Source organism: Pseudopodoces humilis, chromosome 2 (assembly GCF_049639895.1).
Source record: "Pseudopodoces humilis isolate 2021_Gansu_Grassland_sample_001 chromosome 2, ASM4963989v1, whole genome shotgun sequence".
NCBI classification, from domain to species: Eukaryota; Metazoa; Chordata; class Aves; order Passeriformes; family Paridae; genus Pseudopodoces; species Pseudopodoces humilis.
The window spans coordinates 52,489,446-52,777,803 of NC_142201.1; the positions used below are offsets into that span (position 1 = coordinate 52,489,446).

At 36.4% G+C, this 288,358-nt stretch overlaps 1 protein-coding gene across 2 annotated transcripts; it reads left to right on the forward strand.

The window, feature by feature from the left end:
* Positions 1-11,188: 11,188 nt before the first annotated feature.
* PCDH9 (protocadherin 9) lies at positions 11,189-193,073 on the forward strand. Of its 2 annotated transcripts, XM_088051584.1 has the most exons (3): positions 11,189-11,536; positions 12,756-15,925; positions 192,826-193,073. In XM_088051584.1, the coding sequence occupies exons 2-3, from the start codon at positions 12,890-12,892 to the stop codon at positions 192,844-192,846; spliced, it is 3,057 nt and encodes a 1,018-aa protein (XP_087907710.1). In that variant the 5' UTR covers positions 11,189-11,536; positions 12,756-12,889; the 3' UTR covers positions 192,847-193,073. The 2 variants fall into 2 exon arrangements, with proteins under 2 accessions (XP_087907710.1, XP_087907709.1); XM_088051583.1 differs by lacking the exon at positions 192,826-193,073 and having other exon boundaries at positions 12,756-15,988.
* The last annotated feature ends 95,285 nt before the right edge of the window (positions 193,074-288,358 follow it).

The window sequence follows — 288,358 nt, forward strand, 5'->3', positions numbered from 1 at the left end:
TTATTTGATTAATTAAGAATTATTATTTTCTGAGTCTAGTTAGGTTTTAAAAGTACTTTCTATATACTTCTTTAGTGCAATTTGAATTACGTTATAAGAAGCGCAAGTGACTAAAAGAAACTATTTAAACATGCACTGCTCAAAAGGACATGATACACAGGCTATTTCCTAATTTTCTATTACGGCAATTTCACGTAATATTTTGTCACCCTAACAGAACCAAAAACCACTAACAGAGAATGATAGCCTAATTTCTTTAGATGCCTGTGATTAAATGAACAGCCTTAAGGAGTCCAAGTATTGTCGTGGCAGTGCGCTAGGATGTCCCAGAAGCAGAATGCATTCAGGGATACTTCAACAAGCGAGTTAAACAGGAGATGCCCCGGCAGCTGCCCCGCCTGCCGCTGTGCCCCGCTCGGTCCCGGCGGCCCTGCAGTTCCCAGCGGCCGCCTCTAGATGCCGCTGTTTACTGCGCTTCGGGACAGCCGCCACGGCTCGGGGAAATTCCGCAGCTACTGCCGGAGCCCAAACCCGCGCTCCCCACGCCAGCAGCCAAGGTTTCAGCAGGTTCAGGGAAAACAAGCAGAGTTTCTATATTTATTTGCAAAACTAACAACCCCTCCGCCCCCCCTCCTCCCCCCAAAAAAACCCCAAAACAAAACAACCCAAACTTGTACTTTTCCTTCATCAAATAGGATTGCTCTCTGAAATACAATTAAAATAGTTTTCATTGCATCCTAAGCCATAAAATGTATCACAGGAATGCTTTCCTAGTTACAGAAACTCCTTCATACATACACACATGCTTAATTATTCTGGATGTCTTTGTTTAAAAATGACACTGTATAAATATTAATCCTTTTTTCTCCAACTATTCTTTGTTCCACGATCTACATTCATTATAGCACAGTAAATTTGAGATCATTAGATCAGTTACTGCTATTTAGATGTAAATGTCTTCAAGGAAGATTAATTACTCTCTAATTCTGATTTATTTTTTTTTTATTATCGGGATAATGAAGACATTCTCTGACACTTCTATGATAATTTAAAAAACACTTGTAAATCAACATAACCCCCACAAACACAAAAAAAAAACCCAAACAGAAACTCCCCTGTGCCTCCATATAACACAGTTCACACCAGAGAGAATTTTGGAAAGCGTATGGGTAATTTTTATGGCATTTAAGCTAGTAAATGAGGTTAGGTGAAGATCCAGGAGTCCATCTAGTAGTTGAAATGTTCATGTTCGAGTTGCATATCCTTCACAGGAGCTCCTTGGCTCCCTCTAGAACACACTAGAAGAATGCAGAATTACAGAGGGCTGTCTTTCAGAAATGAAAAAGAAACCATTTTTTCCTTTAAACCAGTCAGAGAAGAAGAAATTCTGACTAGCGTGGTGATCTATCCATAAGCACATGGAGAGCGTGTATTCATACATGTAACTTCAATTTGCACTGCCTGACAGACTCTCTCAAAGAACGAGGGAGCCCTGTTTAGGCAAATGAAAGCAACTGTTTTTGGAATGCTTTTGAATTACCTGCTAGAGACCTCTGAGAAGTGGAAAACAAGCCACCAAGAGCACTTGAATCACAGGCTAGAAATTCATTACAGTTCTCTGAGGAGGCAGGAGAGCCAGGAGGCTTTTTTTTACTTAGTCCTGTGTGACTCAAGCACCCACCACCCTTCTGTGTACCACCTGCAATTCATTGATTACTCGGGGAGGGTCAGGCTAACTGACACTATGAAGGATACTGACATGGCTAAGATGTTCTTCCAGAAGGTAGGAGTTGCGATTTTGAACCTATGAAGATAAAAACCTGGGCTAAAGGAACACTAAAACCATTTAAACACAAATTTCACAGTTATGCTTAAAAGCAGAGTAAAACAAAATGTTCCATCTTTTACACAATACTTGATTTTGTAAGCATGCACTGGTTTCTCCAGTGGGAAGAGGAAAAGGATCTTTGTAGATACTGAAGTGGCATGAGATGTGCATTGCTTAGACAGGCCAAGACGAAGAGGTTTTTGAACAGCCACAAAAGCACAAATGCAACTTCTCAGAACTTTTTAAATTGAAGCAAGCTGCGGACAACCTTCATTCAGTTTGATGACATTCAAGATAAGATTTTTAGAATTGCATTGTGAGATAGATGCCTAGGCAGTGTCCATAACTTACTTGAGACAACTAAGATATTTTTCAACCTGTTTTTGAGGCTTTGGGATTTTTTAACCACAGCTTCTTTGTGGTTTCCCAATATTATGCAAGACCTACTGCTCACAAGAGCAAGCAGTACCAGTGTAATAAGAACACAAGTTGTGACTGCACACTTTAAATGGGAGCTCCTTTAGGCTGAGTGGGAACACAGATATAACAACTTGTAATGCTAACTGAATGAATGCAATTAAAGAAAGAATTATGAAAATGAGCATCCTGACTGTGTTTAGTGGGGAGGAGTTGTATTTTCAACATTACCTCCCATTAATACTGTTAAAACATACAGGTCCTGATCTCGAAATGAGTTTCTTATACTTTAAAGCCCACGTTCAGGCACAGCATAATTCTGCTTCATGACCAATATTGTCATTTCAACTTCTGGGAAAACTGAAACATATGAACTTCTGCAAGAGAACCAGTTATGTTCAATATCTCTAGGCTGATTGAAAGCTTATATCTATTAATAAATAAAAAATAAAAGAAAGATTACTCGTTAACTGTAGATGTGTCACTGCCAAAGAATCCAAGCTTTGGCAAAAGCCTTAACCTTACAGTATTTTATATTAAATGTTTCAGAGCAACATATGGGACTGGCTGAGGGAATACCTTCATTGCTGTTCCATTGAGAAAGTGTAGGGCACTGAACTACCACAGACCAAAGCAGAGTGACAGAAAAACTTGTCAACAGAATAGAGATTTTCACTCATCTTCACAGACTTAGAGCCAAGATCAAATACTTAATGGGGAAAAAAATTGAAAGCTCACAATTCTGCTGGTTGTCTGGTAGTAGTGTATGTGTTTATTACTATTTCTGTCAGTAATGAAAAGCCTGTTATTGTGCTGAATACAACTGGCTGTCGTACCGTGCATCCTGAAGTCCTCTGGCACTCATGCTGCTAGAAAAAATACTAATATTCAGTAAGACTCCCTACATTTCTCAGTCAAGAATCAGCTGAACAGGGGCGTAAACCAAGCAGCAGCTGAAGCACACCTTCTTGAGATGACTAGTGTTCAGTGTATCAAGTTTACTGAATTGCACAGAAGTTTTGTGGGATTGACAGCACTGAAGCAGTGGGGGAGAAAAAGGCTTTATAATTACTACTCCTCAATGGTACAGTAATAGCATATGGAAGGTGGATCTGGTTTTACAATGACTGACATAGTTTGTTATGCCTTAAAATAAAAGACCTCACAATTACTGAAATGAGACAAATGCATAATTTTTGTATTACACTTTCACGTGTTTTTCCTCTGGCATCAGGTACATTTTACCTGAGCTTTCAGTCCAAGCAAATCTGTACATTTCTTTTGCTATTGCCCAGATTTACTGTCTTCAGTAACAAATAGTTATATAGATATATTCTATAGAGAAGAAGAATGTCTAAAGAGGATGGTGAATAAACTCTACTTACTGTTTTTCAAAATATTCTGTCTTGGAAACAAATATCCTCTCCTCATCACAGGTCTGGGGTTTGCAAGCACAGATATAAGTGAATCAGACAGAAGGCCTTCAGTCTATCCAAGCTTTAAAAAGATAAAGGGGAAAGACGGAGATATGAAAGGGAATCTAAAAACTGATCCCTGTAAATCCATCTGAAAATAACAACTTTCTGGCCTATGTCAGAACAAACTTTGTCAGGGAAAAAACTGTGGCACTTCCAAGCTATTCCTAATATTGCATTTTTCAGATTATAAAGTGTCCTCCCTTGGAGGGGGGATTTTCCTTGCTCAGACAACCTGAGCCTGCCCGAGCCCATTGCAGGAAAAAGGGTGATGGGTGCCTTGCTAGGCTTTGCTGTAGATCACTGCGGCACCCTCCTGCCTCTGTTACGATGAAAAGCAATCTCATCTACCTGTCTAGACAAGGCTTTGCACTGGTCTGATCCCTTTCTTTGGTGCTGCTTGTGACATCCAGAAATTTGACAAGGAAAGCAATTATTGATCAGTCTGAAGTGTGTTTTGCAGTGATAATTGTCTAAGCATGACTGAGTGATGCCCCTATAGATAGGTGCTTACTTATTTCCTGATGCATGTCGTCCTCAGAGCAGCAGAAACATTGATAAGAGAGAGGACAAAGTGACTAACTTTGATGGAGTTTGTGTTGAAACATCTGCTGCTTGTCAACATGGGAGGCAGAGGCAGTAATTTATTAGCAATAAAAAAGGAAAACCCATGAAACTCCAACTTCTTCTTCCCCTGAACTATTTTCTAAGAATGCCCTGTAGGTTTCCATAAGGGGAAAATACTGCCCCATTGCCTGTATGTTTTCACTTTGCTTACATTATGATTTACATACATGATAGCACATTTACTTTAAGACTGACTAATTTCTGCCTATTAAGAATGATAAAGTCACTAAATGGAACAGTAAAAAATCTATGAAAACTCATACTGTGGTCATTTAGATTTTTTCTCTTGCCTAGAATCTAAATATTTTTAGGTTATTGGACAGAATGTAAATGACAGCAAAGATATTTGGTGACATTTCCTATTCTCTGAATACATACCAAACACAGACCTGTAATTTTCCCCCATTGTTTTCATGAGAGTAATTTCATTTGGATTAATCCTTTCTTTCAGGCTCAGCTCTGCATGAGCACTCTGCAGAATTTTGCCTTCCATATAAAGAGGAGCTCAGAAAGGAACTGGCCTCCAGAAAGCCAAAATGACATCAAAGTACTTCCCCAGAACATGGTGGCATGTACAGAGTCGGGGTACTGCTGCCCATAGGAGGAGGGCACACACCTTCTCTTTCGCAGCTTTTGAGCTGAAGAACAAAGGGTCTTTGAAAATCACAGCCATGCCACTGGGGCACAGAAAAGGGATGTGATTCAGGAGTCTGTGCTCTTCCCTCCAGTGCATATGCATGGCAAATAGAGGGGTATCATCTGCTTAATGAAAGGGTGTAGCCCTTGCGATATTTCTACCACTAGGACACTAAACATATAACTCCCAAGACATAAAACCTCAAAACCATAAATGCCTTGGTTTAACTGGAATGTTAAGAAATGCAGAAGTGTTAGAAATAAGAAGATCATAACAGCTTGATGCTTTTAAACAGAAATCAGTCATCTGTCTGCCTGCCTTTGTAATTTAAAGAATAAAGCTATGTCTCCGTCAAACAAGTTGGTTTTGTTTTGGTTTTTTTTCCCAGAGGACATAGGATTTAATCAAGCTTTACTTCCTTAGTAACCTTTTGTAAATGGTGAGGCATGACTGACAGAAGAGTTAGGACTGAAAAAAATAAGATATTTAGGTTCAAATACAGATGTAAAGATGTCAATCTCACTAATGCAAGTTAGTGTGAGTATATATATTGATTTAAATGAGCTTTTTCTATTTTCTGCGCAAGCAAGGAGCAGGTCGTAAGTTGAAAGCAGAAAAACAAAGTAAATGCCTGTTTTGGTAAACCATGACAATGCCTGAAGGAAGTCTCATTCCATGTTTTGGGTCTCATTCTGCTCCTGTCAACATTGCATCACAATAATTCCATCTATCAGATCTACATTAGTGTTTTGATGGAAATGAAAATGCTTCAGCAAAGCTTTCTTCAGACATTTTTTTGTCTGAAAGCCTTTAGTCTTCTTTTCTTTTACCTTCTACTCTTTTTTAAACAATAAAGCATCAATAAGACACCAGGTTATTTATAGGTTCTGGAATATTTCTGCCTTACAGAAAAGCACATTGGTTTGAATCTGCTTCTGTGTTCTGATTCATCAGGTTCTTCCATCATAAAAAATGACATGAGTGTAGCAAAGAACTAAGCGGTTTTTTTTCTTTTTGTGCCACATGAAATTACATCTAAGTGGTCCAATAATTGCATTTTAAACAGCACTTATTTTTCTCTTTTAGTTATATACAAATGGATTTTTATTATTATAGTAAATGGACACTAAAGCCCTGTGAGGGAGGAAAAAGCCCCAGACACTTTCAAGCAAACAGTTCAAGCTTGCATATTAATCTGTACCTTTAAATAAACAGCAATAATTAATAGGAGTTGAACACCTTGTTGTATTGTACAGTGACAGGGATTAAACACTGGCACTGCAAAATGCCATCTTTCAGCTTGTGCACTTGTAGACCCTTCAGAGCCATGAACTGACATTTGCAATCTTTGTCAGTCAAAAAAAATGGCAAATTCAGTTAAATTTAGTTCTGCCATTCAAATGGAATGAAGGTCATCACCTGCCCCTTTTGTGATTCGATTACCCAGGGACTGAGTTTATTTTCCTGAAGAAAGACACATTAAAAGGTCCCAATTCTGCAACTCTTGCCCCATCTCAGCAGCCGTATTGGCTTAAATTATTAATCATCAAGTGACTTAACTACTACAGTTCATTTAAGAGTACTGATTATTATATAGTCCTGAATTGCTCACTTAAGCATTTTTCCTTTCCTAGAGCTCCCACAACCATTCTGAAAAACAATTAAATACATTTTGAAATTGCAAAAAATTACTACATTAAATAAATAGAATTTATAATTCAATTACCTGTCTTTATCAAATGCTGTAGTTGCATATGGTTTACATTACCCAAAACACTTTTATTGACTTCATTCATGTAAATAAAGACTACAGGTCAAATCCTTCTACCCAAGAAGACAAGGTAACTCTGAAGCAAGCTCCTGAATTACAAACCATTATGTGTACAAAGTCTGGACCAAAGCATCATGCTTACAAGGAGAAACATGCTTGTAAGGATATGAAGAAAACACGGACTGCACAATCCTCTCCACATGCTGCTCCTAACTGTGTGGCATTCCTCTCTTGCCTTCACAGATGCCCTGAAGTTTTGAGGGTTAGGAGTACAGCAGATGATAGTCATCACTTTTTGGCCCAGTGCTTATTGTAAGTGGATTTTGTGAGGTTACTGTGAGACTGAATTGTGGCAGAAGCTGTAATCAAGGGTACAGCAGTGCCAGTTAGAGCAGAGTGAATGTTTGCCCTATGGAGGTGGGCTCCTTCATGGACTGAAAACTCCCTGTAACAGAGAGTTTTTTACCTGCCACACTGAACTCCTAATCTCATGTCCTTCCAGGAATAACCACATCAGAAACACCCGGAGAGACCTCAGCAAAACCGGCAATACAGCCTTGAATACTTCCGATTGCAGACAGGACCAAGGGTGTATTTCCCAATGACTTAAGCAACATTCAAAGACAAGACCTCTGGGGATAATATTAAGGATTGCCCAATAGTTAGCACATAACCTGCTATCTGAACACACAAGCAGATTTTTATAATGCATTTTTTCACTATGCTGCACTGAAGGGGACATCCTATAGGTGCACCATAGGTCAGGTTCCAGTGTTGCAGTGCTCTGCCATGAAATAAGAAAGCTCATTCATTAGCATATGAATCAGCTCTCCACAGAAAGTGGTAGAGCTGCAGGAGAGGAAAAGCCATTTTGCTTTAATAATAACAGCCTGTAAGAGGCAATCCCAGGTACAAAATGATCAAGTGACCAGAGCCAGTTCAGTGAAGAATGATAGCATTTTATGCTCAACACTTCAAGATTAAAGTCTTTAGTTAGCTAAGCATAATGTGAATCAGTTTCATGTATAATGCATTGTGTGAGCCTGTAGCCACTGTGATACAATGTAAGCAATTCCATTTAGTGCAATTTGACTATAGCTAGTACAGAATAATTGGAGTCAGTTTCTAGTATTGCTAGAATTTGAGTCAAATATGATATGGAAAAGAATTTGATACATAATAATATGGAGGGGAAGATAACAAGCAATGATGTGGATGAACAGTTAGTATGTTATAATACAGAAGTCATTTTAATAGCTTGTGATGTGATTACGAATCTAGTGCTCTTATACATAGACAAAAGGCTAATCCATAATGGTAAAGAAAGGCAACTATTGAGAAACGGTACAAATAATTGCACCATAGCTGCATTTGAGGGGAACACGACATAGAATACTGCAGTTTTCTCAAATATAAGACTGATGAAGTAAACAGAGGATAAACATGGCTACTCAAGTGAGCACAGGACATGCCTCAGAGCAGTTCCTCACATTGCAGGGGTGGCATGAATGCTGCACCAGGTGATTCCAACTCCTGCTCAGGAATTCAGACCTTTCTGTTGTTTTCTACCATTCTTAGAAGCAGTTGTGAGAGTTCTAACCCCTTTGGTACTCCAGCCCTCAATTTCACAATCTGTTGTGCAAATACAACAGTTTGAAGATGTGCCTCTTCCATGAGGTTAATAATGTATGATTAGTTAAAGAACTACAGTGTTTTAAAGCGAGCATGTAAACATTAACATACAGATCTACACATAAACATTGTTGGCTTCCTAAAATCACTTCTGAAAACAGCAAAAACATGCTATTGTTGTGACTTGTGATTGCATTGGGTTGAAGTCCAAGACACTAGTTCACTGAGGGTTTTTTTTTCTGTTCCTAACTTTTCATGAGTCTAACCCTGTGCACATGAGAAGAGCTCATTTACGAACATGTTCTAATTGGTTCTGACTACAAGTTTAAGTCATCCCTGAGCAAACAGAAAACTATTCAGCTTAGCAATAAAGTTAAATAATTATTACCAGGCTATGTGATGTGACTACAATGTGACATTGAAATGACTATGGTGTGATTAGAATAAGAATGTTATATGCCTGTGATGTTACTAGAATGAGGCTATAAAACGTCTGTGATGCCATACTGCTGTGATATGACTAGTGTCAGGAAAAATGTGTGCATTATTAATGCATACATAAACATGCCATATTTCAGAAGCAGACTGCACTACACAGAATGCTAGCAGTTCTAATTATCTCCTTTATTAATGGCTGTTCTGCTTTGTATTTTAAAAAAACAAAAGAACTGCATACTTAATTCATTCACAGAATTCTTTTCCTAAATGGTTTGGCAGTAAGGTTGCTCCTTCATGTCACTTGCTTGACTTTCAATGCTGGGGCTCTAGCCACCCTTCTCGTATTACACAATGAACATTTTTCTTAAACTATTATTAGATCTGGCTCTGTTTTCTGACGTTCCTTGATGTCACCAAAACCGGGATAATTTTTTTTCCCCCTGTGTATCTGTAACAACAGTATTTTGGACACAACTACAAAGCACAGCAAAACTGAGAGCGTTTAATCTTTACGCATCATGGGATTACAGGACGTGCAATGCTCACATACAGTGTCTGCATCCATATGACTTGCAAGGATGTGTACACTTATCAGTATGTAGCACACAATTCCAAGTCAGGAAAATTACTGACCTCTGAGAGGTACAAGCAGCTTCCACCGTTTGTTAACAGTGCAGCCTATGTGCAGACACATGTGGAAGTGTAAGAGCCTGCATCTGAAAATGTAAAATCTTCAAGGCAGAACTCTGATCTTTAGCTCACCAATGCTATCCACTGAAAATGTGCAAATGAGATAGTACCGCATACAGAAAAAGTCAAATGCTGATGTTATCTTTGTTTTTTTTCTATGCATATGTATTTGAAAGGCTTAACCAGAAGCAGCAACCAGCGTAGCCACGTACCAGGGCATACTAAATTGGATAGGTTCTATCACACAGCTTGTAAGTTCAAGCTGAGAAAAGCTAGCAATAAAAGCACAGTCAAATGAAGGTTCATTCATGCTTCAGAAAACGTTGAAAAAGGCACTACATATAATGCACTATAGATAATGCACTATAATCATCTTCTTGTCACACTTTTGAGGTCACTCATATCATAATACATTGGCATTTTATTACAGTGTCTTCCAGGCATGTGATGCTTCTTTGTGGCTAGCTGGATAATTTACCTGTGTCATTTATGGGGAAGGCGAAACGATCACTTTTATTATTTATCAAACCACAGAGAGGAGGAATCTTTTCCAGTTCAATGTTTAAGCAGACAAAACCCAAACCAGCAGAGTAGCTCTCTCCCTCCCCTGGCGAATGTGCCGGCTGACCCTTCGGGAAAGGGAAGGAGAAAGGTGTGCAGGCGTAAATGGGAGCCGAGACAGGGCTGGAGTCAGAGCAGCCTGAATTATAGATGAAAGGGCATGTATTAAATATAAGGCCGAACCGGGCGAAGGCGGGCTGGGGCAGGCGCTTGCCTCCGAACCCGCGCGGCGCCGGGCGGCGGCCCCACGGCCCCACGGCCACCGCTCCGGGCCCGACTCGCACCACGGGCGGTCGCGCTGCCCCGCGCAAGCGACACCGAGCACGCACTGAGGCATCCCCCGCCCCCCCAAACCTCAAACCGCACCACCATCCCAAACGCACACCAAGCCCTTATTTCCAAATTACCCCTCAGCTACGCGCAACCCCGACGCTGCTTTCCGCCCCCTCCGCGCCCCTCGGGGCGCTGCGCCCCCGACCGCGGAGCGCCCGCCCGCCCTCCGGATGGCCGCGCCGCGCCCGCGTGTCTCCGCCGCGCTCCTCCCGCGGAACGCCCCGCTCCCGCCGCTTCCCCGGCCGCCGGCAGCCCCCTGCCTCCCGCCGCGTCCCCCGGCCCCCGCCGGTCCCCTCCGCGCAGCGCGCAGCCCCCGCCCGCCCGGCCGGGCCGGGGAGCGACGTGCCCGGCGGCCAATGCCGCGGCCGCGCTCCGCCATCCACCGCCCCCGCCGGCGCGGGCCAATGCGGTGCGGCGGGAGGGGTGGCCTCGCGCCGCTCCCACCCTCCCTCTGGGCTTATTGAGAGTTATATCAAGAATTTCAGTTCAGAGAGAGAGAGGGAGAAGGAGAGAGCGAATGTGAGGGAGAGAGGCTGGGAGGGAGGGAAGGAAGGAGGGAGGGAAGGAGGGAGGGAAGAGGGAAAGCGCCGCCGCTTCCTCCCGTCACTAAAGCAATAACCTATTAGGATTTTTTTTTTTAATTTTTTTTTTATTTTTTTATTTTTTTTTTTTGGGCAACTGTCACCCCAGAGCTAAAGAGGGAGAAGCACCGCCAGACCAACTCTTGCCATTTCCAGTCAGAAGTTGCAGACTGCATGTAGCTGCCTCTGCTCTGCCGAGAGAGGGACGGGAATGGTGTGCAGTGCAGAGTGGAAAATACCCCCGCTCTAAGAAGTGCACCGGATTTTTCTCTTGCTGTTTGTTTGGGTTGTTGCGTGCACGTTAGGCACCCAAAGGATCGCCGCTTCATAGGAATGAAACGTGGAGAGGATGACTAACGACAGAACTGTGAATTTGTTCCCTGGAGTTGCTAATTTGCCACCCCGAAGCAACACATATCTCGAGGAGGAAGCGTTTGGCTGCTGCTGATTTCTCCAAAACTGGTGGTTTACCAGATGCATTGTGCTGTATCTGCTGGAACAGATCATTGCTTAGCTGCAGCAGATCGTCAAAGGTAGACAACTAACGTAAGTGCAAAGTTACCCTTACAGTGGGATGCATTTCCTTTAAAGAAAAAAAAAAAAAAAAAAAAAAAGCCTACACGCAGTATATTTATCTAGGGAAAGAATCAGTGTTTGGGATTCAGTTGATGTTGGTGGAAAAAGCTCACCTACTCGCTGTCTCTGCATCCCTACCTGCATTACTCTGCTGGAAGTAATCACAGGCATCAGTTACTGTGCAGCTTAATGCAGATAAGATTAGTGCTTAGGGCTGCCTAGTTCCGTCAAACTGTAGGTGCTGGCAGCCTTGCACCCCGATAATGTGCGGTTAGCAGTGCATGCAAACAGAAGTCTGTCAGTCGCTTTTCTTTTTTTTTTTTCCTTCCACCTGCATTATTAGTCTGCAGTATTTATATGTGGCAGCTGCTAATATAATCCTGAAGTGAGATCAGTGTCAACTGGGAAAAGGCTGCACCTTTTTTTCCTCCTCATGTCATCAGAAAATGTATATTCCCCCCATCTGTAAACATGCTTCCTGCTTCTAAGTTACATTTGGAATTTCCAGCCTCCTGATTTAGACTGTGTTTAAAATACAAATAAAGTTTTAGGTTATTAAACAGAAGGAGAAGTATCCAACATCTGGAGAAGAAACATTGAGCTGAGAGTGTAAGAAACTGTAAGTCCTGTTATTGTCTCATCAGTTAACAGGGATGTGAAGTAGCCAGTGACGACTGCTGCAGCAGCAGCATGTCCGGGTGGTTATTTCCCAGTACGATAGCTATAGAGGGGCATGCAAGGCACAGCGAGCAGAGAGAAATCTGGTTAGCAAGAGCTAAAAAATACGTATGGAAGCAAACAGCAAATTACATTTGGCAGCTGACATAGCAGTTAGAATCCAGAAGTAGTCCGGGAAGGTTTTTTACTTGCACCAAATGACTGGGTGGAGGAGGGTAGAGGGGGGAATGCACGTTACGGATTACACGGTGTACTGAGAAATTATTCAGAAAGTACGTATCAAAACAGTAGTTACCCTTAATCCTGCAAGTAGTTATTTTCATTCATGCTCTGAGCAAAGGCAGCCGATGGGATATTGGTGCATTTGTCCGGAGGGCTTGCTTGTAAAAGGGAGCAGTAGGAAAATGTACTGCTGGAAGCGTGCATTGCAAAAACAAGTAGTAGTTGGAGATTGTGGATTTATCATGCCTAAAAAAAACAATAATGCTGTTCTGTGTGGTTGTGTTGACAGTGATGTCTCCAAATAAGAAATGAGATGTAATGCATCCTGAAGTCCATGCATGCCTCCTCTTGCAAATCGCGCATCATTCCTCTCTGGAAACCTTTAAGTCCTAAAATCCGTGAAAAGAGAATAAAAACATTATCATGGACCTGAGGGATTTTTACCTGTTGGCTGCTTTGATTGCCTGTTTAAGGCTGGATTCTGCTATAGCTCAAGAACTTATTTACACTATTAGAGAGGAGCTGCCTGAAAACGTGCCCATAGGGAACATACCGAAGGACCTGAACATTTCTCATATCAATGCTGCCACAGGGACCAGTGCCAGCCTTGTCTACAGACTGGTGTCTAAAGCAGGGGATGCACCTCTGGTCAAAGTGTCCAGTAACACAGGGGAAATCTTTACAACATCTAACAGAATAGACAGAGAAAAACTATGTGCTGGAGCTTCCTATGCAGAAGAAAACGAGTGTTTCTTTGAACTTGAAGTGGTGATTCTTCCCAATGACTTTTTTAGGCTGATCAAAATAAAAATCATTGTAAAGGACACTAATGACAATGCGCCTATGTTTCCATCCCCTGTCATCAATATCTCCATCCCAGAAAATACTCTGATCAACAGTCGCTTTCCAATCCCATCAGCTACAGATCCTGACACAGGTTTCAATGGTGTGCAGCACTATGAGTTGTTAAACGGGCAGAGTGTCTTTGGACTGGATATTGTAGAAACTCCGGAAGGGGAGAAATGGCCTCAGCTGATTGTGCAGCAGAACCTGGACAGAGAGCAAAAGGACACCTACGTGATGAAAATCAAAGTGGAGGATGGAGGTACCCCCCAGAAATCCAGCACAGCTATCCTGCAAGTCACAGTAAGTGATGTCAATGATAACAGGCCAGTCTTTAAAGAGAGTCAAGTAGAGGTCCATATACCAGAGAATGCCCCTGTAGGTACCTCTGTAATTCAGCTTCATGCTACAGATGCTGATATAGGAAGCAATGCAGAAATCAGATATATTTTTGGTGCCCAAGTCGCCCCTGCAACCAAAAGATTTTTTGCTTTAAACAACACCACAGGGCTGATTACAGTTCAGAGGTCCTTAGATCGAGAAGAGACTGCTATTCACAAAGTGACAGTGCTGGCTAGTGATGGTAGCTCTACACCAGCCCGGGCAACTGTCACCATCAATGTCACTGATGTAAATGATAACCCTCCTAACATAGACCTCAGGTACATAATAAGTCCCATCAATGGCACAGTGTACTTATCTGAGAAAGATCCCATCAATACAAAGATTGCCCTAATTACGGTTTCAGATAAGGACACTGATGTGAATGGCAAAGTGATCTGTTTCATTGAGAGAGAGGTCCCCTTCCACTTGAAAGCAGTTTACGACAACCAGTATTTGTTAGAGACCTCTTCCTTGTTGGACTATGAGGGGACCAAAGAATTCAGCTTTAAAATTGTGGCTTCTGATTCTGGCAAGCCCAGTTTGAACCAGACTGCCCTGGTAAGAGTTAAGCTGGAGGATGAAAATGACAACCCTCCAATTTTCAGCCAGCCTGTAATTGAGCTGTCAGTTTCTGAAAACAACCGGCGTGGTCTATACTTAACAACTATTAGTGCCACAGATGAAGACAGTGGGAAAAATGCAGACATTGTTTATCAGCTTGGTCCTAATGCCTCCTTTTTCGATCTGGATCGAAAGACAGGAGTTTTGACAGCCTCCAGAGTTTTTGACAGAGAAGAGCAGGAACGTTTCATTTTCACTGTTACAGCCCGAGACAATGGCACCCCTCCTTTGCAGAGTCAAGCAGCTGTAATTGTTACTGTGCTGGACGAAAATGACAACAGTCCCAAATTTACTCATAATCATTTCCAGTTTTTTGTATCAGAGAACTTACCAAAGTATAGCACGGTGGGGGTGATCACAGTGACAGATGCAGATGCTGGGGAAAATAAAGCAGTGACCCTATCCATCTTGAATGACAATGAAAACTTCGTGCTGGATCCGTACTCTGGAGTTATAAAGTCCAACGTTTCTTTTGATCGAGAACAGCAGAGCTCTTACACTTTTGATGTTAAGGCAGTGGATGGAGGGCATCCTCCTCGCTCTTCTACAGCGAAAGTAACAATAAATGTGATGGATGTTAATGACAACAGTCCTGTTGTCATCTACCCACCTTCTAATACTTCTTTTAAGCTAGTGCCACTCTCAGCAATTCCAGGATCGGTGGTAGCCGAAGTCTTTGCTGTGGATATAGACACTGGCATGAACGCTGAACTGAAGTACACGATTGTAAGTGGCAATAACAAGGGTTTGTTTCGGATTGATCCAGTGACAGGTAATATCACTCTGGAAGAAAAACCAACTCCTAATGATGTGGGGCTGCATCGCTTAGTTGTCAACATAAGTGATCTGGGTTATCCCAAATCTCTGCATACTCTTGTGCTTGTTTTTTTATATGTAAATGATACTGCTGGAAATGCCTCTTATATTTATGACTTGATACGCAGGACTATGGAAACACCTTTGGATCGGAACATAGGGGACAGTAGCCAACCTTACCAAAATGAGGACTATCTCACTATCATGATCGCTATTGTGGCGGGTGCCATGGTTGTCATAGTGGTGATATTTGTCACAGTTCTTGTTCGCTGTCGACATGCGTCCAGATTCAAAGCTGCCCAGAGGAGCAAGCAAGGTGCTGAGTGGATGTCTCCCAATCAGGAAAACAAGCAAAACAAGAAAAAGAAAAGGAAGAAAAGGAAATCTCCAAAGAGCTCCCTTTTGAACTTTGTGACCATTGAGGAGTCCAAACCTGATGATGCAGTTCATGAACCTATCAACGGGACAATAAGCCTTCCAGCAGAGCTGGAGGAGCAAAGTATAGGAAGATTTGATTGGGGCACAGCACCACCATCAACCTTTAAGCCTAACAGTCCTGATCTTGCCAAGCATTACAAATCTGCCTCTCCGCAGTCTGCTTTTCATCTCAAACCTGACACTCCAGTTTCAGTGAAAAAGCACCATGTGATTCAGGAACTCCCTTTGGACAACACCTTTGTTGGTGGTTGTGACACCCTTTCCAAACGCTCTTCCACTAGTTCAGATCACTTCAGTGCCTCAGAGTGCAGTTCCCAAGGAGGCTTCAAGACAAAGGGCCCCTTACACACCAGACAGGTAAACGAGCACTTTTACTGGTCTATAAGTACTGCATACAAGTGCCCGATCAACCAGTATTAAAAGTGCCACTGTGTTGTGGGTTGTTTTATTTTGTTGTGGTTTTTTTTTTTTTTTTGGTTTCATTCTAATTTAATTTAGTTAACATTATGGGGGGAACAAAAAAAAAAAACAACAAAACCAAAACCCAAACCAAACACCAAAACTAGGAACAAACAAACAAAAACCTTGGCCTCTTTATCATTTACCCAGGGCTTAACCATGTGTTTGCAAAATGTCTCTGATATTTTGGGTTTTGAAGAATTTTGATTGTTAGAGGAATGTTATGCCTCCGTGCATGTGCACATACATGCAAAAACAAAACTGAAAAAAAAATGCTTTTTTTTTTTCTCCCCAGTATTTAACTGTCCAATTGTAAAACTTATTGAAGAGCTGTTTCCATATATGCTAAATTTCAGTCAGAAATGTTTCAAGGTTGAAGGGATATGTACATTGTTTCAAATTTCAAAGTGAGTTGGCTTGAATTTCTTTTCCAGTTTCAATCTGATTTGGAACCTTGCTAAGTTAGTGTTACTAAAAGGGTTAATCTTTTTCCCTAACAAAGACAACCAAATTTCCGAGCTACTTCATCAGTGAAACACGTGGTTTATTAGTTGGATATAACTAAGCCATACGTAAGTCTTCCTCTTGTTTGAGTTCAACATGATTTTGTTGTAATAGATGAAGTTTGGTATCGCATAGACAGTTTGCTGCATATTTAAAAAAATTGCCAAAGCATACGTTTGAAAGGAATGCGTTCTCTGAATACATCTGAATTATGCAGGAAAAAGAAAAAAAGTCAGTCCATTGTAAATATTTTCTCATCTTAGTAATGCATAAGTGATCTGACATATCTCATTTTAAACTGTGAAACACGCCATATGAAGAGGGATTAGGAGGCTGAGAGACTCATATTTCAACCAAATCCAGCATTAGTTTTTTTTCCTTAGGTCTAATAATTCCTTGCTAATAAAGATTTAAATGCGGTGCTGTCTTAATTTATTTTACGGGCGCTCGTCGGCGGGCGCCGCGGGAGCGCGCGCGCGCGCGGCCCGTAGATGGCGCCAAGGCACCGCGCGGCGCGCGCTGGCCCCGCGCCAGCCCTGCGGAGGCTGAGGGGGCCGAGGGGGCCGAGAGGGCCGAGAGGGCTGAAGGGGACGAGGAGGCTGAGGGGGCCGAGGGGGCCGGCAGGGTCGGGAGCGCCGGGAGCGCCGGGCCGACGTTCCAGCCAGGGAAGCCTGCACTTAGTGACTGGCTCGGCCTGCGTCTTTGCCAGGCGGCTCTCTCGGTGCTCCGCCGCCGCAGAGGCTCGCTCGGTCGGTGCCGGGAGTCGCATCCGCGTTCCTTGCGGGCGCAGTACCCTCCAAGTGATGGCAATTTGTCTGAATTTATCAGGGATATGGATCCTAGGGAACCAAGTGAGACATAATTAGGCTTGTCTTTGCAAAACGATTTTGACTGTAGCCAAGTTTAGGACAAAGTCATCCTCTCGTTTTTGCGTTAGCCTTATCTGAGATGAATGTGCCGTTCCCAGAAGTGTGTCTTGACTTTGCGTGTCTGTAAGGTGTCACACTGACAAGATGCTAAGAATAAAACAAGCACTTTGGAGGCAGTTCTTCTAAAGTAACTGCTCTGACACAACTCCTTATGAGACACTGAAAACACCACAGAAGAATCTCACAAACCCCTAATCTCTCTAAGGGACTTCAAAGAAGGGTCTACTCCCCAGCCATCTCACAGCACTGTACACATACTGTCAGTGTAAGTTAAAGACACAAAAAACAAAAAAACAAAAAAAAATAACCAAAAATTTATAGAAGAGCTCTGCATAGTCTGTGTTTACTCATCTGAAGTTTTCTCCTCAATTTTAGTTACAAAATGTAATCCCCCCAAACCACACATTCCTTTTCTATTCTGAGATTATTTTAATTTAGGCATAAATTAGCTTTCCAAACTCTATCAGAAAACTCAGACTTAACTCCCCGTAGTATCTACAGACAGTTGGGACACCCAGAATTTTTTACCTGACAGAATGTGTAAATGTGTAAGCTCTGCATGGCCAAATTAAACATGATGGGAAAAAAAAAATTCCCACACCCATACAAAAACAACTGGTGGTATTTCCAGAGTTACTTGTGCTCATTACATTAAATATGCTGGTCTCCATTTAATAATATCTATAGCTATATATGGACTGTATTCAAATTTCACTGAGGTCTTAGTGTGTCCTTTTTCAAGTGAGCAGATACTCATGATTTGGGTTGCTCCCTGAAAAAAGCCATATTATTATATATAAATGAAAATACAGCTCTTTCTTAGGTAGACAGTTACCTAATCTGAGTTTGTCTATTTTTATTATGTGGGGAACAATATAGTGTCTTTTTGGTTTTTTCCTCCCAATGAGTGTTAGAGGATGAAATCTTTTTATGCCTCCTTGTCAATTTTGGCTGGAGTAGTATAACCATCAATGGTAGTAATCATCAACAATCTTCCTATTCTTCTGTCTGTAATTCCTAAAATTAAGATTCCTCTTAGCTACTACTCATTGGCACAGGAGTGAAATACACCATCATAGGTCTTTTGAAATTTGTGATAGAAATTTGTGAAGAGATACTTTGCCTTTAAGCAAAGTATTCAGATTTAAAGATCTTACTGAACAGTAGTGTGTGCTAATGCCACAGCATCTGAGAAAAAAAATTTACAAATTCCTTTAGGAAGAGATACTTAGTTCTGTGCCATTGTACTGTTTTCTTCAGGTTTAATATAACTAATTTCTCTGCATCTAATGTTGAGTTAGGTTACGTATATATATATTCAGTAACTTGGTGTGTTTTGTAAAGAACATGGGAATTGTTGTGGATGATGTTAGGATAGGGAAAGATGAAATATAGGATAAATGTATGTCTAAGAAATACTAGCATTCTCCACCTTTACTTACAGTTTTGTTTAGTTCAAGGTAAACGCACACACAGTGTGACTTGCAGATACATTAATATTAGCAAAGAGCTGAGACCTAAGTCAGCACTTGGACTTCATTCAAGCAAAATCCCGATACTTTTGATGGGCATGTGGCCCTAGAAATCTGTTAGAACTGGGTCTTAAATCAAAAAGCTTTTAGAATATAAAATATATTGTTCAATAAAAAGATTCTTAGGTTTTAGGGAGGATTTTGTGGGGTTTTTTGGGTTTTATTTTGGTGGGAAATTTCTGTGCATTCATCAATAATTTTAGTGGAAATTCTGTGGTTAAGTTATTACATGTGACTTTGAATTGTACAGACTGATGTTTCACAAGTACCCAGTATGAAAACCAAAGCCTCCTTCAAGTGCCTATCTTGCAGTAAACCTGGTGGATGCTCTGAAAAGAGCATTTTTGAATACTTGAACTTGGGATTGTTCTAAATGCTAATTCACATAATTAGGAGTATAGAAATGATGTTGCACACCACCAGCTTATATAGCTAAGCTTCCAAAATCAGTGTTATGACTCATAACGAATACTGAAATCTATGCAGGCTTCTCAATCAGTGTTCTTTTCAGTATTTGATTGAACTCTAAAATGCGCTTCAAATTAGTAAGTCATTACACCAAACAGCTACATAGAAATACAGCAGAAGACGACATGTTGTATTCTTCTATGTGAAAGACCTCTTTTGAAAAGCAAATAAACAGACAAAAACTCCTACTCAATGTCATTAGATTAACAATAGTTTAAATAATAAAAGAAATTAAGGCAAATTTACTGTGGTTATCCCAATTTTAAATTATAACAACTTCATTTAATCAGATTTAAAGCACAGCAGTGACAAATAACACAGGTTTAAAAATATGTATCAGTATAGGTTATGGGCAAAACCTTCAGTCTTCATTCCTAATCAAAATGCATTTAAGCATGTGCTTAACTTTCATTTAACGTGGTAAAACTGAAGCAGATCCCTAAAGTCCAAGTGACTTGAGATGTTGTCTTCAAGAAAAAGTCATAAGCACACTGTAAGCACTTTTCTGAATCAAAATAATTTAAAAATTTTGGAAACATGCACAGTTCTAGAAGATTCAGGAAAGTTGAATATATGTTAACACTGTCCTTGTATTTCTGTTCTCTGGCGGCAGGAATTAAGGATTTGGGGCTTGAATGACACATTAGCTACATTCCATGCTAAAGTATATTTTTAATCTTATACTCGAAAACATAAGCTCTGTGAAGATTGCTTTATTCCTTTTTCAGCCAATGGACTTCTTGTCTGATCAAGGAACAAGTAACCAAGCTCCTGCTGATCAATGCACATCACTTAAGCTTTACGTGCCAAATCTAGTTGATGCTATCTTGCTCTGGAGTGTTTAAATTTGTAAGTTTGGAGTTTATGTAAGAGAAAAGAAAAGCTGAAAACATTAATGACTCTTAATTTGATACGCCCAGAGTGGCAATTTCAAGGTGCATAAGTTGATGGAAATCTGCATTGAACAGCAGTGCAGAGCTTACGTCACCTGCAAATATTAAAATTCTGTAACCATAGCATTCCACAATTCTGCGTGCAGTATTATTTTTAGTGGCCTTGTTTCATCTCTCAGTATAAATAAAAAATACATACATTCTTTTGTATGCTTAGTTTGGTTTATGTGTTAGCATGGATATTAGTCTTGGGTGAGGACTAGTCATCTGGAAAAGTGTCTGCATGTAAAATTCAATTGTTTTCTAGTTCTGTATATTTGTATATCTATACTAAAATATTAGAAATGGTGATAATGTACAATGCATTTTTTCTATTGTTGTATAACTGAAAAATAGGTTAACAGATTTCTCTGAACTATCTAAAGAAATTAATCTTTGAGCTGAGACCAAGCATGGAAAATTTCAGCTGAAAAGAAGAATTTTTCAGAAAGTTAAGAGCATGTGAAATCTGGGAGTTATAATGGACATCTGAACATAACCCTAAGCTATAATACCATTTTCAATAGTGATGGTAGACATGCTAAACTAGAGTAGGGAACATTTTGTGTATACGGATCAGACAGTAAAAGCTTAGTAATCTTAATTTCTCTTTAAATGTTTCCTGTGCAAAAGATTTTTATCAGAATCACTGGAGTCTCATCTGTCCTGGATATCCAAAGCCAAAGTTTCACATATGCTAGGAAATTTGTGCCACACACGTGAGTGAGAACTCGATCTTGAGAATTTTATGCTATTGCAATTTTGTGATAATGTTCTTTTGTGTATAGGAACAAGGGAGAATCTTTTTAGTTTCCATTTCAGGTTTTCACTTCCAAAGAAACTCTTCTTCGTGCACAGCAAAACCATATCAGCCACACTTTATTGACAGCAATTTTATTGTAGCTAGAGGCTTACAGTAAGCTGTTTATTGCTGTTCCCTAACGCAGTTGACAGCAATTGGGGAATTAATTTTCTTGCCCCTGATGTGCTTTCTTGGGTATAAACAACAGATGTTAAAAATATGAAAACTGTGACCCATTTACATTCAGCAAGTCTTTACAGGAACAGTCTACCTGTCTGAAGCACAGGTTTCAAGTCCTGAGTAATTTTGCTCCATCAGTTCCAGGATTATTACTTTTGCAATGTTTATCTTGATAAATACTGTCCAGGGCCAGTAATGCCCTGGATTAGATTAATGCCTATGGATAGATAGATAGATAGATAGATAGATAGATAGATAGATAGATAGATAGATAGATCCTCATCTAGGCAATTTCTGTCCAAGAATAGCTGGATTCGAGTTTCATTTAGTTCAGGATATGCTGTATCTACTTACTTTACCATTTAATTGCATCGAACATGTAGGATTTAACTGAAAAAATATAGTGTTCTGAAAGATCTAACAGGAATTACAGGTGCTACCTGAATTTTTGGTATCACTGCTTTCACAGAACATCATGGTGCTCTGTAAAATCTATACTCATAAGTTTCCTCAGTTGTTATTCAAGTACAGCTATGTTGTATACCTTCTGCAATGTCCATGTATTTGCTGAAGAAAAAAAATGTACATAGAATCATGTTTTATTTTTTCCTTCTTTTATTTCTTCGGCTTTCCAGCCTGCGGCACAATGTATGTGAAATGATTTATCCCCATACATTGATGCGGGCACTTAATCAGTTCATTTCTGGTTTACATGAGATAACATTCCATTGAGTGGAAAGATTTACCAGACTGTAGATAAGAGATGAATGGATGCTATCATATTTTACTGAAGTGCTGGGGGGAGGAGGACATATATTGTTTGTTTCTATCTTTTAGAAAGACATTTGCTACATAAGGGGCTTTAGCATCTTACCTAACTGAGATTTGAAGTGCTAGTCTAGACACAAAATGCACATTAACCATTCCCTTATAATTAAAACACCATACAAAAAAAAAGTTCCTCTTAATGGAGAGGAATAATTTTCTTGTAATGGATTATTTTCTAGTGAGCTATAAACTCTCTCTTGAAGCAGAAATAGCTGTTTCTGGCGGAAGACACCTTAAATTGATATTGCTACTTTTTCATTGGTTGTGAAATTATGCAAACTTGAAATAAAGAACAAAGAATAAATTGTTTTGAGCAGCAGTATTGTTGTAGCCATACAAACCTGTGTGTATACTATTCCTGGGACAACTGGGTTTCAGGAAAACAAAAAGGCTGCTACAATTTTGGTGCAAAACTCATGTTGATCTTTCTAAAAATAACTGGGCTTTCAAATCTTGGAATGATTTTGCCTTCATTCCAAATTTAATTTTTGGGTTTTGTGTATACTGTGAATTATATGGGATAAATCAGAGAAAGGAAGTTTAAAATCTGATTTGTAATCATACTGAGGTGTCTAAATTGTACCAATCTCAAAAGTTACCTATTCTTTGCTTCTTTTTTCCTTTGCAGCAAGTGAGGTGGCGGGGGCGGAGATTTGTTTTAAACTCTTGACATGGGTTATTCTGCATCTTCCGGTGCACAGAGAGAAAGTTTTGTAATTCTTCATTTGTCAGGATTTTTGGTGTATAAAATGTGTAGTTTCCAATGACTTGATGTTGTAGTTTTGCAGTTTCTTTTGTGAAATGTCACACTGAACTTTTTTGTGCACAAATATTAATATTAATATTATTAATTGAAACTTGGTCTGGAAAATGCACACTTCCTGTTACAAGAGGACTATAAAGGGCCTTTTTCTAGAAAAAGAGTTCATCATTTGAAGTTGCATTCAAGCTCGGATAAATCTGCTGGTTTATTCCATCTGCAGGTCTTTCTAATGTCAACGTCTTTATAAAAACAATAGGATGATATTGAGATAATTTTTCCAAAATATGTAAAATTAATCAGAAGTGAATTAAAAAGTGAATTAAAAATACTTTTATTTTGAGCTGAATTTTATGAAATGGGAAAGACCAGCAGTCAGATTTTTCTTTATTCCTTTGTTCCAATCCCCTCAGGTTTGCAGAAAGGCAGAGTTTTATAATAACAACCTCTTCCAGAAGATGAAATCAGGTGTTCTTACTGGCTGATAGCTTAAAGAGAATCACTATTGATAATGATTTATAGAACACTTTGTAGCCTGAAACTGATATTCGTTCATTTGCCCTCATTTCTTCCAGTGAAATAGTCAGATGCTTCATTTGTAGTTCTGAAGGATGTTCTTAGCACCTCCTAGACTTTCATGTGTTGCTACTAAGAAAAATTTCTGATTGGTTTTCATTATCATTAAAAAGTGTTAAAAATATGCCTGTACAATATTTTTCATCAAATAAACTAATTTAGCCTATGCCTTCTAAGGTCATACAGCCTTTAAATATTGAAAAAGTCAAGAGGAAGACCATGCTTCAATTATGAACGGTATTTTGCTATTCTTCCAGCCCCTTGTTGATTGGTAGCCAGCAGTAGTATCTCTTAAATAGCTAAGCCTGCTAGATGTAAATATCTGTCTCCTTCAAAACACATAAAGTTATGGAAACAATTGTCTTTCTGTTGTAAAGGTTCTGTAGGATGCATATATTTCTACATAATGACCTATGTAACTTCTCTGTTGAACTTCATGGTGAAATGCTTTGACCACTGAGGTCTATTTTCTTTTACCAAAAACTTTTTGGAAGAAAGTTTTCACAAAAGCTTGATTTTATAGGAAGGGATCCAGGAGCTCCAGAGAATGGTGCAGACTAATGAAGCTTAAAAGAACACCTCCTTCCTGTGTTGACAGCATGCACATCCTGAAAGGGAATGGTATTTAACTCCTGGTTTTAGTAATTTTCCATTCAGTGAGATAGGTTTTGGGAATATTGTTGTTATTTGGGAATATATATTGTTGCTCTAGTCCCTCTTCTTAGAGCATGTGATGAATGTATCTGAACATCACGATTTTTCAGGTGCCCAGCTTCCGATGGTGGATCTAGCCTTATGTCTGCAAGTGATGTGCACAGAAAATATAATTTGTACAGTTTTCACCAGTACACTTAGCTGGTCGCACCTGTGCACACAGTGCATTCTGCTTTTGTTGACACTATGGTAGGATTCATCTTGTCTGACTTCTAAGTCTATAACAAGTCTAATCTGCTTCAGTGGGTTTCGATTTACCCTACCCTAAAGAAATATGGTGCTTTAAGATGGTTGTCAAAGCTGAGCAACACAGCTTGGTGAGATGTATCCCACATCCAGTGAGGAGTATAATTCGGTGTGATCCATATTCTTCAGTTTCCTGGTAAAGAGCATTATCTAGTCCATTTTTCTCACTGAGGTCAAGAGAAGGGTTTTAGCGTTATGTATTTCTTTAAGTGAAGGTATTATTTGAATTATGTTTTGGGCACAAAAATGTATGTGCACAGTTGCCTTTGGGAAAGTCTTCTTTAGATTATCGCACAAATTCAAAGGCTTCCAAATTAGCAGAAAGAGTCTTACTGACTTTTTATTAAATCATTATCTGGCCATCAGCTATCTATTTTATTAAGATGGTGCAATGAAACATCAATTATTTTGTTTTGGTGCTGTTCTGAGTATTTCTGGTTTTCTGCAGCACTGCAGGTTCCTTGGTACCTTGTTCTGTGAATCTTAGTTACAGGCCGTTCACATTATAGTGTAAAAACTTTTCTTTTACCTCTTTCTGTGAAAGGTATATGTCTATAGCAGTATGAATTTTCAGTCAGTTGTCAGACTGTTTCACTTTCACCATTGCAAAAATACAGGTCAAAATATCACTGACATGCTAGTGTTACTGCTAAGAGAATTTGAAATTGCCTTCAGTTTCTGACAACAGTACTCTGAAACATGGATGCTGTTGAAGTCTGCAGTATCCAGAGCAGCAGGAGGTAGGTTGTGTACCACTTGCAAAGCCCTAGTCATCTCCCGTATTTTTAACTACTGCCAGATAAATAAGAAGCAAACAAAACCAACAAAACCCCCAACCTAACAAAAACAACCAGCCAACCAAACAACACCCCTCCCCTCCAAATTAAATCTGCATCTGCTAAGGACAGTAAACATTGCCTGTTGAAATTTAATGTCTCCACTGTACAGGAGATGGACTTTGCTGCTTGAGATTTCATCAGTTTTATTGCAGAAAGCTGTTACATCTGTCAAACATTTCAGTTTGAAATGAACACCTGATTTTTTGCCTTTGTATGCTACAAGAGCACCAGGTTGTCAATCAACAGAAGTACAAAATGAGACAAGATAGGTGATCCTCTGCTGTGATTGGCATTTTATTTTTATTTCACAACATCTTTTTTCTTCCTCAAACTTAAAAATGGCAGTACTTTTCTATAGTGGGGTAACAGATGAGAAACATGGATTTAGAAAATGTAGGTCACTCCAATCCTGTTAGTCTTAGCTTCTAATGCCTATTTTGTTGAGAGTACTGGTGCAGTCCAGGTGGACAATGGAGCTGTAGGTGACTACAAATTTTGTGAATGTCCATCCTGTGTGACTGAGATGAAACTATACATGACACTTAAATACATTTAATTTTGTTATTCTTTGTTCTAGCTGCAGTATTAATGCATTGCAACAAGCTTGAGGCAGCCCAAAGTATTTAACCAATAGGACAGAACCGCTTCTGGGTGGGCTGTGTAGGCTTTCAAAACTGCCTCTGGGCAAAGCGGGGTCCAGAACCTTCAGCAAGTAATTAGAATCTTGTAACATTCTTGTGGTTTTGATCTGCTTTCCTGAGTGCAAATCAGAAGTTTTGTTTCTTAATGTGATTTTTCAAATTCTGGACTAAGAAATCATAGGTGCTCTTTGAGAGGTTTGAGAAACTGATGCACTTCTAGGTTTTGTGATGTGTCTATTTACAACATCCCCTCTGAACATCCCTGGATTTCAGTATCACTCAGGTTTGCTGCATCTAGGCTTTGGCCCCCTTCTGTGCTTTAGCAGTTGATTAAGAAATATTCTAATCCGTCACAGGGTACCAAGAAACTAATGGCTTGTGAAGTATTTTAGTCTTCATGCTTCCACTATAAATGATATGAAAAATAGTGTCATTTGTCTGATGCTTAAATACATATCTTTCTTTTCTGAGATACTCTCTCTGTCTTTTCATGTTTCACTTTTTATTCTCTTCTTTTGTTCATGCTTATTTTTGTAAAACATATTTATGCACGTATTAGAAATTTGAGTTTCCCCCTCAAATAAATAGTACCACAGTACAGAAGTGGCACATTTTATATACAATCTGTTGTAGTACACCCAACTCATAACCACACATGGCTTGTGTCCACACAAGACTTTCAATGAACCATGCTCTTTAAGATTCAAGGATTTGAAACATTTGGAAGCATATCTGGATAGCAGAATAATATGAGAAGACATCCTATATGTGTTGTAGTTAAAACATGTAGTCAAAATAGTTATTTAATATATGTTTTACTTTCTCACTTTCTTTTCTTTTTGTAAGATCATTCATACTTTTCTCATATATGGCATAATGCATTCACAATTTGTAATAGGTTTGCTATCTCACAGACTTATGATATAAAATTGATTCTGAAAACAAGAACAAAAAATGTAAATCACAAAGCAGAAGAGCAGAGATTGCAACTCAGTAACTGGATAGCGCTTCTTGAATTCAGCAATTTGAAAGGGAGATTGGGAGGATAGATGAAAACATTCATATATCTTTACATTTCAAAATGGTTTAAAGATGACTGAACTTGTAGGAAAACTTATTCTTTAATAAGAAAGCTGGCAGTGCTGCTGTGATATACAGATTGTCAGTGATCCTTGAGTCTACTTCAAAGCAGTATGCTGAGCACTTTTCAGCTGAGCAGTTTCATTCAGCGCCTGCTGAAGCTTTATAGATGGTGCAGATCACCTCCAGACAAAGTACTTCTCATTGTCATCTGTGATATTTATCTGTCAAAAGAATGTCACAGAAGTAATTCTCAATTTTAGAACTTTCATTCTTTGGATCAGTGGTGACCACATTAAAAAATGCTCTGCATTTGGTCTCACACTTGGTATTATTTAATATTTTCATGTCGTAGTGCTGAATACCAGCCTTAGTTGCATTCAGCATTGTAGAAATTCATTTCAGTAAGCCTCTAGCTACTGAAAAGTGTTATATCTTATATCCTGCTGTCCTCAGTAGAGATAGTTGGGGGTCAGGAGAGCCGTCTGCACTGTGCTCCTGCTTGCTACTGCTCATGACATTTGGCATCTGATAGGAATGCTGTGATAGCATCTTCAATTAAAAGCCATAGGCAACAAGCATAACAAAGAGAATCCTTAAGACTGCTTAACATTATGCCATTGCCTCAACTTGAATAAAACCAGCATGAGAATAAATTGCCTGTGTTAGCTTAATTGTGATCTTCACCTAAGCACTACCCATGAGACCTTAGACCCAGCAGAAAACGCTAGTGGGAGTATCAGGGGCTTTTTCTGATATTGCTTAAATTTATCATATTTCTGTTAGAAAACACTGTCACAATTTTATTCCAGCTTTAAAGCCTTAAGCTTTTGCTGCCTGTTTTGGGTTTTCATTACTTTTATGACTATACAGTGACACAGATAATGAAAAACCAAAAAAACCTGCATATCTCTGCGTGTAACACCGCTCTGCAACTATATACCACCTCATTAGTTTTTTTCAGTATCAGAGATAAGTTAGCACTCTGTCATGAAGTCTGAACTGCCACCACATCTCGCTGAAGCTTATAAGCCATGCCATAGTAACTTTCACAAAGCGCATTAACTCTTGCAATAGAAGATTCAGTCTTGTAAACACAAAGAAATCTTATGGCTCTTTCTGTCTGTGAAGCCAATTTGTTTGACATTTTCTCCTTTAAATTTTGCTGCTCTTAGAAATCTTTTGAAATACAAAGGGAGAAATATCAGTTTTGTCTTTTTCTGCACAATGCAATTGACTGAGGTAGACCTAACCTCATTTACATTTGGACTGTGCTGTACACTCATTACTCTTTGAACATGTGCCTTTTTCTCATTTTTTTAAGAATCCATCTTCACTGAAAAAAAATGTGTTTTATATTAAGATTGCTGTTGTGAGGTATCTGCTTAAATGTAAAATCCTTGTGGAGACAAGAAAGAGGTATTTTTTACCTTACTGTAGCTGGTCAAGGTCATCCTGGAACAATTCACTTGGGGTTGATCTCTACTGGCTATGTACAGGTGAATCTACAATACCTTATCATTAGCAGGATTTTATACTGCCTTACCTACTTCAGTGTGAAATCATGCTGCACTCTCTTGCAGTGTGGTGCCTTTGAGGATATGAATTACGAGTGTATTTACTCTAGGTCCTTTAACACTTCTCAAGTGATGCCAAGTGAGTCTGTCCTATGGTCTGGCAAAACCATACAATTTGGTCCCGTGGTTGAATTGAAGTCCTTGGACTTTCACATGTAATACTGATGACATTAGCAGAGGTACACCTAAGTGTTCCTGCCAGGCTTGCATCACCATCTGGTTTAATTTCAATGCGTTTTCATAATCTTCAACATCGATGTTACTGTTCTGCAAACTATGCTCGATTGCCAACGATTGCAGCTGCATACAATGGATATAACTCAGTCACCCCTTAAGGCGCAGTAATATGAATCACCAAAATCAAACATTGATTCAGAACAGGCCATTACATCGTGATGGTGGTGGTATAGATGTGCCTGTATTCAATTTTTACTAAAGTAAAACACAGTATTTTATAGGAAGCATGATCAGAATAAAACATTTCATCCATGGTCTGCTCCGTGTTGGCAATATATGAGTAGACAAGGAACAAATGTCAGTTCCTTTGCAAGTGAGGTAAGAAGTCCTGGGTATGAGTTGCCTTCTTGTAGTTTCTTTGTTCAGTAACTTGAGTCTTCCTGGTCCTAAGAATGCACTTCTCAGTGTATGTCTTCTACCTTTTTTAAAGTTTCTGCTGAAACTGTTCATAGGTTTGGGATTTATATCTCTTAAAATGTTCCTTTGTATTGTCTCATCTCTTTTTTTTTTAAGCTAATCTCAGTGACTTTTTTTGATATTTTCTCTTTCTGAACTTTTTAGGTAATTTTCTTGCCTCATATACTGCACAGATATTTCACCCATCCTCTCATTTTCAATATACTTTTATTAGCATTATTTCCCCTCATAAACCTACCTACAAGACCACATACTTGATACAGTCAGTCGTTACTCAGTGTGAGGCATTTTCCATTCACATGTGATACCTGCTGGCTGCTGCTTCCAATTATGCCATATGCTGGAAAGCTGAACTGTTGAAGTATTGGAGTGAATGTTGTAATCAAACTAGTTAAGAAGTAGCAGTGTGTCTCATAAAGGGATCTGGACAATGTCTGATTTCTGCCATAAGCAAAATACTGACAAGTCCTGCTTTGTTTTGCTGCTTTTTCAGGTGGCAGAGAGCTAGACATACATTCATTATATTGTAAAATCATAACCTTCGAGATCTTGCTGAATCTGCCCTACAGCTATTTATCACATGATTGCAGGGAATGAAAATAACATTCTTCCTTCTACTAGGAATATGTTGCTAACCTTGGGGCAAGATAGTGCATAATTTTAAGTGTGCCTAGTCTTGCTGTTATATATAGACTGTTATGAGATGAATCAGTGTTATAATTTCCCAGAATTTAGCACTAGTGCTTTAGCAGAGCCAAGGAGATTTCATATACTTAGGCTTTTGGCTGCAATAGTGACCAGGGATCTCAAGTCTGAGTCACATTGATATTAATGCCATTTTATAGTCATGGACAAAGGCCAAAAAGATGCTAAGATCATTTACTCCCAAGTTATTTTATTTTTTTTTAGGTTACAGCTGCATGTAACTCTACTTACTCTAAGTAAAGGCTATCTCAGCCCAATTCTTATTTCATATTCATTAATTGTGTATTTGTGAAATCACAACTGTTTCCCTGATGGTTTTGCTTGTATTCAAGGGTTGAATCTGTCTCCTCATATTTGTGCAATAATCCCTCTTTCTATATCCCACAAACAGGCTGAAGAAGGTGAAAAGATCTCTAACACTTTTTTCTGTCCTGTGGCACACATCCTTCTCTTGCAGCTCCTTGGGCAATAGCTGGGTTTAAATAAGAAGCAGTAATTCACTTTAAATCACAAGAATTACAGAAGCTGAAGCTCAGTCCCTTTCACAATTACCAGTTTAACCTCTGAGCTGCCAAGTGCCGCCTTTATAGGTTTAGCTCTACTATAGCTGTGTACCAAATACGTAGCTCTGACTTACCGAGTTACTCTGTTTGCAGGGTGATATACAGGGAGTAGTTTTAAGCACATTGAAATTATCTCTGATACTACATAGACACTGTCTTTCATGGCCCACTTTTGAGATACTTATCCGTATAAACAACATTTTTTAGTATTTTCTAAAGATAAACGTCTCTGGAAAAAATGTCCAAGCTATGTAAATTGAGTTTCAGGTTTTAGTATCTGTGATACTTTAACATCTTAAGAACAGGATGACAGCATGAAATTAACAGGAAAAGACTGAGGCGGATACTGATGAAAACAGTTGAATATGCAAATCAGAATACATCCACTGTTTTAAGAAATTAAATACTTTTGAGTGTAGTTGTTATGGTAGTCTGTGCCCTTAACAGGAACTCGCACAGTTATAAAATAGATGTTATTTTCTAATCACGGGGGACAAAATAATCACGTTTCTAGTCCATGGGTCTGTGATATTTTTTTAAGTAGTTTAACACAATGGTAAAATGCCTTGTACTTAATCCAAACCCACTGGAGCTTCAGATTATGCTGTTCCAACTTGCTGTGTGAATTTTCTTCAGGGGATTGCTAGTTGATTAAAGCTTGATAAAGACCGACATCAGGAAGCGAGAAGTTTGTTTTTATTCTCTTCTGTATTGAGTTAGCTGTCCCAAAATATAGGTATAAAAGCAGCAGTCCACTTTTTCAGACTCAGCTGAGGCAAACATATTGATTTTAAATTCTGCAGAACATAATTGGGCAAAGTGCCCATTTATTTTATTGAGAATTTTGCCTGATTAGGAATCATTCCCCCCCTTATCTCTGAGTTTCTTGAACAAACTGTGTTGACTCTGATCCAGTAAAGTAGAGCAAGCTTCTTAATCTGGCACATTAAATAAAAGCTCAGCTGGGAGAGGAATGCAGTATTTTGTCTTTGCATTTCAATTGAGTCGAAACTTCTTATTTTAAGCTCAGTCTGTGAGAATCATCTTCGAGCAATATAACATCATACACAAAGTCAGGTGATAGATGCTTGGAATGATGACAAGTGTATGATGGGGCACATCTTTCCTGTTAATAAAAACAAAAAGAAGTAAATGCAGCGTTCAGACTTCCTTATTCAGTTCTGTCAAGCAATACTGTTTTGACTTCAGCACTCCTGCTGTTTGGAGTTGTGGACCTTTCTTTTTACACAGACAGGGTATTATCCTACTCTGCATGCTGGGAAAAAGTCCAGTTGAGAGTAGCTGAAATTCTAAAAGAAGTTTCACTTTTGACCACATCCCAGTTTTGAATCAAGATTGCTAATGCAGGAAGGCTTGCTACTTCTAGAGTTGTGGAGAGGGTCTTGTACCTCTTTCTCAAAATTTTTTCCTCACATTTTGCTCCCTTTTCTGTGTGAAAATTTTTCATATTTCTGCCAGTGTAATAATGAAAGAAACTGCACTTTTTATTTCTAAAACAAATTATTTTTTTTCCACTTGTGCTGAGACTTCAAGCTCTGCCAAAAATTCTGAATAGAAAGCACCAATTGTTCTATAATTCTTTAAGTAATTACTATTGAATACACACACTGTGGTTCAAAAATGCATAAAACTTCAGCAAGAAAAATCTAGCACAAATCATAAACAACTGATGCAAGTACTAACATAGATATCTTTCATTTTAATACATATAAATTATGAAACAGAAATACATTGTCAGTAGCCCCACAAGTGATCTAGTTTGTCATTTTATCACATGCTGAATGAGGGAAGGCTGCATGTACACTGAATGCTTGTAAGTTAATTTATCTTGCAGGAGTACCAACAATACTCAGAATTTAATATACAGAAGTACTTGTTAAGAAGCTTACCAAAACAATATGGTGGGTTTAGAATAAAATCATACCAGAAGGTCCATCCTTCAGTTCTCTGAATCACAAGGAGAAACAGATTGTTTCAAACGGAAGATGAGAAATAACATAATCTAACCAATCTTCACTTTGGCAGAGTCAGCAAGGGATGGCTGAGCTTTCTTGCTTATTCTGAGCTAAAGTATTTATTTGACAGAATACTAAAGAACTGACCATTTAAATTAAGAATATTTTTTCCTGAAAAGCGAAAGTCTTGGTAGGTTCAGATTGGTCCTTTTTGGTGGGTAGTTAAATAATGCTTCTTAGGGTCAAACAGCAGGGTGAACCAGTTGATGGCATCAGCCCTCACTTGGGAACTACAATATTTAAGGCACCACTGGAAAAAAGTAGGTACTTTCTTCCTTCATATTTTTTTTTGCTTCCCCTTAAGCCTTAAGTCCATGATTCTTCTTGAACTTCGAAGTCCATGAAGTTTTTTCTTCGGGGGCTTGAGAACAGTCACTTTTTAGAAATCTATTAATTAAAATTCTGCGATCCCCTCCTTTTTTTATTTGCTGATGTTATAGGCTTAGCTCTTCTGCGTCTTAAAGGCACTTTGGCTTTTCTTCCTACTTTCTTCCTACCTAACCAAATGTAGCAAAAGTATTCATACTCTTCTCTCTTACCCTGACTGCAGGCCTACTTTTTTCACCTTTGCTTTGTTTCCCAGGAGAATGAACAAATACTCCCGTAGGGTAACCATTATCTGTTAGGAAGTGAATCATACATCTGTTGCATCTTACTGGCTCGTGCTGTTTTATCAACAATCAGTATTCAATATGTAGACCTAATTAGCATATTTGGGTTTGGAATTTTAAAAAAGAAAGATTTCCTGTTCCCTAAACCAAAGCATTTAATTCTGTATCAATGACAGCTCTTTCAAACAGAACAGGCAAAAATACTTACATGAGATATATTGTTGCATAGCTCCTGAAAAATAAAATTTTAAAGAAATATTTATAGTGGTACACATAGAAGTATATATATGTAATTGTTTATATATTTTTAAATGTTTTAGAAGACCGAAATATCAATATTGCTCTTTCAGTAAAGGGTGAACTGAGTTATGGAGAAACAAAATCTCACAGGTGACACATTTTCAAAGCAAATGGTAGAACATGGATTAAAAACTATGTACGTCCTATGCAGAAGTGCTTATACAAAAGAATAAAATTGAATTAGATATAAAGTGTTGATGTCTTCATGGAGGAAAACATAGCAGCTTTAGAAATCTGGGATGCCGATACCACATCAGCAGCTATTTGCATAGTATTGTCAGGGACAACTGTTCTGTAGACAATCCAGTGAATCAGAGCTGTTTGATTAATCAAATCAAGTCTCTGTTGTAGCAATGCAGAGAGGTTATGTCTGCTGGCAATCTGATTTGAAATCAAATGTTTATGGATTAATGAACACAAATCAATTGCTTCTAAGCTCCTTTTCAAGCAAAATCTTAGGTCTTTAGAAATGTAGCTAAGTAGGGAATGATTAGCCTGGTCTGACAGCACAAGTGAAAATTTATCCCCTCAAAATACACTCTTTACAATTAAAGAAAATCCAAGCAATTAAAAGGAGCCAAAACAAAGCAAAGAACAAAATTTGCAAGTCATGTTTGCTATTTTATTAACATATGGTAATGTAAGCAATCTGTAATCATAGTTACATTGCATTCTAATTGAACAATAAACTTAACAGAGCTATTTCATGTCTGCTGAGAATCTGTCCAACAATCTGTGTTTTAAAAAGCAGTCCAGGCCTCATCTTCAGATGACCCTTGCACTTTAATGTATTGAAAAAAAAAAGAGAAAGAGTATTCTTTCTTTCTTAGCAGTTGTTGTTCATTAAGTTATCTTTAAACAACGTGAACAATGTGTATATTATAAAAGGAAGTGTGTAATCCGTTTGCGCATAAAAGAAAGTTCTTCTGCTTTTATAGGAATTGACTTTTATAGGAAATGACTCAGAAATAATTCATGTACAATTTTGCATTCCCTTGGTCTCTCTTCTTCAAGAGGGCTCTGCTTTGGTTAGATACTAAATTAGTTATATCTAAATGCCACCTTTGTTTCTGCCCCCACTGAGCTCAACAGTTAATTTTCCCAGCTAGAATAAAGAAATCCTTGCTTTTATATTTTATCCCATCCCCTTGGTGCAGTAGACCAATAAGAAGCATGCAGTTCTTACCGAGTTAAACGAATAGAAGCACTTTTCTGAAGAAAATTGGCTGGCTTTCACACTCCACAGAAAAAATCATCAATTAAAAATGGAAACAGCTGGAAATTAACACCTTCCTCTTTTTGAAGGTGAATATTAAACTGCTTCCGATTTGACTTTCCCTTTCTTTGTTTGAGGATGATCACTATTATTTTGCAATTATGCTTTCTCTTTCTAAGGTAACAGTGGTAGCCTTACCTGCTTGGGCTTGTTTTTGGAAAACTTGACTATGTGTAACATTTGATCTAAAAGTAGCTGTACTGGCTTTGTGCACAACATACCTGAATCCTAAATTCATGGAGGATAAACTTTTTATAAGACCAGTTTAGGGTTATCAAAAGATTTGCATTAAAATCTCTTGGAATTTTACATTTTATACAAAGTGCTTTTGGAAAGCCTACACTTTTGCCTCATGTTGAACTCATAAGGATCACAGAAGTAAATCCTAAGGATGTTGTCTGCTATTTCACTTGAAAGGTGATTTAATCTGGAGACTAGAGTATTTTAAATGGAAACATTAGTGATGACAGTCGTTAATCTGAAAAAAAACCAACACCAAAACAAAAACAGCAAGACATCAGCCACAGTATCTTAATACTTATTTAAGAGTTAAATGCTGGGTTGTACAAGGAGAAACTCCATTAACTGGCCTCTCTGATGAAGCTTCATACTATGTCACCATCTCAAAGTCATGATTCTTCTCGTGTGTAATACCGAATAATATCTTTTAGCTGTTTACTTTAGTGCTAATTATTTAATGTGATTTTGATTGGTTAGTTCTATTAATTTAGGTTGATTGACTTGTGTAGGTTTTCTAGGTGGTTACATTAGTTTAGTTGGGCCTAAATTATCCAAGCAAGGAAAATATGAAGCCAGTCATCGTGTTGCCATGTGACTGTGCATGTGCATGTATAGATATGAGAACATATATATACATGTGCTTGTATGTACAGGTTTACATGTACCTATTGAAATACTGAGGGTTCTACTTCAGAGAGAAGACATGATAGTGGCCAAAGGTACATTATTCATTTAGTCTAATGAGCATGCACTGGTATGTATTAAATAGCTAAAGATTCATCAGAAGGAAATTCAAAGTAATTTTCAACAGTTTTTATGAAGTCCAACATTACTTCTGTTGTGAATAAGCCAAAAGTATTTCATGTTGTCCAGCTGAGAGGTTAACCAAGTCCTCTTAGAGTACTGGAGAATCTCTGTTTATGAAAACAGCTGAAGATCTAATTTCATGACATTTGAAGATTTATTTTACAGAATAAAAACAGATGCCAAATATTACAATGAACCATCTGAAAATCCAGTGCAATTGCAGTCCAAATCAACGTGAAACTTCTCCCACAGGGACCTAATGGCATGTATACATCAAAGGTGAATATATTCACCTTTAGGAATAGGAATATAGGAATGCATTTAAACAAAAGCATGATGGAAGGCAGATGAGACGAACAGTTTGCAATTCCCAGGTTCCTCCTTAGCAAGCAGTTCCCTGGCTGAATCCCTGTTACTTACTGTCTAAATGAGGAAAAAGAACACATAGGGACATCACTAAGGCATCAGCAGTATGATTGGAGAGAGTTTCTAACTGGAAGAGATCCTGAGGCACCTCCACATGGGTATTTCTGATTTCATTTGGGTTACATGCATTTTACTCTTTGTTTCTGGATGAGAAAGTCTTCAGCATCGTGACTGTGTGAACCTTTGGTCCTGTGGGATCTGGGCAGATACTTGCAAGATTTCAGTTGGGAAAAAACCATGCTGATACTGAGAGTGAGCTGTCAGGTGCAATTTCCATGTATAGATGTGTAGAACTGATGCACTGTGCTAGAAGATAAACTCCTTGCCACCAATTTGGCTTGTACAGTTGGTTGTGGCATGGTTGGGTACTGCCTGTGTTGTGAGAAGGCCTGTCCAGAGCATCTCTATAGGCAAAGTCCATGTGTCAGTGTCCTTTGGGCTAATGTAGGCAGCAATGCAGACTCGTATGACTTGTTTTGCAGTCCATGGTATCTGCTACTACTAATATAACCTTCGAAGAGTAGTGAGGGTAAGAATTAGACACCTAAACCTCTATTTAATTTAAATTTCTCTGCCAGATATTGAGTGTGTATCATTGCTCAGCATGCATTAAGATTACTTAAACAAAATTTGTTGAGACTTTTAAGTGTTTTACCATAAGAGTATCCTGCTGTTTTCAACAGTGTTGCAAGGAGACAAAGCTAGTATCACTGTAGATGACTTCTGATTGTATGATAAATGTTGAAATTCAACAGCAAAGTCTCAACTATTTTTAAAGCTAGCCTTGCAAAATTATTTTGTTTTTTCTTTCAGTGTGTTGTTTGGGTTAGGCTTCAGTAGTCTCTTGAAGCTTAAATATGATCCTTCTGCACAAAGCTTCCTCCACCTTATGCTCCGTGTATATCAAAACAAACAAAACTAGCTTAGTGGTCTGGAGGCAGGCTATACTGTACCCATGGGTGAGTAAGAGTGATTTATGCAACAGTATGCTGAGATACATAAGTGATGGGGACAAGCATGTAGATCATGTAATCACACTCATGGCTACTGCTATAGTAGAAAGGATAAGATCTTGCTGAATTTCTGAAGGATGAGATAGTAGTGGCAGTACAGTGCTTCCAAAAGACAAGTCAGATCTGAGAAATAAAATGCTACAACAATAAATATCTCAGTTACCTAAGAAAAGCTTTATTTTAAATTTTCCTCTATTTTGTGGTTGATTGTGAAGCTTTAGTTTCAGTTTGGGTTGTTTTTTGTTTTTTTTGTTTTTTAAATTTATTTATTTGCTTATGTATTTCCTCTTTTTCAGAATTAAAATATCTAAATATTTAGTCAGTTTTTTTCTTAATTAAAGACTGTGATTGTATATGTCACTAAAGACCTTAGTGCAACTAATGAGCAAACAAGCTTTTGTTTAAAGGCTTCACTAGATAATCAATCACAAATCCTGACTGCGAGCTTGTAGCTGTTGCTTTTTCATGTCATTAGAATTAAACCAAGGTTTACAGCTTTAAATTAATCAAGCCGATGAAATGCTGGGGATTTTTAATTTTTTTGTTTTCCTAATAAGTATATAAATTTGACTTCTGTCTATATGGGAAAAATAAGATAGGGGTATACAGGATATAGAAATCCTGCAGCTGTGTGCATATGCATATGAGAGAGAGAGAAGATCCAGACAGATAGATTACTTTGCAGTGTAAAAATGTTGAGTTAAAAAGAAAAATGCTGGTGTTTACAGAGAATCTTGTATTTAACGAGAGCAGCGCTGGAAAGGAATGCTCCCAGTAATCTCTCTTTAACTGACTCAAGTGGAAGAAAGCCAAGTTGTTCAGTTGCACAATGGGTTGCAATCATGTGGGAGAGTTCCCGGTTGGGAGTTGAAAACTGAAAACCTGACATGCATAAGTGAATGAAGCTACCCTATGTGATGTGTTGATTTAAGATTTTTCTCTCCCTCCTTAAAAAAACAGCCTTTGTCTGAGCGCTGAAGAGGCGACATTGTGAGACACAAAATTAGTTTAAAACTGACATTTCGGATATCGGTGATAATTTGTCCTGACGTTATGGCTACTGGTTGTGTTTGTGACAAGCAGGCTTGATCCAAGGGGGCACTGTGAGAGCCAAATTTAATAGACGACCATTGTAATTTTCTGCCTTGCGGACAGCAGAGACTTTCTAATGTTCCTACACCACAACAATCGGGGATTACTAAATAACAAGTCCACAGGATTGGGGGAGGATTGAAGGGATTAATGGAGTATGACAAAATTGCACCTGAGGGGGAAAATCTGTAGCAGTTTTTGTATCCTGATGTGGTACATCAGGCAAATTGGCAATTGCTACTGATCTTTACACATGCATGTCTTCAAATAAAGTGGGTGAAAGTCAAGCAGATGCGACTATGAGGCTAAGGCTGTCATAAACATTCATGTCATCAACTGCATAAATCACTTAATACTATAGTTTAAAGTATTTTGATGATCAACTATATTAAGCATCAGTGGATTGTATGCACTGTACTAAATCATTTTTTTACTCCACTATAACCTCTTATCCTGCTAAACTAAATCCTAAAATAGATTAAAAATGTAGGGTTAGTCCAACCTTTCTCTTCAAAGATAATTAAGGAATAGAATTCCTGTTTAGGAAGACTGTTTTCAGCTTTAGAACTTTAAAAAAATAACACAAAACATATAAAAATTATTTTGCTGTCTGCATTCATGTGCTGACCTGACATTAACTAACTCCCACTATCCCTCTGATAAATACCGTTTCAGAAGAACAATAGCAATCCTAGCCCTGAGTTCTTATGGGATATTAATGTTTTTTAATAAAGTGTTTAGCACTATGAAACATGAGCAGTTCAAAACATAGCAGTTTGTTAACAAATACTTGATTTCTTTTCACACTGGTTTAAACCAAAAATCCCAGCACTGGTAGCAGTGGATTTTACATGAACTAGAAACAGGGAGAAGCAAGAAGAGAATTACTGATCTTTATTTTTAAAACTCTATTTTCTTTGAAAAGGAACTTAATATACAATAAACATTGTTTATTACCTCTCTAAGAAAAAGATAAACTTGGGAGCATTTTTTTTGGCTTCATGGAAGTTTTAGCTTGATGTTGTGTTCATAGTATCTGACTTAACCTTTAGATCATGGTACTTTTTTTTCCTCCCTGTTTGGTATAAACAGTCATTAGGGAAAATAGCTACTGGTGCAGATGGTTAAAATTTATGTAGGTCTACACAAGAAAGAGTAAATTAAAGAAGAGAAATCACATACACACGGTTGCAATCTGAGGTCATCTCTCATTGATTGTGAATTGTTTAAGGAAATGTTTCTTCAGCAGCATTGACTGAAGGTCATGTTATTTAGACTTTTGACTAGTGGAACAGCAAATGATTCATTAATTCCATTAGCCATCCTTTCTGCACACTGGGAAAAGCTAATGTAATTGTCAACTATTCCTACTGTATACTTAAGCTGTCAAGGATCCTGGAAGGCTTCAGTTATTCTCTTTGAAGATATCAAAGGAAGGGGTGGGCTATTTTGTGTATTTAAAACAGAAATAGATAAAAAAATGTGCCACATAATGTAAGCTAAAAGACTTCTTTTTAACCTAAGTGACACTTTGAATACAGTAATGCTGGGCAAGTTTCTGACTGGTAAAGCTTCTGGTTTTTGGTTTCTTGGTTTTTGTTTTGTTTTGTTTTTTGTTTTTTTTTTGTTTGGTTTAGTTTGGTTTGGTTTTTTTTTTCTTGTTTTTTGGGTTTGTGGTTGTTGGGGTTTGTTTGTTTGTTTAAGAAGAAGTCTAAAAGTACAGGCTGTCAGCACACCATTAAACCTGTCTTGTCTCTGGGAGCCATGCCAGGGACTTCTTTTTTCCATTCCCTTCAGGTTCCCGAGGCAGTTCAGTCTCACCTGTGTGCTGCTGTGTGTGGTGGACAGGGCGAGTGTAGCATGACTGAAGTCAGTGGGCTTGCTGTACTCTTCTTGCATGGATATTAGGCAAAATAGTGGTGCATATCTTTTATAGCTTGTCACCATGAAGTTTCTGGTGGCTCAGAGGACAGCAAAAGTGAGAATCACGTGGATCTGCAAAATTATTGGTATTTCTTCCTGCTGTTAACAGGAATGACAGCTGAAAGCCTAGTCTACTACATTTAACAGGAAAAAGCAAAGTGGGGTTCCAGGGTGAGTGGAGTGCATCTGAAAATGCAATGTCTGCCCTCCAAGTGATCACTGCTATAGGTAGTGTTTATCAGACAGAGAGTACTTTTTTTCTCCATAAAAGAGACAGATCTATTGAAAAGGCAGTGAAGGTCTTCGGTGCAATATAGTTAATTGTAGCTTTGGTTAAAAGAGAAAGTAGGTAAGCAAATCCATGTAGCATGGGTTTTTGTCCACCCTGAAAAGGAAAAACATGCTCTCTTCTGTAAATCTTAATGTCCCAGACATCCTTGGTGTTGGCTAAAAATCCACCATCGGTCATTACACATTTCAGCATATTCCTTTTATTCGGCAATAATGAATGCAAAGCTGTCTTGTCCTTTGAAAATAATTTGAGCTGTTCAGATAACACATTGCAGAGTGGTTGGACACAAATCACATAACCCTACTGTGCTCTGTTTGAAAGAAAAGTGCAACTTTTAATTCATCATTGTCTAACTGATTTTTTTATGCTTTTCACACAGTTTTGAGTGACAATCCCACTGCCCCAGTACATAATGTCTTTAATTGCTGAAAACTTGACTTTCTCTTAAAATATTTAATGTTACATCCTGATTGTAAAATAATTAGTAGTTTACTGCTTACTATTTTGTCCTGAAAAAGGAAAAAAACATTTTGCATACTTTTCCAGACATAGCATTGTCACTGTGTGATGATTTTTCTCTAAAACATGAAAACCTGTAGGAAAGGAGATCCATCTGTTGGGAGAGTTTTGCTCTGTGTGTGATTTAATGTAATGAGTAATCATAAATGTAAAACAGTTGATGTGACGATTTCCTATATAATGATTATGCAGTAGTTAGTAGTCACAGTATACTATATTACTCCTGTTATGTATTTTGGAGGTGGATGCTATGGATTCATAATATGGTTTAACTTGTATAAGTAGTATCAGTCCATCTGAGGGATATTCTTTTCCCCAGGTTGAGAATTACAAATTAACAGTGTTGAATTTTTGAATCTTATGAGCCACTACAGAGTGGAAAATATTTAAGGATAGCAGTGTATGTGCTTCTGTATGTTACTGAGTGTTAAAATAAGCAATCAGTGGATTGTTAAATAAACTAATATATATATATATATATATATATATATATACAATGCATTATATTTATGCAAAGAATAGTTGCAAAAATCAGGTGAAATGTTTCACTTTTATTGTAGTAATAGGCACCATTGCTATGTATTTATCTATGCATAGTTTAGAAGAGAAGAAGATGCTGTCAATGATTCTGTAATATTTTCTTCATTGTAGTGGCTATGGAGTTGAATAAGAATTCACTGATATGTATAGTAATGAATCTTTAAAACTATAATTTCTAATCAGTACTGGACAGTGCAAATGAATAGGTGTCCTTTAAAAATGGGCCTTTGTACACTTTGAGTAAAGAATTACCTAAAAAGAGTATAAAGTAGTTGTACATTCAAAATGTATTAAATTCCATTTTTTTCTTTGCTATATTTTGTAAAATGTTTTCATTGTAAACAGTATGCCTCTCACACATGTCAAATCAAAGCTCTTTATTTTAGAAATATATACCTAATGTAATTGGAAGCTTATTGCACTCTCATGCAATGTATATATTGTGACTTCAAAAAGTCTGTACTGAACTTTGCTCAAACTACTAGTATGTGGGTTTCTTTAAATTTATTTTTAATTAATGATATGAAGGATAAGATCCTTTCTAAATGTACTTTAAAATTCACAATAAAGTTTCAGAAGTTCTTTTGTACAATGTTGAGGCTTCGTGTTGAATTTTCTTGTTCAAATCCTTTTAAACTGGTATTTTGATTAAGTTCCACATTCTTCAAATATGTGTAAATCTGTGTTAACATCATCACAATTAAAATCGGGTGTTCCCTGTCACAATGCACTATAATTCCATTTACATCAGAGTAAATTAGGCTACTCCGTTAAACACAGTGTCTCCTGGCACTTCTATAATTTCTGCTGGAGATTCAGTGTCGGTTCAAGAATGTATTGGACTTCAAGGGCGAGATAAAATATATCTCAATTTGTATATCAGCTGATTCTAGGAGACAATACAGAATAAATTGGGTGAAATAGTGGAGAAACAGAGAAAAACATGCTTATTTTAGAATACCCAAAAATCTGTTTCATAGATCCCAGTGAAAACAAAAGTAAATATGTCAATGCTAGAGAAAGATGCAGTGGTACAGTACACAGTCAAATCTTTTGACAGCTTTCAGTTTTATTCTGAAATTCCATGTATTTTGTTTTTAATGTTATTGGGTGATTCAGTAGTAATTGAGGTAAAAATATTGGTGGCATCAATGGGGAATTTGCCTGAGTAGAGAGGTAATTGAGCTCCACAAAGCTTGGAACAACAATTATTTTTTCATTTCTGACCTTCTTCATCTGGAAAAAACAGTGACAGTTGTTTTGCTCAGATATTAAAGTTTCTACTGAACTATATGTTTAGCAGTGACTGAAAAGGTTAGGCAAGAGGATTGTATAATTATTCTTTTGAGGACAAAACAGTCTTATTCTCCATGAAATGGACTACTGTTTAGCTGTTTACTTAATCAAAAGAGGATTTGGCTTCTAATTTTATAGATGAAATCTTGAAAAAATCATTTAACATTCTCACTGTGAAAATTGCTCGTGGCACAGTTTTAGGTCACTTTTTTACATGTTTGACAACTCCGTATGGCATACTTGTATTATCACGAGATAGTAATTTTTCAAGACACTTTCACTGGCACGGCATATCTGCATATCTGGAGACATATATAGCATGATAGTTTCCATTCAGAAATCCCAATATAGCTCCTTAACTGTGGTTAGCTAGAGTTTTGCACATTAAAATTGTAATTCTGATGTCAAGTAAATCTGATTTGAGAATGAGCAAGAAATGTCTTTCAAAATCCCCTATTTAACTTGTCTGTTTAAATAGGTAAAACTTCTAGAAATTATTTCCCACTGCAAAGCTTCAACTAAGGTCCAAGGCAAAATTAGACCTAATTATCTTAATGGCAGATAATACTCAGCTGAATACTTTACTTACAAAATGCGTTAACTTTAATGGTGCTATTCATACAGAAAATCAGATCTTTCTTTCTGAGTGACTCCTTCTTTAAAGACCAAAGAACAGTTTTGAATTGTCTTCGAAAAGAATCTGAAATTCAGGCTCTAAAGAGAGCCCTCAGATCTCTGCAGAGAGATAGTTTCACCATACTCAACTATTTTTTAACAGTCTGTAATAACATTTATCTCATTAAAGATCTGCTATGGGGCTAACTCAACATTCAATTACGGTGAAGCACTGACACTCCAAATGAGAATAATTTTCACTTTTAATTCTTGAAATGGGAACGGATGTTCAAGTATTCGCGTCTGAGGAAACACTGATGACCAAAAGGAGGTAGGATCCTGCACTTTTCTTGCAAATATAGCCAGAGACCAGAAATAGCACTTCAACATTACTCACAACAGAATAAACAAAACACTCACTGTCATCAGGATTGCAAGTTGGCGCACTGCCTGTTGACAGGTTTGATGGTAGTCATCACCTGCTTGGCTTGCTGTACTTGGGACCCATAATCGTCTCTTGATGTACGGTTTTGTGTCTTTTCGCTAAGGTTCACAGTGTCGCCATTTCCATTAAGAATTATGAATCTTTTCATTGCAATACTACTGCCAAGGTTAAGTTACTAGACTGGTCTGGAACCTGACTGGGTAACCCAGGCCCATATTAGCTGGCAGCTAAATCTGAGAGGAGCCTGTTAGTCTCACTACTGTACAGTGCACTTATATGTGCTCCTTGGTGTGCCAAGGGTTGTGTTATCCAGTGCTGGATGCATGGATTCCCCTTGTGCAGAATCTGACTACCTGAGGTTGTGGGATCCTGCATTAATTTTCAAATAATTTGATGTCAGTGACAGAAAAATGATCGCTGGTGTCCATAAGCAGAAGTCCCATCCTAAGTTTCATTTAATACAGTATTGTAATACTGCAATAACTTGGTGAAATAGTGGTAAAAACAATAAGGTTGTTGAATTAGTAACTTTCCCTAAGTGGGACAGACTTCTCGTATTGGTATTTTTAATAGCCATGCATGAGACTGACCAGCACCATCTTCTAGGGCATTTAGTTGTACTGAATACAGTACATCAACATGTCTTTTTTTTTAGCTTAGTAAGAGCCAGATTATGGCCAAAATAAACTAAAATCTCATAACTGGTAGCCATCATCAAAGGAAAAAAAGAAAACCAGTTTATTGTGGACCCAGGGGGACAATTTAATTAGTTTTTGAACATAGATATACTCAAAAACAGTACCCTACAGAAAGAGCTCTAAATTAAATCTTATTTTGATCTTATGACTGTTACTTTTTTTTTTAATGTTTTTGCAGTTTTTTGTATATCAAGTGATGCCATCAGTCCATGAATCCATGTTAAAAGGCATTTAACAGTCTGACTCAGTCAGTTATTTCTATATGCATGAATTAATTTCAACTTTATTTCCTTAATAGAAGAAATCATTTTGCTGATGAAGTTTCAGGAAGTGCTCTAGCATCTTTGCAGCTTTCTTGAAGACAGAGAAAAATTCCAAACAGCCAGCATTTAAACATCTAAGAACCTGCTTCATAAGAAAAGGAGTAAAATTATTTTGTCTTTGAAAAAGGCTTCCCTTAGATTTTTGATGGGGAGCAGATTTGCTGTAGGAACTTGTTCAATTTCATTTTTGCATATTCACTCCCCATTTAATACAAAATGTTTCCTTGTTTGCAACATGAAACAGGATCTTGTCACTGCACTGCAAAGGGAAAATACGTAGTGGGCTTGGCATTCCCTGACAATATGCTTTCATTGAAACTTTAAAATGTAAATGTATGGAGAAATGCATGTCATATCCTATCATAGAGCTTCACAGCTATTGCGTTCATTGCCACTACTGTGTGACAGAGTTGCTCTTCTTTTTTTAGCTTGTTTGCCGTGTAAATGTAACTATATACAGCAAGGTATATTTGAGAGTGAATGTTTTGCAAACCTCAGCTAATCAATAGTCTTAGCTCCAGCTCCATTAGACCATTAGCAGTTTAAATTAGTAACCAGTGGTTAGCAGATCTTTAACCTTGCAATTTTTCTCCCCAGCCAGGTTCTTTCTCAAACTTCTTTGCAGCACTATTTTCAGGTCACTATTCAATGTCTTATCAAAAGCAGTGGGTGGATTAGAATTCAGATAGACGGGAAATGTTAAACGGAAATTGCTCAAGTATTGCTTTGACTATGGCCAGAAAGATGTTAATTAAAAGCAGTGGAGAACATAATCCTTTTCTGAATCCAGATGGCTATGACAGTTCCTAAAGTTGGGAGGTACGGGGCATGCTTTAACCAGCTACAAAGCTATTTACATGGATCAGAAAATAGCGTGTAGAAAAGATTATACCAGTGAGTCCAATTCCAGAAGTGTCACATCATCCATCCTTTTGCCTTTAGTTTTTTATTTTAATGCTAAATACTTGAAACACAATCTATCATTTGGAACATATGTTAATTGCAAAATAATGTAAGAGCTCATTTTGCTGTCAGAAATATTACTTTTTCGATCTGACAGTACACAGCAATATGCCTGACAATAGCATTAGGGGTGTCTTGGAAAATATTTTCTTTCTCCAGCTTCTTCTAACTGGCCTTTCCAAAGGCCTATTCAGACATCAAAGAAACAAACCTCATTTCATGCCAGAAAACCATGCATTCCTTGGTAAGAGAGGGTAACCATAGGGCCCACTTGCAGAACCAAGGCAATTTTTCCTTTGTATACAGGAATGTCGCTGCTCTGTCCTTCATGGGAGATAGGGGTGGAAGGAGCTGCAGTTGTGTGCTTCAATGACAGAACTTTGAGACATCGTTTTACAGCCAGTGCACTTGGTGTTTATCTCCAGGTGTACTTTAAGTCAATTATTTCTGCCATTCTTTTTATAGAAGTCTCTGACAGGACACTTAAGTCTCTGTGGTGACTTACATATATACCACAGGGGTACAGTAATAAAGCTTCAACAGTGTTAGGTCTCTGTGCTTCTTTGTGGTTTTATGCTTTATTTTTAAAAGTATTTTGACATGGCATTTTGTGGGTTTTAGTTATGGGTTTGTTTGTGGATTTTTTTCCTTCTCTTATGCTGGCTCAGTCTCTCCAGACTTGCAAAATTATTGTGGGTTTTTTTTTTCTTTTCTAATTAATATTCTTTCTTAGATAATTTTGTTTTGCTGATGTAGTTCTTTATCAGGATGACAGAGTATTACATTGTTGGAGGCAAATATTGACATCACTTAGAGTTCTACCTTTAAAAATGGAAGCAGGAAATTACTGTCCTAATCCAAATGCTTTTATAGGTGCCATTGTAAATATCTTTGCTCTAGACCATGACAAGAAATTAGGTAGTCTGCTGTTGTAAATGTGATAAGAATATCAAGCTACAGTGGAAATAAATGGGAAACCAGCATTATTTAAGAGAAAAACTAATCCACTGTCATATTGAAAATTAGCTGATTGCCAAAAGCAAATATTTCACTTAAGTAAAGGCTTTGAGCCTTCTTTAAACAGGAGTATTTAAAGAACTTTGAGAGGGAAAAAAGAGATAAAATTAAAAATCTATAATTATCAGTAAAGATATGAACTTCACTAAGAAAACTAACATCAGATACTCTTTTAAGCATTTTCTCTAAAGAACCAGTGACACAAAAATGCTGTGTAAGAGAAATAATTCCAGAAAAATAAATGTTGTCCTTTAGCATTGTCATTTGCCTGCAATTATCTTAGATTAAATTTATTTCACTGAATGATCTAATCACCTAGATACCTGTTACAGTTAGTGGAGAGAAACAAACAATTTGAGGGCATTGACTGATCTTTTTTCATCCTGAAGTAAGTGGCAAAAATCAGCCCTATGATTTTAACCCTAAATGTTAGTAGCTCATGTGTAAACATAAACCCTGTAGGGATTTAAAGCTAGATGATGTCCATTTTTTCAGACATCATATTTCTTTGAGTGTTCTAAGTATTTCTGGCCCCAGTATTTCTCTGACAAGGCTGTGAGTTCAATATACAGAATTAAAGTCATTACTTGCAGTGCTCTTCATTTAGAAATGTGTAAGGAATAGAATTAAATGGAGTGGAATGTTTTCAGTGATAGCAGGCTGAAGCCTCGATAGTCATTGTTATTACCTTAACAAAAAGCACAATTGATGATCCTAGCATTTTAGATATTCTTTAACAGTAATGTAAAGTAATATATGTGCTTTTATACCAGTTGACTTCTGAATGACAATTGATTTCTACGTTGGTCATAATCTCTTTTGAAGCAGTTGAAGGAGTTAGGACACTTCTAAGAGCAAGAGCTCTATTTTTTAGTTAAAAAAAAAAAAAAAAAGTATAAAAACTAAATTTCATGCTGGGAAGTGTCTCTTTTACCTTGCTGCATGCAATCATTGTCTTGCAGCCACCTGTGTCTGTCTCATGTCTAACTTACTCTAAAAATTGGCATTTTTCTAACGGCTAGCCCAGAAAACTCAAACCTGAATGATAGGCTTGAATTCTTTCTTTCTTATGAATCATCACCAATTAGACATGAGTCAGACTAAATTGCTCAATCAGGTTTATGTGTTTTTCTCATTCTCTGAGGGATTTTCACTTCTCTAACAGTTTCCTCACAGATTTAATTTGTTTACCTTTATTGAAATATTTCTTTGAATTTCCTTCCATACTGCACCTTGCTGGAATTTTACTCCAAAGGGTATGGATTTTTATCTGTGAACCTCAGTGGCAGCGCCATCCTGTCCAAGCTCCATCTCCATAACACCTTAAGGCATTTAACACCATAGGTCTAGCTGGGTGTCTTTCTGTGTCAAGGATGCTGGGGACTAGGATACTTTGGTTGTTCTGATGCTCTCAGTTTTATATGTTTGAATCCACTGCTTCCATTCATTTTGAATGGAAGAAGATTTTAGCTTTCAATGACAGCAACAATAACCATGACTATTATAAAAAAAATAAAAAAAAACCCAAAAACATGGAAGAGAAAAAAAATTTCTCTTCCAAGTATAATTTCTAAAAGAAAGATCAACAAGCCTATGTAACTTCAAAGGCCTATAGATTTTCAATAAATGCCCTAGATAATATTTATTTCATAGCAGGATGTGACCAACAGCATGGAATTTTTAGAAGACTCTGTGCTCTCAATCCATTCTATATTTTTCCAGCTGTTCTGCCTTTGGGAGCAGTGGAGCAGTCTGGAAAAGACTGAGCAGATGAATCCAGAGATTCTTTTAGAAACACAGCAATGACAAAATATGTCAGCATTTCTCTACTGACAATTTGCAATAGGTGATCTTTCTCAAAAGTCTGTTGCACAGTGCTAAAAAGACGTACAAAAGCTTAGCGTGCCCATGGGGCTTGGGAGCCAGATAATTTCTCTTAGTGAGTTCACATCTGTAAGTTAAGGACTGTATTCTGGACAGTAGCTTTGTTGGTACAATAAAGTCTCATAAAAGAGAAATATATAAAACTAGATCCATTACCATGGAAATAGTGAAAGGTCATTTCTATGGAAACCACGGGAAGCTCTCATGCTATGATTTTGAGGAAGCCTCTCTTTGAAGATGCAATCCATTTATACAATGAGCCTTGTTTTAAATTAAATTAAATCTATATATGCAAAGTGATAGACATTTTAAAAATTCTAACTTGGTACAACCATTTGCTGAAAAAGGAATGAATATCAAATCCAGATGTGTTACTCATTTTGGCTATGGGGAAGCTGTTTGGTATCTTTTTTTTTGTGCCTAGTGCTGTAAATAGCTGAGATTTCTTAATGAGAACAGTAACCTTTTAGGATTCAGGACTATCATTTCTGTTTTCTATGGTTTCCTTTCCTGACTAAGCTGGATGCCATAACTTCAGCCTCAGGAGAATGCTTTCTAGTAGATATACATATATTTGTAATTTGAGAGCTCATTCAGGCACAATGATGAGAACATTTCAAGGATCTACCTTTAAGAAGAAATTCTCTAAAATCAGTGCAAAGTGTGGAGTTCTGTAGAAATGTCTGTGAAATCCTGTGCAAGGTAATACATCCTAATTTTGTTCCTTAGCATCCAGCACCATAATATCTTCTGATTTTTTTCTTTAAGCAGTCCCATATGTAGCTCTTTTTAGAGACTTTTGAATGAAATTTCATAAGAACTACATAGACAATTAGCCTATAAATGTTGCAAAAAAATCTTACCTGAATAAATAATTCTCCAGTGTTTCTTCACAGTGAGAGAATGTACTGTTTCTAGAATGCAAGAATGGAAAGGTAAATGGATAAAAGAACACTGAAGTATTTAAAGATGTTTTTCATGATACTGGAACACACACACCCTACCATCATTGTGTATTTCCAAGCAAATATAAAGCTTACTTGCAAAATCTTTGAAAGTTTCCTAAACTAGCTTTAAAAAGTAGATCAACTTCAGGATCCTCATGCACTGGAGGGCAAGAATCCCTACTTAAAATAATTTACATAAAATCATAATGAAGGTTGGAGCCAGACTACTTTCTTTTTCTCTTATCTCATCAGAACCACTGAAGCAAAAGTCAGGGCATCTACTTTTACATACCTGGTTTAGATCTGAAACAGCAGTAAGCTTTCAGACATCCTGCTCCCCAGGGCTGCCTATGAAGTCAATGGGCAGAGTTAGTGATATCTAAGGTTAGGCAGACTGCACCACAGGTCTTGCCCACAGAAGTATTTAGGAGTCTATGCCCCATTAAGTCATGGGAATGCAGTCACCTAAATGTCTTTCCCAGCCTGACTATTTAAGTACTTGGTTATAGAGGAAGCCCAGTGCTGCAGCCTTCGAGGGCCACCTGAATCACCCTTTATTTTAGGAACAGCAGTAGCTCTAGGGCTGTGGTTGCACTTTTCTAGAAAAGGCTCTGGGTGCTTTCCATCCATTCTTTCCTGTCAGGATTTCAAAATGCTAACCAAATATTAAAAATTTTACCTTTCTATGTCTGAGTGAGTTAAGGATCAAAATGTGTGAAAACCAGCATTTCTAAGTTTCCTCTAATTCAATGGTTTATCAGTACTCACTTTAAATAAGCTTTGGCCTGGCTTCAGTCTCAGAGTCTGGGAGTCTAGGACAGGGAGTTCTTGCTAAAAATAGTATCTGCTTGCATCTACATTAACTGAAAATCAATTCAAGTTGTTTATCAGAAGTTTTTTACAAGTGGGAAGGAAGAAGTGATATACTGGTCTGATGCACAGGTCACTCTGCATAAGGTTTTCCTAATTTGACATCCTGACTTTCAGGGTGCAGATAAACTGAAAGAGATTGAGAGAAGGATTGAGAGAAAGAGAAAACATTGTGATTGTTCTACATTATTTGTCATTTCAAGGGGACAGCTTTGGTTGGAGTCATCATACACTTTATCACGAAGTCTAGTTCATCCATGCACTTCAGACTTTGAAACTGGAGATTTTTTTCAATCGTCAAAAACTCCAAATGCATAGAAGATGGTTTTCTTCCAACACTGTATGTACATGTGTAATTCTTTCCACCTGTAAAAGGAAATACTTGAACTCATTCAATATTTAATTTATTTTAATTTAGTTCAGTGATGTTCTCCACAATATCTCATTTTTTTGGTCAGTCCCACATGCACCAGATGAAGAAGTACAGATGCTTATATTATGTGGAAAGTCTACTTTACTCCTTTATTGACTGAAGAATGTTGGAATGTTGGTTTGTTTTTTTCATTTTTTTCCTTCTTCCTCACTTCTAAATTCCATTGCTGAACAAAGATACAGATTTTGATAGCAGAAGATTCTTTTGATGTGAGACCACCATGATGGGTCTGCTGAGTGATATCTATGTTAGAATCTTTCAAAAAGTTCTACTTATAGTCCATCTTTGTTAATTTGTCTTAGTTTCATATATGATACAGAAGTCTGCTTTCATTTTTTTAGTTATTTCAGGGTGGCCTGTGGCATCTATCAGAAAGTGATCTGTTAACAGATTTTCAGGAAATTAAGCCAGAATATTTAAAAATTAATTAAATGGCGAATAAATATCAGTCTAACTTCTGTGTCTCATATCACTTAAGATTTGCTTCTCCAGTCTTCCCCACTGAGATGTTCAAAGTTGTAATTTTTTTGGGGAGGAAAGTTCATTTACAGTCAACAGAAAATACACCTATATTTTTTATTTATTTATTTTATTTAATCATCTACAGTTGTCAAGAAACTGTAGTCATCTAGCAAGTTTTCATTACATATTTCCAGATCCAGAGCAAAGTCAGGGAAATACTCAGATAAGTTTCAATGGCTTTGGAAGAAACTCATTTCATTTGTATACTGCTAGAAATATCAGAGAGCTGATTCATGTCATGAACATGAGTCAACCCTATGGCAAATGCTGCAGTTCAAGAATTCCATTGCAGAGGTGTTGGAAATGAATAAAAAGCCTTGAAGTCAATTGGGGTGGAGGAGATAGGAAGAGACACAATAATGAGCATTTGTATATGGTTCCCTTTGTGTCTTCCATAACCTAGTTTCTAAATAGGCAGATGACTTCTTTATTTTCTCTAAATTATTTTTATTTAAATCAAAATTTGGCTACTTTTAACCTCCCCTGATCTCTCCATCCCTTTTTTTTTTTTAAGAAGATTTTTTAGAAGGCTAAATTTAGTACAGTGAGCCAGCAGTGGTCAGTTGTCTCAAGCAAATCCTGACTTCTACAATTTGTAAAGGTAGTATTTAAACAGCATTCTTCCATATCTTCCAGACATTAAAAGGAATGAAAAAGGACCAGACCATTTTGTCTAACCTTATGGGCACAATCCAGATCTTTTTGCAGATTTTTCTCGGTGACAACACTGGTACCCTGATACACTTTTCACTTTTAGTATTTGGAAGTATTAAACTACTCCTTTGTTTATTAATTTTTAAAGGGTATCATTAATAAATGCATAAAAATGTGTCTGCATTTCTAAATGAATCATTTTCATCAAAGGCAGTGGGCTATCATTACAACTGATAGTGTTTAATTGACATTTTTTAAGATTAAAAGAAAAAATATCTTTTGATTTTGAATTATTAAGATTTTGAATTATTAAAATCGGTCAAATGATAATTCGGTGGTTTGAGCTCAAGAACAAGAATCATAAGAGTATTTCTTTGTATATTTTCTGCTCTTAATTATTTCAAAGTGAGAAATTTGAAAAAATAAGTCTGATTTCTTTAGAGGATATTTATTTTCTGAAAGACCAAGCAAAATGTTATCCTGAGACAACATTTTTGAGTATTATATGAAAAGGGGGATGATAAGGATTGTAGAAAGAGATGCAAGGAGTGAAGAAGCTATGTTTAAAGAAAAGGCAGAAAAAGTGAAATTATCCATCATTTCTGATTTTCAGGAGCATATATGCTAAAATGTCAGAAGAAAAATATTCATTTTAATTATTATTTGTCACTAGAAGAGATGAAATATACCACCACTCATTATTTTTATTTTCTGATTTAGTGTTTTGATTAGAGACAATAGCTTCCAAAATGTACTGTCACAGCCAGATCCCATGTGCCTTGCTCTCTGCATTTGCCGAACATTTTACAACACTGACGCCAATTCTACAGACAGTGCCTTTTAGCAAATTAAAGAAAGTTGTATATGTGTCTCAAGATCAAATCCCCAGCTGAGAAGTAACTCAGGAAATCAGAGACAGAATTTTGAGTATGTTAGATGGTAAACAAAACTGTAGGAAGATGCAGCCAGTAGAAAAAAAAAAGCAGTCCTCAGTCTGTATTGTATCATATGAATTTCAAAAGTGATATAATTGAATTGGAGATCAGAGAAGATTGGCCTTAAAACACAAAAGTTTATAAAAGTTTTTGGAGTGGAAGGCATAATTAAAACCAAAAGAAAAAAAGTGATGGTTATGCTGACAGAAACAACATCTTGTCTCACTCTAATATAATGTATTGATTTTTCAGTGGTAATAATAAATATACATGGGGTACATCTCTTTGTTAACAGCTGTGGCAATTGAAATGCTATTCACAAAAAGCCAAAGAATCTCAACCAATTCCCTCCAACTCAAAATGTGGCGCTGGTGTCCTTAGGGGTTGCTGGGTGCAGGAGAAGGGCAGAAGGAAGGGCAACCATCAGAAAAGAGGCATCCGTTCATCTTGGGCTTGTGAAAAGCCCATGGCAGTGACACAGATTCCAGCTGCCTCATAAGTACTGGGCAGGGGGCTGAGGTTGAGAAGAAGGGATCAAGAACTTGTTTCTCATCACCTCCCATATCCTCCAAAGGCTCAGGGAAGGATTTAAGCCAAGGTGATTGCTTATTAGTTACTGACACTAGACAAATCAGCATTTATCTTTACCTGACCTCCTGTACTGCCCAAAGGCCTGACTCAAGCATAAACATGTATGGAAGGTAAAAATATACCAGCAATTCAAAGTTGCCCTTTAGTGGACAATTAGAGCAGTACAGTTCTTGCTTGTTTGTCTGTAATATTAACCACACTGTCAGTGCTAAAGCAAGTGATAATAAGTATAAGTTGATAATATAATCAGTAATAATGAAAGCTATAAGGCTCACTTCTTCCATCAGTGAAAAATCTACTTATTTAATAAACTGTACTAGGGCAAATTTTGCTATTTTTGTCCTTTCACAAATATAAACATAGAATCCACAACGAGTTGTTACAGGATTCTGAGGATAAAATCCTGCCAAAGATGCTTTCAGGTCTTTTATAAGTCACTTGCATTGCTGTACATGAACTATATAGAAAAGGATTACTATATTTAATGTTTTGTATAGTTTAATTCTTCCTTTAATATTTAATACATAGAATAGAAACCACTAAGAAGTTTGTTTTGTGGAGTCTCTCCATATCTTAGTATTTTTATTTATTTTTACTTTGACTTGTTTTTAAAGTATTTTTATTCTTTACATTCTTGTAAGAAACCATTTATTGGCAAGGTTTTACAGTTATGGAATAACTGACAAAGCGACTAAACACATAGGAAATTAGTAATCCCTATTTTACTTTTTTATTATATATCCTTATGTGTAATAGCCTTGTATAGAACATGCTTATAAAATCTATGTGTGGGTGTGTGCATGTATATAAATTGAGATTATATGTTTGGTGTGTCTTACATTTTATCTCTTCAGGTAAGTAATTTGCCTACCTTTTTTGTTTCGGGAAAGTGTTGTGTAGTTTTGTTTGATCTGTTCCCATAAAATTCTAGCTCATCTCAGTGATTTTGCAGTTTTTGTTGTGTGGGCATTATCTCTGTCTTCTAAATACTGAAGAATTTAAACCCCTTTTTTGTTGTTTCATTTTCAAGATGAAGCAACAGCTATCATGTTCCCATTGATAATAATAGAGATTTTGAGTATGATTGCTGTGGGAGCTGGCATGGTGGTATAACACATCTATCTAGATCATCCAAATGGCATTCAGAATCCTCCCAGAGTGTGTGGGATCCATGTCCAATCCCAATTACACAATGCAATTAGATAGTTATTACTAACTGTACTGGAATCACTAACTTTTTGGAGTGTTGAGCTGATAAGCATGCAAAGAGCTAAAATATCTCTGTAAATAAGCATTAGAATTACTATGTTTGGAATATTTTACATCCTTCTTGATATTTCTTTTCATTTCCATCACCCTAAGTTGCACGCTAGATATTTTAGAGAGTTAAGATTGCTGGTAATATGATCAAAAAAAAATCACTTTGAAAAGCCTGTAAATTCATGTAATTCTTCTCAGTGACTTCCCTGTCAGTGCCAGTAGGAAGTCAAAGATGGCTTTTCTAATTGCCAGCTCTGTTCATAGAGTATCTGAAAATCCATGTTTCTGACTTTTACTTTTATCTAACCAATAAAAATTCTGCAGTTCAGATTTAGATAAATCATTTTGCTGATGGTGCATAAGATAAAAATGGAAATTCAACCAACTTTTAAATGAGGCCTGATTCTGTAAGGGTAAAAAGTTAGTATTTATTGTTAAAGGAGACTAGCCTGACTCTTAGAATGCCTGGGTAGATAAGTCCTTATGAGGGGGAAGGACAAGATATGGTCAAACAATGACTTTGCTGAGTTTATTTTTAAATATATGTAAAATACCTGACCTTAAGCCTGCTGTAAAGAAGATCTGCTCTAATTTCAGCAGGCTTTGAATGTTGGGCTGATTAAAGATTACAAAGCACTTCTCAGTTCTTGTAAGTACATTTATGAGAGTTTCTAAGGTTCTGCATGTACAATATGTACCATTATAATATCTTGCTGAGACAAGACACTTTGAATTTGTCCTCCATCATACTTATTCTGACTCTGCAGATGTGAGGTGTAGTTACAACCTGGTCTTGCCTTTTTCAACTTTAGAAACATATTCATTTTGTTTTCAACTTAATATATTTCAATGTCAGTATTCTGTGAGAAAATACATTTTGAAATCTAAATAGTCTAAAGAATGCACAAGTTCTTTTTGTGCCCTTAACTGAAGAATCTGTGAATTGAGTGTATAAGGAAGGTATGAAAGGCACAAAGTCCTTATTAATAAACCTTTTTGCTTCAAAAATAGTTTGATGGAATCAAACACTTCTTTGAAACAAAGCTCAAATACGCATTTGATACAATGATTTTTAACGATAGAGTCCATGGGTGTATTGAGACATCCCACTTCCCGTTTCTTGGCAGTTTATAACAACTGATACTGTGTAAGTCAAATCCATCAGAGGACACCTTTCTGCAAATTTCTATGCTCTGCTGTTGCAGAGCTCCCTAAGGGCTCTGGAGACACAGGAGGAGAGATGTTTATTACGAGCTTCATTTATTGAAGAAAACAGCTCTCACATTTAGGGGGAGGATCACAGAGACACAGTGAAACTCGGAGAAATCCCTCAGCTCTAGATTTTAAATCTCCCAAGCTTGCTTGTTCTTTTATTTGTCTGTCATTGTGCACAGAACAGCATGACCACTGTTTGCCTCCCGAGCCACAGCTGCCGGCGGGGGATAAGCGAGAGGCCCAGTGCAGCAGAGGGGAGGGGAGGATGTTTACATAGACCCAGCCTGCCTGAAGTTTTTACAGGATGAACTGCTATTAGAGGGGTACAAAAATGTTAAAAGGGAGGATTTCTTGTCTGACAGGGAACTTTCTTAACCTCTGTCTTGCTGTCTTTCTGCCTTGCAGAGTGAGAGATTTTCCACCTCTCCCTAGCTCCACTGGATTTTCTTTAGCTGAAGCTGAACTGATCAGCTGGCTGGCCCTGGGGAATCTGGTGAAGTGTTAAAACAGGCCAGGTCTGTGGCCCGGTGGGCAGCTGGTGAAATTTCTGTTCCGCATAGGCAGTGGGGCCTCGTTGCTTCTTGGCTGCAGGCATGCTCCAGCAGTGTCACCTTAGAGGTGTTTCTCTATTAGTACTCGGGCTGTTCTGAAAATGCCAAAAAATAATGAGCTCTTCTGTAGCTTCACTTCCTTCATTTTTGATCAGATACAGATACAGATTTTGCAGCAATTGCCAGCATGCAGCCTTTGGACCATGAGCTTCAGTTTCTTGGGACTGGCACACCTTTGAATGGACATTCCAGGGGGCTGTGTGGCACATACTGTGTCAGTCTTCAGAAAGGTATAATTCACCTTTACCTAATCACTCAGCAACTTCAGTGGGCTCTTATCATCCCTTCTGGACACCCAGCAGCATAAATACACAGCAATCACTTTACTCCCCAGCTATACCCTGATTACTGCCATGGGTGTGCAAGGAAGAGGGAAAACCCTGAGTGTAATCTCATGGATGCTCTAGCTGCAGCTTGGCCTTTTTTCTCCCTTGGATTCCCAGGTGTAGAATTGATTGGTACTTTTTTCTCACATGTGCTAATTTATGTAAGTGTGTGAAGTTCTGCTCAGAGGCTGGATCAACTCACAGACAAGAACTATGTTCAGGGTGGGGATCATCTCAACTGAGCCTCATTGTCTACAACTGAAATATTGCACCTGAGCTCTGTATGTAGCTCTAAAGAAACTGAGAGTAGGATGTCACAAGTCATTTGGCATTTTTAACAGCACCAGATGACCTATAATTCCTTATTTTCCTCTACCAACTGTGCATATTAATGCTGTGGCAGACTAATATTCCTTGCAGGATCAGATTATTTGGATTTGATCTCTTTGACCAGAGAAGAAACTGGTTCAATGTAACACATTTATATCATGCCATTACCTCCCAGGGAATGTTAACTGCTTGAACATAAAAAAGTTAAAAGGTTGGGATTTTCTTTTTTAAAAAGCTGTCTATTATCTAGACCATCTGTGTTATCTGGAAATGTTTTCCTTTATAGCATGCATGATGTTTAAAACTATGCTACTAAAACCAGTGTTTTTATAAACAAGCACAAGATTTCCTTCAAATCAAATCACTTCTTTGTCTCTCTGTATTTTTTTTTCCAAGCATATTTGCCTCTTTCATACCTGACTGTGTGTTTTATTTGCCTATGGTTTTTCTCTGCCAGTCTAATCTGTCTAACCTATTTTAGGCTTTTACAGCAGGCATATAACTTCAGTATCTAGGCATTAAATGCTTCGATGCATTTCTGAAGCCTTTAATTTTACTTAAATGCCTTTGAACACACTTAGAAAGTGTTATTAATTAGAATCAGCAGCACAGTACAACTTCAGGTGCTAATTAGGTATTGCCCTTCCATAAATTCTTTGTAACTTTCCTACAAACAGAACATTTTAGCTAACTCAGTAATCTGGAGAAAACCATTGTATGTGTTTTTGTCAATCTTTGCTGCTTACATAATAGATATGACATGGTTAGATTGTGCTTATTTGTAGAATGCAACCATAAATCTTAATAAATAGTTGTTTTAGCAATTATTGTCATTAAATTCATAGGAAATTTAGTGAAGATAGTGAACTTTAAAAGCAGTCATCCAATGACAGTTTAATTCTAACATTTTGTTTTCTTTCATGTTTGGTATTGTTTAAAGTATTTAATCTGTTTGTTGCTTTTTATCTCTATTACTTCATAGCAATAATTTTCCTAGAGTATTTTAAACAACATTTCCTTCTTCAAAACAGTGTGACTGTACTTACACAAGTCCTGTAATTTTCAAGCTGAAAACTCAATAATAGGATGGCAAATATAATGCCCAACCTTTTATGTGAGTATGACAAATTGTTTAATGCATCAGTATTATATCAGCATTTCTAGCACAAAGCCCAGTGAACACAAATTTAAATATCTCATGAAGTATCTTAATGTTCATTGAAAGCTGGGAACTCTGGGAACTCTGGGGACACATCCTGCCTCCGGAGGTTCAGTGTCTGGGTTGTTGCTAGCAATCTACCAGATGTAATCGCACTTTGCTAGCCTGCTCACATAATAAGGAACGGATAGTGTTTTCTCCTGGTAGTGGTTCAGATAGGAAAAAAAAAAGCCGTATATGAGGAACTTCAGTTACATACATAAATCCTTTCCTTGGCCCTTTTTTGGTTTTGTTGTTTTTTTGTTGTTAATGTTGTTGAAGTACTTGCAGGACACTTCAAGAGACCATGTGCAGTTAAGAAAATAAATGCACCTAATACAATAAACTCAGTGAGGAAAAATACAATATGTGTTAAATGTGAGTTGGTTTAAGTCTGATTCCCCACTAATGGGTTTGAAAAATAATTCCTCTGTCTTTTGTACTGTAAATTTTGAGCTGTATTTTTTAACTTTGAAATTGTTATGATGGGAATGAAAATTGGTTTTTAGATAGAATAAATGTGTGGCTATTTATGAGATGATGCTAAGAGAGATTTGTTTAACTCAAACAATAATCTTTTATTTGTACTACATTAATCTTTACACCAGCACTCTATTTCTGCATTTCACATTTCTTTTCTCATATGAGAACTCAATATTTTTTCCTTCAAATAATTTTGTGAAAACATGAACCTCCTTGCTACATTTGGAAAACATTCCATTTCTTTTGATCTATTTTTATGACCTTTTCTTTCAAGTAGGCCCTATACTTCATGTACCTCATAAAGTCAGACAAAGGCAAGTATATTCTGTGATTAAAATTGCACTTAGTATAGTTTAGCCTCTTGACACAAATTTAAAATGAACAAGTTTTTCAAATTATTTTACTTTCTATGACTTAAGGGCCTGAAAATAGAAGTGCATATGAATGAATCAACATTACAGTAAGGGATAATCCCCAGTGTTTAAACTGAAGCAAAAGAATTCTTCCTAACCGTAGTACTTAACAGTCTCGAAAATCATAGGATATCCTTCCCACTATGTTTACTAAAAAGAAATCAAGGAAGGAGCTTACAAGACATTTTAACCTTAGATTTTGGCTAGAAATTCAGCACCAGCATTTGTCACACAGCACCTGCAGTGTTTGCAGATGCCATATCAAATGACATCAATTGTAAAACCATATGTAAAATTGCATCTAGATAATACCTGGAATTCATTTATGAATCTCAAAGGAAAGTGACAGTGCACTTGATGAACATAACTCCAGAGCAACATGCCAGTTCCTAAGATGACTGAAAGGTTTATCTCAGCAGGCTGATTTCTATACCTGGAAATAAAAGTATCATAGCCAGGTAGCACAGTGATTTTTGAAATATAATGGGAATTGCATCTCAGATCTCAAAAATCTCCACATAACCTCTGCACATCTACATCTATCCCTGAAGTCATGATGCTGAATCCTAAAGAGCTGGGAAAGAAAGCAAGCTTTTGTCAGAAGTAGAGCCTTTGCTATTCTTCAGGAAGGAAGCTTTTGTTCAGCTTAGTGCAGTGAGTTACAGCTCAGCAGAACTTTTTGTACTTTGTTTTTGGCTGACATTGGACTGCAGCTGTGATACAGATACCTTTTCAATGGATCTTTGAGGAAAGGTTGAGACAGGGCAAATATTTTTATGAGGTCCTCAGGGAAGTTGGGTCCCTGGAGAAAAGGACTGATGATCAAAAATTCACATAGTAATCTGACATTCACTGTTCACCTGAAACCTGAACTTTAAACTAAAGGACACGCAGGTCACAGTTAGTACATGCAGTGTCGCGACCACAGTGTCTTTTCTTTCCTTTTTAGTTCCAGTAGAGCATCCCATGTACACAGCAATCTATAAATCCCTAGAGAGTCAGACTGCTGTGAAATAGCCACTCTTCTCTTAAATCATATTGGAATGAGTTCTCCTGCCAGTAGACCACCAACTGCACTGTCACTCATACACAAAGTCTTTTATGAAGGAGTGATCTGGAAGTCTGAGCTGGGTATGTATCAGCCAGAGTACAACACACTCTGGGTGCTTCCAGTCATGTCATTTGCCTCTGGAGCATCTCTTACTACTTCTGATGCTCATGATTTATGCTAATGCCCAAAGGCAAGCTATTTGTGTCAATGTGTACACTTTTATGTATTTTTTTTATCTGCACATACATTTCTGATAAAATTAAACTTTGTAGCTATACTGTAAGAATGGATGGAAATTAGCTATGTGAAAAGAAAATATTACATAAACTGTCATCTTAAAAATACCTGACACATTTTTCAGAATACAGTTGTATGCATATTTTAGTTATTTGAAAACTTTACTGAAAAGTGGTGTTGGCTGATGACAGGAATGCAATAGTTTGGGACTAATGAGTTCTCTAGGGGTGAAAATTATCTATGTAATTGGGAAGAAAGTTTTCTTTCTTAAAACTGATTGCTTTATTTATTCAGTTTAGTAGAGCAAGCCTTTATTGTCTGAATTGCATGTAAGTTGTTTGCTCTGCCCTTTTTTATTCCACACAGATTTATCTTGTTTGTTTGAGGTTATTTTACACCAGAAAATACTTTTTATAAAGAAAAAAAAGGAAGAGTAATTAATCTGCTTCACCATAGTTGAACAGTTTTTGAGTTGAACTGTTAGTTCAGACTGAAAGAATAAACCTTCCTTAATTTAAGAAAACCATTTCAATTTTTAAAATGCATACAGTGAAAAATAGTTTTGCAGCTCAATCCAAATCCATATAAGCATTGCAGGGTTGCTTTCCTTCAATGGTGGATGAAATTCCTTATATTTTAATGGCAAATAAGTTAAAAATATATGCGTTCAATGTCTCATGTTTTGTCCAGAGCATGTGAATAGCACCAGTTTTTTCTCCTGATCTTTTCAGGGATGCCTCGGTGAGAAAGATGACAGGTCTAAGCATCCCACCCAAAACACAAGCTGTTAGCCTCTCCATTCTGACTACTTTGCTCCTGGGCATCGTAGTCCTTGCAATTAGATGTTTGGAAATTTTGAGATGAACATGACTGAAAATGATTCCCTTTCTTTGTGTAATAAATATCAAAGATTCCAGATAACAGAATTTTTCTCTCTCTGTAGACATTGCTGACCAATGGTGTAATAAGGTTCTTGATTATTTATGAAAAAGGTAACTTTCATCCTCTTTGGTTTTAGGGGGTTTTTTTTCCCTTCTTTCTTTAAAAATAGTTTAAAATACAGGGGTTTTTTTTTGATGATAGGAAGAATATTCTTTTTTTTTCAAAGGATTCTCACTAGAACTCTACAACTTTCTGATGTCAATCAGTTTAAAAAGTTCTAGCCATTTTTCTGTTTATCTTATACAACTTACAGGAAAGAAGAGCTAGCTCATAGCATCATTCCTACTGTCATGCCTGCATCCAGACCACCATCCACATAGCTCTTTAGCATGAAGAATTTAGTGGCCTTAGCTCTTGGATGAAAAGCAGGAGCTGTTCAACTCCTGCTGTCTCTCTCAGACATTCTCCAGATAATGTAGTATCTTTTAGTTGGCATCATCCTGAAAATGTATCTTGGATGGATTTTTATTTTCAAAGTGATAGTTTCCTGTACAGTCTGCTCTATCCTGGATCCAATTCAGTATGGAGGAATGTAATTTATCATTCTTTAGACTGATTTCATAAGATGGCATAGGTTGGCTCCAGTGAATTCAAAAATGCTGCAGTATCTGCCAATACTAGCACCTGGAAGTGATGTCCTTGCAGTGATCTCATGCCTAGTAAATTAGGGTCTCTAGAACTCTCCAAAGGACACTCATCTTCCAGTCCTCTCCCCAGAAACCTATCCCTCCAAAGTCAGTACAGAAACAACGGCTGTGTTTCAAAACTTCAGAACAACATGCCGTTGCAGCTCGATGGATGAGAGGTTGCACCTACTGTTCTGGATTGTCACTGTAAGGTACCCCTTCCTAAAGGGGAAAGATTGCCTTTTAAAATGCTCAGGTTCTCTCTGTCCCTATGCAGCCCAGAAAGGAGGGAGCATGATTGCAACAAAGATGACTTTTTAAAATCTGACATGAGAAGAGAATACAGGCTGTTCTGTGACTAACAGTGGCTATGAAAGATATAAAAGATCCTTCTACACAGATTTTTCCTTCTAACAACAAGAACTAGAAATGGTTGCTCACAGTGCTTTTCCTTATACAACAGCAAAGCCATCACGTGTTTTGCTTCCCGACAATTTTGGCTTGTATCAAATGTGAAGCTGGCTCAGGAACAGCTTGTAAAAGAGAGAAAAGTAAGATTTAGCCTGAACACTCTTTTTTGTTCACTTGGCATGAGGATGATGGTATTTCAACTCGACACTGACATGAACATTTCAATGGCTGGACAGTAAGCTCTCTGATAAAGCTGTTGTCTGACCAGGAAACAAGGCTCTCGTACAGGGCAGCCTCTTTATAGCAATTATAGTTAAAATTAACCTTTCAAAAGTTAAGTTTCTGTTTGAGGGCCCAGAACAAGGAGTGAAAACGAGGATTAATTACTCAGCAACAATCTAAGCTCTTGTCTTTTCAAAAGAAAAGAAAACACAGACAGGATTTTATGAACAGTATTTAGATGTATGTGAAAATATGTCTTTTAATTTTCCTGTTTAGGGTCTGCTTCCGGATGCAAACACAAATGATGAGTCTTACATGTGGAAACAAACTTTGCCTAAACTTTGTAAAATTCAAAGCAAAGTAAAGAAAAAAACCCACACAGAAAATAATGGCCTTTAGAAAATGACAAGCTTGGTTTTTTAGGAATAGATTTTGACAAGAGCTGGCTGCCTCATTATGCTTAGTATTTCTGGCAAGCCGTTTGAATATAGTACTCTTTCTGAGTACACTGCACAAAAACATAGCTTTGATATGGCTTAGGATGCCTATTCCATGGCTCTCTGTATATTTCTTAGTTTTGCATTAGTTGCCATTGTGTGTTTTTTTCAAAATGTACATGCAAATCTTTTAATCTATCTCTCCTTCTTCCTGTTCTTTGTTTCCTTTCCTTTGGTTATAAGCATTTTATATCAGCTTTCTGAATCTGTTTTACTATACTAGAGCAGCGCCAAAAAGTGATATCATCTGGAAGTTAAGCAGAGACATTATGTATGTATTGAAATGATTCCTAAGTCATATATTCCATGTTAAAAAATATCTGGGGGAATAAAATTTATGTGGTGGTGGCTTGTAACTAATGTGCAAAAGACTTGCTCTGTCAGACAGTAAGTGATATGCACAGTGAGAGCCCATCATATTTAGGTTAGCAGTTTGCAGTCTTTTCAGTTGTTTTTTGGTTTTTTTCATTTGAAAGTTTATTACCAGTTTGTTGTACATTCATCCAGACATTTGGGTTTCAGTAATCTTAACTCTGAATGTATGATCTTAAACCATTTATTAATCTGAAGATTAATCTGCTTTTAAAGAGAATTTTTTCTCCTGATTAGCATCAAGAAAACCTAATTCCTTGCTGCTTTAGATGAATGGAAATTCTTTTGGTTAGTATATGATGGCAAACTAGGATTTCTGCCAGTTCCCTTGATTGTATTAGAGAAATTCCAGACAGCTAGAAAGTAGTAGCTGCTTAATGCATGTTTAGTATTGGAAGTCTCCTATTGATGGTGCATTAATAGCTGTCATCAGAAGTATCGTATAAAAACATTGGTGTCAGCAGTGCTATTTCAATGGCAATCTCTTTGTGAACAGGTTACAGAGAGAGGTGAAAAAGGATAGATTATTGGTTTAGACCCTTGTCCCTTATTTAGAGGAAAAGAGGGGTGAAACTGTCACTTTAAATAATAGTTTTCTACTTCAGGAGACGGTTTGTTGGTTATTCTCTCTCCTTGTAATGCCAAAGTTGATTTTTGTGTACTGGAGACAATAAATGTAATGCAGGAGCCTGATACATATTCATAATTTTGCTCTAAGGCTAAAGTGCTTTCCTTGTAAATTCATCTAGCTACAGATATTGTGAACACCAAAAGCAATTACTTCACCCCATCAGATTGCTATAAAAGAGAATACCATTAAAATCCTTGTTCTGTATTTATTGTTCTAACAGTGAACAAGAAGAACATTCTGCTGAGACACCAGTGCAAGCACCAAAATTAGCATGCTTTTATTCAATTATATTTGACAAAGCTGGACACCTTTTTCTTTTTTTTTTTTAATGTGTAATGTAGCAAATTTATGTACCTCTCAAAAACAATTCATAAAGCTCTCCAGTGCTAAATTGTAGTAAAGTGCGAAGGCTAGGCAAATTTAGAAAAAGAACAGCATGCTTTCCATTTTCAAAGAAAGACATGGAAATCAGAAAAGAATGCTAATTTTTCAAGTTGGTGTTTCTATTCCCTGTTGTTTTTTTTTCACTGTGTAACACCTAGAAATAATTCATTGTTTGGATTATACAGAGTTCAAAAAGATGTGTCCTGCCTCCAATACTTTTATATCAAATAGAATTCAAATCTGTATAAAACCAAAGGGACAGTGGAAAACAAGAAAAAAAAAATTAAAAAAATAAAAGGAAAAAAATTAAAAAAATAAAAGGAAAAAAACTCCCAGGACTCATTTTATGGTAGAGGACACTTATAAGTGAAAATTGGAGAATAAAAAAGAAAAAAGAATGGATTAGCTTTCTAAGAGAGCAACTAGTAGATATTTCACCAAGATTCATACAGATAGAGATATTGTTTGAAAGTGAATAGCATACGGAAGCTGGGCTCACAGGCTTATCAGAGACAGAGGTAAAACTCTGAATATGAAAGAAAAATTATGGAATGGTGGAAGGTCAGCAGTGGATTTTCTTGAACCTTAAAAAAATTAGATTTTATGGCCAAGTAAATAATGCAAAGAAGACAGTCTTTAAAAGGAGCATAAGGCAAAGAATATGATGAAAACATCAGGACAAATCAATTATCATTTACATAAGTAGGACTTTACATTTGTAGGACTGCTGGAGTGTCACAGTGACAGTTGTTGAGACAAGGGGGTGACTATGAATATGTGAGATGGGGAATGCTATGTGATGACTTTTTCACTGTACTTTGGGAGATGCAATAGACAGATGCTGGCCTAGAACTTTTCCAATTCACCGAGCTGCCACACTAATTATACCACAGTGGCCATTGATTCACTTTGCAGTCAATGGGCAGAGGCACCTCCAAAGCACCACCTACCTATCCTAAAGCAGGAAAGCAAATTCAACAAGATGAATTTTTTTTTTTCAGGGATTCTTGACCTTTTTGCGATTCCAGGTTTTAGAGACTACCCCAACCAATAAGAAAAACACCTTGTCATAACATTATGCAGTTGTTGGATGGTGAACACCAATAGCTGGATAGCAAATGTAGATTTTACTGCAGCAATGCCAAAAGGTTCCACACTATGTTAAAATCTTCTTGTGCAGGTGCTGTAAAATGAAGCCCTTTATACAGTCATGTATCTTTCTGTGCATGCATCATGCATCTCACTTGGAGACATCTGAAGCAGGAGCCTTGTGGACCAGAAGCTTTATGAGGTGAACCACAAAGAGCTTTTGAAATGTTTCTAAGTGGACTGAATTGTGTCCTAAGATGTTCACAGACCCTGTTTCTTCTCCATTTAATGGTTTAAATTTCAGGAACTGTTTTTGTCTTTGTTAATGTAGGTAATGTGAACTACTGCAAAAGAAATTGCATTAAATACATTTGTATATCGTATCAGATGAAAAATCCAATTAAAATTACTTATTTGCCATGAAAAAAAAGATCACGAGAAAGAAAATTATTTTAAAATTAGTGTTTTTTATGAGTGCTGCCAGTTTAGAACTGTATACAGGTATATACAGATTTATTATCTAAAGTTGTCTTTTTCTATAAACATGCTGCTCTAAGAACGCTGAGTGTCTATGAATAAGTACTTGCAGCTAAAAAAGAGTTTAATACACATGGAAAGAATGCATTTCTAAGTATCTCCACGAACAATTCCTCATTTTTCAGCCTCAAGTGGAAAAGATTTGCTCAGACAAATTAGAATCTTCATATTTAGTTGTTTTACTGTTTTTAAAATTAACCTTAGGACCAGGTAGTTCCCTATGCAGCATTGGACTTGGGTGTTCACTTACTGCTTTGTGAGAAAGAGACTATTTCAGCTGGATCTGTCTCTCAAGGAAGGACTCTCCAGAGGCTGAGCCACACTACTCGGTGGTGAGGAACAGATATGGGGAGGCATCAGAAGTGTGGTTGGAGGCTGTTGTTGCCCTTATCACTGCGCTACCTCTGCATGCTAGTTTGAATTTAGTTAGCAGTGCTGTCTTCTATGAAATAGGATGTTATTGCCCTTTCCTCTGAGTTGGCAAACATGCTGGATTAAGAGACTTGGCAGAGATGATGTAAGAATTGTGTACAAACAGTAGAAAATGGACACATGCCTCCTTAAGCCTATTTAGTTGCTTACCAAATAAGCTCATTAAACACCCACCCTCCCCATCTCCACCCTCCCCACTTTATTTGTTTTCATTAGGGCAGGTTTCTCATTACTGTCCATAGAGAAAAGCTTTGGTCTCTGCTGAAGTTGTGGTTATATGCCACGTAATTCCTAAAACCCAGAAGAAAAGATATAATCTTATGAAACTGGGTAATTTTGGAGGAAGCTTCTACTTGGTGTTGTATCTTTGAAAGAGAAAGACAAGCCTAACTAGCAAGAAAAAGGACAAGCATGAAATATAAGGCCACCACACTGGAAACCCTTTGCAGTTGATCCAGCAGGAAGAAGACATTATCATCATCTTTTTGTCATGGTTCTTTGCTATTTAAGTTCTCAGCTGTTTTGTATGTCAGTTTTAGAAAGAATATTTCGAAGTCTGGTTTGGTTTCTCTGTTCCTATCAAAGCTTCCTGCCCAACACATTCCTATCTTAACATGCTCTCTGCCTACACACCCATTACAAGGTCTCTTTCAGTGGTAGGATGCCTTGCCAATGATCTGTTCCTTCATCTGTCTGTCTACACCAGGGCTTTTGCTGCTGAAAACACTTTTTAGTTTTTTAAGCAAATTCTTGTCATGTCAACAGGGTCTGCCTGTGTCAAGGTGGGAATAAAAAGTAGATTTAATTCTGGATGTCCATATGCAGTAGAAGACAATCTGAAGTTTGGCTTCTGTTCTTTAGCAGCACTGGACATTCTTTAGGATTCCAAATATATTTTGGACATTAACCTCTGTTGCTTTAGTCACATTTGTACTAATGAAAATTCCTGTAAATTTTCACAGCAAAAACTATCACTAGTAAATTTAAGATAAGGAAGCTTTCAATTCAGTTCAGTGTTGCTAATAAATTCAATAATACAAGAAATTAAAAGAAATTAAGTTTCTATCAGCAGATAGTGCAAGTAGGATGGTTACAATGAGCTACTGCAGCCATTGTCAAAAGCTGTTTAAAATTAGATTAGACCATCTCATTGTTGTACCTTTTTCAGTTGTCGAGTTGTAACTTTGTTTTATGAGTGCTGTTTAATACACAAATTTCACTGGAACTTGAAGGAGACAGTAATAGTTGTGATGATTTAAGATTAGAAGTATTTGGATAAACATAGATGCTAGCTATAATAGATCTGAATTATCACCTGAGATTACATAACCTGATTTATCACTTCACTGAAGAATTGTAGATAACAGTTTACAATATATTTTCATATGTGGTCTAGTCATTGTTTCCTTTAGTAAATAATCCTCCTCTGTATAGCAGAAAAAAAAAAAAGTTTTATTTTTTCCGAAGGACATGCAAGATTTATGGAAAATAGTTATTTTCTGTGTAGAAGAACTGATATTATTTGCTCATTCACTTTGATACAGGGATGGACAGTTATGATCCTCATGTACTTATTTATATTTAATGCACTTTGTTTCTCCTTCAAGTTTTGAAGCTGCTACAGTAACTGCATTTGTGAAAACTTGCAGTTAATTTAATATCCATTTGCCAAAGTTAATAAAAGCACTCAAAAAAAAATTGCTTCTTTGTCAATCTGTTCTAATGATGATGGTGACTAGACAGGTCATGTCTCAGCTTCCACAATCAGAGAGAGACATGAAAGGATTCTGGTAGGAAAGTATAATTAGTCTGTAAGTGTTTTTGCAGAAGTGTTTTTGCATAAGTATTTTTGCATAGATTTCCCGACCAACTTTTCAAAACTTTGCTATTAAAAATTAATGGCTTGTTTAACAAATACTTTCTGTTTCAGCAGTCATGAGCCAGGTAGCTATTTTCTCTGCTCAGAGTGGCAGTCTGCTTGACACAGGAGATCCCTTTTTTCTCAGTGCACGATCACAGAGAGCACAGCAGACAAACGAAGGCATAGTCACTTTCCATCCCCCTGCTACGCACTGTGGTGCAAAGGCAAGGTTGCACCTTATTTTCCTCCCTCAGTCGGGCCTGTAGTCTTTTTGTCAAGGGCTCTGAGGTACATCCAGATTTATTTTCTGATGCAGACTCCTGCTGACTGAAATCTAGGTCGAAACCTTGTGACCTTCCTTCACGTGCATTCTCTCTGCTGCTCGGTGTCGCACTGCTCAGTTGAGTATGGGCTGCTGAGAGGCACACGGCACTGGGCAGGCTGGGCTCTGCCTGTTGTTAGAAACCTTTCTTACGCAAGAGCTCAAGAGTAATGCACTGCCTATTTAAAAATAACGAATTCCTTCAGGAATGCTGAGTTATTTCAGTAGTGATCCAGCAATGTCTCCTAGGAGAGGGAAATGGTTTTCTGAGGTCACGGCAGAGATCCTGCTCCTGGCAGTGGACAGCAATGAGTGTCCAAGGAATGGAGTGAAGGCAGGGACATCACAGAGGTGACATTCCGAGGTGGGGGGTTATTTACTTCTTGCTGCTCAGTTAGTTAGTTAGTTAGCAGCTAGTACAGGTAGGAATCAGCTCTCCTTCATTTGGTAGCAGGGGCAGAGGGAGTTAACGTGAAGAAATGGGAAGTAGAACATGAATCAAGCGGGAGAAATATAGCTTGAGTATCAGAGAAACTACTTAGCGGTAAGCTGTATTACAGAATCAGGCAGCTTCCCAAGGAGAGATGACGGATTTGTATTGCTTGTGGCATTTAAAAGTGAGCTGCGCACAGCACATTAAATACGTTAAGAGAGATCTCGCTGTCTCTAGCAGAATGGCAGATTAGATTAATATCTCTAGATGCAAATGTGCTGCTGTCCAGACAAAGATTTAAATAATTTTCAGAATAGCTCAAATAAACACAGCAGAAACAAAATCCTGTTTCTTTAAAATTATAAGAAAAAAAAGTTTCAACTTGTTTTTCCTGCTTTGAAGGAAATTACCTTCTTTGTTTTGAAGAAATTACCTTCCTTCTGTGAACCACAGTTGGATATCTTAACTTCTGGCACTTGTTCAACGTTATAATCTGTATTCAATTAGTTGCTGAAAGATGTACTTTTCATACATATATATATATATAAATATACGTATGTATATGCATTTTTAGAGATTTAGGTGACTGAAAATATGTTGCATCATTTAATTTAACAAAACTAAATTACTATGTACTTATTCTAGGCAATTCCAAGCAGTATCTACATGAGAGTAGCATACTGTTCAACTTAAGTAAGGATTTCATAACCTGGGCTTTCATTTTAACCACTTGAATAGATCTGCCGTGTGTCTTTTAATGACTACTTTGTCCAGAATATCATACACCCTCTAGTGAATTAAATTCTCCATAGTCTGAAGCATTTACTTTCAAAAATATTTAATATGCAGCTGCCTGCTAACATACAGAACAAATCTCCATGTGAAACTATGAAGTAGAAATAAGGCACTTATTTAAAAACTTCAAGACATCGTATAATTTTGCTATTTAAGACTGTTTAAAGTTTCAGGAACTTAGGTAATTTTTATATGAGGGAAGAAATAGATCTAGGTATTCAGAAGAAGATGAAGTCAGAGTGTTGTGCCAGGTGTTTCAGCTGTAGAAAACCTTAAAGCATGGAAGGAGCAATGTAGCAGCAAAACAGACCTGCTGAATAATTCATCACTGTCTTACACACTTCTGCTGCTGTACCATTATTTAGGAAAGAATATTATATTATTATTGATTACAGCTGTTGCTGACACGTTTCATTTGCTGGGAGATGTGTGTGCAGGCTTTGTATTTCCGACACTTTCACCCTCACCAGAGAAACTTATGTATGAGCTCGATTAAAGTTTAAGAGTCTGGATGTTATACACACATGTACACACACACTCAGCATTTATCTCTAACACTTCTGGTTTGGGCATGGTGAGCTTCATGTGTCAGAGGAACAGTCTTCCAACAGACAGTGTTTTTGAAGTGACAAGAAAAATTTCTTAAAGGAGTACAAGCAACTTTGTCTTGGAAATCGACTCCATTACACCAACCCACCACCCCACACAGGAGCATGTCCCAAAGGACCTCAGAGTATCCTCTGCCATGAGAGGAGGCTTTGCTGTGGTGTGATTATAGACAGGCCCATTTACACAAGCCAAACCCCAAAGGTGCCCTTTCTTTAGGCTGCTGCAGTTGCTGATACAAATGAACTTTTGCCTGAAGTTGGCTAAAGGCCAGAGGAATTTGATGGCTGTTGCAGTTGGTAGTACATCTTATTTGAACAAGGAAATGCAGTCCTCATATGCTTGAAAACAAATACATGTGCATATATGCATGAGTATCTATAAGATTAAGATAAGAAAAAAATTAATGTCAATATGGACTATAGATTGAAATGTATACAAATATAGATATATGCCATTATTTGTGAATTCAGATTTACACAGGAGCATTGTGAGATTCTGTAGACCTCTGATAATTTTTAGACTTCTGAAATAGTGAAGGATATTTTCCTCTGTTAAGGAGAGGGAAAGGCAAGAAATAAACCAGAAATATTTTTCTGATTTATCTGGTTGGTTGGTTAAGGAACAACTGGTATAGTGAAAAAGGTATTGTGATAAAATCTATATTGTCTTGAAACAATATTGAGAAGATTCTAAGGAGCTGTGGTGAGCTTTGTCTTAAATGTTGAGCTTGTAGAGGATTCTGCGACAAATTCGGAACAGCACAGAAGGCTGACAGAAAATGAACTGCTTGTATCCTGGAGAAAACCCTTTCCTTACCTCTTATTGCATGTCCAAATACATTAAAAAAAAGAAAAAAAAGAAAAAAAGAAAAGAACTATAAACAAAATCCAAGGAACCCTGAATGCTTCAGTAAAAGAATAATCAGACTTCCTTCCCCTGGTTGAAATTCAACTTCGTGGAAATAAAATTCACTTTATACCAGACTTAATCCACGGTAAGATACTGATCTATTGAAGTCAATGGCTGCTCTGCCAATGATTTCAGAGTAAGGGCTCACTCCTAAAGGCCAGTTTTCTCAGGTGGCAAACAGTGATTAGATTCATAAGTACCTGCTTCTGCTCAGATTTTGGAAGAGTTGGTTCACACTTAGCAGGTCCAGAAGCTTAGCAGATTACATGGTCCCCCAATCCATCAGTCATACATACAAAGCATATCCCTTTTGGAGATACAGAAGCTGATTTGGCAAAGCTTGAACGTCTTTAACTCTCTAAATACTAAATGAGGATTTCTTGATAGAATATTTCATAATATGACTAGAAAGTATTACTTGCAGGTTTGTTGTTGTTCTCTCTCTTTCTGTCTTTTTCTTTCTTGGCCTAGATTTTTTTTTTTTTTTTTTACTTCTTACAACTTATACGACAAGACTGATTTTAAAGATATTTTTTGTCACCTGTGTTTGCAGGGACTCTGTATGGATACTGGATCAATATCTGAATAGAAATCTGTGAATATATCTTTAAAAATCATTCTTCAAAATGTTTGGCCTTTACTATGGTAAAAATGGGTGAATGCTGCAGATTTAAAAATAGGTTTTTAAAGGCTTTGATTCTTTTGCACCATCTTACTTCTACTATTTAGTTACTGTGATTTACCTAAAGGAAATCCATACATAGATTTAGTCATTGTTTTGATTCTTGGCAGCTAGTAAAATGAATAGCAATAAATCTCTGAAACTTATCAAAAATGTTAAAAGCTACAGATTAATCATTATTTATTGTCTAGAGATTTTGGTATATCTGATTAATTTTCAAGATAAGTGCCAAGAAAAAAAAAAAAAAAAGAATGCAACATATCTTTTACAGAATGCTCAGCAAAACTCTCAATAATATGGTAGTGATTAGTGCAGAGCAATGCTTGCAGCAGTCATAGTGCCAGTGATTATACTTCAGATCCACTATAAAAGCAAGCTGTTCCTGATGTGCTCCTCAAAAGTAGGACAAAATGTTCTCCATTAGTCTGTTGCTACTTAACATCTTTCTCTACGTCATGTCTTGATTTTTCTCTCATGCCATCTGCAGAAAAAACATGTCTCTCAACCTTCTAGATCCTGAGATGGCAATATTCAGAGCTGTAAGAGGAATTAGGCTGTGTGAGAAGTAAATCTTGTCATGGTGGTTTTGCAGAGGCTTTTAAAAATATACAGACAAAGAACAAAGCTGACAGTTTTTTTTTATCTTCAGTAAAAATAATTGTATCATTGTTCACATATAAAATCATATATAAAATTCACATTTAAAATTTAAATATAAATCATATTCTGTTATTTTAATCTATTTTTGCTGCCAAAAAACATGAACACTTATGCCTTTATTCTCGACCTTGGTCATTAAGATTTAGAGCAATGTAAGAGCAGAATGCATTATGGGACAGCTGAATACCTTTTCTTTCTCCAGACATGAAAATATTTCATAAATATTTATGCACAAATATGCAGTCATTGCCAAACATGCTCATGTGTGTATACATACCTTGTGTTACATGACGAGGGCTCTCACTACACTACATAGAGAGCATCGTGGACTGTTGTGACAATCTGCTTGTGTCCCCTTGCCAGTGTGTCCCCCTGAAGCAGAATGCTGATGGTATGAGCCTGGATCCAGGTGTCCTACTGGACTGACACTGTGGTGCTGAGCATTTCACCAGCCCCGGCTGGCTCCTGTGGATGCTTGGTACATATTCAGCTGCTTTTGTAAGAAGTGAAGAAAGAGCAGGAGTGTGTTTCTTCTGGGGCAGCACTGGGACCTCTCTGGACTGGTTGGTGATGAATGTGGAGTGGGAAAAGTGCAGAAAAAAAAAAAAAGTAATACACCTAAATTTATTGAGCTTTTCGGATAGAGGAGCACTTGTGACCTAGTGACACAGTGAATGGTGGTATTTTTTTGTAATATACATTGCTTCCTGACATGATAATGCTGCCTATGCCCTAAAAATGAATGCCAAGAAGCTCATGAAATTTTTCTATCTATGAGAAAAATGGATGGTTTGGAAAAAATTAGAGGCCTTAGTGAGACTCAAAACTGCACTCTGCAATACAGTGACAAACTTGAGGCAAACAGTAAATTATAAGTGTTGTGATTGTAAGGAGGTACTTATGGACAAAGTAGCACAGCAAGCTAGGAAATGGAATGTCTTTGCCCTCTGTTGACAGAGGGCAAAAAATAATAGGGGATACAACTAAGGATCTCATGACAGGCTGAGACATATGAACATATGACATATGAAGTTTTGTTGAGGCCAATGAAAAATGGTGGAGCTGTGCATTGAAGCAATGTCACACTCACCAGTGTCCATGTGTTATGTGGCAGATCTCTGAGACTTTTAACATTTAGAGTGTTCTCCTCCTTTAGTTCTTTTTCTCTCTTTCAAACATGCTCCCTCTCTCTCTCCCATGTGGTTTCAGTTTTGATTTTCTTTTTACAATGAACTTCTTCTTTTGCTTAACAGTGAATATTTGATTAACAGCTACACAAATACTCTCCAACTTCCACCCCAGGTATGGAGTTTTTGATGTTTACTTTGGTTTTGTTTAGGTTTTTTGTTTTGTTTTTGTTTTGTAGTTTTTTTGTTTGTTTTGTTTTGGGTTTTGTTTTGTTTTGTTTTGCTGTGCTGGAGTTTTTTGGTTTTTTTGTTTGTTTTGGGGTTTTTTTGGTTGGTTTTGAATGTTTGTTTTGTTTTAGTTGTTTTTTTTTTCTTTTTGTTGTTGTTTTATCTTTTACACTGGCTTTTTAATCTGGGAGTTTTTTATCACTGCTGCTTTTTTTCAACTCTCACTGGCATCACCGTTGGTTTTTTTCCTATTCCATTCTGCTTTCCATGTTATCATTTCATTCAGCAGTGAGAAGGGAGATTGGCAGGTATTTTATGCCAAAAATTGAAGTGTTGGAAACAAAGGGTTTCACAGAAACGGATAGAATTATTTATTGTGGGAAAAAAAATCTCAGTGATCTTTTAAAATTAATTGAAATACCTTCAGAACTGGAAACCCAAATATCACAACGTTGGGAAAGAGCTTAGCCTAAAGCAGACTGATGCCAATAGAGGGATCACAAGTGACTTATAGTCAATTGGCATTAAATCTGATTGAAATCTGTGACACTTCTGTGAAAAAGATGCCCCTCTCTCTGGGATTAACTAGCCTTAGTTTATATTTACAGTGTGAATATTGCTGCTGTTGCCATAGGATATGACTGACTTTCACATTCTGCAGTGTACTGTGTCATGTACTGTACTATATTATGTAGCATGATTTTAAAGATTTTTCTGTTTTCCATTTTACAGTTAAGAACTGATGCATGCACTGCTTCTATGGCTTGCTCAGGGTAAGATGTGGATGTCTGTTTCAGAGCAAGGACTTGAATTTCAATCTTGTGAGTCAGTGCCTTAGCACTCAAACAGTTGCTACTCTCTGACACCTCTCTAGTAATCAAAGACCAAAAAAATGAAGGGTAAAATGTCTATGGGATACTAAACTTTATATTAAATAAGAAATAGAGGGAAAGAATTAACCTAAAAAATCCCATGCTCTAAAATGTTCTTATACTATTGAAACTGGGACACTTGGGCACCCAGGGATTCAAGATTCATGGATTTAGGACAGCAAACATGAAGGTGCTTGGTTGTATATCCCTGTGGCTGAACAACTCACTAGGGATACAGAAGTCTTAGAGATCTGCTCATTGCACTGTTCATGCATTTTATATTAGAAAGTTGTCAGGTAAAGAAAAAGAAAGGAAGAATAATGGAAATTAAATCACCCCCTCCTCCCCCTGAAATAGGTTCAAGTTACATTTTAGGCATAAATATATAGTTTATTCTGCATTATTCTCATGAAAAGTAGATATCTAAGATGGCTTGAATAAGATGTTGCAGGCATGCTCAGAACAAATATCTAGAACATGATGTGCTATGAACCTATAAAACAGATAAACTTGATCAATTTCTGCATTTTTAATCCTTTATGCAAATATATTATTTTGCATTTGTTTTAAAGAATACTATTTGTGCTTGCTGAGCATAAAAGAAGTACAGTTATCTAATCAGAATGACAACTGTCTGCAGTTTGTCATGTGCCCTTGAACATGAAGAATAATGGGTGCAAAGAGAAAATACAATCAGCAATGATATTGTCATACCAATACGAGAATACTTTGGCATGTGTCTTCATGGACATAGTTCCCACAGAACTGTAGTTATATGGAAGAAATGTTGCAGCTTTAAATTCCACTGTCTTATGATAAAATATTTCTAGAATAAAATGGAATTGGTTGAAAGCCCCTTCCCCTTCTTTCCCCTGTATTCTATATCCATATATATTTGCAAGGTGGTTTTTTTTCTATTTTATTGTGGTTACTCCTTTAACAATTTTCAGCAAATATTACTTTGCCAGTATTCTTGACAAGTTTTATTGCTACACTTCAATGTCCTCCTCCACGTAGGGGTAGAATAATGTCAGTCATCTTGCTCTAAAAAATAAATAAGGTAAATGCCAATTATTTTCTTATTTGTACTTTGGCAACATGCTTTTCTCTGTTTCCATTGTGAAAAAAAAATTACTATTTTTTTTTTGGAGGGTGGGCTTCTTTTGGAAGATTTTATAGAGTATAGCATCATAGATTTTAAGATTTGGACAAGGAACAGCATCATCTTGATGGACACAGTGAAGTCTTAAGCAGTGACTTGAGTAGATGTATTCCATTTACATGCCTCTAATTTTAAAGATACACACAGGTTGCATAATGCATCTTAGTGTCTGTTTCAAGACTAGTAAATAGGATCAGAGAATCATAGAATCACTTATGTTGAAAAGACCTTAAAGACTAGTGAGTCCATTAACCTAACACCCCCAAATCCACCACTAAACCACATTCTTAATCACCACATCCACATGTCTTTTAAATATCTCCAGGGCTGATGACTCCACCATTTCCCTGGGCAGCTTACAACCCTTACAGAGAAGAAATGTTTCCTAATACCAAATCTAAACCTCCAGTGGACCACCTTGGGGCTGTTTCCTTTTGTCCTGTCACTTATCTATTGCTATCTGGCAGAAGAGACCAACAGTCACCTCACTTCAACCTCCTTTAAGGTGGCTGTAGAGAGCTACAAAATAAAAATAAACAAAAGAGCAAAAGTCTGTTATTTAGCTCAGAGAACAAGCAGTATGTCACAGTTCACATTCATATAGCTAGATGATCCTAAAGGCAAGATGACCAGTGTCTTGCAGTTTAGGGACTGTCTCCATTCCTAGATTGCCCCTGCACTACACCACAGTATTTTCTATGACAGCAGTAGTTGCCTTAAAACTGTCATGGACTGTGTGTCTGAACATGCTGACGGTGCCCATCTCCTGTTTAGTTTATGAAGCTGGATGAACCTTTGATTTTTATAGTTCAGTGACACTGTAAGGAACACTGCATATTGAGAAATAAGCTACATATATTATTACAGTTTTCTGCCCGCTACACTGAACTTCAGCTGTATCCTACTTCCAAAGTGGTTGGTATTTCAGGATTATAAACCCAAATAATGATAAACACCAGGAATTATAAATCCCAGGGGATGATGAAACCCTGGGACAAAGCATGGATTTCCAGAATTCAAAGTCAGTAGATGCAAACTCAACTAGGGACAAAGCCCAAAAGGGACACTTAATTAACAGGGTAAAACAAGTATGGCTGATTCTAGGATAACACATGTTTTTGAAAAATAATTATGACAAAAATGGTCATATCTAAAGAATTAAAGCTAGTATTCTTAGTATACATTACCTGGTAATTCTGTATGTATTGAGAGGTCAAATTACTAGAGTCATTATTAAAAAGCAGGGCTTTTTTCCTCAAGCCACGTATGAGTATGCAACTTCTGTGCTTTAACTTGGCAGAAGACTTCAATGAGTGAAAACCAGTGAATAGGAATCAGATATCTATCTATCTATCTATCTATCTATCTATCTATCTATCTATCTATCTATCTATCTATCTATCTTCTGTATTTTTTTGTTTGTTTTGGAAGGGGGAAATACTCAATTTCAGACACTGAGATGCTTTCTCTAATCAAACTGCATTCTTTTATGGAGTGCTATTTCTTTTCAGAGGTATCCGTTTTCTTAGTTTTCCGATCTTATCTTATAAAAGATGCCAGCAACATATCTTGCTGAATGTTCTTATGTACTATGGCTGCTCCTAAAATAATAATATCTAGTAAAATCCTTATTAAAAAGTGAAAGGAATTTTTGTGCATAAGTGCACATGCATGTTGATATAGAAACACACTATATGTCTCCCTCCCTCCCTCCCTCCCTCCCTCCCTCCCTCCCTCCCTCCCTCCCTCCCTCCCTCCCTCCCTCCCTCCCTCCCTCCCTCCCTCCCTCCCTCCCTCCCTCCCTCCCTCTCTCCCTCCCTTCCTCCCTCCCTCCCTCCCTCCCTCCGCACTTTTGCACTTCCTTCCGCACTTCCTTCTGCATTTCCTTCCCACATAACTTCTTGCAGATTGCTATTGTCTTTTACCATCCAAGAGGGACATCAATCATTTTGAAGCTGAAGTTATTTTCAGGAAAATGCTCACGTCTTTTAATATTGAAAGATGCTTGATTTAATCAGAGATATGAAAGCTTTTTTTACCTGTCTGTGGAGTCTAAGAATTTGCCTGCCCTTATGTTGTCACTGTAAAATAGAAGCAAAAATATATATGCTTCTGCAAAAGACATTCCTTCAGTTTTGCTTTCTTACTGCTGAATGGCACAGCATAGGTCCAGATACTGAGGATACACAGCTGTGAGAAGTGTACTGTTAATTTTATCATCTCAGAGGGAACCAGGCCTGAAATAGGTTATTCCAATTTGGTACTACAGCAGAGAATTCATCTGGGGCTGGCCTCATCGTCTGCTTGGAGCACTCAGACGTCATCTTTGAAGCTAGCTGAGGGACTATACTGTCATCCCAAAGGAAGCAGAGTGGATTTGTTCCATTTGTGTATTTGTGCTCACTTCTCTTCTGAATGTGATAGAGTCAAATGAGGCAAGCTCAGGAGCTTTACAAGCTCTGTGACATGGTAGGGCTCTTAAATTTAACTAAAATCGTATTTACATAAGCATGCTTGGTTTGATCCAGCAAACATTTTACATTCATATTCTGATTGAAAACACAGAGGGTCTGACTGCTTCTCTAGAGGTGACATGATACTCCAGCTGTAATGTAAGTTATCTAATTCAATCCCAATATGTAGTTCCTAGAAATAACTCATTCACACACAAACCTTTCTTCTTTTCTGACTGAACTCCTCCTGAAGTGAGATATTTTTCCAAACTAGCATAAAGGTCCTCAGAAAAATAGTTATGGAACCTTCCAAATGAAGTCAAAACATGAGCCTGTGTAACTAAGTAGTGTTTTCCTCTCCCTGCAATTGTAAATTATTGCCTTCTTTCTTCTATCCCTGTTGTGTTTCTGGACTAGAAACTTCTAAGATGAAAAAGAAATAAATTTCTGTTGTTGTTCTAAAAAAACCCACAAAAAACCAAAAACAACAACAACAAAAAAAAAAAACCAAAAAAAACCAACATCCCCCCCACACCCCTCACACTATGATTCCAGATTTGACCAAACTGACATTATGCTAGATTGAAATTTTCTTAATAATTTATTTGAGGGACATCAAATGGATTAATGAAAGTTTTGTCCTTATTACATGGAAACCAGTTCACACCCTCAGCAACTGCTGTGTGATCAAGAACAGGTTTATTCATGCAGTAAGCTACAACTCCTACAGTGATTTTTTTTTTTTTTAATTAAAAAAAAATGTTTATCTCTCTGATAAAAACAAAATTGAATTAATTCTCCTTGTTCTTTTCTGAGACAGTAGTGGTGATAAGTCATAACTGTTACTCAACATCTATCTAAAAGCCAATGACTGTCAGTGCTTTAGTATCTCAGTCATCACAGTATTTCTAGGTTCATAAAGAAGCAAAGGCTACATGCTGCTCTCCTTGAGTCAATGAAAACTTTGCATTGATTTTGAAGGAAGAAAGATGAAGACCCAAGTGCAAGATCTTGGATTTTACATTCTGCTCATCAATGATAAATATTGACTTCTTTCATGGCAAATATTAAAGATTATTTTCCCCATTTTACAGGTGACAAAAATCAAAGCTGAGAGGTTAAATGCCTTGTGTTCAGCCACAGGTAAAGAACATGGAAGAACTAAGACACTCAGGGAGATCTTGACAATCAACTCGGAACTAAATCTTGAATAAGTTTGGCAGTCATAGGAGGCAGAAGATGAGACAGGAGGCATATACTGACTGAAGGGCCAGGGAAATGTGCAGAGATGCTTAGGGCATTAAGTTAAGCATGGGCTAAAAAAAAAAGCTAAGAAAAATTTCCAGGCATAAATATGTAGTATATGCTGTTCCTAATGGAGGCATGGGGGAGTTGTTTTGAAGTCAGGACTTTAGGGGTGTGGGATGCCAAGCTTGGGATCCTGATCTTCATTCTCACTGCCTGATGAGGTTTGACAAGGTCTCACACTGCTTCACTGGCACTGTTGGAAGTAAAACTGAAATGTGCAGATACAGAAGCTCCAAGTTTGATATACTTTATTTGGGGAGGCTGAGATTGATTTAGCCAGGTTTCTCTAGATGATGAAGTAGGAGAAGGAGCTGAATGTGCAGGCTAGAGGCCCTTTTAACCTTAGAACATGAAACCTTTTGCACTGTTCAGCTTTTCCAAAAGGCCTTTCAGTGGGAAAAAAAATTCTTTAGTATTAAATGATTTAACTGGCATGATGCACAGCACAAGGAATAGGATTTTGTTAGCCTTTTGCTGAGAAGAGTTTTGCTCTCTGGAGTTTCTGCAGAAGGAAAAAGAGGAAGAAAATAACAGCTATAGGGGGTGCATGTTGCACAAGATAGATTGCTATATTATGTTTCAGTGTTCTCCTTTTCTTTCATAAGAATTCTAATTTACTTTACACTAAAAATTATCTATCACATTAAAATAGGTGGTAAGGATTATTACTAAAGAGCTAGAAAGAACATAGAGTGTTTTTCTGTCATTCCCCATTACATGTGTATTAGCATCCCTGTTACCTAGGAGAGGAAGAAATGTATGTTAGGTATAGAAATTAGAAGGAGATGGGAAATGCCTATAATTGGTCCCTAACTGTCTGTGGAAAGAGATGTTTCAAACAAGAAAAATAATCCTGTTAGGCAATGGTTTTGCATCTTAATTAATAGAGAAAATGGCGGGGGGGGGGAAACCCAAAGAAAATGTAATTATATTTTTTTTAAAGTCTGAGTGTACAGTCATAAGCCATAAAGAAATGTAATATGCAATTCATATATATATGTATCCATGCATAACTATTTATAAATGCTCAGTACCACTGACTATTAAGGGGCTGCTGAGGACTTATGTTAAATAGATAGACTTGCATTTAAATGCTGATCTCAACTTTCCACAAGGGACCACTAAAAAGTCTTTCAGTAGAAAAAGCTGGGATCAGCAAAACATAAAATCATTATAGCTGCAGACTTTCTAGACCTGCTTTGTATTAAGCTTTTGAAAGGGACATTTGTTTGAGGATAAGATAGCTTTATCTTGCCTTGAATGTTTAATCTTATTCTATGGCAGAACCCCTCTATTCTCACAGCAAGGGCATGGAAGAAGGACTGAGGCACAGACCTGTCCACCCCCTCCAAACTGACACATGAGAAGTCCTGATGAAATTTGACTCTTCAAGGATGTCAATATTAGGCAACCTGGAATTCAATGTCTTGATTCCATCATTCTTTACATCCTCATTTATCAGAACACACCTGTGAGAATTTACCTGGGTGAGTGCCCTAGGGGGTATACCAACTTTTTTTCCTCCTTCACTTCCCTTACTAGAAGGAAAGTTAAGGTGATAACTCTATTGCCATGGAGTAAATATGACTTTTTCAGCCTATCAGGTTCTTGTTGAATACTACCATATATTTGGTCAAATAGTCATGTTGTCATTTCCCTATGGAAGCAGAATAAGGGGCTAGAATGAAGTGACCTGCATTTTTATTTTTATGGAAGTAAAATAAGGTACTCATGTTTATGGTAGATTTTTCTTCTTTTCCACAATCTGGAATTTCACTGATGCATTACAAAGGAAAATAGAAGGATCCCATACCACTGCAATCCTGTGGAAATTTGAATGAAAAATTGTAGATTATCTGACCTTTACCTGCAAATTGATTTATCCTTCAGCTTCGCTCAAGTCATTAGGATTATTTCAGACCTGGATAATCCATAAAATTTGCAACCTGTAGAAGACAGGAGTGATATGACAACAAAATGGTTGGTTAGATGACTTGCATTAGGATTTGCAAAGGTAAGAAACATTCAGAAAAGTATGATAGTAAATATTGTTTAGAATGACCCTTCCCACACCCCCCCCCAGCATATTTTTTTGAGTTAAATGCTTTGTCCTGACTTCTTGCTGCACCAGATTTTTCTTGCTTTCACCTGACAAAAGATAACTCCTCATTCTTTTCCCACTTCTTCATGATTCTTGAAGTGGTAGCACCTTCCAAGGCACTTCTTTTATACATCCCTTCTTCATCTTTTCATGCCCCTTTTTGCCTTAGGCACTAATTTGTTTTAAATGGAGATTTTCTCTAGGTAGCTTACAAAATTCACCCATTTACTATTTAAAAAAAAAAAATATGTAAAAACCATAGTAATCACCATGACTTCATAAGCAAGCTGATTCTTGCTCTATTCTTCTGAAATATGAGTGAATGGATGTCTTCTGAATTAAAAACTATGAATAATAACAACCGATAGACTGAAAGGATGCTATAAAAAGTGGTTGCATGTGTGTGGTAAGCACAGACCTCAAAGAATCAATCAGTTATCTCATAACAGCCATATATAAGTGTTTGATTTGTTCATATATGAAACAAGACTAAGAATTCAACATGTTGAGAGGATCAGAGTTTAACTTAAGTGCAGTTGTCTTTTTAATAGCTACATGTATTAAAAATAGCAACATAGAAGTTGATTGTTTAAGCTCCTCAGAGACGCGTGACATGTATCCGAGTCTATAATTTGACATCTGGGATATAGAAACTGTTGCCACCCAAAGATTTGCTTATAATCCAATGATAAATGGCATAAGAAGTGTCTGTTCCTAGAAATGAAGGGTGGTCACGGAAACAAGCTTTGAGATCCTTATTCTTTTCCCATTTTTTACACTAACTATGATTCTACTGAAGTATTCATATACCTGATGGATGGCAAAGAGGAGCATTGTGACAGAAAGTGCTCTGCTTGGTAATCCAAATGCTGAGAGGTAGATCACATCTCCTGAGATGCTGAATTTTAGCTCTGCGTAGATGGAATGTAGCCAATGTCCGCATAGTTTGTGCACTAGCGTATAATTAGCCAAGTACTTAAGCCTTTCTTTTTGTTTTTGATCTTTTACATGTGATAGCTAATGTTCTGTACATAAAAATGAGACAAAGTGCTCTCTCCAATTCTTTCAGAGTATTTCCATTTATAGAGATGTCAGAGAGCTTTTTTTTTTGGTTGTAATTCTAGGGAACATGAATGTCTGAGCTTCTGAACTGATTAACATCTTGTGCATGCAAATCTAACACAAAAGAATCTATTTACAGCTTGACTTCACAGCAGATTGCTACCATATTAGCAAACACCTTTAAGTTGTTTGAAAAAGTGATGATTTGTTATTTCCTTTAGGCTGTGTATCTCTCACTTATATGTGGCTGCTTTTTTCTCTCTTTTAATGATATCCCCATCATCAGCATCACCACCAAAAACAAAAAAAAAGCCTTTAATAGTAGCTCCCTGGGTTGATGGATAATATTCATAAAATAATTTAAGGTGTGGCATGGAAACTTCCTCTTTCAGTCTATCTGTGGTTATCCTCAAGGTTTTACAGATGGCTGCAAGACAACCCATAGAATCTTAATGCAAATTAGAATTTCAATGTGACTATGACTGAGTATGAGGAGAGTGTGCAACTAAATACATCAGAATAAATTAGTAAAGAAATCTGGTTTTAAACATTTTAAAAACAAATTTCTGTTTAGCTGTCTCTCCTATACACATATATGATCAATTTAATATTGAATCAATTCAATTTCTGCTGTAGAGGTAAAAATTGATGTACATTAATTAGCTACAGACACCAATGAAAGGAAAGCTGAATGATCATTCAGACTATTTTACAATCTCATGCCTAGGAGTGGTTATTTTGGGTCAAGGATATTGTGAAGGAGAGAGCAAGCAAGGACAAACAAGAAAGCTTGCTCATTTGCTCCTGTGTTGTGCCTGTTCTAAATTTGGCTGTTTTCAGGGAATTCAATCCTAGAATGTTTTAAAGCAGTACTGAATGAACAAAAGCTTGTCTGGAAAAAGAGGACCAGATTCTTGGTTGATGTGAGTTATCATGGCTGCACTTATATCAATTAATCTATGGATTGCTATATATAATATTCTAGAAAACACATACATATGCATATTGAATGTACGTATATCTTAAGGTAAAGATATTATTGAAGAAGGCAGAATCAGATAAATTTTCACAATTTTAATAGGCATGGAGAGTAAACCTACTCAAAGGTAATACAAATATAATTTTGTAGTTAAATGTAGACTAAGAAATGTGAAAATAAAGACTGGTAAATGTTAAATAATAAAGTTGTAACTTAGTAGAAATTTCACAGTGGAATACTTACACAGAAGAAAGATTAATTTTAGGATTCCACTCCTAATTTTTAGGAGCCTTAGTGCTGGAGATGGATTCTGTTGAATTAGATAATATCCAAATAGTGTTAAGGCCATGCCTGAAATACTGGATGTCAAGTTCTGGGCTCCCCAGCAGAGGAGAGGTATGGACAGAGTCCAGTGAAGGGTCACTAAGATACTTAGGGTATATGAACATCTCTCCAGTGATGCAAAGGCAGAGATGTGGAACTGCTCAGAAAGAAGAGAGAAGAAAACTCACGGGAACAATACCGATGTGTATGAATACCTAAAGGGAGGGAGCAAAGAAGATCAATACACTCTTTTTAGTGATGCCCAATGACAGAGCAGAGGCAATGGGCACAAATGGAAACATGGGAGGTTCCTCCTGAACATGGGGAAATATTTTTTTCGCTGTGAGGGTGACCAAGCACAGGGACAGGTTGTTCAGGGAGATGGGAAGTCTCCATCCTTGCAGTTATTCAAAATCCATCAGCATTTTGTCCAAAGTAACCAGCTCTATGTGTCCTGCTTGAGCATGGGGGGTTGGTTTAAATGGACTCTAGAAGTCTCTTCCATCCTCAACCATTCTGTGGTTCGGTGAAACAGGGATGCTAACTGGTGAATTTTTATAAGTTTGTAGCTTGTTTATGGTGCTGGACTTTTGCAACAGTGGAATGAGGACTATTTTAGGCATCCATTTTAATTTATCTATTAGAAGACTTAAAACTCGAGGAAAATAAATCACTGTCTTACGCTAATGTGCGAATTAGTCTTATACCTTACGTGTAGTAGAAATCATACTTGTACAAATAAAGAATGTAGCTGAGCAAACTAACCTGCTAATTCCCCTTAACAGTAGAAGAAACAAAACTGATGGAAATGAGACTTCACTAAATGAAAAACATTCCAAGACTGATGGAAGCCAGTGTTTCTAAGAAGGTTATGAAATAGCCAAACCTAAAATTGAAGCTAGTGCTTGGGTGTGAACCTTACCATTCCTCTGCATAGGACAATAGACCATAAGTGCTCTATTTTCAGTAGATTATGATATTGAGATCATTCTATGCTAATAAGAAGATATAAAAATATTGTGTACACACACTACCATTACCCATTAAGTACCTTAAAGTACAACAATGCATGAAGAGTAGGATGGAAAGAGCAATCAGAGGGAGAAAACCTTCTGTGAGAGGCTGACATCATAGCTTTTTCAGGTAGCTCTTGAACAGACTGAATATGGAAGGGAAGAGCAGGTGTTCATCTGAAATAAGGTCACCAACGAATAGAATACCAGACACAGTTTGCTAAAATTGGGTCTGACTCATTTTGGAACAGTATGAAACATTTTTTCTAAAAAGGACCAGTTCTCAAAAGGTTTTTTTTTCTCCAAAAAGCTGGTTGGTCAGTCTGCTTTTAGAACATCATATGAAGGGCCAAGTTATTGAGAAGTGCAGTTACTAAGCCATTCAAGCTTTCATTGTAAAACCTTTGCTCTTGCTGTCTTCATGAGTAGTGAAGGTTAGCTAGTATGATAAAATGATGCTCAAGTATTTCGTCTTTTCAGTTATCTTACATTCTGTTCTGCCACTCTTCAATCTATTGTATGCCTACAGAGCACTATAAATGTATCAAAATATAGTTTGTGGTTTATCATTGTCAAAATATAATAGAACTGTGATTAGCACACAGTGCTGAAAGCACTGAAACCCAGTAAATAATACCAAATCTTCAAGAAAATTCCAAATTAAAACTTCCTAGTTGTTTACTGTGTTTATTGTCATACACAAGTACAATGCAAAACAATTTTTAACAGGAACAGACCTTAGTGATCAGAGCTATAACAAAGGAGGATATATTAGGCTGCCTTATAAAAGATAATTTCTTCTCTGTTCCTGTCTGAAAAATATGGCTATTAATCAGTCAGACATTGTGTGTTACCTAAACACCAAATTAAGTCAATCAACAGAGAAAAGACAGTAGAGTATTGAGAGATAAAAGAGCTTGCACACCTTGTGATGCAGAGAAAATTGGTTAGGAGGGTTTTGGGGTCCAACTAAGCAAAGAGTTTCCTTTGTGGCCCTCCTTCTGAATTCTTATCACTTATGTCTGCTAATGTCCTTTGCCAGCCTCTCATTCTTAATGTTTGCTCTCAATAAAGTCCTGCAAAATCCTTGGTTTATTCAAGCCTGGTTAAGCTCAAATAGCTGTTTCTCGTGTTGACCTGGCTCCTTTTTTTAAAGTTCTTGAACTCACAGTTTTAATTTTTGAGATTTCTCTTCTCTATGACAAGAACTGACTAATGCTTTTTTAGCAGAGCAAAGTCTAATGGAGCATTACAAAACAAGAGAGATAGCCTTTGTCTTATGCTCCTATTTGATTTGGAAATATCAGATGATGTATTAAACAGGTCTTTAAAATCTTGCAGATATGACTGATATCACCTTTATTGACATTACTTCTAGGTATTCATATTTTATTACTTGTTTCAAAATGGAACAAGCTCTTCTTTGTAGGATCAAAACTGGAACAGTAAAGATGAATAAAATATGTCTCTGCATTATTCTGTAAATCCTAATTAAAATTAAAAAAAGAAAAGCAAATTAATAGGTTTTCTAGTATCTTGTAATATTTTTAATTGAGACCATTTTTACATTTCAATTTTACATTGACTTACATCTCACCCTCAATTCTGATGGTTTTTAAAGCACGTAAATTAGCTGCTAATACAGTTATGCTATATCCAGGAATATTCTCAGTTCGGTCGCTGCATGTTCAGTTACTGATAAATTATAGAAGGGATCATCCCAAGTATGATGTCTTTTATGTCTGATGAGAAAATGCAGCTGCATGGTTCACACTCAGATAAGATTAATATATCTATACTGTGCTGGGGAATTTTATTGCTACCAAGTTGAAGAAATCTGTTGAGTTTATGTTAAAGTCATTCATAAAGTTGGTGATGACATTACTGATGATGCCCATATTCAGGATTAATTTGTCATACAAAATACTAGAGACTGTTCTTATTAAGGATGACAGTACATTTCCAGCTGTTTAAATACCTAAAATTTTCCGTCTAAATTAAAATTCTTAACCTATTACTACCTGAACTGATAATTAGTAAAATTCTTTATCAATTCCATTATCTATGTGAACCAATAAGTGGCAAATCAAGAATTCATTACTTTTCTTTTAAAATACAAATATAGGAAAAGTAGGATAATATAACATTTAACTATTTGAATTTGCCTTTAAGAAGGTTTACTCAGGAGATGAACCAGGATTTGTCAAAAATCTTTTGTCTCTCATGGAATTCATTTAGAGCCTAAAAATATATTAATTTGAACCAAGGTAAAATCCCAAACCATTGCAACAAGTTATTAGGCTGTTTTGGCTTCAGAGGTTGCCATTAATTGTGGTTGCCTACAGAAAAAAATCCCGAGAAGCATGAATGTAAATGCTCCTAATTCATTTACATTGTGATGACAACTTAATCTGAAATAATCTTGCTGTTCATATTATTTTCTTCACATATATATTTTGTACTTTGATATTTCCATTAAGTGTCTTTGTTTTTAGGAGTGGATCTTGATGGCTTGAGATATTTTCTGAAAAATCTCAAGGAGTTTTATTACCAACATGCTCTAAAATTTCAAGCATGATTTAGCATTTTCAATTCTTCTATTTATCTTTGCCTCGGTATTTCAGTCGGTCACATCCTCAGCCTCCGTTCTCTGACAAGTCTATGGACTTTGGTTTCTATCTGGAGATGTGGCTTATTTAGTTAGCAAAAGCACTCAGCTGTATGCCAGAAGCCGAGGTTATTACTTAGAACTAACAATGTTGAAAATGCAGTGCTTGTTTTTTCAGTACTTATTTTGGTTCTGTTTCTGAAGGCACTGGGCCAAAGTCATGAACAATATGAAAAGCTATAATTCTATTGATGTTGGTATATTCAATCCTCTAACTCTGAGGCTAGGTTGGCTCATTGCCTATGCATTTCAACTTGAAAAGGATCTGATATCAGAGCAATGGACACAAAATGCATTTGCCTGTCAGTCTTTTTCAGTTGCTCGACGACAATCGGTATGGTATATTCTCTATAGCTGTAATAATAGATCTCAAGGGATAGTCAAGACATAGAGCTTTCATTTCAGACAATGATTGTTGCCTCAAGGGGGAACAATAAACATGCAGATATTCTTAGACAGCCTCTAGCACTCACAATAGCTGTTCCTAGATGTATAGGATCATAATGCTGATGAATTGTATGGTTTGTTGTACATATTTTTTATATAGTTGCCAGTGTCTCAAACTGCAAACTAATCCAAAGGCTGAATTAATTTGTAAACTTGGCGTCATTGTGCTAGTATCAATAGCCCAATAAAATGGCAAACAGAGTTGTGTAATAAGACTTGTGCCTAGACTGCACAATTAATTTCAAAGTTATCCTTTTCTGCCCGGTAAATAAACACTTTTAGATTGGTAGGTCTAAATTGAAGGTGAGAGATAGAGTCTGCTGAGGTTTCCCTTCTCCTGCATCAGAACGGGATCGCACACTGGGAAAAGTATAGGCACCAAAATGGTCCTCTGCTGCTGTCCTACATTCTCCTTGAGGATCAGCCAACTTTGTGCACAACTGGCTAGGAGCAAGTGCTGGAACATCTTAGCACAGAGTCACAGGGTCAGTTCTCATCAAGTACAGCTGAGTGCAGAAACAAAAGACTGCTGTTAAAGGAATCACTTGTGCTATAGGAGGCTCACACGCAGGCAAGGTGGGCCTGAATGCTCGGTCTTGGGTGCCAGTCCATCAACTCACTGGCTACTGCAGATAAGACCTGGGTACAGAATGAGCTGCCCTCTCCCTCCTCCTCTGCATGTGACAGTATGACCTGGCTAAAGGAACCAGAGATGGAAATGGAAATGGTCTGTCATTCCTTGTCATAAACAACGGCTGTTTGGAAGAAATTGAAAAAGGTTCTAAAGTGGAGGCAAAAGTGCATTCCTATTATAAATGCCATTTATTTAAATACCAGGATCACTGAAAGGGTATTTTATTCATTTTCTTGCTTTTGAAAAATTGAAGGAATATGTCAGAGAGTTTCACCTCAATGATCACAGTACAGAAAGCAAGGAAACAAGAGGTCAACTGGCAGTTGTTGGTTTTCCCATTACATTATACATCAGAAAATTAAGCTCTCCGTGATTTACCATTTGTGTTGTTTAATGCTTTCATCCAGTTTTTAAAAATTCACTTTAAAAAATAGTACTGAAACTCACAAATCCTTACTTCTGTCAGAATGTAAGGAAATTAGCATAATTAATAATTAAATTGTTGTGCCTTCTTGTTCTGAAGGTACTTTGAGGACTGTTGCTAAGCCATTTTTTGGGCACTGTAACAGTTTTCAATACAATAGATTATTTATCTAGTACCTTTTGTTTAAGATTTTGTTCTTTTAATAAAGGTAAGAAACTGAGGGGCTGATTATTTTATTGTCTTAGCTGGAGATTATTAAATGGATGATTTCTTTCAGAGTTGTGTTTGAATAGGTTTGACAGATTTTACAGGAGTGTATCTTTTCCATTCCCAGAATTCCCACAGAAGCAGTGATCCTTGTAACTTCAACACCTTAAAAACACATAAATGACTTTGTTTTCAGATGTTACTGTGATCAGACAAGCTTCTGAGTGACTAGAGTGAAGGAAGAATGAAAGGTCTCTTGCATCTTTTCTTTGAAGCCATACATCTTCCTCTTCATGTTACTTTATGTGTATATCTTTTTGTTCAGGGCAGAAATAGTTTTAGGATGAATGCAGGCTGGCAAAGGAAAGAGAGATTGTCTGGAGGCCCCACATGGCCTACCTTTATAAAAATGATTACAAAAATAAGGACAGATGTGAAAAAAGGTTCATGTATTTTTAGGGACATGTGTTTGCTCCACTCACTCCTCCTGTAGATAACTATGAATGAAAAGGTAGAGGATTAGGTTCTGAATATTTAGTATTGCAATTCTTCCACTGTAAACTTTCATGTGTAAGTAATCCACTGTTCTTCCACTCAGTTAAGAGAAGAAAGGGAAGGAAAACAAGTTAGAGGTTTGCTATGAAAAAATACTGCTGCATTAAACATTCTTTGAAAGATGAGCTTTGCAAATGAGAAGTACACCATAGCTGAAAGACGAGGGAGATTAAATTCGGGGCTACGAAAAGAAGTATCAATACCTGTCATCAAAATCCATTTGCTTGGTCTAAACTCAAAAGCTAAAAGTAACCTAATCTTGCTTATCAGAAACTTAGTGGATTTCAGGTAAATTATCCTAAAGTTGTGACATATTTTTAATCACTGAGAACAGATTTCTAGTTAAGAGTGTAACTTTTCTTAAGATCTGATCTGCACATCAGGGTAAGTCACAGGAGGATACATCTGCTGTGGGACAGAAACTAGGATTATTACACTAACTGCTTATGAGTTACTCAGAGTAACCAGAAGAACATCTTATGTTCTTTAAATGAAGAAGACTGCCAAATAGATTTTTTTTACTTGAGTAAAATAATTAAATAATTAAATAATTAAATACATTTTTGTGTGTCTCACAATTTTACCAATAGCAATCGGATAATTGTCTCTTATCAAAAAAAGTAGTGGAGTGATTTTAAGGATTTAATTTCTGTTACAGGACTTAAACTACCTATGATTCATAATGTGCTTGCAAGATTTGGGAGCCTTATTGATCATACAGAGTTTGAAGTTTCTCAGAATTACTTTGCAAAATGCTTATGAACTCCCATGGGACTAAAATACATAGAACTTGAACTAAATTTATCCTTTATTTTTGAATACCAATTTGAAATATCTGGTAAGAAAAATAGAAAAAAAATAATTCAGCAGAATTTTAAAGTTTTGGTAAATTCAGTTTTGATTATGAATGTCTGCAATGTTTTAATTAATTTTGAAAATTAAATAGAAATTTGAAATTATATTGTGATCACATAACTTAAATAATACCAGAACTCAGAGTCATTGGCTAGTCCTTTGGTTTTAGAGGGAAGTTTGGGTTTGTTGCATTCATTTTCAGCTCTCCTTCATGGATTACTGAGTGTTTCTGTGCTGTAAAGCTGTCTTTTCCCCCCATCTCCTGGGCCAGTTTCAGGGAGTCTGCATAACTAACTTCCATCACTTCAGTACAAATAAAATAAACTGCTGGAGTCTTTCTTCCCCCAAGTCAACAGCTGTGCAACTGCATGCCTCCTCCTTTTATTCATCTGATTGTGCATATTGCTTTACACAGAAAAACCTGCTTTATATGCTTATCTTCTGAAAATATTTCTGCTTTGTCTTCCTGAGTCTTAAGCCATATATATTTTTCTTTCTCAGAAACCATCTTCCAGAGAACTAGAACTAAACCTCTTTAAAGTCTGCACCTTTCAAAATGACCCATTGCAGACATACTCAGAGACTTTAATTTGCTTTTACCTTCCTTCAGCAAGAGATCACAATTCAGTAATCTGCTGGCAAGAAAAACAAATAGTGACAACATCAAGCACTCCAGACTTCTCAGAGAGCATTCAGAGTATAAAAATAACCAAGTTCGTATTTTGTTTATTTTTTCTTTTGGTTTTAGAACAGTTTAAGGCCAACTGAGTCTTATTTTCAACTTCTCTCCTGCAACTAGGGATTGGCATGTATATTTTATTTACAAGCTGCATGGCCTTCTTCCTCAAAATGCTCATGCATTCTTCTAAGAGCCAAAAAACTAAGAAGAGGCTAAAAAATATCTGATAAATCCTGATACCAAATGTGAAATGTGCAGCTTCCCTTGAACTGACTATACCTTCCCTTTATTTGGGAGGAAGGAAAAAAGAAAAAGAGGAGGGCACAATTTCAGTTCTTTATACAGTCATTTTATTCTCACTTCTTCTCCAGCAAAGGTGAGACTAAGGACAGGTTATCACAACAAATAATCTTTGTCTCATATACAAAACTGAAGTGCTCCTTTGATGGTATTGTTTATTCTCATTATATGAATCGTTTTTACACTTAAGTGACTTCAGAACTGATCCTGCAATATAGTCAGTGTGAATGAGGATACTGTTTTAGAGGCCTACAATATGCTTATTTTAAATGGAAGAAAATTCTAGAAGAAACCCTTTATTTTTTACTGCAAGTGGAACTGAATCTGAGAGGGAACAGTAATTCTACCTCTGACACTGCAGAATGGGAGCCAGGGGCATGGGGGGCAACACTAGAGGAAAGCAAAATTTGAAATCTGTTTAAACTGCGGAGACCATGAAAGCCAGCTTGCATAACAGGGTAGAACTGTACAGACATTTCAAGGTGCGCAGCCCTCTAGTGTTTTAAGATCAAATACTGAGAACAGTGGGATCCAACAGCTTTTCTCCAGCTAAGGGAGCTTTCTGCTGTGCCAAACAACTTTTGCATTTTCATTCCCAGCTGAAGTGTAGCAATGAAGAGACCTGATTCAAGTAAATTACTCACGCATCAGCTGCTTGCCTGTATGTCACTTATATGGAACAAGTCACAAGTTCCAGCAGCTTTTATAATCAATGCAGCAGCTCACATAGTCTGCAAAGACAGATTTTGTCATTTATTCTGTCAGTCCCATACTTTCCAGTTATCGTATATCACATAAGATCTCTTTATATTATGGTGCTTTTCAATAATTCTGAATTTCACTGAATTTCACTGAAAGAAATAGAATCATACATTTTTACTTTCAAAAATGAATTTGACCCATTGATCTAATTTGGTTCATTCTAATTTACCAGCCACTTAATGTACCAGCTTTCTGAGGCAAAATGTTTCCATAGAGGTACCTACTCACCTGTTCTGGCAACTTAACTCAAAATAACCATTCGTCGTCCCCTCAAAAAAAAGCCCAAGAACAATCCCCAAATGTGGCAGGAGCACACCAAACACAGACCTCGGCCATGCTGGCCAATGTGTGCCTGCTGACAGCCTTTCATGCCCCTGTTTTTGTGCCTTACATCAGCATATCACAGCTGTGGTAGTGTGCTGGTTTTGGCTGGGGAAGAGTAGTTAGTTTTCTTCATAGTTGGTACGGGGAGGTGTTTTGGATTTGTGCTGAAAACAGTGTTGATAATATGGAGATGTTTTAGCTATTGTTGAGCAGTTTTTACACAGAGCAAAGGCCTTTTCTGCCTCTCACCCCACCTCACCAGTGAGGAAGCTGGGAGGGGAGACTGCTGGGACAGCTGACCCCAACACACCAAAGGAATATTGCACAAATTTGGTGTCCCGCTCAGCATGTAGAGCTGGGGGAAGAATAAGGAAGGAGGGGATGTTCAGAGTGATGGTCTTTGTCTTCCTAAGTCACCATTCCATATGATGGAGCTGTCCTGGAGATGCCTGAACACCTGCCTGCCCATGTGAAGTAGTGAACAAATTACTTGTTTTGCTTTGCTTTTGCTTTATCTACTAAACCATCTTCATCTCCAGCCATGCGTTTTCTCACTTTTACCCTTAACCATGCTCTCCCCGTGCCACGGGGAGGGTGTGGCCCAGCAGCTGTGTGGGGCTGAGCTTCCTACCGGGGTTAAAGCACAACAAAAACACAGCAGGTGTGTGCACGGTGAGCCAGGGCCGGGCCTGGGCGGGCAGTGAGGCGGGCGGGCCCTCACCCCGGCCCGCAGACAGGGGCCGTGAGCCCCGGCTGAGCAGTGATCTGTGGGCGCCGCACCCACAACAGGCCACAGCAGGCCTGCGAGGTGTAGCCTTGCCCTGGGGGCTGGGACGCTGCCCGCCGAGACTCGCTGGGACCTGTGGCCTCACGCTACTGCCAGGTGTGACGTTTTCTTGCTTCTCGATGTCCCTCAGTGATCCTATGGCCCTTTGGGTGGAGTCGCCCGGTCTTCGGGGTCCCCTGGGGCTCAGTGTCAAGTCTGTGAGTATGCACTTTGGGCCACTGTCCTTGTCCGTGCAGCAGTAATATGCCCAGCAGGCACAGGAAACTCATAGCCTGTTAAACACCATGGGACACATCATGGTCATCCTCGGTGTGTTTCAGGTTTGGCCACTGTTTTTAGTTTTCTGTCAGAGTTTGTCTGATTTTGTTACCTGACTGGAGCTGTTTTCGCATACCTCTGTGACACCCACTCGGTTCAGCACTTTAGCAACACAAGAAACACAAGGTGAAAACAGTAACAGTTAAGGAGACTGACATAGCACATTTTCTTTATTGCCTTAGAGTGAGAAGGACATGTTCTCAGGGCAGAGACTGTTGCCCTGAATGCAGTACTTACACCATTGTATACAGTTATGGTATTATGTGATTTAAAAAATCCTAAAATGAAAAAAAAAAATCCAAAAAAACCCCACAAAAAATGAAGAAAAAAACACCCAAATGACAAAAGGAGCTTATAAGTAACAAAGTAAAGAAGTATGATTTAATGTAAATTTACAAGTAATGAAAAGTGTAATTACCTAAATACACACTCAAAGATAATAGTTTCCTGTGTTAACATTTTTTTTTCTTTTGAAGCTTTAGCTTTGTAGAATAACTTTCAGTGCCTAATTTTGAATTTTTTTCAACTTAAAATTGTGAAGTGGTACATCCACAGTCAATGTGTTAGTCTCATATGCCACAGTAGCAGGATACTTAAGAAGGTATATATAAAAAAAAGCTGATAAACCAATACATTAAGACTGATTCATTTTCCAAGATTTATTTGTAAATATGTGGTTGAAAACCATTTTATGCATCATAATACTGTGAGTGAAAAAGAGGTGCTGAAGATGCCAGGAGAAGCTGACTTATTTTGCTCTCGTTTTTCCCCAGGCTGAGTAAGGAATCAGAACCTTTTCAAGTTCCCAAGTAAATTTCTGCATGTTGACTCTGTGTGTGGAGTGTTTTATCTGTGATGTTGGTAGCATAATGGCAAATATCATAAAAGCTATGCAAAAAAAAGAAAAATAAAATTGTTGGCAGAGCATATGCAGTCACCCAGAGCAACAGAGGAGATTGTTCTAGGACAAGTGACAAAGTTTCTCCTGGTATATACTGATTTGTCACTTCCCTTGGGAAATAAATACGTCAATGCATTTGCTGCCTTATGTGTAATAAAATACCCTTCCAGCCAAAGAAACAAATAAGTGCTTCCCTTCTCCTTCCCTCTCCACATAAGAAAAACTGAAGTCTACTTTTTGTCTCCGAGCAATCCCTCAAATAAGAAGCAGTGTCCTGTAATTTGATTCAGTTAAGCGCTAACCTCCATTATTCAGGAACGTCAAATCTGAGCTTATGGGAGAGGGATTTTGAGCAAGAGTCTTTTTAGTGGGCACAGTTTGTCTTGATTTCACATGCAAAGTGAGAAGAAATGAGGCACAGTGAATCTGAAGTCAGTGTTATAAACTACACATGTGGGTTTGCACATCTCAGGGTGAGCAGGGTCCTTACGACATGGTGCAGTCACTAGCGGAGGGTATTCCTTGAGTGTCTGGCAAATCTGGAAATTCAGCTTTATAGTCCAATGTGATCCTCTGTGGTGGAGACTACAGAATAGGTGGACTGACTTGCCCTCTGCTTGGTCCAGTCCATCTCTCTTGCACTTTAATATTCCTTGTATGGAAAAACTTAAGCAAAGATGGTTTGGGACTTTCTTGCTACTGCAACATTAAGTTTCCATCTGTTTTAATCCTGTAAAAGAATGCATATTAGTGCTATCCCAATGAATATAGCTAACTGTGAGTTCAGTCTGGTTCTTCAGGTGCGCTTTATAGGAAGAGCCCAGCTGTGCTGGAGTATGGTAGATTGTTTCCATATTGCTCTGTTTAAGGAAACTTTTGGTGGAACTCAGTGCATGTGGTTTGAGTAATACAGTATATTTTAATTTTTGGGGGGTTTGCAGTCATTGGCAGTGTTTTTGAATAAAGGTATGTAATAAAAATTGGTCTCAGAAATTGTATTCTCTAGAAAACGTTTGTTATGAAGGATCAAGCGGAGTTTCAAAAGCTTTTTATTTTACAAGGCAATACTGTATTGATCAGAAAAGTGTAACTAGAAGCCATTTTCTTGTATGCTTAGATTAAAAAATAAACTGGAAGATGAGAGAACTGTTCTGTTTAGTGCCAATCATTAATTCCTATGTTTCCTTTTATTGTTGGTTTTTGAGGGTTGATTTTTTGTTTGTTTTGTTGTTTGTTTTGGTTCTGTGATTTAGTTCTGTTCCTTTTTAGAAATTTAGTTCAGTTATTTTGTGAAAGATAAGGAAAAATAATTGCAGAGTATCTGTTATATTCAAGAGATACATTTTTCCTTTCCAGTTGTTACTTGACAGTGTCTTAGTTCACAGTGTCACATCTTGAAAGCTCTACAGTCATTTTAGACCTTTGAAATCTTTTCATGAATACTTAATTCTGCATTTGTAGGAGAAGAGTCTGTGCTGGAGAGATCTGTAGTATCGTTCAATCTGTGGCCTCTAGCTCTCAGTGCAGATTGTGCTAGGCAGCAGAATAAATTAGTATTACTTTGAAACAACGTTTGTCCACTGGAATGTCACCCCTTTAGATCCTTGCACTGAGCATACAAAATAGCATACAAAATGTAGACAGTGATGTATGTTCCACTGTGGTTCTCCCAATTATTGTCGTGAAACTCTCTTGCCTGCATTTATGTTTTGTGAGAAGACAGAGAACAGCACTGGTTCCAGAATGTATGTGTGTGATGAATGTAATTTATTTTCATTTCTTTGTTCCCCAGTAAGGGAATTGACTGGGTAAAAGTGAGGTACATTTATTTACTTGTGTAGGGAAGATACCAGAGCAGAGGATAGAGAACACATGGCAACTAAGCCTGAAGAGCCTGACATACTGAAAAGTGAAGTGAGCAGATGTGATGTAGAAATAAAAACTTCTGAGGGATGCAGAGGGTACTGTGCAGAGTGTGCTGAAAACCAGATCGACTTATTTGGTCTGAAACCAAGCCTAGGGAGAAGGAGTTGCTTTCAAATATATGACTTGGGATACAGCAAATGGGACATTATTTACAATTCTGTTTTATTTCTGTTTTACTGAGCTGACTGGTTCTGAGATTTCTCTGTTAAAAATGTTTACTCTAGTGTTAGTTCAAATACAGATTTGCTTTAATGATTACTTGTTGAAGAGTTTTGGGTACTTTTTATCCAAAAAGGAAGAGCCATTTCAATATAAGTAAATGTAGTACTATAAAGGTCTGTATGTCTTTGGCTCCTGTCACAACAGCACAACAAAATTAATTTTTCAAATCAGAAATGCTTTTATTTATTTCAGCAACCCCCATGAATTACTTGCTCTAAAAATGAATTCTATAATAACTTTGCTATTAGAATCAGGCAGATGCAAATCAAGAATGGCATAGGATCTACCCTAGATTTTTTCCCATTTCTTTCTCTCCCGTTTTGTTTTTAGTTGTTTAGCCTTTTTTTCCAAAAAGGATAAAAATAAAAAAACGAACAAACAAGAATGAAACCACAAACAACAACAACAACAAAAAACCCAAACCACATAGTTAGCATGCAATGTGCTGTTCTTTATGTATGTTAGATACAGTGTCTTGAAGACCATAATATGCTTCTGAAAAATGTGAAAATAAGTGGTAGGAGTGTCATGGTTTTAAAGCAGTAATTAAAGAATTACTAGAAAACTTACTTATTTTTTGCTGTGAGATATGGATTAGAACAAGAGCAAAACAGGCTTAAAACTTAAAAGGAATAAAGAAAGTTTATTAACAAAACTATAAGAATAAGAACACCAGAATAAACTTCCAGAAAACTCCTTTATCCCCTACTACCTAACCATTTCCTTGTTCACATAACATAAGAGACAAAAAACTTTGGAACTTTGGTGTTCAAAACAGTCCCAATTCCTGCTACAGTCTTTTCATCAGCCTTTGTAGAGAAACAGAAGTCTCCTTCTGCTAATCTATGGGGTTTCTCACAAGAAAACTATTTCTGTTATAGCTTTCTATTTCTCTGATACCAGCTGCCCGGAAATCTGTCATCAGATTTTCTCCTCCCATTTCACATCACTCTGTGGTGTGGTATGGGCCATGAGTCTAGGGATGTCATTTTTAAGGATGAGTTATTCAAAGGCAAAAGTTCTCTTCATCTGTCTCTGTGAGCTTCTCTGGAAAACAGAAATTTTCCCATTGCCTCGCAAGTCTTCAAATCTTCAACTATTACTTCTCCCCCCTCTGTTCCAGCATCTCACTGTATCACAATTACTCCACCTTTTGCTCAAAATCCACACTTTGAACACTCTATTCCTCCCAATGTACTCTGTCATGAATTAACGGAGTTTTTTCAGGACACTACTGTCCATCTCCATAGCTTTAACAGAAAAATATTTCAGCTTAATTAAAGCATCTCCTTATTCTCTACCTCTTCTGAAGCTTAATTCTTTTCTTTACTGTTTCTGATAGTTTATAAAGTCTCTCTACATGTTGATTACTCTCTTTTTCTTTCTCTGGAAAAAAGGATTAATCTGCAAGTCTCATCTGGGTAATGAAAGGGTTAAAATCTTGCCCAGGCTTTTGTAGATGGTTCTGTGATCTCTTCTGGAGCAGCAGCTGGAGCTGTCTGCGATGGAAGATTCTTCATGGCTGCTCTGGAGAGTGTGGTCACTGTCTCAGCCTGCCGCAGGTCAAGAGCTTTTTCCTTTCTTTTCTTGGCAGTCTCTGGTGAATTCAGTCACAGCAAAAAAACTGCAGCCAAGCCAGGGACCGGCCTGGCCCGGCCAGAGCCCGGGGCAAGCCCCGCAGGCCCGATCTCCCGGCCGGGAGCCGTGGCACACCCAGCCCAGCCCCTGCCTGGCCACATGGGCTGGGCAGGTGATGGGAAGCCAGCTAAAGCTCTGTTACCTTTCACAGCCAGGAAACAAAGAGACAAAGAAATTCCCAGGCTTAGGTCTTAAGGTTGTGTTCACAGGTTGATTTCACTTTTCAATGGTTAAAACTGCTGTCAATTCTTAGAAATGGCTAGCTGTTGGCTAGGAGACAAACTCCCATCAACCTCCAGCGGTTTTAACTTAGGTGTTTCTCTTTATTTTCTTAAATGCCAATCTATCACAAGGAGAAAAAAAGGGTGTATTATTTTTTTTTCTGCTTTTTAATAACTTCCAACAGAATTTACTTCTTTGAGCTAGTTATGTTTGGCAGCCTTAATGTACTGAATGCCATTCTGTTCAGACAAACCAGAACCCATAATAAAAACAATTCAATTAGACAAGACACTTAACCACTTTACCCTTAAGTGTAAATTGATACGTGAACCAAACTCAGTGGAATTTTCCCACTGAGCTCAGTTATGCTGGAATAGATAAAATGTCACTGGTTTGTGTGCATCATCTTAAAAGTGAGGGGTTTGGCACATGCCACAGCAATTCTGGCAAATCTTCCCTCTCACCCTCTTTTTAGCTTTTGAATTTCCTGAGGGTCCTAATTAATACAGTTAGTAAGAAAAGCAATCACATTCTACTGGCACCCCAATGGACTTTCATAAAAAAGGAGGCCAACTTCTTGCCTTTTTATGATCTTCAGTTTATTTGCCATAAGATCTGATTTGGATCTGAAACCTTTATTTTTGCGACTTTTCTGTAACTATAAATCCCTTGCCAGATAACTCAATTTTTAAAATTTCATACTGAGTTAGTGTCTCTACAATGATATCCCCTTCTTGGAGAAAAGTTGGGGGCTTTTGTGCTTATAAGCACTCTCTTAAGCCGCAACCAAATATCTGCATTCTTAGCTTCAGAACACCTGGGATACACAAAAACTGGTATATTTATGCAAGGTATTGGCTTTACATACTTATGAAGTAGAAATTTCAGAGCTTGAGTATAACCTTGGAGTTGGCTCTGTAAGAATGGCTTATTTAAAAACCTCTCAGTTTTTTTTTAAAAAAAAAAAAAAAAAAAAAAACCTAATTTATACTTTGGCATTTGTTTGCATAGTTTTAAAAGCTTTTTCAGAGGAGGTAATCTTGACTAATCTTGTTTTACAGATTGGAAGAGAAGGATGTAGCTCTCCTAGCTTCACTGAACAAACCAGTAGTAAAGTTACAATTAGAAATTCAGGCCTCCAGGCTTCCTGTCATGACGGTCTCTGTTAGGTCCCATTTACAGGCAATAATATAGTAGTTGTCTCAATGAAAATTGACTATTCTGGATAGATTATTATTAGTTTTGTGTACTTACAGAGGCTTGCATCCTTTGACATTTATGCACAGGCACCACAGTTCTTAATAGGTGCATAATGTAATGCTAGCAATACCAAATACAAAGTGGCTAGAAATTAATGGGGTTTGTGGTAAAGACACTTGTGTATTGGACTTTGGCTCTTGTTCTTGCTTCTTTACCATGGAAAAAGCTGAGAGAATTAAACCTGTTCAGTCTTGAAAGGAGACAACTGAGACAGGATATCGTGGTTTTAAACCAATAACTAAGAAAATTACTTATTTCTTGCTGTGAGATATGGATTAGAACAAGAGCAAAACAGGCATAAAACTTAAAAGGGAAAAAAAAGAAAGTTTATTGACAAACTACAATAAGAACACCAGAATAAACTTCCAGAAAAACCTTTTCATCCCCTGTCTACCCACTATTCCCTTGTTCACATGACAAAAGAGACAAAAACTTTGGAACTTTGATGGTTAAAACAGTCCCAATTCTTGCTACAGTCTTTTCACCAGTCTTTATAGAGAAACAGAAGTTTCTTCCTGTTAATTTATGGAGTTTCTCACAAGAAAAACTATTTTTGTTATAGTTTTCCATTGCTCTAATGTTAGCTGCCCAGAGCTGCTGTTATTAGAGCCCCCTCCTCCCATTTTCACATCACTCTCAAGTGTGTATGGGCCATGAGTCTAGGGATGGGATTTTTAAGGGTAAGTTATTCAAAGGCAAAAAGTCTTCTTCATCTGTTTCTGTGAGCTTCACTAGAAAACAGTTTTCTCATTGCCTCTCAAGGCTTCAAATCTTCCAGCACTTCACTGTACCATAATTACTCTACTTTTTTACTCAAAATTTACACTTTGAACACTCTATTCCTCCCTATTTACTGTCATGAATTAAAGGAGTGTTTTCAAGACCTTATTGTCCATTTCCATAGTTTTAACAGGAAGATATTTCAGCTTAATTAAAGCATCTTCTTAATTCTCTACCTTTTCTGAAGCTTCTTTTCTTTCCTGTCACTGGTAGTTTATAAAGTCTCTTTTCATGTTGATCACTCTCTTTTTTCTCTCTCTGGATAAAAAGATTAATCCGCAAGTCTCATCTGGGAAATGAAAGAGTTAAAATCTTGCCCAGGCTGTTGTAGGTAGTTCTGTGGCCCCGGCCGGTGCAGGAGCTGGAGCCGTCTGCGATGGAAAGTTCCTCATGGCTGCTCTGGAGAGTGTAGGCGCCGCGCCCAGCCCGCTGCAGGTCCAGAGCCTCTTTCTTCACTCAGCAGTTTCTAGTGAATTTAGTTACAGCAGAAAACCTGCAGACGAGCCAGAGATCGGCTCGGCTCGGCCCGGCCCGGCCAGAGCCCGGGGAAAACCTTCCGCAGGGCCCGCATCTCCCGGCCGGGAGACGCTGGGCCCAGCCCAGTCCCCGCCCGGCCGCATGGCCTGGGCAGGGAACCGGAGGCCTGGAGCTCTGCCACCCTTCCCAGCCAGGAAACAAAGAGAACCAAGAGAGCTCTGGTTTTACACTTTAAGGTAGGGTTCACAAGTTGATCCCACTTTTCAATGGCCTAAACTGCTGTCAATTCTCAGCAATGACCGATAATTGGTCAGGAGAAAAGACTCCAGGCAGTTCCCAGCAACTTAAACTTTCTTAAAGGTAAAGTAACTCCATGACACAGGACCTCATCAATGTCTGTCAGTATCTGAATGGAAGGTGTCAAGAGCGTGGAGCCAGGCTCTTCTCAGGGATACCAACCAGTAGGACAGGAGGTAAAGGGGAGGAACTGATGATGCACAGGAAAAAAACACCAGAATATGAGGAAGAACTTCTTCACTGCATGTGTGACCATACATTGGAACAGATTGTCCAGAGAGGTTTTGGAGTCTGTCAGTAGAGAATTCAAGAACTGTCTGGATGCAATCCTGTGCCACATGCTCAAAGATGACCCTTGCTTGAGCAGGGAGGTTGGACCAGATGACTCTCAGTGGTCCCTTCCAACCTTACCCTGTCTGTAATTCTGTGAAAGAGGGAAAAAAATCCCGACATGGAAGAGGGTGGAAGATTGGCAATATAATTGATAAAAGACTTGTTACCAAAAATTCTGGAGGAGTATGTGACCATATCCGGGAATGTGAGAAGTCCAAAGCTTAAGTGGTCACAGGAAGAGGGGAAGTTCATTGACAATATGAAATTTGACTAAAAGAGGGAGGAGGTCAGAATGCAGCAGTGACATGGACAGTAGATCAAATGAAACTGAGAAACAAAACGCTAAATGACTAAAAGGAACAACTAATATTTTCCTAGTAAGGCTGTGTGATATTCCTGAATAATTTTAATGTGAACCAGAGTATATCCCATGGTCAAGGTTTTCCATGTGAATTGTCACTAAATCAATGACAAACTTAAGTTCAATTACACTATTTTTTTCTGTATAGAGCAAGCAGAATGTACAACAGAGCATTCCCACTCCAAAGTCAGGTGGTGAGTAAGTGGCTGCTAGCAAATGGAACAAGAAAGCAGATTTTAATACTGCAGTTAGTCAGGGGTCTGAATGTGAATCGAACAAGTCAAATTTAAGAGTGTAGGGTGTAACACAGCATGCAGCCAATTGCTGGCAGTCCCCTGGGCTGTATCTCTCCAGAGAAACATCAAGCACTCAGCAGTGGAAGGGAAAGATGATGCATGAAAAGGAAGGCTTAAAAGTGTATCAGTCTAGGTTCTGTTTGACCTCCAGGACCTTTGTGAAGACAAGAAGCTCAGAAGGTAAGGAGTCAACAAAGAGAATGGAAAAGAAAGGATAACTGAGTCAAAAGTGGATAAAGGAGAAACTGACAATGAGTGAAGATGAAGTGAAGACGACACAAAGGAGAGAAGGAACCATATTGTGCATCGGGTGAAGTGCAGAAGAAGTTTCCTTTTAGCATTTTTTACTATGCAGTATCTAAATGTCACAATAAAGACTTAATTATTTTAGTATGTACTACTATTTCTCGTAGTGCATCCTAAAAGATCCACATTTGAACATCTAGGCTTGAGCCTGCCCTGCCGCAGTGTCACTGCAAGGTGATCAAGGAAGGTGGGCACCCCCAATGTCTCACCTCTTCCTGGAGCAGGGTGGTTTGCCTGGGGTTTGCCAGGCACAGAATGGATGAGACAGCCATGGGTGAGGCAGGGCTGGGAACCACACGTTTTCTGAGGCTCAGGGTGGGTTCTGTGCTGGAATGACTGGAGTGATTCAGGGCTCTTATGGCAGGTGGGTACCAGGGCACTTCTCAGAGGTACCACTCAAAAGTGAAAAGATAGAAGAAATGGCTGCTAGGTGAGTGGTTCAGAGAGTCCATTCTTACCCCTACTCTGTCCTTTTTCCCAGCCCAGGACTTGTCACCTATTTAGTTATCTTCATTATTTTTCTACTTTCCACTGGATGGACTTTTTTCTTAATTCTTTTTGAGACAAGGCAAGAACATAGACTGTTTAGGGTCACTGTATTTAAAGGCTTTATTTTCATTATTGTTCTGTCTTTTAATACTCTGAATTCTTCAGGCCTTAATAACATTGCTGGGCTTTTTGACTACTGTTGTACATGGAACAAACGGTTTTATTGAACTGTCCAAAATACTTTCTACATCTTTTTCTCTGAATAGGTGTACTTAATTTAGAGCCCATTTGTACATAGGGGGAAATTCACATTATTTCATCCAGTGTATATTGCCACTTGACTACACTGAGTTTTATCTGTTGAGTTTCTTAAATGCATAACTTTATTAATCTTTTCTGAAGTTCTCCTTGGTTTTCTCTAATCTTGAGTAACCTACATCACTTTGAATGTGAGTTTTAAAGGTTCCATTAATACTCTAAATGGTTTTTAATTTTTTGTTTTGTTTTGGGATTGGCAAGGCAGTATCAGAGCTACATTGAGAATACCTTTGTTCAGCAGAGCTGCAGTAATTGCTTCTGTCTCTTATAGTCTGAAGAAAGTGAAATAAAGTGAAAATACCCATTCATAACAAGAAAATGTAAAGTCAAGTAGGCACAAAGTTTTTAATATTTAATTTTCCACATTATAAAGCAGACTCTTCTTCTCCGCCTTCCCATAAATGCAGAAATGGATAGGATTAATTAAACATTAAGCCATTATTCTTCCAAAAAGAAAAGTCCTTGCTGGTCATGCTTGATATAATATATTCCCAAGGTGATCTTTCCCTCATCTGAAGTTTCTCCATCACTGGTTTAAAAATATTAATAATAAAACAATAAATATTTTGGTATCATATTGGTCTTATATTTTTTACTGTAGAGAGGGATATTATTTTGTAAATCTTCCATAATTAAATAATTGACTGGAGGACTTATTCCATAATGGAAATGTTGTGTGGCATTCAGTGCACAGAAAATGCAGTGATTTAGAAATCAGACAGAGTCTGCAGAAGGAAAAAGATTTGTAGGTCTTTAGGCTCTAAGGAAGAAACATATTTACTTTCTAGACTGTTTGCCTTCCAGAAAAGGAGAAAGAGCAGGGAATGAAACCAACAGAATAGGGCCACTAGCATTTTTAGCTAATGACATGCAGTGTCAAGAAGGTGCTATTTGTATCTGTGAGATATTGCTGTGGGCTGACAGAATAAGAAAACAAGAAACATATGAAGTAAACTGAAGAAAGCAAAAAGATTCCATCCAGGAAGAAAATAAACCAGAGGGGTTTTTTTATTTATTTATTTTTTCATAAAAGTCATACTTGCTTATTTTGCTTAAGGATTGCATTTTGTAATCTTGAGCATATGAACATAACTATTGCATTGGCTGTATCTTGTCTTTCTTAGTTTATCTTTTTTCCTAGCTTTGTTATTTTGCAGAGTGCACTAAGTGGATAGTTCTGCTCTACATTTTAACCATGGTAGTACTGAATTAAAATGATAGCGGCTGACATATTTAAGCAAAATAATGTGAAAAAGTAAATTGTCTTTATAAACCTACAAAATTAGGTGGTGGGTGGGGTGAGGTGGTAAGAGAAGAAGACAGATCCATGCAATATATTTCCTGATGTGATATTGGTAAATAATGGATGTAGGGAGGTATGAATTTTAAGAAACAGTCTGAGCATTTACCTATCCCCTTTATTGCTCTGTGGAAGCTTAGATGAATTCTGCTGATACTTTAACTCAGACTTTATCTACTCCCTTTTGAGCACATCTCTGCAATTTGTAGCACTGCATTTTAATCTCCCAATAGTATATTTACTATCTTAGATCATATGTTAACAGCAGATTGAGTCCCAGAAGAGAAAGGGCAAACCAATCATTACTCAGATGTATAAAATCTTCTCTCAGGCAATATCCACAAGTGTCTGTCTAAAATGAAACTAAAAGAAAAGTGGATAAATGATACAAACTTGGTGTGCAAATGTCAGTAGGAGAGGAAGTGAAAATGAGACAGTGGCCCAATCACTGCTGTGACTACAAGGATTCAATCTAAGGTAGAGCCTTTCTAGCTCGCAACTACCATAACTTTGATTAACCTTGCAGTGTTTCAGCACAGGGTCATGCTATCCTGTTGACACTTTTCCTTTGAGATGTCAGTCACATTTCAATAACTTTCCAGTGTGGGCTTGTAAGTCCTGTCTCTTCATTGACTTAGAATGAGGCAGGTTGCTTATGAATACAGCTTGAAGTGTCACTCAGATATTCTTGCATTGTGTTATCTTTGATTGACTTGTCTGGCATGGTGAAAAATTCATGGTACCTAACTGCCCCTGTTTTGACAGTCAGGGATTTTTTTTTTTATTATTATTTTTTTTCATCTTTAACTTCCTGAAACTCTCTCACCTTTCTCAGAAAATGAGATTTGATCTTTGCTTTTTTCTTTACACTATTAACAAGCACAGAAGAGTCCTATCCTGCAGATGTAGTATCTTAGTATTACTGTCTGGAGTTTAGGTTCTCACAGCATGAAAAGCATAAGCTTTTCATGGAAGATAATACATTAATGATAGCAGAGAAAGCACCACTTTAGGAAAGGGCATAAGGGAAATTCTGATTGGTTTAGCTTTTAGTTTGTCTGGCTTGTGTGATTCCTAAGGGCTAGGCCTGAAGCCATGTTAAAAAAAGGGCTAGCAAGAAGAAAGGAAAAGCAATTCTGGTTTTTAATGTTTATTATTACCGACGTAGACTGTAGCTGGCTTTGTGGAAGTAGAAAGCTATGTCCCAGGACAGTGATTATTCCAAGGCTGTGTTATTCAATAAACTGATTTATAACATATGATTCCAGTTATAATCCAAGAGTTTCTCCATTTATTTTAAGCAAAATAAATATTTCCCTGCTGTATCCACTTGAGATTTATAATCTTGTTTTCAGGAGTGCCCTAGCTCACATAAACAGACTTACTCCCCTTCCAGTGCTAACAGAAAATGCAGGGACGGTGGTGAAGGAGGGGAAAATTCTTTTATATAAAATAGTTCATATCTGTTTCATAGTGTTTCATAAATCTGGTTCCCAGGCAGTAGAGGAAAATGAATAAGAAACATTTTTTTCAAGCTGCTACACTAGCTGCTCTTGCTTGGCTGAATGGAAAGAAGTGTATAAAAACAGCTAGTGCTGGAAACTAGATGTAAAACAATAGCAAACAAAAAATTCCTTAACAAGTATAATCTGTTGTCAGTGAAAGGCAAAGACATCATTAAATTTGCAACAGTGCTTATTTTTCTAATGTAAGTTGTGGAGGAAGCAGTCATGCTGAGATGTGGAAAAGGAAGCAGTGGCTGTATCCAGAGCATTGCCATACCAAATTCTTGCATGCGTGTCCGAGGCTGAACCTTGGCTAGATCTGAGGCCATCCATGTAGTGCACAGGGAGAGTTCTGTGCCTGGGGAGGATGCCATAACTTACTGCCATGAGGATCCAACTATTTAAGCAAGATAATAGAAGGGATGAGGTGGAGTCATGGATCATCATGTGTAGTTTCAACAACACAAGTTAAAAGTACCCTATGATAGCTCATAGTCTGGTGGCTGTAGAACTTTACTTGGCAATAGGAGTTGGAATACTCTTGAAAAAACAATTGAACTGTATTTTTTTTACGTTACATCAGTCCTTGAACTACTGTATAATTGGGACTAATTGTTCTTTCTGCAGCCAGATTTTATTTTTCAAGAGATACTTGTACAGGCCTCCGTCTTCTACAAGTCCTTGAGATCTTGTAGAAGTTCATGCCCTCAGGAAAAGGAGACAGAAGATCATCTAGTTTATTGATCCTCATGGAACTAAATCTGCTCTCAGAGTACAACTGTTGGAGCTCTGTTGAAACTGAGACTCCTTCCATGTCTTCAGAAGTGGGAACCTAAGTGTGTGAAAATCTTCAGTGTATGAAGTGTGCTGGGTTGATCTTGGCCAGATGCCCACCCAGCAGTTCTTTCACTCCTCTTCCTTAGCAGGGCAGACAGAAAATGAGATGAAAAATTTCATGGGTTAAGGAAGAGACAGGGACATCAGTTATCAGTTACCATCACTGGAAAAACAGGCTTGACTGGAAAAAAGTATGATTTATTAATTTATATGGAAAAAATATATTATTTATGTATATTAGCATAGAGCTGGATGTTGAAAATCAAAGAAAAACCGAAACAATCAATTTTCCCTCACCAATTTCCCCTTCACCAAGAGATGAAGGAGAATGGAGAATAGGGGTACGGGTCAGTACACAAACAGCTTTATGCTGCTCCTTCCTCTTCAGATTTTCCCCTGCTGCAGTGTGGGGACATCCATGGGCCAGAGTTCTTCAGGATAAACTTCCTCTGTCATGGGGTCCTCCACAACCTGCAGGAATGTCTATGATTCAGCACCTGGAGCTCATTCTCCTCACCTTAGTGTTTGCAGGGCTACTTCTCACACTTCTTTTTCCCCATTCACTTCTTACTGTCTGTGCCCTTTATGAAACCTGTTTCCCCTGAGAAGCCACTGCTTGGCTGTGGAGCTCTGCCATGCCCTGCAGTGGGTTGGCTGGAACTGTCTGCCAGGGCTGCTCCTCGCAGACACTGCCCTGCAGCCCTCCAGGATCAAAGCCTTGCCACATACATCTAGGACACCAAGATATGGCACCTGAGAATGGTAGATGGTGAGTCAACACAGGGGAGGAGTTGGAATGAAGGCAGAGAGTAAATTTATTTCTATTTCTCTTCTCTCTATATTCTCTAATATTTGCCACCTAAAGTTTGTGAAAATGAATATTTGCAGAAGCTTTGAGAACCAATAAATTCAAATTTGTTACATTGATGATGGAGATGGGAGGAGTGACAAGCACACATTGGGTTCATGCAGTAAGAGTTTCTAGTTTATTGTGGGGCAGCTCAGTTAGATTTCAAATTTCCTGTGCTTACAGACATGATTGGTCAAGGGTCTCAAATCCACCCAGCTCATTGGCCAATATTATGGATGCGTCCATGTTTCAAAGGGATTGGCTGAGGTCCTCTGTTTGGAATTTAATCTGATAATCTATCATTATTGTGCCTGGGGACTTGTTTCTCTTAATGAGCTAGGCTGGTCAAGCTGATCTCTGTTAAACCAAATTATCTATGCAGCTTATAGACCAGCTATGTCACAGAATTTTTTACAAAAATTAGTACTTTGACAGGATGTTCCGCCTTCTAATACACATTGCAAGCAGATGTTATATTTTATGTCTTAATGGTACCAAGAGATTACTACTCCAGAAAAGGAGAACTGAGCTATGAAAATTTTACAGATGCATAAGGATGTTAAGTCATCAGATAGCTTGGAATCATGACTTTTTTAAAGAAAAGCAGATAACATACATTCATAAATATCCAGATGCCCTTGCTATTAAGTATTTTTTATGATGATTTAAATTCCATGAGTAGTTACTTGTGTTTCTTAATACTCTGATACCTCTTCAAAAGTTTTGGAAAATAACATTACCATGTTTTCCTTGCAAGTAATTTCTTTTGCTTTTTATTTTTTTATTTCTATATAGCACATTGCATCAGTGCAAAGAATGTATACATATGTGTACATGTGTATTTTATGTGTGCAGAATAATATGTGTAATATAATGAAAGAATTCTTTCAGCAGCAGCATTACAGCCGCTGCAGTGCTAAGGAGCTCAAGAAGTGCTCTTTCTAAAACACACTGAACCTCCATGTGCTACAAACTTAATTATTTATTCACCTGTCTTGAAATGTAGCAGAGAAATAAGAAAAGAAAAGAAATTCCCAGTGGAAAATGGGACAGCCATGAGGAAAAAGACAGAAAGCTGACACGACTGGAGATATCATGCTGTGGGCCTATGTTTAACTGCTCAGATGTGTGTTCTATCACAATAAATGGCTGTGGAATGTCTTTTTAGGTATCTTTCTGAAAGTGTTCAGGAGCAATATTCTAAAGTCACAGTTTAATTTGTGCTTTAATATCTATTGTCTATTGAAATATATTTCTCAACCTGGGTGGCTGTATTTTTACACAGCTACTGAAAAGGTTTAAGGTACATAAACAGGATCACTCTGGAATCTTTTGAAGGTGTGTAACTTCATTGCTAAGCAAAGTTTCTTGTAGAAGCAAATTATCATACTTCAGGATGCTGAATTTGCCAGATACTCCTGGTGTAGGTGTAAATAAGTTAAGTTAGGCTGGAGTGGAAAGGACAACATTTAGCTATCATGGCCAAATATGTAGTGAATACTAAGGAGAGAAAAAATGAAGGGATGGACTAGATTTTTATAATAATCTGTGAGTGGGAACATAAATTTGCATTTTCATTTATTAGTCAGAATTTTTTATGTAACTCACCAGAACTGTGCAATTTCACCGGGATCTTTAGCTTATTTCAGGATGAATAAAGATGTTAGAAAGCATCTGTGTCTGCACTCAGTACTTTTTTTTCTTTACAGCTCTCTGTGTGCTGCTTGTGTTTAAGCCCTTCTTGTTGGGAGATCATTCCAGACCTGGTATAATTAGGCAGTCCTTCCAGGTACTTTGTCAGCATGGCTCTACTGAGGCTTGTAGGGTAGTGATGTAGCTACAGGACTGCACAAGCAATGGCAATGTGGTATTCACTTCTGGGATAATGGCAACAAATTCATCCTAATCATGTTGTAAATTAGTTAATAAAATTATTGTGTTTTGGGTTTTGTTTTTTTAAAATTTTTATACTGAATCTTCCTGACTATATGTGACTGTTTTTTGGCTAATGGCTGTCATCTCTGAGGTGATGAATCTGGATCATTATCCTACTTTTACAAACACTTCTCATTGACTATCATTGATGCATTCAAAAGAGAGTGAAATGCTACTATTAGGTTAAGCTTTTATTAACTTTATCCCATTTTATTTCACTGTAGGTCATATAACTTATGCATGAATATCTCCCTGTGTGAGTGGGAAGCATCATTCTCATTCCCATCAAGAGAGATGAGTTCAGCCCAGTTCAGAGCCTGCATCCTAACCTGTTAGCTGAAGCAGCAGCAACTGCTTCTATTTTGTTTGTGGAGCTAGATTTGTTAGACATGATCAAAGAGTGCTTACTCAGGAAACTGATCTAGCAAGCCTTTTTCATGGATTTGGATGGACTAGATGAGGTACTCAGTCCTGAGAAGGCAAGGAAATTGATTTTGTGCCTGCATCAGGTGTATGACTGAGTTAGAGAAACTTCATGGTCACTGCACAACCTCTCAGCTTCAACAGCAGACTTTGTGAGTACTCTTAGCTGGTGTTAATTGAAGTGCGATTAGACACAATCTGTTGATACAGCTCAGCTGTGGTATGTCTAAGGTCATTTGAGAGTGTGATTAAGACAACTTAGATAAACAAAAAAACCTGATTTTAAATAGAAAAAAATATGGATTTTTTTATGTTAGGTGTTAAGAAAACTTTTTGAGTGGCAAAACTGATTAAGATGAACTCTTCTGTGATATTGCTATCACTGCGGATCTGGAGGACATGAACTTGTAAACATACTAATTCTTTTCTTATGGGTAGAGGTGACTTTCAGTAGGAGGACTGAAAGGCCCACAGAAGAATTTGCTTGCCCTTAGCCAGTTAGGAGAAGTTACATGTAAGCCTGTGTTATGACCCACCCCAAAAGAAGAGGGTAACCCGAGTTCTTATTAATAGATCTCTTTGAGGTGGGGTAGAATGAAATAACTCTAAATGATTTGTGCTCATAAATATATGTATATAGGGTTTATTTTAGAACAATTTGGTTGCAATGGTTTTCATTGTTATCTATAGTAACATAACAATGTAAAAGCATGCAAGTAATGCTTAAGAAAATGTGTAAGAAAAAGAAAGAAAGGAAAAAGGATAAGATTAGATAAGATAGCACCACCTGTGGATCTCATGGCTAGACTTGATTGTTGAAAGTTTGATGTCTGGTGGCCAAAGTGGTGGTTGCAGACTGGATCCATTGGTGGTAGAGGGGGAATGGGAGGAAGGTCTCCAAAACACAAAGTCCCTTGGGTTTATATTATGCATAGTCTAGGGGGAAATGCCCCAGAACCTCCCTTTGGGCCGGGAGTACTGCACTCGATGATGTAATACTGGATCATGGGACATTTCAGGAGTTTTTGACACCTTCTAAAGTGCTGCAGCTGCAATGTTAAGTCATCAGAGCTGAGTCATTTATAGCCCATCTTGGCCAGTCAGCAGGGTTGGATACCTTCAGGCTAAGTGTGAATGTCCCTGTACTTCCCCAAAGGGGAGTTACAGCAAGTGAGACACTTGAGTAAGGACAAAGAAACAGTACTTTGCCTGGAAGGATTTGCCTCTTTTCTTACCTGCTTCAACACCAGCTGTAGCCTGAGGTTCCACCTGTGCTCACCCTCTGCACCTGTAAGGTTACTTTGCACATCAGCAGCTTGTCCCTGATGGTTTGAGCCACCAACATACCAGTCTCTCCCACTTGTGGATATAGTCTCCTCCCGAGCCTTATTAACTTCTCCTTAGATCTGGGATAATTGGACAATAGCACCACCTTTAACTTACCTCTAAATTGCTATTGCAGTCCGAATTCCAGTTAGTAGGCATATTTGGGGAGGGGTGGGCTTTCCAGTTGGCAGGTGAGCAGCTGCATCTTTGCACAGTCTGCTACAGTAGGCAGAAGTCCTCAGAGATCTTAACAATGTTTAAGCCATTAACCAGTTCAGTCTCTCAGTGCCTGTTTTGGAAGAGAGAACCCCATTGTGATTTCACTAATCCTGCTCTTTATTTGTATGCAATATTGAGTCCACAGCTTTTATTTACAATCGTCCAGATTTTTTTTTTTTTATCTGTGTGATAGTGCATGTATTTCCCTCTCATATATACATCCTTTGTTCTGACTTCTATTTGTTATTTGGATGTTTTCCATCCAATTCTGACCTAGAATGATTTTGCTAAAATTGTTGTTGCTGGAAAAAACTGCAAGAACAAGATAAGTATTTTGTTTGAGTTCCTTCATTTAATCTTGAGGGGAAATAAAATTATTTGCCTTTGATGTTTAAAAATGTTCAGTATTTTAAGCAGCAGTTATCATTCCTGCCTCTATATGCTTACGTGCCTCTGGAGAGAAACTGTGAAGTCCCAGGGATGATTCTAACTGCAGCTTCAGTGACATAGTCACTCCTGGTTTGATTCTTGCCATGCATTCACCCTGGGGCAGATACAGTTTTAATTTCAGTAGTATTTGGGTTTTATTAATTTTGCTTCATTGTATATTTTCACTTTAATTTCATTTGGGCTTTCTTTTCCCACAGAAAAGTTGTGTTGAAACTAGAAAATAAATTAAAATAATTACTGACACACTAGGAGACACACAGCTCAATAACTCATTAAGGTTTAGAGATGTTTATTACATATATTCTCAATTTTCATTCACAACATGCAACATGCAAATTCCATCTGTCTTTTGACTATGCATGTTCAGTAAAATGAATTACATTTTTTCCTTGCACAGGATGTATTATCTATCGAGATCCATGAAAATAAACACAATAAAAATTTTGGTGAAGTGTTATTATATAGAATAAGTGGTTGCTTTAAAAGTCTGACTATTTCAACTGCATTAATTGTACAAGCTACAGAATTTAATATTTTTTGAGGAAAAAATAGGAACATGTTTGAATTATTCATGTTGTAAAAATGGCCTTTATAACAGTTATTTTCATAACTAATTTTTACTGCAAGTTTAGCACATACCAAAACTCCTACTGAATTGAGAAATTAAGGTAGTAGCTGTTTTACCTATTTTCATGCTTTCTTTTAAAGGTAGAGCTTCCTTACTGTTAATATGTTGCACATTGCAATGAACATGCAATTTCTTCATCAATCTGTAAGATTTTATCCTTCTTAGCAGTAACAGGATAGTTTTCAAATTAAAAGACTTTTAATTATTCTTTCTTTCCAGTGTGGGGAAAACCTAGGAGCCTACATAAATGGTACAGTCATAATACATCATGAGGAAACTAACAAAATGAACAGTATTAAGTCTGTGATACTTTTTCTGGTTTTGGTCTGTAGAGGGGGAGAGTCAGAAACTCAAAACTGTCTCATTATCCTGTCTTCGTTCTGCCTTTTTGGACCACGTGGAAATAATTTGATAAATGCTGTTAAGTATCTTGGATGGAAAGAGGAAGTAAGAACTGAGGGACAGGATTTTTCTTTCTGTGGACTCAGGCTGCCTGATGCATGCAGATTAGCCTGGATCTTGGTCCATGCTTCTCAGAGTCGGAATCCAACACTTCTGTTTGGCAGCTAGAATTCTACAACCCTGCTTGGAAGAATGACTTTAGATCCATATTTATTCATTACTAAAGAATCTCATTTATGTGATCAAAAAGGGTAATTTACGTGCAGCTCGACATTCTCGTATTACAGTTGCACTGTTTCTGTCCCAGTATATGGACAAATTATAATTTCTTGATATATGCCAGGTTCTATTACTCTTTCTTGACCAAATAAACTGATATAAATATGTTTCTTGTACTACATTTGGATGCTGTCTCCCGCAAATTGTGGTGACATCCAGAAAATTATTCATTAGGAAGAGGTATTTAGAATAAATGAGCTGTTGACTGAGGAAGCAAATGTGCTATAAATCTAATTCTTAAATGTGTTTGATTTAATTTACAGTTCTGATTCTGGTCCATCTTCATCTGAATATTGTTTTCTTCTTCAGGATTTGGAACAAAATATAAAGCAGCCTAACAGGATTTTATGATTATGTGGTTACCTTTGACAGGCTCTTGGGCTTTAAAGGAGAGTAAGATGTTTGCCCTAATAAAGGGATTTTTTTAAACAGAAGAAAAACACTAATTTCTAATGAAAAACTGCTAAATATAAAAAAAGAGGAAATAATATGCCATATGGCAATTATGCCAAAAGATAGAATTTATTACCAAATAAAACTGTTGGCTTGTGCATTTCACAGTTTCCTCCATTCCCAACCAGTGTGTTTTTAGAGGCTTTCTGTAGGGTTAGTTGCCCAGACTTCTGCAAAAACAACAGTTTGTCGTTATTGCAGGAGGTGTTAGGAAATCAAATCCAACTGGAGCACCAAATGAAATTACAGACTTGTTTTGTCCCAGCTGCATGACACATGCCAAGAGCTGAGTTTTCAGTGCAGACATATAAAGAAATGAATACAGAATTCTATTTGTTCTCCTACTAAATGAATTATCCTTATTGTGTTTTTCATACTTCCATATGCTATTTAATATTTCAGCAAAGTCGTTTTTTTCCCTTCACCTCAGTGAAAGTGATTTTATGTGTCCTGTTTTATTTTCATAAGTGGTCTTAAAATGATAAAAAATAACAACCTGCATAAAACTGGAGTTTGATAACTAAATAATGTTTATCAGACAGATTAAACTATCTTTAACTGATTTATCAGTGATAGCTTATAGTGACTTATAGTGACTTTTATAAGTCACTTATAGTGACTTACAAAAGCTTCATATGTGATGTATCACTGTTGGTGTTTTATCAAGTGACATATTTTCTAAAAAATAGTTAATAATATGGAATTTCAGAATGATTCAGTCACTGGCATTACAGAAAGTTCTTGTGAAATTTCTTCTTATGTTCTCTCATCTCACAGATCCTGCTAATGAGTACTCACATCCCAACATGGTTCTGAATCTTTAAAAAATGTGTTTAATATCTGTATGTCTGTGCCATCAATTTTCTTAATTATGTACAGTTTTAATTAGGTCACATTATAGAAAGTATTTCCCTTCTTCCTTCTCCCACCTACTGCAGCCGTTCATCTATGAACGTGGATGTTTGCATTATCACCTCAGATAAGATTGGTACACTCAAATTGTAAGGCTGAGTTCCAGTTAGCATGCGTTTTTAGATGGCATGCGTGTAGCTTGCATACAAATTGTAATATGACGTGTTTGGTTTTTTTGGTTTTTTTTGTGTAAGCACCTGCTGAGTGAACTTTCTTAGTGTGTTCAGCAGTGCTTACTGCATTCAAATTGTATTTCCATAAAGAGGGTGAGGAGATGAATTTGAAGACGTGAGATCCCCTCGCTTCCACTCAGGCATGCAGTGTGACTCTCACAACTAAGTTGGCTGAGATCCTTGAGACATGAAAGGGAATTCTTCAGCAAGAACAATGGTGTTTTTATTTGGCAGTAGGAAAAGATGCGAGGGAACACAATTAAGCTCCATACGCTTGTGCTGAATGGCTTTATTCAGCTATGTTTGTTCACTGATATTTCACTCCTGTTCCTGCGATTGGCATGGGGAGGAATACAGGAGAATGAGTCCATAGATGCTGTCTTCACAAGGACAACTTTCTTATCTATAAGCTGTCAAATTCGCTAAAAGCTAATGTCAGTGTATTAAACTGTTTTGAGTGTACTTGTGCAATTTGTTCATCAGTTCGGTTCTGTGAACAGGACGCATCCTTGAATCTTCTGTCTCCCAGGCCTCTCCTAATTTGCCATCTTTGGCATTTAATGTCAAGAAAATAGTATAATGTGAATTTGTGAAAAATATTTTCAGCAAGTTCATGCTGATACAGAATTTCCCTGAAAGGCAACATTAATAATGGGTTGGCACAACACATTTGCTGGAGTGGATTTGATGCCTTGATTGAGTTTCCGTGGTGCGTTTGTTGTTGCTTTGGGGAACGTGTGGATATTGGGTTCAACAGACCATAGAATTTTGAATTAACCTCTCTTTTTCTCTTCATGAATACAATGGCTTCACAATCTGTTCTTGCTTTGGCCTTTTATTTAAAGGAAGAAGTGAAGGTTTGATTTAAAACAAAAAACTCTGCTATTTTTGAGAGCATTGTGAGGAAAAATAAATATGCATAACGAAACATTGATTCCTAAGAATCTCTTAGACTACTTTCCCCAAAGAGTTTCCTACGCTGATTCTCCATAAAATATTCATTTTAGCCCTACAGTAGAAAAGATGAAAACCATTAGCACTAAGTTCAGAATATGGCAGCTCCAGTTTCACCTTTTGTTTAGGAGAAGCCTATGATGATTTTCAAGAGTCCTGATAAATCCTGGCAGATGTCTCATTTTAGGTAATTTCTCTTTTTCTGAGAGTCGTAATTGAAGAATGTAGTTTTATAAGATGAAGACTGAGCAATAATAGATTTTTTTTCTTTTTAATTTCTCTTTTAATTCTCTGTTGGAGTGCTCAGAGTATGTTCTGCTTGCCTTTTCAGTAAAGGAATTTGCTCTGGGGGTCTCAAAACACCAGAGTAGCAGTCTGATCCTTTCATTATTTCCAAAGCTTAAGAAGTTCCTTTAGTGTGTGAGTGTGTTTGACAGAGCTACACACTTGGATGGGAGAGAGCAAAGCTGCTAATAGAAGATAATAGTGAGAGGCAATATCTGTATTTCAGGGTGAAAAATGTGCTCAAGTTAACTCAAGGGAAAGTTGGTATAATACCTACTAATGTGGTGATCTGTAAACTGAGATGTAGGCTGAGTATGAAATGGGTGTGATTTAAATATGACATAATTGCTGAAGTACATACTCTTAGCATATTATTTTTACTTCTTAAATTGATATGTTAGAAAAAAAGTAAAGATTAAATTTATTCTTTAATATTTCACTGTGTTTAATCCCTTTTTGCTTATCAAGACACACATTCAATTTATTTTAAATTACTATCTGCCTTCTTTAACTCAATCTCACAGCATTTTTGTTTTTGCTCTCACAAGTTTATATCTAAACTGTTTATATCTAAGCTTTGAATACAAAATTAAAAAGAAAGCAAACCTATGACATCTTTGTTTTTATTTTAAAGAAAAGCTGGTATGAACAATTTTCCAGTTCTATTAGTTTAACTCTATTTTAATAGCAAGCCATTGGCATTTCCTGAATGTTCTTTCTACCTAAGTGCTGGGCATGATTACAAAGCTGTTTGATGCTTTAGTGATTTGTTTCCAGAAATCCTTGTTGAAATTTGTGTGGGTTTTAGAAAGTGAGTTAAAGTGGGGAAAATTAAATTAACCTTTGGGATGGCCTGTATTCTGTATTACAGATGTCTCTGTATTCCAGACTGGCAGTAAATGATTCAGGTGAAATTTATTTGCTCTAGGAATTAGCTGAAATGATGGTGACCAGAGCTTTAAGCATTCAGAAAATGGTGTTGTAAGACTTATAGCATGGGTATTTTCTTTTGTTTTGGGGTTTTTTGTTGTTCGTTTGTTTGGTTTTTTTAATTTTTTTTTTTTTTTTTATTTTCCACTGACCTGTCCAAAAGTGGCAGCTTCCCTCCCTTGTTTATGAAACACTATAGCAAGCATAAAATGGCTTTGCATTGGTTATTGTATACACCAGGATTTTTTCCCAAATTTTCTTACTCTGTTTTAGCTCCATTTTTTGTAACCTTGAGTAAAGCAAGAAGCAGATAAATTGGTCTTTGCAGCAAGACAAGCTTAAAGTAGCATAATCATGAGGTGAAACTGGAGGAGTAGGGGACACTATTTTATTATCAAATGGCTTAATATTCCTGCTCTTTTTGGTCTTGCCTTTGCACCTACCAGCTCCACAGGCAAGAGACTGAATTGGTCTTGCATGGACCTAGTTTTCTGAATGATCAGCACCTAAGCAGGGCATAGAGAAATGAGAATCCCAAGAATCCTGTAAAAAGCTGAGAAACATTTAATACTGTCTGTTCACTATTCTTATCTGAAATAGTGACAAAAAAAAATTTTATCAAAAGTGGTCATGGTGTTGCCAAGCCCACACAAATGTGCTTGACTTAGTAATCCAGCTTCTTGCATGATGCAAAGTATGGGCAGTTTTGGTATCAGAAAAAAACCCTGCTTTTTTGCATGCAAATAGAAGGCACTTAACCAGTGACCATAGGGAGCAAAAGTAATCACTGAGGATGAAAGACAAATCAAGACATTTAACATCCTTGGGTTTTGTCAAAGAGACAACCTATGTCTCAGAATAGTGCAGTTCGAGTTTCATGGTGAGGGCTTTGGGAATGCACCAGAGTAGGGATTTGAAAGATTATTCATTTATTGCAGTGACAAATGCAATGAAAATGTGTTCAGAGGCTTGCTTTATAGTCAATTGCTCCTTATAACCAATCCATTTATCAGGTATTTGACTAGGAGGAACTCAGAATAACATTGTATCGATGTAGATCAGAGCAGAACAAAGTATGTTGAATTTCATAGGTTTGGCTATACAGCAGGGTTGAATATCACTGTATTTAAATATTAGGTATTTTCTTTGATAGGATTTGCCACCTGTGTAGCATGATCTTTCTGTCACACTCTTAGAGCATGGTGATTTATAATGATAAATATAAGGAAATTGTAGATATATAGAAATGATATAAAGAGATTGCTCCTAATTTTCTTGTGTGATTTTGGTCAAGGATACAATAAGAGCTATTCACTGTTTTGTGGCAGAATATTAAAAACTGAGTGTTTTAGAGCATATCTTCACATTTTCTCTGATCTAGACGGTAAAAGATCAGTTTGTCTTCTACATACATTATTTCTTCATTGTTCTCAGGAATAAAAGCTTTCCAGGGAAGTTTCAGCTCTTGCAGTCATTAACAAAAGACCCAGCAAAAGAATTTGCAACAGAATTAATTTGTAGTGTGCAGTCCTCATGGTCTGTAGTGATGCTTTGATGCAACTCTGAGAATTAGGGATGTGATTAAATCCTTTGCTACCCCAGGTTCTTCAATCCTGAGTGAAAGAAGTCCTTAATGTGGCATGAAACATTTTTACCTGGGTTAAAAACGAAGCATTTTGCTCCATTCAGGAAGTGCCTCAGCATTTTCTTCACCCTTGGTGGCACATTACTTCCTCTTCATGGGTCACTGTGTCGGATGGAAAATCTGGGGACAGTGATAAATCTGGGATCCTGTTTATGTTACTACCTATGTCAGAAGTCTCCAGGTCACATTCATCAGATTTATGGTTCTATTTTTTTCTGAATAGTACTTTCTAATTTTGGAATAATGAATAGTCAAGCAATGTTTTAGATATGGCTATGCTTTTATACAGTATCCCTTTTCTTGCAACAATTTTTCTTGATTGTAAGATTTGCATGGTACTCCCCTCTGAATGTTTCAAATATATGAAAATGAGAAGACAGAAAATTACAGGCCAGAAATTGACGTTTTTTTAGCTTTTCTTATCAAGGAGGACATTGTAATAAAAATTATGGACTGAATCAATAAAATACTGTTGTCTAATTGTGAAACAGTTGAAATAGTCTGAAATTAGACATATGCACTTAAGAATGTTTTGGTAACTTATAATGAAAAATACCAAACTCATTTGGAAGAGTGAAAAAGAATATAAATTTTGTTGTTTGCAGTTAGTGTTCTGAAACTGTGTGCTGTACCACCCATTTATATGCCTGCACAAATATGTATCCATCACTTATGCAGTTATTGTAATACTGGACTAATGATGAGAACGTGAAGCCAGGAAGAATAGGTTACACACACAAAAAAGCTTATTTTGTAGTTGACCTCACTGACTTAACTGTTGACCTAGAGTTGCCAGCAAAGCTATGCCATGTTTTGTGATTGACTTGCCTGAGAATAGCAGCAACTTGTCCAAGGGCTGTGTTTTTGTTTTCTTTTTGTATGTCAGAGAAAGCAGCCTTAATTAAGATTTGTGTGATGACTATAGCTGAATTTTTCTTCATTTAGTCAAAGCCTTTAAATTTCTTAATAGTGCTGTTTATAGTATGCTAATTTGAGTTAATTGTACTGCACTAGATGAGACACTGATTTAGAAATGCTTGTAATAGTCCAATTTTGAGTGGAAAGAGACCCATTCTTGTCTTATTCTTGTAGGCAAGTATTGTCTGCTCTGACCTGCAATTCATGTAATAAATCATTTTTAACACTGGCACAGGTGTCCTTTTGAGTTTAAATATGTTTTCCATTCATGTTGTCTGCTATAATTTTTTTCTGATGTATGGCTCATTATCACATCATTCTGTGTGCAAGTATTTTTATAACATCAGTTTTTGCAGACATTTCTACTTTCATAGCTGAATTTCCTATACTCATTTTTGAGTTTTGTATTCAAAGTGTATGCATGAGCTTTAAAATACCATATTCAAATCACTCTTGTAATTTTTCAGTGAAATTTGAATCTGTCTGAACCTGATTTATTCTCCAGTCTGAAAACAAATCATCTGATCAAGTAATGGTTGAGAAAGTAGTGAAGAATTCTAGAGTTCTATAATTTCAGATATAGATACACACCTATGGCATTACAGAGGTGAGAGCTTGACTCTGCAGAAATGATTTATAGTAGTTTTTAAATCTACAGCTAGTATTTCCAGTAGACTGTGTGAAAAAGAATATAGGAATTTCTCTTTTAAAGTTTTCTTCTGTTTGAACTGCAAAAAAAAAATAATGGGGAAAATAACATGGTTGATGATCCAGACAGTTCCAAAGCAGGATTAGGATACCTAGGTCATTCCTGACAGATGTTTGTTTCTTAAAGACACCTAACTGTGGAAACTCCAAGGCTTGCTTAACAATCTGTTTTAGTGTTGCAGTAATCTTTCTAACTGTTAGAAATCTTTTCAGTATCTTGGTACAATTTAATTTCACTAGTTTTTTATCACAGATAAGACATTCTTTTTTAGATCTACCTTTTATACACTAAAAGATTGCTATTGTCTTTATCTTCAGCCTCCTTTAAGCTTTAGCAATCATGTGTTATTAAATCTCAAATATTTCCTTCTTGGTCAGACTCATGATAGTTTTCCTTTTTGCTTTTTCCTATGCATTTCTATCTCTTTGAGCTGCCCCAAACAGGATATAAACAATCCATCTTGAGTTTTCCCAAATACTGGAGCGAAGCAGAGGATTTATCTTTTGTATGGTGCAGGTACTTTTCATTTTTACATATCCAAGATGTGTTTCTTGCAACAGAACAACACTTTTGATTTATTTCCAGACTGGGTTGAGATTGGATCTATAGATCCCTCTCTGAGAAACCTATGTATTGTGGTATGTAGTTTTGCTCCTGCCCTTCATAAGTTTACATTCTGCCTGACATTTCAATGTGCTGGCAGGTCCAGTACTTAGGCGTACTCTTTAAGTTCAATAAGCACTCTCTTCACGGCCTTTTTGTTAAAACTTCAAGCAAGCCTGTTAGTGTGAAAAAATATTGTAAAAGATAATTTTAAGCAACAGCATAATCATGATTACACTTTGTGTACAGTTGCCTAATCAGTTTTGAGCCCACACAATATTATTAGCGTTTAGAAAATTTTTTCTTTTTTATATGCATGAGGATTTTCTATGAGGCAAAGGGTATGAATATAAATGACCTTGACTAGATTATTTCTTAAATGATTGACTAATTCTTAACTAATTGATTTTTGACCATTCTTATGTCCTTTTCATATTTACAGTTACTTAAAAATCATTTGGTTTATTTGTTCCAGAGCTTTTTTAGGACTTAAAACTGACAGGAAAAAAAAAATTCTAAGTTTCCACTTTTTTAAAAGAGGAATATTATGTTTTTGCTTTTTCCATTTTGTTGATACCTCATGTGCTCTTCCCAGATTGGTTTCCTGATGGCAACATGATCCTGAGATGGCTTTACCAATTCTCTAAGTACTCTAGGAGGAAGTTCATCAGGCACATCTGCTCTGAAAACTAATTTACTTAAGTACTCTATAACCTTTTCTGTCTGCATATTTTAATTGAAATCCTTCTTTTGTTTTTTGTATTAATTATGCTAGTCACCTTCTCATTGCTGACCTTTTTAATTAAAAGTAATGCAAAGAAGACATTAAATGCTTTGGCCTTCACATCTGTTAGTAACTTTTTTTCCTCTGTTGAATAGCACAATAACACTTTTCTTTGTCCTTCTCTTAGTCACTTTGAATAGATTCAGTTTGATTAGTGCAGGATGTAGATCTTTTAATTATGTTTTGTCCTCCCAGTAGGCCAGTTTAAATTTCCACAGAAGGGAATTTTTTTTTTCATTTACCTTCCTGTATTCATGTTCATGCCAAAAGTTGAATTGCTGGTATTCCTGGAATGTCTTATACCAATAAATAAATGAAGAAAAAGAAAAAAAGAAAAAAAATAGCATTCAAGCCTAAACCAGGAAAAGTCAAACTGAAGAGACTTGACAGTTTTGTTTGCTGAGTGACACATTCAGCCCCTCATTATTCACACATAATGGAAGTGAACACTTTAGCAATTGGAAATCATTTTGGCATCATCAGTCAGTCAGAGGATTTTATGGTGGAAATGTTCCTGATTCTCTAGTCTACTAAAAGGGGACCTTTGATATTCTGGAATAGCTTTATTGCATTTAGAAATTTTCAGTCTTGCCTATTCTACCATGAGATGTGAAAGTATTATAAAGCATGATATTAACATGGACACATTAAAATTATTCTAATAAGAACATTAACATCACAATCTTACCTCTTTCAGAATTAATTTGGACTTCTTGGACTTTTTCCCTTTGACTTGCTGATTTTTTTTTATTTTTTTTTTAATATGATCCCAGTAGGTGTAATCCTGGTGCAATTTAAAAAATTAATGCTTAGCAGATATTCTCCCTGGGAGGACACATGGGAATGGCTGAAGATGGTTTAAAGATAGGGAATTTTCACTGAGTCTTTAAAATTTTCTCAAGCATCTGAAGTGGAATAAGGTTTTACCATTTTTATGTGCAATTTGCAGGCTACCAATGAGCCAAAGAATGGGAATGTTGACAAACAAGAAAATATAGTTCTGGATATACCTTTTTCTTCAGGTGGGACAAGAGTGTTGAATGTGATGGTAGATACTATCTTCTACTACTGATATTTACTGTTAGTCACAGGAAGGAGAAGCTACCTGGTTGCAGGAGACTGAGATTTACAGGGCTAAAAATATATTAAACCTGCATTAGAGAACTTAAAGAATGGCTCCTGATCTGTAGGAGAGATTTGGCTTTGCTGTGTTTGTATAGCAAAGAAATCTAGAAATCTTGATCAAAATCTGTGAAAGAAAATCTAGGAGTTAAGTTGAATCTTTCAACTTAAATTCATCCTGAAGAATATATATTGTCTCAATGCTTGTATTGTATATATATTGTAAATAAAAGGACATAGAACATCAGATATTCTCTTAAAATGCTCTGCTATATGTATTGTAACCAGACAACTTAGAAAAAAAAATTACTTGTTGTAATTTTGTAATGTAATACAGATTGTCAGTGATGCCAAAGCTGTTACTGTACTGTAAGCACTGGTAGATATTTTGCTAAATCTGTGATAACTAAACATTATGGCAAAGATACCTGAATTATTAGTGAGATTTTAATAGATTTAAATGTAGCTGCAGTATTTTCTGAGGAATAGAAAATGTAAGATTTTAGAGCAACTGTAAATGCAATCCAAGATTTGAAAAATACCTTTAAGTTGGCAATATCTAAATAGCATAAGGTTATTGCCAGCAGACAGAGCTTTATTTATTTATTTTTAAAATTTTGTTGTTTGAATCCCATGAACTGCTTGCTGTTGCTGGGTTGGGTATGTCAGGTGCTAATGTGCTGTAGGCAGCACAGCAAGTGGAACCAGTGAAATGCTGTTACAGCCTTGGGCACCTAAAATCCATTCTGTTTGTTAGCATCATCAGACAGGTAATTCTGAGCATAGATAATAGTAACTTATCACAGCCCCACATAGCACAAGGATGAAATCAGTCTCCCCAAGCTAAACCTGAAAGAGCTGACAACATATGCTAGAGTATGTAGGATGTAGCTTTCATCATTCTATTAATTAAATGCTGTTTTGACTAGCATACAATTACAGGCAAACAAAGCAAAAAAAACCAAAAACAAACCCACAATAAAAAACAAATACAAAACAAAACCCCAAGCTACTAATAACTGTTTCACTTTGTGACTTCATATTTCAGAAAACATACTGTATTAAGCCTTCCATTGGTGTCATATTTACACAATTATTTTGCCATCTTCCAGACAATGTATAATCTTTCCACTAAATCTTAGAAGTGAGTAGAGGCAAGAGTCCTATCAGCCTTATAACTGAAATTAACCTACCTAAATAAAGTCAGAGATTTCATTGTTTATTTGGGGACAGTGTAGCAGGAGAAGACTTTTGCACGTCCTCCATTCTTCATAAACCTTGCATGTGTCTTTATTAGGCTGTGTGTCATTACCAATTAAACTTTTGCATTTATCTGTTGATTAAATTGCAGGTTTGTGCAAATAGGTAAAATTTAGCTAATGCTGAAACCTGGTGCAGAAAGCATTGTCACGATCCGCAAGGTGGGATTTGTGATGTGGTTCTTTTAGTCGGTCTTAGAGTACAAAAGATTATCAGCAAACCAAGGACTTAAACAACAAAACACACTTTATTGAGTGCTCATCAGCACTAATATGCGATAGAGAGAAAAGAGGAGAAAGCAAAGCATAAGGAAAAGAGAGTAAGGGGATTATAGCTACCAACGTCAAAGTCCACTCAGCCGTCCAACGACGCAGAGTCTTCTGTCCGTTGGGGAGATCTCAAAGGAAGGTAAGTTTGGGGTATAATTTTATAGTCCTTTGCAAAGCAAGGGGCGCAGGGCCAAAACCAGATGAGATTGATGATCATTGTGATGAATTCCATTGCGTGGGGAGCAGGTGTAGGGTACAGAGTGATCCATGTCGTGCAAGTCTTTCCTCATCAGCAGGAACGAGGGCAAGGTGTTGTGGAAAACCCATTGCACAGGGTACTACGCACAAACCTCTGCTCACCAGCAGGAATGAGAGCCATGAGTCGTGGAAAACCTGTTGCGCAGGTTACCAAGCCTCTGCTCACCAGCAGGAACGAGAGCAGTGTACCATGCAACCACCTGCAAACAATCACTTAGCAAACATCCATCTCAGCTAGGCCCAAATCCCCAAACCAAGTCCCTTGTGATATTCAGGGTCTCAGTCTCTGTCCTTGAGACGGTTGTGAGACAGATGAGGGAATCTTCGGACCGTCTCTTACAAGCATGTTTTAGAGTCAACCTAATTCTTGCAGTAGAACTTGATGCGACAATTACTTTGCAGTCAAGATAAAACCTAAGATTTTCAAGGGATAAGCAACTGTCCAGTATGCACCACAGTACATGTGTAAACATTGTTCTCTGACTCAGACACATTAATTTCAATAACCAATTTTCCTCCATTATAAAATTACATTTTCCTGTCTTACTCTAGCTGTTTATCAACCTTAAGTTCTAGATATTATTAATATTGATTTTGTATGCACGAATATATCAAGTTACTTCTAGTTTTGAATTTTTCACTTTTAAAAAGAAAGTTGTTGAAGATAAGAGCAAAAAATCTATGAAAAACTACAACACAAACCTTCCATTTTGTTTTGTGGAGTAAACTGTTCTTGATAATGCAATCTTGAGGATGGTTATTATGACCAGATTTTTACAAAGAAAATGAAATAATGAAATAAACCCAACCAGTTCTTTGGTTCTTTTGGGCCATATTTAGAGAGAGGCAGCTTTAGAGAGTGGTTTAGCTTGATTCTGGAAATTAGTAAGAACCCATCTAGACCACAGTATTGGGACCACAACACTTGCTCAGTATTTTTGAGAAGGACTGAAATGACTGCAACCCTTCTACACCTACACTCACTAGGTGCTCATCTAACACTGATTCCCACAGCAGTTACTTTCCAATAGATTTTTTTTTTTTAACATATCAGATTGTTTTCTTTGCTTTTAGAGTCTTTTGCATTTTTTTTTGTCTCGGTTTGATATTGTAACTTTCCAACATAATTCTAAGGAAGAAATAAACCAAAGTGTATGTAAAATTACTGTTACAGTAGATATTGAACATGCTATGTCTGGAATTATCTGTGCATAATTCATCATCTTAAGAAGATCTTCTTGTCATGAGCTAGAATTCAGTGAAGTAAACCTCAGTTCTTTGAAGTGTTAAGATCTGCTGAGCACATGAAAAAATTCTTCCTCTTATTGATTTTACTTTTCTTGGAGAAAATAGTGATAAAAATGGATCCTAGAATAAATTTAATTTATAAGTTTTTTCTCTCTACTGCATAAAAGCATAATTTTTAAACTGTTAAAAAGTTGGTGGCCTTATTAATTTTACTGAAAGGGAACACTGTTCTGTAAAGTTGCAGTTTAGTCTCTGTCGTAACTGTATTTTCAGAGCGGTAAATAGACAGCTAGATGATTCTGTCCTAAATGAGAGAACATTTCTTTGTTTGTGTGTTGATACGGAGGACTCATTAATTGTCATATTGGGCTTGCAGGCATTGCAGAAGGACAAACGTTTCAGAGATCTACAACCTCTTAGGAACTTTGGAGGTTAATGAGCCATCCCACAGTTATTATTTGGTGTTTTATCAGGGGTTTTCTCTGGGCTTTTATTTGATTTTCAGACTGTAGTGTAATCTTCTATGGGTGAGTGCTGGATAACATCAACTTTAGAAATGCTGTGTTTTCCAGTTCTGTTGGGCTATACCAAAAATTTTTAATGCTATTTGAGACTTTTATGATTCTTCAAGTATCCTAACATCATTAGACATTTCAGACAAGAATCAGCAGGGGTTTGTGGAGTTCTTCAGAGACCCAAGAACACTTTGGCCAGGGAGAAGTCTAGAGATCTAGATCCTAGAACTAGGGTCTGCCAGGTGTATTGGGACCTCCAAATACTCTAGTTTCAAGTCATAGAATAAATAATGCTTCACCTTCCTCAGAGCCTCCAGGCTAATTTAGGTCCCATACATGTCTCAGAAGTGTCCTGTTTGAGGTTTTTTGATGTCAGGATGAAGGGCAACCAGTTAGTATGGGGAGGAGGGTGTAAATGTCTCCATTTCCTTCGCCTTGTCCTTGGCAGCCTGGAGATGCCAATGGGGGAGCACTGCCTCAAAACTACAGAAGCAAATGGAAAACAAGAAGAAAGGGAAGAAAAGGGCTCAAAAAACTGTATTATGTTATTGCTGAAAGATCAGAATTGAATAATTTCTATGTTGTTTGTGGTCTTTCATTGTAGTTACTCTCATGTTTGCTTCTCCAAGACAAAGTTGTTTAAACAAAAAAACAAAACCAAGATGCTTCTTTTACTGCCAAATTTTCTAAGGCCATTATGATACTGTTATAACTTAGGCTTCCATTGTTCTAACTAAAGCTTTCATTAAGGAAGTATGTAAGAAGATATTTAAACATCTGGAAAATTTTAAACTATCTCCTCTCAAGCAAACTAAGAGCACCACCACAGTCATTGGTGTTATGCCTTTAATATAGCTTGTTTTATCTAGCATTTTCATGTAGACCTGTAAAGCACAGCAGTAACATCACCGTTGGAAATGATGATTTATCTTGTGTGTGTTATGTGTTTGAAGCAGCAGGTGGGTGTCTGGGGAAAAGGAATCCCATTCTTTAGACATAACACAAGTCAGTAGAAAATTTGCTATCTCCTTCTTTGAGTTTTTGATCAGAAACTCAGGGTTGATTCTCTTCAGGTAGAAACATCCTTTTGGAGAATTTCAAACAAAACTCAAATCTATTCCTCTCCACATATTCACTCTCATACTCTGCAGAAGTTTGTCCTTTATTTAGAGACTTGTAATCAAGATTCTCATCTTAATATTTTTGATTACTTCAATAAAACCAGAAAAACGAAACAACCATGCTTTTTTCTGAAAATATATCTGTCTTTTGAAGTGAAGTGTATACTGGAGCTCATTATCTTTGGAACATAAGTAAGAAGTTGAAGAATGAGAGTCAGTTGAGTAAATGTTTTTCTTGTGTGAGGGAGAGGATTAAGGCAGCAAGGAACTAAAAAGACATTTGTTTTATAGCAATCAGGCCTTCGTGTGCTGACACACAGTGTTTTTCCACTCCAGTTGTCATGGTTAGACATCCTCCAACACCCTGGGGGATGTAAATCAGAGACTGAGGGTTTTAGACTTTGCTTTCTGGAGAAATGTACCTAGTATTTTAATGATTATTTATCTTTCCCAATTGTACATTTGCTTAGATGCATGCAGGTTTAAATATATGTAAATATATATCGCCACTCAAATCTTCAGAAGGCAAAAAACTTTGGTATGTGTGTCTTGTTAACATTTTGCTATACATTTTCCAGAGGTGTACTAGGAGCAGCCTGCTGTACAGCTGTTCTCCTCCAGCTGAACAGGTTCATAGGGAATGAAGAGCTTAGAGCAATTTGTAGGCAATGAAGCAAAAAGAAAAATCCACAAAGAAGCAGCTGATGTTAGCAGCTTTTAAAGAGAATAAAAGAAAGGGGAAGAATAGGGAGACAAATGTAGAACAGAGAGAGAGAACACGATTTTGGATGAAAACTGAATTACTGTTTTTCAAGACCAAGGAGAAGCTATGGTGCTTACTTTTATAAGCCACACTTTATCCTTTCATGCTTTTTACTGTCTCCTGAACGATATCTGTGCTTACCATACGCAGATGCTAAGCCAGTGCTTTACCTTTGTTGCACAAATGGCTGGGAGCTCAAGGCTGGCAGCCAAAATTTTGTGTTGGAGCTTTGTCATCGACACACACCTAGGACTCAGTTGGGGAGGTGTTCAGGGCATCTTAAATTTTAAGCACATGTTTAAATCCCACTACTTGCCATAACACCTTTCTGGAATGAAACCTGCATATAAAACTCTGCAAACCAATCTTGCAGTGCCTGTTCCCTTATTTGTATGCCAGGAATAATAATGCTTAATTCCTATGTGTGTTTTGTAGCTTAATTCAGGGTGTTTATACACCACTCTAAGCAAAAGTATTAACATGAAAGAATGGTGGTTCATTACTGTATTTCATTAGCATTCATAGGAATTTTTGTGAATGTAGTTCAAACAGATATACATCTAAATTTTCATGGCATTAGACAATTGAAAATTTTAAAGGAAAGACTCTATTAATTGTCATTAAATCACTATCAAAAAGTCAAGTTCATCTCTTTAGCTCAGAAATGACATGGGGTTTACTTTCAAGAGGTCTTTTAGTGACTTCTTATTTATTTACTCTCATACAAAGTGAGTGTGAGATATTCACAGTCAAAGCTATAAGGCTATACCGTGTATTTACTTTCCAGAGGTACCTGTGAAGTAAGGAAAGAAGTAATGAAATGAAAAAAAAACCTATAAACACTGTATAAGAGCAGCTGTGAGAATACTAGATTTTTTTTTTTTTATGTTTTCATACATATGTTTTCATTTCAGGCATTATTTAGAAAGAAAATAAATATTTCATGATATACAGATAATCAGATAAATCTTTAAAAAAAATGGGTGAGAATAACTAAAGCCACCATAAAATGTTATGTTTGCTATATTTTTTAAAAAGTGTTAGTGATTTTAAATTCTCTGTAAGAGCACGTCTGATATTCCTGAGATATGTAATTGACAGGATGCAATGTCATGGCTCAGAGGGACCCATTATTATATTTCATTGGTTCATTTATTGCCTGAGGGTGAGAACAGGCAATAGAACAAGGTGTCAAACTTACTTTTAACCTTTGGTCTTTGAAGAAGCTAAATTAAAGGTTTAAGTGTATTTTAAGTTATCATCCTTAGACTTATCTCTCTCCTTCTCTGTTTGCAACTGGCAAACATGAATGTTATCCAGTTTTCAGTGTCAGCCTCTTATATTGTGTTTCACATAGACCTGTTGTTTTCACCACAGGTCCCTTCATGCTTTTTCCTCTACTTTGTGTGACAAGCTATAGGTTGTGTCAGTTAACTTCAGTGATTTCTGCTTAGGGGAAAACATGTTAAAAAAAAAGAGAAATATTCCACTTTTGAGTGACATGAAAAAGGGATGAAACTGGCATATTTTTTTGAAATGTACCCAGGTCATAGATTAGACAAAGGATTGTGGCACACATGCTTAGAAAGAGGAATAGACTGTTTTGAATTACTGGAGGAGAAAATAGCAGAATATGCTTTTATTGCAGAAATATTATGGGTGTATGTCAGTAATTGCAATGCTGCTAAAGATTGTTCCTACTGAGCTTCAGACATAAACTGTGTAGGTCAGATGGAGGGTAAACTAGGCTAAATCACACCTCTGCTCTAGAGAAGACATGTGGATATGGGCCAGGAGAACAGGGAAATTAATTTTAGTATAAATTTGAAACAAAACCATAACTGTGTATTTACTCCCACCTTCCTGCCTGTATCCCCTTCCCTCAGAGTCTTCAATCATCAAGTAATGCAAAAAGTAATGATGGATGCTGATGGACTAGGGACCATGGTGATGATAGCCTGTCTTTCTTCACAAAGAAATTTGTGTTTCACAGTATTAGTATAAGGATGTTAATGTTTCTTTAAGATAAAGAAAAACAAAAATAGAATAATGTAGAATAAAGTAATGTGGAAAGCACTTTTTTCACAGCTTTAAAATTTAAGGAATCAGCTCCAAAAATCTATTATTGTAAGCCAAGGAGACCTCTGCTCTGTTGGGTATATATATATTATATATATATATATATATATAAAAAAAAGATCCTCTTATGACTTTGACATTAGAAATTACTGACTGTGCTCATAGCACTAAACCTGTAATAATACACATTATACTACTCCTAACTTCTTAATTCAAGTTCAGATTAATTATTTTATTTTCCTTGTCTGACAGTTGTTTTCGGATGGTGGAGGATGAAAAGTGAGATGAACTCTCTCCTCACAGATGCTGATGTCATTAAGTGTCCTAGCCTTTGTCCCATACACGTAATTCTGCCTGTAGTTTGGTTTGAATAAAGCCAGCTCAGCAACAAAGACAATTATTTTGAGAGAAGTTTTATGTTACAGCTCTTTATTTCACTACTGAGGCTTTTTTTGCGTTTAGTGACTCCGTCTTGGGAATCCACCTCATTTCTTGGCTACAATGACCTTTGTGTTTATAATGTTTCATCAGTTTCCAAGCAGTCAGTTGGAGGTGAATGCTGTAGTATTAATATATTTATCATCCATTCATGTGATGGGAACATAATTTCCTTAACCCCCTGGTCCCTTTCCCTTTTAAGTTTTTCTGTTATGCATTTTGTTGAAATCTAGAAGAAGTATTAGATTCATTGCTTTTCAGACAGGTACGAGGTTTTATGATTTTAGGCTTTTATTTTAAATATATTAGTTTGCACTTTTTTATTGTTGTACATTATTTTTCCTGTGCTAGAAATTTGAACACATATCTGTGGGTTATATCATTGTGTCAGTGTTTCATCCTTATTACTAAAACAATAATAATAATACAGTATTCTCTCTCTTAAATGCTTTTCAACCATAAATCTGAGAGTACTTTGTAAAGGAATTCAGTAGTTAGCCACAGTTTACATGTTGGGAGAGTGAGGTTCAGTAATTGCCTTCAATTAAACTTAGAAAGCTACAATAGAACTGGACATTGAGGCCACATTCATTACCCTTGTCTGCTTCCAAAAGAGTGAGGTTATCATGCTCCCATGCAGACAAAGAGACAATTCTTAAATACATGAGGAACCTTTCAATCTCATTCCTTTACTTTTACTTTTTTTTTTTCCCCCTCTTCTCAGTAGCATCCACCATCCTTGCTTATTTCTAAGGAAATTAACTGTGGATTTTTAAAAATATATATATTTATGGATTTCTCCATATATTAGCACACTCAGTTTAAATTAAATTAATTTAAAGTATCATGTTCAAAATGCCTCTATTGAGATATGCTGGGTTTAAGTTTTTTTTTCTTTTGGGTCTGGCTTTTTGCTACTTTAACAAGGTAAGGATGAACTGCAATAAGGCCTTTGCTTTGCAGTGCTGTCCAATAATGTTCCTCATTTATTGTGTAGATAACATTTTACAGAACAAAAGGAAAAAAAAATTAGTATCAGCTGCAAAAACTTACCGACTTCCTTTGTTTGTGATGGTTCTTCTAAAATATTGTTTTAGATAACTAATCCCTTAAAAATAATACCTCTTCATTAAAAAAACCCAAAAAACCATCTAGTTTACGAGTGATATTTAAATGGATTAGTGCTATGTCTTCTGAGTGAGATTTCCTGATAGTCAAAAGTTAACAAGAAAATACATACCAAAACACAGTCCCTGTTTGAAACTGAATCAGTTTGTGGTAATAATTTACTGAAACTACATTTAATTCACTGGAAGCTTATTTACATGGTCAAGTTCAGGAGAATTAATCTGTAAAAACGAATTTAAAGTGGATTATTTAACCTAATTAAGTCCTTATATAGATGTTCATTCTGAATAAAAATTGCCTTGATTTGGTTGAACTTAGCTCCCTTCCAAATGAATTATGACTACCAAGGATTTAATGTAGTTTAAATAATCAATTTAAAGAACTAAATACAGAATAATTTTGCGGCGTGCTGCGGTGCAGGCAATGTCTCTGGGAGAAATCTGTCTGTCTGACCCTTTCTCAGATGTCAGCATAGGTGTAGACAATAACTGAATTTAAGAGGTAGTCTGAAGTCTTTCAAAAGGTATTAAATCTCTTTGAATTTGGAAGTGATCATTTAGGAGAGGGCAAGATACAGACATATGAACTGTTTAACATGTACAAATTTAGGATTGCAAGGATATAATATCTTGGTAGCTGCTTCCATTAACTGTGGGAAAAGTCTAGTATTTAACATCTAGGCTAACTTTTTTTAACTTTTGTTGAGGTGCTTGTGACCCTGTCCCCTGGGAATGAATACATTGGATGGGATCATCCTTTGTGGGCAGTAGGTGGTAATTATAATTATTTGTCATTCATTTAGAACATGATGGTGTTCTTATTCTGAAATTTCTATTTGGATACATTCTGATAATAATTCTGAATGACCAATGAAGTCATAAGACACTTATTAAATCATAAGATAAGATTCTTTGACTGTGTGTTTTTTAAAAGGATGGCATTTTTTTCAAAAATTTAGAGTATCACCACATAGGTTTGTGAGTGGCAGATGACTTTAAGCAGACATAGAATTAGACAGATTCCCAAAGGAAAATAAGTCCCCATTTCTGCCATAGCTGTGCTGTGATTGAATGAACATGGACTCTTGGAGGAACATAGAGGCATGGTCCAAATGAAGAGATCTCTCCCGTGAGTGAGCTTCTTAGTATTTAAAAATGAAGTCTCTTATGGAGAGCCTTGCGTTAAAAGTGACGACAGTCATTAGAGAATTCAAGGTAACTTCCTCCTGTCCCAGTTTTTCTCTGACAATTTTGCAAGATGTTGCATGATTCCAGTACTTCCCCTTTAGTTTTAGTGGACTGCATTTTCACAAGATACTTAGGAGCCAGAATTATTTGAGGATAAAATATTTTGAGTGGTAGATTATATCCCCTTACTTAAAGCAACATAATGAATGATGCTTGTATATGATCTCACCTTGATAAATTTCCCAGTACATGAAGGATGTTAACAGAACCACTCTAAGGTAAAAATGCTGTAAGGGCTGAGGAGGGGGAAGCTATTGAAAGTTAAGAGAAATGGTTCTGTGTATACCGTAAGTACACAATAATTCCAGATATGTATGATTTCATTTTCAAAACATCAGAAGCATTATTGTCTTCTTGATTGATTTTTACATGGTGCAGTTTAAAAACTGGGTTTGTTTGTCTCTGCTTGCTTAGTAGAAAACATCAGTGGAGAGAAAACTTTTGCTATAACAAGAAGCATCATAGAAATGTTCATTTCAGCAATACTAACTTTACACACTGATTGTCCTATTGGATTTTGAAAGAAGAGAAAGGAAAAAAACCCTGTGAAATAGTAATAGAAGGAAAGTAACAGAACAATTTTGAGAACTACTTGGTAATATCCGTCACATTTCACCTTTATTTGAAACACAGCATAGAACCATAATGAAATCTATAAATGTACAGCTGTACAATGCACAAATGTACTTCTTCGCAAGTATGGATCAACTGAGAAAAATTATAATGGGGAAAAACAGAGTTAAACCGTGCAAGCGCAGAACTGCAAACACACATTTGACACAGAAAAAATCCCCTCTTCTGAGGATCCCTGGCAGGATAAAGCAGCAAAATCTGTCTTGCAGTACCTTTTCCCTCACCCCCAGGTTAAAGTCTCCATCCTCTGGTCTGTATCACTTCTGTGAGCTGTTGCTGCTTGTCAAGTCCACAGATAACAAACCATACTAAAAAGTCGTAAGCACTTTTCCTGTGGCTGAACAGGCTAAAATATGCTTTCTGTGGGGTCAGATGAAGACTGGTACCTGCAGGTCAGGAGGACTGTGAACTCAGCCCAGAGTGAAAGAGGAAGGGGAAAAGGGCAGATTAAACTGCTTTTGCATACACTTGAACATTCAGTTCAGAAATGTTCAACAAATATGAAAATGTTTGTTGTCTGTGTAGGTACATATTTGTATCATTCATACGTACTTATGCAGTACATCTGAAGTGACATACCTGTTTACTTCCCATTCATAACTTTGGAGTTGAAAATACTTCTTTCCTTGTTTTTTTTAATGGGGTTTTGTGTTTCTTACTTTTTAGGTCAGCATCTACAGTAAATATTTCTTGGGCAAATATCTTCTGAAACCTCTGAATTATTAAAGCATAAATTAGATGATTTAAGAGCAGAACATTGCTTATAGAAGCGCACTTGTCAGTGCTGGGGAGGTAAAAGAAGTAATCCCACTATGTCAGTAGTCCCCTGGGGAAGACCTTACCTTCCTGATACCATCCATGTTTCTTGTAGTTCAGAACACTTGTTAAGCTGAAAGGGGGGAAGAGAAGTACATGACATTTATATTTGTTGTAATATAAACCATTTCTTATCTCTCCCTTCAGTTCCTCTCCTCTGCCTCCCTTCTGTCTCCATTTACAACTTCACTATCCCTTCTGCCTACTGGGACCATAACCTTATTGTAATCTTTCTTCTTTTTGCTGCCCTCTGCATATCTGAGGCAAAATTTATTTTTTTTTCTTCAATAGTCTCATCTCCCACCACTACCCCAAAACAAACCCACATTTCTTTTAATGTGTTTGCATCCTGTTACTTTTTTTTTTTTTTTTTAAAGACTGAATTTTCTCCTATCTCATCTCTACCTCATAATTCCCAAATCAGCCAGCTCATGGGTCTGAAATTGCTGACGACACTGTCAATTATATCTGCTAGTTCTTGTCATTGGGCTGTGGAACTGAACACCTTATTTCTTTATCTTCCCTGAAATACAGTCTGAGAGAGGTCTAATTATGCCAGAATGCACTGTTCTTTCAATCTGGACTGGCTTTCAGTAATCCTGGAAACCATTTCTGCACCATCATCAACTTCTCAACCATTTAGCAGTTATTTTACTCACACTCATTAACATATTTCATGGTATTCATCTTAATTAGACATTCGGCGGTGTAGGTTTCTGTTTTTCAAGTTTCCAGATGAGCCTAAGGAATTTTGTCAGGGTTGTTTTGGAAGCATTTCTGTCTTGGAAGAGCAGCCCAACTTGCACTTTATCCTATTTAGATTTACAGAGTAAGCATCCTTGTGCTGAAATTCCATGGGTAGCTGGTCTGGAATGGAGCTCTGCAAAGGCACTGAATACAGAAACAGCAGTGAGTTCAGCTGCAAGTAATTGTGACCACAGCCAGTTTAATTCAAAACACATTTAAAATATAAAGTGGTATGTCATTTATTTTTGGCGTGTTTGCCCAGGAAATGACAAACTTGGGAAGACCTGAATGATTCAAAGTTCCTTTATAAGTTTCACCCTGAATTTTGTTGCTTTCTTCAGAAGAATCAAAACAACATTTTCATATTTTGCAGAACATTTTGAGACAGTCTCTTGAAGAGAAATGTTTAAAAAAAGTTGTACAGGTTTTGAAAGAAGCTTTGAAGAGTCCATAATTTTGCATTAATATTTCTGTGTTAATAGTTTTGAGGTTCAAATTAATGCTGTTAAAAATGGCAGCACTTAGACATGTTCCTATGTTCCTAACTGTGCAGGCACTAAGCAAATGTGGTTGTTAGATATCTTATGGCAGTTCTATGTGGGAGAACAACTAAAAGTATGAAGTTAATGCAGCAAAATTAAGGACCATTAAGCCCCTATATGGCAACTTATTGAAAAGTGGAGTGCTTAAGGGAGGTTTAAAATACAGAAAAATAAAGGCATTTTAATTCAGAATAAGAGCATCTACATATAGCTTAATGTGTTTTAATTTCTCTCCGTTAACTTCATATTTTTAGTTGTGTCTTTTTAACCATCCCAAATGCAGGCATTCCCAAGTGATACTACTTTTTCTCAAAAGTATGTCTTTGGAACCTTTCTCTTTAAAATTTTATATCCTTCTATCCTATTCCATGAAAGTAACCCAAGAAAAATTCTTGTTTAAAAAATGAACAAAAAGACAAATAGTAATATGCTTTCTGTTGTCAACTGATCATGGCAGCAGACATGGCCATCAGAATGAGAAACTTTATTGTTTTAAAACAAATATATACGCTAAAAGTAAATTCATATTTTACAAGAAGAGATTAAAGGCTGGAGGAGAATTTAAAAGTTCATGAATGATGGACACAGTGGAAAATCAAAGAGAACAGAAAATAAAGTCTGAGATAATAGTAAAAGACATTGCGTACCTGGCCACTGAAACTGAGTGTTCAAACCTGAAAATTTATGGTTGAAGTGAAAAATACAGATGTTTGTGTGTTTGGCACACTGATTGTAAAGAAATACATAAAGCTGTGCTATGCCAAAGCTGGGATTTATCCTGTTACTTCATGCTTGTTCCCCAAACAGTCTTCTCTATTTCTGTGGTGTCTTTTCAGGCTTGACTGACTTTGGAGGGATTCAGCTTGGCTATTTTGTTGTCATTTTATTGTCCCATAACCAGAATAACCATTTCTGTGTAAAGAAATAGATACAACTGCCAGATGAACTGTCCACATTATACTCTATAATCAATAGAAGATTCTTGTCGGTCATTAATATCTATTAATATTAATATAATTTTCACCGTTGTTGAAGTGGAATTTTCACCATTGCTGAGGTTGCATCACAGCCATGAACATTGCTACATCAGTTCACTGGAATCAACACTCATTTTTATGTTATGCTGTGTCATGCACTTAAGTAAATATCCTAACAGCCATAATAAAGAGAGAATACAGTAAGAAACAGAGATATCAATATCTCACATAGAAAGCAGGCAGAGTATTTTCTAATTCTAAGAATTACTTCTTTTGGGAAGGACAAAAGATCTGCTGGTTATTGCTGGTTTGAGATTTGAAAGGACCTTGCTAATGTCACTTTAATGTATTAGATTGCTATTGATTTATTCTTTTTTAATAATAACCTATACAATTAAGAAGATTAAAAAATTCCAATCTGTTGTTGGTACTAGAGAGATTTCTTACCCTGTAGTAGTGATACAGTTGATGCTAAGTAGATGCATTTATATAATCTGGTCATTATTTTTAAAAAAATATTTAATTACATAGTAACAGTAAACAATGGGGAATAACAGTTGAAAGCAGTGCAGCATTTCAATTTGGGGATACACAGCTAAATTTCAGTGCAGATCTTCAGAGAGGTGTCCTGTTACAAGGGCAGAAGCACAACAGTCTTCATAGAAAGATGCCAAAATCTTGCATTTGCTTTATCATGAGTTACAGTGGACTGCCAGTCCTGGGGCTAGTGTTTTTTCTTGTTTACCCATGCATTCTGTTGTTAGAGTGTGTAGACTTGCATTCTCCATTTAGAGAAATCAATGCTTTCGTCCACCCCCTCCCTTTTTTTCCCTCTGCCAACCATTTTTCTTGTCAGTTTTCTTTCCTCATTGCTGGGTGAGCAGCTTATGAGAAATAAACCACTGAGGCACATCAAACCTTATAAGAAGGCCAGGGCAGTAATTCAGTGGCTGAGATTTTTCCAATCCATTCTCTTTCAAGTGGCTTGTTTAAAAACAAACAACAGAAACAAAACCTCACAGTGTCTCTTGTTGATATTTAACAAAACTATAGAAAGACCTTTTGCCTTAATAATGCCAGTGACATGCATTTTTATCTTTCTAATTATTTATTTATAGTTGACATGAAAATTCTTCCCACTAGACATCACTAACTGCAGAAAACTAGTTGTGTATTGCTTTTGTGAGACTTCTGTTATTATAGCATGATTAAAATAGTACATTAATTATGCATCCTGCTATAAAACTGAATACAGCAGAGGAAATAAATATGTATTAATAATAAATTAGTTATTAATCTGTGTACTTGTCATTTCAATGGGATGTAAACTACTGCATCTTCAGTTCATGAAGACCACCACTTACCTGTTTTTTAAGTCCACTTACATCTCAATACTGTGGAAGGACAAGTTTTTGTTAAAAGTCACCATGTACTACAAATGAGTAATCCCGAGCCAAAACTGTTATATTAAAAAGCTACAAATTTTACTGACTGTGAGATACAGTGGTAGCATAATAAAGCAGATTTACTACTAGGCTGGCCGTGTACAGTAAACTTTTAATCATTAAAAGTGGTAGACACCTTTCTGAAACAAGATTGATTCTGACTTTTTTCTTTTTCTGAGGTTCCTTGTACTACTAGAAAGGAAGCTTTTATACTACAGGGAAGCCAGCTACAGCTTATGGACTTGATGAAAAGTTTTGCAGGCATGGGTATTTAAAAAACAGTAGGCTTTGTAAAGTACATAATTTGATTGGATTGCCTTAACAGATTATTGTAAGGTAGTGTGTAGATACGTCAGATGTGAAGATGGTACACCTACTGGGCAGTATCCAAGGGCTTCCTAAATCTTTGCACATCAAGCTGTCTTTTAGTTAAAGAACACAGTCAGTAGATTAGGAAGTAAAACAGGAGCCAAGTAGCAGCAGCAAACTTTTACTAAATCAATCCATTTGCTTTCTTTTTGGCTCAAGGTAGAATAAAAATAAGATTATTTAATGTAAGAGCTGCTTGGCGAGATTTGCACTAGGAAATTAAATGTGCTTGGGATTACTGATGCCAAAGAAGCCAACTGTCATGGAGTGACCCATGTCTATATTATTAAAATTTGCTAGTTTACAGAAGAAGGTGAGTGCAGGAAAAAACACCTCTAGAGAATAATTTTAACACCTAAAGTTTGTTTAAAATATAGTTTGGGATAGTCATAGTCCTAGCTGTCCAGGAATAAAACTAATCCAGGGAGTATTTGTGAAAGTTAGGAGGGGGTTGACTTTCCGTTTCTTGGTACATTTACTAGCAGTGATTATTTTCTTGGTAGTGGTAGTGTTGTTGAGTGAATGACCAGTATATTAAGTTGTCCAAAAACATATATTTGTGGAAGATTTTAGTTTCATCATTAAATGGCTTGTATATGAATATGTATTGCTCAGAATTTTTAGGTTTAGAATGGGACAATGCATATGAAGGGGGAACTACACAGCTGTTGAGGTTAAGTTAAAAACACACATAAAATCCTTTAACTGACAGCACTGTTATGGTTATATTTTCACATTATCTTCATATTGAACAATGGCAAGTATAAACTTTCATCATGGATGTCCATTTTTAAAAAATGTTTGATTATCTTGATTTCAAAATTGTGTCAGACAAGACAAGTTAAAATAATTACTGTTAATATTAGTGATAGCAACACAACAACAGTAACAATAATATGTAGCTCTCTCTTGGGATTTGCACCAAGAGATCTATAAATACTTGAATAAGAATGTGAATATTGTTTTATGTACTGTGAAAGTGAGTCAGAGTCAAGTGGGATGTCATGACCAGAATCACCTTTTAGGTCATGGGCAGGATCACGAGTAGAATGCAGATCTTTTGAATTGCGCAGTATAACTCTGGTCACTGTAACAGCATCTACACTTTTGCTCATACCTTTAAATTTTTCCTACATAAATTCTGTAGAAGGTTCTGAATCATGTATCATGGACAAGTCATCTTCAAGAGTCGTGATTTAGAACAATATGGGAATGTTTACTGAACTAAAACGGCTTTCTCTTTTCCTGTCTCTCCTTTCTTGTATTTTAATATCTTCTTAGTTTTCTCTAACAGAAGACAGAAAAGATCACCCCGTCAGGAAAGCTGTCTGAAAAAAACAGATCACCTGTCTATAAAGACTTCCTGATAAATATTTGATATACTTCTAAAAAAAACAAACTTCCAGTGCCAGAAAATAGCAGTCTCTTTTTATGTAATCTTTTCAGTGCATCATTACCCTTATTCTTGGACAGATGTGTTTTTCCTTAGTGTCTAACCTGCATTTCCTTTTTTCTAAGTCCATAGTGTCCTCTCCACTTTCCTTTTGCAGCAACTGTTGATATGTTGAAAAATTGTTCGTGATGTGTGGAAAATGTTGACGATAGAGTGTACCAAGGATTGAATCTATTCATTCTTTTGTTACAATATGCAAGCTTGCCCATCACTTTCTTGAGAACACTCAGGAAACATTTTGCTATTTTTCCTTGAAAATGTGTCTGTCTATCATCTTCCTTTCTTAAACCACTCTGTTCCTGACAGTGTGAACCCCTCTAGTAAGAGAGATGAAAACATGAATACTGGTGAATACTAGATTGCAAACAAGAAAAAAAACAAGGTGAAAAAAAAATCCCATAATTGATATTTTAATCATTCAGCTATTGTACTGTTGAATTTGCTTAATTTTAAAACAATACTGCACAATTGTATATTCACTGTTTTCTTTATTTTTTAGAAGCTCTGGAGTGATTTATGTGAGAGGAAATTAAATTATCTGGCTGGCTCCTGAATACTTTGGCTGCTTTAAGGATCTTTGTTTTGCATTACTGTTTGGATTCTTTCCTCTTCTTTATCCTCTTCCTTTTTTTTTTTTTTTTTTTAAGTGCAAGCTATAAATAACTGTGATAATGTAGCATTTCTGTAAGCAGCATGTCCCACTGTTTACTAAACTTATGTAGCAACAGTCCATTCATTCAGTTACTTTGCAGGGATGCTTTGGCAGGTCTGTGTTTTCTTAAATGCATGAAAATCCTTCAGTTTAAAACAGTAGGTCTTCTCAAGTTCTGCAAATACACTAATGCTAGTGTTGCCAATAGAGCACAAAATAGCAATGTCAGAAGGGTTATCCCTTTATTCCCACACTGCTGCATAGATGCTTTCCATGTTTGCACTAACCTTTTGCTTTTTTGCTTACTTTGGTAATGTTTATTTTTGTAATTAAACCCCTCCCATTTTTTCTGTAAGTTTTTGGTTATACTACACTCATTCATCAAGGTTGGTGATCCATAGAGAAAAAAACCCCTGACATTCCTAGTGGGTTTATTGGCTGAGGAGAGGAAATTTGAGTAATTTCCCTGGGGCTTTATTACACCCCTTTATTTCCTGGCACAGGGAAATTTCCTTGCATTACATTGTTTCTCTGGCTATCACCAAGGAATTCCCCCTATATGTACTGGCATTTTAAGGTATGGGGAAATGAATAGTGGAAAACGATATGTCTCAAGCAAACTTGAAACCTGTCTTTAATTCCAAATAGAAAGTGTTCCAGTTCTATCTTGAGACAGCACAACTTTGATAAATTCTTTCAAAATTCACTTTTGGGAAGTTCTGTGGCATCTCTCATTTGCTCAGATGACAGCTGAAATGAAGTCTGCAAAGTAATCTGTAAGGTCTGGAGAGACTAAGTTAAAATTCTTTGTGAAGCTAGAGAAAGGTTAATGGGAATGTGACAGGCTTCCTACCATATGCATTGGTCTGAATTATATGATAATTTTTTGTAATATAGAATTTTTTTGTAATATAGAACAGCAACTTCAGGAGTTAAATGTTGGGTGGTGGACATATGTGGAATATGAACTTCAAGAATATAGTTTCATGAAGATTTAGAATGGTTCTTGCCTTCTCTCCCTATCATTGCACCCAAGAAAGCCTCAGTTTTCTTTATATATAATATCTGTGGCTTCTAGCTTTTAAGCAGCTGATGAAGTATAGAGATTTTTGCCTGGACATCATCATTACATGTACACATACACACACACATAGGTGCAGACACACACGCACACATCTGCTTTCTCTGACAAGCAAACAGAAGAGATGTTCAGTTGATGAAATTATAAAAATGCTGTACAAGTGAAGATTTGCCTTGGGATTTCTTCATACTAATTCTTTTAACAACATGCCAAGGCATTGCACCTCAGGCCCCAGATACAAATGGAGTCTGTAGTGAAAAAGAAAGGGGTAAAAAAAAATGACAACGTAATGCTGAAGTGAGCTCAATGTTATTGGGTGGTGCTAGCAACTGAGAAAGGAAACAACAGTGTAAAACTCTGATTTTCTGTTCTTGCTCACTGCCTTTTGTGTTCAATGGAACCCCTCTTATGAGTGTGATAAGCTCTGATAAAAGAAGTGGTGATACATGAAGTAGCACTATGACAGTGCATAAAGTGGTCATTGTCCTCACTTACCCTCACTGCACTTTTCATACCATTAATGGTGGAACTAATAAGACTTACACTTAGGATCTCACCTTTGTGCTTCCTGTGGGAGTGCCATAGTTCAAAAGTGACAGCCTCTGCTAAAGCACTTCAAAATATATCGGGTTGTTCTCATCACTCTAAACAGACACATCTTATTTCCCATTGTCAGGAACATTAAGTGACTTGTTTAAGCACAAACAAGAACTTGGAAATTATGACTGGTAACTCACATACCTTTTCATACTCAGTTTATTTGAAATATCATTATACTATTAACAAACATGCAAAATAACTGCATAATTGACACTGAGGCAAATTACCAGACTGTGATAATTAATTTTAGAATTCTTTACATAAGCAGTTCTCCTATATGTATGAAGGTTGTAATTCTCATCCTGCTAATACTGAGATTTCTTTTTCTGAATTCTTCTCTTCATTCCCTTTGCTCTTGTTTTTTCCCCCTAATCAAAGTACTTTTATTCCCCTATCCAGGACCTGCTCTGAAGTATTTTGCTTTCAACAAGAGACTGTCATTTAGTAGCAGATGCCAGTTCCAGTCGGTGGGACTGTAAACAGAAAGTACCCGGGATAACTGATTCATCCTCCACAGAGACCACACATAGTACCTAGGAAATGTGTGCACTTCCAAAGAGTGCTGTCCCCAGCTCAGGTTTCAGTACAAAGTGCCAGAAGGGGAGCCAGGAGAATTCATTTTGGCTTGAACTTTATGAACAAGGTAAGGTATGATGAGGAATGCAGTCTCCATTGACGTTGCTGCCTGCGTTCTTGCTATTTAAAGAACAGCAGAACAAGCTTCGGTGCACAAAGTGCAATCATTTCCCCCAATACCTGATTTAATAGGAGTAATTTCTACTTACACAGTCTCTTTCTATTGAGAAGCTCACGCTCTACAAACATGAATTAATTAAGCTTTATACTCCCTCTGTGCTGCATTGGTAGACTCAGGAATAGAGTGGTTTAACGTTATACTAGTGTGCCAGTTGGGAAATACCAGAAATCTAGTTTTCTTACTTTGCACATGCCCTGGGGCAGATTCAATGCATGCCTTAAATGCAAGGACTGAAAAAGACCATAAGGCATGTGACTGACAATACCTCTAGACTTACACCTGGAGATAAGGACTCCTGCCTGGGAGAGCTGTAGTGCATATGGAAGTGAAGCAACAGGCTGATTCCATGTGAAAACATATATGGCAGAGCCTGGTAAGGTACAAAGCTTTTTCTGTGGGCCTTGAAGAGAGTGTTGCAGTGACCTGTATAGTTTTGACTTGTTGTCTTCTCTCAACTCAAACCAAGTAAATTGAAGCTGCATCTTCCTCATAATGATATCCCTAAGATCAAGGTGGTGGCTGTGTGCACATATGGATTTGTTGGTCAGGCTGAAAGGGTAAGAGCTTTTCCATTTGGCATCACTTGCTATGGCATGTACTCCTGAGGTATCTGACAGCCATACTCTGGCCAGTAAGACCACCTCTCTGTATGACCCCTGGTATTGGACACAGTTGAGCTTATGAATTACAAATCATGATCTCAGTGCCAGGACACTCTTACTAGAAGAGTGACAAGAGAGTAAATGGACTTTTAAAATGCAGAAACTCTTACTTTTCAGAGTGATGTCTAGAAGAAAATAAATCCCTCTCTGTGAAATCATAGGGCTGGGCCAATGCACACTGGGACTGCAAATTTGAAATGCTGCATTATTTTTAAATGGCTGAGTAACCTGCTGCAGCATCCATAACACTTGTTACTTTTCTAAATCTACATAATTTGTTGCAGTGAAAAAAAAAGAATGAAATTTAATCTACCTAAAGAAAAAAAATTATCCGCTGTTAAGTATACATCCTAATCTCATATTGTCCACCCACTTTGGTTTACAAATGCCTCAGTGTCTTTTAAAGACTTCTGGGAGGGAGAGTGGAGGACATGAACTGCTTGAGCACTGATTGCTGAAGGCATTACAATGACTTAAGCTTGGAACAGGCATAATATCCCAGTGAGGGAGAGTCTTTATACTCTGGCAGAGATTTTTCCTTCTGGAAAGTGTCTGAATGCTTTTGCAGTATTTCAGGCTGTTTACTAATTCCCAGGGGTAGGCTGTGGTAATGCTGCCACCAAAGGAGATACAAGCCCCTCAGGTCAGCCTAGGTTACATAGGGAAACATAGGATGTTATGTCCTTCTTCCTTTTGGGCTTAGTCAGTAATCCTGTACAAATATGTCTTTCCTCTGGAGTGTAAGGGGGCAGTGTAAGACTTTCTTTAAAAAAAAAAAATTAATAATAAAAACTGGATGGAATAAAATTATTCTGTTTTAGCCATTAAAAGTCATCAGGGATTTATTTCCTGATATTAGGATGGATCCGCAACTAGCATTTCAGAGCTGGAAGACACTGATTTCTGAGCCATAAAAATGGATTCCAATCCTACCTTATCTCAGAGTCCCATTACTCAGTATGGGTCAGATTATGTTGAAATTCTGTTTGCATTTCAGGGTCAAGATGGAACTTCATGGCAGACTTGTGGAGTGAAAAAAAAATTCAGGCATTCTACTATCAAAGTCAGATTGCCCATCCAACATTACAATAAATGTGATTGGACTTTTTTTGTAAGAGTTCTGCTACTATCATGTGCCACCTTGTCTTTAAGTGAAAACCACTGTCCAAATCAGGAGATGTCAGGTTATAATACATAACTATAACTTTTGGCATACAGTGAATCCTCCAAGGGAAGTAGAACTCAAAAGAGAAAGAATTACCTTTGAAGTTCTCTATCTGTACATGTAACCACTGATGAACTCCTAAAAATGTACAATAAGAACCTTTGCAGAACCTTTTGAGAATTCTAGTTGAGTTTTTACTAAAACAGTTTCTTCACATTTCCAGATGTTTTTGAGTGTAGGTGCTGGTGTGTGCCCAAAGAAAGGCAGCAAAGTTGGTGAAAGGATTAGAGAGAGCACAAGTCTTATGAGGAGTGGCTGAGGGGAGCTGGGATTGTTTGGTCTGGAAAAAATCCAGACCAAAGCTCAGGGAGGATGTTATTCCTCTCTACAGCTACCTGAAAGGAGGTTGTAGCCATGTGGGTGTCAGTCTCCTCTCTCAGTTAGTAAGTGATAGGACAAGAGTAAATGGTCTCAGGTTGCGCTGTGGGAGTTTTAGCTTAGCTATTAGGAAACATTTCTTCACTGAAGTGGTGGTCAGGCATTGAAGCAAGCTGCCCAGGCAAGCAGAGGAAACATCATCCCTGAAAGTGTTAAAAACAGGGATGTGGTGCTTGGGGATAGGTTTTGTGGTAAACATGGCAGGGCTAGGTTAATAGTTGTACTCTATGGTTTTGACGATTGTTTTTTAGTTAGTGCAACTTCACTGGCAGATTGCTGGTAGCTGATATAGGGAAGAGGAATGTCTTTGATTTTCTCAGGTTGCTTTTGAGTTTAAGTTTCTGCAATCTGAATGTCTCTGTTTAGTTTAGTTTCCTGGTTTGGTAGGTGATAGTAGTTAGGAGGAGAAGCTTGCATGTGTCAGAAAGTAAAATTAGTGTTGTAACCATGTCAAGGATGAGATTGACAGAAGCAGTGCAAAATGGAAGGGAGCAACCAGAAAAATGAGGTTACGATGTCAAATATCCTGACTGATTTTGAATTAGAAGCTGAAATATGCTGTGCTCTATAATGATGATTCAGTTTTACCACCCAGGTTCCCATCCCAAAGAAAACCACATTCATTCTCTTGAAATATGGAAAACTGAAAATCCATTTTGATATTGGAAGAGGAAATAAAAAGCGCTGAAAGATTAATAATAGAATGCCAATGTATACATGTAATCCAGGCTTGAACCTGAGGGCAGTCCTTTCAAGGAGTTGAATGACATCTGTGTGTAATTTAATAAATGACTGTTGTAACACAAGTGGAGAAGCTCTCAGACACATTGTTTTTTGTGTTGATTGCTCAGTTCAATTACTGTAAACAAATAATGTAATGTTATAATAGTCACTGAAATAAATCTAGCCTAGAAGGGTTGGGAAAAGGTTGGAAATATCAAAGCTGTATTTATTCATAATTCAATGATTTGTTATTAGACTCACCTAAAAATAAAAGGTCATGTTTTATGAGTGTATCTCTAGCAAGGTTACCAATTTCAAATGCTTAATGACAACTTTTAGCTGACTGTTGGAATAGATTTTTTTTTTTCCCAGAATAAATATTCACAAGTTACTGTACACACAGAAATACTGAGCAACAGGTAGAGGCTAAATACATTAATTGGAAGACTTTTATTTTTATTTAAAGCCATTCCTATCTGAATGGGGTTTTGCATAATCCGATGTAGTGAAAGGTTCCCTGCCCATGATGAGGAGATTGGAACTAGATGGTCCCTTCCAACCCAAATCATTCTATGATTCCTATAAAGAGCTGTATTTACAAAGAAAAGATAGATGAACTAAAGTGTATTTTAAATAACCAAGTGGTATCTTAGATAATAAGCCAAGTTTTTGTGGAAAGTCCAATTTTGAGATATAACACAGTGCTCTAAAATAATTTTTCTTATTCTGCTTTTTCCAAATACTACAACTGGCTTCTTCTATTAAAACAATTTTGTCTGCACAGTAGAGCTTCATGATCTCTGAATTTTTATGCCCTTTCACCTTCTAAACTTCTTCTGTAATTTAGTTACTTCATATCCCCAGCTTTTTCAGCAGCAGTCTTTCTTCCTTCCCACGAGCTAGCACTACCCAGAGCAATGCCTTAAGGCTGAGAGGACAGGATGCAGCTGCCTCTAAAAGCCTGTCAATGATGCTTCTTTTTAAGTTGCTAAGAACTGCTAGCACAGCTGCACAGTGATGTGGATTTACACTTAATTTTTTTTTTTTTCCAATATGAGGAATTACTCAAAAGAATAATGAGTTAGCTACTGATGCATGAAGGCAAATGAAGACACTGCCTTATGCTTAATGGCATCCTAAGGACAGCCTTGCATTTTAGAGCCAGTTTTTCTGGGGACACACTGCCCAGGGTGGATGCTATGGTTATTCTTTAAAGGGAATTTGAGGAGATTCTCATCTTCAGATGTGATGGAGTAGGAACTAATCTGAGTCAGCACTAAATCTACAGTTAATATCTTATATCCTTTGAGCACATAGTTGTTTCAGTCTTGACTGTTAACACAGTACCAACAGACTGCAATAAAGCAGTTAATTTTGGGCTGTAATTTATGAATTATGATGCATTTTAACATCAGTGGAGTTTGTTTATTTTTATACAGAGCAGTATCTGGTGGCCTTAGTGACCAGCGTGCCCCCCACTTTCCCAGCACTCCTCTTTTGTCTGCAGGCTCCATTAGTTACTAGTTTTATCCAGTCTGAGGAAAGCAAAAGGCAAGGGAGCAAGCCTAGCAAGGCTATAAGCTGAGGTTTCTTTGCCTTCTTGTTTCCATTTTCCCTTTTTCTGTTTATTTAAGTTGTAGCTGTCATACACATGGCAGCTGTGCCTGGTTGGAGGAGGGCAGTGAGGGCAGAGAAAATCCAAGCAGTAACACAGCAAAAATGGATGCTTCTGGATGTTTGTTGCTGTGGTTAAAAATGCCAAGTTCAAAACATATCTTAACATTGCAAATGAAAACAAGCTATTTTGGCCTTTCTGAAATTTCCAGCTAGACTGGTTACAAAAGAATCTAACGTTTGATGCCATAAAGATGTTCTGTCCAAATGACTGTCAGAAAGTGTGGGTGTATGGTTCAATAGCGGCTGACCTGATGATTCAGGTGGTCTCTAACACCAGATACATGGGAAGAGGCTTGAGTTGCCCCTGCCCACATTCCTTCAAAACTGAAGACAGATCTTCAAAATGGAGTTCTCATCATGGAATGGGAAAATCATGTGCATGTGAGGGAGTTTTGCAAGGAGTTGAATGCAAAGGATTGCAATAAATTTCCCTACTGCTACAACATTATTACTATAAGAATGTCTTTGGATGTTTATAAATTTATTTTTAATACATTTCATAGAATCAGAAAGGTTGGAAGGGACCACAATGTGTCATCTGCTTCAATCTCCCTGCTTAAGGGTTATCCCTGCTCATTCATATTTTTCCATTTGCATTGTGTTAAATTTTTGTGATTTTTGTTATTGTGCTATAGATTGTGGCAAATAAAGTTGCTACCTTTAAATGGGATAACAATTTCACTAAATTAATCAATTTTATTAAATCTCCAATTTCAGAGATCAAAACCTTTGTCTTGTAAATGGCCTGGAGAAAACATCTTCAAAATGATTAAAAGTTCTTTGAAAATGTAATTCCAACCATTAAAAACAAATTAACTGCCAGTTGCATGCATTAAAATGATTACGTGCATTAGAATGTGAGTATAAGGGATGAAACCAGCAGCTTCATATGGTGTAAGTTCATAAAAAGGAGACATCAAATAAACTCATAACTATAAAATGGAAAGAGAATGTTTGGAAAATTAACTTAAGGTTGTACTGTAGATGATTAGAATTAATTTTATTAATTTTTAAAAAATACCTTCTGACTATATTTTAACAAAAACACTTGCTTTGGTGGCTTTAATAAATTTGGATTAATTGGTAAAAAATAAGTGAAATGTCAGATGTTTTAATGTGATACAACACCTTTCAAATACCTGGCAGAATTTCAGAGTAGCTACCAATATTTTACTTTGCCAGCACTGGGAAATGATTGCTGCATTTCCAAATATTATTATAGTTGATTCATGTCATATACAAGTTAATTTTGGAATATTCCTGTGAGCTTTTCCAAACTGGAGTTCCTTAGACTTTGGCAGTTACATCAGCCCACAAATACCCCACAACTGAGCATTTTGGGCTATAAATCTTTAATCACTTAAATTATAGATTATGTGGGTATGTTCAGCACTTAGATGGGAATGAAATCTGGAAACTCTTGGTAATATACCATTATGTCAAAGTTCTCATGTGCCAAAATATCTGCTGGTGAAACCTCCAACACTACTGCATCATTATATGTGTACAGCTGTCCATATACTTCTGGTTCGCTTAAAGTTCTGCCTTTTGCATCTTCAAAGGAAATGTTCTTCCTTCTGGGATCCTTTCTTGACAGTTTTCTTGGGATAAGCCTCTCATCTCCTGGGCAGAGAGCCTATCACGTAAAAATCATGCCCAGGACACAGTATTGATGCTTGCATGAAAGGAAAGTAGCTAGGACAGATAATATTTCCTGTTCCTGAGCTTTGCTTAAGAATTAAAGAAATTGTACGTCTCCTACTCTTTTTGGAGCACTTGACTGAAGAAGAGGAGGTAGTGTGCTGGAAGGCTGTACAACCTGAGGTCAGTTAGGTGAGGCACAATCCAAGGGGTGGGTTATGCATCCTCTTATCTTCTTCCATTTATTGCTTTCTACAACTCTTTGTTCAGCTGCTGGACTTTGCAAAGCTATTCTCCAGCACATCAAAGTGTGAGAAGAACCTGACAACATAACAAGAACTACACAGTGCTGCAACTGGTTTCCAGATAGATGTGTCACCACTGAGTATTTTATCCTGAGATAATTTGTGCTATGATTAAAAGAGTGCCTGCAGACCATGACATGCAGCAGTGAAGTTAGACCAGTACAAGAGAAAGTATGTCTTAAGCCTCCTGTGAAAAAGGCAGCTTTTGCTGGCATGTGATAAAGCACGCGGTGTCCCTTTTCATGAAACAGTATTGCATGTCATTCTGGCAATGTTAAATCAGATAGGGAACCTGCTGAGAAAGTATGGAATGAGATATATTGGGGCAGCTGCCTTATACAAGTACCCAGATATAAAGAAATGGTTAAACCTTTCTAGTTTGATATTCTGGATTCCTAGAAGAAAAAAGCACTAGGAAAAAGGCTTAAGTTTCATCTATATCAAAATTAATTTTGGATTTTTTCTTAATTAATAAATTAGGTGCTCAATAGGGTGAAAGTTTTTCTAGTTTCAAGGAGTTGGCATGTACGTTTGTTTAGAAGAGATTAGAAATGTGATTTCACAGAGGAAATGTAATCTCATCTTAAATATTTACAGAATGCTAATTTTATGCTTCTACGTTGGCAGAAAAACAGAATAGCATTAATTAGTTTGACTTATTTCCTAACTGAAATATGTTCTCTCCCTTTGTCTAGGACTACATTAGTAAAAAAAAAATCATTCAGGCCCATTCTTTGGCGCACAGATAGTGCAACACAGTTTGCATCCATATGGCTAAATTTCCCCCTGTTCTTTAACTGTCCTCCAAAAGAGGATTGCCTGCATTCTACCACAATGTGAAATTGCAACTGGATCCTCCTATTTCACATGCAATACATAAGCAGTACTTGGGAGATGCTATTTGGCACAACTAAACCAGTATTGATAATTGTGTGCCATTGCTTGACCCATGTGTTTTATATTCTAACTATAGCCTGTGGCAGATGTCATATGACCACCACCAGGGTTAATGCTAAAGGAATAGCTAAGTACTTGTTCTGTACACAGAACTTAATTCTCTGTTTGCCTACATAAATATTAGACAAAATACAGCATTATACTGTAGTTTTAACTAAAAGGACTCTGAGCATTGAGAGGTTATGCAGAAGACTGAAGTGCCTTTTCTGCAAGCCTTTAAGTTAAGCGTACTAAATCCTGTGTCACATTAGGATGAAGAACAAGCTGTGGTCCTGATGCTGTACGAGTGGTTGCTTTATATATTGCCATGATGTTAGGGCGCTTCCTTTCCGGAAGTTATGGCATTTGTAGAAAAAAAATTGCTAAGTGTCTCTTGTACTAACTAAACCGTTATGGGTTTGGGGTTTTTTGTGCTCACTGAGATGGAATTCCAAAATAGCGGGGTTTTTTTGTTTTGTTTTGTTGTGTATTTTGGGGTATTTTTTTCTTTTTTTTTCCTCAGAAATTCTAGTACAAGAGATTCCTTCAGGTATTTTGATGTGGAGACTTTCACTATATCTAGAAACTGGTCTATAGCTGTGGATGCAGATTAATTTTTAAATAGCAAAAAAGAAGTTTAGAAATATATGTATGCATTTTTCTTTGATTATTTAAGAATGCCCAAAGGAATATTTCCTATTCATATAAAATACTTAAGAAGATAAAATGGTTGCCAGATTATTTACAAGAAAAAAATCACATAGACGTTTGTGTTCTTAAGTATTCAATATAACTGTTTCTGATCCATAAATTGAAATCTCTTAATGCTAATATTTTAGATCCTCTTCCTGACCCCTCTGCAAATCCCAGGACTTCATATAAAATTGCCTCAAGGTACACAGTGCTAGGAATTAACAGTGTTGTACTCCCCTGTAAAATTATCAGTGTTTTGGGATACGTCTGACATGAAGTTACACTTTTGGGTTAACCATCATGCTTTATGTTTTCCTGTTTTCCTGAAAGATTTCTTGAAAACTCACTTGCAGGTTCAATGAACAAAATGGATCATTGGGATCCTGAGCCCCAAAATCTTATCCCAACTAGGCATTAAAAGTGATCTTTAATTTTTGTGCTAGTTAAGCATCTGAGACATTCTGTTGCAGTTTTTCTTTTGTAAGTATAAAAAGTTAAAAGCTTCTTGTGGTGTTTAGGGTTTATAATACAAAATTACTAAACTATTACAAGTTATATGCATACTTCAAGTAAAGCTTGTTTTATCTGTGTGAAGAAGAGTGATTCTTTCTCTCCATTCTTCCTAGAATACAAACATTATTATTGCAGTTTAATGTGTGTGGATTGTGACTGCTAGTTCCCTCTGCTTTTTATTTTTATTTTTTTTTAATTTTTTTTTGTTCATTGGTATGCTTATTTATGGGGGAGTTATGAGATTGTGATTGAAGTTGGAAAAGACTGTTCCCTTGGGCTTGAAAAGTGACTGACCCCAATCAGCAGGGTGTGTTGTCAGTGCTGCTGGAATCTCTTCATCAGTGAGTGGAAAGTAGTTTCCTGTCAAATTTAGTTAGGATTGGACTTCTCTCTTTTTTTTTGTTTTTTAAATCTCCAACATAGACAATCTCTGTTTATATGGGCAGTGTGAGTCCTGTGCTGTCTTAAATATACAAAGAAGAAACTCTGTGTTTTAAATAGACTATTATAGTCTGGTCACCTTTATCTTCTGCGTCTGAAGCTTTAAACTAAGCTGGATTGTGTCTTTGCTCAGTATGTTGGACAGGTGATATGTGAGGCTGCAGAGGTAGAGACTACAGGTGTCTGATGACACTGTGATTGGATGAAGGAATAAAAACCTTTGAAGAAGGGCATTTTCTTCATTCTCCAGTGAATGAACTGAAGGGAAACAAAAATACCCATCCTTCAGTTTTCTACACTGGACAATAAGTGTGAGGTTAGGGTTGTGGTATGCTTTTTATTTGTTGGAATAAATTTATAAGGAAAAATAGCTCAGTTGAGGGGATTGGATCTATGTTTGAAAATCCATCATTACCCCTTCCTAAGAGTGACTTCTGATTTCCTTTCAACATTGCATTTTTTAAAAAATCCATTTTTCTTTCCAATATTTTTCTCAGTGTGATGGTCTGGTGTTTACCCTTTACATTTGGCAGATCCAGATAAGAAGATGCTGTTCTCAAATAGTCATTTTTTCTGGATGGTTCTTGTTATTGTTCTTATTGTTGCAGTAGTGAACAAGTCTCATTCCTGTCATTTTCCCCCTCTAACTTCTGCTTTGCGAGGAGAAAAAGGAAAAGAGAAAAGGAAATCACTAAAGGGAGAGTGACATTTTTCACACTTATTTTTGTTGGTCAGAGAATTTATTGAAGTGCTGTTCTTGACAGGATGGTTTCAACTGCAATTCAAACCTGGCCTCAGATCTCAGTCAGAGCCAGGATCTGACTACCACAGAGGGGGTTTGCCTAAAACCTTCTCACAGTTCCAACTACATCAGCTACAATCACAGCTTTCTGTTTTTGTAGATTGTTGTCAGACTTCATTGTTAGACTAAAGTGCTCCAAGACAAATGGGGCTCTGTCATAGAAGTGCCAAGTGTTATTAATTATTAATAAAATATTTAATTAAATACCACCACACTGGTTGTGACCATCTGCAAGTTCAAGGGGAAATCTCTGAGATGGCTGGTATGTAAATAAGGAATTTGTAGCTTTTTTTCAGGATTTTGGCCCATTGTCATGAGGAGTAGCTCTCCTTCATGAAAAAGCTAAATTGCTCCAGTATGTCAGAGGACAGCTTTTGTTTCCTACACATCTCAAAGCAACTACTTCCCTCTCTCTTTGTTTGCTACTTTTTGACATGCTTAAAGCGAGGAATGATTGAATATCTGATTAACTTCACATAAGAAGCATTTTTGCCCAGTTTTCTGACGAGATGCCAAACCAGTCCAAATCCTTTGAGTCTTATGTAGGAGGTAATCCCACGATCCAATGTCAGAATAATCCCCCCAAGACAGCTTAAATATTTGTAGTTCTTTCTTAAATCAAGAAATCCCTTGGGGTTTATACCAATCCCAATTTAAAAAATGACTTGACCTGAAAACCCTGGAGGAATGTTTGAATGAGGTTGTCTTGCCTCTGGCTTCCTGGCCAACTTACTCTAATAAGACATGAATAAGATATACAAGGTCCTAATTTATAATGTGATATGAAAATTATACATTCAGTGAAAGGCTAGGGGGAAAAATAAGGGATGGCAGTGGTGATAGAGACAGCATTTATTGTGATTACTAGAAGGGGGCCTTAGTGGGCTGGGATTATTGTACTTTAAGTGAAATTGATTTTGTTCATGATTTGATTTTAATCTAGTTTAGATGAATCAAATTCTACAAGGAGCAGATATTTAATTTAGTACATTAGGATGAAAAGGACATCAGTTCAGAGAAGTTTAATGCATATGATGTGATAAAAGCAGTATCTGATTATGAGGGTTTTTTTTATAGTAATTCCTTGTTATTTCATTACTTCTTGGGCATTTTTTTTTTCTCTACGCATAATATTTTTGTTAAAAACAGCCAAGATTCTAGTCTCTTTAATGATATTGAGGCTGATTGCCTATGCTAAAAATTGGAGGAGGACAGAGAAGAAGACAGAATTCCAGATTTACCACACTGATTTTTGCTAGAGATCTACTATTGGAAAAAACAGAAGATTCTCGCTCATCTCCAGGTCACTTACTGTAGGTGAGCTCCTTTGCAGAACAAGCTCTGTCTGTCTTGTTACAGACTGCAGCTGTAAACAGAGTCTGTAGAAACCAATCTCCTACAATTTTCCAGTCTACTGTTTCCTAATCTAAGGGACCTGTAATGCTTTGCAATTTGGAAGAAGTTGGTTGCTGTTCAAGAGAGGTCTCCTATACTTTAGCAGTCAGGATTGGATGGACATTTTTTCTTAACACCAGAGCTGAGAAAGGCATTCACACTGAGAGTGTAAGGTTCAGCCAATATATATATAGGTACACATAGATTTCTTTTTCTCATACAACAGTTTATGTGAAAATATTCCTATTTCACTCTCTTTCCCCTTTACATCCAATTACTAGTGGCCTCTTGTTGGAAGAAAGTGCTGTTGATTCACTGGCTTCCTTGCACATTTTTAGCACTGTTCTTTGGGTTACAGATAAATCAGAGTAGTAGTGTCTTGACTGAGGAAGAAACTTCTTTTGTGTTTGATTGTTTAATGAACAAACATTTTACAAGCTTGAGGAAAAGATCTGCTATGATGAAAGGGACTTTCTCCTACCATCTACATTCACAAAGATAGGCATGGGTCACAGCGATCTGCATGGGAGAATAATAAAAAGGAATAATGAAGGAGAATTCTTACATCATAGACGCAGGGCAGGAGTTGGCAGAAAAGCATTTTTATACATCAGTCTGAAAATGCTTGATTATATGTCATCTTGCTTGTGTTAAAACAAATTATGAGTGCTCTTGCCCTCTTTGTATAAAATACAATTAAGATTTTTCATCTGCTGAAATGCTTTTCAGCAAAAGGAAGGAAAAAAGGAGGAGGGGGAAGAGGAAAACAAAAAGGCAACTGTGGGCATTGACAGCCAGTGTCCAGAGGATGGGACCTTGAATTTCAATGCTTAAATCTAATCATGTGTCTCAGGCAAAACTACATCCCCCTTCAACTCCCCCTTCCATGTAACAAGTTGTTCCAATTTAAAACCAATTTAGCTAAACTGGGACACTTGTGGATAATTGTCAGATGCCTCCTATTTGGAGGCAGAATTCACTCTAGAGAAATCTCTGGAGATGGGTTTACACTGACGTAAATAAAATTAAGATTTTAAAAGAGTGCTCACTATCTGTAGAGAATGAACTGGATTTCCCCCTTCTTTCACTGTTTTAAAGCTAGTACCTATCAACTGTTTTCTTGGTCCAAGAACTGTGGTCATTGTGGCTCCCCATCTAAGTCTGAGAGCCAGCATAGGAATCATTTGAATGACACATTGAGAATGTAGTCTGTCATGACAGGGATGGTGTTTACATTTCTGGTTTGAAGTGTTTTCTCATTTTTGGAGTATCCAGTTAATAAGTCCCAGATGAATCAGCAAAAGTAGATGTTTTATGTGTTAGTGTCTTTTACAGACAGCGTGACAACAAATATTGTTTCCTTCTGTCCTTAAGTACTTACCTGTTGTAGGTAGCAACTTCAATTTAAGCTTGCTGTTTTAAAATATGCTTTAATTACATCTACATTGTTTTCTGTCAGTAACTAATTGGAATTAGCATATAAGACTATTATTTTGGATCATATGAAGGTCACTTGAGGTTTGAGTGAAGCTGTGTTTGACATGGCACGGGATAGAGCACTGAATTTGATCCACATCTTATCGATAATCTTGGATTTCTTCCACCTACAACAACTACAGTTTCACTGTGTCTCTTGCTTTTTCCTTGAAATGCTGGCAGTAATGAGAATTTTGTTGTCATTGCTGACTATAAGTCCTGTACTGAGATTGCATCAGCTCATTTAGCAAGAGCTTTTCAGAGGCCTGCCGGCAGAATTGCTATCCTTATTTTGGTCCTTCCATTTTGTGGATTTAAACCAAAAACTGGAGAAGTTTTACTCTTATATCTATTAAAAAATTACCAGAACATGTTATGCTAGGGAACCCAATTTTCTTTTTATGTAAGTATTTTTAAATTTGCTGAATACTTTAAAACATTGTGTTTCATATGTAAAAGCAAACATCATGTCTTTAGAAGGAGAAGGGTAGAAGGGAGCAATGTAAATATACAAATCTGGACATTACATTGATGAGATAAATTAATATGGTGTGATTAAAAGCTTTTGTATATTAGTATTTTATAGTATTGTATTTCCTTGCTCTTACTAGGCTTTAAACTGCCTGAAACTGTGAAAGCCTATATTCAGTGTCACAGATGTGTGCAGGAGAATGCAAGCGGGTTGACATGTACTTGTCAGTGTCAGCTGAGAAAAGAGATGGCATGGATTGTTCAGTGGAACAATGAAGGAGGTGGTGTCTCTGGGACAATAGCATTAGCTGGCAGAGCAGATGGACTGCTAGCTTGGGAGGTCTAACTAATCCTCTGTCAGAACAAAGAACAAGAATTTATGCTTTACTTGGCTAAAATCCATGAAAGTAAAACAGAAATGGAGATGTATTAGGAATCTTTAGTCAGGGCTACTGAGTTCAATAATTTTGACTGTAAGGGCTCTTTGAAATGTTCCAGTATGAGTGAATGTATCAGCACACGGATTCATTAATGTTAAACAAATATAGACATTTTCAACATACGAGTAACTCTCCTAGGTATAGTGGTAACATAATTTCTCAAATACAGAACTTTACTAGGAGACTGTCTTCAGTTCTTTATAATTTTGCCAAAATTAACTTATCTGACATTTTCCCTTGCCAAGATTTGCCTAGCCTCAAGTTTTTTAAATGTCTAGAGGCAAAATATATTATTAAATAAAATTTTAAAAACTCTTATCTGTTTACTACAACAAATGTAGTCCCTATGTGCTTTGAAAAAAATGACCCTGGAGTTGGTAAGAATGTATCTTTTGCTCTTTCTTTGGGGAAACCACCCATATTTCGTCCACTCATTCACATTGAAAAATACCTCAGTTTGCCCTGGCTCAGTAGCAACATTTGCATTTGGCAGCTGAAGTCCATGATTTGTGCCTGAACTGAATTGCTTTATCTCTCAGAAATCACTGGTGTGACCTGACTGCACATGAACCATCCCTAAATAGAAATATTCATGGATGTGAGGGTGAGCAGTTCTTCCAGTATGGTACTTGCAGAGGGCTCTTGGTCTCCAGAGGAAGATTCTCTTCTGTGTTTTCAGTAGTTGTCCAGTTATGTCCAAAAAGAACTGAGAATTGCAGTCTGGCTTGGTTGCAGTGAGATGAGGAGTAAGTGTGGAGCAGAAAACAGGGAATTTGTGTGGAAGTAATACCTCGGTCAGCAGGAGGGTGAGAGCAGGAGCCACCTGAGAGTCAGTGTGGCTCATGGATGGTGCCAACTGCAGCTGCAGCTAGGCAGGAATGTTAAAACTGGAGGTAAAAGAAAAGGTAGCAAATTATATTGGCATGGTAAACAGGAATTAAGAATCTGGAAGAGCAGTAGCAGAGACTGGATGGTCACTGAGGAAAATGCTAATGAGAAGCTCAGCCCTGGACGGCAACTATGAACTAGAAATTCCAAGTTAGAAAATATTCATACGGGCTAATTTGAATGGCGGAAGCTTCCTTTTGTAGGATTGCTCTGATACTGAAAGTGAGAAAGCCAGGTCAGCTGCCTCTGCCAGATATGCTGTCATCCTCTTCATTGCCTGGAAAGTGAATTAAGGAAAGAGTACTTTTTTATGCCTGAAGCCATCCTGGAGACACATGACTTAAATGAAGCTCTCAGTACAACAAAGGCTTGTGTTTCTCACTCCCTGTGTGACAGCCTGTAATGCAGTAACACTGACGTGCAGAATGTCTTTGCACTTACCCCAGCAGCTGAGGATATCTGTGCAGACCCTATGGGAGGCTGTGAAGTGCCAACCACTGGGAGAAGTGAGACCCTGGGGCTCTGAAATTTATTTTGCACCTCTCTTTCAGTTCGAACAGATGCACATCAGCCTTCTTTTGTGAAACATGCCCAGCAATGCTACCACATACTGCACAGAGATGATGTGTGGATAAATCTGTTATTTAGAAAGAAATAAAAAGCTTTAGTGGGAGATTCAGGAGCCCCAAGGAAGTTAATATCTTCATATCAAGAACAGCATGCTGGAAAGGGTGTGTGGTGTATTCACTGAATAGTGAGGATAAAGTATGCACAGACAAGCTGCTGTTTAACTAGCACTGTGTGATCTGTGCACTCACTGAGAAGAAATTGCAGATGTCATTTGCGATGTTTATGTACAGAAAGGGAAAAACAAAACAGAACATTTGTTATTCTGACATTCCCTAATTTCTGGTTACCTGATTTCGTGGTGTTAACTGCTGTAAAATTTCAGCAGTGAAGCTTTTGCTAAAGTTCAGGCTAGGCATGCTACTCATCTTCCTTACTCCAGAAGGCTTTCTTAAAAAAAAACCCTCCAAAAAACCCAACCCAAAAAAACAGCCTTCTCACCAAAAAAATCCACACTTGCTGGGAAAGAGTTAAATAACAGGCCCTTTTTCTGTCTACTTTGCTAATCTGGACACTGTTAGATTTACAATTGCCTATGAGGTTATCTACCCTGTTAAAGCTCAGAAGAATTTTCAGTGACGCTCATTTGTAGTTATACCTGCTGGGGAAAGAAAGAGCTTGTGCAATTACAACTTCTCTTATAGCCATTGCTTATCTGAGTCTGCCTCCGAGTCAGGAAGCCTTTTCTGGCTTGAGCAGTGCAGTGAAGAATGACTCTGCTGCCAACAGAATGGAAACTCAAAACGAGATTGAGTTTAAATCCACAGCTGGGACTTGAGCACTTGGCACTAGGGATCATAAGGTCATTGCAGTAAGACAGGGAATGTGCATGCGTAGTGTGTAAGAAACACATCAGCTTGCCAGTCCTCACTGCAGATTTTCACTCTGTGGTTTATGTGTGCTGTACAATAGATATCCATTTTTTCAACCTACAAGAAAGCCCCAAGTCTGAATGTTTGGGGTTTTTTTTCATTTTTATGGTCAGACAAAAATATTTACCCACAATAAATATTTATTTATTAGAGTTGTCACTTCCAACACAGTGGAAAATGGATTTTCATATTATTTTTGACAATCAAAAGATACAAAATGTTCTGTGAAATATGATTATATCATCCAGGATGACAAAACTCACATAACTGAAGGCAACTTCTTTTTTAAACATTGTTTGGGATTTGTGTATGTCTTTTAATGCCTTGTGGACACCAGCTTGCATGACCACTGCATTTAGTAATAATACCAAATTCAAGGAAAAAATACAGATTGTTTGTGAAGGTAAAGCTATATTAATAGCCAGTTACAGTCTTACAGATTTTCTTTTTGCGGTTTATTCCAGGTTAGATGTATTACCTTGCATTATTCTTGATAAATGACCAAAGAGAAATTGGTTCTTTTTAAAGAGCCAGTATGACCTCTGAAACTGGAGGTGCTTATTAATCTTACACCCAATAATCCTGCCTGAAAAATACATAAAATGCATTTTAATAGAATCAAATATAATAATTTCTTTCAGTGAAGGAGAGGTGAAAGTTTCATGTAGACAGAAGGAGAAACCAGTCTTGTTTCAAGGATTTAGGATAAAATGTGGTAGTGTACAGAGAAACAGGCATGGAAGCATATTTGGGAATCTGGAGATTAAGTTGGCAGGAATAGAATTGTTTGGTAAGAATGCTCTAATAAGAAAAACATTTAGCTGACATTTATAATCTCTTTGTAACTTTGGTAATTGCTAATGCACTGATCTCCCAGCCACTGAGCATGTTTTGTCTGTTGTCTGATAGGTATGACAAACTTGTCAGAGATTAGATGTATGTACTTTATACAGTAGTATATAAGCTATACTTTGAGACATCTGAATCCTCACAAGAAAGAGCTGATGAACCCTGTAAGCTTTGAAAAACAGAGCTTGCGTGGGATAATTGAAATGCTAGACATAAAGCCATATTAAACTGAGCTTCCTCAGTTAAGCCTCTCACAGAGCCGCATGTGCTGTATAGAAACTCGCAAAGCAACCAACTGGTATTCTAACTTTCAGATGGCAAGTCTGATTTCTTTTTTATGGAAAATGGGTAATAACTCGGATCTAAAAATGCAAACAATGCACAACAAGGGTAGACTAAATGTGTGAAGGAAACTGTAAGAGCTCCAAAAGGTAGAGCTGAAAGCTCTATCGTTTGATTTAAATATACTGTAACACTGGAGATTATTAAAAGAAAAATGAATCCAGACTTGGGAGTATTATAATTTGAGAAAACATTCAGATTTGTCAAATGATAAGATGGATGGAAAAAAAAAACAACCCTTTTGTAATTTGCTGAATCAAAAATTAAAAAAAAAAAAAAAAGGAAAAAGACTTTCAAAAGTGGTGGAACATATTGTTCTGAATTTAAATGGACTCCCTGCAGTTGCTCAGTGAAGCTGGCATTCTTGACAGGCCAGAAACTTCAGTTTAGTGATCAGCTACTTTGGGTTTTAGAATCTGTGGCTCTGATAGGAATTGGGATGCTTCAGGCAGTCCCCACTGCAGAATGAGAGGCAAGTACAAGGAGAATTGGGCCTCTCAGCACTTCCAGTCTCCAGGCTCCTTGGCAGAACACCCCTGGTATGACTAACTGCCCTTATGGGAGTTCTTAAAACACTCTTTTGGAATCATCTGCAGTTCATCTATGCTGCAAACATAAACCCAAATATTTGTTGGGGTCAATGAATGCAGTCAGAGGAACTCCTCAGGGAAGATGAATAGAACTTGCAGTAATGAGGAAAATGTCACTTTCCAGCGACTTTCCTGTCATTTTTTTCTGTCTTGTAACCTTTTAACTTTGCTTGACAAAGCTTCACACCTATTCCAAAACTATTCAAACTTTCATTTATACTGAAACAATTTTGACTGCCAAATCCAGCATTTATTCAGTAAAATAGACTTTTCTGGACCCTTTTTCTCTCTCTCTTATTTTTAATTTTTATTTTATTGTTTGGGGTTTTTTTTAAATATTTGGCAGGACAGTTTTTCTGTCTGCAAGTTTCTGTGCTTCTCAAAGAGGTGATTAAAGACTCCCAACTTCAGATACTGATTTACTGCTGATTGATCATACTCCTCCCCAGTTAAATTATTTGTCCATTTCTTATCACATGATTTGATCGTAACTGTTTAGCAGTTTACTGCTCTGCTTCCATTTGGATCTCTGTTGCACTATTTGCTGACAAGCAGGAAACCTGTAAAATAAATAACTTAGTTTAACCTTCACTATACACAATGTTCTTACAAAACAGGCTTTTCTATTTTGAGGCTTTTTCTGCCAAATTACTAACACACATCATCTTCATAAGTATCAAGGTTAGAAATCAGGCCTGTGTTTATTTGCATTAATTTATCTTGACAACATGAAGATCAGGCTCTTAAAATATGATAGATCAGGCTATTAAAATATGATAGGACAATAACCATTAAGCTCCCACTTCTTAATCTTTCACTCTGGTTTCCAGCTATATGTATTAACCACAGTGCTTTCTTTCATTCTGTTTTGTCTTTATTGTACTCTCCCATCAGGCTTGCCATAATGCTGCTTTTTGTGAAAAACACACACTCTTGCAATAATCCACGTTTTGTTTATTCCATTTCAGGGGCAAGGGGGTTTGAAGAGAAGTACCATGAAGCATTCTCTTCATGCTTTCTCTAGCAACAGGTTACAAATGATCTTAGACTACTATTGTAAGCAGAAGTATACTATAGTGACAAAAGAGTATTGATAGATGAAGGAAACCATTAACTGTTTGTGGCTGTCATCTTTCTCATCTGTGGTACACCAGTTTCAGTATATATTCTTCCAAACAAACCCTAGCTCACAGACCTTAAAAAAGAGTTTCAGGAAGTTTCACTCATGCAGAATACCTTTGTCTGCTAAAACTATTGTGGAATTATGCTGCTGACATTTCAACTATTGAAAGTGGCCTTTCCTTGCTCTAATTAGACAGCTGAGACTGTCAGCTTTTTCTGTGGAGTGAAATTTTTATGCAATTTATAGTGGCCTCTTCTTCAGGAAGAATTGTGAAAGGACACAACTAAGTAGGAAAACTTGCCACTATGCAAACTGTTCAGGTTGTGTTTGAGAATGTGAGGATTGCTGTTAAACACACACTGGCACAGGACATGTGGTTTCACAAAATATTTTTCAAAAATTAATTGTATTCATCCCAGGCTTGTCCTGTGAGTACAGCAGTCAGGGGCCGTCTTTGATGCCTCTGTAGAAACTTTCACAGCCATTGGCAGGTCATGTTTCATAGACTTTATTTGGTCATTGATTGGAATAGGCTTCTTTTTTAGTGCTTTTCTCAGGTTTGTGGGAAAAGGCTCTTCACAGCCCCTTCCTTCACTGGAGCAGTGCATCTGTACATCACTCGGCAGGATTTGCTAGCTCTCAGGCCTTGAGTACTGTGACTGTATGAAGGAAGGAAAATGTTACATTGCTGAATTTCTCTTAAATATCTCATCTAATATTTGCTTCACTTTGAGTTCAGTGTTTACAGCTCTTTAGAGAATAAAACCTTGAGAAGTTTTCAGTAAAAGTAGACAGATGAATGGTATTCTAGCAGTTGTTATTTTGTTGGTGAGGAAACATGCAGACGTGATGTATATGAAAATCAGAGCTCAGGGTGTATAATATATATAGTATTGTGAGACCTACCACACAAGATCATATCTGCTTGCTGGTGACACTGGTTTTTTAGGATCAGATGATTTGATATTTGAAACAAGACAGCTTGCCAAAGTCATTGCTTTAGTATCTTCCAGTAGATACACTCCTTGTTCCAATTAATAAAATACCCATCCTCAGCTTTCATTAAGCATGAGCCAAATGTCACCACCTCCTAAAATTGTGCTGCAAGATTCCAATTTGTAGCTGCCTTCTGCTCATACTCTAGTAAGCTCGTAATAAGTTCACTTTAAACCAGATTTTCTTCCTGTTCCTTGCTTCCTTACCCTCCTTTCTTTGCTCATAAGGGTTTAATTTTCACTAGCTTGCCAAAAGCATAATTATGCTTGCTGCATATAAATACCCAGTGGAGATCAGAAGAGAAGACAGGGAAAGTAATTTTTAGAATTCTAAAAAAAAAATGTCAAATGTAAACTGAAAGTGCCAACAGTATTGGAAGTGTGTGGGCTGGATCACTAATTTCCACTAAGGCAGGCTTCATTCAAGGGGAAAATATGGTTAAATTAGACACACTTAGGTAATGAATTCTTGCACATCCCTAATGAGCACTTCAGATCACCGGCTATTAGAATTCTAGTATACCCAACCTAAATTTGGATGGGATACTGCCTACACAACTCTCAGGAAAAAGAATGACATTCACTTTTTAGTATATGGGCAGTTTGGGCAGTTCATTTGACTGTATAATGTTGTGTGTCATAAATGCTGTCAGTTTAAATAGGATTTAACTATCTGCATACACGGAAATTACAGTCTGGATTACATGGAGAGTCTTTGTTTTTTGTGTTAATTTGTGATTACTGAATTCCTGTGAGGCAACTTTAGCAGATTGAAATTGCAGCAGCCCCAGTGACTTTCAGCAAGCTCTGCTTGCTGATCTGTGCTTGGAAAAGAATAATTCTGCACTTATTACATACTAATTTTAAAGTATTTAGGGCATTCATTTGTCACTTTCTGTAACCTTTGATGGACAATATAGACTGTGGGCTGGACAATGCAACGACAAATTCACAATTTAGATTATTTAGAGTTATATTTTGATATAGGCTGTGTTTCTGTTAGCATGACTTAAAGAAAAAAAATTCCTTCAGATAACCAAGGTGAAATTCATATGGTCTGATGAGAAATCCCTTGAAGTCAATGAAAAAAAAATAATTCCTGTTAATGAAAGTGGACCTTATGTTAGGCTGAAAACCATATCCTTCAAATTTGTTCTGAGCTCTGTAGCTGTTTATTTTTATAGATTGCATTTTCTCTAATTCTCTTACTAAGGGTGTCTAGAACTGATCTCTTTTTCTCTATTTTGCCCTAATAGCTTTCTCCTTCTGGGCTTTTATTCTGGATCTCACTGTTAACTTCTGTACAATTCTACAGAGTTAAATCCCTGTCACCCTGAAAACTAAGCCTTCTGATCTTGTTTTCATAGTTTTAGTTACTTTCCCAGGAAAGTAACTATAAACATAAAGTGTTTATACATTCCTTCTAAGAAACATCTTTGAAGGATGTTTCACATGATCAGTGTGATTGGGAAGATGGTAACTTATCCAATCCCTGGTCATTGTCAAGAATCTATAAATAATGGAGTCAGAAAAATAAAGACCCTTTTCTTGCCTATCATACCATTGAGACATGTCCGTGTGAATCATTCCGTGTCCTTTAGCGACAAATCCCCATCTTTTGTCTTCAGTCAAATAACTCTTCAAAACTCATCTCTTTTATGGAGCCTTTAGGGAGAACTCAATTACTTCAAGAAATCTGAAAAACTAAGAATTTCCTAGCCAAATACATGATATGGTTAATTACCTTCACTGGAAAACTGTGATTTTCCAGCACACTCAGGAACATTCTAATTTCCCATGTGGTTTTTCCTTATGCTACTTTTTTTAGTGTTCTCCACCATTTTTTTTGTTCATTGACATTAAAGATCTTCTGGATTTAGTTTATTATCAGTAACATTTTTACATTTATTCAGAAAGTTTCTCACCTTATTTCCCTATAATGTATGATTCACACATGGGGTTAATATTTCTCTGAATATGGAAACCCATTAGATCTTAAAAATACTCTTCTGCTAATGTAGTGCCATACTTTGCTTTTATCAGGTAGTGATATTTTAGAAATACATATACAAATTTATTTGAATATCTGGCCAAAGTCAGAATGCTAATATTGCAAATATTCTCCTGTAATCTTTTCTGATTTTTGAATATTTGTTTTGTGTTACTCTGCAAATATAATAAATATCTTCCACTACTTGCTATGGACAAAGGGTTCAATAGGAGAACACTGACAGGTGGATACGAGTTAATTTTGACCCTCTCTGCATATGCAAAATACTAATAAACTAGTTGAAAGTAAAATATACGTCTATATCATTTGTGTATGCATTAAAATTTGTGTCAGCCTTTCCCTTCTGTGTCAGGTCATGAGTGACATTTGAACAACAATTTTTGTTCATGTGTCATATCTAGACTGTCTCTGTATTTCTCTTTAAAATTTAAATAAATAAATAAACAAAAATAAGAACAACCTTTTCCCCACCCCTTTCTCAAGCCCACAAACCCAGAACAATTGCATAATGATGACATTTTCAAAGCCCTTTCTGTCAACACTAGAAGGATATACACAAGTCATTATTTTGTTATATAGAATCAATGTTGTATCTTATTTGCTAGAATTTTGCATACATATAAAGGTTATTTTGTTATAAGCAAAGACTACCAGCATCCTGTATTTCAAATATGATTTGTCTATTATCACCAGAGTAATATCATAAAATAGGGTTATTTAGTTTTTAACAAACACAGTTAGTTACTAGATCTTGGTGTATGCCTCTGTACCATCACAAGAAGCAAAAAGCTCTATGAATTTGAATTAAGATTCTTTTGTGCATATAATGCTTAATTTTTTTTCCTACTTGTACTTTATAACCAAGGTTATAAATAATAGATACAGAAAGCAAATTAGATCTAGAAATATTTGAAATTACAGGCTCAAATTTTCCTTAGCTGAGTTAGGAGCTCAGAGTTAAATACAAAGGGGTTATTATGGATCTGCTTACTAATAACTATGATTATCCCAAATGAAAAGAGTAATTGTTATATATAAATTGCAAATGGGTCCTCACAAAACAGCATGTTTTCTCAGAACCCGTGGGCAATGCACATATTACAGGGTAGTTGTTCTAATAAGGCTTACTATTCCAGCAACTTCCTGGTTTTGTAAAATTTGTGAAACCAAACACTTATCCATAACAAAAATATAATGGTAAGAAAAAGTAGGGCTGCTTGGCATAAGATAATATGAAATGCAAGACATGCAAGATGTTCTCTTCAAGATCAGAAAATTGTTAGTTATCATTGGGTATGTTTCAACAGGAGGTCTGTTTTCTATTTTTGTCTTGAGAGGTGTTTCTCTTTAGAGTTGACATCTAACTTCACATCAAACCTTCACATGTATAAACAAGATCAAAAGTTTTGAAAAACTTTAAATTCCTCAGTCAGCATTTCTTTTATAAGCTCAGTCATAATATTACTTTACATAGCATGGTATGTCTTTTCCCCAGCTTTCTTTTAGTTATTTTTCATAACCGTGGAAGAATTAATAGTGTTACAACCTTAGAAATGGAGCAGCGTCAGAAAATGGGATAAATTAATGATCTGGATTAAAAGGCCTGGATGTAAATGTATAGCTTTCATTGATCAAAAAGAAATAGACAGGATGATTGGAATTGTCATACTCTGCTGCTTTTCAGTTCTCAAACTGCTTTAATTTTTTTTAAGATAACAGTAATTTTTCATGCATAAACCTGCATTTTGGATAATCTATGCAAAATCAAACCTAGAGGCAGGAAGATAATCAGCAGGGATGATTCTGAGAGGCAGAGGAATTGGGCTGTAAGGGATCAATGGGAAATATTCTAAGGAAAGGAGAGTCTTTGTGTTCAGTTCTTACACAATTACACTAAGCTGCTTCAGAGAGCCCCTTGTTTAATTTAGTTTTACTTTTTTTTTAAAGATAAAGACAGCATCAGAAAATAAAAAATCATTAAAATCTTAAAATTATATGATGCTTTTTGAGCACCATAGTCACTTCTGTCATTGAAGGTCAGATTTTTTTGTTGCTTTGATACAGTATGATTCCATCATGTTTGTGGCTGCATCAACAACAGTGGGTTTACAGGGATTTATGACAACTAAAACTGATTTTCAAACTGAATTCCCTAATTTTATTTTCACTTTTTCTTAAACTGTTTGGAAACTGTTTTAAGTGCAATTGCATATTTCTTCTCCTGACATTTCTCTGACCTGAAATAGTTAAAGCTGACTCCCAAGTAGGCCTTTTTTAGTGCACAAGTCTTTGTGATATGCATTTACGTGTTGTCTGTTTCCATTTTACTAACTTGTTGTGTAGTTCATCTAACTTCTCCGAGCTGAGCTGAAAGACTTGTATTTGGAGCTGTAGCTATCAGTGGAAGTAAATTAGTTGCCTCTAGTTACAACACTTTTTTTTTTTTTTTTTGGCCCCTTAAGCAGCAGTAGTCAGGAAGCCTGGAACAGGATAAAAAAAAATCAAAATAATTGGTTGTAAGAAATCTGAAGGTACAGCAGAGATGTCTTTTTTTTTTCACAGGTAACTGTACAATTTGAATAATTTAACCTTTAAAATGTTGTTTATTCTGTTGTGATCAAGAGGAAAAAATGTCATTCCTTTCTTTTGCTGATGCCATTTACAGAGTATGATTACAGATGCATGGTGTAGGTGCTTGTGTACAAGGAGCCTTCATCTCGGTGAGGAGCTTTACTCTGGGAAACAAATCAACCAGAAAACTTAAAAATAAAAAAAAATCACACTTGGATTTATCTAACGTTATTCTGGGCATTTAGAAACTGAAGAGTTTGACTTGCCAAATTAGGTATCATAAATCTGTCATAAACTATAAGAAGAGCTTTTCTAGTTTATTGCCCAAATCTTGACCATTCCCTTGCTTTTTAAAATAGATATTTGTGGTCACCCCACCTTTTGTACTCCAGAATTAGTTGCCACCTGGATGCTGTCTGGGACAGTGGCTTCCTGTGAGCTGGGGCTGGCAGCTGGAGTTGTTCTCTCAGAGGGGACAGGGCAGGGCCCCCGCTGGCCCAGCCAAGAGCAGCCTGAGCCCTGGGCATCAGGGCCTCCCTGGAGCTGGATGAGGCCAGGCTGGGCATCAGCCCAAGGTCTGAACTAATGGCAGGAGAGCTGGGCACAGGTAGGGCTGTTGATGCAAATAGTGGTTATAAGTAGGTAGCATCTCCTCTTCACAGCATGTTTCACTTGGGTTCCCTTTCCTGAGTTCACAGTGGTGCACACCACTGAAATTGCAGTTGTACGTGACTAAATCGAGAAACATGGAATGATCAGTTCCAGCTTCCATGAAACGATCTGGTACCATTTTGCCACCTCCAGAAGTTGGAAAATTGCTGTTGTCTTGCTTTTCCTTGAGGAGATGCAGCTCAGACTGTCATTGTTACACTGTGTATTAGTAGTGCTGTGTGCTGCCTGGTACTAGTCTTTGTGGAGCCTTATTCATAGTGTCATGCCCATATGTGATTTGTCAGCACTGCTTCACTACTTGTGGAAAGACTGTGGTGTGCTGTCATTAATATTCCTATTCTGGGAAAGCCAACAGAAAGTGTTTGTGGAAAAGTGTGAATAAATCGAGGAACAGATCTCTTATCCAGAACTTTGTAGTAGAACTTTGTATGCTTTGAAATGTGACCAAAACACATACACAAAAAAAAAACAACAAAAAAAGAAAAAAGAAAAAAGAAAAAAAAAAACCACAAAAAAACCCTTCACGTGTTACCTTGTGCCTTTCAGAAAAAAAAAATGCTGCGTTTTCTGGAACATATTGATATATATTCTATTCTCTGTTGCACCACTGCAGATAGTCCATTGGAAATACTTTGCTTGCCATGTGAATCATGGCCCGTAGCACGCCTTAGGGCATGGCACTTGTGGAGCTCAAGTGATAGCTGAGTTACTATATATGCACTGTATAGTTGCTTAAACTTACTTCAACATAAAACAGCACATTTACACATTAGAAAAGCACAAAGTGGTCCATGTGGAACTACTTTCACTTGAGGCAAAGTGTCCTTGTAGAGTTTTGAAGTGTGAAGTGAATTTTATCATTTTAAATTGTACAAATAAGCAGAAAGGAAAGTTAATTTGTATTCTTTTTCCTGTTTCAATACAATCAAGGGGAATTTATTTTTTTTTCCTTGACGGGTAGGAGGGCTAAGACAAATTACCCTTTTGTAAGGTTGTAAGCCAGTTTCCAAAGGAATATAAAATACAATGAAGAATGCAGGGAGTGAGCCTCTCAGACAAATTGAGATATGTGATGAGTACATTTATTTTGTGTGTTATTATGTGAAGACTTTTGTTTAGACAGGTAGGAAGGAAATAATTGTGTTGGATTCATGGTCTATCAGAAAAAGTGCTATGCATTTCTCTTTTTTGGGAAAACACTAGTTATTGGATATACCGATTGCATATTTGAATATATTTCAAGATCAGTCTCAGGTTGTATTGCATCCTACTTGAAACAGTGACATATGCAGAGGGATAGTGCAGTGTGAAATGTATCATTTTACTGTACAGGTTTTGGGGCAGGTATGCTGTTTCTGTGAGCTTTTAAAAACTTTTTCACATCTTATGATCTAGTTCTCTTAATTCAAAATTGGTTTGGGTTTTTCTTTTTTTTCATCCCTGAGGAGGGTTCCAAAAATATGCTCACCCAAACGTACTAAATAATTTGAATTATTTGGATTTGATGATTCAGGCAGAAGTATTCCCAATGTGTAGTGGCAGATCTGAGAAGACTGATTCATGAAGAGCAGCCATAATTCAGAGACCAAAATATGGTCTTTTGAGCTTTTAAGGCACTATGACTTGCAAAGGATTAAAACTAAAGTCTCTCAGTGGAAGGCATTGGAATTACACCTGAGAATGAAGGCCACCACATCCCAGTTACTACACTACAATAGTAAGCTGCAAGTAAAATGCTTGCTGGAGCAACTGAGGAGCATGACTTTTTCCTGTGGTGACGAAAGCTTTGGCAGTTGCCTTTTCAAACCTAGGGTGTCTGGGTTTCATGAAGAGCTTGGGATTGCCTAAAGAGGGGTGGTCTCTACAGCTGCCTGAACCTGAATAGACGGGACAATTTAAAAATCAGCCTCTCTAGTATGTAGTTCACTGAGTGTTAAGGCCCCATTTTAATTTGCAGTCCATAATATAGTTTCTCTGGCAGTGATTCATAAATCTCCATTTCATCCGTACGACTGCTGCATTGTAATGGTGCTTTCCATGGTGCTGCCTCTGTCTCTACAACGCCTGCCTTTTAGGACATGCAGCATTCAGCAATAGGAATGTCACCTGATGCCAGTCCTTGCAGGTGCCTAGCATTATTGAAAATGCATTGATAGCTCACATTGCCATGCAGGGCCATGGTCATTAAAATTTTGTCATGTAAACCCTGCTGTCTTCACCAAAGAGGAATTGAGAGCCATAGCAGAGGACAATCATGCATTTTATCAGAATCTTCTGAAAGGAAAAAGCCAGCAGGCTCAGAGCAGGAAGAAACCAGGATTGCATTCCCTTTAATTTAAATATAATGTAATACAATGTCAAAACCCATGAAATTGACATTTATCTACTGTAGTTCATTTTAACTTTTTCCCCAGAGTGGCTCAGTGTCCCATGGTTGCACAAAAGTTCAAACCAGTTGCACATGATGTGATTTTCATATGTTTTTCCTGCAGGGCAGATATTCATCAAAGCATGCAACAGACAGCTAAAGCAAAAGGCAGCAAGCTATAGATTATCACATTGATTTTTTAGGGGTCAAACTGTCAGATTAGTAGGTTTAGAGGCTGGGCCATTTGTGCATCCTAGCACCAAAGCAGATAGAAACTGGCAGGCATTTTAGTAAGCAGAGAATTCTGCAGGTAAGACAATAAAGAAGTTTCCATTAAAAAAAAAATTATGCAAAATATTTTGATTGGTTCTTGGCAAAACATCACAAGAAATAAGTTTCTCCTTGTTGTGGTTTTACCAGGAGGCAAAACTATTTTTCTTTTTCTCTATACTGTGCTTGTGTACATGTGGTTTCCTTTTCAGTTAGAAATAAAAAGAAATTAGAGAAAGATAATTACAGATTTTTTTTTTTTAAATATATATTAAATATTTATAAAATGCCTGCTGCAGGTTAACTAGGAAATGCATGAAAAAAGTGAAATTGAGATGTTTTCTGAAGTGATAACTCCTTTTATTTTTTCCTATTGTCTTAAGCTAACCAATATATAGAAATTGCACTTCATTCCTACTGAAGACAGAGTCTTTCTGATTTTCTCAGAACTTTTTGTATTAAGATCTAGTTCCCCCAGAAGAAATACTAAGAATATAACAATTTGAATTCACAGTCTGTTACAAACTTTAGATTCACTAGTTTGCCCCTAAAGAGAGGTAAGGTCTATAACCAAAAGTTTCTAGCCCATGTAATTGTTCCTTAAATGAATAAGGATAAAGAGAAATCCAGATCTCCTACAGGTAAAAAAGTATTTCTGTTCTCATGTTTCATGCACAATGTGAACTATTTTAGTGGTAGGTGGACTTCAATGAGTAATGAATTCAGGAAAGGCAAACCCAATTTTCCTAGAAGACTGGTATCTAGCTGTTCTTGCTTTAAAAGTAAAAAGGGGGCTTTTTTCCAGTAAAGCATTAGTACTAGTGCCAAACACTTCAAAGATACTTAAAAGAAGCAGGTGTTCCATCATTTAATGAAATAAAGGAGGAAAAAACAAAATTTTTTTTCTTATTGAGAACTAATGTTTATTCCTAGCATTGCCAACAGTGTATGAATTTTAGTATTGTATGAATGTTACTTCTGGATTTTTTTTCTTATTTTTTAAAGAAACATTGATATTTGATCAGGTGGCTAACTAGCACGTTCTTACCTTTGTAAGCATACATATTATCACCATGACCTCATTTCACTTAGGAGCTAAAAATGTTTATTTCAACAGTTGGCTTTTCTTCTTTCTTTTATTAATGAGTGCACTTTTGTTTATCTCTGTCAACATAGCTTTGTTTACATAGAATGTTGGCTTGCCCCAAGATTTTTAGTAACTTAAGCAACAATTTACGTTAGGGAAGGTCTAGTGTAACAATGACAAAATGTTGTGAAATTAAACACAAGCAAGGATATGTTAACATCAAAAAAAACCCTGTCCTCTTTGAATAAGTTTATATTCTGACCTACAGGGCATTTTTTTCTTTCCTATTTTTTTTATAAGTGTTATTCTACATATGCTGGAGATACTCACACTTTTACGATTCTCTTGAAACTCTCAAAAGAGGATGTGAATGGTAGAAAGAACTGTGATGCAGCCATCTGTGAAAGGAGGAACTTATTCTTCCAGTGTGAAAATTTCCACAGCTTCATCTTTGTCCAACCTTGTTTTCTACTGGCCCTCTGAGAAAGGTGGATGGCAGGTTTGAGAAGCTTTGGAGTAACTGGTATTCTTTGAGGGCCGGCTCCTGGCCTTGTTTGAGACCTCTGATCATATTCCTATGGTTTCAAGTGCATTAGAAATAAATAAACAAAGGATTTGACATTAAAGATTTCTGTTTACTTCTTGTCTTTCACTGCACTTTATGATCTAGACTTTTATATGGATAGTAATCATTTTGGTGAGTATTATCATTTATTCAGTGAAATTAGCAGGTTGCTCTTACCTATTAAAAATATCTTCTATTCTTTCTGAATATGAAGAAACTACAAGAACTTCCACCAAATGCCTACTTTCTATAAAAATCAGCTAGATAATCATACTTAAGAGCTCTTATTAGTAATTGTGGACAGAGTTGTTATCAAGTGTTTAAATCTGAAATTTGAAAATATTTTGGAACTGTCAAAGTTGCTCTCCAAATATTTAGAATATTATTTTTCTTGCTTGTGTTTCTAGGAATGTTTAATATACTTGTAGCTGAAATCTGCTTCCTTGCAAAAAAAAGAAAAAAATAAAAAAAATAAAAAATATATGCCCTATTTTTTGAATGCATATAACCTTTTGAAACTTGTAACTTGATGAAATCTGTTTGGACTTGTTTTCATGGATCTAGCAAGAGAACTCTGTGATCTCCGTTCTCTTTCTTTGCTTAATATAAGGTTGCAGGTCAAAGCATTCCCTAAGCTCTTGAAAGAAAGTTCTAGAAGAATTCTCATTATGAGTAGTAGCTAAATGACTTGGGTTTAAATTGTGTCCTTTTCAAAAACAATAGAAGTACAATACACTGAAATATTGAAATTAAGTCAACACAACACATCAATATAAAAAAAGAGTATGCTTCAGATGAAAGGCATAATTTTGATTCCACACAGTAAAATTGCACTGAAGTGTAAGCAAATGAGAGCACAGCTCCCCCTATGTTCAAGAAAATTTGGCAGCCTTCACTAGGGGCATTTCTACCAGCTGTAATCATTATATTATTATTTCTTCCATTCCTTCAGCTGTGGGAAATATGATGAATAAGAGCAGTCTCATAATGTATATTGATCACCCAAGTATTAATCTACTCAAGCAACATTTACTACTCACTTAGCACTTTTCATTTCTTTAAATATGAAAGCACTTTTAAAAGGCTGATTTAGTCTGTATTTTTCCATTTTACTTATGGAGAAAACAAAGCAGGGCACAGCTAAGTGACTCTCCCCAGTCATGACCTCAGACGAGCAAGTGAAGTGGCTTGAACCCTCATGTTTCTTAGGCTGAAAGGGGAGACAAAGTTGGCCAATTTCTTCAACTGTGGTTGTGCCTGCTATTTCTGTAAAAGCATCTTTTGTGTACGTGGTTCTCTCTATATTTATTCTCTAAAAATAACTTCTTCCATTTTTGTTCTATCTCAGTTTTTTCAGCTCTACCTATCTTCATGCCTTTTCTAGTCTTTTCTAGGCTGTGTGCTTCATGCACACAGATATCCGTGTAGATTTTGAGGGCTAAATACAAGATTCTCTTGTTCCTCCTCTTGATTGTGGTGTACGGTCAATCTTAGGAAAAGGTGCTTGTAGGGAAGTCTAGTTCAGCACTTCAGCTCTAACAGATGTAGTACTTCATTTTTATCTCTTCCTGACAGTACTCCAGCAGGAGTTTTCCAGGGGTCTGGGACAATGTTTTGTGCAAGATAAGATAATACAGTGCACACATGCTGATTCCTAAAAGTGTGCTCTCTAGCATACCACGTTGATAGCACAGCAAGTAAACAACAATAACTACCTCTCTGGCACACACATCCGCAGCTATCGCTGAGGGACACTGCCATCCGAAACCTTTTCTTCCATGCAGTGCTGCACAGCTGGGCATGGGCACTGTGATTTATGGTCTACTGACTGCAGCTACAGCTAGCCTTCTCTGAAGCAGATTTTGCTTTTAAAACGGCCAGTCTCTGCTTTGTTCTTTGCTTGAAAAAAGAAATCAACTGAATTTTCCACTAGATTTGTAAAGTTCCAAAACCTTTTGTTTCAGTGACGAATACTTCATCCATTGAAACCTTTTACATGTCAGGGTGGAACCATCCCCAGGCTGATTTAAAGGCAGAAGACAGAAATGGGCCACTCCAGGCTTCCTCTAAATAGTTTAGATGAGAACAATGAGCTAACAGTTCCACAGAGGTTTCAGAGGCAGTTGAATTTGCTGGATTGCTGAGTCACTAAAAAGATGTCGCATGAATGAGACAATAATTTCTTTCAATTAGAAACCCATAGAGGCAGGAATATACTTTGACTCTCATGGAGGTAAAGTGGAAGTTCGGCTCCATTTTGATGATGTATTCCTCTGCTGCAGTAGGGCAAATGGCAGACAATGGAAATGTGCATCTGCTTACAGATACCAAACTTTTCCTTTCCTTTTTCTTTCTTCCTTTCAGTATTTCCTAACTATCTTTTCTAAATTCATTTTACTGTTGGCTGACTGTCACTGGTCACCATAGCAACAACCTCTGGTATCAGCAGGTCTGGGTTGCCCGATGTGAGCATCTTCACATTTGAGCCCTGCCAAGTCTAACTATTATTAATCCAGGGTTATATATTGGCTCAACACAGTAAGATTGTTTTCTCTCACTTTAGCTGTCTGCCTTACTCTTCTTTTCCTGAGTTGGTTCCTTCTCTTTCCTAATTTGTCTTTTGGGCAATCTGGTGTTAATTTTTATTCTTTAATCTTTATGTTATTTTGTAGGACTGGTTAGCTTAAGTACCTCTTAACAAAATAACATACAACACAATTGCATTACAGAACCTCTTTTCAAAGTATGATTAACAATTAGAAAGAAGGATTTGAGATAATCCTTTTATTAGGACAAATATTTACATTTTATTAGAAAAAAAAATACTTGAAAGCTCTTTAGATGCTTTACATGGGATAACAATGCTGAGTTTTTCCTAGGGTAATGTGGTGAGAAATACATTTAATGGTAGTGTGTTTGGAGACAAGCAACCAGTATGGAATAGGTGTGAATGATGCAGCACTTAATGGCAGCATAACAGACTTTAAAATTTTTAAACCCCTATACTCTGACCATGAAACAGCATCTAATAGCAGTTGAAACCTTGCTGTAAAGAAAATGTAGCAAAGTGGTTAAGAGTACTTGGTTGGGAAATAAGAGCTGAAAGAGAAAACTGCAGTGCAGTGATTGGTTTGATTTGCTGAATAAATTGCTATGTTCAGATTCAATTTGTATCAATAAGGAAAGCACTGTACACCTGCAGAGCCTGTCACTCTTGGTATCCAAAATTCTGACACAGCTAGTCTTAAACAATCTTTTTACTGTTGTCAATAATGAAAGCCAAAAAACCTCAAAGCACCTGGCCAAAAACACCCAACCTTTAAACTTGGAGTATTTGCATTTTTATTCCGTATATGTAAAAAAAAAAGCGAGCAATGCTTCTTTGGGGTATTTCCTTAAGGAAACATAATACTTTTAATAAATGTATGGAATATTGCACTATTCTCAATGGATTATTTTAAAAGTAGCCAAGGGGTACTGTTCATTCAGTAGAAGGGTTTCTCTTTATTAAACCTGACTTAAAGCTAGAAGCATAATACGGTGTCTCCTTAATAAAGTGGAAATTGCACTTAGATAATTTGCAGCTATGATATAAAATGAAAAAATGTGTAGGCTTTTGCATTTTCACCCCAGCAACTGATGTTTATCCCTGTCTGTAATCCATGTAGCATTTCAGTATTGAAAACAGCTAGTTTCTAGGGAGTGCTTCTTGTGGTTTTTTTGGGTTTTGATTTGTTTCTTTTTTTTTTTTTTTTGGAGGGGGGTTTGCAAAGCCTCTTTGGATTTGTTTTGCAATGACCAAATCATTCAAATCTACTTTTTTTTTTTTGCTTTTTAGTTTGGAAGTTCTCTGCAGATTTTTTTGCAGTCCAAACTACTGTGATGATGTTTTTCAGGAGAAACAGAACTGACCTCTTATAAAAGATTGATGTAGAATAATATTTCTGAAGAAAAAGGAAGGATTAATAGTAAGAGAAGGTATAATGGCTCCAAGGTGTAGAGGCTGTTTTAGAGCCCACCTAGTAGATTTCAAGAAAATTTCTCAGGTATTTAAGAAGTGGCAGACCTGACAAAGAGACCTATCAGTTTAATATTTTCTATGAGGGAATTAAATTTATTTCTAGGAGAATAAAAATAGTGTAAATTAATAATTTGTTTGAGAGAGTAAGTAGGGTGAATTTGATGCTGAGTACCTTTTGTTCTGACTCTTCGAGCTGCTATGCTCATATCTGATTTTAGTCAGAATCCTGCAGATTCCTTCTGATGGGAAACATGAACCTTTTTGCACAGCCCAGTAATAAAAACAGACTTAGAAATATTGCTTCTTAATTATAATTCACATTTGTCAGCTTGGGGTCAAGCTACTTTTTGAAAAAATGTCTACATGTCAAATTTCAAAGCGTGTTTGGCACCTGCAACCCAAAAGACTTATGGTCAGTTCTATGAACTCTTTTTAATTTTTCTTTAATATTGGTTTAACAAACTAATGTTTAATCAGAGTGTTTGATATTTAAATATTAAACATTGCCATTTTCCTCTGGACACCTAAACTAATACTAAAACAGAGTAAACGTGAGCAACTTATTTAATTATTGTTAATGGTCTAGGCAAATTCCAAGGCTGAAATATCAGCAGTTACTACAAATTTAACAGAAATGTGATTCTATTAATTTTTTGTATTTTTTTTTTCCATGTGAACCTAAAATATTCTGAGCTGCTATAGCCTTCTTCAATAGATAATTTCTTTACACTGGAGGGATGTTTGGTGTCGGGATGAAAACTATCCTGAGTTTTTTATGACTCACTCAAACAAGGTCTCCTTCCTAGTATAGACAGGAGTTAAAAGTCAGTGGTCAGAAGCATGTTTTCAACTTGGAACATATATCACTAAGTATTCTGGGATAAATTTTTCAAAACATATATTTTTCCCTTTATTTATTGTGAGACCTTCATATTATAGGTTAGTCCCCAAAAACATCCAAAATATTACAGAAAATTAGTCTTAAAAATTTGAACTTCCGTGCAGTGTATATATACATATATCCCTCATATATATCGTTCTCCATATATTTTTATTTTTATATATTATATATATACATATATATACACACACACACACACATATATATATATATATGTCCTTATGTAATGATATGGATTTATTGGATCTTTTTCATTTTGGGGGAAAAGATACCCCAAACAAACAAGTAAATAAATAAATAATAAGAAAAGAACAAGCAAAAGAACAAAAAAAAAAAAAAAAAAAAGAAGAAAAAAAGTGTTAGGTAGGGGAAGACCTTGACAGTGGAACTGACTGGTCTATTAAACCAGGTTAAATTAATTTATTTGACCTTGATCTCTAAGTTTGTTCAAAGACCTAGTTAAATCAGTCACTAGGCTGGCTCACCATACTTCCTTCAGGCTGTACAGAAGAAGCAATTAAACACCTTTTTATGTAGCCACTGCGGGAAACAGTAGAAACTGTTCTACAAAGTGTTTGGTTGCATGGCAGAAGTCGTACCTACCCACCTGAAGAAATAAAACCTATTTCTAAAATATAAATTCAGAGGCCAATGGATTTATTGGCTGCAGCTGTGAAGGTGAGTGGCTAAACGCAGAAGCAGTTGTCATGGCCTTTCAACTGTGAAGGTGCCAAAAAAATTCACTAACAATATATACAAAATACAAAAAAAATCACCAAGGTTTTGTTGTGTTCTAGGACTGGGCTTTCATTGCTGTTAGTGTTTTATTTCTGATTATGAAAGCTGTATTTTTTGTCCAATTTTTAGACAAAGTCAGGTGACCTGACATTTACCATAAGTAAACAAGAATATGAGAAGGAAATTTTCTATGACTTCTTTGTTTCTCCTAACAGAAAAAGCAAGTAAGTTCTCCACCAATGGCAAGATGTTCAAGATAAAATATGTACAATGATATTAATTGTTGCAGTATATGAAAAACTAGGTGGACTGTTGTACTTGTGCCATGCTTCAAAAGCATGATTTTTTGTTGCATAATATTTAATGCATCATTTTGTTATAAATTTCATGCATATTCATTCAGCACTTGCCATATACAGAGAGGTTTGCCTGAGCTCCTGTCCAGTCTCTGTTACTTTATAGAAATACTTAAAGCACTTTAGCCCGAAGGGGTTTGGTCTTGTGGTGCCTGTGTGTGCTGCCAGATTTTGTTATTTTATGTATTTATGTTCTTGATAGATGAACTGTTCCCTGCCTTCCTCTACTTTTAGAGAACTTTGCTTCTTTCAACTATGTTATTAATGAAGGTAAGGAATCTCTTCCTACACATCTTTATTGACTCTCAAGCTTTTGGATGGAGTCCTGACTTTTGATTTCTTTTTGGTTTTAGAATAAACAGGTAAGAACATTGAGTTGCTGAACAAAAGAGGTCAGACTTAGATGATGGTGCAAGTGATGATTCAGAAGAGGTTTTAAAAGCAATGCCAATAAATATGATCACAAGCCATACCTACTCAGTTATTTCTCGATCAGTTGGCACAGCTCCCTCTGTGTTTTCTACCCAAAGCCATTAAGCAATTTGTTTGCAATGAAGATGGTTAAGCCAACTGCCTGAAACAGAATTACTATGCTAGTAATGCCAATATTCCTTGGTGTACAGAGACAGAAAGCTTCCTGAGGCTGCGGCTTGTTGATAGGTATGTAAAGACCTACAAGTCAAGAGGAAATTGAGAGGATGTTCAAGGATCTTCCTGTTTTTCTGGATTATGAGGGAAAGGATAAATACTGAATAATAGCTAAACAAGTCTAGCAGTAAGAGATGAGAGGCTTTTTCAGCCATGTGACAAACATTTGCTTCATTCATGCATCATAAATCTGCAGCTTGTTGGTTTTTCCTTAGTCTTCCGGTACAGAGCCCTCAAGCGTACACACACTACTTGTTCTTGGAAATATATTGAAATAATAACTGTGATTCAGTCTGAGGTAAATAGAAGAGGGAGGGATTTCTAATTTGTAGTGCCTAGATAAGTACTGTTCATGAATTTACACTTATTTGCTCGTTCCAAAGAATTTTTCCCCCTCACCATGGTCCTATCCTTTGTGTGCTGCTTTTCATTTAAAACCAGATAGAGGCAATTACATTGCAGGCAGTTTGTGAAGAACAGCTTCTGAGGCCTGATTTGCTCCTGTCTTTCTTTAACACAGAACAACACCAAAATATGGTAAAATTTACACTGTTGAAGTGTAAAGTGTACAAAAAAAAAAAAAAATACAAAACAGTAGTTTATTAAGAGAGATACCTATTGTAGAGACTGGGACTTGGACTGGAGGGAGTTTACCTTAGATTATTCCTTAAAATGACATTTCAACACATCTGGCAGGTGAGTTGGCGAACTTTCTAAGGTGGATGGCTGACACCTGCGAGAGGGTGTATTGTATTGGGTTTATGTGGCAAGGTTTTGATAGTGGAGGTGGCTTCAGTGAAAAGCTGCCAGAAACTTTCCCTATGCCCAATGGAGCCAATGCCAGCCAGCTCCTGAATGGACTCACTGGTGATTAAAGGCCAAACACATCAGTGATGGTGGCAACACCTCTGCGATAACATATTTAAGAAGGGTAAAAAGTTAGTGTTGCAGTCTGTGATGCAGACCATATTGAGGGAGTTGTGCCCCTGCAGCCCATGGAGAACCCAATGCCAGAGCAGGTGGATGCCCAAAGGAAGTTGTGACCCTGTGCTGGGACAGGCTCTTGGCATGACCTGTGGGCCCGTGGAGAGACAGGAGCTCAGGCTGGAGCAGATTTTCTTGCAGGACTTGTGACCAGTCCCATGGGGATCACACACTGGCAAACTCTTCTGAAGGACTTCACCCTGTGGAAATGAACTGTGCTGGAGCAGGTGCAGAGGAACTGCATCCTGTGGGAATGACTCCCACAGGAGAATTTCATGGAGGACTGTTTCTTGTGGGAGGAAGCCATGCTGGAGCAGGGGAAGAGTGGGAGGTGCTCTTCCCCTGAGGGGGAAGCACTGACCACAGCCCCCATTCCTTGGTCCCTGTGGTGGAGGAAGGAGGTAGAGATTAGGGTATAAAGTCTAGGAAAGAGAGAGCTTGGAAGGAAGATGTCATTAAGATTTGGGTTTATTTCTCATTATCCAATTCTCATTTGATTGGCAATGAATTTGATTAATTTCACCAGCTCCAGTCTGTTCTGCCTGTGACAGTACTTTCTGAGTGATCTCTTGCTGTCCTTATCTTGACCCTTGAGCTTTTCATTATATTTTCTTTCACTGTCCAGATGAAGAGGGTAGTGATAGAGCAGTTTTTGTGGACACCTGGTGTTCAGACAGTGTCAACCCACCACACACTCCCATTTTTTTGATTTGTAAGTGCTTAGCTTTCCTCTAAATTCTGCCCACCTAGACAGCTACTATTTTACTGCTATGCAAAACTCCAGTTGCACTTTCTTTGCCACAGACATTTTGGGTTGTCACTTGGTAGTTCTCATTGACTTCCCAAGGAACTCATTTGCAATATAGAGTCATTTTAGGTACTTGACAATTATTTGATTGGTAATTATTTTGTTTCAATCAGATTACATATTGCATGTCACATGAAATTGAAAAGATTGCATAAACACCTGTTCCAAATTGTGGGTTTATGAGTAAAATTTAGAAAGAAATTATTTTTAACCATGAGATTTTTGTTTTCTGTGGCTGTGTTTCTTCTTTTTTTTTTATGGGATGGGACTCTTTGTTGGAATCATTCTCAATTCCCATTAAATACATAGGATTTAAATATAAATCGGAAATAGAGATTAGTTTCTTTTTTATGAATAGTAGGAATCTCAGATGATGACTACCAGATTTCTATTCTGTTACATTAGTGTTTAGGTTTTTCTTTCATTCAACTTCATATATTTAATTTCCAGATAATAATTTTTGTGATGATAAGTAATGAAGACAGTGAGTCCCACTAGTGGTCATTACCTGCAGCTGGTGCCCAGTTTGCATTCTAATCCATTACTAGCAAGTGGTTATTTATGTTCATTTATGTAAAACTGCCATCATATTTCAAACTTTGTATTCCAGTAAGATATGCTCCTTTAGAGAATGTTTAGAATGACATTCACAAAATCCTTTGTTTTAAAAATAAAGGAAGAAGCTTTTAAAGTTTTTTTTTTAGAGCAACTCTTTGCAGAATGAAAGCAAACCCCACACACATCAAGGAAGCAGAGCATGATAGACATCAAGAAAAACACGGACTATTTTTCTCTTTTTTTAACAGATAGTTTGAAAATGTCATATAAAGACTGTGTTGTTCTTTTCATATTACCTAGAAAATCTCAGCAATGCCTAGACAGCAGGAAGAAAATATTCATGGATTGTTACATTATAGTCACAGTTCCTCTATTTCCCAAAATGCACAGCTGCTATGTCATTTTAAGATTTAGAAGTCACTGCATTTATGTTTTAATGATCAATGGCAGCTCTTGATCTGAGTCATTAATGGGATTTTGACTGCATCTGCATTTAAACCTTGTATATTCTGCAAGAGAGTATGCTTTGAAAATGAGATTTCTGTCATAGTAACAATAAGTTTTACATGCTCAAGCTGAGAGGATTCACTCTTGTGAATCCTTTCCTCTACCCTGTGGAAGGTTACACAGTACAAAGTTTCTGTTGAATGAGGATGGGCAGAGAGAGAGCTCTTGCTCCTGTTTGCAATGGAGCCCTTTGTTCTACAAGCACAGAGGAAATGCCTCCTACTTGAAGGGACCTCCAACTTCTGCGTTGAGTAAAGTTCTACGTTGAGAGTAAAGTAGTAGGAAAGTCTTCTCAAAGTGAAATATGATTTTGTACCTCATTTATTAAGATGCTTTTACTTTTTTTATGGGCAGCAGAGCACCTTGAGAATGACAGGTTGAGTATGGTGTCACTTGGGGGATGTTTAATATATTGTCATAGAAATTTGGGTATGGTTAATCTGCTCTTAAAAATAGCAAATAATGGCCTTCCCAAACAATGCCTGAACTGTAATTCTATTCCTTAAAATTGTTCCTTGTAGATCTTGGGGTTTTTTTTTTTCCTTTTTGCATGCTGCTTTCTCTGATTTCATTAGCCTTTCTATACTTTCACTCAGAGAGTTGTTCTGTCTACTTCAGATTTTTGTGAAGTTGTTCTGGTTAATTTCTCTTTGGCAATAGGCTAAATTTAAAATCCCAGTACAACAAAAAACCAAAATTTTCCAAATCAGAAGTTGGTGAATATATTAAAAAACCCCACAGAATGAACGATGATAGTGCTATTGTAAAAGTGTTACACTGTTGTATTTAGACCTATCGAAAAAGGAGTTGTTACAGGTGCCTCACTGATTCCTTTATAAAGCCACATGTTTTTCAGGGAATCACTAAATATAGTCTAAATAGGCCAACAGCTGTTGCAAAACCAAAATACTGCCCATTACAAGATGTGAGGGGTAGCTTGGAGCAGCTATAGATAGTTTGCGGAATGCTGGGACCAACATAGCACTTCAAATACCTCACTTGAATGAAAACTAAATATGTGAATTGCTCAAGACATTAGAATTCATTGGTAGAGAAGCAGCATACAAAATAACAAATCAGCTAAATGCTAATTTTCTTTTGGAACTTGCTACTGACTTCTGTTAAGACCAAGAGTCATAATCCTAACCACTGTTTTATAAAAATTATTAAAAGTGTACAAAGTTATGAATAAAGGTTGTCCTGTCGGCTATTCATTATTTTGGAGTTAACTGTATGGAAATTTGGTTGGCATGAGCAATTTAGTAAGAGATACTACTTCTAATTTGGCCATAGTAATTAAGGATAGTGTGACATAATGTTAAGGTTGACAAGATCAAAAATGTCTTTTTATTATCTCTGTCATTGTCCACTGTTGATTATTTCTAAGCCCTGTTTGTCCTATACAAATCTTCAATTTGGCCAAATGCCAGCTCTCAGGTCTTGAGCCATCATCTCATTTATTGCAGAGAGCTTATCCTTTGGCTTTTGACTTACTGTGTGGCAATTGCAGCCTGTGTTATCACTTGGGAATTGCAGAACTTAATAACTAATCAGAATTATGTAATTTTACAAAAATAGCTACAATTCCAACAGATTAATTTGCTTGGAATACTTAGGACTACATGATTCTGAGTCTCAGTTCTTTTAGAGCTTGAGTGGAAGACAGAATATCTATAACCCAAGTATACCTTCCTTCCAGATGCTGAAAAAAAATCACTCTAACATGTTTAGGACTCTCTATTCCTTCATCTCATGTCAGAACTGTATAGAATCACAATCATTTAGGTGTGAAAGATCCTTTAAGATCATTGAGTCCAACTGTTGTCCCAGCACTGCCAAGTACATCACTAAGCCATATCTGTAAGTACCACAACTGCATGTCTTAAATACCTCCAGGAATGGTGACTCAACAACTTCCCTGGACAGCCTGCTTAAATGCTTGACAACCCTTTCACTGAGATATTTTCCTGGTATCCAGTCTAAACCTTCCTCAGCACAATTTGAGGCCATTTTCTCTTCTCCTCTCTTTTTACCCGGGAGAAGAGAACATGCCCTACCTGGCTACAACATCCTCTCAGGTACTTGTAGAGAGTGATAGGGTCACCCTTGAACTTCCTTTCTACCAGGCTAAACAATCTTGGTATCCTCAGTTGCTCCTTGTAAGACTTGGGCTCCAGACTCTTCGCCAGATACTTTGCCCTTCTCTGGTCACCTTCCAGCATCTCAATGTCTTTGTAGTGAGAGGCCCAAAAATGCACACATGATTTGAGGTGTGGTCTCAGCAGTGCTGAGTACTGGAAGGCAGCCACTGCCCTGGTCCTGCTGGCTGCACTGTTGTTGATACAGGCCTGGATGCTATTGGCCCTCTTGGATACCTGGGCACATGCTGGATCATGCACAGCTGGCTGTCAACCAGCACTCCACATCCTTTTCTGCTGGGCAGCTTTCCGGCCATCCATCCCCAAAAGCTGAATGAGATTATGACCCAAGTGCAAAACCCATCACTTTGCCACATTTAACCTCATGCAATTCACCTAAGCCCATTGACCCAGCCTTTCCAGATCCCGCAGCTGAGCCTTCCTACCCTCCAGCAGGCAACACTCCCACACAGCTTGGTATCGACTGCAAACCTACTAAAACTGTGACAACAGTGTCCACTTCCATCCATCTCTGGATAAATAATTGTCTGCTTTGTACTTTGAGATCTTTTGGAAGAAATGAATGAGCTGGAAAAAAAATCTTATGTCTGAACACTGACAGTTTTGAAGATTAGAAGGGAAATAAAAAGAACAGTTCAAGAGAGAACTCTGGTTACCATGAACTGAAAATCCACCGAATTTCATGAACTAAGGAAAAGAATGATCCAGAATGTCTATCTCCACAGTGGTTTAATCAAAGTTTTATTGGTGCAGAGATTTCTTTGCATTTTCATAATTCCTCTTACTAGCAATTTTTATCTCAGGGGAAACAAAAAAATAGGATATTTTATGTAGTAATTGTCCTCTGCATAGCATAAGATGACTACTCTGTGATGCCACTTATAAACTTAGAACTTCCCCTTATAAATGTAAAAACTTCCAAAACTGACTTTCCTGAATAAATGTAAGAGGACTTAAAAATTTAAATTTAAAATTATTAAAAAAAAATATAAAAAAAAAATTAAAAAAGTAGAAAGCTATACATGCATAAACTACTGGCTAAGAATAAAATCAACTGTTTCAGGCCACATCCAACAAACACCTTACTTAAGTAATTACTTACTTATATGTAAGTAGTGAATATTATGGGATTATATATATTATTTTATATATAATATATGGATAAGGGTTGCATATCTGGACCCTTGATATTTTTGGAATCCTGGATAGAGACTGATTTTGATATGTGAGTGTTTTTGTGGAATCTGTTACAAATATGATATTACCCATATTTTAATACTGGAAAATTTTAATGTGGACAAAGGGAATAGTAACAGCTTAGATTCTATGCAGTAATACCCAGAGATAAATTTATGCTACAACAATAGAAGAAGAAAATTTGTTATTGTCTTTCCTATTGTTGGGACCCTGTGGTTTATTTTAGGATTTTTTTTTTAAAGGCATAGATGCATAAACTATATCATATCATGTTAAGTGCATGTTACATTTATAACTATACTTAGGTATTAGTTATGTTTAGCCTTAATATTAGGTATGTTTAAGCTTTTCTGATTGTTTAACTATTTTCATGGAAATATGGTTTATGTCCTGATGAAAACTACAAAATAAAAAAAGCTGTACATTGCCATTGCTGTCTTCAAACCACACCATTCCTGATTGAAGTATCTGAGAAAAAAAAGGAGCTTCTCAGCCTTAGGGAAACCAATTCAGAACTATTAAGCATAGCTCAATCTCTGCACTGAAGGGGAAAAAAAGAATCGCTTTTGGATTGAAGATAGTGTTGTGTATGCCAAATTCCAAATAATGTGTAGAGAAAGCTACAAGCAAGTGTGTGATTTCTGCATAGGACTGAATATGATTTCCTATGTTATATAGATGCAAGACGTAAGTTGTAATAGACCGGAGAGTATAAAACTCAGTAGGCCTTTGTTTTAAGAGGCTCTCTTAGTTTCACCTTTACTTCTGAAACTTTACTTGTAATTGGGTAGGTGAAATTCCAAGTTTAGAAGGTTATCTCTTTAGAAATGCTGAATGGGATCCTATATCATTCTGCACATTACTTTTTGTATTTTAAAACAGGCACAAATTCTCTTTTCTGTTTTTAAAAGACGTTTACCATAATGGAAGCAAATGGAATGGTATTCACTGGTACTTCTAAAGCTCATAATACAGTGGCACCAAACAAAGCCATGTGCCCTACAGTGACACAAAACAAAACATAATGCTCTTTCATTAACTAAAATGCTGAAATATATCACATTCATGTTTAATTCCATACACATTTCTATCTAATCAACTTAAATTTTCAAGATGAGAAGATTGTTTTAATGGTAAAAGAAGTGTATTGGTCTATATGAGATGCAATTCATAACAAAAGAACACAGACCTCATGTGAGATGCAGGAAAGAAAAGTACAATATGTTGTTTAGCTTCACTATGCAAAACAGGAAGATAGGATGTATTTGTGTAACATGAATGAGGTAATACGTGAAACCTAATTTCCCATAACCATAATGAAATATTTTATCTTTTGTTTTAATAGATGGGTGACATTTATTTTTATTTGCTAAGAAGGGGAAAGCATATTAGTTAGAATAGTTTTCAATAATTGTATCAATTTTCATATGAAAATGTTTCTTGACTTCAGGCCATGCTTTTTAACTGACAATATTTAGAACAGGAAGGCTGGCAGACTTGAAAAGTCTAGTCTAAACATCTAGGTGAACATTTAGGTAAATCTGCTCTTTGTGATCAGATGGTCTCCTATTTCTTTTCACAATATGAATTTTCAAGAAGAAAGATAAGTTAAAACTAGGTGAGTTTTATTTTAAAAAATGGCCAAAATATATGGCTGAAAATACAGTGCTTGTGCATCATTTGGGTATTTTTTTTCATTTAAGTAGTACTTGAAAAGAAAAAATACAATGCACTATTTTACTAGTAGATATCTTTCAAATGAAAGATATTTCCTTGTTTCTTGATGGAGGAATTGTAATCAATGGGAATTAAGTCTTAAAAATTTAAAAGGTGAAGAACAGTAAACATACTAATTATTCAGAGGTTGTGTTTGTAAATACTCATAGATTGGAAAAATCTCTCATATTCCTGTGAGACTAGCAGTATTCATGCTTTTTATTATCCCACATAATATAAGATCCATTCCTTCTAGGCTTTTAAAATTAAATTCCTTACCATTGCTAACCAGCTCCTCCTCTTTTGCTATTTAATGTTGTACTACAATTGCATATTTATGCCTGAGTGTCCTCAGTACGTGTCCTGTGGATTGAACTCAGCCTAAAACCAGTCTTGCAGACCAAGTGTAAACCCTCAGGCATATCTAAACCATATGGTGAGTGCAATGTGGATGTCCCAAGGACAACACAAATATGTACTCTGCATGGTGCTTTGTAGCATTGTGTGTGATATACTAGCTCAGTTTGTGAGAGGTGGAACATTACATATTTTCTCTACTTTAATATTTTTATCCTGGAATAGAAAAAAGAGAAAATAATTATAGGACTGTTTGGTTGGTGAGGCACGCATGTGAAAGTTCAGGAAAACAGTTAGTACCAAAGCAGTGTACTAATATATACAGTGCCAATTCATAGAACCATACAACAGCCTAGGTTGGAAGGGACATTCAAAGATGTAGCCTTTTTTGGGAAGGAAAACTTTGCTGGGATTATCTGGCATGTTTAATTTTGAAAACCTTCCATGATGGAAGTTGTTGGGGAACAGAAGGAGACAAAATATACCACATGTTTCTGTGTGGTAGCTAGTCACATCTTAGCTCAATTTCAGGTGTCATCCCTTGATATCTTCACTGTCTCTCTGTGGTGTCCAGTTTGTAATGTCTGACTTCAACTTCTCTTCAAGGCACCTACAGCTCCCCAGCTGTCCCTACAAGCACAGATTCTCTCTGTACCCCCACTCCCTATATCTTCACTTACTTTGTAGTTACCCCCAAAACCCCACAGAATTTAGAAGGTGATTTTCTGGCTACATAGGTAGGTACTTAAAAGTTTTCTTCCTGCCTCCCTCCCCTCCAACTTTGAGAATGTAATGAAATTAATAACAGTGGGAGGAAGACCTGTTTGAGAATGCTGTTCAAATTCTGCGATCCTGGTTCTACCAAGTATCTCTCACACTGTTTTTCATTCCGTTTTCACTTAACAGATCTGATCTGAGGAGTTCTTTTATGCTTATACTTGTCATTGTTTACCTGACCTTGTTTACCATTGTTTAACCCTCATATAGAAAAGAAATAGGTGAAGAAAAAACTAATGAATTAGAAAATACATAGTATAAGAACAAAAGTGGGAACAAGAATATCTCTCTGGGCAGGCACAAAGGAGAAAAATGTGGCAAGTGAGCTGTGGAGAATAGGAAGTTTAAAACTACTATGTCTCCATTTTAGAGACGTTGCATAAGTTTTCCAGCTGCAGGATGTGAAGCAAGATGTCAATAGCATAGCTGGAGGTTAAGATAGGGCTGGAAGACAATTGGGACACACAGAATCAATTGTATAGCTGTCACAGCAAAAATGTATTTGGTTCTGCATCTATAGAAGTTTCACAGTTTCTCCAAACACATGCACAATGCTATATAGCTCACAGCAATGGTTATACTAATTGACAATGGGTGACAAATCCAGTTGGCTGACTGGAATGGAGTGGAATACAATGGAGCATAAGACAATTATTCTGCAAAAGGGAAGTCCAGAGTCCTAAGATTTTATAGGAGATATTAAGATACTGGGGTAGTACTGGGATAATAGTAATTAGAACAGAATAGTGATTCATTATTACACAGCCTCCCTCCAAGATTGCCCAGATGTCTCAAGCAAAAATGCCAACATAACAAGCAAAGCAAAGAACAAAATCAAACAGCCAGAGATGGCAAAATCCATTTAGAGGGAACTTTTCTCCAAATTCTTTTTAAAATTATTGTCTTTTAAATCATGAAAAATGGCACATAACCTCTCTTTCAAAACCTTTTTACAGTTAGTTAGCATAAAATTCCGAAGAATATCAAGAGTTGTAAGTGCCAAATCCTTCTTTGAGTCTTGGTAAGGTCTTGACATCAGTGACATGCTGTGGCATTGAATTCCATAATCTAATTATGCGTTGCATTAAAAAGTATGTTCTTTTATCAGATATGGAGCTGCTGCTTTTCACTTTCACTTAGTGTCTTTTTGTTCTTGAATTATGAGATGCAGGACTACAGAAGCTCCTGATCTATTTTCTCTTTGCCACTTACCATTTTTATACTTTCATCATATCCCTTTTTTTTCATATTTTTTTTTTCCTAAGGTTAACAATTCCAGTTTTTTTAGTCTTTTCATATGAAGGCTTGTCTATATACCTAATTATCACAATCACTCTTTTCTGAATATCTTCTAATTCAGTAATATATCTTTTTGTGATGGAGTGACCACTACTTCACACTATTCCAGAGAAGGGAAAATTATTGATTCATAGAATGACATATTTTCTTTCTTTCTTATTCCCCACCTCATTTCTTGTGCATCTGAAAATTTTATGTGTTTTTTTAACTGCAGCTGCTCATCAAGCAGGGCTCTTCATTGAGCTGTCTGCAGTGAGACCCAGGTGTTTTTCCTAAGATGGTGTTAGTAATTGAGATCTCTGATAAAACAAGTGATCAGTTACAGGTTTATGTTTCTTTGTTTTGGTTTTAGGCTTTTGGGTTTTGTTTGTTTCTTTGTTTGGGTTGTTGTTGGGTTTTTTGGTTCTGTTTTCTTTGTTTATGTTTTTTTTTTATTGTTTGCTTTCTCAATAGGCCTTATTTTGCATTTAAATAAATTATTTTCTCATATTTTAAGATGGCCACCCCTCTCCCTGAGTCAATTTTCTCTCAGGTTCCCTGTCAAATTTAGACTTGGTTAACAGGATTTTCTTGTTTGTAAATTTTGCTTAATTGTTTCTTCTAAATTTTGCTAAATTAGCTAAATTTGCTAATTCACTTATTTTTTAACATTAATTAATACATTTTGAACACTTGGTCCTATTGTGGTACCTTGAAGCAACCTGCTGTTGAATTTTTGCTACAGTGAAAATCAACAATATATATGCTTTTGTTTTTTTAATCTTTGAGAAAAGTTTTGCTTCATTTTACATCCTATCCCAAAATTACTGAGCTTCTGACTGAGATGGAGACTGAGCCTCTTGAGAGGAACATTGTTCTTTCCACATTTATTCAATTACTCTAACAAGGTTAAGGGCCAAGTTGCCTTCACAATTAAAGCTCAGTATTTGAGAGACAATTATTCTGTTTGTAACCACAAGCATGGAAATTAAGGACAGAGAATGGAAAAGTAATTAATTCATCATGTTGGGCAGACACATTCAAAATCAAAATGGGAGCGAGCTTTAAACATAAGAATTCCTAGCATTCTCTTGGTGATAATCCTAAAAAACAGGAATATAATCAGTGCAAATAGGCAGGAGTGTGTGAATCTACTTCTTACACCTCAGACTTTGTGTGAAAATAAGGAAGAAGCAAACTAGTGGTATGGTCTAGACAGCTGTTAATTTTCAAGACTTTCTTTCACAATGTGATACAAACCAAGATATTTTAAGTCTTGGAATATCTAAAGTTCTTGTTGGAAAGGGGAAGGGCAAACTTATTTTGAGGCTTTATACGTCCTGACCTCCCCTAGGCCTGCTTATTTCCTGGTATCTCTCTCTCTTTCTCTCAAGTGTTCTCCATCCTCTCCCTGAGAGAGTCTATGTGTGCTTCATCAACCCTGGCTGCCTACAGACTTCACAACCTTTCTTCACCAAGAAGATTGCTTGCACAGAGAAGTCTCCTCAGACTGCTTGGAACATCTTGCACAGATGCATGCCACTGCCTTGAACTCAGAATGGACACTAAAAGAGATCCTGAACATATTGGTGGGAAATGTGATCAGACACCTGCAGCTCAGACCCTACCCGTTTGGTAAAGGAACTCTAAGGACAGCTAGAACTTCTTGTGATATTCTCATAGTTTTATCTGACACAAATCCAGTATTTTCTGCACTGTAGTCCAGCCAGCCCTAATCCAAACTATTTTGGGTGGAACAGAGGTTGACAACAATTAAAGGTGACAACAGGTATCAACTATTTAATTTGTGAATGAGCGTGTGAAAATGCTAGTAACCCCTCAATAACTAGTGCTGGTGCCTGATGAAAGGACATGGCTATCTATGGACCAATTAGACACACACATATATATATATGCACACATATATATCTCTGTGTATAAGAGTATTTATACTACATATATTCTTTTTCCTTTAGCAAGCTACTCTGATACAGTAAAATATAGGATGCACAATTATAAGAGTAACAGTAAAACTTGCCACTGTGACCTTTTTGTTCATTCATAGCAACACAAAAATTACCAGTATAATACAACACAATCAAAAATATAAATAGAGTTTCATATTCGAAGGAAGAATAGGAAGAAAACTCAGTGCTCTTCACTTAATTTTGGAAGGCTCTGAAATAACACAGGACTTGTGCAGCATAGGAAAGTGACAGAGATAGAGCATAAACTGTACAGTCACACCTATTAGTGTACATAATGTCATATTAATGACACTTTTGTATCAAATATAGGAACAGAAACTATACTGTGTGTCAGTTAATTTAGAGGAAGGATAGTATACCAAAAATATGAGCTCACTGCAACAGTTCAAAGCTGAATGTTTTCACAATGGATTTGTAAAATAAGCAGCAACCTAATAAGAAGTTATATCAGTCTTTATAGTTTGCCAGACAAACCTAAGAAAATAACATTAAATGATTAGCAGCAGAGATTTGTGGAAATAATGCATATAGAAAACAGTGACAATACTGTGCCTGGTCCTGGCTTCATACGCAAAATATCTGTGCTTTGCAATTGCTGTGGATTAATAGATCTCTTGAAATGTATGTACATTCGAGTAGTATTGAGAGATAAATATATGCCTTTTCAATGGTGCTTTTTCATTTGGGAGAATGTCACAGAATACTTTTCAACATCTCTAGGAAGCTGTTACTCACTAAACAAAGCCTGTAGCCCACTATTTTTATGTAAACCCACCATGATAAAATATATCAATAAATTAGTATTAAAATGCTGTCTGAAATAAACCTATATCAGTACAACATTGCAGGAAACATTCTGTACTTTTTTCTTTGCAGGATTTTTTTCTTTCTGTTTTCTTTAGAACCTATATAGGAATTCATTTGAATATATTCAGATTCTCACCTTTTCAGACAGGCTTTTTGGTTTTCTACTTTCCTTAAAAGGCTGTGCATCCACCTATGCTCCCCAGTGTGGTGGGATATCAAAACCCATAAAAGACACTGCATTTTTCAAATAGAATATTTTAATGCTTTACATCCTTCCATGCTGCTAGTCCCAAGTAATGACTTCTTTCTGGGGAGTGCTTTCAATGGTTACTACTTTAATGTACAAGATAGTAAATGAAATATCACAGTGGGAATAAATGGTTAAGGATGATATTGGCTAAAATACTTGTTTATTTGGGAAGTCCAGTTTCATCCTGAAATCTGTGACAAGAAAAACATCAAGTTTTAATCCTAAAAGTTTACATTAACTAGTGGGAGTAGGATTGGGTGGCATTTTTGTTACCTCTACATTTCAATTTCATATAAACCATAATATAATTATGATTTTTTTTTTTTCATCTAAACAAACTAGTAAAATTATGAGGCACAAAAAAGTAACCTTTCTGAATTTAGCTTTTTTATTTTTGCCTTTTTTTTACCTGAAGTTTATAGCTACAGATGTATATATTGAAGATACTCAGCTATCCTATACTTGATCAAGAAGTTAATCAAGGGACAATTTTTTGCTACCCTTACTGGATTTTCCACATGTATACAATCACAGAGACAAAAATATATGAATATATAATTTTTTTTACTTCTTACAATATCACTTAAAGTTAAAAATCATATCAGTAAAAACAAACTGGAAATCTGTTTTTATTAGTGGAACTCAGATTTCATCCAAATTTGTCAAAGATACTGTTGGAAACTGTTTTTTTATGAATACACTCAAATCACTTGGGATTTCACTGGTTTTTTGTTTTATTTTGTTTTGTTTTATGACGGCACTCTATTTTTCAAAGACATTGACTTTTTCCTGACACTTTTAATTATACCTTTCTATGTAAGATAAACCGTGATCCTTAAACCATCCAGTCAAATCTCTTAGAGCAGAATTATATACGGTTCCCAGAAGAAAACAGTTGAAAACACTAAAGCTAGATGGACAGATAGTTTAATTATTACATTAACTTCAAGTATTTTTTTTTTCCATACCGATATGACTTTGGGAAATGGAGAATCTATCAAATCAAGTATTTGACAGGTAACACACAAGGAATCATGTTATTTATCTGTTAGACCAGAAAATGTTCTTCTAGTTGAATCTTAATGAGAGAAACTTCTGTCTTCATACTTGGAAAGATTTCACAAGATACTTGGATCTTGTCTAAGCACAAGATGTCCATATAATTTTTTCCATATTAAGTATTCTTATATTGGTGTATCATTAACAACCTATGGACATCAACAGTTGTGTGAATGCTGTCCATTCATAGAATGAATTGCCTTTTGAAAACATAACTCTCAGAGTTTTGAATTTTCCCAATTGGTATGGAACCCAGGGCTGAATCAGTGGAAATAATCTTTTCCTTTCTATCAATATTCTCAAGGTCTTACTGATCATTTACTGTAAAACCATATAAAAAAATGTAAATAAATTTCAAAATGTTCTCTAGACTTCTAGTTTTCCATGTTGTATTTATCTCTGTATTTTTGTAAAAACCCTATTTTACTGAATGAATAATATTTTTATTTTAAAGACAAGTTTTTAGCAGGCAACTCAATAGAAGTTAACTGCCTTGTCATTTAAAGCAGTGGTAGCTGTGATAGCTTCACTCATTAACTTGTTTTTCCTTGTTCATCTTTTTTTTGTTAAATTTCAGATCACATTGATTTTGAACAGTGAAATCTGATTGGCCTTTAACTTTTAGGTTCCAATTCATATTCCATTAAGCAGGTAAAACATAAGTTCTGCTCATGCAATAGTAAGTTAGAGATGAAAGAGGCAGGGGGACTAGGAAACCCCCAAAGAGAAAAGCAATAAAGTTTATACTGTCTTATTCTTTAAAATTTTAAAAAATGTATGAGTTCAATTAGGATCTTTTTATAACTTCAAAACTACATGTATTTTCATGGTACTGGATTTCTTTTTATTTTTTTTCTTTTGGTCCAGAGCTAGTTTTCAAAAGCAATTAAAGATTTAAAGTACAGACAGAAGTGTTGATGATAGTTACATCATAGCTTGCTATTATACAATACACTTTTCTCACCATAAGACCAAACCCTGCCCCCCCCTCCCCCCCCAATACATATTACTTATTTTAAAAAGAGACAACTGGTAAAGAAACTTGTTAATCCTGTAATTGGACTTGTTAAACTGTAAAAGAATTTTAATGTAGCAATAGCTAGTTTGCATGCAAATATCTCTGAACTGCCTTGTAAATTTTAGCCCAATGTTTGAAGTATTTTTCATAACTGAGTTACATGAGATTTAAAGTAGAGTATGTTATGTAAGTTCTTCCCACCTCCCAGGATTTGGTAAATCCAAGTAAGTAGGCCTATCATGAATGTCAGTCAGTATGCCTTAATAAAGATTCAGTTTGAAATACTTCTACTGAAAACCTGCTTGGACATGTCTTGTGTCCTTCTGTATCATGTGCTTCTCCTTACATGATCAGTTCATAGAAATTGCTGTGAGGGAAGCAGATCTGATCAGGATGGACAAACAATGTTGTGTTAAGTAAAACTACTTTCACTTATTTTGATTGAACTTTAGATATATATGAATTAATAGTAATTGTTAGATATATGTTGTTTTATTTCTAAGTTTAGTGAACCACATATAGAAATGCCTGACTTCTTTCAAAGTAATTCTTTGTATGCCAGTGTCAGCTAAAGATTTTCTTGTACACTCAAAATAGATTTGTGATCTTTATATTATATTGTTTGAAAGATCATCAACATGTATCCTGCTAGTGGAACTTCAAGATAAAGTTTAATCTTATATTTAAGACTGAATCAAAGTCTTTTCCCTACTCTTGGTACATAACACTTCTTTTTTTTATGCTATGGACACTTCATACTCAACTATACATTGTTTGCATCTTGCCTCTCTAAGTTTTATCAAAATTGCATGCATTCATTTTGAAACTGAGACAGAAAAAAAAAAATCTGTTTCTATCTCTCATCTCCTTATCTCATTTACCATTCTTTAAATAAATAATTTGGTAGTCGATTCATATGTTGCTTAAGCTTTTTATTATGGCTTGTTTTAAGGGGAGGCTTTCAGAAGCTAGGTTTGAATACCTGGCTTGCATCTCATTATGCTGAATTAGGATGCATAATTCATGACTATATATTAGTTGTGATATATGGAAACAAATAGTTTTAACATTGTCCTGATAAAAAAAGAATTTAGTAATTTCTTACATGACTGAGTTTGTATGTGAGAGACAGTAAGCTAAACAAAATCAGCAATGTACCAGGAAATCCTTCAGATATTTACATTATAAGCTTTCCTGTGCCCAAGAGATCAAAAGAAAAGTATGTGGGTGGTACACTTACCTACTTCTCATCTTGAGGATTACCAAAGTGGTTGTCAGTGGAAGATCTGTATTGAGCCAATCAGGTATCCAGTATTAAGCACAATGTATGATCTTTGTCCCCTTGGTAACAGTTGTGTTTAGCAGAACACAAAATGTGTTGCTCTAAATCATTGCTCTAATTGGCACCTTTGTTGACAGTCTCAAAAAAAAGGTCAAGATGTGGTTAGGCGTGGGACTGATGTACTGTCTTACTCACAGCTGCAGCCTCCTTAGATGAATGCAGTAATTTATTGAGCAGGCATTTGCTTTTTAAATTCTATGGATATTTTTGAAAATTCTATGAGTAGATACTATTTGCATTTAATCTTTTGGTTTTTAATTTTTTTCTTTTATACTTTGCTACAGATAGTGTGCTTACTGCATTAAGTCTAGGTGAGAAAAAAGGAAAGTGACTTTTTTGCCATGCTAGTGCAAAAATACCTGTAACCCAGTCACTTAATAAATTTGCTTACTGTTGACAGGCACTGCTTTATGCAGTGGAATGTTAACACCACCTAGACCAAGCTAATTTGGGTGTTTGAAAAAAGTACATATTAGAACACCTGAGTTTAAAATGTCTATTCCATATATAGTCATATTCTATGAGATGTAGGCACTCAAAGAGGGTGATTCAGAGCCCTAAATTAGTTGACTAAAGTTAGACAGTGTGAATACCTCCTACAGTAGCAATATGTTGTAGAGGGACAGAAAGCAGGCAAGTGAAGACAGAAAGGGAGGAGTAGAGTGATAAGGACAATAAATGAAGTAAGTCTGTAGTGAACTTTAGAAAATATTAGAAATTATTAGGAGGTTTCGACAAAAGGAAGATATTTTTTCTTGTTGCAGCACATGTTCTAAACCAATAAGCTTCTTCATAGATACCTGTTACAATAGTGTGGGTATGACACTTTCAAATTTAACTATCTGCACCTCCATTTTTTATATCTGCATTACGATCATTACGATTGTTCCTGCAGTCCCTAGTCAATACTGGAGGATTAAAGTACAGATATAAATAATTCCTTCTTTGAAGAGTTTACAGGAAAAACAGGATTCATAGGTGAAGAATAGGAAGGCAAAGGGGAGATGAAAGAATGAAATTACCTGTTTAAAGTCATGAAGGATAGTAATTCTTTCTTACTGTAGCATGGACTACAATATATAATCCCTTACAATTTCCATGTGTGAAAGTATTTATAATACACAACTTCTAGAAATTACTTTGCATTTTAAAAAGTTTGACTTTACTAAAAGAGAAAGTATTTATACTCATGAGTAATTGTACCACAGTAAGCAGTCTCATCTACATTTATAAGGGTTGGGTAGAGTTCTTGAAAATGTAGTCCTTTCACAGTATTTACGGGTTTTATTGTTTTTTATTATATTCCCTATTTTATTAAAATAATTCATTTAGGCTGTAACCACCTTTTAAAAAAGAAATCAAGAATTCTGCATTCATCTGTATGTAAATGTATTAGCTTATTAGTCACTGTACAAGAGGATGACAAATTTCAATTTTTCATCCTCAAATCCAAAGGTTACTAAAGGACAACATCCTACGGGTCTCAGACTTTTAATTTTTTTTTTAATTTTTTTTTTTTAAATTTGTATTTGACATCTACTTAGAAGACTTTTTTGGCATTTAATGGGATTGCTACAAAATTTTCTTTTCATGCACGGCCATTTATATGCACATACATACTAATGCTTTGTACCTGTACTTTTACCTGTCTACTTATCTACCCATTACCTTGTGTTGTGTAGGATAAAAACATTTGACATGTAATCATCTATTGAGATCTAGGTACCTCTGACAAATTTTCCATTAGAAACTGTCATTATTAGGCATGTTAAAGTAAGTGCACAATAAAAAAAAAAGTATCATTGTTTGGGAAGAAATGGCAAGCAAATTCTTCTGTTAAAATCAGCAGAGTTGTTATTTCTCTTGCTATTCTCTTTGATGGACTTTCAGTTTGCTGACTCGTTGTAAATTGACTCTGTTGATACAGTTGTGAAAGTTCATATGCTTAGTTTTGGTAAAACTACTACATGAGTCACCAGTTGTAGATTCAGGGTTTCCAACTGTAATAACTAAAAGTACAGATGGTCTGATATCAATCTATTTCTAGTGGCTTTTTTTACAAAAAGTGCACTATTTTGGTCTAGAGCAATATTTTCTGATCGTATGTGGATTCCCTAAATTGTATGGTATTTTAGATTTAGGGTTGGATTTGACACAGGCCATCTGTTGAAGACATAATATATATATAACTATATATATTATACTGTGGATTCAATTTAGCATCTAATACCATCTAATAAGTCTGTTTGATCTTACTGTATAGAAGGCTTCAGCTGTATACCTGTTTAGTAGCAGAGAAGTGCAAATTTCAGCTTGCATTCTTTTATTTGATAATGTTCAAGAAAAGTATTTAGGCATGTTGCCTTTTGCCTGAAATTAATTTATATGGCCATTTATCCTATTCAGCAAGAACATGTGGGTTTTTAATTAGCTACAGAAAAGCCCAGTCTGTATTTGATGCCTGATGGCTATAGCTGCCTTTAGATAGGCTCATAAATTCTGTTGCTTAATAGAGAGAAAGTGAACTAACACCTGTTGCAGTGTCATGTATTTAGCTATGTGAGCTTTATAACTACTAATTATTGTGATTTTTACAGTTCTAGAAAAAATCCTAAATGTTAAAGAATTAGAAAAAAATTAAGACTTGCTTCTTATTGTATCTATCACTTTATAGTTCTTTCCTTGCCTAATGTTCCATACTTTCTTGGGTCATTTTCATAGATTGTTCAGATATTTGGATTAAGAATGTATCCTTGGATAACAACTACTGCAATCAGTCATGACTTTCTTTGTTCTTGGGTAAAGAGATAAACCCTTTCATTCCACCACTATCAAATTTCTCTTTGCTGTGGAGCAGGAGCCAGACACTGAATGTATCTGTAGCATGGGACTTACCAACCCTGCAAATGTCATGGAGCACATTCTCAAAATGATGCAAGTTTTATATTTTGGCAACAGAAAGACATTTCCTATACTCCTCTTGTTGGTGTCCTGATAAACCTAAACAGGAAATAGGACACACAGACCAGGCAGCATATGGAGTCGTGTTCTAAGAGTGTTTAGATTCAGGTGAAACACTCTGAACTACTTATGCTTTTCTGGATTTTCTTCTCTCTTACAACATCCATTACAATACATTACAATACAAACATTAAACATATTTCTTTTGCTTGCTTAGGTACACATTTTTGCTTAAAAGTCTTAAGATTTTTTGCATGTCTGATTTACAAAGCAACATATACCTCAAAAATGGCTAGAGCAATTGGCTTCCCTTAGTAGCTGAAATTGTGTTTAAAATCCCTTTAAATTTGAATCTGTCTTCCTTACCACCACCAAAGAAGATTTGAAAATAAAGAAGAAAACTACTTATGAAACAAAAGTGGTTGTTGTATTATAATGAAGGAAAAAAAGAAGAAAAAAAAAAAAAGTGGTTTACCTGTTAGCATAATAATTAAAAGCTGGTTGTGGTTGATCCCAGCAGTCAGCTCAGCCCCACATGGTCACTTGATCACTTTCACACAGTGGGATAGGTGAAGTGAATTGGAAGGGTTAAAGTGAGAAAACTAGTAGATTGGGATAAATTCAGTTTCATAGGAAAGCAAAAGCTTCCTATGAAACACAAGCAAAGGAATTTATTCATCACATCCTGCAGGCAGGCAGGTGTTCAGCCATCTCCAGGCAAACAGGGCTCCACTACCTCACATGGGACTTGGAAAAACAAATGTCATCACTCTGGAAGTCCCCCTTTCCTTCTTCTACCCCCTGCTTTATATACTGAGCATGACAATATGTGGTATGAAAGATCACTTCAGTCTCTTTGGGGTCAGGTGTCTCAGCTGTGTCCCCTCCTAACTTCTTCTGTACCCCCAGGCTCGTTGGTGGGGTGGGGTGGTGGGAGAAGCAGAGGTCTTAAAGCTGTGCAAGCACTGCTTAGAAATATCTAAGACATGAGGGTGTTATCAACAGTGTTTTGGTCAGAAATCCATAACATAGCACTGCACTGTCTACTGTGAATACATGTGACTCTATCCCAGCCAAACATATACAAAACTAAATTCAGGATATTAATTATTTTATTTATTCCTTTAACCCAATGTATTCTTCATATAAATACATAGCGTAATAGCTTCAAAACTAGTTTCTGTTTTTGGATCCAGTCATGTACACTTCAGGAGAGATCACTAAGTTATTATCCTCATGGAGTGAAAGAAAAAAATATTTTTGTTTCATATTTTTTTCCTTCACATTTCAAATAAAAGAAATAAATATCCCTATAAATATGTAGTTTCTGTTATAAACTGTGACTGCTTCTCTGAGGCTATGATGCATTTCCTTGGGTCACCTAAAGACAGGATTAGATATAGCATAGCTCAGCTTTGGTTTTTTATCATTTTTTACTGGTAGCAAGCTCATCTCATTGCTTGTGTTTCCATGCAACCATATGTTTATGTGAAGTCACATTTCACTTTTTGATGAATAAAGTCCTTCTAATTTCCTCTCATATCAATTGTAGGACTCATAAGTGAGGTGCAAGTGTCATGTAGTTAGACCAAGAATATAATATATTTAGAACTTATCAGCATAATTATGTGTTTTGTTTCATTATTCAGGATTTATCAGCCCAATTGTGTGTTTTGTTTTGTCATTCACTTTTCTTTATAGTGTTTACATGCTGAGAATTTTCTTCCTGGCTTTCTGGAAGAATGCCAGACTCCAAGGAAGTTTCTCTTCCTCTTCCTTTTTACCTTCTTATTCAAATGCTCTTGTTTATTCAGCAAGAGGATGCCAGCTGCATGAATCCAAGCAGCAGGGAATGCAGGAGAAGACAATTTTAGCACAACTTGCTACTTTCTGTGGTTTTGCACATTGCTTATTGGAACCTGTTGTTCATGTTCTGGAACGTGTGGCAGTGTGAGATGGACAGCTATTGAACACCAACATTTTAGAATTCTGGAAAAAAAAGCATGCCATGCATTTTTCTTTTGCTAGACAATGTGAGGAAGGGCAGTTTTCTGGCCACTTTAACAGCCATTTGCAATCATTTAGTTTAGTGTCTATGGAAATACATAGTGCAGCTCAACTATGCTGTGAAAGCCTTTCAGCGCCTGAGTGTTAGTGTTGAGCTGTCCTGCCTTATGTAAGCCAAATGTTTTCGAAATGGAGCTGCTTGCAGAAGTCTTGTCTCTGGAGAGATGTGCCAGGACAGGGGCATATTGGTTTTGACTTAAGAACTTGTAACCATTTTTCCTAGCCAGATTAAATATTACTAATGACAGCAGTTCTACAGGGAAACACAAGTGAACATTCTGTAGATAGCTGTACAGGAGGGAGAGAATATATCTTCTCCCTGCCTGTTGTTTTCAAAGTCTAGTCTTAGGAAATTAAAGGACAGGAAAAAATAAATTATTAATACTGCTCATGAAATTTTAAACGTACAAACATATCTTGAAATATAGTAGCAGGAGGGTGATAAACCCACACCCTTTGCACTTTTTTTTCAGTAGTGGACATGTTTGTGCAACAGCACTCAAGCACAGCTTCTTACTGCAGGAGCTTTTACCATTTTGGGAGTTCACTGCCCTTGTTTTGTTAGCCTCAGCAGTTTGAAAGTGTTGGCTCACCCGCAGTGCTTGCAAATATATCACTGTCCATGCTGCCTTTGCTTTTTGTATTTACTGGTGTCTTACGCTTCAGGGTTCCCGATGCCCTTGAGAAGCTGTGATCATTTTTTACATCTGTAAGAGTGCCAATTCATTTATTAAGACAGAGTCTGCGAGGCCCGGATAAATTTATTCTATCTAACATTTAATAAAACATTAAATTAAAAATGTGACTTATGCAGTGACATAGTCAGCATTATCTTTCCAAGGTTTATATTTGAGTGTTGCAAGGCCCCACCTCTCCAGAAGGTAAAGTGCTATCAATCTAGCTCTGAGGTGACAAGGCCACTGATGTTTTTCTGTAGTGGTTATTTAATAATTAATTTTTCATTGCTAGTCTGTTCAATAAATGGATTGCAACATTTAAGACCAGTTTAATAGGTTTACAGGTCCCTTATAAATTCCAACAATGATAATAGTTAATAGGAGAATAATGAATTTGTGCTCAAAGATCTCAAAATCAATCAAGCAAATTAAATCTGGCCTAGGCTGTGGCTGCTGAATTGTTTTTTCTGTTTGTTTGTGTATTTGTTTGTGGATTTTTTTTCTATGAAACATAACCTGTGAGGATAAATCTATCTGATGATTTGTTGAATTTCTTAGTGTTTCACTTGTCATATTAATTTAAATCTTTAATCTGAGGATGTGGAATGCATATGAAATGGCACATTAAATCAATATTATGTTGCAAACGATGTCTCCGAAGAGGGTGCCATTGTGTAGGGGAATGCAATAATAGGAATAATAAAAAGAAATTGTACCTTCTACATATGTTAATACAATGCTGTTTATCAATTAAAAAAAAAAACCAACAAAACAACAAACATATACCTCTCCTTGTAAATGCAAAACTTTTCATTGGGCTTTATCACATACTCAAAACACAAAGTAAAAAGAAAAAGTCCAGATTGGGAAACCTTGCCAGTTACTATGAGGATTTGAGAGCATCAGCCCAACAAAGAAGGAGTCTATTGCTTAGCAGGGGCTTGCTTGGCATTTAAAATAGATGGTTCTTGGTCTCATTAGAGTTCATGGTAGTCAGAGGTAATCTCATTAAGAAAGTTAATAAAGGAGGAAGGTACTTTTGGTTTATCTTCTTGCTTTATGTCTCACCCAGAGCCTGATTTTACACTTTCCTTCAAAATTTTCTGTATAATCACTTGAACTGGGCTGATTCTGTCATTTCACAGTCATTTACCCAGCTCTTTATTATTGCACATGTAGTACACTGGAAAGGGATTCAAAGCACTGTTATTCATTCCTGGCTCTGAAATTATCTTACTAAACATCCATTCACTTCATTACCCATTTTGTACATTTGTAAAATACAAACCAAGATGATAACCTCAGTAAAGTGTATGAATTAAAAATGCTGGATAAGAACATAGTATATGAGATTGACAACAGCAGGAAATTGGACATTCATTTTTCCAGTGCTTTGGGATCTGACTTAAGATCTTTTCTTATTAGTTCTATTTTGAAGGAACTCTGCTTAGACAGTACATTATCAAAAAAAAATTTTTATATAACCTGAAAAACAAGTGAAGGAGGAAGGAGAACTCCACACAACAACCACATCTCTTTCAATCTAGGTTCTAAAGAAAACAACCTTGTGTAAGACCACAAATTTAAACCAACCCCAGGCAATCAATACTGCATGTGACACATCAAGGCATTTCCTTAGCCTTCTTGACATAAACCAAGGCCATCACCTCTCAAGCTTGCAGACAGAAGTGTAGCAAGGAAACATTGCCTGGGCAGCAGCTAGATATGGATGCTACTCCAGTTATTTTCTGAACAACATCTAGACAGGGCATAGGCTGTGTACCTGGATGAAGGTGGAGAAAAGAGGATAAGGGCTTGGGAAAATCAGTTGTGTTGGTTATTGCAGTTAGAAAGAAAAAGAACCTGCAATGTTATGTTATACTACTAAGCTCTAGAGAGAGGGTGGGAGGATATTGTAGCAAAATATAAGAGAAAAACTTGGTCATGAGGGTATCACAAGATTATAAAAAGTGGAGAAAAGCTGGCAAACCTCCATTGCTACAAGAATTAATTATTTAGCCTTGATTAGTGAGGACTACATGTACTTAGAACAGATACTACCTATCATTTAACTGGTAATAGCCTGTTTCCAGTACCTGATTATTAGTTACTATCAATGTTGATGTCTATTCTGAAAAAAGTAGGTATTTCAGCATTGTAAGCTGATCAGGTGTTGCAGGCTGGATTTGCCTTGCTGCAACCCATCAGTACCACCTGCTTTTATTGCAATATTTGCCATTTAAAAATTTGGATTCACAATAATAGAATCATGCAGTAGTTTGGGTTGGAAGGAACCTTTAAAGGTCATCCAGTCTAACCCCCTGCAATGAGCAGGGACATCTTCAGCTAGAACAGGCTGCTCAGAGACCTGTCCGTGCTGACCTTGAATGTTCCCCGGGATGAGGCATCTATCAACTCTGTGGGCAATCTGTGACTACTTACCTTGTGACAGGAGACATTGGTGACCCATTTCTGAACACCATTTCAGTGCCTGGCAGTGGCCGTTTTTCCCAACGGTGAACATTCATCACTGAGAAGCAATGCGCACTGACTAGTGCATGCAGATTGCACTTACTGCATAGCAGCTCACCAGCAGGGTACAATCTGTGTAAACTCTTATTTTGGGACAAGGAGATGCAGAAAGCTGTTACTGCTTCTTTCCAGCTATAGGTCCATCAGTAGTTTCTGCAGTGAGTTTGTGACTCAGGTGATGAGCAGTGATAGTTTACTGGTGAAATATGTAGTGATTTCAGATAAAAAGCCTGGGGCTGAGGGGGGAGAAGATAGAAAATGTAGCAGGAAAATGGGATTACAATAGCTAGAAGAGAGATTCAGGTAGCAATTATTTTTTAAATTTTTTTTTAAATTTTTCTTTTGCTAAGACAAGATATAACAAGCAGATTTTTGAAGTAGAAGAGAGGAAAGGAGATAGGAAAAGGGATTACAGAATGGAAATTTTAGATTGAATTTTTAAGTGGCTCACCCCTTCATTTTGCTCATGCACTCTCCTTTAGTCTAACAAATGTCATGATATTACTGTGGCTGAAATCCACTTAATATTTGGTCTCTGAATACCAACCATGCAATTTCAGTGAAGTCATTCCTGAAACATAGTGGGAGATTCAAACTCAGTTCATACGGGCCTACAGATCAGTCACTAAATCCCAAGAAATGCTATTTTCTAAAGGGTGGGAGGAGCATTGGTGGGTGGCTTGAGTGAAGTAAAGTATTAAGAATAGATATGATAATGAGATTTGTCCTTGATGTACAATAAGTGCACAGAAAGAATAGCAACAGCAAACCTATGAAGATGAAAATATATAAGGGGAAATCAGAACATTTAGCAACTATTCATTCTCATAGAAAGAGCAGGAAAATTTATTAAAAGTAGTACCATACTGATGCCTCCATATAGGCAAATGGAAGAATATAGTAATTTGTTTAGTAATTTTTGACTCTATTTTATGAGGTCAGCAATAACACTGCAAATACTGCAGTGATGCAGAATGATAATGTGCAAATGTTTTCATGAATTAGTGGCCCTTTAAAATGTGTCCTGATGCCAAGCAGGCATTTATTACACTAGTCCTTACTATTGAGGAGAATTTCACTTGATGTGTAAAATATCCTGTTGTAGGCTACAATAAATTTTGAAGAGGGAATTGTATTTCCTTACCTGTTAGAAATGAAATAACTCTTAGGAAATCAGCAAGGTGTGAGTTTTATTTAAATTGTATACTCAGTTCATTCCTATTCTCTAGGTATTTAACCCATATATAAAACCAACATTATCTCAATTACAATGTCATCACCTTTAACTCTCATTCTCTGGGAGCTAGTTATTTCTATGAATTTGGGAGTAAAAAAATCCTGTTCCTTGCACTCTGCCCAACAGCTCTTTGGGTTGGGAGAGTGCAAAGATCTGAGCAGGAAACCTTTGTTGCTGTCTACCGAGAATCTTTCTTTAGCCTATCCAAAGTCCATTTTGTATTTTCTGTAGTAATTTCAGCCTGATATAATTGTAACCTTCTAGAAATTGACATTAATATTAGTTCATTTAGGGTATGGGATCTTATGTCACTCCTAAATACCTCTTACAATTGGACATGCTATTTAAAAGCCTGAGCTTGTTAATAAAGTATGGTATGTGACTTCTCAGTTCATTCTATTTTAGGTTTATGAAAAATACCTTTTTAGTTCTACTGTATTGTAGCATCTGAGAAATGATGACTTAAAGATAATCCCTACATATTTTTGTAGAAAATGCTTTGAAGACCTACTTTTACAAAAATATTAGGTTTTAGGCAGACAAAATAACTTTTCTAACTCCATGTAAATTATTCATTTCTTGCTAGTGCTACTTTCAGAGGACTCTGAAAGTGTTCAAATGTCCACATAATAAATTTGGTGTGTGCGCCTCACTTTAAACTTGGGATCAACACAACACTTTTTTAGGTGTTTTTTTTATTTATTTTGTTTTTTAATTATGTGTTTCCAAATAAAATGCAGTAGTTACTTAGTTTTTTGCTTACTGACTGAATTCCATAATTTTCAGGCCATACCATGGAGGATTAGAGTGGTTGTCCCTCAGGGTTCTTTTTTAACAGTAGACTGTATCAGAGGGAAATTCAGTGAAAAATGAAAAGCTCCAAAATGGAAATACAGCAGCATTTCCACTGAAACGATTTTTATCCCATATTTCTAGTAGCTAAGTTATGTACCAGAAAGCTTATTTTATTTTTAAAAAATATAATATATATATGTATATACACACTGTCTGGTGTAGCATTCAATGGTCTTGTTATTCATATAAATACCTAAAGCTCCTTAGAATGTGGCTGGGCTATTAGTTTCAGTGACATCTTGAGGGAATATGATAAAACATGCTTCCCAACACCAACTTTCTCCTTTCCTGGGAATAAGTTACTTGTTATTGTGAGAAGGTAGTCACAGTGGTCTTCTGTCTCTGATAGACCTGACCAAATAATTTCCTGCCAAAGTGGCCAGCTTCTTATTCCCTGGGGGAGAAAAAATATGTGTTTTTTCCTCTCCACTCTATTAATAGTGTTTAGATTCTAAATGGATTGGTCTTGAGGAATTGAATTCATACCTGCTGAAAGCACCAGCTCAGGCTTGATTCAATCAGCCATATAGATCATTTATGGACCATGGGCAGCCTCAGGGCAATGCTTCTTCAAAAATAAGTAAGAAAGTATGATTTGAACTCTCTATAAATCCACATCAGACTTATAACAGGTGGGTTGAAGTAAAAGTAATTTAGAAAAAAGATTAGTGTTCCTTTCAGGAATATGCAGATTAATGAAGTAATTAGGACAGAGGGCCAGATCCTCAGGGCACTGTAAATCATCATCATTTAGCTGAAGTTACTGAAGCTATGCAGATTTATAACACCTACAGAATTGATCCAGTAGCAAATCCTTAGTGATAATGTTGGTGTCTTCTCCTGGTAATAGAGCTACAGACATCCAGGATGACAGTTGGTTTGAGGGGCAAGTTCAGAATACAGATAAAAGACAACATGCATATTTAGAGCATAGAGGATGTAAGGGGAACTTAAGACTGCAGAAGACCTTCTGGAGTTTCTGTGTTCAGTTCCTTTTTACTGCTGCAAGCAATGACATCTTATCATGCCATTCAGATTTTTTCTTAGAAACAAAAAGTGGTTGGTTGAGGCAGGATGGTATTTTAAGCACACACAGCATTACTCTGAAAAACAAATTGAATAGAACTTTTATCACATGCTGCCCTCTGGTTTCTTTTATGATCATTTTTTCATCTTTCATTTGAAAAAAGGAAGGAAATTCTACATTAAAAAGGTAGTTGTGGGGGATGTGCTGTGTGTATTTGTGGGATGGATATAGATGGCTATGTTTCTAGACCAGGTAGCATTGAGGAACATGATAGAAAGGCACAGTAAGTTGATTTGGTGCTTTGTAGAGCAGTATGAGGCTTCACTTAGCTTACCACCTGAGGTATCTGTTCTGGGAACGGTCAGCACACCCCAGTTCTCTGTGCTGTGTCTACTGAGCGAGGAGTTTGGTCTGCCTAACCTTTAGTGCTGGCAGCAAGATGCAAAGCCAGAAGGACAACAGCTTGGCTTGCAAGTAGCATGCTGAGTCTGCAAAGACCAGATAGATTGAAAGACTGTCTATTGACTTGTAAATTCAGGAAATTTGATACTGAATCCTGTGGCGTACTGAAAATGCAAAAGTGTTCTGTACTGTTTATGAATGCAATTTACAGAATAGGAGTGCACTTTGGATGAAAATCAGCTTTTTATGCAGAAGTTCTGAATAAACTCTGGAAATTTTTGATTAGTAATGAAGTGTAACCTCAGCTCCACAAACATTTGAAATTGTATGTCATTGTTTTTAGCTGAAGATTTTTGCTTGCTTCAGATACCAGAGGAGTGCATATGTGACAATGTGGTGTGCAGGAGGGAAGATGTGAGAGAAGGAGAAAAGGGAAGGCTTTTTTGATCTTCCAAAATGCTGTTCCTGGTTACTGATAGGGAAGATAGTATGGATAAGCACTTGGTGTCCATTCCCTAAACTCAATCTTTTTTATTTGAATTTTTCCAAAATTACATATTTCCAGAGAAGAATAAAAATTACCATTTTTCTGAGAATCATGTTATGATATTTCTAGATGTACTTTTTTTATGACTAGCTTTGAGAGTCTCTGATGTTTTGCAGATTCAGTTAAGGTGCCATCAAATCTTTGCAAGGCAATGTATACAAAAATTGACTGTCATGAAACACCAATAAAAGTTATCAAGCTTGTTGTCTTTCCAAACATGCATATTCTTATTTTCCTTATCAAATCCAGCATATTGTGAATGAGAGCTGTTTTATTTATTCAACTAGATGGTTTTGAAACAATAAGAATAACAAAAGATTTCCATGAGCCGTTTTGCTGGAAAACTGTTATTTGCTCCTCCTAAGAAAACATTGGCTCTCCTGCCAAGGTGTAGTTACATTTCAAATCTGGAGCTAAATCATATTAACATGATTAAAGGTAAAGATAGCCTGTCTATGGTGAACAGGTTAAAATATCTTAATATTTAACTGGTGAGTTTTGGGGATGTGGCTTCAGGGTTTTTTGCTTGTTTTGGTTTTTTTTGGGTGTTTTAGAAGGGAAAGGTATTTTTGCTGTTTGCTTTTTTCTTGATTTGTTTTTAGAAACAGGCCAAAAAATTCAGGTCATGAAGAAGTTCATAGAAATACCTGGTAAATCAAGAGTTTGAGACAGGATGCTGTCACTTGCAGGAATAACATAAATTCAGATGAGATTTTAAGAATCAGTAGTAATGCATGTGTTCACTGGCTTGGTATTCTTGAGGTAGTTGCACAAGAGGAGACAAACTCATCCAAGTCTTTAGGAAAGTGGCAGTGTGAAGGAGCATCAGATGAACACGGGCTAATTTTGTACAGTGCTACTACTTCCACTCCCATTTGCATTCATCACTATTAAAAATTAGTTGGGGGATGAATTGCATAGTTTCTTAAGGAGCTCACATGTATAAAAATACAATTTGGATGATGAAATCTCAATTTTAGAAACTTTTTGTTAGCTTTGTTAGCTATAGTGTTTAATGGGAAATGGTACATGTTAAATCAGCAGCAACACCAATACCCAACAGCTATTTTAGTATATTTCCCAAAAAAGGGCACTTTTTAGACATACTATGCAATAGAAATGATTAATTGAGTCAAAATGACTACACTAAGAAAAATGAGATTAAAATGGTAAGCTTGATTTTCATAGATATGTGCATATTCTCACTATTATAGACTACTAGAAACTCCAATTTCATAGTAGTTGCAGCAGTGTGAAGCTGTCCTGGTCTGCTGGATGACACACAAAGTGTCCTCAATTCCCCTGGCTAGTACCCATCAGTGGGAGTCTGTCTGTGGATGTGCTTCTGTCTGTGCTTGATGCCATGCAAGACAAGAGCTGGAACAGATTCACAGTACTTCAGTGATACAGAAGTTTTGATACTGCAGACACCAAGAATTCTTTTTGAACAGCACAGTTCAATGTATGTATGAAAAATCTAAGATACTCTGTTCAATTGCATTGTGATTATCTTGATTTAAAAAGAAAAAACTGAATTAGGCAGTACAACGCTGGTAGTATACATGGCCTTAAGGACATTGAAAAAGAGTTGAACAATTCAAAGCTTCAAGAAGAATTAAATTACGGTAACAAAAAAATAACCAAAACCAGAGCAAAAGAAGATGAAACTCATTGACTCCACAACTTAAAAGAATGTGCTCCTGTAGATATTTGAATTTAATACCATGTTTAGTAGGAGATTTAGAACAAGTTATTTGATGGAGTCAGTATAGTAAATGATGATATTAAAAGGATGAAGGAAAATAAAAATCTGAAAGACTCTTTACACAGACTAAGTTTTCATTAGGTCCTTAGAATATTTCTATTTTATACTTTGTTGCAATTTATGACATTTCTTTAAAAAGATAGCAACTGAGCAGTTTAGAAAAAGGCTTGTATTTTGCATTGATCTGGCCTCTGCATTTTTTCTCAGGTGTATATTTGCAAAGAGAGCATTTACCCCAATTTTTGTGAGCTGCTGGACATAGGATGGGAGGAGAGAGGAAAGAGGAAATTTATAATAAATTATGGGACTCGCCACATAACAGACTTGAAATTTGCTGGGCAGAGCAGGGAGCAGAGCAACAATAAACAAACAAACCAATTGCAGGAAAAAGTTGCTCTGTTTTTTTCCTGTTATTTTTCTTCCCTAAGGGACAGTCACTTCTGTGACATTGTTTGTAATAGGCAAGCTATTGTAAGCTAGCTGATCTGAGAGAAAGAATAAGGAAGACACAGCAGGACAGAGAGAGATTTTTCTGTAGTCTTTTCTATTTTCTCATTTCTGGTACATTCTGAGGTTTTTTCCTATGTTATGTATCTGGTTTTCCAAATTAATCTCTAATATAACTCAGTCTAGAGAAAAAAAAAAAAAAATAGATGAAAAGGAAAAATGAAAAATTCATATTTTGAATTGCCTGTAAAGATCACCTGAAAGAAAGGGAATCGTCAGGTCTGCTTCCAAACTGTTGCTGAATCGAGTCTTGTCATAGTCAAAAAAGAAATAAAATAAAATAACTTATTAGAGATGCTATGCAAAATTTTCCAGGTGGCAGAGCCTCAGGAACTTTTAGCCTGATTACAAGCAGTATGGATAACTGACTCTGATGACTACCAAGACAGCAGCCACCATGTTTGGTGACCTTACCTCATAATCAAGTAGGTTTGTTGTAGATGTTAATGGAAAACACAGGCAGACTTATTGCCAAGGCCAGTGCTTTGGGACATTTCAGGTTTTCCACAGGGAACAGACTACTGAAGGAATTTTTTTTCTTTGATAAATAGATTTTCACCTGAGTCTTTGGGATGGGTGTCAGGGTAATATCTTGGCATCTGTCCTCAAAAATCCATTCTGTGCTAGCCAATTTGGTCCTATGTACAGTGCATGAGTTAATCAGGAGCAACCAGGCATGTCTGACAAGCACAATAGCAAGCATGTTAACTTGGAAGGTGTTTTCAGCCTGTGGCATTTAGATATTTTGACAGTGTACATGCAACTGTTTTGAAGTACCTTATGTAATGCACAGTGGGAACAGTGATGGTATAGACATTTAGTGAGGAAATATCTAGGATAATGACACATACAGTTGAGTAACCAGGTCCAAAAATGCCTCTGACAAAACCTAACATATCACAGTGTATGGATAGAATGAATATTCTAAGAATAGGACTGTGGAGTCAGAATGCATGTGGATATTTCTCTTTCCATAAATGCTGGATTTAGGGAAATTTTCTCAGTTATGCTCTCATTGGACCTGACCTTTTTAAGTCTGAAGCATACCTAAAATTCCAAATTCTTCTACCTCCCTGTGCACTACCTCCAGTAATTTCATAAGGGCAAGCAGCTTTCTGACAGGTATTTGAAGTTGCAAGGTTATTTAACTTAGCTGTATATATGACAACTAAACCATTAAATTAAGGATGGATTTTATGTATTTTCTTAGAAATGTAATTACATCTTCATTTAGATATAGTCTGGCAATTAACATGAATGAAAATGCAGGATGATTTTATATGATTTGCAGTTAGACAATCCAATGAGTTAGCTAGGGGACATCATATTTTCTCCATTATTTTTGTGTAGCATATTAGAATGAATTTGTGGCTTCAAGCCTTTTCCAGCCATCTACAAACAGCAATTTTCATTCACTGTGATTAGGACTGAATTTGATATGAGGTCAGCAGCTAATTCACTAAGTACCTTGATGTCCTTTTAGTGTCTTATTGCAACACCAATTTCTGTCCTTTTTATCTTTGGTCCTATCAGCTGAGCTCACATCTTTGTTCTGTGTATGTGTAGAGGCTTTTCCACTACTTTGTGGTTTTATTTATTCAACAGTACTCCCTTTTGTATGTATCTATGTATGTCTATAAAGGCATCTTTCTACTTGCAAACATCAGATACTTGTGGGGTAATACTTTGTACATTAACTGTCATTTTGTCTCCAGAGGGTAAAGATAATTCACCCCATGGAAGAGCTGAGCTGAGGTCGCACAGTTGTGTGTATATATATTGTATAACACACAGTTGTGTGTTAAATTGCTTAATACTTAGAAGGGATTCAGAGCCTTTTCTGCAACTTCCATGTAGCCTTAAGACTGTAACTGACTTGTGACAAACTTGAAATTCATGTTTTACAGAGAATTTTTCAAGTTGACTTTCTATTTGAACTCCAAATTGGATCAGGGTCATACCAAATTTATTTTTTTTTTCCTGCACTTTGTATTTTTAAAATATTTTGAAAGTTAGGAATGAAATTTATAAAAGGTTGACAGCAAGAGGGAAATCTGTCATGGCATAATTTTATCATACTTTACTAGTCAATCTATATTTCATACATTTTTTTTCTCTGTATGTCATAACATTTTTCACCAAATGAATATGCATTACACTTATTCTTCCAGTTTATTTTATTATAGCTTGCAATGTTCAAAGGAAAATTTTATTTTGAGTATTCAACCTTTTGATTGTCTAGGCATTTTTTGGTACGTAAGATCAGTGTTACTGAAGTCATTAGCTCTACTTTGTTTAAAGGTAATTGTTGTTCTTTCTTATTATATATATATCTATTATTATATTAATGGATATAATTTAGATTATCGAACCTGATAATTCTTTGGGTGAGTTCACAGCAAGGGCACTTTGGACTGAATAAAAAGTTGCAAAACTTTAGTCAATAAACCAATTAATGTGTCAACAATGTATACTATTAGGCAGTGGTTCAATGCTGGTCATACAGCAGTCTTTAATGTTTGATCTTGAAGAGGAATAAGATATTACTCTCTTTTTTTTATCTATGTTTTTTTAAAAAAATTATGTGAGTAGTGGAAAGTAAGAGCAAGTTTCTTCAAATTATTCTTTCAAATTAATCACTTTTGAACAGGTCCTAGCTTAAAAAAATAACAACAACAACAAAGATAAACAATGATAATAGTGTAATTTAAGAGATTGCTTTAGCTTCTTAAAACGCAATTTGTTTAGGAAATTAAATGCCTATTATAATATTCTGAGTGCTATCAATGGAATTAAGTGAGGTTTTTATTTTCAGGAAATGATAAACTGTGTTACAGACTATGCCACACCCTGCAGTTTCTCTCCCCCCTTGTTTTAAGATTAAGAGCCTCAAGTATCATTAACAATCAAGGCAGGCTTTCCTACAGGAACAGTATCATTACAAATAAGTAGCTTAGCACTCTGTGCACGTTAATGCACAGAACAAATCCTAGCACTGATTTGCGAGCTCTAAAACCCATTAGAACACAGGCCCCAAAAGGGACAAATCACTGAAATGTACTAATTATCGGTCAGGCTCTTCAGAAAAACTTTGGGTCAATGCCAGGCATTTTTAACATTTTCAGTAAGTTTAGACTGAGTTTTCTGTTTGGTTCCTTCTAAGAAACTTGTAGGTAGATAATTTGTTTCATGATGTATATTGAAACCTTATGGATTTATGAGAGGTTTTGTGCTAAAAGAAAATCCGTATTTAGTGAGTTCCAGAGTATTGCTGGGATACGAAGGGTTATCACAATGTGCCATTTCTGAAACCTAACTTTAGCCTGTGGTCTTGAATCTGGCCCAAGTTGTATCACCTTTGTTATTTGCCTGTCTGTTGTTGGGGAGCCGAAAAGCAAGCAGTGTAAAATAATAAATGAGTAAATGTTTATGCCGATGTCATGCCTGGTGCATGGCTGACTGTCTGGAGTGGGAAGCTTCTCTGTGAAAAATGGACAACATGTGAATTTATGGCTCTGTCAGGTCATTCTCATGTCTAAGGGAATGGGTATAGTGGTTATCGACCAGCAGAGAATTTATATCTGGGATTGACTATCGTTTTTCAGTACAATGGATTGTTTCTCACATGTCTCATAAATAATGTTCAGCTTTTCATTCAAACTGATGAGTATACCAAAAAGTTGTATTTTCTGCTTTCTTTCTGCTTGGTGTTCAAACAGTGATGACATCTTGCCACTTTCTTCTTCTGCTTTTATATCTATGAGGCCTGAGAGAGAAAAGATAAACAGCTATAGAAGTGCCTACCTGCTTATTTTTTTTTAAGCAGTCAGAAGCCATCTGTTATAGGATGTGTACTGACACTGTCTCTCATCCTGGCTGAGTTAGTGGTGATGGGAATGGTTCTCTACACTTTGGCATCTTAGGCTGAAAATGTTCCAGGAAGGTGGTAGAAACTGAAGCTTCCACTAAGTAAATGGGATGTTCATTGGCTTTGGTGAAACTTAATGTATGTTTACAGTACAGGAGAGTCTGGCAGGGAATTTAAAGCGCATATTCCTTCAAATAAGCTATTCATTCATGTAGGAGCTGAAAAAAGCAACCACACATGGTCAGGTAAGTTTGTTCTATCTAACTAGAACAAATCCATCATTTACCCTTTTGGTGAGAGGATCACAGTCCTATACCACACTTTCTTTCAGCTGTGTTTATGGGAGCAGGGGAGAGTGAGAGAAGATAGGGTACTTCAAATAGTCATAAAAATTTGTTGTAGGCTTTTCCAGCCTACATTCTTCATTTGTGAGCAGGCTGAACACGGGAATTGGTGGGAAACATTGACCACAAAACTTATGGCTTTCTAAGTTTCCCATGGAAATCAGATGCCAGCATTAGGGATATATAGCCTCTTGTGGTGTGACTATCCTTCTGTCCTCTTCAGAGCCAAAGTAGTATTCACTTCTTTTCTCTGCTAACCATGTTGGACCCCAGAGCTGTCTGCCCACTTAGTGCTTGTCTAGCAACTGTGTACTTTGGCAGGCCACAGTGGGAACAATACTGCAGTTTAGTTCCCAATTTAGCTTGAAGTGAGCCAGCTTTGCTTTTGCTAGTAGTGTAGGCATAGGAAGCGTGATGGCAGCTATTTGCTGAAGTACTTAGAATCTCCTGGATTGGTCAGTCCTTAATGGACTGATATAATGGATACACTCTCACATCAAATGTGAGTGGCAGGAGCTGTTGTACAGTTTACACCAGAGTGGTAATAGGTCTCCTGGGGATCTGCAACTTGCAATATGCTCAAAGCTGGACATGATTTCTTTTTTTTTTTTTTTTCAGGAGAAGGGATTGGTTTTGGTTTGTTTGGCTTTGGGGGGCTTTGTGAGTTTGGTTGATTGGTTGGTTTCTTTGGGGTGCTGTGTTTCTTTTGGCTTTCCCTTCAGCTTTGTTCTCCCTCAGAACAAAGGTGTTTAAAACACAAACTATACCATATTTTGTTCCTTTCAGGAAGAGAATTACTTTCTACTAATTTCTAATGCTTTACCTGTACTAATATACAAATGGAAGTACTGCATGGGTTTATGTTACAATGCATTCCTTTTCATAATAAGAGCAATTTTGATTTAGAAAGGCCTGAACTGGATAAACAAATAGTTTTTTCTTAATATTTATTTTGGTTTATTTTAGTATTCTTCAGCTGTGTTTTAACTGCTGTATATTAATTTGGATTTTTTTTCCCCCTGTGTCTTTGTGAAGGCAGACTGTGGTTGCAGTAGTAGTAGATCACCAATCAACACTAAAATATTTTGCCTGGATTTGGAACTCTTAATATCAGGGTTAAAGGATATTTGGATTAGGTTTGGTTTGAATTATTTCTTCCTCCTGTTTGAGGGAAATAAAATTAAGGCTGAAACAAGATTTTTTTTGCTTAATAAAGAGAGAACAGTGTATCCAATATGTGTATCTTTATTCTCAAAGTCTCAGAAGTGAATTCATTAGAAGGGAAGCTAAAGTAGTGATTTGGTGATAAGGCAGCATGCTTCTACATGGAAGATTTAAGTTCAAATTTACAGCATTTTCTTCGTCCTTTGGAGTAGTTGCTAATAAAAAGACATAGTATAATTTCTTAACAATTTTCCCCTTGTCATACACTGAATTGCAGTATTTGAAAATGGGTGCAGAGCCCCTGGTCAAAGAATGAAACTTATTCAGGAGTTCCTGCACTGAAGACCTCCTATCTCATGGCAAGGGACCATGCTAATAGAAACACTGAAGAAGTTCAGGGTGAAGCTATTTCTGAATGCAGGTCCAATGTTAGCTGTGTGAGACGTTTTTATGGTTGGATTTGAGGTTTGTTTTTATTGTATTTTCACTTGAAAATAGAACTCAACTGTAGCTGAGCAGTAATACTTCACCAGGCTTTGCTTGCTATAGCCTGCTAGGCATAGTTCCCCTGGGAACAGCATACTCCCCTCAGAAGCCTCTGAACAGCCAAGGTTTCATTTCTCTGACCTAAGGATTTGATCCCAATCTACAGGGATCCTGGAGCGCAACTGATACTCTCTCTCTTGATCCATCTGAAAGCATATCGCGTAGCTATACAGCTGGTGGGCTTAGACAATGTATACACATAAAAGGCTCAAATAGAAATCACTGACCTTGTTTGCTTATTCTAGCATGGTCTTTTTTATCCATTATGGAACTGAGATCAAGTGCACAGTGGTGCTGAAAGCAGAAGGCCTATCACGGACAACCAAGGGAATGTGTGTCCAGTGATGAGGATCAGCAGAGGAGTTGCTTCTGACTAATGTGATGCAGAGTTAAATATGTCCCAAGCTCCCATAAATGTGAGTGACAAAGAAGCCTTGCCATTCTTTGTGAGCTTCATCTTTTATGAATTGGTATACTTTTCACAGCATAGTACTTCCTTTCTGTATCCCCCATGCCAGTGTAGGCTTTTGTGTCTAATCCCTTGGATTCTATCCGTGTGTCTAAAATGCATCCCATAAGCTCAGTGAGAGCTTACATCCAATATTTTGAATATGCAAGTAGGATTTCTTGAATAGTACTTCAACTGTAAGAATTTCCATGCATGGTACTGTGGTCAAAAGTCGGTTGATAGCCTGTACATTTCTCAAGAGAAGAAAGATTATGTGTTCATGATTTACACAGAAAAAATATTCTTCTTTCTGCTGATATTTGCTTGTGGGTTGGGTTTTTTGTTTGCTAAAAAAGGCTGTATATTTAGAAATGGCTGTAAGTATGTATATTTTTAATTGTATAATAGATATGATGCTGTGCCACTCAAAAATTATATGCTGTGATAAAGCACTGAGCTGAGATCTGGTGCTCAGTCTCTTAACTTCTTTAAAGATTTTGAATAACCCTTGGTAGCTCACTTATCTCTGTAATTAATTTCACATCTGTGAAGTAAAAGTGATTACTACTTTTTATCTTCCTTATATATATCATTGTTAAATAGATGAAAGATTTTTTTTAAAGAATATTTCTATTAAACAAATTGAGCTAGCTGTATCTTATCTGGTTTTTCAGTTAATCCTCCAATTTACCCAAATGAGACTATTAAAAGTAGGAAAGTCCTTTTTACTGTTGTAAAATAGTAAGGAGAAATAAAGTCTTTTTAACTATAATCAAAGTAGGAATCATTATTATTTTTTTTTTTAAACAGAGGGCTTCATTCTTGCATAAGCATGATGACAAATCTTTCCCCCCTCCCCCCCTTTTCCAAAGTGATATTCACTTTTCCATTTGTGTCCTGTTGATCAGTCTGGGGTTTACACATAAAAACATAATGCTTGCTAAGATTAATGTGTATTTGCATTACATAGAACAACATATACATTTTTAATGCCTTGCATTCAAATTATAGCTAAAATATAGCCATTTTGATAGCTCTCCTTACTGTGAAAACTTGTGCTATTGCATCCAGTGAGTGATTCAGTCTCTGAAGTCTGGCAAAGCAAATAAACATCTAACAGCACAGTGAACAACCATGTTGTACTTTTCAGAACAGAGTATTACCTTTAAATCACTAATTTGTCTTTGCAGGGCTAGATATAGAATAGTGCATTGTATTCAGTGTTGGTGCATATCGTTACTAGATGGAGTATTCAGGCAGCTTAGTAATGAGTAAGAGAAAAGAAAATTTCTAGCCTGTTGTCCCAAAACCTAGTAGATAAGTTGCTAAACAATCAAATATTGGGGTGAGATCTGGGAACAATTAATTATTTCTAAAATGAAGGTTCTGCCCCCGTTGTGTAAAGTGGACACTTTCAGGGTTTGACAGCAGCTGAGAAGATGCTTTTTAAATTGTAGTTTTATACCAGGACACCTACTTTTTACCATAAAAATGTATTTTCTTTATCTGTTAAAGTACATAAACCACTTCAACTTCCAGTGTAGCTGCAAATATACATTTAATTTTCAACATATATTTTCTTTTGCCTCTGAATGTGAACAAAAGTGGTTTAGGTGACTTAAAATCATGGAAATACCATGAAATAGGATTTGAATTATTTTATAAATTCTTGATATTCTGTGAGCCTCATAAAAATACCAGACTTCCAGACTACTAAACTTCCAAAGATCTTTCATCCTGTTTTACAATAACATATGTATATGCTTAAATTCTTAACTTTTGGGAGATGCAAAACTGGTGCTTGATTATCTTATGATAAGCACCTATTTTGTAGCCTCAGTGATCAGCATTATTAGTGTTGTGTCTGCAGTAATGGCTATTAATACTACTATCATTCTAAAATAAACAGAATAGAATGCTTCAATTCAAAAGGACCCACAAGTATGATCTAATTCAGCTGCCTATTGAATTTAACTTTCTGATACAAGTTTGGCTGATTATGAGAGAGCTGGGTAAATACTTAAAATAGATAAATTTTTTATCTAAGAGGTAAATATTCATAGGGGTCATGTATCTACCGATAGAATTTGCAAGGGATGAATTCCATACTAACTCAAAATTCAAGACATCTACCTGCTAGCAAGGCCAAATTGCAGAAACAATTTCTAACTTATTGGACAATCCAACAGCAAACTCTTTACCTTGCACAGGTCACAAAGTTACTCAGCTAAAGGAGCCAAAGTCATCCCAGGACAATGCTGATATAAAGACTCCCTAAAATTGGACAAGATCTTGAAAATTAGAGCTAGATTTGTTATTTTGAAATTTTGAGGAGTTTTGTATGAATAACAGCTTATAAAAATTCCTATTGTTTGTTATAGAAGATGAATCCTTGGCTTGCATTAGGGAAACTGTTTTGATTTTCATGCATGTCATAACCTTCCAAGTCATTGCTGCCCTAAAAACAACCTTACTCTTTCCTCTCTCACTTTTTCCCCTAAAATATTGTCATTCTTATCTTTGTCACTCATGTTAAGAGTTTATTCTTTCACCTACAAGAATTTCTGCAATTCTAAGTGCCAGTGAAAGACAGTAAGCTTAGACTGGATGTTAGGAAGACATTCTTTACTGTGGGGGTGGTGAGGAATTGCAGCTGGTTGACAGAGAAGCTGTGGATGCCACATCCCTGATAGTGTTCAAGGCCAGGTTGGCATAGTCTAGTGGGAAGTATCCCTGCCCATGGCTGTAGCATTGGAAACAGATGATCTTTAAGGTGCCTTCCAACCCAAACTATTCTGTGATTCCATGATTCTACAGCAGTAGACTAGCAACCTTAACTTAAAAGACAAGTGGAGGTGTTTTGGAAGGTTTTCTTCTTTAATTGATAAAGCAGCATTCAGACAATCCTTTCTGCTAGCATTTCTGCTAGAATTTCTGTATAATGCTGAAACCCTAAGCCATTGAAGCTGTTAAGAAAGTGGCTGTGACTATACCTATGCAATACAAAAAATTTAAAAGCATAATCATGTGAAGTTTTTAAGGTTTGATGCTATTTATAAAAAAGTTATTTTAATTTCTTTTGTATCGACTTTTTCTAACTTTTAATCTAAGTTTATGCTAGTACCTGATTTTGTGTTCTGAGATTCTTCTTCAGTGCTATATACATTTGTATGTAAAAGAAGAATCACTAAAATTCAGAATTTTGAAAATCTGAGTTTCATGTAATATTTGAAATGTCATTTCATGTCATTCACTTTTACTAAAATACAAATTGTTTTCTCGTTTTGTTTTTCCTCTCGAACAAGTCAAAAAAGAAAAGCTTGCTTTGAAATCAGCTAACTCCTAGTATTATTTTTCTTTTCATGATGAGTAAAAGTAGAAGGAATGTCTTAGTAATTTCTTCTTCTTTCTTCAGGAAAATATTTTGGAACAGAATAAGAGATTTAAGGAGATTCTTTGAAAATAAATATCACTTTAAGTCAACAGATTTCCAGGGGGCTATTTGCTTGTAGAGCCTTTCAAGACCATACACTGAGACAGTGTGGGTAGGTGGTGTCTCACCTGAGTATCATCTTTCTGGAGTAAATAATCTGAGCCATTTTTCTTAGCAATGCTTATGGAATGCTTTGTTGTGCAGGTAGAGAAGTAGTGTATCTTTGTTTCTCCAAGGGAAGCTGGAGGCAATCCTGCTGCATCAGATTTTGGAAAGACAATTGTATATGAGTCTGATATCACCTGCGTTCAAAGTCAGAGATCTTTTGACATTCAGTTCCTCTTCCTTATAGTAACTTCTGTGGATTTGATTACTGAGTCTTTTATCCCTGGCAGCTTTTGAGACTGCATAATATTGTGTCACAAACAAGTGGAAAATTTTGAAATGTGCCTCCAAGTGCTGGTCTGGCAGGTGTGCAAGTCAGGATCTGTGTGCAGTACAGACAGGTGGAGATGGAATTGTGGCCATGGAGGAGAAGTCTGTTGGTGCATACTGAGAACTTACACAAGCAAATAGAAGTTCTAATCCCTAGTCCCTAGTCAAGATGCTATTGCATCTAGTCAAGTACCATTGCTTCATAGTTGTATTTTGCACTTTTGTTTTGTGTTGTTTCAGTCAGTTTTGAGAATTAATTACACAAATATTTCAGTGAAGTGATTTTTTCAGCATCAGTGATCTCCCACACATGGACAAGCTTCAAATAGCTATTACACTGATTTGATAGACAGGAACATGATAGGAAAACTTAGATTAGCTTGGGATTTCCAATTAAATAGTATGACAGTTAACTTTGTAGGCCAGTGGTAATAACCCAATGGTGTGTTCGCAGGATGTGACTTTAAAGAATATGTGACATCTCATTTCAAATAATTTCCCCAATGTCCAAGAATATAATCTTCTCTATGTTTGCATATGTTGAGTAAAATTGAATCCCTAGATAGTTTGTCATTATTCATTCTTGTGGAAACTATTGAAATTTCTCTTACTCTTCAAATTTGGCACAAGCTTTTATGCAGTTTAACAGTGCTATGATTCCATCACTGGTATGTTTTTGTTTATCAATACTTTATCCTTGTTCTTCACTTCATCTATAAATGATGGATTTTAGAAAGGTTATGAAAAGTGAAAACTTTGTTCTTTGGAGGGTTAATTCCTTCTGTCCCTGTGTCCTCTCTACCACATAGAGTCTGAGATTTATTTTTGAAATACAGCACTTGAAAGTGTTGCTGGGAGGCTTATACCATGCTGCCTGTTCCTCCTCTCTCCATGGGAAGTCCTGGTTAGGCCTCAGGCCTGTCTCACACATGCACCAAATTGTCATTCAGAACAAGAACACAATGCTCTACTATTGCTCAGAATTAGCTGACATTTTGGCATCCTTCAGTTGCTAATGCTTTAATTCCTACTAACATGGTGGCTATTTTTCATAGGATCATAGAAATAAGGATTCCTAAAAGCTAATTGGATTGTGTAGCATCAGCCTCAGCTATAAAAGGAATTTTCTAGACTGGTTTGAAAAAGTGAAATTTCAAATCAAGCACCTTTTGCCTTTCATCTCATTAGACTGTGAAGGGGCGGGGGGGAGGGTTGTATGTGAAATCTGTTTTTCTTTAACTTTTCTTTCTTTGATTTCCTTGAATTTCATATTTAGCCTTTAAACAGCTTTTGTTATGTGTTTTAACTGTTTTTAAGAGTTTAAGGGTTTTATGCCTTCATCTTAAAGGTTGATATTGCAAAGAAATATGTTAATAAGAGCTTGAAAACATTATTAAATATTGAAATGCTTGGAACAGGGATGAGAAATAATTTTCCTGTCTTCAGGGGAATTTAAAGTTACTATTATCAATTAAATTAGTCTCAATGTGTATTTTAATGCATAAAAAGATTTATTTAAAAAAAGCCATGTACTTTCACAATATGCGAAGCAGTATGCAAAACTATCAGATATTAGTCAATATTTTAAAGTTGTCATATAGTCTAAATTTTCTAGTGCTAATGAAATGAGATAATTTATGAGGCAATTTGCAGTATAGCATAAATATATAGCATTCATCAGATAAAAATGGTTGCTGAGGAATTATACCATATTTAGTAGCATTAACTTTTTTGCCCTTTACCTAATGGCATAAAAATGTTTCTGGAATGAAAATAGTTCTTTTCTTGAAATATATCCTCCATTAATATTGCTTGTAATTTCTGTTATGTATCACCAATTATGTCTTGGCACTTTGCCTATCATGGTGGATATGCTGTAAGAGTTGCAAAACCATTTAATCTAGAAGACCTGGTGGCCTGGAACAGTGCGTTAAATTTACAGCAGAGTGAGAGAGAATTTAGGAAGAAATGCAATTTTCCAGAAACTCTTGCTAATGGAGACTGGAAGCCTACCAGTAACAATGCTAAGGAGATCTGAGGTATGAGAGCAACAGAGAGAGAGACCTTCTGCTCTGTTGCCATTCAAGCTGTAACCTGCTATGACAGTTGTCAACATTGCCCTTTCTGATTTCTCCCAGTTGTATTCCATTTATTATAAGCACATCAAAGAGATGCCTGCTGGGGAATCCAGAGGAGAGTCACTGCAGGAGGCTGGCTAACAGATTTAGTCAAAAGTATCCTTGCCCCCTGCTATGAGCAATAATTTAATGAGCACTTCACAACAACAATATCAAAACAGGTATGCCCCTTGCTTTCAGTGGAGGGAAGAGGTGAGAAGAGTGGGCTTCCAAAATGTATCATATGTTTTTTTTGGAGCTGGAATCTAGGCCCCTGTCTTTTTGTCTTTTTACAGTGAGCAGAGTGTAGAATTAAGTTAAAATCTTGACCTGTTATACGAGATGCATGATGTTTGAAAGCAGACAAACATTGGAAGGTTTTCTTACTGACTCCCCAAAGATTATTTTTTTTTTTATCTTTGAAAATAACAGGTAAGAAGGCCTGTATCTAATCAGAGAGTGGGTGGGTTTTTTTGTTGTTTATTTGGTTCAGTTTTTTTTGATTTTAAGGGGAAGATAGATGTTAATAAAGCAATAGACAAAGGGCAGTGTACAAATCTCAAACTGTTTTGAGGAATATAAGATAAAAAAAAACAGTGGAAAAAACCAATGCAAATCCTGTGATGTATTGGAAATGTTTAAATAAATATAGTAATTCTACATACAAGATACCTGAGTGGCTCTCTCTTGCTGGTTTGGAGAAGGGATAATTGTGCCCTCTACCAGTGCAACCTCTTCCAACTCCATTTTGCTGGAGTGGAAAAACATATATAGCAAAGAATCACAAACCATTCATTAGAATGAAGTAGTTTCTTGTGTGAAAGCAGCTGATGAGAGCTGCAGCACATCTTTGTGGGAGCAACTAAAAGCACACTTCTGAAAAGTATAATGTTGCCTCATTTGAAGCAATGGGGCTTCATGATGCAGTAATTTTCCAAATATCATGAAATGGTTGCTCAAAGGTATGTCATCCAAACTCAGGTAAAACAATTAAATGACTACTAAAAGAACTGCACAAAATACACACACATGCACAAGAGAATAATCCATTGAAATACAAGAAAATAGCATTGTCTGGTGAAGGGCTATGTATTTTTGTTATATTTTGCAAATCCAGTTAACTGTCTAAAATATAGACTCACATTAATCCCTAGCACACATTTCACAGGCACAGGCTTAATTATTTAACTTATGAGCCAAAAAATTATCCTTGTATTAAAGTCCTATAGACTTACAGATCAGTGCCAATCTTTTAGATTATTCACTAGAGTTTACAAAATCTGTTGTTCTGAGATCCTAATTTAATTCCATTTTCAAAGAAAAACTGTAGGAGACCATCACCAGTACACTAATGTGGGGCAAGCTGTTACTAATATCAAATCAGAATTCATTAAAACATGGTGGTGGAGATATCAATCCTTTATTAAAGTCAGATTATGCCAGTGCATTTCTGTCAATGCAGAAGGTGAATAGTTCACTCAGGATTTCTAGTGCAGTTGCTCATAATTAGCCTACAGGATGTTGAATGTCAGTTTGTTACATATTTATGCCCTAGGGGTCTGAATATTTAGTTTAACATATCATATAATGGACCTTCCCATTATATGCTGCCTTGTTTCCAGTTTTTCCTTTTCTTCCAGTGAATAAGGAAATCTCTTTTTTACTTACCAGAAAGCCTCTTTTTATGATAACCAGCATTATTGAAATGAAATTGATCAGTCTCATTTTCTCACTTTTTCTGAGTCCTGCTATGACTTTTAAGCTTCAGAGAAAACAGACAGCTGGCTTTGTAGTTTGTAGGAGTGTGGATATCACTGAAGTCTAGATAACATTAATGTGACTGGGAGTTAATTTGCTTGTCTACGTGCTCTGCATTGTGGGGTGCATCTTTAGGTAAAACAGTTGTGCTGGAAAAGCGGTCTGCCTTCAGAGCTGCGTAGTATGAATAAGAGAAGATAAGAGGATTCACAGCCAGAATAATTTCTAACTGATGCTCTTAAACCTTGATTTAGGATATTTCTGCACAGCTTGGCCCATGCTCACAAAATGAGACTGGTGGACTGCGCTGAGATCATAGGCAGTGATTAAACATTTATAGTTAAAGTAGTATACCATGATATTGCTGCTGCCCAGAGGCAAAGCATTGTAATGCAGATTCAGTATTGCTGCTGCAAGAACTCTAAAACAAAAGGGGGCTTAGAATCTCTTCTTTGGTGCTGGCTCCTGGCTATTCTCAAAACTACAAATATTCCTCTCTTCTTTATTTCAGCAGGGGGTCAGGAGGACAAGTAAATGAAGGTTGCTAATAACGCTTCAAAGCTGCACTTTCCATCCTTTGTCTGTCCTTTGGGTCTGTCCTCTGCTTCAAGGTTACTCCTATGTATATTGGGTTACTCTGCTTTTGTAAACTGGTTTATGCAATTAAATTCCACAACCCTGATGAAATCCGGAAACCCTATATAGCTGAGTTGGTGGTGGTGGCCCAGTGGCAAGACAGGCAGATTACCTAGAATGTGTGCTGTTAGAAGGCCACAAGTTGTTGTAGACTTTTGGATTTTAAAAGCATTCCTGTCCTATCTGTGATCACTTTAAGTGTATATATGACAACCATGTTTAAAATGTGTGTGTGTGTATGTCTTGTTTATTTTTAAGTGATTGTAAGAAATCATTTCTTGGCTGCCAGCAGCAGCTGGTATTATTCAAGAGTCCTGTGTTTTGCTTTGTTTGTATTTATTTGCATACCAGAGACTACTGTTTGCATAATAAGACCACTTCTAGTTAAGTCCCTGTATGGCTGATTGCACACACAACTCACCATGGTACTTTTATTGTGCTATCCTGAGATCTAGTTCAGCTTTCTCTCTCGCGGAGTGTTGACTTGGTAATGTTTGTAGTTTCTGAAGAAAACAGTAGGGTCGTGGCAAAATAGTTTTGATGCTGAGTATCATAATTGTTATGCTTTGAAATTCCCAATGTTGACAGGTTGGTGGAATGGAGGAATGGACTTAAGGACGTAGATTATCACATCTTCATGATGCACATGGAACAGTTTTGATAAGCAAACACTAGTTTACGGCAATAAATGGCATTGAGACAAGAAAAATGGTTGTCTGCTAAAGTCTCTTGGAGGAGAAAATTCTTAGATGACTTCCCATGGGGCATTCAGAAAATACTTAAACCTTTTCTAGTCTGTACTTTCTGCTAAAACGTTTGAATTACATTTTTAAAATCACTTTGTAAGCATGTACACCATGTGCTTAGAGAAGACTTCTATGATGAAGTTACATAACCTGTGATGGGATTAGCTAGTGCCATACTTGAGCATAAAAATTAATGTTATTTAAAAAGAAGTACCTGCTGGGGAGAGACCTATAGCAGGGGTAATTGTGCATTGGTAAATTCTTAATTCACATGTAGCTGAATATAAGCATGTCTAAAAGCTGAGCATGACCTTTTCTCTGAAAAAGATTGGAGATTTTGACTGGTTTGTTAGAGAAAACATGGTCTGATTGGTCCTTGTAAGAGATAAATGGCACAATCTCTTAACAGAAGTGCTGCTTCTTTTTTAACTGGTGTTTGTATTTATATGGAATTTAACTACCCTAAGAGTGGCGACCATGTTTCACAAGTACATGACTCATGTCAGCACTTGGAAAAGGGAAGAAGATCACAGTTATTGTCCAGTAAAATACAATTAAAGGCAATATCTTGTTTTAATGCAGAGTTTTGAAAACAGGGATGACCTTTAAAAGTTGTATTGTCTTTTTGCTAGCTTATGACAGAATCTATACAAGCCTGATTTGTCACAGCCCAGCATCATCAGCTGAGATTTGTGAAACTTGCTGTTGCTTATCTTGTTCTTTTTTTATCTTGTTTATTTCTTTCTGCTTTTGTGTTTATCCTATCATTCAACATAAAGATAACTTAAGCTTCACCCACTGTGAGGAAAAGGGAAGAAGTGCAAACCCACATCTACATGAACATCAGCATGTCAGAAAAAGCAGGCATTTGTATGAGAGAAGGGTTAGTGAATTCTTTCTAAGGCCTGCAGAAAAGGAAAAGGAGAGAAAGAACAACTGCAATACACAGAAAAATAAATTAGAGCCTTTATGGATAATGCCAATACAAAGTGCAGGTGTGACATAAGGGTTTGGGCAGGGAATTGGGAATAAGATCTGTTGGAGACATAGGAGTTTCTTCAGCTGACTTATCTTTGACCTTAGGGAACCTTTTTTGTACTTGCTTTGCTTGCTATATCCTAATATATGGTGGGTTTTGGTTTGTTTTTTTTTTGGTTTTGTTTGGAATGAAGGTAGAGGGAATTGGTTGTTTGAAAAATGCTTTGAAATTCTTGGGTGGAGACAAGTGACTCTTACTACAGGCAGTTGGCAGAATTTTTATACTTGTGTTCTGCTGAGAAACAGTGAAGGACAAGTAAAAAGTTCCATCTCTTACACCTTTCACTGTCTTACAAAGTGTGTAATTGTTTACTGTGGTGTAATGCAAGTGTAAAAATGCTACTGAACTAGAAGAAAACATCATTTTATGCTTATTTTTCCAGGTACAGATCACGCCACAGTGATCAAGACAGTAGCAAGTCAGGCTTTCCCGATAGGTACAGGGTACCCATGCTGGACAGAGTATGTTGCTATGCTCAAAAATTCCCTTGAGAAACCTTCTTTTTCCCTGAAGATGATATTTATGGGAAGTTTCTAAGTAATCAGAAACAACCTTCTTCTGCCTGTACAGTCTACCTCAGTGATGGCTTGAGACTTCATCTTGCAAGTGGAGTAGGAGACTATGGCATAATTGCTGAGATAATCCTGCCTGAATTAGCATCAGTTGTTCATCCGATTTATTGCCTCCTCCAGGGTGTGTGCCATACCTGGTGGCAATAAGAGTTAGACTGTGAGCAGTAGACCTGAGCTTTCTACTGCTTGCAGAGCTCAAGAGCCTTTTTTCTACATGACATGTCTTTGAAAATGTAGCCTGACAGAAAAGGTAGTGCCTTCCTGCATTCCCTTCACTGAACACCGCCTTGCATAATGATGTAGGAATTAACTATTTGCATTCTCTTATCAGCCAGATTCATTAAGTCAAGCTGGACTCCAGTAAATTGGCTGGAAACAGGCACAGAGAGATTGAATCTTATAGAGTTAGCACAGTCTAGAAAAGAAAATAGTTTTCATTAGTCCACTTATTTATTTATTTATTTATTTATTTATTTATTTATTTTAATATGAGAGGGTTTGTTTGGTTGGGGTTTTGTTTTGTAGTTGTTTGTCTGACTGTTTGGGGGCTTTGTTGTTGTTGGTTTTGGTTTAGTTTGGGGATTTTATTCCTGATTATAGCATATTGTCTATATGTAGTGATCTTTTTCTATAAACAGTGAAGGAATGACTCCTTCCTATATGTGGGAAATAGCCTATGACATGAAGTTTTAACTCTTTGGTAACAGTGTCATTAGCATATGTATTTTTTTTAAAAAGGCAGTCTAATTCCTATTAAACTCCTTCAGTATAAGATTTTGTTGAAGACGAAATCTGTCTCAGCCCAAAGTCATAGTGTACTCTTTAGACAATGCAAATTTCAAACCCTTACCCACATGTATTTCAACCCAATGACCAATACATGTCTTTTCTGTAATTAATCATAGTTTTATTTTATTGACAAACAGTAGATCTGTGTTGGGAGAAAGGCAGGTGATGGGCACTGTTGATCAAAGCACTGCTATTTACATGCATCTTCTCTGCAAAGGACCCTTTGAAGTTAGTCCTCTTGCTAATTCATTCACTCCTTTCCTTAGAGGGCAGCTTTGAGAATGTCAGTGATCAACTTGTGAGTGAATAATATTTTGTTTCTGTGTGGGTCTCAAACATGATAGGATCCCAGCTGTGGAGGTCAGATTTCTTTGGCCGATAGTGGACTCTGGTTGACTGCTTTCTGCTGTGGTTCTGTGAACCGTATCAGTATTGATCAGAATAAAACTGCTTTCATGTCTGTGATCTCTGACTGTGCTGTAAAGTAACTTTTGTTTTAGCCAAATTGTGCTTGGGTAGTTTGATGAAAGTTTTTTCCTCCTTCCTTTTTTTAAAAAATCTTTTTTTTGTATGATATATGGCTATATAGCATGTTACTTGCATAAATGGGCAGGCTTAGTTTTATTAAGTTCTCTTAAGCAGCATAACAAGATATTATGGTTTTCCTCAAGAGTTGTATTTGACTTGGCTAAGACTGAGTTTCTTATTTTCTCCCCTCATCCTGGTGAGAAGCAGAGAGATAGAGTTTGGGTAGATTATTATAAAGTGTTATGCTTAAAGAGGTGCAATGCAATATTTAAGGAGATGTTTCATGGATAACCTCACTCTCTGGAATAGTGGTAAAACTCCAGTGAAAGAGTCAGATTTTGAGCTGATTGGTGAAGCTTTCTGCCTTTCAGAGGAGTGTGTGGCTTCATAGTTTCAGTTACCTGTGCCCCAGTAATGCTGCCTGGATTGGAACTGTACAGCTTTCTAGTGGCAGACAGTGAGATGGCAAGTTTAAATAGGGATGTGAGAGCTGATTATGAAAATGTGTTCCTGAGGAAACTGAAAATTTGGATAGTGAGATGTTCTCAGATGGGAGATGGTTGTCAGTAGCTACAGGGATGTTTTAGAAATCACCTGTGCCATGTTTGGTAATCTCTCCAAGCTCTCTGGCTGGGAAGATCAGACCTTAAAAAAGAGAATGACTTACAATAGGAGGCAGACAAGAGAGGGAAAACCTATTCTGGCTGTTCAGCTGAAGCTCTGTGGTTAATTTATTTTATTTCTTTAACAGCTGTAAAGGAACTGTTTGAGAATCTGCTAGAACAATTAAGATCCATGTGTGTACACATTAAATTTGTATTCTTTGTATGTTTAACTGTGTTAAACAGATATATGAGTGAATTTTCTTCCTTTTTTTGTTTTTGTTTTTAAGAAAGTCAGAGATATGACCAAGATGAGCTTTACTTGCTTATTAGGAAAAAAAAAAAAAAGAATAAAATTAAAAGATACCTGTTTAGAACAAGTAGTGTGTCTGTATAAAAGAATAACCAATTTAAAAGAGGAAATGAAGTCAGTTATTCAAAGGTGAGTTTATCTACAAATCGGTACCAAAATTGCTATTGAAATAATAAAGCTAAATCAAAAAATGTCCTTACTCAAGCATCAGCAATCTCTAAACAAATGGTGAATTTCTCTTGGTTACATATTGAAATATGTAGTTCTTTTCTAAGCAGTGTGCTACACCTCCGTTTAATCACAGCATCCTTCTTGCTGTAGAGCAGAATTCTGTTTTTTACAGCCTTAAGTAAAGCAAATAGCAACTATAGACAGCAGTAAAACAGGAAAGGGTGGTAATTTTTTCCAAGAATGACTTTTAACTTTATATTGATAAGAAATGCATTTTCATATAATACCAATGTGAAAGGTTTATTTTTTTTGCCAATAGATGGAAGCGGATTAAAAATGAGTATCAGTGAAAGTATTACAGGCAGATACTAACATCTCCATAACAAAGAATTAGTATACTATATTAGTATTAGTATAACTGTATTGTAGATATACTGGCTTTTTTTCAAAAATCATCTTCTTTGGCTTTGTAGAGGTGTAATGGTCTGTGCATGTTGTTAGCAGAGAATCTTATCCTTAGGCATGCAGTTCAGTTATAAGAAAGTGAAAGAGTAGTGTGTTGATGTGACATGAGTATGTATTTGTTTATATATGGGAGTTCTCTAATGAGACATAGAAAATGTCACTGTTTCATTCTTTCTTTTTTTGACTGGGAGTAGATCTTGGCTCATGTGACTTCACTATTTATTTATTTTGTTTTCTTCTAAGTGTGGTAAGCTAGGAGATGCATACTGTGTATCATGCTGTGTTTTCTGTTGTCATTTTGAGATGATCTCCAGACAGTAAGGTCAGACAAAAAGTGTATGCCAAATGGCCCAGACAGAGGGAAGATGGTCAGTTGAATTAAAAATAGAATAAGTAGATAAATATTCCAGACCTGTAAAGTGGTGGGCTTTAATCTTCCAACCTTCTTTATTGCTTTTCTTATCCTCACGTACTGAGTTCCTTTTGAACAAGCAGGTGTACTGCACAGTATAAAAACTTTTCATTAAGATGTCAGTTAAGATTTATTTCTAAATCTTAAAAATATCATTATATTCATAACTTTATCATCTTAGGCATTCAAGACGATTTTTCATCAGATTTTTTTGTCTCTAAAATATATCCACAGTGTATTTTATGTAATGACCATCACAAATATTTTTTAATTTTAGCAAAAACATTTTTTCACTTGTACTTTACATGTCTTGTGAAAAAGCTCTGCTCAAGCATTCTTAATTAGTTAATCAGAAAATTTTCACTTTTTAAATGGGGAATAGGTGTTACTATCTAAACATTTCAGCTAGCCCATACTTGGAAAAATATGTTGCACATAAAGAAACAAATGAAGAAAAAAAAATAAATATTTATTTTTATCTCTGTCACTGCATATTTAGGAAGCATGTATAGCAAACAGTGTTTAGATTAAACTTAAATCTGAAATGCAGCCACTCACCTACTAAAGTGGCACCAACTATTACTGAATTTGCAAAATTGCTACATCTACTATCAGTCACCCAAGCTTCACACAAATGCCGCCTTATGCAGACATGTAAGAGATTTACTGCACAAAGACCAACCCTGGTCATTCTCTTATATCGTTGATCTGAACATGTTGACAGAATTTCTGCTCAAGGAGGTAAACACCTGGATTCTGAAACTGTACAGAGTTCAGCAGCCCATCAGGGAAAATTGCCTTATTATGATAAGTTTGCATAGTTTGCATAAATGAACCATCTGCAGCAGTGTAACTTATAATCTACTCTAGCTACAGGTTAAAAATGTCTAGACAAGAAGTTTATCCTAGAATGCTTTTGCAGGCAGTCTCCTGTCTCTGATTCTCTAACTGCTCCCTCCATTTCAATGACCCTTTTTACTATGATTTTCTTTTTAATAGGTAGATAATATCAAGTGCTGGTTAGAAGGAAATCTGTATGTTTTTAAGACAAATAGTTCATCAACTGTAAAGTGCTGAATAGATCAAGCACCTGTTTTTGTTGATTTCTTTTCTTTTCTTTTCTTTTCTTTTCTTTTCTTTTCTTTTCTTTTCTTTTCTTTTCTTTTCTTTTCTTTTCTTTTCTTTTCTTTTCTTTTCTTTTCTTTTCTTTTCTTTTCTTTTCTTTTCTTTTCTTTTCTTTTCTCTTTTCTCTTCTCTTCTCTTCTCTTCTCTTCTCTTCTCTTCTCTTCTCTTCTCTTCTCTTCTCTTCTCTTCTCTTCTCTTCTCTTCTCTTCTCTTCTCTTCTCTTTTTGTTGTTTCTTTTGTTGTATTTATTTAAATATAGCTGACCTTATTTCTCAGGATAAATTAAATTCTCTACTATGGAAGAGCAGAAGGAAACATATATGTTGTTTGCAACCCTTACAAGTGTTGTGCCTGTATCTTGGCAAAGAGAAACTTTTTTTAAAAAAGCAAGATAGTATACCTAGTCCATTCTTTACTAAATTCTGATTTGATGTTTATCCTTCCTTCTGGATCAGAGTTAACATTTTACATAAAATGAAACAATTATATTTTAAGGGTTAAATGAAGCTACACCTGTCTGTAGTCTCAAATTCTAAGATGGTCAGGGTGAACGTGGACCAGACTTTGCTTCTCTTTTATTCTAGAAGTGCTACAAAAGACAGTAAGAATTCATCTTGAAACTGGAGCACCAAAGTATCTTTAAAGTTCATTTTTATTTGATTTGACAAAAGTAGGAGACTGCTTTGCTTGCAAGCTCATGTCAGCTTCTGTTTCCTCTTACAGAGTGGAAACCTAAGTGCTTAAACATCAGTACTTGCCACTTTTTAATGTTTTCTGTGAACAATGAGATCCACAGCACTGAACAGTGGAACAAAACTGTCTCTTCTGCCTTAAATGTAGAACTCTAAGACTCTATGCTGTAAATCTTAGACCAACAGCATTCAAACATACTGTAATTAACTGACTGATATTGTTATTGGATGATGAGTCTAACATGAGATTTATGAAGGCACAAGAGTATGACAAATGTCCTAAATTGATCAGTTTCCTTAGGCGAAAGGAGGATGCAGGCTCTCCCCACCAAATAATCTAAATGGTCTTTTTTTTAGATTAAACTGATAGAAGAGTTCATTGCTTTGTCATTTTAATGTAGTTACTCTTAAAGATAATATTTTTATCTGAAAAGAACTGTATTCAGAATTTTTTAAAAATTTCTTCAGTTTCAACAGATGGATATTTCACTGTGAAATTGAATGTGAAGAAAATTGATGTATGCATTTGGTTGGTTTTACTGAAATCCACCATTTCTTACAAAATCTGCAGCTGTGTAAGCAAAAGTTCCTATCGTGTGGTTTGGGGGCTTCCTGGAGTGTACTGAAAATTATTTTCTCTCCAATCATACTTGTCTCAGTTTGCCCCATGGTGTTTCAGGAAGATTTTGAAGAAGATGGAGAAAGGAGAAGAGCAAAACTTTATTTGAGACAGAACACAGAGAAGCCACAAGAAACAGAACTGATAGAACATATTACAAAGGTCTTAATCATCATATTATCTCTCTTTGACAGCTTTTCTGTAATTCTGTAAGCAGCTCTCAATGTGTAAAAACCTGGGAATATGCACTCATTAGCTTGCCCGTATTCATAATGTGACACAGATGCAGTATCTTAGAGACAAAAGCCATGAAGGCTTGAATACTTTTCTGCTGTTACTGGTAGCAGAAACTGCAGTGAGGTAGAAGATAGGAGTTATGACTGTTGTTATCTAAATACCTTGAATGCACTAGTATTAGGAGGTGCTTGCACTTTCAATGTGTACTTGAATTTCTCCTTGACAACTTTATCTCTTCTTTAAGCACAATAACTTTTAAAACTTCTTTTCTCACTTTGTAACTTGTTTCATTAACTACTTAAAGCACATTTCAAAACACATCTTCAAAGATAGGAATGTTTGTGTCTGTGGAATCTTCTAGAAGTCTGTGGAAGTACTGAATATTAAATGGCAAATGTAGGGTGGTTCTGACATACGAAAGCTAGAAATCTTACTTTAGTCTTCCTTACGAAAGTTTAATAATGTGCAATTAGAATGTTAGTAATCTACTGTATTTTTGTTTCCAAAATGCATCTTGCACTGCCCAAGTTCCTTTTGAAATGATAGTAAATATTTCATTTGCTGTGATTTAAAATCAAACAAACCAAAATTAAAAAGAAACAATCAAACAAAACCCCCCCAAAATAATAATAAAAGCCAAGAACAACAACAAAGCCATCAAAACAAACAAGACAAACAAAACCAAACAAAAAACCAAGCAAACCAACAAAAAATCCCCAGCCCTCACAGCTTTCTTCCTCATCTGGAGTCCTGTTCCTGAAGTAACAATCCAGTGACAGTAAGAGGTGATAGGGAATATTTATGTAAATGATTTCACAGGAGAATGAGTAGTATGAAAACTTGGTAAGAAAGGAGTCTAAGTGACAGTGGGTAGGTAGAAAAGCCATAAATTCGGTGAAAGAAAAGTGAGGAAAGTTTTTATATTATGGTGTTACTCTCATCTGTTACTCTCTAGCCTTCTCAGGGCAGCATGTCAGAACAATTCATTTCTAGAAATTTATGGTTAGTAGATTGAGAGGCTTCAGTACAGTGATTCTTTTTGGAACAGCTATGCTTAAATCATAGCATTGTAATCAAATTCACATAGATGGGAGCTATGAAGAGTACAAAGTATCTCTTGATCATTTTTTTCAGATAATGGAATAGGGTTACTCTCTATATAAAAAAATAAAAATCAGAATTGTTAACCTGCTCCTCAGAAAAACTGGATGCTTTGGTTCAGAAGCTGCAAATAGTCACCTCAATTCCTTGCAGAGCAAAAAGTTAAATATATGACTGAGCTATTGCTGGGGTAGAGTCTTAGCTCCAACTGCTTTTGGAGATGAACTATATGTTCTTATGAATCTTTATCTAAAATATCTTTTCCCCTCTTTAGCTGTTAGCTGCTTTCCATGGAATTAATTTTCTTTTTTTTTTTTTTTTTTTTTTCCAGACTTAAGATTCCTTTGGTGTTAACTACTAAGATCTTTCACACAAATATTTATTGCAGTAAATTCTATGAAAATAATTATTTTCTTTCTGGAAGGGGAAACACTACCTTCTGTATGATCTCTGTAAGTTATTTACAGAGAATAAACTGTTATACATTAGAAATTCATGACTCTGAGAATTTTCCACTTTTTTTTCTGCTGAAGATAATTAGAATTCATGTAACCAGACCTACTGTGAAAACAGTATAAGTTCTGAGTAACACAAATCTGTTTTTACTGTAACAACAATATTATTGCACATATAAAAACTGAAGTCTTCATTTTAGAATTAAAAAGCAGAAAATAACCACCAGGTATTACTGTTCCCAAAGGCCTGTCGATAATGTTTTCTAATAAAGCAAATGACTGTGTCTATAAACCCATACATTCCCTTTGCACATTAAGTAGTGAATGGGAATTGTTAGAAAGAAAGTATTTACTGCTCACATGGTAAACACAGGTAAAGATTTGATAAGACAATGTTTCCTAAACAGAGTAACTTTCGTAGCCCTTCTGCATGGTTTTCTGAAAGACTGTGCATTATAACTGCAAAAAGATTGCTCCTGACAGCAATGTCCCTCATATTAGAGCATTGTCAAAACATGTGTATATATATAAGGACAAGAAACAGCTGAAATACATCACTTGCTGAACATATTGCGGGGCATGCTCAATCTGGATCTGCAACTGCATAACAGAGCTTAAGGCACTTACACAACAGATGTAGTGACTCTGGGCAGTGAATCTATACTCTTGGAATTACTATTTTTTAATAACTGTTAGTGAGGCTTGAAATATGTTCATATTTTGGGTAAGGAGGAGAAATAAATCTTCTTAATCACATTAATTCACATTCAGCTTTTGTATTTTGACTGACGTTGCTCTGTATATGCTAAAGGATGGTGGAAGGTATTAAAAAAACTGAAAAAAGAGAAGTTAGCCTTTCTTGCATTCATTTTCTTATATGATTTCATAACTTGTCATAGTAGTCATCGAATCACATATTTACTGCTTGAGGAGTTGCATACATTATCATGCTAATTAGACAATGAAGAGATAGGATTGAGTTTGAGTAGCTGTCATATACCATCCAGGTGTTTACTCTTCCTTACTCAAGTGAGGATGGGAATTTATATTTTGTCCATAACAGGAGGGACGTGTTTTAGATCCCTCTTTGAACCACTTCTGAATATGTGTTCTCACTCACTGAGAATCTGTATTATGTGTGCATTCATTGTCTTAATCTCATACAACTTGACGTGTGTTATCTTTTAACTTCTGCTCCAGGAAAAATATCCTAACATTTTTATAGTCAGGTTTAATAACTAGCAGAGAGATAAAATTCCAAGACTACTCTTCTTGGCAGAAACTTTTGAACCTTTGTTAGATATATCTGGATTAGGAGGCCAGTTGTCTTCCTTCTGCAAGTGTTATAATAAATAACAATATATAGAGATGGAATGGGATTTGGCATAGTATGCTTTCGCAGTGCCTCCCGTTAAAAAGATGCCTAATTTGGAAATACTTTATTTTGCACCTGAGAAGGCCTAAGAAATGTGGGTCCTTGTCTCAGGCCTGTAGATGCACATGTGTGATCATTAAGTTTTTGGATTTTTAAATGCCCAAAATTATTTTCCAATCTGTGCTTTGATCTTTTTGTGATTTGATTTATGGGTCTGTGGTATCAATAACAACTCAGGGTTGCTCTGAAGCATAATTAAGGGACAGACTTTCTGAGGGAGGCACAGAAATAATAGATTACTCATTACTGTACAAGATCTGTGTGCCCTGCTTAACATGTAAAGAAACAACTTGTGTTTACCCTTGGATCTTACTGAGTTCTATGATTCTAGTTGGGAACTGTAACAGCAAAAATAGACATTCTGCCTTAAGTGATGCTGTTCCTATCTCTCCAGTGCAGATCCTTCTTTATTGCAGACCCTGATTCCCATTTCCCTTTCCACCCTCATCATATCCAGGAAAAATACTTGAACCACCTGGTGCAGTGTATCTGCAGGAATCAATTTTCATTTCCCACTGGCATGTGAGCATCCACTTGCAAGGTGAGTCAGTGGAAGCTGGCTGCTCCTCTGTTGGAAGCAGTGCATGAATTACAGAGCATTACTGATGTGTTGTGGAGTGTGTGGATGGAGCTCCTGTTCTGTTTGCCAAGAGCAGAAAGTCACATCAGAGTGCAAATGAGGGATTTGTATCACCGGCTTCCCAGCCTTTGAAATGCACTGTGCTTTACTCTCTCTGTGAGAATGGTGAGTGTGGTACAGCCACCTGTCAGCAGCCTGCTCTTCCACGCAAGAGTAGCTGGTGGAGTCAGTGTTCATCTGTGAAAACATCTGGGTAATTAAGCTGAAAGCCGAAGAACATGAGAGTTCAGGAGATAGTAAAAAGTTTCAAATATACTCTTAGATAGAGAGATTTGATTATCACATGGTTTTCCTGCACTTGACTACGTAACTCGATAGACATTGATCAATTGACAGGTGTGCATGCCAATAGCATTAAAGATTGTTATACTAAAGCTAGGATAGAAAGGGAAAAAAGTGATCTCTTTAAAAGATATTTTCTTGTAAATACATATAAATGTATGTAAATCCACACCTTCTGTTCAAATGGGAATTATGCAGCGTTCTACTTTCTGTTCCCAGTTGCAGGTTTTTTTTAAAAAAAGACTATGATTGATACAAAATAAGGATTTAGGCAAAATTATCCTATTTCTTCCTACAAATAAAAGTGTTTTGAAGTAAAAATGTATTCTAATTGCAATAATAACTTGTAGGGGGTGCATATGCTCATTATATCAGTATTAGATGAAGTATTGGTATGGTAGGCATAAGATGAGAATATCAATGTGTGTGATGTGTAATTGCAATATGTTGTTTTTTGAAGAATGTAATTTTCTATAAAATACCTACAGATGTTTTAAAAATAAACATGAGTCTCAGAACACATGTTTTTCTGATGATTAAAAGTGCATACAGCTGTTTGGTTGTGTATTTTTGTTGTTTGCTGGGTTGTGGTTTTTTTTCCTTTTAAATCACATTTTTATTTTAAGGGATTGTGAATGTCTTACATCAAGGATTAAATTAGGGTTGGCATTAATTGAGAGTTGTTTTCCTGTAAAAAACCCACAAGATTTTTTTTCTAAATTCATGAATTCTGACTTTCTTTGATAATGTATTGAATTCAGCTGGGAAGCTAGTGAATGTGCACAGATGTGAGATAAGTTTTGTTCTACTCTGAAGTTTTGTTGGGAACTTTCAATAGGAGCCTATTTAGGAGAAAGGCTACATGATTATTCATTTATTCCTTTTTTTCTATTATATTGCAGTGATACTATTCATGTCACAATTCAGTTTCTACTATTTACATTTTAACCTGTGAATATAGTCAATTTTGCTGCTGAAAAAGGAACTGCGTAGTGTTCCAGTAACTCATCTGCTAACATAGTTGGCTGGCTTTGATGAATGGACTCAGTCTAAAGGATTCTCTGCTATGATGTGTGATACCTTGAACAAATAGAAATGTGTTTTTCATCAACACATTGGAAGGAATCATTTATATTGTCACATATGAATGGCTTGTTCTGACTGTTATGTTTCCTCTGTCATACTGAGCTGCTCATTTAAAGTGTGTAAGGAGATCTTACTGGATAAAAACTGTTGTTCACCTAAATAATGATATCTCAAAATATTTAAAGCAGATTGATCCCCTATGACTGTGATGTTTTGGTTATTTTTTTAATAGGATGACAGTTCTGGTTTTATTAGCTTGCTAAAAATGTTGAATATGTGAGAATAATGGCCAGTGATTTAATAGGAAATGTTAAATTTATGTTAAAACTTAGATATTTTGACATGCACAACAGGCAAAAAAAGCCAGTTGTTTCTGATCATCACCCAGAAATATTAATTTGCTACATTGAGGAATTTATATTTATATTTATATTTATGTTTATGTTTATGTTTATGTTTATGTTTATGTTTATGTTTATATTTATATTTATATTTATATTTATATTTATATTTATATTTATATTTATATTTATATTTATATTTATATTTATATTTGTATTTATATTTATATTTATATTTGTATTTGTATTTATATTTATATTTATATTTATATTTATATTTATTAAGCCTGACCTAGGAAGTAGATTTGCAATGTAAAATTGTTTCTGTCTGTATTTGTTTTGTTAGTGGAAGAAAAGCCTAATGTATGCACACAGTGTTTCTTATGCAATTAATTAATTTCCTATTCTTTGTGTGGGGTAGAATTTCTTAAAACACTCGTCTGATTTGCCTCTCATTTTAATACTTGCATACAAATTTGCTCAGCTTTCTGATGTTCTCTTTTACATATTTAATTTTTCTCAGATTCTGAGAAAGCATTGTATGGAGGGAGTCAACTGGCACAATGCCCGCAATTGATGATAAGCCTTTCCTTGTCATTCTTTCTCTGCCTCACTGTAGGCATTTATAAGAAAGGTAAAAGAACTCAATGTATCTGTGATTCTGAAAGCAAAATCCATCACTTCACTTTTTCTTCCACTGAGAAGATGTGCTGCTGAAGGGACAGACCAGGACAACCTGTTTCACTAAGAGCTGCATAGAAAGCTCGCTTCTTTCTTTTTGTCTGTTATGCCTATTTTCAGTTGTTTGTGTATGTGTGTGATTTGTTATTCTTGTTTTTGGTTTTTTTGGGTTTTTTTTAATTATTTGCTTGGTTTTGGTTTTTGCTTTAAATTTTGTTGTTATTTTATCTGTAATATTTACTCATAATTAGGAAAAAAACCCAAACCTCTGTAATATTGTTGTTTTCCACTTATGGAATTCTTTGAATTAGACTGTGTAAATGAGCCATCACAGAAATTTAGATACAACAAACTGATATCACCAGGGTATCACAGCAGATTTGGCTTAATAATTCAGGATCATAATGTTTGCAGAAGCTGTTGAATGCTTGCTTGACGATCCTGTACAGTAAGGTGGTGTATTTCCTCAGCTTGTCCTCTTACAAACACGAACAATATTTTTAAAGATTGTTCTTAGTGTGGTGCATCACAGAAAGGCTTTGAGTGACTCCTGTGCAGAGACAGGTGAGTCTTACAGTCTTTAGGGATTTATGTAATGCCAATTCCATTGGTCATGTTTTTACATATCAGTCTTCCAGGTCTAGATTCAAACTCCAGTGGTGTAAATAAAATACTTTTTTCTTGATTCAGCAGACTTTTTACTTGGTATACTCTGATTTTACTGGTTTTTCTAGGGTTAATTTTTAAAGGCTTTATACTCAGATTTCAAAAATATCTAGAGAGCCCTTAACCTGACAAGAGATTTCTTGCAGTCTAGCAGCTATCGCAGCTTACAGTTAATTAGCACTGGCTTTCAGATACTCAGTGAGGGGGGAAAAAATCTTCTGATTCAGGGTAAAAGAAAGAGTAAATACACATAGTGCATGCTCACTTCAATTCTTCGCTGTAAATTACAGCATCAACCAATAGAAGGACGTTTCCCAACTATAGAGTGTGTTTTTGGTACAACATGACTTTATTTAGAATTGAGTCAATAGCATATACTTCTCTACTGGGTAAGGGTTTTTTAATGACTTTTTTTACCCTTTAAAAGACAGGGACTGTGTCTTAATGATTTTGCAATGGTGTGATGGTGCTAAGAGACCTATTATGACAAAAAGAGTAAAACTATTATACCATGTCTTGTCAAAAGATTCATTTTTCAGTAGATTTAATGGATTTCTTGACTTAAATCTTGGGAGATTCTGGGCCTATAAAATTACTAATGTAACCTAGTTGTGTTACTAATGTAATCTGGGTCTCTTAAGTAGGCTGTGAGGCAAAAAAATATGACAAAAAAGCTTATAAGAAAGTAAAACTACTATGTATTTTCTTCTCTTAAAAAAAAAAAGAGTATTTTTTTCCAAAAATATATTGCAAAAGTGGGTAACCTTCACAAAGAACCAAAACATATTCAATATAAAGAGAAGATAAGGTGGTAATAGTTGATGATTCAGTCTTCTCCACATTGTGACAGTTCACAATGGTCCTTCCAAAAGGAAGCTCTATGGACTTACTGGAATTAAGGATTTTTAAATCATTTGCTTCTAAAGATTTTATAAATCTAGAATATTATGAGCCACATTCAGATTGCTTACTACATACATCTAAATTTTATATTTGTTGAATACCTACGTAGGGACAGTAATGGATAATAATTTCAGTGGCTTGCTCTGTTGAACTAAACACCTGATAGGCGAAATAATACCTGTGTACCATCCCTACCACTTTCAGTGTATTGTCTGACCATATAATCCAGTTAGAAAGTTAAGTACATTTAAAAGATGCCTTTACACCATGGCGGATTTGTGCATTTTTTAGAAAAACTCTGTAGAACTCTGTTTTTGTCTGTGTTAAACTCTGCTGTATTTTTCCACTGGAGCACTGTTTGCCAGTTGGTTACTACCACAGATTTGATAGAACTATCAATCAAAATCTTTGTAAAAGGGAAAATAAAAAGCAGACAAAACAATGCAGTGGGACTGGCTGTGAACAAAACTTATGGCTTTTTTTGTACTGTGGAAAGGACACTCATCAGAACTCCCTCATTTGTTTGGATGCAATTGAGCTTCAAAAGGGCAAGACAGATGTACTTTTTACAGGAATCTTAATTTATTTTGTGACACAGTTCATAAACCTGCAGCTAAATGTGAGAACAGAACACATTTTGGGGCCAGCTCACTATATCTTTACTTTCTCTGGAAACAAAAATATTTCATAATTTTTTTGTACCATTAACCTTCCATACCTGAGTTGCTGTAGCACTACAGCAGAGTGAAGAGCCTTCCATGAAAGTTGTGCCAGGATGCTGTCTTCTTGGCTGAGATAGCTCAGCACTTCAAAAATCTGGACAGATGGGGTGCCATCTCATGAGAGACAGCATTCTGCTGGGCTTCAGAGGAGCTAAGAGTTGAAGGTGGGGTACTGTATCCAGCTGACATACCAGCTCTGATGCTTATGTTACAGCAAATGAGGAGATGATGACCCCAAAAAAAAAAGAAAAAAACAAACAGCTAGAAAGACAAGCTACATCTATTAAATATAAGTATGCCTGTTGTGTTCTGAATGCCAAATCTTTAAATTGACAGTCTTTAAAGATAGGAAAATCTGAATAGACTTTTACTTTCATTGTCCTACTCTCTGTGTTTGGTCCTGTATGTTCCACCTGTAAATATCCAAACCACTACTGAAAAAACTTTCTCAGTCCTCCGAATGTCTGAGAAGCTCTTACATTTTTGTCTTTTTCTTACTATTCCTATAAAAAACACAATGTACTTTCCTGAAACATAAGCTGTGCTTCCTACACTTAGTTTATTCTTTCTGTACTATTTGCCAGCATAGCTAGTTCTCCTATTTTTGAAACATCTGTATAGAAACAAATCAGCTGCATACAAATGGATCTGCACTGATGTGCCTTCTGCTTGCGAACAGCATAAGGCAGCCAAATTTCTCCAAAAGATCAAAGAGTTAGGTTACATGAGTAAAGGTGTACATCGGAGACAGAACAGCTGCTCCAGAATCTTTTAAACTTTCATTTACCACTTCCCCATTCCCAAGCATGGTGTCATGGCAGCAGTTTTTCACAGCTGTCAGAGATTACATTCTCTCCCAAACTGTTACCAGACCTTTGGTGTAAGACTTTGGACATGCACTTGTACATGTAATTGCAATTGAGTGTGGTTAAGGCTTATGCAGGCTGAAGTACCTTGTGTTGAGGACTGAGTTTAGCACTTACGAAGTCACTGAAGTTGGGTAGTGTTCCTGTACACGAAAAGGGCTCACTATCCATTTGCTTAACTAAAATCAATCACTTTTTCTATTAATTTCCTGGTATAATAGTTCTCAGCTCTCCAATAGAGGTGATATTAAAAAATATCACTTTGTATTTTAAGAACTATTTAATTTTCTTTCCCTGTTTGCAATATGGAAACAAAAAATGGAAGACTGTTTCCTATTTCCTGAGCAACTTGCACCCGCAGCACAGTCTAGGGTCCCTATGCTGATGTGGGCCTGTGCACACAGCTGATTGTGACTGGAAATGAAGATGACTCTTTGTCTCTTCTGTCATGTTGAATTCTAGGACTGGCATTTAAGAAACCCTTTTGAATGAGTAGCTTCAAATTGATCCAGTTTGTTGAAAAGCTTGAGGCCCACTGAATTGAAAAATAGCATTTGGATTGGAAAAAAATTATATATTTCAAGTCACTGTGCAAGCTTTGTGAGACTGGATTTTGCATAGCAGCAGTCATTTAGAGTGTGTAACTGCTTGTTTCAGCATTCTTTTAATTCAGTGACTTTTATGGCACTAAACTTAGAACAGAAAGTTATTTCTGTATATGTGTTTGTATATACATGTCTTGTGTGTGCCTGCATGTATTAGTAGCTGCTGTGTATAAGAAATTATTTGAAATACCTTCTAATATTTGAAAATGTTTAGATGCTATTCAGCTGTATTTTTTCTGAGCATGTTGCAGATGTGAATACCATGTGTTATGTATGGCTTTATACAGATCTGTAGGACTTGCAATATGCAGTTAAAATCTAAGGCTATAAACCTCAAGGCTGAATTATAATATTTGTAGATAATCAATTATTATGGATGAAATTTATTAACACATTAATGTTTTATCAGTTATTAATAAATACATGAATTGTTAATGGTGTTTTGTCAATATGCAATATGATCATTTCTAAGCTTTGCTATTTTTCCCTTTCAGGAGATCTTATGACTAGAATTTTTTAATTTTTTTCTAATTGTAACATCACAAATCATCAATAAGCCTTTTGTTTGCAGCAAAACTTCAATCTGTGTGCTTCAAAATTAAATACTGAATTTTTTTAGTAAGGTTGCAGTATTCTTTTATGCTGTGTTTTAAAAATGATGTAAGTATTTTAAGGTTTACTGATTATTTAAAGGCTGTTGATTTAAAGTGCATAGCTTCATGTGTTTCCCATTTCTCTATAACATGTTGGTTTTGTTTAGTGGTTATCAAAAGGATCTGGCCAATTCCATTCTTCAAATGTCACAGCACTGATCACAGCCATACATTTATTGGCAACCTTCACTGGCTGTAGGCTGCCTTCCTGAAGAGAAGTCTCAGGCCATACTGACAGTTTGAACAATGTTAAAGGATTGCAGGAAGTTCTCACAGTCAAACAGAGGATGGTTTATAGGCTAATGAAGGGTTTGACCATGCTTATACATGTGCCAGAGGTTAAGGTTCTGACCTGCTGCTGTTCAGATTACTAGGACAAATGTAGCCACTGGGACCAAGATTAGCAATTTAATTAGAACACCGTGTAAAATTCATATCCTATGTCATTTGCTGAACAGGACCTATGTCATTATACATCTATTATATCATGGTTAAAAAAAAGGGAAAGTCAAGGAATATTTATGTGAACAACATAATTAGAATGCTAGGTTTTAGGGTTTCACATCATAATCTTCAGGTTTCGTAATTTGCATGTGTTGCCTTTGTTTCATCACAGTAACATGCTCCAAAGTGAAATGCTCCCATGGAAAATAGCAACAATTTAGTATGTATTACAGCTTGACACAATTAAAAAAAACCAACAAATTGCTGTGGAACACATTGAGTGCAGGTAGCTTGGGGTGCAGCTGCAGTGGGAGCTGCAGGTTGACTTCTGGTGGGAGCCTGAGGCAAGAGGCTGTGAATTGCCCATTTTTGTATAACAGAGGGTACGGGGACATGTGGCAGAACCAGGTGACCGGACACTCAGTGACACAGCAAGAGCCAAGGACTAGGTAGGAAATGTGAGGGTTTGGCACGCTTGGACTATGATAAAAACTCAGGGGTTCCTTTTGTTCGGAGTCCCTCCTGGGAGGCACAGGCACCTCGGGATGTTCCTGTGTTACTCCACATGAATAAATGGCTTTATGGAATGAGACATCTGAGACTCTGCTGTGGGAAACCTGAGGTGAAACCAGTGAAGAAACCTGGTCTGGGGTGTGTGGGGAGTCAGGAGAGGCACCCTGGAGCCACCAGCTGCAAAGGGGCTTCAGTCCCAGTAAAGTCTGATGGCTGGAGGGTGACTGCCAGGGAGTCTGTCTGACTGAGAAGTTTTCCTTAATGCTGTAAACATTTAAGTGAAGATCAAGGATATCAATAATTATGATAACCAATGCTAGCAGGAATAATATTGGGGATAAATTTCCCATGCAAAGGTTTAAAGTAATTACTATTAAAAATTAGGATAAAAATAGGACAGTGATAAGCTGACCCAAAACATGCATAATTGGTACAGTGGGTTTACAGTGGGTTTATTCTGTATGATACTGGTAACAGCTGGAAACAAGATACTGCATTTAAATTAAGATAAAAAAAAATCCTGAATTTTCTTAGCATTTTTTGAATTCCAGAATAGACCTTTATTCCATTTTCCTAGGTGTGCCAGTAAGTTTTATAAGCTAAAAACTGGTGCCCTCTGTTATGTTCCAAGGCCATTCAGGCTTCCAGCTGCTAATAGAGGGTGAAGCTTTTGTCGGTCCTGAGACAGTGCAGTGACAATTGTTCCTGAGTGATGCTTGTACAGAAGGGAGATCCGTAGCAGGACCGTGGGGGAGAAAATGGAATAGTTGCATAAAAGTGGTAGTTTACTATGGCTGCAGAAGATGCATTCTTACAAAGACTGTAAGTGTAGTTGCTTACACTTTTGCATTTATAGATGCAGTATGCCTGTAAAGACCATCAAGGCAGTGACTTGCAATCTTGTGCTTAGTTTATGGGAAACTCAGAACTGACATTTGGCGGCTATACATAAATAGAATAATTTGCTCCTAAGAAAAAGTGTCATACTTAAAATTTGATATTTTTCTTTTCAAAATGAAAGAAGCCTTTGGCATAAAATTTATTCAGGGTCACATTTCACCTATAACCGGTTTTATTTTTTTCTTTTTCAAACCTGTGCCTAGTTACAGTTTAATATTTGCAGTCTCTAGATTGTCAACATCATTGTATAATAGCCAACTTATTATAGAAAGCAGCAAATGCCATGCTGCCAATCACCTGTCCATCACACTAACAGGTGCACTGCCATTGTCAGTGTCAGGCTGAATACCGGGGATCAGTTAGACAGGTGGAGTAATTTACTCATCTTGTAGTGGCAGAAGGGGACACCTTATCAAGGAAAAAAGGGAAGTGTCTTCCGTTGGTGCATTTGGTATGTGGCTATGTAACTTGGATTTATAGTCTCTCTGTAGAAACTGATGTGCAGACTAAATTTCACTCTAAAGTGGGGGAGGAATTTCTTTAAGATATTATGCAAGAGTATTTCTTTTTCCTTTCTCTTCACCTTATCTCCTGTCATTCTCACACTCTCCCCCCACAACCCCAACCTCAACCTTTCAGTATTGTCAACTAAACAGACTGCTAGATTCAAAATGCTTAAAAGATCTGTCAATCTATTGTAGTAAAATAAAAAAATGAAATAATAGTAATAATAATAAAAAGATATAAACTTCAGTGAGAATGAGAAATTATATGCCTTATTTTTTTTTTTTCCACAGCCATTTTTTATAACAGTGATTGGAAGAGAGGGGTCCAGAGCATGGTTTAACATTTCATTCAGAGAGTAAATGTAGAAGTTGTTACAGCAAGTAATAGTACCAAAACATAGTACCAATGCCAATCCGCACCTGTCCTAATCTCTGTAGCTATGACAGCTTCTGGTTAATACCCAGAAAGTTTCTGGAGGCATCAGAGAGAAAAGTTGCTTTATTCACCTGTCACCTGTCTTTGTTGTGATGGACAGATTCTCAGGAATCACCTTTGATCAGAATAGAGCTTTAGCAAGAGAGCTAAGTCAGGTGTGTTTGTACTTGTAGCTTCTGACTAAAGCCATCTGTGGTCAGGTACAACCAGTAATTGCCTGAGCCAGTGAATAGAAATATTAGAGCAATCTATGAGTCTTCAAAGTCAGAATGGTAGAGGTAACCTCAGACCAAACTGTGGGAAGGAAGAATTCATGGTAGTGGCTTGGAAACCTTGCTTTTATAGCAGCACAGAGAAAGCAGTGGCTGGTTGGTAGATTAAATACACTGGAAGTTAATTCAAGTTTATTTACACAAGCATTCCTAGGAATACATATACCCTCAAATTAGAAAATCTAGGGATTAAACAAATTTTAGGTTGCTAAAGTATCAATTTTCTTTTGGATATTGTTAATAATAGCTTTGACCTGTGGGTTGACAGGGGGTTTGTGCTGCATTGGCTGTCTTGTTTATCAAATGGACTCCATAATCTCCAATTCCATCATCTAGATATGTAGTTCGGCAATTCTTGTAAAGAGCTGAGCTTTCTCCTCTTTACTGTCTACCAAAATGTAATGAGCAGTGCTAAGACTTCAGAGGGCCTTGGACATAGTATCATATTATACCTAATCTTATGTAATTACAGACTGCTACCAACAAGGCTCCTAGGATGTCCTTGTACTTACCGTTGCTTATCTTGTATCCCTTAAAAGGAAAAGAAAAAATGTTATTTTCCACTAATCAGTAAGAACCAACTATCTTCTAGCTGCAGGAGTGCTGGGGAATGAAGAGGACTAGGATTAGCTTTTTCAGTGTCAGGCAGCAGTTAGGTGGAGGGTGAAAGTCTGAACCTCTGCAGTCCTTCCATGTCCAGATTTGACCCAGCCGCGTGGATTGGCACTTGAAACATTCCCTCTGTTTACTTTGCTGTGGTAAAATAATAGTGTTATTCCCTGCATAACATTACAAGCCCATTGATACCATGTATTAATTTTTCTGAGATCTTTTTGGATGGTGCTGTTATCTCTGTTTAACCAATACTGTGTTTACTGGTATTAAAAGGCATTATTCCACCTGCACGTTCTGTTAACCAGAACCGCATTCAGCCCTAAAGCCTGTGATTGAAAAAGAGATTTATTTTTTTTTTCTTTCTAATAGAATTTAGGAAGTTCAGAGCCACTGAAAAGTTTGAAGGTTTTGATCCAGAGCATTTTCTTTTAGGCTACTATTTTGAAATTTAATTTGCTGAATAAGAAAAGGAGAAGAGTATTTTGCATAGATGGAAAAATAAAACAAAAGCAAACAATACTGAAATTAGGTCTTCATACCTAAGAAAACATTCCATTTTATTTAAATCTGGTTTGTTTTAAATTGACATTCTCCCACTCTCACAGAAAACTGGGCTCAGGCAATCAAGATCAGGTTCTGGAAATGAGCCTGAGACTTTAGCTACACAAATCCCCAGGGCTGAACATGCATATCACCTGCTCTTATTCTGATGTGCCAGCTAATGCAAGACCTTCATATTCCAGGCTTTCCCTGTTTCTGATCCCTTTCTTCCTAGAGAAAAGAAATGTGGATGTACACCCTGACTGCATCCTAATCTGTATGATAATTTGGTAAATCGGGCCCCTGAGGAATGACTAAATGCATGCAGAGATGCAATTTACATCACCAACGACACTTTTGTTTCTGTATCAAGGAAACCAGAGTCCAGGTGATCCCCTGACTCCAGGTGGTTTGCGTGACAGGGCTGCCAGTACAGAACTGAAGTTCAGTAGAACTGAAGTTCAGTAGAGCACAAGGCTTAAAAACAGGAGAAAGTTGGTTTTGGTTAAGTGCCATTTTGGCAAAATAGGTGTTCTGGCAAATGTTACTGCCACTTCTGTTTCAGAAAGTATTTATTGTCTGTGAACTGAAACACTAAAAACACTCTTCAAAGATATAAATCAGGAAATATACTTATTGCTGTTTATTCTTAATAAAATGTTCAACAACTGCAAAATGACTGCAAATATTTCAATTAGATTAGAAACCTCCACAATGTCTGAGACTGAAGATTTAAATTTTGAGTCCCTTATACATTATTTTTCTCTCTCACATGAATGGAGATTGGAAAAATTGGTTCAGTTATTAGTTCAGCTTTATTAACTTTCTTTTCATTTTCAGGGATACTTTTTAAGGTAAATTATGCTATTCACTCACAATAAGCATGCTAGTGTTCTCTGCTGCTTGCAGTTCTCTCTATAAATGAAAACTGTCTAACACAGGGAGTCCAGCTCTTTGCATGACAGCTAAATTTCTTTTTTCTCTCTTAATCTTACAGTTCTGTTTCTCAAAAAACTCACACCATACCTCCTCTCTTTCAATGCCTTTTGAATATTTCTTCTACTTCTACTATGTAGTGCAATCTAAAAAGAACACAGTCTTTCACTGGTTCTGATATTATGCTTTCTCTCCCAGTGATACAGTTTTGTCTGAACTAGAACCAGTGCTTTCAGATCTGATGTGTAAAGCTAAGTGTCTGCACCCACAGTGAATTGAATAAAAATTGTAGTTAAATATACCACACGTGGATTCAGGAGCTGAGCCGTTAAGTGTCAGGTCTGGAAATGTTGGTCTTTGTGTTCTGTAGCAATGAAGGGAAGAAGGAAAGGATACCAAGGAAAAAAAAGTGAGGACTTTTTTTCTTTTTGTTTCTTTTTTTTTTTTTTAAATCACAATAAATTTATGATGTTGTCATCAAAGTGTGCATATGAAAGCACCTTTGTAGAAAAAATGAATTTTTTAACTACGTGGTGCTGCTTCAGAAGCAAAGCTGCCCTGTAAAATACTAGGAAGTTCTTCGTCACTAGATTGCTTTTATGTGTTCACAAAAGCTCTAATAATGACTTCAATTTTGAACTCTGTACACATTGAAAAATTCAGGAAGTGCTTACTGCAGTTCAGAGAAACTGTATACACTATGACATGTTCAGACACTGTTTTGTGTGCATTTTTTGGTTTTATTTGTTTGATAGAGCAGTGAATAGAGACACCAGATTTTAAAGGGTTTCTGGTTTAAAGAGTGAATACCTCTTTCTGTCTGAAAATTTATATTCATAAATCGCATTGTCATTGTCTCAGTGGGAAAATAAAACATGGCATATGTAACTTGCTGATGAAGATATGCAGACCTCTTAAAAACTTAATCTGTTGCTTAGACTACAGAAAGCAGATATCTTATTACATGGGTAAAATTGCTACAAGATTGAAACCCCAGATGCCAGGTCCAGAGATGGACCAATGTCTTCAGCTCATGAATGTGAGGTTCACCTTTCAACAATTTTTTCTCAACTTGCCATTTAAATGTTATTGTATAAAGGCACAGATTATTTCTGATCTTCTGTTATTAATCTGAGGTATCATACTGTCAAATGCTTGTAGAAAAATACTATTTTTATTTTTTTTAAATAACTAAAAACTCATCTCTCTGTTCTTAGAATATGCTTTAAAAGAGATGTCTCAGTTGCAGCTTTTTTTGGGGAATACCTGTATTGCTGCCAGCTTATATCTCCCACTGGGAGCCTCTGTGGAGCAGGGATTACCTCAAATAGGTTTTAGCAGATTAAACAAGCCACCAAAAAACCTTGTCTTTATTTTTCTTTCCTCTTTTTACAAATAGCACAGTGGACAGAAAGGGATGAATTACAATTTAGTGTGTCAGCCATAAATACCCTGTATCTCAGGAGTTTTTTCTCCAACTTTAATAATATACTAGTAAGGCATCATCTCAGAACTTCCAAAGGTAATAGCAAATATGTGTGTGACATCGCGCTTGTAGGGACATGTAGCTTTTGCTATGTTGTTGCACTGTTGCTACATTGTAATTTTACCTTTCTGTTCCCAGTCAAATGTTCACTTTCGCTTTGCTTCTGCTTTCACGAACTGGAAGGCTTTTAAATTTTGGAGCAGTGTCTACTGACATAAACCACGAATTTTCTAAACAACAAATTTGGCTTGCTTTTGCACTGAATAAAATTACTTCTTTTTATCTCATTGGGGAAAAGAAGAGTAAAGCTTATTCCTGCACACGTGAGCATGTGGTTCTCTACAGGCAGCTGCAATTCTTACTCTTTGGTCTCTGAGGGCTGTTGAAGTAAATTGATAGTTTTGGGTTTAAGCTGATCTTTGAGTTTCAAAACAGAGAAAATGTTGTGCATAGACACTCAGAGCCTACACCTTATGTGGTGTAGAGAAATGCAAGCCATGTACTGTCTCACAGTGTGCAGCCACAGGTTACTGCTGGGCTGCTCTCCATAAATGTTGCTCTGTGTGAATAAAGCAGAAGAAGCAGAGCATCTTTGAAATTCCACTCAGACAGGAAAAGTAAAATTCTATCTGAAAGGTAGGGCACATTCAAAAGATTTTTATCTTGTTAAAATGTTGCCTCATGCCCTATGTATATGTAACTGCTGGCATTTTTCCACATCATATTATTACCTTCACTTTTGTAGCTGATTCCCTGCCAGAACCAGTAATCAGTTTGATGTTTGTCTCCAACCAAAATCTCTTCTTCACTACCTCCAGCTATTAAAGGTGAAGTGATGCACCTTGCTTCATTGATAGATGATTACATATTAATTATACAACACAAATTCAGTCAGTTGAAGACATTTTATAGGATTGCTTGCTTTTTCCCTCTAAATTGATCATGAGTGGGTAAATCTTTTGTTTCTTCTACAATATTTATGAACAAATTGTTCAGAAAATAATCCTTAAGCCTTCAAAAAAAAATTTCATATCATTGGACTTCTAAAAATTCTTCCTGTTGCCTAAGAAGTAAAATGTTTAAAGTGGATGCTTAAGATCTAGGTACACATTCTTACAATATTTTTGCAAAGGAGAGGCAATCACTTAATGCTTTCCAGATCTGAATTACTATAACAGGTGCAAGCAATATCCATTCCTCTCAACCTTTGTATTTGTTCAGTCTACATATTTTACATCATCATTCTTTATGTTGTTTGTGGTGATATTTTATGCTGTAGGAACAAGGGAAACGGAAAGCCGGTCAATTTCCCCCTAAATGTGGCCTTAAGCTTTTATCTTATAAAGAGCTTCTTCATATTAATTGAAATGAAATTAACTTCTACAGTAGTATAGTTTATTTTGGATGAATGATATTGGGTTTAATTCTCATACACAGAAAGCATGATAATGTAAATCATGTAATTCTTGAAATGCAGTTAGTCAAAAAGGTAATTTTGTGAAAGTGACAGTGTGGTTTCCTATTTCTTCTTTCTCAATGATTTCTATATTAAATGTGTTTAGCTTGCAAGTCTAAAAATCATTTATCTAACTGCCAGCTGTTCAAACTGAACTTGAGATCTTAAATCTTTTTCTCATACCTTACCTACAGAGTAGAGTTTAGTTACTGAAACCTAGATGCCAGTCCTTTTTTGTGATAGATGCCGCAGAATAGGACCCATCTCAATCTTCTAAGTGGCAGCTGGAGTGACATTACAACTCCATTGCAACTATTATGAAAACTTTCCTAGATGAGGGAACAGATATAATCCTGTAAATAGAAACTGTTCTGTAGTCTGGAAATATGTAATTTTTAAATTTTACATTATGTCTGTGCACACCAAAGCAAGATAGAACAAAGGCAGGTGTAATTATCTTGCTTTATATGGAGAGAAAATATAGCTGCGACTTTGGAAGCTGCATTATTCAAAGTCACAAAGGCTGTTTTTCACAGTCTAATGTGTATCACTTTAAAACTGGTTTGCTTATCTCTATGGCTAGTAATAAACATTTTACCTTCCTGAGTAGTTGCATTATAAGATAGTGGGACTGTAAATTGAAGAGTTGTCAAATGGCACTTGCTTGTCTGGCAAACATTTATTTAAACATATTTTTATATGCACTCAGTTATCTTCTGTCACTTTTCATTCCTTAATAGGTTTCCCCAAAAACAAAGATCATGAACATCTTGATCTCTTCCACCTGTCCTCTGAAGAGAAAGCAAAGCCTCCAGGTCTGAGTGTGATCAGAATTAAGGAACTGTGTAATCTTAATCAGCTGGTACAATGTCCATTATGTCTATAGGCTCTTTTCCCCCGTCACCTATTGTTTTCATATAGTACAACTTGGTCAATATATGATTGAGTAACACACAGATATTTAAACCAGAAGTTTCAGTCCCCACTTTTAGTAAATGTTTTGCTTGGCAGAAGCTTCATTACACAATAAATGAGTCTTTTGGAAAGAGCCAACTGCTTCATATAAAACAAGCTCCTGTTCCTTTATTGCTTTAGGGGAAGAACAATGAAAATTCACTGTTACTGGCCACATCAACCTGACTGAAAGCCAAATAGGAAAATTGAAAATGATTGTCAAGTTCATCATATCTAATACAATAGAGGCAAATTAGAGTTATCTGCAGCAGCAGAAGTAGCAGCAGATTGCATTATAAATCATCATATCATTGACAGTCAATTACATTCAAAACTTTTCAAGCATGAGGAAGTGGCAGTGTTTATCTACTAACAAACTTATTCAAGCCAGAAAACACAGTGTGGGTGCACGAGGAGAATTTCTTGGGGGTCTGAAGGGTTTGCATTAAAAAGAGAGAATTTTATCAAAAACTATATTCTATGAAAGGTTAAAAAGCATGAAGCCTGGTTTGTTGCAAAATTCCATCTTTAAACCTGATCAGCCTTTCTTCTTCCACTGCAGTAAATGCACATTTGACTGTTGACTGGGAGAGCCCTCCAGTAATGTCAACTTCTCTCCAGTCTTCTCTGCTTCATTACCACTTTTGCCTTCACAATATTTCTAGCTCCCTTCTGAGTTCCCGGCATTTTCTTCCCTTTCCTTTTTCTTGTTTGCTTGCTTTTAATTTGAAGTGCATTTTTAGTTTGTCTTCAGGAACAAATGGCTTTCTGTAAATTATTCAAAGTAAGTAACCTTGCATGTTAGGAAATCAGTCCCTCACCTAATATATATTTAATTAAATATATTAAATAAGTCCTAATCAAATAGATTGTATGAAAATTGGTATAAATTGAGAGAAAAGTCTAGACAATATTCTGCTAGTCAGTTTATTTTATAAGCTTTCAGAATTGGACTGAGCTTCAGAATTAAATGCAATTTTTTCTCTACTGAAAGTTACAATGAGTGTACTTTCTGGCTGTTCCCATGGGCACTAGGGAAAGCACAGAGCAGGAGCAAAAACTTCTGGTCCTAAGACAAGGGTTTGTGATTTTGCTGTACTGCAGAAGAGGGAGGGGGAGGGTGTTCCATATGATGATCCATCTACTTTTTCACCACACATAGAAAGCCCTGAAGCTGTAACAGAGTGTGATGCAGGGTTAGTATTGATCTTATATCCACATGTCTGTATCGAGTAGAAGGGATTGTTGGGTTTTAGGGAGAAGGTCCTAAATTTATTTTTTTGTGATCGAAACTGGGTAATCTCCAGAGGTTCTCTAGCACCATGTCTCTTCATATTTTCAGAATGACTTGGGAAAACTATTGCAATATGGCAATGACTTGCTCTAATATTAAATTTGGTATAATGTCAAGATTGAGAACTGTGCTGCTGTTTTGCAGAATAAAAAAATTATTTATAGTAAGAAATAAGAGGTCTGAGGCCTATGATCTTCCTCCTGCAAGAGGTCTCCTTTTTGCTCTGACTGCCACTGTCTCTATGCCATTCCAGTCAGCTGACTCCAGATGTACTGCATAGAGACATTGAAATTCATTCTAAGTTTCAGTCCTAAACTACCAAGTAATTTTTGCCACCCAGCCCTCCGTTTGTCTGATATGAGAAGAACATGAGGGTGAAGAGCCTATCTATATCTGCCGAATTTTGCCACACCTGGGAACTTACCTTGTGTATCTCTAAAATTAAGTTGCCAATTCAAGTGCTAAACTTAGCATTTCTTGGATAATTAAAAGGAAAATAGATGTAATCGCAGAAAGTGGTTTAGATATTAGGTGGGATAATCATGCTGAGAATCTAGAACCTGAGTTACTGTAGATACCATCTAGTTGCCTGAAGATAGGTAGGATACCTATTAAGCCTTAGATCAGAATGAACATGAACAAAATCCTTACGCTGACATAATTTTAAAGCAGTATTAAATTAACTGAACAGATAGAAGAGAAAGGCTTTTGCATACTGGTGAAATCAAAAGTGTGTGTGCAACTTCACATTTCTGGAAACAATTAAAAAGTCTCTTAGCTAATGTTTGTATCAGGGAAGTAAGAAATAAAACTGTGCATACTTTGTGTGGAATTCAAACTCACTGGTTATGCTGCTCTTCTAGAGCTGTGCAGTTGGTCTATGCTCTGTCTATCTCATGGGTCATAACCTGTCATGTGAGGGAATCTAGGGCATTAGCTATCTTTTTAAGGGAACTGAATCTCTTCCATTCTGCATGATTGCCACTTTATGAAATTCCAACTATTCCAAAATAGAGGACAATTATGCATTCATTGCAGTTGTTTGCTTTTGGTGAGATTTTGGTGAGATTTTGGTGAGATTGGACTAAAACCTGTTTCTGTGGTTAACCAGTTTAGCATATTTTCAAAGATTTTCAGTTTTACTGAAGTCTTCATACAAATCTGGCTGTAAATCATATCTTTATTTATCCATCTCCTTTGCCTCTTTTAGCTTTTTATGAAACACTCTTACATCCACTATTGAGTTAATGAATACTAAATTTAGTATGTAAGTAGTTTTCTAGAGGATTATGATCCATATCTGTACCATATTAAGAAACTGGTGTTTGGTTGGCTTCTAAAGCTTCTTGACAGCTGGGGCATGACAAAGAAAGCTTTTCTGTATACTTGTTCTGAATTTTTTTAGGCATGGATTATCAAGTAGCCATAAATAAGCCTTATTGACCCAGGTTATTATTTTACCTTTGCTTTCACACATTTCACATACTGAGTTATGTTGTGTGGTTTTTTTCATAGGAATAGGTCAGGGTTAGTAACGCTCTGGGTGATATTCTGAGAACAAGTTAAGCCAGAAAGACTTGATTTTTTACAAACATATATTTCAGTAGCCATCATGAATAAAATATGAGATTTTAAATTATGGTTTTGAATACTTGAAATTAAAAGTTATTGCAATTGTGCTATCATACATACAAAGCAAACTTGTGATAGTAACATGAGTAAAGATTAAGAATAGGGATTTGGTCTCAATAATATAAACTGTTCAAATCACAAGTTTGTGGTTTTGGTTTTTTTCTCCTTTTCAATACATTATTCAACTTAAGTCGTCTTTTGGGACAGTTTTCCGGTGGTTTTCTTTCTAGTTGTGCTCATAAAAAAAAGAAAAAAATTCACTTGTACTACATGATCCTTCTAGCATTGATCAAAATCAGTACGACCTATCTTGCTTTAAGCAGTGTATGATCCTTTATTTTAGATACTGGAATTGGTCTTGGAACCCAAATTTTCTGCTCACTAGCTTTATTTGGTAGAGTTTAATGTTGTTAGCAGATATAAACAGGGCTTTTACAAAGCAGTTCTGACATTTTATTAAGTAGGCTTTAGATAGTAGGAATTCATTTGATACTTTGTTGTTGCTCTCTTATTGAAGTACATGCTTTGACAATTAATATTTGGGATTATGTTCAAACTCTTGAACATATCAAACCCACAAAACCATCCAGTTTCTTGTTAATGTAATAACAGCCTCATCATAAGGCTTTGTATTATAAGTGACTTTCCTACAGTTGCAGGCCCTTGAGGTCCATCTATACTAAATGGAACATGACCCAATTCCTGTACTTCCAAGGAAAAGTTTAAAAAAGCTCTTCTGTTTCATAAAGTCATGGCATATTTTTGCATTTATTTTGGATTTTTTGGTGGGTTAGGGTCATGTTGGCATGGGGACAACTGTCCGCCTTTTTAACCACTTCCCAGTGAGAAAGATCTTATCTGTAAAAAGCCCAGTTAGAAGCTACAGAAATGCATTTGTTCTCAGAATTCTGTACTATATAGACAACATGTGTAATTTATGTAAAACTTTTGGAATTTGCACCTTCTACTATTTTGTAGGAAGGAAAATGATGGATTGTCAAATCATGCTACATGTTTTAATTTTTGATAGAAGGTGCGAATGTGTTTATACAAGGGCACTCAACTCTTATAAGAAAGGTTATTAATGTGAGAAATTATTTGCTGAGGTAAACCACCTGCGTTAGACAGCAAAATTCATCACTCCAGTCTTGTATAGTCATGTACAAAATACATTGTAAACATTAAAAAGTCAAGGGAATTAATGTTTTAGCCAAAATATTTTCAGGTCATCCTAGCAGAAATGCTGGGGATCGATGATAGATGGTTTTGATGATGTCAACACAAACATTTTCTTTTACGTGATCCAAGGTTTAGGTTGCCACATGTAAGACCCGGCAGGCATTTGTGAAAGTGGCTAATGATGTAAATTTTTGTAAATGAAAATGCAAATTATCAGACAAATTATATGCCAACTGATAACGCAATATTTCTATTGTACTTATGCCTTTTTTTTTTCTTTAAAATAAGTTTGCTCTTCATGTTTTCGTTGCATTTTAAAACATATCGTAGTTTGTCCAGCTCCCAAATCAGTCTTCTGCAGTCCCATTACATTGGTATTCATCTTGTTCTCTACATCTATTCTTTTTAGTTTTAAGGAAAACAAATTGATTTTTTCCTGTTTGCCAGTGAGTATTAAAAAATGTGCATCCTAGGAGTCCTGAATTCAAATTGAAGGTCAAACTTCTCCAAAATGGTGTTCACACAACAGAATGCTGTTTCTATTTATCCAATATCATTCCCTCTAGATAATACAGTGTCAGTATTTATAGTAGCCATGGGATAGAGTGTAGGGTATCGTTTTGACCTTCTGAAGACCTGAGTTTATCAGTCTGATCATGACATTTGTTTGTGACCTCTAATCCTTCAAAATGAAGGAAATGCCTCACAGTTGAATGAGGATAATGGATATTGACAAATTTGAGGAACAGAGAAGTAGTCTCCTGAAGTAAGATCTTCTGAGGCGTCTTGAGGACTGGAGACAGACTCTGGTAGATTTGTACCAACCCTTCCGAGAGGTGGCGCAAAGGGGACAGGCAGCTCTGTAAAATACCATTATGACTGCATTAGAAGCTCTTCAGTAATCTGAAGCAGAAAAAAATCATATAAAACCAAAAGAAAACAAAACAAGAAACGCTGAAGAACTATATACATAAATAGGCATAAGAATAATAAAATAACCTGGAAATACAGATAACATAAAGTAGTGCAAAATGGAAACCCTATGTTAATTAGAAATTAAAATAAAATAAATAAATAAAAAAAATCATTAATGGTTAAGTCAATGTCATATTCATATAAAATTAGAAAATACTATCTTTCCATTATAAAATCATAGAATCGTTTACTGTTAAGAGGTTGCAAGGGACCTTAAAGATCATATTGTCCCAACCTGCCCTGCTATGGGCAGGGGCACCACCTACTAGACCAGTTTGCTCAAGGTCTTAAATATAAAGAAATGAGAAAATACAGGAAAGTGTAGAGAAAGCTGAAGAATTCAATGATGTTCTTTTCTTTAGTCTTCATGCACTATCATATAGAATTATTTGACAATACCTAATGGAAATGTTTTAATGAGTGCATAGGGTACATGAGAAATATGAGGACATAGGGCTTATAAGGAGGTGCATGCTGAAGTATGGCTGCCTAAAATAAAAACCTTAAAAATAAAATGAATTAATAAAACTAAAAATTAATGACTGAGAGGTTTCTCTGAATATTTTATATTTTGTGAACTCATAGAGGAGGGCTCTATGATGAAAATATATTTCTGGGCTTCAGAATAAGAAAAATAGAACCATGTTTTCATAACCTCTCTGAACTGAATCTTTCAAAATAATCTAGAACAAGCATTTAATGTGCACAAGGAGTGAATTTACCTTTAGAATATTTTTGACAGGGTAACAGATCCATAGAAATCTGAAGATGTAACACACCTTGAGTTTAGTACACCTTTTCATCCTGCCCCACATGACATTCCTGTAGGAAAACTTGGGCTCTGTTTCATCATTATCCTGTGATGCATGAGAAGCAATGATTTACTGTTAGTGTCCCTTCAGATTATGAAAACGTGTCAACTGAGTCTTGCATTTGTCGGTTCTGGGAAGAGTATTACTTTCAGTGTTTTCATTAATGATGTTGATGATAGACTAATGTATCTTTGTAAAAGCTGCAGATAAAAATCAAGGTTTTAACAATGAGTAAAGGGCTTGTTGGGGATCAGCGATCAAAATTTTGGAAAACATCTTTAAAGTGACAAGTTGATATTTATTCAAGATTTGTGGGAACTGTTACACTCAGAATGGAGAAATTAAATGCCCCAAGGTGAAAATACTTGGCTAGTCAGGTTATAGTCAGTCAGAAATGAAACATGAGTTAACAATGAGATCCTGTAAAATACATGAACATGTTTACTATGTGCAAGATGTGAGAAACAATTATTCAAGTCAGCGTTTGTGAGGCCATATCTAGTAGGTTGTGTAGTTTTGGTCATCACATTTTAAAGAAGAGTTGAGGGATCTAGAGAAAGTCCAAAAGAGAAGAGTAAGAATAATGAGGGATTTTGAAGACATAACCTGTAAATATATTGATAGAATTTTTTATTTAAATTACAAAAAGGAAGACTTAGAGAAAATATGGTGTCTCTAATTATGCACAAATTTGTTGCAAGCAGGATGGTGATTCTGCTTTTCTTGTCCACTTTGTGGAAGAGAAGAATAAATGGGGTTAATCCACAGATTAAGTTTAGGGTAAAACGCATAAAAACTTATCAGGCAGTAAATATCTGCAATAAGCCACCCGCATGTATTTTTTTTATGGAGTTTTCTTCAAATTTGCTGAATGTCTGACAAATGAGTCAAGTATAATTGTTTTTCTTTATATTCTGTAGCTGAAGTAGATGTTCTGTGAGATCTCATTTCCCATTCATTAATATGAATCCATAATATTTATATTTATTGTACCAGGTTTATTTAGCATTTTAGCATTTTTGTACCTTGGTTCCTTATGCTTAAAATAAAACTATATTCTTTATTCGGTCGTTGTGGTGAGAGTATACGTACATGAAATATTTAGATTTCTTGGGTACTGTGACAATGGAAGCCATATACATTTGCACTGTAGAGTGACAGACAGCTGCTCTATGCAAAGTCATTTTGAAAATGACATTTCTTTGTCTTGAATTCTTGTTTGCTATTTCTGTGAGATCGGAAGATACAGTGGCTTCACAGAGTTGTAAAGGAAGTATCTAACCTCAGTTGTGCCTCTTGGGACCCATTGGACAATTTTTGGAGAAGTGTTATTTGCATATCTCAAATCAACTCTTTGGCAAGTATGGGAAAAGTTCCCAGCTGCCAGTTTTGACAGCCACAATTCTGGCAGCTGTTAGCCTTGAAGGGGAAGGAGAAAAAAAAAAAAGAAAAAAGTAATGGCATTGGTATTTTTGTAGAGCTTGGGTGACATTTAATATTACCTGCTGAAAATAATAAAAATAAAAAGGCATGAATGTGAAGGAGAGAAAAGGGTTCCAACTCATGGAGCAGATAATAGTAATTTAGTATTTTAAAGCAACTCAATGACTATTTCATCTCTGAGCAGTTCTACTTACAGCTTGTTAAATTGAAAGTAGAAATAAGAAATTATAGGCTGAAGGAATGGGGTTAAAAATAAATCCTCAAGTGGGCTGGCAAACTGCAACTTCTTGGGGAAAAGTGGTTTAGCAAATGTCAGTTCTCTGTTGTTATTTTCACAAGAAAAGGTCTGATACTGCTAAGTATTTCTCAAAAGGGAAGTTACTTTAATATAGAAGTAAAGATATATAATAGTGATTGTATAGAATAAATAGCTTTTTAGGTGTTTGAAGGATTTAGAAGGAAAACTTTATGAAGGGGAGAGATGCTGTTTCATGCTTTTTTTTTTTTTTTTACTCCAATACTTCTACAAAATAAAACAGATAATTTTTTTCAATGAAATGTGAGGAGATTTTAGGGAGACATCTTGATGTGGCTTGGTGCTGGTTGCTGGCTGTTTTAGTGGGATTTGTATTTTCATTCTCCAAGAGACTGTAGTCTTCTGAATGCAAAGCTGATGTTAAAAGAAATTTGCTTGATTAGGAACCACGTAATTTGACCTGAAGGTCACATTACATTTTCTCTTGTGTTGAAGTACTATGGATAGTATTAATCTGTATTTGTCTTTTGTTTTCTGCTATATGTTATCATGATGCATTGCCATTACAATAGCAAATAGCCTGTCAACACATTTACTGGACCATAACCCTCTTGGGATAATCACTGAATTTTCATCAAGACTGCAATGATTAGTGTTTCTGATTATGATAATCAAATAACTAATTAGCTATCATGTTTCAGAAAAGACATAAAATGTTTTCAGAATACGTTAAGGCACAAGTTTTATAATACTTCCACTTGGTTGTTTTTTGTTTTTTGGGGTTTTTTTCAGAAAGCTTAGAACATGTAGAATGAAATGGAAGTCATCAGTTTTTACTGAAAAGGAGCTGAGTGCTTTCTTGCTCTGTCCGGTGTTTCTGTTCCTTCCCCATAATTTTGAGCATAGCTGATTAAAAAATACTGTGGAATTACTACTGAATTGTATAAGAAAAGGCAATACATTTTGTTTCTGGAGTTTGTATGTTTCTTTTCCCTTTTCTTTATATTTTGTGCCCTCTTTTTCAGATTTTCAGAAGTGCTAAAGTCTGATTAGATGTCTGAGTATAGGCGGAGATAGGTCTCATCTTCACTGACTGCCTCACAGTGGTGTTGCATTGCTACACTGAGATGGTGTTCTTCTCGCCTTTATGTCTATTTTCTTTTTTCTATTTGAACATGATAAAAACTTGTGGTGTTTCATTCAGATTTCCTGCCTTCCAAAGTGAGTGTCCGACTGGAATTGTTGAGCTTTGGTGGTTTGTTTGTTTTGGTGGTTTTCTTGTTTTCTTTTCTTTTAGTTATTTGTTTAATGATATGTCAGAGAAAGAAGGCAATGCTGGAGTTTGCTAAAGGATTCATTACAGATAATTCCAGTTCCTTGTCCTTTTCCAGAGCTACTGTTGGAACCAGATACTTGTAATTGCATTGTTTTCCACGCTGTCCTTCATCTGTGCTCATTTTAAATGTCACAGAGAGAGGTGGTGACATTATGCTAATTTGTAATGGATTCTAGTGTTACATTGCCCCATTTCTTTGACCTCAGCAAAGAGCACTTGCTGAGAAGAACAGAGGATGATTACCTCCCCTCTGAGCATGAACTAGCTGCTATGGCTACATGACCTTGGATTTAAAGAATAAACTCTAAAATTGCTGTGCAGAGGTTGTACAGGTTTTGTGCCTAAAACAAAGAAAGGATTTCAAAGAGAATTTTTTTCTCCTCTGTGGCTGAGTTTATAGATTCCTCCCCATACGGTATATCTCTTATTCAGAAATTCCCCTGTCCAAGCTTGTGAGATCAGTTTTCAGTAAATGTGAAAAGAAGTGTGGCTCACATATATTTAGGATATGGCTCTTTAAAAGATATGAAGCTTTTATAGGAGAATTAGATGAAAGACAAAGTATTGGAGTTTATTATGAGTTCATGGCAGGAATTGGACTGTACCTGTATCAAGGTAAGGATCTTGTCTGAAAGATTGCTGTGGTTTGATCCTCCTGCAGCCTAAATGCAGGAATTATTGAGCTCCTGACTACAAAAAGACTCTCAAAGCAGCCCCTGAAACTATATCAATTCTGAACTGCTAGATTATAAAAAAATAGTTACAGGATCAAAGCCATAGTCCAGCCATTACTGCTCTTTTTAAAGGAGAACTGAACCGGGTCATGTGAGAGGACCCTATGAATGGTGGAATTGAAGGAAGATTTCAATCTCCCTTTGAAAATATACTAGCATTAATATGATTTTGAAGAGCATGAATAAGAAGCTCTATAGTCAAAGGACTACTGCAGGAGCAGGTTTTTGGCCTTTTTAAAGTCAGTTAGAATTACACTGGAGCTCCAAATAAGGGGTGAGTAAGACCTGAGGACATAATTCTGAATTCATTCCTCACCCAAAACTTCCCCTCATGCTCTATGGGAGGATAAGGGGGAGTTTTGTGTTATGCAACACTGTTTCATTTCTTGATTCTGGTTCACAGTGAAAGATAAATCCATTGTGCAACTTCCTCATTTCTTCTGAATCAAATAAAGTAAAACAAAAGAGAAAAATCCAGTAAACAGATTAGAATTCCTTTCGGGAAAAATAATCTGTTCTCTACAGATGTGTTCTGGTACTTTGATTTTGAAAGATTAGGTGGCTCACACTTGGTGAAAATCAAAGGCTATTGATTTCCACCCGTGGAATAACTAATATTTTCATATAATGCTTTTGATTTTGAATCTTGACACTAATTATTTTTTTTTTCTTGATGATTACCGGATCGTTAATGGTGGTGAAGTGAAATCTCTAAGACTATAAATGATTTGATGGATTTGATTTTTCCATCAGCAGAACAGAAAAAGTAAAATTGTGGTCTGAACAGATGCAGAGTGAATGTCAGTTGTAGGTTACTGTAGCATTTTCCCCTCCATTTTATAGATGGATTTTATTTGTTCTTGAAGGAATGGACCTTGGCTTTGGCACCCTTTTGAACTTCATAGATTTTAAAATTTCAGACTGGGCTAGATTTTTGTGGATTTAAAATGAAGGAAAGAACACTAATCTTAGTAAAAAAACCCTCAAGCTTTTCAGTCATACTGAATATCTTCCTGTCTTCATATTTATTATCTTTTCACCCGTTGAAGCTTGCAATTGTTTGAGGTACAAAGTTGGCAGAAAAGAAAGCTAAAGATGGTACAGAAAGATGTTTTTAATGTTCATTATATTATTATCTTACATAGTGAGGGTTTGTGAATCAGCTTCAAAATGTCACCTGCATTCTGGTCACATTCATTTTCCCAAGGCCCAAATAAAGTAAACTCTATGTCTAAAATGAACACTTGTATGGGTGTGCACATGTATTTGTGCAGATAATGAACTGGGTTTTTTTTTTTTTTGTGTGTGTGTGTGTGTGTACTCAGAATATCCCTAATTATAAGTCCCTAATACATTATTAAAATCTACAAAAATAAATCATATTTCTGTTAACTTTCTTTTTCCATGAATTTCTAAGTATATGCAAAGGAAAAATGACACTGTTTTCTTACATGTCCAATCACATCTGCAAGAGTTGCTGAAATGTATCTGCTTGTGGATTGTGGGGAGTGCTTAGAAAGGTATTACAGTTTTATTTAGCAAGAGGTATATTTGAACTCTGAGCTAAAATACATCTACTTTCCATATTTAGATAGGCAATCACTTATTTTAATCAGATCTCAGTATTACAGTGTCATACTTCACCTGTTTCAGAAATAAATTTCTGTGGGAATAGGCTGCACAGCAGGTTGGGATTTTTTACAGTGTGGTAGGGTCGTATTTCATATTAAATATCTAAAAGGAGTTAATTCTGTGGTGTAAAGCTAAGTTTATAAAATTGTACAATACAAAAAGTATGTTCATTGCACAAAAGACTTCAGTTCTTTAGTAATCTATTTAGCAGCAAATGGAATGAAGTCTTTTAGTTATCAATGAATATATCTGGTGTATTCTTCACATTATTTGGACCAAAATGACATTTCTATTCATCTGGTTGTAAAGTTAAAAATGCCTATATTTTTTGCATTAATTTATTTATGAATAATAACAAGGAAATTGCAGTGATCTCTAATGCTGATCTGTAAAGCTCTTATCCTATTGCCATTTGAAACCTTTCATTGCATTTTTCTTCTATGAAGCAAATTTTTGGCAAGGAAATAGATGCAGGTGATGAAGTAGAAAGGCAGATCCCATTACTGTTCAAAGTATGTTTTGATGAGAGTTTTTTTAAATGCACACCCATCGCTATTTGGACAGAACAAGGGTATAAAATTCAAATGCAATGGTTATGAACCATTGAAACCTGAGAAACAGCAGAAAATATCTGAAAAATGTGATCCATACCAAAACGTTTCTGCAATCTTTCTGTTTTGTGAATAATGACTTGAAATTCTGTCTGGTTTGAATATTGTATGATGGAAAGGTGGACAGTAATGGTATGTGAATAATCTCTGCAGTTAAGCTTTGAAATACAAGATTGATTTTCCTAAATGTGAGGTTTTGCTTACCATTCTCCAATTGCTTCTTTTTTTCTTCATGTTTTTCTCCATTGGCACACTTAGTGCTTTGCTGGATTTTAGCTCAACTAGTCTGGCTTGCATGTTGAAGATCATTTACTAGGAACCTGCTGGGTTACTTTCAAGAAGTTCTTAAATAAATCACCAACAATTCCATTGTAATTGTACATTTAATTTATTATTTGAAAACCCTTATTTTGAATGGGTAACTGAATAGTGGTTTATTTTATGTTTCTGCAGTATACTGTCTGTTACATGTGCAACAAATTCACTGTTAAACTTCAGTTCTAATTTAAGTATTGTCAAGAAATACTAGTTTATTTTTTTTCCTTTCATTATTCACTTTTAAAAAAGGTATTTAAAAATAGATCTGGTTTTAATTAATTTTCCCTGATATTTTTAGGTGAGTTTAATTATGAACATATGCCATGGAGCTAAAGGTATTCTAATTGGAATAAAACATGTACTGGAAAAAAATGTTATCATTATTTGGTATCTTTATGTCTCAATTTAGTTTTAGTGTCACAGTTTCAGAGTAAAAGGAAGACAGTTATTCTTAACATGACATATATCCCCAACTGGATCCTTATCCACTGCTGGTTGTTGCTTTCCACTGTGAACACCAACCCTCTTCACAGAGACCTGGAAACCCTTGTCAGTGAGGACTTGGGCAAAGAAAGCATTTATACCTCAGCCTTGCTCGTGCCTGCTGTCACTGAGATACCCTGCACTATTCAGTAACAGTACAACATTTTCGTTGTTTGCTCTTTCACTACCGGCACCGCGATAGAAATTCTTGTTGTTCTTACGTTCATTTAAAGTGTCAGTTCTATGTGGGTTTCTGCTCTCTGTGCCCTGGAAGTGCTTCTAAATTGCTCTTTTTGTAACTTGTTCTGCTTTCATCTGTTGTAAAATGCTTTTTTTTTACATTGGAACAATACAGTATTTATTGTACAACTAGTTGTGTGGGCAGCAGAGTGAGGGATGTGATTCTGCCCCTCTGCTGGGGTCCCCAGTAGAGGAAGGATATGAGCCCACTGGAATGAGTCCAGAGAAGGGGCCACCAAGAAGATGAGAAGGATGGGGAAACTCTCCTGTGAGGAAAGGCTGAGAGAGTTGGGGTTGTTCAGCCTGGAGAAGAGAAGGCTTTAAAGTGGCCTAATTACAGCCTTCCAGTACCTGAAAGAAGCCTACAAGAAAGATGGATAGGGACTTTTTGCAAAAGTGTGTAGTGATAGGACAGGGGCAATTTTAAACTGGAAAAGGAGAGGTTTAGATTAGGTATTACGAAGAAATTCTTTCCTGTGAGGGTGCTGAAGCATTGGAACTGGTTGCCCCAAGAAGCTGGGGACGGCCCGTCCCTGGAGATTTTTAAGGCCACGTTTGAAGAGGTTCTTAAGGAGCAATTTGGTCTAGTGGAATGTGTCCCCACCCATGGCAGGGGGTTTGGAACTACCTGAGCTTTTGGGTCCCTCCCTTCCAACTCAAACCATTTTATGATTCTGTGATACTTAACACTACTAATATATGATATAAAAAGAAATTACGGCTTTGTAAATATTCTGCTTCTTGGTGTATTATTATCCTGTGATCTTTGTAACAATACAAGTCAGTGTGTATTTAGTTGTATTTATTTATTTGCTGTTGTGGTCCAACAGTCTTTCATGGTCTATTTTTTATGACTAAATGCTTATTCAGATTGGTAAGGATATACTTCAGTAGTATTTAACTTGTACTAAACTTGACTGAGTGTGCATCAGGCACAGTGGATAAGAATCAACATCCTTTTCCTGATATACACATTTTCTGAGAACATTATAAGAATTATTGACATAAGTTGTTGAATAAGCAAAATGGAAATCACAGTTTTCCATCTTAAGGTTTCAATCCTATAAAAATGTAAGTCAGGTAAGTGCTTTGCAGGAATAAAATGTCTACTGATGGTAGTAATAAACTTTTCAGGTGTAAAGCTACATAAGTGTATGTGTATGGGATGTGTATATGTGCATTTTTATCTAAACATAAACAAATGGTTGTTTGATTACTTTCCTTCTTCCACAGACCCCTCTATTTTGATCTCCATTTAGTTTTGCGGAAATTTCCACTTTGTGTTCTAAGGAACTTGGAGTATAGTTCTTACCTATTCCTTCCAATCTATGCTCTTTATACTCTTTCCTCACTAAAGTATGTGAAAGAATGTATTTCCTGCAGGGCTTTTAAATTTAGAGCATGGGGTTCTTAATGAGGGAGTAGAAATTGAAGCAAATAAATAAATAAAACATGGCTTAGTGAGGAATAACTGGTGTCGCTGAGAGAGTGCTAACTCAGTCTTGATGTCTGTTGGTATTTTAATGCGTCCTGCAGCATAAATATAAGACTCCTGCCTCCTTAATTATAGCAAACACATTTTATAATGGTTCTATTGATCTTTTGTGAACAATGTTGATCTTGTAGGAAGGGTAGATGGTGCAGCTAAATAACAATGTACACTGCTATTGCTTTCCAGCAGGGTACAGGCATTGAGTGCTTCTTAAACAAAAATATTCAATTATTTGTGTAATTTATGTAGCATATATTTTCAATATTCTAAAAAACAAGTGAATATCGTTCTCAATTTCATGACTGTGATTGTTATCAGCTTCTGTCATTCATAGGAAATTACATCCTAAAATCTCAATAGATAGTGTGTAGCTGCTGTAAAAGCCAGTGGATGAGGTAATGCTATGTAAGCAGCACAGATTGTCCCTGATTGAATACAGACTGAGTACAGTGTTTGGAAGAACTTTTGCCAATCACTGAAAATAATCATTATGTAATTAAAATGAAAGAAATGCCTTCCTGGATTGAGTGACTTTTTTTATAAGGAAACTAATTAGTGATCTTAAAATAACAATGATATTTCAAGCTGGATAAGCATTTCAGAAAAGTGGTAGCAAGGATCATAAAGTACAATGAAGTTCAAGATATCCTACCTTTTTTCAGTCACTTATCAACACCTTTTTCGCCCACAAATGCTGAGTTCTGGTACTGAGAAGGAAATCTCTGACCTTGTCTAGAGAAGTTGTTCTCTGTATTAGGCTATGTTTAATTACTGATTAGATACCATAGCTAATCCTGAGATACAAAATGTAGAACTATAATTTTTTTGTTCCTCCTCTGAACTGTTTTTTTAATCTAGTCTTTTCTTATTTCAGTAGAGTTTGGAAACACAAGCTGACTACATAAGCTGTGTCAAATATCTCATTCCAGGAGATGGACAAAATCCTTCTGACATTACTCACAGGGGATAGTTTTGCATAATTCAGTACAATTGGAAAGAGTATTCAATAGAAAGAATAAAGGTCACAGAAACACAAAAGAAAAAATTGTCTTTCTTTTACAAACAAAAAACGTAAGTACACTGTGTGCCAAATATCACGCGTCATTGGATGGAGGAATGAATTGTGTGGGATCTGACAAGTTCCCAGTACTATCTAATGGCATTTTAAAATCTCATGCTTTATTGTGACTTTTCACAAATACTGTTTGTTACAATTTAGCAGATCCTTCAAAGAAATCACATGCTTTTCAGGAAAATGAGCAGCTATAGGAGGCAAGTGAGCTTACTTGAACAACTGAGACCTCTGAATTCATCTATCTTGTCTCTCTCACAAGACAGAAAAGCAGCAGTATATCGAAAGGAAACATTTAGATTTTGACAATACTGCTGCAAAGTTATACTCCTTGCTCTCAAGAAAGTAAAATGTAGGGGTCCTATTCAGTGACCTTTGATGCAAAGAAATACCAGACTGAAGTTGGTAAATAACTTTTTAGCATATTTGTCATTATGGAATTTTCTTACCTTATGTATCCTTCATTAAATATTTCCTATCATGAGGAAAAATTATGTAAAATCCATAAAGACTTTTAATAAGTAGGTGGACTGTAGTTCGAGATACCATTTCGGGAGAATTTTGATCTGAGTCTGACAAGGACTCATTCAATCGTTCTGAATGAGCAAGGATTTTTATGTTGCCATTTCTTTCAATCTCCAGTCTTCTTGTTGCGCTTGTTAGCCGAGAAGAGGAAATGTTTATAAAATGTGGGGAGGATGTAAGTCCTAACTTTGTTCTCTGTAGTGATGTGATACTCTTTTATTGATATATGCTGAGTTCTGCTCTGTAAATAATTTGGACTACTCTAAGGTCAAAATTGAAACTCCCATTCTGGCCTTGTATCCTTCCTGTGGCCTTGTTGTGTCAGTCCATGACCCAAATACATATTATCTCTTTTCCTGATTTGTATTATTTGTGGGATTTAAGACTGCTGTCATCTGAACAGTAACTGATGTAAATAGGTCATGATATATTGATAGTCTTTGGATGAAGAACAAAGCCTTGTCTTTCCATCAATATAGAAATAGGAAGGGACAGAATATGTGAGATATTCGCATTTAAATATTCACTTATTCTCTTGGGCAGTCACATTTTCTATTAGCTTAAGAATCGTAACATATAGCAGTGCATATGGTAAGCAACAGTAATCTAGTTGAACTGTTTGAAAGGCACACAGTTTCCTTGAAAGCTGTCAGTGAAGACTTCATGTATAGTCAGTGTACAGTAATGCAGGACTAAGCAAAGCTCTAACAGAGATCTGTAGTCTGGTGTTGAGTTTCTGTGAGCCATTCAGCTTTCCCATGTAAAATTATCGGACTTTCAGACTTACAGATATTTTCAGTGATTTCTGTGACTTGCTCTGTCTGGAGCACTTGATGTTATTTTTTCTGCACTGAAGCTCGTTATGGATAATCACCTTGAGCTGTGAGTAGCTGACTAGTTTTTAACAATCATTTGGCAGTCAAATTCGGTGCAAATCAGCCTAGCAAAGTTGACAGTATTCTTCTCACAACTGTGCATGAAATCCCTATGTGATAATTTCTCATTTGCAGAAGACTGGAAAAAGACATTATGAGGTATGTTTCCAGGGAGTCTTCATGTTTGTGTCACTGACTTTCTCCTTGATCACTTCAAGGACTCTCTTTTATGTTGCTGTATCCTCGTTAATTTTGTTGCCATTTTCAACCTGTTTTTCAATCTCTTTTTTTGGTGTTATTTTACTGTGCTTTCTATAGGCTATTAATTTATCAATATTAATTATATAAAATTAGAAAAGGAGAAAAATCTTTTACATTAATGCCATGAAATAAAATGGTCCTGAAACAATGCTGCAGAAATACTGCTTTTCAGTCAAGCTGTTCAAAAAACTTCTTAAACTTGGCAAGTCTTATTAGATTCTGGTGTTGAAAATTTCTTCTAGAGTCTTCTTAGCACTTTTCAATTTTATTCAGGTTTTGGGTTTGTTTTTTTATTTACCTCAGTAATCTGATTTTCAGAATGCTCTGACAAAAAACCACTGAGCATGTCTAGGTCAGATCCACATTACCTCGTGAACAGTGTGTCACAAGCACACTGAGGTCAGAGTAAATGTTGTTGGCAGGATGGGATAGATGTCATTTATACAAAAATTTTAAACATGCAGTTTACTTGTCAATACAAGTGCTACAGAGGTCTCTCCTAAGACCTACAAACATTAGCAGATTTGCCAATAGTGCCCAACTCGGTCATCTCATTAAATACTGTGATTGCCTTTCTTTGGCATTGATATCCCATTTGATTAAAGACTTGTCCTTGAATTCTAGGTTCTTGCCCACTCTAGTCAGAGATTGCTTATTTAACACAAGATGGGAGTGTCTCAATTTAGCCTTTTTTTTTTTTTTTATGAGAGAAACTACTTATTAAATGGGTTGCTTAATATAAAAAGCTGAAAAAGACAGTCTTATTATTTCCTCAGATTTAAAATTGGTATGTCAGACCTCTTAATTTTATACTTAGCATGGCAAGCATCAGCTTCAAACACCATCGTCCAGTTGTAAATAGAATGTGTTTTGGCAGGTGTGGGATTTCAGAAGATACCTAGATACAGATGAATTAACTTATCTTTTTTTCACTTGTCTTAATTTAGTTGAGTAGTTCAGCCTTAGTTTATCATTTGGCATTTTCAGTGTTTTATGCTCACAGCCAGGACTTAAAACAAAAGATATTTTGTTTTCTTTATGCATCTTCCTTGGTCCACAAAAGTTATTCAAGCACAAAAGGCTGGAAAACATGCAGATGCAAAATTCCAGCACAAACATGACAGTCAGATTGTATCTTCTGACTCTCTCAGACTAACTTGAGCTCCTACCCATAGAAGTCCAAAAATAGTTTAACTCTGGATTTAGGATACTTTAGGAATGCTTAACTGTACTTTAATACTAAACAGATCTTCCTGGTTATCTTGGCTATGACAGCAAAGGAATGGGATGAAAGATCGCATTTTTTAGGCTGATATGAGTCAAGAAGCCTCTAGGTTGTAGATTAATTTGAGAATTGGGTTGGCTTATTTTCATTGCAAAAATAGGAGTATGAATGGTGCAAAGTAAAGACAGACTAGTCCTTTTTCTTTTTCTCCCCGTGCTGGAGGAAGAAAAAACCTTCCCAAACAGCCCTAGTGACATATCAGGTTGATTTTATGCTGTAGTCCATCAATATGATTGCAGCATATGTATACACATTACTGATCAAGTAGATGCCAATTTAGTTATGACAGTGTTATGTTCAGTGTGGGCTGAAATATTCTCATGCCTCATCCTTTGGAAGATTTGGCACATTGGTCTAACAGTTGTCCTTAGCTTGTTCCACTACCATCATTGCCCAAGGTTATATTTGGGGTCTGACTGCAGAAGCATGTGGGACTACAGTGTAGGCAGAACACTGGGAATATAAATTATAAATAAAGTGCAGATTTCTCTTTCATTACTGGGTTTGGTTCATTTGGTTCTTCCCTCTCCCCATATCTCCTTTTGAAGTTGGGGTTGTTGCTTGTCCTTCTTCCCTCCAGAACAAAGAAAGTAGGAAGGATGTAGCTGAATGTGCTGGCTCATCTAGTTGTGTTTATAAGAATACTATCTATGTTTCTCGGGATTCATTTACCCCTTCAGACCCCCTGTTGTGTCTGAAGTTGCATTTGTCTAAGACAGAAAAGGAGAAACTTAAGAAGTTAAAATAAAATATCAGTAATTTATAAGAAGCTATAAAAGATTTCTAATTCTGTGTGTTTTCTGTTTTATTAGTGTGACTGTGTTTAATGCTCAGTAGTTTGCAATTTCAAGAAAAGTTTAATCTGTTTCTGTGTACTCCCAAACCTGCAGTGCACTCTATGAAATATAGCTTATGAGGCACACATGCCCAGGCACTAACTTCTAAAAAATTTGTGAAAATTTCTCTGTCCTTCAGAAGTTAGTTTTTTCCTTGCATTTCCTTACCTTTATATAGCAAGACATTTGTGCAGTTCTTTTATCCCCTGCTTTTATTGCAACAATAAATGTTCTTCTTGGCAAACCCTGTTTTGGCAACAGCTTTTACTGCATGCTCAAATAAAAACCACTATGGAACAGCATACAAACACAATGCAATATCTTGAAGTGTGAATTAGTAACCTTCAAACTGGGTTTGCTGCCTTGCCATTCATGGAAATATACCTAGAGATCCTATTTTAATAGATGGCAGTGTTTACCTCTCTTGCACACTTGTTTGTACAGTGAATAAAGAAAAAAAAATTTTCTAAGGGGTCTGTCCTACCTATAGTAGAACGCAAGTTTTGTATTAAGGAGCAGTAAGAATTTCTATTTCCTTTCTTATATTTCTTCTAGCTTGAAGATATAAAGGTCTTCTATTTAATATACTTTTTGATCTTTTCTTGAGAAATAAAACTGTTGTAGGATATTTGCATTTTGCTGGTGTGGCATCTAAGCAATAATAATTACAGATTAAACATTCAACTTTTTTTTATTACTGAGTTTCTTTTTACTTTGCTGCTGAGTATGTATCATTAAACACCATGCCTCCAAATAAGTGTGAACAGTTATTACTGTTATTTTCTTTTAAAATAATTGCTTCCATGAGGGGCTTTATTTTTCATTTGTAAAGAAAACATTGAAGTGATCTTTTCTTTTGAAAAAAAAACAAAGAAAACAACTTTTAACAGAATTTTGTAATGAAACTTTGTTATTTATCTCAAGCAGATAAACAAGATGATCATTAATAATTCTTACTAGTCTGAATTAAGAATTCCTTTTGAATTCCATCTCCTTGAATTGTTGTTCAGAAACATGACTTATAGATTTTTTCTGGAAAAAAAATCACCCTAGAGGTATTAACAGTGAAGTAAATGACTGTGTCTAAATGGATATATATGGAATACTTCCAACTTGGGGTGAACATTTTGCTATATCTCATTTCTCTCAAAGGATGCGACCTCGGTAGCTGCACATGTGGTTTTCCATGAGACCAGTACAAATTTTACTCAGTGTCAACACAGAAAATTAATCTTTCTATGAGCAAGGATTTCTTGTGTAGTTGAAGGGGGCTAAATCAAGTGTAATGATTGAAAGAAATCGGAGAAAATTCAGAGGAACTGAAACCAGACCATTATAAACAGAGACAAGCTCTATATAAGGTTAAGTACCTAGATAAATGTTTGTTATGAAGGGGCATAGTTGTGCAAGTCAGACAAAGTATGGAGTTCATAAAATTAAAATCCAAAATCAAAAGGGTACAGATTCATTCTGGCAGCTCCAGAAGTACTTTAAATCTTTTTTTAATGTCAGGAGGTCTGCTCTTTATCTAAGAATGCACTTTTAATTAGGGGTCATATCACTGTAATAAGTGGGTGAATCACAAGTATTCAAAAATATAAATCCTTGCAGCTTTATACAATAATGTTTATTTTCAGAAAGCTTAATTGCATGTGGAAGCAGATGGAAAATTAATGGAGTTCACTTTATGTCTGGGAGTAACTGGAATTTGAATGCAGAGTAGAACTGGCTGGAAAATGGAGGATAAAAATACCATTTCACTCACACCCTTCAAGTGGGACTACTTTATTTTTTCTTTAATGGATGTTTCTGAAGCTTCCACTTCTTCCCCTGTTTTGATAGCAGGGGACATAATATATTTATTCCTCTCCATTTCTCTTTTTATTTTTTTTTTTTCCCAGAACAATTGCATTTTTCCATGTTGAAGTAATTGTCTCTTGGTTTAGCTTGTGTCTTCTGTCATTTGACACAACAATATCTGTATTTTCAGACATTTTAAATATGCTGTTATGGTGTTTCTTCCCTATCTGTTGCCTCTTTCTGCTTAATTTATAAGGAGAGCCCCAGAAACATAAGTATTATATGTATAAAACATATTTACTTGCTATCACAATAATGTTTTTTCACCGGTGATATGAGTGGGTGAAAATATAGCAATTTCACTAATTAACTAAATAGTTTAGTTACCTAAAATACTTTAATTAATCTCAGTACCCATCTCTTTTAATTATTCAATTAGCATACATAGGAATGGTCCTAATACACTGTGCTCAAGAGTTCCTAGTCTATCATGTCACAGATTAGGACGAACATACTGTGTATATATCGCATTTTTTTGTTTGTGTGTGGGTTTATGTTTCTCTGCTTTCCGCTCCTGAAATCTGTGGTCTGAGCGACTGCTGGCTCATGGCCTGTATTTAACTTTGTATTCTATAGGTCTTGATGGACTTACATTCTGCAGTTACACATGGAAAAAGCTTGTTTGTTTTTTTTTTTTGGTTTTTTTTCTGTGCTTTTAGACATTTTCTATGCATGTAAAACCTTATTTCACATTTCACTGATTTCAGCTGACAGCTGAAGTAAAGTAGTTGTTGTTTCTATGCTATTTCTGTAGATCTGAATTGTTAATTTTCATCTGGGAGGTAAAAGCATGCACATAATTTGTTTTTGGTTGTACTTTTATGAAGTGACAACTGAGCATAACTGAGTAACAATCATAAGGTTTTTGACAAAGCTTTTGAAATTATGTTATTTTATAACTATTTTGAAATAGAAGACTAAATACAGAATAATTTTATATCTGTCCATTTTAGGCAAACATTTTGAATTTGAAGTGTGAAAAACAGCATTGGGTAAAATACTCAACTTGTCCCAAATGTTGTGATATTAATTAAAATGCCACTGGAAGTCAGATTAGGCGGTGTTTCAATGCAAGTAGCTGTTCCTGTCACTGTGTTTGATGCTTCAGCTGAAGCAGTGTTACCAAGTCATTCAGTGTGCACTGTATGAGTGTCTCTGATAAGACTTCTTCCTTGTAGGGATGAAATCCAAAAAATCAATGTCAGATAGAAATCAAAGTTCTCAAAGTTTGAAGGATTGATGGAAAGAGATTTTAATGAGTGCGAATTTCAATCTTTACCTTCATAAATTTGTCGGAAAGGGCAAGCATGAAATTCCTGGTTGTAGAAGTCTGGGAAGCATGTTTGAAATTAAGGAGCTTAAAAAAAGTTCAAATTAAAATCAAGAAAAATATTGTGATTGAAATGAAGAAATACTTTTTTCCATATTTCACCTGGAAATGTAACTCAGCTTTTGAGGAAATTAAATATATGCCTGTACCTCTGTGAAGCTGGTTGATAACCCCATTCCAATTACTTCTCAGTAATACACATAAAATTTAATTGATTCTGTTCAAGTAGTTATTTTTTCTTATTTAAAATAATTAAAAATCCCAGGTCTAAGAAACATGCTTACTAGAGACACCAAGAAGTAGAAGACTCAAACAAGGCAAATGAGGAAATGTAACCTTCTTTTTCCTTTTCTTTTTTAATTTAAGCATGGTATCACAAAAAATATTCTGTAAGCTGAGGTTGATTTTGTTGATGATCAGTTACAGTCATACACTTAATACACCATTTTAATTGTTAGTACTTCTGCATCCATGTCTTTTTACTATAAACCCCATTTTTTTTATAGTTCTATTCTGATTTGTTTCCTGTTCAAGCTAGTTGAATTTTTCTTTGCTAAAAATGGTGTGCTTGTGCCATACATTTTATATTGTCGCTTAAGGAGCTAATTTTAAACTATGATGGGCAAATCATTCATGTGAAAACAAAGGTAGTTGCTCTTTCTTCGTGTAACAGGATCAAATTACAACTGAGTAATAAAAACAAAAGAAGAGAAATAAATTGGAAGCTTATTCATTGCAACAGCTAGGCTCCATAGCTACTACTTCTAAACCTGTGATTTGCCTCTTTCAAATATTTACTCTGAAATAAAAATGCAATTAAGAAAGAAATGGGGGAAAACAGTTGAAAAAATTCTACAATGAGAAAACTTCTTTAGAGCAGGTTATATAGTCTGCTAAAGTAGGACCTTAGTCCTTTTGATGCTCAGGATTATTATCTTTTTTTTCAATAAATATTGCATTGAAAACACATAGCCTTATGATAGCCTCCAGAAGTCTGTGATAAAGATGTCCCTTTTTTATATGAACTTGGGCAACAGCATGCCTGTGCTTTGTGAAGTACAAAGACTTCATAGGTAGTGAGACTTTGAAAGAACTCTGCATGCCACAGGCATAGTCTTTTCCCAGGTGTGATTTGAGAGAAGAGCCAGTTTGTACTCAGCTGCATGAAGCTAAAACTGGCAATGGAGAGTCTTCATCCATGGAAATTCCCCAAACTTGACTAGACTAGACAAAGCCCTGAGCAATCCTGTCTTGCTCTGAAATTAGCTTCTGCTTTAAACGGTTAGGCTAGATGATTCCTCCAGTTCTCTTCGAACGTAAATTATTTTACAGTCATAAAATGCACCGTATTTTCAAATTTGGCATAGTGGCTGGGCTCAGAGTGCATATTCCTGATGTGATAGCATCTCCTACCCACAATAATGGCCATAGCTAAATATTGTGCTGTAGCTCTGATAGCTCAGATGTCTAAAAGCTGTTGAAATTAAATACAGAGGCTTTCTATGGGCATCCCAGAACCATTTGCCCTGTAGCCTCTTAATCAGAGATTTATTTTCTTATTCCCTGCTAAATTTTCATCTTGGAATCCTCCTGATGTCCAAATGTTGTCAGTTTGACTGAAGTTTAGCTTCAGCTAATTACATGTGTTTGCAGTATTCAGTGTATGCCTAGCAAGCCTTGCTCTTGAACTTAAAAGAAACAAAACAACCAACCCCACAAGAAATTGTATGCTCTTGGTTGTTACTTATTTGAAATAAAAATTTTGGGGAGATAAATACTTTTAGAGAAAGGTTTTCCAAACCTGCTATCACAAATAAAATGTCAGTTACAGGTGTATTAGCTTCTATTTCTACAGCAACAATAAGAAGAAATTAGTCTGTCTCACTTTTGCTTTTTATATCTTGTTTTTCTGTCAGAGTTGTGAGTTGTTAGTAGAGGAGCTAGCTGGAGGAGAAAAAATATATGCAGAGAAAGGGCTTTAGCGGGTATGAAATGCTTCTTACTGAACACTGACAGAGCCCGACCCTCCACTTTCTACGGTATGTCACCACCCGTATTCCACCATCTTTCCTTAGCCATAAAAAGAGGCCTTGCCAGTCCCCTAAATGAGGAACCAAACGTGACAGCTCAGCTGATGGTGTTGACATTGGCAGCAGGCTTGATGGACAGCACCAAACCTTGCCGTGGACTCTCTCCTGCTAATTAGCTGTTCGAAGGAGCCCTGTGTGCCACAGGCACATTCTTATTGGAAAAGGACATCTTTGCCGTTCACCCTGACAGCTGTGATGCAGCTGTTCACAGCGTGAATTGAGCACAGAGGGGGAGGGCAGGAGGTGGAGAAGGAGGAGGATTTAGAGCAAGTGGCAGCTCTGGTATCTTGCTGTGCAGAAGTCCAGAGCTATAATAAACATCTGGAATGGAGAAGAGATAAGATGGGACTTGAAATTTAAAAAATGGGAGCATAGTTCAGGCATGAAACAAGAGGAAGAGTGCAGGAAGGGAACAGGACTGCCCCATGAGGGCTTTGTGAGGCACCTGGAGCTGTATGTTCTTGAGATTAGTGCAGGCTGAGGGGTTTAACATACAAGCCATCCTGATTTTCTATAGATTGTGTGCATGTCCAGTGATATTAATGGGGGATGTGCTCCAGAAAATCCCACAAGTGCAAGTGTGCACAGCCCTGAATAACTTATTGGTGTACCATAGATCTGGTGGCTTTGAAGACCAGCTGAGGGAAAGAGCTGAGAAAAAGTACTTGCTGTTTGTTCTGAGTGATTAGAAGTGGGGAATGAGAGAGTTTGAGAAAGTCCTCCTGCTAGTTTTCGAAGCAAACACCCTTGCTGAGGCAGGGCCTCTTATGTGGTAAAATATACTCTTGTTAGAACTTTCTCATTTGAGATTGGAACATGTCCTGTATTGGCACTTTGGAAGACATGTCTAACATGGTTAAATATTAACTATGCACTACAGAAGATAAAGATGTGGTGTTGAGGATGTAGAAGATTCAGTTAAAATAGTGTCATTTTCACTGGTGTACTTTTGTTAGTTCCCATTAACTTTTATTTTCAGTGGTTTGTTTTTTAGTGGACAGAGTGAGATTGTGGTCCTATTTTGGGACCTTTTGTAATGCCAAACTATCAAATTTACCAAATGTTTTAGAATAACATTTTAGAGGGGCAATAGATTGAAAAATTATTTCCAAGGTTAAAATAGGTTTGCAATTTTTTAAAATGTTCATTTCATTTAGGAGGTAAAAAATCAGTTCAGAATAAATAAGTGAAATAAGGGTAACAGCAACATTCCCCTCCCCAGAACTCAGCCTAAACACTTGAGTTAGTGCTGAGTACTAGAGCGTTAATTGGGGTTTCCTCTGTGTTATATAGAAGCAGAAAGATTAAGACAAATATTTCACTTGCATTATATCTGTCCCAGGCTAAGGGAAGGAATGATAGATTGCTTTGGAAAACTTCTTTGTAAAAAGCTTTTGGTATAATTTTACAACTGAATGGGTTAGTTTGTGATAGCATTGAGATTTGGGATGTTCCTGCAAATTGATTCTTTTTAAGTTTTTTTTTTATTGCTGATTACTTATGGGTTTTATTACATGCAACTTCTCTTTTCTCCACTGACAGACAAAGTAGCTAACAGTATGCTGCAGTTGGTAGCCAAAAATGTCCCAAAGCAGATGTTTCTATTGTCATAGCAGAGAAACCACACATATGCTTATACACATTGCCAGTGTTTTCTTTTATTTTTTAATATCTTGTACCATGCTCTTATTACCACTTATCTTGAACTGAAGAAAAAATAAATAATGTAAAATAAAAAAGGACGAAAAATAACAAAAAACCACCCCAAAATAACAAAGATTATATTCATGATTTATATTTAAAAAAATCGAAAACACTTAGAAAAGATGAACTTATGCATTGGGGACTTACTTGATCAGTCCTTATTCTTCTTTATAATTGGACTGTTCCTGTAATTTTTGAGTGTACATAATATATCCTGTACTATATTTACAGAGGCTTGCAGTGCCTTATGGTGACATTCTGTTTGTTATCACTCCTGACTTGTGAGGTAATCCCAATTACTTAACTGAAAACTTTAGATATCCTTCATAAATATTGATGGGCTTACACAACCTAAGGTCTCAGATTTTATACAATTATCACAATGCAACTGTAAATTATAATTATCACAAATGCAAATCAATTTATTGTGAATGTGATTTTGTTCCATTAAAAAAAAAAATTAAAAAAGTGTTTACATGTCTTAGCTTTTTGTAATATTTTTTTCAAATTTTGAAGAATTCAACAAATCATTTAGAAACCAGTGGCTCTTTATATTTCTTCTAACAATACATTTCAAAATTGTACACTATTAGTGGTTTTTAAGTGCTTAGATTTTGACATCTGTTCTGTGTAATGATTATTCAGTTTAATAGTAAATCAGTTTCTTTTCATAAGTGTTTTATGTGTTTGTTTCACACCTTGAGATTTGGGAACTGCTTTTATGTATTTTTTACCTTTAGTAGTAAGAAAGCTTTAAAGATTTGCATGTACTTTTATTCATGTGTTCTTAATTGTGTAAATTTGTCATTGCACATAAAATTGGTAGTTTCATACAAGGGATTTTTTGTAACTTTGTATTACTATAGTAAATAGTCCACTAAAAGTAGACTAATTTTGCATCTAGCTATTTTTGCCATGGCTATATTTATATTTTCTTTTCAGCAGGAAAACAGTATATTCTCTATAACCAAGTATTTTCAGTGTCTGATATAAGGCAATTTTGTGTGGTTTGTTCACGGATGGCTGCAGCTGAACCTTTGCATGCTATGAGATATTAATAACATAAAATCCAACTTATTTTTGTTAATGACAAATTCAGGAGATAATTTTATTTAGCTTATGCAGTAGCCAAGAAAATATTGATAGATTCTTAAGAGATAATATATCTTCATGTTTCTTGTCAACTGACAATGTTTTTGATAATGAAGAAACCTGGAAATTTTAATTAAATTAAGACCCTTGTCCGGCTAGTCTTAAGGCTTAGGCAGAATTGTGCCCAGAAGATGGATACAACCTGCCAGTCATGAAAAGATGACTTAGAAAGCACTTAAGGGTTAATATGTTTAATATTTCTGCTGTATGAGATTATGAACTCAGTAACAAAAAGAGGAGAGAGGTTGGGAATTTTGGGGAATTTTTAACCTTGTTATATTGCATAAAATGACAAATCAGTGAGTTGAAAGAAAAATGACAGTGTCTTTCATTCTGTTTTCACCAGCAATATCTGTTGTTTCTTTACTACAGTTGTGACTGAAGGATGGCAAAACATTCCTCTGGACACTGGCTATTAGATATATTTATGAAGAACAAATATATCAGAAAAAAATTGATTTTTTTTTTTTTTTAAATTTAGCATTTTTGTGATAGTAAGTTTTGTTTTATTCTAGGAACTTTTTATTAGAGATATTATGATACTCCACAAGCCCGTGATACCTTCAGCAGTCATAATCTCTCAGATTTCTTTTCTCTGAAATTAAAACGGTATCCCTTACTGCTGCAGATACAATCTGTTTGATGGCATGTTTATGTGTTTATGAGTTTCTACGAGATGAACAGGAAAGAGTTGTTCAGAGAAGCACAGCTTTTCACCTAATATGCCAGATACAGTCAGTATCCATTACAGAATCATATGTATATTCAGTTTATATATATATATATATATGTTTTTATATATATATATATATATATGTATTAGGGGAGCAGTTAACAGCTGCATTAAATTGTGAGTATTTTTTTTTCTAAATAACACTGTAAGTAGTAGTAAGCCACAGGGGAATCTTTCTGTGGCTTTTTTTCAGGAAAAGAATTTTCATGTTTAGTTTCTCATTTATTTTCCCCAGTCTTCCTTGCACTCTTCCTTGCTCTCAGTCTCTTTCTCATTCTTCTGCCCTATTCCTGTCACACTTGTTGTGTGCAATACTGCACTCTCACATGCCTGCTCACTGCCTCTCACATTTCTCAGGTGTGGTCTGTCTCTTGCACATGCTATCACTCAATGTCTTATTCATTTATCCTTGCACAATCACTTTTTTGCTCTTGGTCCCTCACTTACCCTTGTTTGCGTGATTTCTCTTATGTGATTTCTCTTATGTGATTTCTCTTTATGTGATTTCTCCCTTTCTCATTTATGCTCTTGAATTCTTACTCTCTTTCTTGCTCCTGTGCACTGTGTGTGTCTGTCTCTTTCATTCTCTTGCTTCTCACACACTTATTGTATCTTTTTTTTTTTTTTTTTTTTTTTTTTTTTTTACGGAAAATACAATGTTTCTATTAACCAGAAAGTGGTCAGGTATTAGTGACCATTATGGTCTGGTTTCAGAAATTCCTCTGCCCAAATTAAGGCGCAAATCTCTGACAGTGACACAAGATAGGCTGATCACCAGGCACAATACTGCTTTATGAACATTCTTAATTGAATTCACAGGTGAGATTTTTTTTTCTTTGAGGTGTTCCCTCCCTCTTCCTTCCACCCTCTCCCTCCCCTCAATCAAGTCGTTGCTTCGAGGCAAAGAGAGTAAGGGGAGAAGGGAAAGAAGCTCATTTAGCAGCCACAGTAGACATAAGCATCATAAGTATCAATCAATCAACACACACGCTCTCCCACTGAGACTCCCCTGTGACCTTGAGGAGTGTGACAAATGACTTAGAGGACAGAACAGACAGAAGGTTTGTGATAAACCAAAAAATTGTGTTCTTCTGGGTGATGAAGAAAAATAAAAATGAAGAGTGAGGGTAGATACATATTTGGTTTGAACAGGAGTCAATAAATTCTGTAACTATCTTTCACTGTACTGGCAGTGGTTAGAGGAGTTTACTGTCACGGTAATCAAGACTTCTTCAATAAACCTCACTGCAGTGTTTACAGTGCTTCTTTTTGTGCAGTACTGCACTACTTTATGGCTCTGAGATCTCAACTGTGGCTGGAGGTAGTAGCAGTTATTGATAACTAATTCCAGAGGCAACATATCTCGTCAAATTCATGTTGAGGGAAAATAATCAGCAGAGTGAATCACTTAACCTGGACAGACTTCACTCACCCTGAAATCTGCAGCACATTAACTCAGTCATGAGAAGATAATTTTTAATCATAAATGTTTGACACATCAATAAGTGCAGCAACTTATGGTCTGGTTGTAAGTACAATTTCAGCAGATTTTTAAAAACTATTTTAACAACATATGTATATATATATATATATATGTATGTATGTATGTATGTATGTATGTATTAGGGGAGCAGTTAACAGCTGCATTACATTGTGGGTGCTTTTTTTCTGAATAACACAGTAAGTATTAGTAAGCCACAGGGGAATCTTTCTGGGGCTTTTTTTCAGGAAAAGAATTTTCATTTATATATCTATAGATATAGATATAAAAATACATATGTCTATATATATATTTTAATAGAGAAATTGAAAGAAGCAATCTTTTTGTATTTTTTATGTATCTGTATTTTTGTATTTTTTATGTGAATCTAATGCAGTTTGGGAGAAGGTTACATTTTCTTGCACACATCAATACATGTCTAGCCATAGCAAAAAACATTGTTAGGAGAAAGATCTTTTGCAACATTAGTCATCCTTTTTGTCTCCTTCAGAATGCAAATTAGTGTTTTCTTTACTGTATTTTCTTTACAGCTTCCTCCTATTCAATTTTTCTCTAGTTCCTTTGACCCTTATCAATATGACTCCATGTATTTGCTCAGTGCTAGGCACTTAGTAATTGTAATAGCTGTTATGTGTTTCAGCCAGTCAAACCACTGATACTTTTGGTACTAAGATTCCTCTACTTTTCAGCTCTGTTATAAAAAAATAATAAAACCCCAAACAAGCAACTAGTCACCTTTCTGATGAAATATAGACTGTTGAATATACATCAGAGGTTAGTAATGCTTGTTCTCCATAATTGCCATTACATTCAAATGAATACAGTCCATAAACCTGATTTTCTAATCTCATTGCCATAGTTTAGAAAACTATTTCCCTTCCAATTCCTTTCTTTGTTCTGGGCAGAAGAGATCTATTACAAAAAAATTTGAAGACTACATTTTTTTCTAATGACAGACTGCACTTTGCAATGCAGGAAAAGGTATTTTTGGTTCATTAGACTCAGTAGCAGTGCTAGTAAATCAAAGGCTAAATGAAAGGAAGTGGCATGTGTTTGGGGAAGCAGGCAGTTAAGTGTCATCATCCTTCTAATGATGTTGAAGCTGTTCAGATTGACTGGTAAAATGCCCAGATCTCCCCTGTAGCAGCTATATAATCACACAGAATTCTATAATCCAGTATATGTCTGATGTTTTAGTGTATCAGACTTTTCGGTTAAAAAACCAGAAAAGAACATTACCTTGTGGAGAGTTGACATAATTTACAGAAATATAGTCCAATTTTAAAAACAAGTAAGTGACAAGCTCTGTAAGGTCCTAGAAAATGGCAGGAGAAAGTAGTCTGTTGCTGTTTCAAAAGACTTGTGTTAAGTTTACCAACAAGGTAATTTACTATCAGAAGGCAGCAAATATGTAATAATAAATTAATCAGAAAATTGATTGTTCCTGGGGGTTTTCATGAGGTTAGTAACCCAATCCTGTAGAACTTCACCTTGCCAAAGGTAATTCTGTTTTGAAAGTGTTAAGTTTTTCCTCACTCACCAGATTTAGCTGAACTTTTCATTCAAGTAAGGCCAAATTGGTACTGTGGAACTTTGCAGCCTGCTCATCCCTTATTTGCTCTAATGAGTGCCTTCAGAATGGGTCTGACAATGGTAAATGACAGAAAAGTGGGATTATAGGTTGGTCTGAGGAAAAAGATGTAAAAAAGAAAGGTTTAGGTCTTAAGCCATTAAGTATGAATTGTATTTCTAGATGCTATGTTTTATTAATATGAATAACTATGCTCAAGTGTAGAATAGAAGACTGTAATTTTCTATACAGTAAATGTTTCATATGCAAGATATGATATTTTACCTGACATTACCAGAAAGCCAATAAATGGTTTTCAAGAACTTCAGTTTTTCTAAGGAAGAGTTTTGGGGTTTTATGTTTGTTTGTGTTTTTAAACATTGGAAGTCTGAATATCATACTGACATTTTGTCCACTTGGAATTAATTTATTTTAGTTGGATCAAGTCTGTATCTACCAAAAGTAGTTAATCTTAAAAATAACCAAAAACAACAAACCGACAAAAACTTTTGAAAGTATATTCAAGGACAGGGAAACATGAGCATCTGGGTATTTGTATTAGTTTGGGAACAAAAGACATGTAGCTTTTTGTCTCTAAGAGATAAGGAAAATAGAACAGAAACTTGAACCCAGGTCATTAAAGCCCTAAGATAACACTTTAATCACGGTACCTATCCATCCTTTGGAAGGAGATTATTAATGCAGCTATTTTCATCCGCTTTTAAAAGTCTGGATTTTTTTATAAAATAGCAATACACCTCAGTGGAGAGTTCTGCAGCTCCTGCCTGGATTAAATACAAATGAAACAGTAGGTTCTTTGTGTTATCAATACAAAAAGCTTTCAGGCTGAATTCAGTTTTGGTTTATCCTGAAGAAGAAAGATTAGCACATTTGATAATAGAATATATATCCCTGTATAAATGTTTTCGTTATACGGTGGAAGTATGGATACTTTCAGCTCATTCAGTTTAATGCTGAAGGTATGAAATACTATAGGCCAAATATTGACACCAATATAGTCAGTCTAATGAAAACGTTGTTTTGTAGGGTGAATGCAAGGTGAATTTGGCTATAAAACTAACAGTAACTCTGGAAAGTGTTAAGTATGCTTTTAATGTGACAACAAACACAGTTTTATTGGGGAAGGGAATAAAATAAAAGTTTTGAAAGGAGACCATGATAAAACTAGAGCTTAACAGTTTGCATAGATAAACTTTGCTGTAATAAGATTTAGTTCATAAGAATATTATGAAAGATTGTGATGTAATATTTGGGAGAATGTGGTATTTCAGGTATAATCTAATGTGTTCCAATTATGCTTGTCCATTGATTGATAACTGTGGAGAGCTTGCCATATAGCAAACATAAACCCAAAGCAAACAAAAACATCCTTGTTCAATCATATCAGAAATCTAATCTTGGGTTTTTATTTTTTTGCTCCAGTGGAAAGGTCCAGAGACAATGAATTTTGGTTGATTCTTCATAATCTTTAAATGATTATTAAGCTAGAATCACCATGGCTTGGTAAATGGGTAAATAAGGACAATTGAGGAAGAAGCAGACAATATATTACCTATTCAATGGTGACATTGATTCTAAAGAGAATTTCTTAAAATAGGTACTTAGAAGTTACATGACCATAGCTGGGTTTAAGGGAAGGTTGTACCGGAGCCATTGCCAATAAATTCAAATTTCAGTTATTGGTAATCTTTTTAATATCAAATATTAAACCATTAGTTTTTAAACAAAACAAAAAAGGAGAACCCCATAAAGGTTTGTGATCTGTATGTCCCTGAGTCTACTCTTTAAGGAACAAAAGAAAAAGAAAGCCTCTCAAACTGTAATGAAATGAATTTTATTTTGCAGGCACTGGGCCCGTGCCATTTCATTTCATTACCAGGATACGCTGAGCGGGCTGGAATCAGCAAGAACTACAGGCAATGCAAGCTGATGATAAGCATTTCATCATAGCCCTAAACATATTAAATTTTTAGCAATAAATTTTATCAACACCATCTTCATGGCTGGATAACATTTCCCCCCCTTCTATCTTTACCCCACTCTCCCCTCACCCCATTCGCTTTGCTCTGCAAATACAGCTT

Excerpts from the sequence above, each read along its gene's own strand:
- PCDH9 (XM_088051583.1), top strand. The coding sequence starts at position 12,890 with ATGGACCTGAGGGATTTTTACCTGTTGGCTGCTTTGATTGCCTGTTTA.